The sequence below is a fragment of the Muscardinus avellanarius genome (assembly GCF_963383645.1).
Source record: "Muscardinus avellanarius genome assembly, chromosome: 6".
Lineage (NCBI taxonomy): Eukaryota > Metazoa > Chordata > Mammalia > Rodentia > Gliridae > Muscardinus > Muscardinus avellanarius.
In genome coordinates this window covers 128,473,089-128,761,446 of record NC_137791.1, presented here as the reverse complement: position 1 = coordinate 128,761,446, position 288,358 = coordinate 128,473,089, and the positions used below count along the sequence as shown (strand labels likewise).

The 288,358-nt window shown below is 42.2% G+C and overlaps 3 protein-coding genes across 16 annotated transcripts; 2 read left to right on the top strand and 1 right to left on the bottom strand.

The window, feature by feature from the left end:
- Positions 1-42,219: 42,219 nt before the first annotated feature.
- Positions 42,220-48,780, top strand: C1QTNF7 (C1q and TNF related 7; the record flags this gene model as incomplete). Its single annotated transcript, XM_080698038.1, has 2 exons — positions 42,220-42,457; positions 48,149-48,780. 2 exons carry the CDS (start codon positions 42,220-42,222, stop codon positions 48,778-48,780), a joined length of 870 nt encoding a protein of 289 aa, XP_080554164.1.
- A 37,323-nt stretch (positions 48,781-86,103) lies between these two features.
- On the top strand, positions 86,104-194,752 carry CC2D2A (coiled-coil and C2 domain containing 2A; the record flags this gene model as incomplete). The annotated part of the gene is made up of 36 exons (XM_080697344.1): positions 86,104-86,148; positions 89,808-89,891; positions 91,665-91,788; positions 109,049-109,137; positions 109,452-109,553; positions 111,808-111,909; positions 112,557-112,730; positions 115,041-115,203; positions 120,502-120,638; positions 121,202-121,333; positions 130,225-130,434; positions 131,360-131,463; positions 136,106-136,246; positions 137,898-138,054; positions 139,037-139,278; positions 143,664-143,841; positions 152,079-152,235; positions 159,619-159,766; positions 161,965-162,103; positions 162,571-162,774; positions 165,191-165,283; positions 166,617-166,708; positions 169,134-169,301; positions 170,164-170,269; positions 170,550-170,659; positions 172,066-172,162; positions 172,625-172,723; positions 175,008-175,184; positions 179,083-179,286; positions 181,478-181,567; positions 183,345-183,458; positions 186,405-186,539; positions 188,852-188,974; positions 191,104-191,162; positions 192,951-193,128; positions 194,564-194,752. Exons 1-36 carry the CDS (start codon positions 86,110-86,112, stop codon positions 194,750-194,752), a joined length of 4,860 nt encoding a protein of 1,619 aa, XP_080553470.1. The 5' UTR covers positions 86,104-86,109.
- Positions 194,753-199,616: 4,864 nt separating this feature from the next.
- On the bottom strand, positions 199,617-238,807 carry FBXL5 (F-box and leucine rich repeat protein 5; the record flags this gene model as incomplete). Of its 14 annotated transcripts, none has more annotated exons than XM_080697421.1 (12): positions 199,617-199,693; positions 206,935-207,083; positions 211,444-211,627; positions 211,703-212,169; positions 213,043-213,125; positions 213,673-213,821; positions 216,720-216,845; positions 219,247-219,429; positions 221,349-221,535; positions 223,165-223,260; positions 226,815-227,030; positions 238,648-238,731. In XM_080697421.1, 12 exons carry the CDS (start codon positions 238,729-238,731, stop codon positions 199,617-199,619), a joined length of 2,001 nt encoding a protein of 666 aa, XP_080553547.1. The 14 variants fall into 14 exon arrangements, with proteins under 14 accessions (XP_080553547.1, XP_080553535.1, XP_080553534.1 ...); XM_080697409.1 differs by having other exon boundaries at positions 213,673-213,818; XM_080697408.1 differs by having other exon boundaries at positions 211,444-212,169; positions 238,648-238,807.
- Positions 238,808-288,358: the final 49,551 nt, after the last annotated feature.

Sequence of the window (288,358 nt, the reverse complement as noted above, 5' to 3'; positions counted from 1 at the left end):
AAATTTTCTTAACTCAGCCATCATCCCTAAATGTTTTAGTAAGAAATCTGTGCCAAAGGGGATTCTAATTACTACTAAGTTGAATACCTTACATGTTTCTCTCCCCAAAAAAAAATTTTTGAGAAGGCCTATCACAAAACATCCCCATAGGATTTTAATATGTGGACATAGGCTGATGCTGTGGAAAGATCTGTATGACTTGCAGGGCAAGCCATGCCACACAGGGCTGGTTGGAAAACAACACCATCTTGGCCAGGGGTAGAAAGGCAGAAGAGGAAGCCAGGTGAGGATATATATATATATATATATATATATATATATATATATATATATATATATATATGGAAAACAGAGCCAGGACAGGGTGAATGGTTTAGGATTAACCAGTTGGAATAATTCTGCAGTCTCTGGGACACAAGGACTGCCCCTGTTTGGCTGTGATCTTGCCCTGGGGCAATTTGGAGCAGGGAGAAATAAGTTTTGATGTGTGAGAGTTGAATGAAGGGAGTGGCTGGGAGCATGGGCTCTCACTGGTTCCTTTGCATGGCAAAGGAAGCCTTAGACAAGCTCTTTGCCATCTCTAATAATGGAGCACTCTGCCCAGCCAGGTACCAGAGCATCAAAAAATACAGAATTGTAAGAAAGCATAGTTAGTATAATTGGCCTTGAAAATGTCACATGGATGGGCAAATTCAGATTCCAAGAAAGCATAGTTACAATAGCTGAATTAAAAGAGGCCAGTATCCTTGGTCAGATATTCTCCACCAGGAGACACAATGGCCTGGGGGTTGAGAGTGGAGATAAAATAGAGGTCACAGGACCGAGGACTGAGAGCAGGGCCAAAAGTCCAACAACAGAAAAAACAGCAGAAAACAACATCTACTGTTGCCATGTACAGAACACTCTACCAAGATTTTCGTTATTTGGACTTGAACTTGGGCAGATGATGATCCCTAAAGACACTGGTTCTGATATGTGGGGGCTATGAAGAGAGCTATAAGCATTAGTAACCCCTGGTCCAAGCATAGCCATGTGACAATTCCAAGTGGTACTTTAGTGTGGCTTGGACCTTCACAAGGACCTTAGGACAGATTTGTTCCAACCTGGCAGGGCTACATGAATGGACAAAAGCTTCAGCCTGAGGGCCATCAAATGGGAAGATTCAGCCACTGTACCACATCCTGGGCTCCCAGTGGTCTAGAGTACCACCAATATGGCCCTTATATAGCCTCAGGGTCAGGGTTTGGTACAAGATGAAAATGGAGATGCAGATGGAGATGAAGTTGCAGATGAGATGGAGATGCAGATGGAGATGCAGATAAAATGGAGATGCATCTGAAGATGCAGATATAGATGAAATAGAGATGCAAGTGGAGATGCAGATACAGATGAGAGGAGCTGGCTGGTACTGGGAGGGCAGCAATGTCTCTGAATGGTAGGGGCATTTCACAGTGACTGACACAGAAAACCACAAAAAGTATCTCCCAGAGCAGGAAAAGCCCCATCTGAAGGTCAAGTGAAGTAGTGCAATTGTGCACTACCTTTCCTCAGGGGTCCCAGGGTTAATCATGATGTGGGGACAGTGGAACAGATTGTATACATTAGGCCAGTATTTGTTGAATATCATACTTTATTTCCGCCAAACACAAGCCCTGCGAGAGACTATTGAGCAAATCATTTATGAAGCAGACAGTAGGAGAGTGAGACAGAGGGATGATGAAACCAAGGCATGGTGTGTTCCTCTGGAGATGCTGAGAAGCTGTACAGAGTGCACTTTAGCATTGCTCCAGGGTGGGTGGGAGGCTGTTTCCCTCACTGGTTGGAATTCCCCTGGACTTCCCATCCCCAGCACTTACTGGATGCCCACACACTGGCTGGACTGGCTCCTACAGCCCCCGAGAAAGTCCCCAGGCCGGGAAGAAAGAGATACAGGAAATTCAGTTGGAGGCTGTCTTTCCTTCCTGAGATGGAGCCTGTCAGCAATTATATCTCACTGACCCAGAGCCTTTGCGGACTCTTTGTTCACAGTCAACTATTGACACTTCCTCAACTGCTCTGCAACCATCTGGGCCCAGGTTCAGGGTTCCCTGGTCTGAGTAGGAGCCCCTAACTTGAATCCAAGGCCAAGCATGAGCAAACCTTCTCTGAAACGCCCTTTGTAAATTCAACTATTCTGAGGTACAGTCTGCCTCTAGCACCTAGCAATATCCCTAGTGGTGCCTTAGATAGTGACCGAGCAGGGGTACTCAGAGTCACACTGGGCTCCAAGATAGTGAGGCAGGAGTCTAATCAAGATGCCTAGATGCCAAATACAGGACTCCTCCTCATCTTCAAGTGTTTGAAGAGCACGAGGATCTCTACACTCACGAGGCACGGGACACTCCCAAGAGTGCTTATGGCTTCGTTTCTGAAAAATAAAAACAAGCATTTGCTATGGAACCAGCTTCACTCCAGATCTAAATTAATCACAGGACACCCAACCACATACCTAACAAAGACCCACCCAAAGCCAGGGAATTTTATTAACAAATCCCATAAACATCTCTCCATGAAAACACTGTTTTAATTCCAAGAACCCCCAAATCATCCTAACTACTTTTGAAGTCACAAGAGGGAGTGGGAGAATAGAGTCCCACCACCCTCATATCCCCTCAAGAGCCTGTCCAGGTGAGAACTACCACGATTCTGGTCTTTCTGACTCCTTCCTCACCTTTGGCTACAATCACAAATCTAATTCTCCATTCATTTATTCTTTCTCTTATCCAATAAGTTACTCAGTTCTAGTCATATGCTGTATCTGGTTCCTGCAGTACAATCATGAGTGAGCTAAGGCCTCCAGAAAAGAAGACCTCAGAGCCAGAGAGATTATTGAAGTTGTATTCTTCAACTGGGAATTTTAAAAGCACTCAGGGTTACCAAGGATTCTAGTGATTCCCAGCTAGAATCCATTTATCACATACAAAAGCCAAAGCTATCATACGAGACTTGTGCTTGACATCTATCCTCGGCCCCTCAGTGGTATCCAAGCTCCAGTATTTGACATCTAGGCATCTTGATTAGACATCTGCCCACTTACCCTTCATACTTTAGCATCTAGGCATCTTGATCAGACTTCTGCCAACACTGGCCTTTTTAAATTCTTTTTCTTCTATGAACTGTTTACAGTTACCCAACACATCTCTTCCGTGACCATGCTGGCCCAGGCTCAGGCCTCCTCTTTCTGCATGGGCATCTCCTACTCAAATACCAATGCAGATCTCAGGCATACTTTTCTCTGAGGCACCTTTCGTGGGTCACTATCCCCAGGCAGCCATGTCCTCCAGCAGCTGTGAGCTGTCAATCTGTCTAGATGCACAGACAGTGAGAAGTGCATACACTCAGAGTCCTACTGCCTGGAATGCCTATTTTAATTCCACTGCTCTGTGACCTGGGCCAGTTTCTTTGTGTATCTAAGCCCTGGTTTCCTCTTGTCTAGAATAGGGATAATAATAGTAATAAATATTAAGTTATGCAGGTTAAAGGAGATGACCCAAGTAAGACTTGACCCAGTGCTTGACAAGGTTGTCATCTCAGATGTAAATCTCATTTTGTTAGTTTCATTAAACTATCACCTATGTCTTACATAATTTCCAGTCGAAGTGTCCTGCTGAGTGCCTGGGACATAGATATTAAGCACATGAATGGATGGCCTGAGATGACACTGACAAGGTGGTATAAAGTCATACTGTGTGCTCACGTGGGACCAGGTAGTCCCCAGAGCCTTTGTCCACATACTAGCTCATCTGCTCTTCCCAATATTTCTGTAGGATTCAAAAGGCTACTGCTATTGTCATGTATTCTTGTGTTTGCCAGAGTGATGTTTCCAAGGTCATGCCATTAGTGAGTGTTAGGGCAGGGTATCGAGCCTGGGCTATGTGGTTCTAGAGGTGAGATGGCACTGTGATTCAAATATGCAGACTGGACTTTGAGAAAATCAAACTAGAGCTAAGACATCTTCCATTGCCACTAGGTTCAACAGTAACTTGGAGATACACAGTTTTATTCTTGAAAAAAATGTCTTAGATCGTATGCATTTTTTAATTGTGAGTTCAAACAAATTAACAGAAAAAGAGAAACGGAGAAAACATTGTATACTATAAATTGCAACAATACCCAAAGGCAGCAGCTCTCATGGCCCTTTGGGGGAGATATAGATGATCACTGTACTCTATCATAAATCAGCCAAGTTTGTCCAAGGATATAAATAATGCTGTCGACAGCATTCAATTCAGTGCACACGAAGATATATTTATATGAAAGGAAGCAGAGAGAGAGACAGAAATAGTTAGGTCCCATCAGTTTACTGGTGGATAAGAGAAACTTGAAACCCTTTGCAACAAGAGACCCTAACTTTGGAGAGTCTACATTTCCCCTCCAACTCTCAAGGAAGCCTGGCAGTGCGTCAGAGTCCTGGCTGAGTGATGAATGATGGGCTCTGATCCATACCTCCAGGCACCCACGTGGCGGCCTTGATTCTCAGGAGCCCTGTTTGCTGCAGAATGTATTGGCTTTCCTTGTCCTGTGTAAGTCAAAGAAGCTAGGTTATGCAGCAGTAACCAGCAAGTCCCAATAGCAGTGCCTTCACACAGCAAAGGTTCATGTATTGATGGTGCCACATGCTCGTGGTGAGCCAGCAGGGACCTCTGTTTATCATGAGCACACAGGGACCACTTTAGCATCTTTACCATCTTCTGATGCCACCATCATCCCATGAGGCTGCAAAGCTAACTGTGGAAGGGGAAGAGAGCATGGAGGTGATTGATGTTAGTTCTGCTCAGGTTTCACTGCCCATGCAATCTCTCAGGTCAGGCCAGCCTGACTTTGAAAGGTGAGGAAGGGTAACTCATTGCATGTCTCAGCAAAATACAGAACCAGAAATACAAAGGAGCATGCCTCCAGTGCAGCATACCGCACATAGGAATCAGAATAGTCCAATAAAAATAGTCCTGCAGTCTATTTTCATATTGCAGACTAGCCAGGGGAAAGGGAGTGGCAAATAATTGAAAGGGAGCCAGGGAAATATTCCATTTTCATTGTTTAGGAATTGTCTCTGGTTAAGAGAGCCTGCCAGAGTTGAGAAGGAGAGAAAGGCTTGGGGAGGCACAATCCAGAAGTCACAACAAATCTACATCTCCTGGGGCTTTCTTGTGAGCCACACTGATCTCCTGGATGCCAAGACCTAGGGAAGACATATTACCATGCAAGCTGAGTAGAAGGGACAGGTGGAGACCACAGACCTGACCTGCAGCCTGGCTAACTGTCCCCTGCAAGTTACCTATGCACATGGTGGGTGGAAAGGAGTTGGATGCACCTGTTCACAGTTGAGTTACACCAAGACAAAAACCAGATGAGAGTTCTGACTTGGGATTGCAAAAAGGAAAGGGGACAGGATGAAAAACAAATATACAAGGTAAATGAAAATGTATATACATCATAAATGATCTACTGCCAGAAAGCACTGACATTAGTTCTCCTAAGTATTAAATGAATTAAAACATACTTTCTCAGAAAAAAAAATTTTTAGATACATAAAAAAATAAACAGAAGTGATCAAAAGAGAATTATGATGTAGGTTCATTTAAAGAAAAAGCTTAGGGGGAAAGGGGAGGGAATGGGATGAGAATTGAGAAAGAGCTAAATGAGTGATGTGTGCATGTATGCCTCTACCATCTTGTACTCCATTAAGATTTATGACTATAATGCACCAATAAAATTTTAAAAAAGAAAGAAAAGAGCTCAAGTAATTGATGGAAGATAAAAGTGAAACAATGAAGAGATTAACATCAACTTAGTGACAACATAAAATAGTTAAATACTGCTGGGAGCCCAGAACAAAGGTAAGAAATCACAAGAAATGAAACAGAAGAGAAAATGAGATAAAATGAATACCAATGAGACCATATACACTGAAGTAAAAGGAAAAGGGAGGCAGACTTCTCAAACTGGTTCTCTAGACAGAAGAAAAAGGAAACAGGAAAACAAACTTAAATAAGTTTCTTAAAGTAAGAAGAGCTAAGTATCTCTAAACTTGAAGGGCACACTATATATTGGAGGGGGGGGGGTTGGTGAGATCAAGATGAAATGTGAAGATACTGATATTCAACAGAAAATGTTGTGTGAATTGTTCAGGAAACATGAACTAAAAACGTGCCCGGGCTACTTTCTTCACTCTCTGCTGCAATATTCAACACTCACAAACAACATAGTAACCTTCGCCAAGCTCTAAAATGGAAAAAGATAGCCCAAGATATTTTTTCTTAATCAACTTGTGCTGCAACTATATTAAAAAAAAAGTCGGCATTCTTAAATATGTAAAAACTCAAGGACCATACTCACAAAGCCCTTCTTGAAAATATTTGATGATGGAATTCAGCATAACAAGTCATGAATCAAAATTAAACACTCAGCAACAGAGAAGCCACCATAAAAGGACAAAAGTAAGTACTGGATTCTTCTAAACATAGAATAAAAACTAAACAATAATGGGAATTAGTTGACAGGGGAAAAAGCAGAGATGTTATAATTCCAGGCAATTAAAAAATAATGTTACCAACAAAAAAAAATGGGTGGTCTTTGGAAGGGGGGAAAAAAGGATGTAAAATTCTCCTCTTTCATGGAAAAAAGGAAGTAAATATTGATTAAAGTTGAAACATATGAAGCTTTAAAAGAACAAATTTCTATTTTCAAAACTCTTAGTTTATTTTCATAGCTGCATTTTAGCCTGAGAAGTATCTTTTGGGAATTACTATATCTTGTTATGAACAAGTAGTTATCTCAAGTTCAGCCAGTTCTTCAGTTTGATTATAGTTTATTTTTTCTTCTAGTAAATTCAAGTAGACTTATGCTTGATAACTTTTATAAAAGTAGCATACATGGTAGGAATCTATTTTTGTAAAATGAGATCCACCACAGCTTCTGGCTAAATATGTCTAGAGAAAATCTGGAAATTTTGCCACCAAATGTTCGCAAAATGATTTCTGAGAGGTGGATGCTTTGCTTTGCCTTTGTTTTTTTTTTTTTTTTTTTTTGTTGTTGTTGTTGTTGTTTTTTTTCTTTACTCCTTCCTGAAAACCTCAAGTTTTTATAAGCAGTTGCACTTCCACAAATATAATTTGCACAGCCCCACCTAAGTAATCACTCTTCTACAGATAATACCAGCTACATAGACTTTGTAAACCTGCCTGTCCCTGAGACCAGTGCTTCCCCCAAACCGTATGCAGGAGGAGGCTGCTCTTCCCAAGAAGGCTCTTGTGGCCAGCATGGCTCTTTCTCACCAAAGTGAACAATATATTCAGCACTGTGTTTCTAAGGCTTCTGAAATCTTAGAGTCTTAGTCTCATCCTGTCCCATCCTTTTAAAATAGAAACGTGATATTAGTCTCATAGAGCTGCTATAACAAATTACCACAATGAAAAATTATTCTTTCTCAGCTGGGCGTGGTGGCGCACGCTTGTAATCCCTGCGCTTGGGAGGCGGAGACAGGAGGATCACGCAGGTTCGAAGCCAGCTGTGTGCGCTGGCTTAGGAGACCCTGTTTCCAAATAAAAATATAAAATAGGTCTGGGAGTGTAGCCCGGAGGTAGATGGGCTTCCAGGAACCCCAGTACCACACACACAAAAAAAATTCTTTCTCACAGTTCTAGAGACCAAAAGTTCAAAATCAAGATTTGGGCAGGTTTGGCTTCTTCTGGAGGCTCTGAGGGAGAGTGCATTGTGTGGCCTCTCTTCCTGTTTCTGGTGGCTGCCAGTAACCCCTAGAAGTCCTTACATCATAGACTCAGCACTCCCATCTCAGCCATATCTCCTATTGCCTTCTTTTCTGTATCTTTTTTTTCTTTTCTTCTCTTCTAAGGACATTGTAGATCTAAGGTGCATCCTAGTCGACATTCTTAATTGCATCTGTATAAGTCCTATTTCAAAATAAGTTCACATACCCAGGTTTAGGGTAGACATGTCTTTTGGAAGACTACCACTCAACCTACAAACAATTTCTAGATGGGGTAAAACCCAATCTGTCATCTTCTAATACTATGCAGTCTATGGAAGCAGTGAACAGCTCCACAAAACCCACCAGGTCCAGAAGTCTCCAAAGAGCACAGGTCATTTGGAAACCAGAAATACATGAGTACCAGTTCTTCTGGCTCAGTTATATGACTTTGGGGAAATAGCTAACTTAATAATAAACTTTTATGATCCTTGATTTTTTCACCAGGAAAATAATCTCTAGTTTATAAGTGACCATGAAGACTAAATAAGGGTTAAAGATAATTCTGAAGGCTTCATAAAGTTTCTGGAATATTGTAGATGTTTACTATGCTACCATTTTAAATTATACTTCAAAGAGATTATTTTAGGGAGATACACCGCAACAATTTTCTCATGAAAGAGAAGAAAAGTCAAAATCAAAGGCATATGTATTAATTAATGACCAGGACCACCTAAATTGTATGTTCTTTGATTTTTTTTATGTGTCCCTTGAGATTTTTTTTCTTTTTTTACCCTTTTTTTTGTTAATCTAGGGATTGAACTCAGGGACATTCTACCTTTGAGATAACCCGCAGCCTGATTTTATTTTTTATTTTGAAACAAGGTCTTGATAAGTTGCAAAGAGCCTCATGAGGTCTCTGAGGCTGACTAAAAACCTGCTATCCTCCTGTTTCAGCCTCCCATGTACTATGATTTACAAGCCTATGCCACCTTACCCAACTGCCCTTGGGATTTTAAAATAGCACAGACAAAGCAGTAGTAGGGGTATCATTTCATTCTTAATGGGAGCAAAATCATGAAAACCAAACAGTCTGAGAAAAGAAAAACCCAATCACCGAAGCCTTTGCTTATCTCCCTGGTAAAGGATGCCCGCCTAGAACTATGAGAAACATTCCTTTATTATATGACAACTTCATGTTGCATCCCTACAGAATCTGAGACCATGGGCCCTTATTCCACAACACACAGGCTTTGTAAATTTGGTTCAATAACTGTCTCAATTTTAATACACACTGAGATCTTTAAAACTCCAATGAATTCCACATCCTTCTGTGTAATTCCTAATGGAGTTAGCCACCACTTTTTCTTTCTGACAAGTATATCAGTTAAAAGTGCTTCAGCTGTAAATCCACAGTATGTCTGGGTAGCAATGGCTAAAACTAGAAGGATTTTTATTTTTTATCCCATAACAAGAAGTCAGGCAGTCACCAGCATTGATTCAGCTCCTCATTAAAACCACTAGGGACCCAGACTGCTTCTCTTTCTACTATCCTACCCTTAACGTGTCACCTTTCATGGTCATCCTAGCCATCAAATGACAGCAAGATGGCTCTGCAGCTGAGGTATCACATCTGGGATAGAGGCAGGAAGAAGAAAAGATGAGAATGTGCCAGTTGGGTCTGTGTCCTTTTATCGGGAAACTCCCCCATGAGATGTCTGCCCATACCTTATTGGTCAGACTTGTATCTGATGCCTTCCAAGCCCACCCACAGAAAAGCAGAGAGCTGGGCATATATTTCCACCCAACAAAATCAAGAGTCTGGTATCAAAGGTAGAGGGGAAAATGGGTATCAATTTAATAGCAGCATGTGTCTCAAAATGGGTACACTCAGATAACTCATATTGGAAAAAACCCTGCTGCTTCCTCCTCCCCAGTGCCTGTCTGTCTTGGTCAACATTATCACTGCCATAATCCAAAACAACTGGCCACACAATTTAGAGGAAGGAAGACTTATTTTTGGAGATTAGATATTCAGTCCATGTTGGGTTGGGTTTGCAGAGCTCAGGGCTCAGTGGAGGAAATAGAGAAAGGAAGAGCCCTAGGCTGTACTCTCATATCACGGAGAATAGAAGTAGAGAGAAAGCAAAGAGAGTAGGGAACCTTATATAATGCCCAAGACCACACCCAGTTGCTAAAAACAAGCCTCACTCCCAACATTGCCAGCTTGTATCCATGAAGGTTAGGAAGACCTTCTAAATCCAAACCATTATACTGACCAAAAGCTGTTATTTTCCTCACTGAGGGTTTGTAATATGAGTAAGTTGGTTCAAAATAAATTTTGAGAAGAATGAGTATTTAAAAATAAAAATCAGGCCATGTTTCTCTCCTACTTTCTTCAAGATGTTCCCATTAACCTTCAAATAAAATGTAAACTCATCCCCAGCGCCTTCATCTCCCCCTGTCCTGGTCCATGCCCAGCCTCTCTGATCTCCGGCACCCTCACACTAGCTCTCTCCTCTGCCACCGCACTTCCCTTCCTGCTGTGGCTGTTCTGTTGTGCATCCTTTGCCCATGAGTATCTGCAGAGACCTTCCCTCCTGACACACCCCCTGGCCACACTTTGCATCATTTAGATGTCTAGGCAAAAGCTGCCTCCTCCAAGAAACCTCTGAGCGCCTCCTAAGCCAGCTGTCCATCTCTCCCATGGTTCTCTATTCTGCTAGTGGCTTTCTAGTCTTCACAGCCCTTAAGTATTTGATATTATCACTGCTCTCACTCCCTTGCTTGATGTCTGTCTGCCACTTAAGCATGCCACTCTCTGAGTGTAAGACTTTTCTCTGCCTTTCTGTTGTTTCTCCAGCACACAGATCCATCTTTTGTACATACAAGTGTTCAGTAGCTCTGTGTTGAATGACTGAGGGTAAGATCACAGATGGCAAAGATCCAAGAAGAATCAGCAATGGAGACACAAATTTAGGAAAACTAGAAACACAAGAAGGGCCTTCCATGATGCCAAGTATTAAAGAGGGAGAAATAAAGATGAGCTAGGTGTGCTCTGCCCTCAGAGGGGCGTACGGCACACCTAGGAAGACACTGCACCAACAGCCTGTACAGGGATTCTGCAAAGGGAGTAAGAGGAAAAGAGGGTGGGCTGAGTAAGACGGTTGCCAGCTTCCAGCTCCCTAGCTGGAAAGTGGTACACGAAGATCTCACTAGAGGGATGCTACTGCACTGTTATTGGCAAAAACAAAGATTAAAAACAAGCGTATCAACCAACAATAGGGATTATCAGAAATTAGTCCAGTAGAGCCACATAATATACTTTAAAAGTTATTATTGCAAAATTACACTGTATTGCATGAGAATTGACCAGCTATAGCAAGAGACAATTGTATATACAAAAAGTAATGCATAGGATAGTGCAATGTTTGTAAAAAGGAAGTGGAGAGAAAAAAAAATGATCTCTTTCCAGATGTAGACTCTAAAGTGATAGTAAGGCTTTTTCTGGGTGGTCTGACTAAATCTGATTTCTATTTTCTTCCTTTTGTTATCTGCACAATTTAATTTTTCTGTGATTAACATATATTAATTATATAATTTTTTTTCAATTTGGAAGAACTGCATTAGGGTACATGTTTTAAATCCCATTTAAACAGCATGATCAAAAACACTACACAGCAAAGGTCCTTTCCTTGGAGCTTCAGAGTTTTATTCCTGACAGATATAAATGTTTCAGTCTCAGCTGAGCATGGGACAAGACTGCTGAGAGGTAACAGCAACAATAACAATAAGTCCCATGCAGTCCTAAACTTGAGGGAGAAGAGTACCACGTGTACCTCGATGGTACAGCCAGCACCCGACTTAAAGCCATAACCTGTGTCAAACCCACTTTATCCTCAGAACCTGAAAATTAGGCAGGGTCTGAGGATGATTCTGCCCCAACCAGGACACAACCCTGTGCACATTTGGTTCACCTGCCTGAGCATCTCGTCTATGAAATCTTTCTAATAAAACCGACTTAACAGAATCGTGAGGATAAATTAAGATGACATATGTAATTATTTCACATAGAGTTTGGCACATTGGGAGCCCTTAATAAATTATGGGTAGGGCTAGTTTTTTTTTTTCTTTTTCTCTCTCCATTTTCCAGTGCTGGAATTGGAGGCAATTGCAATAATCAAAATTATTGGGGGAAGCAAAACTCTTTGTCTCATAAAACCAAATCAGTTGACTTAAAGCCAAAAAGCATATGTGCTAAAACAGTTCCTATATGCCCTGCTAAGTGCTAATGGCCCAAATTTCTCACCCTGGCTTTCCTGCCATCAGAGGAAATTAGAGATCCTTCAGCATTATAATTTAGAATTATAAATATGTGCAGTCACAATTTTCTTGGATGTCTTCCACACTATTTTGAAGCTTTCGCTTATTACGTTATGTTTGCATTTTGCTAATTTTTTCCTCTTAGAGATATAAATAACTATATTGCTAAATATTTGGAAAGTAGAAGAAAAAAATAATTCATAATTCTGCAATGCAGTGGATACTGGTATTTGAGTATATTGTCTGTTTAGCTGTTGATGTATGAGCCATAACCATTATAATCACACCGAAGACCGTTCTGTCTCCCACTTTTCATCTTGACAGGACATTGCACATATATTCCTTATTATAGCAAAGTTATTATAACCACAATTTCCACTAGTTGCATAATATTCTACTCTGGCTATGCTGCTGTACATTTAACAGTTCCATTCTTGTCTAGCTTGCCAGCTTATTCCAATTATTTTTGTGTTTAATAATGCAGTAGTGAAGATCTCTGCGTGTTGATATTTTTACCAAATTAAAAATCCATTTCTTAGGCTAGATTCACACAAATAACAAGTCTCCCTTTTGAGAATATAAGATTACAATACATAACAGTGTTACCCTTACTAGGGGTTAATCACAAATATTTTATGTGAATGTGCTTCCTCCTTGATTTTCAGAACCATCGGGGGAATAACTTTGCTCAAAGCAGCAAGAAGACAGCCTATAGTCTAGCAGAGACAAACGAATTGAGAAGGGGTCAAAAGGCACTGCTTTATTTGGCTGCTAAAGCTGCAATATCAATTGCGAGTTATAACCAAGAGACAAAACAGAGTTTTGAAAAGCGTCAGTGCCTGTCATCCAAATTGAATCTCTTGTTCCACATGTGAACAGGAATGGAAACAAACAGCCCTGGGCCCCTGCTGAAGGGAATTCCACATGCCAGTGAATACATAACCGCAACCAAGCGATTCTTTAACATCACCCACTGTCTAGTGGGTTTCCACCTGTGTCTTGGTAGCAATCATTCATTCACTCACATCATTCCAGGGAGATGGTAGATTCACTCCAATAAGAATTCATTTCTATTAGTGATCACTGACATTTATTGGTCACCTACAACAGGTGAATGTCCTTAGAAATCCTAAAGGTGTGCTGACTTTCATCCCATTTCATAGCAAGCACACTGGGGAATAGAGAGCAGTCCATTTTCTCAGGATCACACAGTTAGTAGACGATGGAGATGGTCTTCAGAAATCATCACGCAGTTCCAGAAACCCTACCATTGTTCTATGTAGTTCAGGTGGGTTCTCCTGGTTTCATATGATGTATTGGTTTTATGTTGCTGCTGTAACAAATCATCACAAATATAGTGCCTTAACGCAGCACAGTTATTCATTAACAGTGCTGAAAATCAGACATGTTTAACAGGTTCACAGGCTGTGTTCCTGTTGAAGGCTATAGGAAAAAAAAAGTCAATTTTCTCTTTTCTATCTTCTGGAGGCTGCCTAAGTTTCTGGTGGATGGCCCCTTCTTTCATCATCTAAGCCATTGGTGCAGCGTCGTCTCTCTCATTGCTTCCCTCTGCTTCTATCCCTAACACCCTTTCTCAATCACTCTGACCCTCCTGCCACCCTCTTCAAAGCACTTCTGTAGTCACATCACTGAGGCTCACCTGGATAATCCTGGATCAATCCCCCTTCTCTGGATCTTTAATCACACTTGCAAAACCCCACCTGCCATATTAAAGAAGCATGTCTTATTTGCAGGTGCTGAAGGTTAGAACATGGACATCTTCAGGAGACTATTATCCAGCATATCACATCTGGGGATTGGGTAACATAGAAGACAACCTAAAAATACAAAATCATTCCGCTAAACTCCTTTACTAAAGAATTCGTAAGAACTGTTCCATTTAGAATTCTCTCGAGCTCAACAGAGCCAGCAATAGGAGAGAGAGCGTTAAAACCCGTAGATTGGCCTTTCAGTCTTCAAGCCCCTAATAAGTTCTCCTTATGCCCCTTACCTTATCTCATTTTATCATCACAATGACCCTAGCAGGATGTTGTCCCAAAAAGAGAGCAGGGAAAATGAGGCTCAGGGTAGTGATGCTATTTTCCCCAGGGGACTCTCCCTCCAGAGCCTAGCTGTCATCTGTCCTAACAAGATGGCTGACGCTAAATGTCATCAAAATGAACAGCGCCTTCTATAGACACCAAGAAAAGGAGGTCCACAGTACCCTGAGACAGCCTCTACACACAGCTGCCCCCTGCCACGACCACCTCTGTGTTTACTATCTATTGCTCCAGAAAGACTAGGATCCTACCTACTGCCAAGTGTGATCAAAGCAGCTCCGAGTGCAGGACAGGCACACAGTAGGCACTAAATACATGTCTTTATAACAAATTAATAACACTTCTTGGACCCAGAAAAAAAAAATGTTGTGAGCAAACCCACCCACTTGCATCATGGATAGGATGCTGAAACTAAGTGCTCCAAAAAGATTTCTCAGCGGCCAAAATAAACAGCGCGAAGGCCAAGTGAATGCACAATATCTTTGGGAAAAAACCCTTGAGACCTACTTGAGGGCCTGTGGGCCCTTTTGAAAAGCTCATTTCTAACCCATGTGTGGAGCTCTTTACTGCTTAATTCCTCTTAAAAGGAAGAGGCTTCAGTTCTAGTTAAAATGAAGAAGGGAGATGATCTGTTTAAGCCATGAGCCGAGGAAGCAAGGTAACCACACATTGGTATAAAGGAATTCAAGAGATTCATCAAGCTATAGCCTCCGTAGATGGAGAGAAGGGTTCAGAGAGACGATTCCTGGCATATCTTACACTGCCCTATCAGAGTGCCACACGCCGAGCACTGTGTACTTTGCACTCGGCTCCTACAAAACGGGTCATGTCCGTCTTTAGGGTCTGTCTCCTCAAACATGTGTAACTACAGAGAATGACCTAGAGTCTGAGCTATAACAGCCTTCTTTTTATGCATATGAGATATTGTCATAATAACAATATGCACTTAATTGCATTTACATGTTGACTCCTTCACACAAGTACGCGCACACTCTGACTTCAAGTACACCTCTCAGATGTTCAGTTCTCTGTCTTTCTCTCCTAGACAAAGCGTCTTCAGGGCCAAGAAGTGTTTTTATCATCTTTGAATCTCTAAATTTAGTGATGGGCTGTCGCGTCCCTAAGGCTCCGACCTGCAGAGCCCCGGGAAAGAAGACACAAACGCCGAGTCTGTTGATGATGCTTCTTCTTTAATGCTTCCCCTTCAATGTGCACAGCAGGCAAATATATATCAGTCTCATAACCCCTCCCTCATCACTCCACCAACCCCAAGCTTCCCACAGCTAGGGCATGCACATTTCTAACCCTCTCATAGGCGGGCTGGTGGTAGCACGAGGCGCTGCGTCACTGATCATCTGTAGGGCGCCTGATAGGGCTCACTGCGCAGGCTCAGGGCACCGCCAGCCTCGGGAGCCTCGTGACTTGGCAACATGCCTAGGCGCCATCTTGAGCCACCACCCCATCCCGATCTAGCCGAGCAGGCCCCAACAATGGGCACCTGTGTGTAGAATGAGTAAATGAATTTTTGATTATACAAAATGTACATACTCATTAAGGATTTCAACAAATACAGAAGCGAAAGCCGCAAACGTGGCTCCAGGATTATAACAAAAAGCAAGTCATGTTATCTTTCCCTCTGGTCTTTCTGTTGTTGTTTTTAATATACAAGGTTTTCTTTCTTTCTCTTAATTTTTCTCCTTACCAAACATATGTGCACATTTTTATGTCAGGACTGTTGCACCAAAAATTATACCACAAGCATTTTCCCATGACATCTCACAGTCCTGAAGTTTGAGTAAAGCTCTAAAAAAAAAATGTTCTAATATGGCTTTTGCGGGTACGAACAAATCTTATGCCATTGAGCACATTATAAACTTCATTCTGGTGTGATCAAAAGAATTCTGCCTGTGTCCCAGCTGTTGTAAATCAGGCTAAAATTCCCCAACTTGCCTAGGAAACCTTTTTTTTCTTTTTTCTTTTTCTTTTTTTCTTTTTTCTTCTTTTTTTTTTTTTGCCTTCTTGACATTTTATAACCTGCGACCTAAATTTAGAATCTCTCCACTTCTCCTGTGAGATAAGCCTTCTGGATCCATCCCCGAAAACCTCCACCAAGAGTCCTTTGGCAAAACAACGTGTCAGTCATTCTGATTCTAGTATTGTCCAATTTTTTTCCCACTAAAATAAATGTTTTCATGAACTCACAAAACGTTTTAGTCATAGTCATAGAGTTCCAGTTGATGATTAAAAAACAAAGTAGGGTTGGGACAAAACTCAACATGCCTTCCATACTCCAAATTTGTTCCTAGTCCACAGAGATCTGGAGCCAATGCCTTGAAACCAAACATATTTTTTATGAAACCAAACATCATAAAACATGAGCAAGAGGCCTTGACATCACTCGGGCCGCTGAGATTAATGGGCACGCTGAAAGCATTTGTCTCACACTTGTTCAACTGAACAAATACAGCTCTTCACAAAACAAGTCCAAAGCCTCGGCCACTCCCAGATGTCTGAACTCCAAGACTCCTTGCTTTCAAATTCCTCAATGAAAAAGCGTAGGAGAAGAAGGGGATGGGGGACTTTAACCAAACGTTTAAGTCTGACACTAGCCAGAGAAGGAGCTACAACTGTACATTAAAGAATCAAAAGAAGGCCGGGCGTGGTGGTGCACGCTTGTAATTCCCGCGCTTGGGAGGCGGAGACAGGAGGATCACACAGGTTTGAAGCCAGCCGCGTGCGCTGGCTTAAGAGGCCGTTTCCAAATAAAAAAGTATAAAAATAGGTCTGGGAGTGTAGCCCGGAGGTAGAAGGGTTTCCAGGAACCCCAGTACCACCAAAAAAAAAAAAAAAATGAATCAAAAGAAAAAAAAAATGAGGAGGGAGGAGAGAAAATAGGCTAACAGAAATATCCAAAGCTACTATATATATATATATATATATATATATATATATATATATATATATATATATACTGTTAATTCTATATATATGCTGTTTATTTCTTTGAGAAATATATATATATATATATATATATATATTATATATATATATATATATATATATATATACTGTTTATTTCTTTGAGAAAGGACATTTCATTCACACCAGATAACGTCCACTGAGTGGGATGATTGGGTTTGTTTTGTTTTTATGTAGTATTTTATGCAGACTTGTTTCTAAGACCAAAGGCAAGATGCTCAATGCCTCTTGCAGAAAACCTGGAAAAAAATAGAGATGAAAGTAGAAAATGCAAATCGGCCATCACCTCTTCACACTATAGCCACATTAATATCTTGATACTGGGCCTTCCCAACTTCATATTTGATGCATATACTACTTTTAAACCAGAACCAATGTTCCAAACTAAAAACACTCTTTGGTAGCCTACATTTTACCTTACACAATGTAGTATAAACATTTGCATTTGTCATGAAATGTTCTTAAAGAGCATGAATTTAATGGCTGCAAAATGGTCCTTTTGTTGACATGCCATTGATTTAATCAATCTCTAATTCTAGAAGAAATCATTTGTAACAGTAAAAAGAATAAGAGTGCACTGTTGACCCACACCCTTGTATATCCAGCATTAACTATTATTTACAGTTTTCTTAAAATTAGATCAAAGGGCTTGCACAATTTTCAGACTCTATATACAGTTGTTAATATAACACATGCACTCCTAAATGATTATATAGTACCACTTTATATTTCCACAATCTCTATGATCCATAGCTGGTTTTTATTTTGGAGATCTTTACCAAAGTAACAGGCCATTAAAATTTACTTTGTTTCGCTGTCCTCCATGGCTTCATGAGATAAGCCTTTCTCCAGCACCTTTTGTGTGCCAGGCTTTGGCTGAGAGTGTCCCCAACACAGGCTCTGGCATCAGGCAGGCAGGGCCAGAACCCCAGCTTTGTGTCACTCCCTGTAATCTTGGGCATGTCCTTCCCCTGAGCCTCCGTTTCCTCAGCAGTAGAATGGAAACAAACCCAACCCACCTAGGAGGTGATCCTGCAAGTGAGCTAGGTGCTGAGGTTCTACCAGGCTGGGCCCGGGGAGGGTGCAGGAGCCTCTCAGTAATTGTGGCTTCCTGAGCTGCCTCTTCCCTGGAGACCCTGGCAGCTTCTTGCTGGATGCCAGCTCCCTCCCTGATTGCAGGGTCTCAGCCTTCCTCGCTGAAGGGCTATCTGGGGCAAACCTCTTCACCATCTGAGCAAAGGCGGGTGAATGGTAAGGACCCTGTTTCTGCAGTTTGCTAACCTCATGTGGGCATTGCATTTATTCTAAAATAGGCACCGCGGCTGCAACACACCAAATTGGGTTCTCATAACTGAAGTCTCTCCTGTCTTGTTCGATGTTAGAGATGTCAACGAAAAAGGAATTGGGCTGCAGTTTGGCCAACCCCACCTGTGCACTCATCTCTCTACTCTAGTCTCAGCTTTGTGTCCCCGCGTGAAAGACTACACAGCAGGGGTTTTGTTTTGTTTGTTTCTGTTCTGTTTTATCTTTGGTGGTTTTGTGCTTTAAATAAGAAATTACAGGGTTAGTGAAAGCTCTTTTTTTGGTGTATGTTGCTATATGCATGTATGTATATATCTATATATGTATGTATTTGGTACTAAAGTTGAACTCAAAGGCATTCTAAATCTGAGCTTTACTCCCAGTCCTAATTTATTATTTATTGTGAAACAGGGTCTTGCTAAATTGCTGAGGCTGGCCTCAAACCTGCGATCTTCCTATTTCAGCTTCTCAAGTATTAGGATTACAGATGTGCTCCACCATACTCAACTGAAAAACTCTATTTTTTAAATTGTTTCCCTGACTCTCAAGTTAACCATTAGCGTGAAGCTAGAACATCTCATTTTTATATGTTTTATTTATTTTTTATCGAAGTGAAATGGACATGATAAAAAGTGAAGCATCTTCACGTGTGCAGCTTAGTAGCATTTAGTGTGTTAACAACGCCGCAGGACCACACGGGTGTGGTGACTGACCTACAGAGAGTGATAAATGCAACGACTTCAAAAGCATTGATCAAACGGCTATGGCAACAGCCATTCTAGAGGCAGAGGGACAGAAATGAGCCAAGCAATAGAGAAAATAGTGCACAGTTCAGAGGAGAAGTGGCCCTTGTCATCCCCATGACATAGGAGCGAGGATCCGACAGCCAGGAGAGAGAAGATTCTCCAAGAAGCCAGAAGAGATGGGCACCACGCAGGTGCCCATGGCACACCACATCAGTGTCCAAGACTTAGGCGAAAATGTGTCTTTCTTGGCCCAGTGCCACCACAGCGGCCAACCTCCTCTCCTCCCCAGCCCTCACTGATCCTTTCTCCACAGAGCACCCAGAAAACCACTCTGATCATGACAGAGATCGTGGCCTCCCCTGCTCAAAACCCTCCCGTGGCACCCTGTTGCTCATAAAAGCCAAACTCTTCAAGCCTTGAATGATTTGACCACGCCTGATTCTGCAGCCTCCTCTCTGCGAGGCTACTTTGTCCTATGAGCTCCAATCCCCGGTATCTTCAGTTCCTAGAAGTATCAGCATCCTCTTCTGCTCCCACCCCGGGACCTCTCCTATGCTGTTCTGTTTCCCTGGAAGGCTCCTCCTGCCTTCCCTGGCCAAGTCCTCCTCACATATTCCCCTAAATATCCCTTCCTAAGGGATATTTAGAACTTCCCTGATTCTCTAAACTGAAGTTTTCCCTTGTTTCAATCTCTTTCATATCCCTTCTTTTTTCCCCTGCCTAGTTCTTGTCTCTCTTTAATTTGTGCAGTCACTTACTGAAAAGAGATGGCAAATACAGCAGTTGGGAGTCCTAAGACCTCATGGTCTCAGGCAAGGGATTTGCCTCATATACCTCCATCTGTCCATCCAAAAAGGAGAAATAACTCCATGCTTTCTGTGGCTATAGACGAGTGAGTGAGTGGGTGTGTGTGACACGCTTAGCGCAGAGCCTCGCCCACAGCGAATCAGAAAGGCTTCTCTGCCTCTGTGCAGCCAGCATCGGAGACAAGGCTCCCCTGGGCTCTCGGTGTGATGACCAATGGCTGGGCATGTACTTGAGCCTTAATAAAGGTTTTTTGTAATGATAGAGGGGTTGGACCAGATGAAGAAATGGAAAGAACGATCTTATAGGTTGAAGAAGAGCGACAGGAGCGAAGTCCCACGGCTGAGGAAGGCCAGGTGTGACCAGCACCGGAAACGGACTGGATACTCTTGACCTCAGTAAACGGCCAGTGGCTGATGCTGGGTGAACCTCAGGGGATGAATAAGCTGCCTGGACCCCGAGCAGCAGGGGAAGGCCAGTGAGCAGCCAAGGACCGAAGCAAAGGTCCAGGGGAGGGCTGATGCCTTGAGTGAGGTTGACACCATAGAATGGATTCTACCTCCTCGGTCATGTGACTCCCTCCTGATAACATGACTCCTGGACCACATTACCCAACAGGGGCCCCTGGAAGCTTTTTAAGAGTGGTCCACAACTGGGCCTGGTAACACACCCCTGTAATCACAGGACTTGGGAAGCTGAGACAGGAGGATTGCAGCTTAGAGGCCAGCCTCAGCAACTAAGAGAAACCCTGTATCAAAATTTAAAAAATAAAACAGGGCTGGGGGTGCAACTCAGAAGTAGAATGTCTCTGGGTTCAATTCCCAGTACCAAAAGAAAGAGCAACCTTCACTTCAGAAGCCCATATAAGAGGAACCCTGTGGCTGAAGGCCTCCGGTGCCCTTTGCCCCAGCCATATCACAGGGGGACTTTTCTGTTCCTACTAGAGCTGTCACCCACAGAGACACCGAGGTGCCGACTTCAACCCAGGCAGTGTGCCTCAGCACCTATACCCGATTCTGCCAGTGTAGACCAAGTGCCCATGGGCCAGGCATGGTGCTCATTCTGTGAGATTAAAATGAACAGGGCCAAACTCCTGGCTGAGTTCATATGGGGTTCGGGATTTCTGTGCAAAATGACTTCTGAGATGCCATTCAACCTGGAGATGGTACAATTGTCAATACCACTGTGGAACAAACTTTGATGTCCTTACCAAGGTCAAGATCAGCTTCGTTGGCCTTAAAAGTTACTCCCAAATCTCAGACCCCGTGGCTTTGTCTGTGTTCCAGGGACAAAAGGTGCCTGGATGTGCAGGAACTTACATTCCCAGCATTTTGTTTTTAATACAAGGATGGGGCAGTATCAATTCACACCGCCTTTTGGAGAGCAGTTTGGCAGTAGATACCAAAAGAGACATAAACCATGCAAACCTTTTGACCCAGTAATTCCATTTCTGGGAACCTATCCTAAGGAAATAATCCTAAATAGGAATAAGGGCTTATGAACAAAACACTTTCAATGTAATCTCATTTAGGAGAGAAAAAAAGAACGGAAATAGCTAATTGTCCAATAGTAGGAGAGAAGGAGATTAAATACATTATAGAGCAACTTCTTTGTAGATATTATTTGGCCATTAATGGCTCCAAAGAATAATGTAGAAAATGCTAATCATATAACATTGGGTTAAAGAAAAATCAAGCAGCAACAGGCGTAGGTAAAGTTAAAAGTCTTTAAAGAAAAGATCTGTGCACAGGCATGTGTGCGCACACACACACACACACACACACACACACACACACACACACCGCAAGAGAAAACGAACATAAAGAAATATACTAAAATGGCAACAACAGTTATCTGAAAGTTAGAATTGTAAACAATTTTTATTCTTATTTTTTTACCTTTTATATCTTTTAGATTTTCTTTAATGAACAGACACTTAAAACAAAATGTAATTACCTATGACAACTGGCAAATGTGTCCTCTGGTAAGATGCATTACTTCATCAAACTTGATAACAATCTTCCTTGGTTTGGGCAATTTTTTTTTATTTCAGTTTATGGAAGGGAACACTAAGGGTCCAAGGAGTGTTGCCGAGAGCCATTTGCCAGGGGCAATTTGCCCAGAGCTCATATGGCTAGACAATAATAACTTAGACCATCAAAGCCAGAGACAAATCCTGCCTGTATCACAGTCAGTCCACCAGCCACAAGCCACACAGATGTGGGGCATCCACTAAGTTAGGCTCTAGAATCGCATTCCACAGCTTTCGTCTTTTATAGACAAACCCCGATGCTCAACTTTCCTGGCAGCACTCTGGGAGTCGTTGTCGGGGTCCCCAGCTCCCTCTTCACTATGGCAGAGTCCACTAAGGACATCTTTGGGGCTGGAAGGGGATGTGTGTGCATCAGATACCACCTGCTGCTCGTTCTGTGCCTTCAGTGAATCTGGGTGGCTCCTGACCCTGCACTTGGTTTGTAGCCACAGGCCTCCCTTGATAGACCTCCTCACATGTGTTCAATAAAAAGAAGCCATAAATTTCTGTCTCCTGCTAATTGAGCAGGCATTTAAAAACCCCAAAATATCTGAATAGGTGCCTGTAAAGAAGTGAGTATAGGGCGTTGTCGTAGTGAACAGTAAATGAAAGCTACATATTAGTATTATTATCAGTCTTTTTGCATATGAAATGCCACAAAATTCTCAGGTGGAAATGTTTGATCATTAAATGATCTTGTGACATCTAGGTCTCTGGCCTTCCTGCAATAAAGGATAGGCCCTTAGATGGTTTTCAGGTATAAAAATGAGAGCAGAGACGGGCATGGTGGTGCACTCTTATAATCCCAGCATTTGGGAGGCTGAGACAGGAAGGTTATGGTTTGAGAACAGCCTTAGCTACTTAGTGAGGCCCTTTTCCACTCAGCCTAAGCTGCCGCAGAACAATAACAACACTGCCGACCCCCTGAGACTTGTCAACTACCAGCTATGTGCTAGGCAGCATGCAACCCACCTCCTGTGAATTATGCCAAGTAATCTTTGTAGCAATCCAACAAGGAAGCACTATCGCTTTCCTCATCTTAAACCGAAGTTGTATTTGGGAAGATGTTCTAGTCAACATTCTCACAATCATCTTCTAAAGACCTGACCATGTAACTTAGAGGAAAGAAGATTTATTGTCTTCTGGCTTTAGGTTCAGTCCATGTGAGGCCGGGGACCACAGATCTCAGGGCATGGCAGCAGGAGGCGGAGAGAGGGAGAGCACGTGGGCTGCACTCCTCACATCATGGAGCCTGGAAGCAAGAGAGATCAGGGGGAGGAGGAACCACATGTAATCTCCAAGGCTGAGCCCCCAGGGATTCACCTTCTCCATCACACCCTATTGGCCTAGGTCACACCCCTAGGTCACACTCACTGCTGGGATTAAGCCCTTGTGACTCAACTATATCAAGATGAATAATAATAGCGGAGCTGTTTAGGGGACATTTAATATCCAACCATAACAGAGGGCGAGACAAATTCAGATTTGAATGCCAGATCTGTCACTCCACCATGCTATGATATTGAGCAAATTGTCTCCGTTGGAAGCCTCGGTTACCACATCTGCGGTAAGAAGATAATATGCTTACTTGGCTAAGTGATCAGGATTCACTGTGGTGAGCATAGAGGAAGTACTTCATAAATGGGCAATATTTAGCCAGGCCTGGTGCCTCAGGCCTATTACTCCCAGTACTTGGGAAACTGAGACAGAAGAATAGTAGGTTTGAGTCCAGGTTTGGTAACTTAGAAAGATCCGCAGCAATTTAGTGAAATTTTTTTCTCAAAATAAAAAAGTAAAATAGCTTGGGATGTAGCTGGTGGTAGAAAGACCCCTGTGTTCAAACCCCCAGTACTGCGCACGCGCGCGCGCGCACACACACACACACACACACACACACACACACGATGTTATTATATGCTGCCTTCTGAGTGGGAGTACCCATAAGTGGTGTCAACTATGAATCCCTCAAAGTGCCATTCTACAGCCAGCTGCAGCCCTTCACATAGACCCCTGTCCTGGCACACTGTCAGATATCCTGGGAGGCCAGATACGGGCATCCCAGCGGCCACACCTGCCCACCAGAGAAGGGGAAGCCTGTGGCCAGCTGGCAAGGAGAGCAGGATTCTGGCTGCCCCGGTGTGGTGACAATCCAAGAATAAGCCAGGTCTCACCGTTCCAACCAATGCCACCCATGTGCTGGCAATTAGTCCCTCTTTCCTTTTACACCTTCTGCGATTTTCCCTTACACTGGCCCCCTGGCCAAGTTCTGTGTAACTAGATGCCCCTGAGCCAACTGCTTATTAAGGGCAACAAGCCGGAGGTTTTTAGCTGGCTGTCAGGGGCTGCCCACTTCCTCTCCCAGTGCGGAGATCAGCTCTCAAGTTCCTCTTCCCTTTCAGCCCCTCTCTCTTCTCCTCCAAGAGGGGACATTACCCAACAATGCCATTCTAAAGGCACAGATAGCCTGCTGGACCCAGAGCCCCCCAACCTTCTTTCTCTTTTACTCACCCCACATTTAGCTTGCTGGCCGGGCACTGGCCAGAATGAAAATCCCAGCAGGATTTCTTGGCTGTTCATGCCCCACCCACAGCCTCGCTGGACATTTTAGGAGGAGCAATTATTACAGAAACTTGGGACCTTAGAACATTCCGCTTGAAACCAAATGCTTCACCACTTCATTCCAACAATTACCAGTGTGTGCCTTGGGACAAGTCCCTCGCCCTCCTGAAGTGTAGTTTCTGCAGATGTGCAGTGGGGACTGATGACGTTCATTCAACAGTTGCTTGTGGGGAGCCCCCTGAGATCTATGCCCGATCCAATGCTCAACAAGTCCTGTTCCTTGGCTTTGCGGAGCTTAGGATGGGACATACCCACCTCATACAACTGTTAAGAAAATCAAGTAAGTGTCCGGTGCTGGCATGGTGCCTAGGATGCGGTAAGCATCAAAAACAAGTTAGCGGGCATTCTTATTACCCGCATCAGTGTGATTATCTTCGTGGTTGTGAACGATTTTATTTGTTCAGAATCCACTTGAAAATTAAAACTATCAACATGTTTCATGGTTTCAAATCAGACAGCTAGCATTAGTCAATACTTCAAGATGGGACCTACCTATGCATGAGGTCAAAACTGAATATACACATTAAAGTTATATATATAATGGGTGCATAGTAGTCATACACCTTAATAGGGTTCAAAATGTTAGAGGCGTACATGCACACATCTCTCATTTAGCCCTTCCCCAGTTCCCATCCTATTCCCTCCCCCTCCCTCCTTCTCATGTTTGACTTAGTGATTGACTTTGCTATGTTTGTGAAAGCACTTCATGTACATTAGGGAATTTGATTTGGCAAACATCTAGCAAATAGTAGATTCTTAGCATGTTCATCCACTGTGCATCCTATGTCAACACAGATTCATTTATATTTATGTGGAGCTTTTTAGTGATATTGGCGATGGAACCCAGGGGCATTCTACTGCCGAGCTACACCGCTAGCCCAATTTTTTTATTCATTATTTTTGAAACAGGGTTTCTCTAGGTTGCAGAGGGCCTCACTAAGTAGCTAAGGCTGGCCACAAGCATGCGATCCTCCTGTCTCAGCCTCCCAAGTACCGGAATTACAAGCATGCACCACCACGTGTGGCTCCGTATTTTAGATACACAAAGTGTATTTAATTACTGGAATAGTTTTAAATAGGAAAATAAAGCTAGGCATGCCTGTAATCCCAGGACTTGGGTGGCTGAGACAGGAGGATCTCAGAATTGAAGCCAGACTTGGGAAACTAGTGATATTTTTAGCAACTTAACAAAACACTGTTTCAAAATAAAAAAGGCCAGAGAGGAGGTGTATCTTGGAGGTAGTATTCCTCTGGGTTCAACCCTCAGTTCCGTGAAAGGTAGGGGGACGTTCTATATTTAAACCATTACAGACCTGAAGGCAAAAACTGAATGGACATAGAGTAAAGAGACTGTCACAAGACATCAGGTGAAAGACAACGGAGCTGAAACTGAGGTAGGAGAGAGCTATTTACATGGTGTGGACGCATGCCCATCAGTTACTGTATACAGAACCCAGGCAGCATTAAAGATTAATTTTCCTCCTGTATATTGGCATCTAACTAGAATTAGATGAGCAGTAGATTAGAATTAGAGTCTGCATTCCTGGACTCCAGTCTTTGACGGTACATGGTAATATAAAGATGAGTGAGAGGATGAGAGCTGGAGGAGCTCCCTGCATAGTCCACATTTGTGTCCCTGGGCCATGTTTATTTTGTACTTGAGTTACACCCAAGGCAGACCCAACTAGAACTTTCATACATTGCTTCTGAACATGCAAAATGGCAGACATAGTCCCTTTGAAAAGAGAAGGACAGTTTTCTATAAAGTTTAATCTATGCCTAAGATATTACCAAGAACTCTATCTCCCAGGTGTTTACTCAAGAAAAGTGGAAACATACAGCCACACAAAGACCTATTGTGAACGTTCATTTATGGCAGCTTTAATTCAGAATAGCCAGAAATTGGAAACAAACACAAGGTCTAACCACTGGCACATGGTTAAATCAGCTGTGGTCAACCACACAGTAAAAAGAGACAAAAAAATAGGTGATGTGCATGATTCTCAATAGTAGCATGCCCAGTGAAAAGGGCAGTTTCAAAAGCCCACATATTGGATGATTCTATTTTTATTATGTTCTGGAAAAGGCAAAGTTATAGGCTCATGCACAAGTTCAGCGATTGCAGGCTAGAGATGTAGCTCAGTGGCAGAGAGTTTGCCTAACACGTGTGAGGCCTCTTTTCAATACCCAAATGCCACAAGGTAAAGCAAACAAATAATGTGATAAGATCGGTGGCTTCCCGTGGCTGCGGTGGGGAAGGATGACTACAGAGGTGCCGGGGGAAACATTTTGGAGGGGATGGAGATGGTCTGCGCTTCTATGTCGGTCATGATTCTACAACTGTACACCGTGATCAAAACTCCTCAGACCATATATACGAAAAGAGTGAATTTTACATTTTGGAGATTAGGCTTCAATAAACTTAATTTTAAAAATTTGCATTGCTTAAACATAATGATAAAAGTGTTTTTAAATTCAGATTCTCTCTAAATGGATGAATTTTTATCTCCAGTCAATTGAAATGCATAGGCCAATTAGTTCTTCCCAAGTTCACCAATCAGATAACTCAGCCCACCTTTTCGGAGGTAGAATAAATAAAATGGTGGGAGAGGACACCAATGAACTTGGGCAAATCCCAAGGATTAAGGAAAATGAGTTCTTTTCTAAAACCATTCCCACTTCATTCAACACCACGCTTCCAAACAGTACATCTTAACTGAAGTGTTCTATTGCTGTTGGATGTAATGAAAATGGGTTTCCAAGAGCAAATTTTAAATAATTTTTAGAGTTTACTCCTACACGTAAGGTAACCATTTGCATAAAAAAGAGCTTGGAGTCCAACTCTGCCCTTATCAGTAATGTCAACCTGTCCCTAGGCTCAGTCACCTCACTTATAAGAAAGCCATAGCATCTATTTCATGGGTTCATGGTAAAATATAGATATATAGGTGATAGATAGTAGATAGAGAGATAGGAAAGAGAAAGATTGATGATAGATGATAGATGGGATAGATAATGATAGATAAGAGATAGAAAGATAGGTGATAGAGATAGATGATAGATAAGAGATAGATGATAAATGAGAGAGATGAGAGAAAGATAGATGCTAGGTACATAGATGATAGATAAATAGATGAGAGAAAGATAATACAGATAAGAGAAAGTTAGATGATAGATGAAAGGTAGAAAGAAAAAGAAAGAAAGAAAGAAATATAGATAGATAGACAGACAGACAGACAGACAGACAGACAGATAGATGGATAGGATAATGGACAGATGAATGAGCAGACAGGTTGCTTGCTTATAAGATCTTGGCTCATGTGATGGTGGAACATAAGAAGTCCTGTGATCTGCCATCCTCAAGCTGATGTCTAGCTCAAAGACTGAGAGCTTCAGAGTTGATGGTAAAAATCCTGGTCCAGGTCGGACAGCTAAAGAATAGGGAGAACCAAGAGCAGGACTAGACCGATGTCCCAGCTCCATGAGTTAGAGAAGAGACCCAATCTTCTTTCTCCTCTCTGCTTTATCCAGGCCCTCAGTGGCTTGGATCGTGCCCACCCACATTAAGAGGCATCTGCCCTACTCCATCTACTGACTCAAATGCTAAACCTAAATAGAAACACTACCACAGACACACCCAGAAATAATAATGTCTTAGCAGATACCTGGGCATCCCGTGGTCCAGCCACATTCACACATGAAATGAGCTATCCCAGCAGTATCTCACCTCACTAAACTCTTGATAAATAGTAACATTTTCCCCCAGTATTAGAACATTTGGCATCTCTCAATGCTATTTCTCACCACTCTAAGGTTTCACACCACTCTAAGGTCGACACACTTATTTCTGTGGCCATTGCTCCTTAGCACCCTGTGGACAATTCAGATCACCCTGTGGGGCTTTGCATTTCAAGAGCCCAGGATGACCCACCACTTTAAAATCAGTGCCAGTTCTCTAGTGCTTCCTAATGATCTTAAGACAGTATGGCAGGCTTTACTAGTAAAAGCAAAAATTGGAACACTTGACAGCCGCCATCAGCCATTTTCAGCATCTTCTTTCCCCAACCCCACCATCCGTAGCAAGGTCTGTAATGAACCCAAGTCTTCCCAGAACTGCTGTAACAAGTCATCCGAGGGTTCGCCCAGCACTCTGAAAATTCCTCTGAAAAATCTTGACAGCCACATAAAATCGCATTTCAAAACTTTTAGTGCATGAAATAGTCATTTGTAAGTAAAGTATTTTTAAGCTATTTTCATCTTATCTAAAGTATGCTCATTTTTTTTTTGTTTAAAAACCCTCAAGATACATTGTGTCGATCACTGTTATTATCCAAGATGATAAAAAAATTTTTAGGTTTTATGGAAATAGTTATGGACCAAAAGAAATGAATGCCTAGAATTTTTTTTAAATATACAAAAAGCAGGAGGGGAGAGAAAAGGAAAAGAATGGGGGTGCCAAAAAAACCAACATAAACATCAGTCAACACAGAAGCTAGATGGTGGGTACATGGAAATTTGTAATTCATTTATTTCTACTTTTGTGTATGTTTGATATTTCTGTAACTTTTATGAAGTCAATTACAGTTTTTGTTTGCTGTGTTTTTGGCATTAGAGATTGAACCCATGGGGATTCTACCCCCAAGCCACAAATCCAATCTTATATATATATTTTTTTAAACAGGGTTTCACTAAGTTGCAGAAGCTGGCCTCAAACCTGCAATCTTCCTGTCTCAGTCTCCCAAAAACTAGGATTACATGTTTGGCTACCATGCCCCACTAACTTGACATGTTCTAAAATATGAAAGGAGATATTTTAGACAAGGATCCAGGATTACGATCTGGGATAATACTAAGTTGCTAATTCTCCATGATTCATGATAATGCATATTTATCAAACACTCGGAAGTGTCAGGTAACGTGAAGTCAGAAATGGGGTCTTGGTGGGCAGCTGTGCAGAGAGGAGGACAGACCCTCAGGCATCATGCAGGGACCTGAGTTCCAGGTCGGACCTAGCGCAGACATAGGACAAGTACCGAAGTCGCTTCTCACTCAGCTATAAACTGGTAAAACCAGGCAGATGTCTTCGAAGGCCCTCTCCTTCTCCAATGGCATGAAACCCTCACTAGATTCCAGATGGGGCTCCTGTTTTCCTCTTTCAAGGCTACATGTCCAGGACCTGGGTGGGAGGAACCTAACAGATAGTGGGGGTCAGTGACATGTGTTCATTCAATGAGTGGTGAATTGTGGTGAAAGGTGTATTGCTTTTTTAAAAAATATGCAAGCTGGGCATGGTGGTACACACTTGTAATCCCAGCATTTGAAAGGCTGAGACATGAGGATGGCGATTCTCAGACAACCTCAGTTTCTTAGCCCTTTACAATGCAGTGAGACCCTGTTTCAAAATAAAGAACAAAAAATAGGGCCGGGGGTGTAGCTCGGAAGTAGAATGCCCCTGGGTTCTGTCCCCAGTACCAGAAAAAAATATATATATATGCATAGATAACTTTATATATACATATATAATATGTGCATATATGTATACATACATGTAGATAGATAGATAGATGATAGATAGATGATAGATAGGCAAACTTCTCTCCCTATAAGAACCCACCTTTTTCTCTACAATGCAAACAGGTTCCATTCAAAAGCCAGATCGAGTCAAGCTTGATGAAGTTGTGAAAGTCCAGGAAGGTGGCAGCCTACACTCTTCTACCATTATCATCCTCAGAGTTGAGGGAGAGTCAGCAGCCCGGTCCCTAATATCTCTTCACAGCCCTTCGGGGGCTCCTATTCACCTCAGGATAAAGACCAGAAGCTTCTGGGACCAGCAGAGCCCTGCCTGGCCGGGGCACACCCTCCCTCAGTCTCAAGCTCTTCTCTGTTTCTTATCAGCGGTCCCCATTCAACAGTACCCCCTTCTACCTCAAGGCCTTTGCCCATGGTGTTCACTCGCATAGATGTCTTCTGGAATCATAGAAACTGGAGTCTTATAAAGGCAGATGGCTGACTAGAGAAAAGGGAACCGCACAAGGGCGGTATCCTTCCTTCCCATGATGCCGGGAAAGGAGGTTGCCCTCTCTTCCACCTGGGAAACAAGGATCCCCAAAGAAATCACTGAGAAGATTCAGGCTGCCCTCAGGAAGAAAAAAGTTAATGTGGCCTTTCAGTGAGAGGTAGTCTGAGCTGTGAGTCTTGCAGTTCTCACAGGATCAGAGAAATGTGATAAAGAGGAGAGTGTGTGTGTGTGTGTGTGTGTGTGTGTGTGTGTGTGTGTGTGTGTAAGGGGGTCTTCATACTGACCACACAGTGGAGTGTTTGCCCCCAGGCAATTGCGAAGACAATTTTTCTTTTTGTTTTTTGTTTTGTTTTTTCTCTCTCTTTTGAGAGCTGATTTCCCAGCACGCTCTTAGATGCTCTGGGACCATTGACAGAATTGAAAAAAGTTGAGCTGAGTTCAGTTGAGAAGTAAATAAAAACCACAGAAAAACAAAAAGCACATGTCAAGAGAGGAAAATTGCCTAGAAAAGACAGAATGAGACTCTGTCCTTGGGGTGATGGTGGGTAAAGTGGACTATTTACACCTGGGCTCTGTGCTTGATCTCTACCACCACTCTCCCCTACTGCTTCTGAAATAAGTATGAAAATAAGTCAATGAAATAGACAAGTTTTATCCATATCTTAGATTTCAATGTTCTAAGAGACCATTTCAAACATTCTTTTTCTTTCTGGAAAGAAAAATAAGCCCAGGAGACATAGATTATATTAAGATATCTAAGATGAAAAATACTTTTTAAGAAGATAAAAGAACACCAGATATTGAAGAACAGAAAAAATACAGTGATACTTTAATGATACAAGAAATATTACCACCAAAAATGTGGTAACTGATGTGTGTATGTATGTCTCCATGAGTCTTTTTTTTTTTTTTTTTTTTTTTTTTTTGGTGGTACTAGGGGTGGAACCCAGAAGCTTTCTACCTCCAACACTACCAGACCTATATTATACTTTATTTGGAAACAGGGTCTCACTAAGTTGCTGAGAGCCTCAGTAATTAGCTGAGGCTGGCTTCGAACCTGTGCGATCCTCCTGTCTCCGCCTCCCAAGCGCGGGGATTACAAGCGTGCACCACCACGCTTCCACGAGTCTTTTATTCCATTAAGATGTATGACTACAATGCACCAGAAAAAGAATATAAATAAAAAATAAGAAAAAATGTGGTAGCATGAATGTAGAATAATGATTAATAAAGGATGGGATGGGCAGCAAGAAAGTGGATAAAAGGAGATTTTATTTTATCAGTACACTGTAGGCATGTGCAGAAATATCACACTGAATCCCACTAATTTGTACAGTAAGTACTGGGGGTGTATCTAAGAGGTGGTATGCCCCTAGATTCAATCCCTAGTACAAAAAAAGGAGGAGGAGCAGGAGGAGGAGGAGGAGGAGGAGGAGGAGGAGGAGGAGGAGATCACTTGTGAACAAACACAAATTTATAAAAAGAACTCGGCCACCTGAAATGAAGCTTTTTAGTATCTGACACTTGGCACCAGAACTTTGTTACAGCGTAATAAGAACTTGTAAAGAGTTTTAGAAATAATTAAGAACAGCCATTTCATTCTGAAGATGAAAAACCATAAAATTCTACTCTAATATAGAAAAACATATATACTTAACTCCTGTGTTCAAGATATTGTTTTACCATGCAGTGGTGTCATGTCATTCTGATTTTGAAAGCCAACAAAATCCAAGGACCATTTCCTTAAGACTGGAGGATGCATATCTAAGACAGAATAAAGGTTATCAGAATGGAGAGCCCACTCTATTCTTCATCAAATTTGTGATCGGCATGCACTTCCCTAACTCTGAAAACATTTTTTTTTTCCCAATTAGAGTTCTCAAGTTTTGAGAAAAAAAAATGAGAAGAAAAGTAAAATTTCTCTCAGTCACTTGTATTCCATAAATGATGGCATGAATTATAGATTGGGGTTACCCAGGAGATATAAGAAGTACATACCAGGAGAAAACAAAGAAATTGATTGCAGCAAAAATGACTAGTCTTGGGCTTTGGAGAATCATTTTGCCTTTTGAGTAGTTACGATCGGTTCTCTACAGGAACAAAGACATATGAGTCTTCTAAAATGATCCAATCACTGTATTCATTCTTCAAAGAACAAATATATCATCAGTACAGTACTCTTAAACCTCTTTTATTTTTTTGTAGCACATAGAATGAAGGGTCATTTTCCTGCCATATTTACCAAGAATAGGGACAGTGCTCCGATTAGACATGAAACACCATCCTATGTCAAGAATCCAAAGATTCTACCTCCAAAACTCTCAAATAGGAAATGACTCTTTTCTCCAAGTGAAATCATTTCCAGTCAGTGAGTAATTTTTTTTCTCCCTTAATCATCCACTCGATGGAAAACAAATGAAAAGGGGGAAAAATGTAGCAAACAAAACTGAAAAAGAGGACACAGTACAAGAGATGGAGAAACCTGCAAACCTAGATGTAGAGGAGAGAAGACACTTAGAGCTTATCCCAAACAAATCCATAATTCTAACTGGTCTCAATGGAGCCTGGCTGGGCGAACGACTTCCAGGGCCTCTGGCTCTTTGGGACTAAGAGAGAGGAGTATTTTTAGCACAACTATTTGGAAATCTTTGAAAACTTGGACCTGTTATTCTGTCTGGTACCAAAGCAAGCTTTTCACTGAGCTCTCATGAAAGATCACCAGTCTCAGTGCCCGAGCATCCCGCATCCCGCTGCAGCCCACCAACCTGGAGCACGGTATGGTGTTTACTCTCTTTGTTAGGATTTGGCTAATGTAAGTGGAGTAGTCTGTTTCCATTATGATGGATTTTTACCTTATAAAATGGGTGATTTTGTAGCAAGAATCAAGGAAACTGAAAACCTGGGTCCAATCTCCGGTCTGACTTTAGCTTCATGACCATAGAAATGGTCTCTGGACCTTGATTTCTTCATGAACCCACCACAGAATTATCTTTGGGAGGGTGAAATGATCTTAACATTGCTCTGTAAACTATAAAGTGTTTTGAAAATGTCAGAGTTTTTTTTTTAATTTGGGGGCCATCATAATAGCCACAACTTTATAAGTCATGAAATGTTGATCATAATAAATACTGATGATATATATATATATATATATATATATATATATATATATATGGCATGTGCTGTCCCATCCAGCAATAGGTATGTATATATCTATTATATAGAGATATGTATGAATATAGATATGTATATCTATTGCTGGATGGGACAGCACATGCCTATTATCCCAGTACTTGGGAAACAGGAAGATCACAGATTCAAGGAAGGTCTCAGCAACTTAGTGAGACCTTCAGCAACTGAGCAGGACTCTGTTTCTTTATATGTGTATATATATTACATTTGTATATATATTATATATATTTTATTGGTGCTTTGTAATCTTTCATCATAATGTGGCTCATAGTAATAAAAACATACATGTACCATGTACACAGCCTTAGTGGGCTTTCCCCTGGCTCCCCCCACCCCGTTGCCATTATAGGATCATGAGATTGGCATTGATATTCTTGCATGTGTTCATAATATCAACTGACATAAGTTCTTGAAAACTCTGTTTCAAAATAAAGAAACAAAATAGGGCTGAGGGTGTAGCTCAGAAGTAGAATGTTCCTGGGTTCAGCTTCTAGTACCAAAAAAAACTCACAATGTGCATTTCTTCATTTTACTTTTGTTGAGCCTCTGATGTAGACCTGCTTCTGTTTTTGTTTTTGGTGGTTTTTTTTTTGCATTTTATTTAGTTTTTTAATTTAATGTGGATCAGATTGAAAATGGCATATATTCAGACTGTGCTTGGTGCCCTGTCGCCCTACTTCCCCTCCCAACACTGAGTGTCCAAGTTGACCATGCTACATTCATACTTTTACATATATTCAAATGCCTCTGTTTTAAATGTCTGTGATTTGAGGTTTACCTTCTACTGGTGAAACGGGCAGGTAAGTAGATAGCCATGACACAAGTGATTATGTGGCCTTGCGGGACCCGACTGGTGCCAGGAGGAGAGGGAAAATCATGCAAATAGGAAAAGTGGTTCTGCTAAGTGAGGAGCTGAGGAATTGCAACCAAGAAGGAACTGGGGTGGGAACAGCTGAGTCCCCAGGCAGTCCCAACATCAAGGGCAAAGCCTGCCATTGCACAATCTGTGGTCTCCACGGTGACAGCCAAGGGGACATCCTGTTTCCTCCTCTATGGTCATCTGTCCACCCCCCAGTGATTTCCAGGCAAGAGACATGCTCAACTTGAATTAATAGGCAAGGCCAGCCTTTCATCTTCAAGGAATATGTTATACTTTCCTCCACCTGATACAGAAGAAAACTCAAGTGTTTCAAGTAGTGTGTGGATGAGACAACAGAGAAACTGTAGAATCTTTGTGTCTGTGAACGTGATTGGTCTGAAAACATCATATACAAGGGATTATACAGCATTTGCCCTTTCGTATAGCTTATTTCAAGTAGCATATAGTGTCTTCAAGCTTCACCCATGCTGTAGCATGTTTCAAAATGTCCTTCCTGCCAGCCGTGGTGGCGCACACCTGTAATCTAAGTACTTGGGAGGCTGAGAATCACAGGTTCGAGGCCAGCCTTAGCAACTTAGCAAGACCTTCAGCAACTCTGTGAGTCCCTGTCTCAAAACGCAACATAAAAATGGCTGGTAGTGTAAAAGCTTCAGAGGTAGAATGTCCCAGGGTTCAATTCCCAGGACCACAACAATAAAAATAAAAAAGCCTTCATTTATAAGGCTGAATAATGTATTATACTTGGTTTATCCATTCATCTGCCAATGGACAACCGGTTTGCATCCACCCTTGGGCTGTTGTGAATAATGCTGCTACGAACATGAATGTAAGAATACTTAAATCTCTGCTTTTACTTCCTTTGTATATATACCAGAAATAGAAATATGGTAAATATGGTAGCCCTATATTTAATTTTTTGAGGATTCGTTATACTGTTTTCCACAAAGGTTATACCATTTTATATTCCAACCAACAGAATCTCTTATTTCTACAAGAAAAAAAAATATGCTCTTTATAAAGAACACTGAAATTTGATCTTTACAGCATTATCTGAGTGTTTTTTATGGTTAATTTAGCAAGAAGAAAGAATTCTATGACAAAAAAAAACCCTACAAAACACTATATACTACATCCCTGACTTAAATATTTAAAACACATTAACATAGAAGCCCTAGCATACATATTTTTGATGTGTTTAAAAACTACAAACCTGTTGTTATCCCTACAGAAAAAAACAGAAAGTCATTTAACATCCAGGAGAGATCCATTCAAAATTGACATTATTTCCAGAGCTTTGACTTTCTAACTCCAAAAGAGCAGAAAAGTGGAAATACTCTACTTTGAAAATGTAGAATATGTATTTTGCATAAATTTGCATAATTCAATTCAATGTATTAAAGCATATTGTATGAGAAGTGACTGCTAATGGGTATATCTTTTCTTTTTAGGATTTTGAAAACATTCTAAAGTTGGATTATGGTGTGAATCGATTTTATGCTTTGGCTTATTTTATGCTGTTGTAAATTACATCTTTGTAAAGTTGTTAAAATCTTATTATAATGTTTACAAAGTTGTGAGCCACACGGTTCCTTCCCAGTCAAGATAACAAGTTCATTGCAAAGTGGTGAACAGTGGGCGATGGATGGGTTATTCAAGAGAAAGGATTAGAAATATAAAAGTTGTATCCATAGCTCACAGTTTTTAATCAGAAAAAATTCTGATGCATCAAATTTTTAAATGTGAGAAAATTAAAAATGAAATAATAGAATCAAAAGAAAAGTATAAGAATATATATTTACACATATATTCATATATATATATATATATATATATATATATTGTATACATATATAGATTTGTACTGGGAAATTGAACCCAGGGCCTCGCCTCACATTGGCTAGGCAAGCACGCTACCAAAGAGCTCCATCCCAGCCCTAGAAAAATGGAAGGATTCTCATCAATATCTTAAAGTGGGGGAAACCTTCTAAACATTATAAATTGAACTTCAACATTTTTACAATAAATTTTTAAAATATACATGAAAACTGGAAAAGAAAAAAACTGGGAAAATTTGCTGCTCATGTCATGAACAATGGACAGATAGATAGATAAAAATATTATTTTCACCTTTGTTAATAATAACAAAAAATGAAATAAGCTGGGTGTGGTGGCATATAATTGAAATCCCAGTGCTTGGGAGGCTGAGACAGGAAGACTCAGCAAGTAGTGAGACTCTTAGCAACCTTTCAAGACCCTGTTTCAAAAGCAAAAAATAGAAAGGGACGGGGGCATAGCTTGGAGGTAGAGTGCCCTGAGTTCAATCCCAGTACCACACACAAAAAATACTGAAATATCCTAAATGTCCATCAATATGATATTGCATAAAAATAACAGGTGTATGATGGATACTCCATAAGCAATGAAATAAAAGGCTCTATAAATACCAGTACAAATATATATAGTTGGCTCACCATAGTTACAGGATCCATATTCATGGATTCAATCAATCTCAAATTAAAAATATTTAAAGCAGAGCCAGGCGTGGTGGCGCATGCTTGTAATCCTCGTGCTTGGGAGGCAGAGACAGGAGGATCATGCTGGTTCAGAGCCAGCCGTGCTGGCTTAAGAGACCCTGCTTCCAAATAAAAAAATAGGTCTGGGAGTGTAGCCCGGAGGTAGAAGGGCTTCCAGGAACCCCAGTACCACCAAAAAAAAAAAAAAAGTACTGAACATGTGTGTAGACTTTTTCCCTACTCTAAACAATATAGCATAGCAACTGTTTACACTGTGATAGATGTAATAAGTCATCTAGAGATGGTTTAAAGTATACAAGAGGATGTGTGATATGCAAGTACTTCGGGACTTGAACATCCTTGGAGTTGGGTATGGGGGGCTGAGGACCATGGCAGCCACAGCCATAGATGGCAAGCAACGTCTTCCTATTAGACATGGAAGCTAACCTAAGCATTGTACACAGGGTGCAGCGTGGGGAGGGCGGACATACAAGAAACGGGTATGTCCTCCCTGGACATAATTTCAAGTCCATCTTAGAACCACCTCCTGGCTCTGGCCTATGGGCCTTCTATCCTGAGTGTGGGGGAGCTTCCTGAGCACTTCCTCTGAGCACGAGTACTAATTGCACACGCCTCCTCAAAGCCACCCCACCAAGGGAGAGGAGCCATGAACTTAGTGCATCTAGTTTAACTGTCATCAGGAGTGCACACAGAATGTTCTTCCGATTTTCTTTCCTTTGGAAGGGAGAATATATATATATATATATATATATATATATATATATATATATATATATATGTATATATATTTTCAATACTGGGGATCGAACCCAGGGGTGTTCCACCTTTGAGCTACACCATCAGCCCTATTTTTCATTCTCTGAAGCAGCGTCTCACGATGTTGTGGAGGGCCTCACTAAGGAGCTACATCTGGTCTTGAACCTGTGATCCTCCTGTCTCAAGAGTGTGCCACCACACCTGGATAAGGGGCAGTATATTTACCAGATCCCTGGGGCTTGCCCAGGATTGCCTTTTAACCATTTGAGGACTAGGATCAGCAACCTGGGGTTCATGTCACTGTGGTTTGGATATGGTTTAAGTATAGCCCCCAAAGGTTTGTGTGTTGTCAGGTTGGTTCTCAGAGCGATGGTGGTGAGAGGTAGTGGGCCCTTTAAGGAGTGGGCCCTAGTTGTCAGTCAGAAGACAAGCCACGCCCCCTCACTGTGGCTCTGGGTCTGGCCTTGTGGTCTGTCTCTCACACACACCCCTGCCATGGGCCCTACAATCTGCAGTGCCAGCCAGGGGACCCTGGTAAGAGCGTGCTGTGCAGTGTGATGGTCCCCCTCCAGAACTGAGCTGTTATGGTGAGGAACTGTTACAGGGGCCCTATTGGGCTCCCAAACTGTAACCGTGAGAGATTTAACCGCGGTTCTTGTTCTGAGCTATGGTTAGAAAACAGTAACCCAAACTCTTTTGGTGTAAGCTTAAGCAATTTTATTTGTTATTACAAAGATGGAAAGATAGAAACAGATTAAGCACTGCATAAAAGAACAAATGCAATGGAGTGATTTGAAAATAAGTCACTGGAGTTCTAGACACAGAATAGTCTTTATAGATACATGATCTTTCATCTTGCTCTAGGTCAGTAATATTCTGATTTGGTGTAAGTCCACACACTAACTCTGTGCAGGCTTTTTTTTATGATTTTGGGGTTTATGATTATGGAAATATCTAGCTAGGCAAACACACACACACACAAACTTTCATCCTGCCTTACTGCAAGTGTAAGCCTAGATTTCTTCATTAGGACCAGAATAATGAATAGTCACGTGGTATCTGCTGCCCTTTGACAGAGGCCTGTACCCTCCTCCCATAATCTGCACTCTCTTCCCACACTCTTGGGGAATTCTAAGCTTTTCTGCTAAATATCATTTATTATGTAAAACTGTGTTTAGAATATGAAGGCCCTAGGTCCCAACTCTTCTATCTACTTGCTAATTGCTTTTAATGAGGGGACTCTGCATTCTAACAGCTGCAGGAGTGCGTGGCAGTAACCAGGCCCTACTTTTTACATTCTGACACCAATTTTCAATACATTACTACCAGATTCATTTTCTAATTCATTTTCCAATACATTAATACCAAAGTCATTTTCCAGAACCAGCACATTAATACCAAAGCTATTTACAGTAATACCAAAGCTATTTTTAAATACATTTTGAAGCCATTTCCCAATACTGATACACTAATTAAACCTCTCTTCTAAGTACCCAGCCTCAGGTATTTCATTATACTTACAACAACAAAAATGAAAACAAATTAAAACAGTGTTGTATAATAAGCTTAGCAGACAGACCGTGGCAAAGATGCCCTCTTTAACTTTTGAGAAGAGAGAAGGACTGGTAATAGGTTGGGTCAAGGATAGAAAGCCTCTATTTGGATAAATTGGCTTTTCAGTAATATGATTTTTGGTAATTGGGCTGATTTCAAAATCTCAAGAGCATACTGTATTTTCCCCAATTTGTCATCCCTGCGCTCTGGCAAATTTCTAGTTCTAACTCAAGATATTGTGCTTTCCCCATATGTTTATAAAAATGGTGTGATGTGCCTAGATAATTTTCTGAGATAGAAACTGATTGTTTTTCCTTTGTTTTTTTGGTTTGGTTTAGTTTTGTTTAGTTTGATTTGGTGGTACTGGGGATTAAGCCCAGGGACATCCTATTTCCCAGCTACATCTCCAGCCTGATTTTTAAATTTGGAAACAGGGTCTCCTTAAGCTTCTGAGGCTAGCTCAAAACCCGAGAGCTTTCTGTCTCAGCCCTTCAAGTACTGGGATTACAAGCATGTGCCACCATGCCCAGCTTCCCTTGTTTTATCATTATCTACTTTGGGATAGAGTGGTCTAAATCAGACACTGTATAAATTACCTGTTAAGTCGTGGGTCCAAGCTGGGCATGGTGGCACATGCTTGTAATCCCAGCATTCGAGAGGCTGAGACAGGAGGGTCGCTGTTGGCGGACAGCCTCAGTTACTTTGGTGAGGCCCTCTGAAACTTAGTGATACTCTCCTTGTTTCAAAATAAAGAATAAAAAATAGGGCTGGGGGTGTAGCTCGGAGGTAAAATGCCCCTGGGTTCCTTCCCCAGTACCGAAAAAAAAAAAAAAAAATACATGGATCCAGGGAAACTATTAAAAGAGAAGGAGGAAAAGAAGGGAGGGTCAAGGAAGGTAACGAGGGGTGGGTATGATCAAAGTACGTTATATGCACATACAAATATGTCACAATAAAATCCATTATCTATGTATTTAAAATGCACTAATAAAGCCAGGCAAGGTGGCACACACCTGTAATCCCAATACTTGGAAGTCTGAGAAAGAGGATTCCAAGTTCGAGAACAGCCTCAACAACTTAGTGAGGTCTCTCAGAAACCTAGCAAGATCTTGTTTCAAAATCAAAAATACGGCTTAAGGGTGTAGCTTAGAGGTAGAATGCCTCTGGGTTCAACCTCCAGTACCAAAAAAAAAAAAAAAGAAAAAAGAAAAAGAAAAAAGAAAAAAGAAAAGAAAAAGGAAAAGGAAAAGGAAAAGGAAAAAAAGAAATAAAAACCCACTAATAAAAAAACACAAGTCAAGCTGGGCATGGTGGCGCAAGTTTGTAATCCCTGTGCTTGGGAGGCGGAGACAGGAGGATCACGCTGGTTCGAAGCCAGTCTCTCTCTGGCATAAGAGACCCTGTTTCCAAATTTTAAAAAAAGTATAAAATAGGTCTGGGAGTGTAGCCTGGAGGTAGAAGGGTTTCCAGGAACCCCAGTACCACAAAACACACACACACACACACACACACACACACACACACACACAGGTCAAACCATTTCAAAAACTTTCTTTATATAAACTCAGAACTGAATATTGGCTCTTAAAATAAGGATTATTTAACTTAAAAATCAGTCTATGCTACCTTCCCCCACCCTTGGACCATCATGCCAGAATATCTTGCTTATAATGACCCATCATTCTCAGCCGCCTGGCCTTGTGGAGAAAAAACACGAGTTCAGATACATTAGAACTGATGAGACATGGGCCGACTTCACTGAGAGCGTGTGGTGCCGTGCATGGTTTCACTTCACACAGCTCTTTAATTGACCCCCTGTGCTAAGGGCTTAATGGGACACCACGGCATTATATCCTGCAGATTTAAATTAAAGTTTGAGACTCCCCTCAGGACATGCACAGTACTCCAATTAGCACTAATTGGCACTATACATGATTATCAAGTGAAAAACATGATTTTCCTGAAAATGATTCCTCTTTTCTCCTGCTTTAAAAGTCCCATAAATTCTGTGAAAATGATTATGGACACATGCAAAGATTAGTTAGAATATATCTAGCATGGTTTTTATATTGGCAGAACACCAGAAATAAATGTCTGTCATGGGGGTTTGTATACATGGGTATAGACATAAAGACGGTAGAAACAAACACAATAATTTTTAATGTTAATAATTTTTGACATCAGATGTTCGTAATACATTGTTAAACGAAAGAAAGTTAAAGAATTACAGCAATGGTACAATATCACTTCTTCCCCTGGCATAGACAAAAAAGATCAGAAGTAAGTATATATTAAAGTGTAAAAGGTAATTATCCCTCAGTGGCAGTATTCATGAATATTTATCTTATTCATTTGCATCTTTAATTTTTATTTTTAAAATGCATTACTTTTGCAAGTGAGTCATTTTTCAAAGTCTATTTCTTTTGCAGAATAAATACAAGATGGTGGTTTCTTTTGAAAAATTTTTAACCCTATTTAGGGCACTGAGAATTTTTGCATCAGTGACATGTAAACAGTTTTCGGTGGAATTCCAGGGGAAATAGGGCTTCATAGTTGAACACTGGAATAAGTTGCTGCAAATGCCCATTCTCATGTTCGAAAGGGATCAACCATGCCAACTCCCCACCCTGAGAGCGTGTGTTTATTGCCTCTGTGTTTCTCTTCCAGAGCCAAAGATGTTTGTCTTGCTTTATGTTACAAGTTTTGCCATTTGCGCAAGTGGACAACCTCGGAGTCACCAAGTCAAAGGAGAGAGCTACTCCCCGAGATATATCTGTAGCATCCCTGGCTTGCCTGGCCCTCCGGGGCCCCCTGGAGCAAACGGTTCCCCTGGACCCCATGGTCGCATCGGCCTTCCGGGAAGAGATGGTAGAGATGGCAGGAAGGGAGAGAAAGGGGAAAAGGGAACTGCAGGTAAGGGATGATGATGGTCTAAAAAACACTCCTGTACCCTCACCTACGTCCCTTCCCCTGCTTTTTCTAATGAAATTGCTCCTTAAATTCTGTCTCTACTTCACCTTCAGATTCCAACAACTTACGGAGCCCTTCCTATGCTTCAGACCCTACCCTCAACTTTTGACTTGCATCCTTACATCATTGTAATGACAACTGTCTCCAGTGAGCATTGTCCCATTGTGTAGGTGAGAACATTGAGCCTCCGCGTGATTAAATTCTGGAGTGCTGGAGGTGGACATAAATGGACATCACTGCTCATGAGAGGGACTCACACATCTGATGCCTGGAACCACCAGGCGTTTCCAGCTTCACAGGATGATGGCTGGAATCACAGGTGCAGAGATGGATAGATAGACAGATGGGTAGGAGGAGAGATAAGCAAACCGGGCAGAGGCAGAGATTCGGAGTCATACACACAGGTGCTATCCTGCTTAGTGCTGACAACCTGAACCAAGATGGACTTCTAAATTTTACTTTTCGTGGATGAAATTGCAGTAGCGTTGTATAGCCTGCCTTTCCTAGCTAGTTACCTTCCCACCTGTCCTGTAGCAACTAACACATAGATTTCTTATAGCTCTTTACAGCAACACAATTGTTCCTGAGTCCTTCGGTAATTTTCACCTTTTTCTCTTCAAATAAGCTTGCCTGGGAAGCTTGCCAGACTCTGTTGTCTTTCAAGGTAAACCAAATTGAAATTCTAGAGAGGTTGTGTTAACTCCAAAAGAGAAAGGGCATTTGGAATCAATCTTTGAAAGCAAGTTTCTGAGTATAAAAGTTAGTACTAAAGATCAGAAGGAAAAAGTCAATAGATCTAAGACATATGCCTCTATCTAATCATCACACCTGATTTACTGGAGTTCCATTAAAACAAACATAATGCATAATCAGGTTGTTGGATACTGATTTATTTTTGAATTTTTCCAAGCAAAAATAGTTGGCAAGCCAACAGTTGCCAAATCCATGAACATTGCTCAATATTAGATAAAGAATCTTTAGGTAAAAGTTCAACATCAGATAAAGAACCTTAAATTTAGAGCTTAAGTGTGACTTTTCAAAGGCATCTGTAGGAAAACTACCAATGAGCCAGGATTGTGAATATCCTTGACATGCTGTAATAACACCAGGACTAGAGTTATATATTACTGACCCTTTTAGTTTTCTACATCTGGAAGTAATAATGTAGTGGCTAAACAAACAAGTATTGGAGCCAGAAATACTTAGACTCGAATCTTGGCTCCTTCAATCACTTAGTACCTTGGTCAAATAGAATCTTTGAGCCCCAGTTTACTCATTTGTAAATTAAGAGTAGTAAAGGGGATAGTGAAGTTTAAGGGCATAACTCATGAAAAACACCCCACATAATAACTACCAACTGATAACTACCCAGTAAATGGTATCTGTGATTATTTATTACATTTTGATCTGCAAACATGGGTCCAGATAAGTTTATGACTATCCAAAGCCATATAATGAACTAAAAATACAATTAATCTGCTCGATGAGGTAGTTTTAGCATTATTTCAGATTAAATTAAATACTCACAATGCTGCCATTTTAACTGTATATGAGGCCAGCTGTACAGCCATTTACATCAACCCATTTATTCTCCCGTGCATCCACACATTATTCATTCACAAAGTTTGTTACAGAGCTATTACTGTCTGCCATTTTTCTCAACAATGATTTTCAATGTCTACACTATTAACATTTGGGGCTGAATAATTACTCAGTGTGGGGCATCCTGTCCTGTGCACCTTTTGGGTAGCATCACCCCAGATGAACAAGACATGCCCTCTCCCAACTATGACAACCAGAAATGTCCCCAGACATCGCAAAATTTAACCTGGTTGAGAGCACTGCTCAAAACACCGGTAATGAAAGCCAGGCACTGCCCTGGCCTTGAGAAGCAGTTGTTGTAGGGGAGGCCAGTGCATAAGCACATCGTTGCAGTATATCAAAATAATGACCATTCATTAAGAATTCACCTCATGTTAGAACCTTTAAATTTAGTAAATAAATAAATTAAAAATAATAAAATATACATGATGCCTGGGCTTACATAGACCTTAAAAAATGAAATAGTTTTATGTTCACGTATGAAGGTATCACTACCAATCTCACTACCATGTTGGAGGATAGGAGGGAGATGCAGGGTGGGATACAGAGGGAAAAACAAGTGAGCGTACATGTATGTTTGTATTATTTTGAACCTAATTATAACGTATAATTATATCAATAAAAACATAAAGATAAAAATAAATAAGTTTACTATTTAATGACCATCATTATAGTCAACAATAATTATAATAAGCCAATAAAAATAAGGCTGCAAATGAAAAACCATTAAGGTTTAAAAGTTAAGTGCCTCCCCAACCTGAGGGCATGCCTTGGTCAGCAACTTAGCAAGACTATGTTTCAAAATCAAAAATAAAATAGGGCTGTGGGTATAGCTCAGAGGTAGAATGCTCCTGGGTTCAATGCCCCCCAACACCAGTATCAAAAAATAAATACACAAAAGGAGAAAGAAAAGCAAATCCAAGGATGAGGTTGTGAACATCTTTTCCTGCAGCACATTATGAAATTGTGCCCCAGTGTTTATGATTTAGTCTCAATGAATTTTTAAGAGGAAGAGACAAGCAATCTAGCCCAAAATGTCACTTCAACACTGGGAAATAGAAGCCAGAGAGATCAAGTGCCTTCCTAAAATCCACCTAACTAGTTCGTGGCTAATGCAGGTTTTATCCCAAATTATCTGAGTCATCGTTGACTGCTTCGCTAAGTTTGCAGCAGACTTGGGCCCAATTTCTCCATATTACAAAACGGAGCATGTGAAATCAGATAAGGAGTGATTGTCTGAAATCATAAAAGCAGAGAGATCTGAGTTCATAATCAAATCTTACAGTCAAAATTGTTACTGAGACCAAAATAGTTTCTGTTAATACATAAAAGATGACGGTGAAGACAGAAAAAGCTAAGCTCCTATTGAAGATAAAACTACCAATTAAGGAGCTGTAGCCTTTGATTCTGAAGTTCATTTAATAGCAAAATAATACTCATATTCCAGTTCTACCCAAAGAAGCAAATATGGAAAAATCAGGCATTTCCCAATTTATTTCAAGAAATAAATATCAGTGCGTGTTCTGGCAGGGATTAATAGTTTCAATTTAACAACAAAGAAAATTTGAAGAGAGGGGACAGGACTGGAATCAATAAAAACGCTGATCCTGACGCACAATTAAAGGGTTATGTACGCTGTTAGCGTCTTCTCTTTTTCTTTTGTTTTGTTTTTGTTTTCTGGGTTTTTTTTTTTTATTGGTGCATTGTAGTCATACATCTTTATGGGCTACAAGATTGTGGAGACATACACGCACTCATCATTCAGTTAGCCCTTTTCTGTTTCCCACCCCATCTCCTTCCCCCTCCCTCCGTCTCATGTTTGGCTTTCTGATTGTCGTGTTTGCGAATGTACATCATGCACATTAGGGAATTTCCCTCTTCCCCCTCCATCCCCTCAGTTAGGTCACCTTACTTGCTCATCTATAGCATGTCCTTCTTCGTCTAGAGTTCCTCCTATGACCCTTTTCTCCCTAGCTTCCACATATTAGGGAGAGCATTCAATTTTTTACTTTTTGTAACTGACTACTCTCACTTAGCATAATGCTCTCCAGTTCTATACATTTCTCTGAAAATGACACAATTTTGTTCTTCTTTATGGTGGGGTAAAATTTCATTGTGTACATATCTCGTAGTTTTGTAATCCATTCGTCTGTTGATAGACATCATGGCTGGTTCTGTAATTTGGCAATTGTGAATTGTACAGCTATGAACATAGCTTGATTTCCATTCATTTGAGTATATACTCAGAACTGGTATTGCTGGATCATCCTCTCTGCAGCATAAATTGTTAAAAAGCCACTCTTCAAAATTATTGAAACACAGTACATGATATTTTTAAAGTAAAGCTTGAATTCTCAAATTTACATTGCACAAAATATTTCATTGCTAACTGCCAAATTAACTGAAATAGGATCAATGTATTGCAATACTCAAATAAATGATGTCAAAGAAGTATCAGGTCAAAAATGTTCAGCTTAATAAAAGTTCTTGAGAACACAAACATAGTTCAGAGTGATACTACGCATCAACAACGTTCTTTCTCAAAGTGCAAAAATGCCTCACAGATTACTAATACTTTGGATACTTTGGGGGAACGTATCATTACACAAGCGCTACTTATGACATAGATTTGGCCATAAAATTCAGTAACATCTTTTTATAGTATTAACTCATTGCTGTATAAAAATTAAGTAGATTTGACTTGTTACCTTCAACCAGGATCTTCTTTTCTCTGCATTTAGCCTAAAGTTGATCTGCAGATACAGAGATTTGGATGTAAGAAAAATAACCCTGCCTGGTAACTAAATTTGTTAAAAATCCTTTCCCGGCTATCGTGCCCTTTCTGTATATAAGGAAACCCAGAGAAATTAGCAGAATGTCAACCAAAGATACATAGAGTGGCAGATTGGGGCAGAAGCAGGATTCTTGAGTCCCGCCCCAAGGGTAAGGGGCATTTTGACAGAGGGTTGATATATATCATTAGGTGAGGATTCTAACCAGATGTTTCATCAGGTACTAGTTCTAGTCTTGCTACAGAAGCAACTTTCCTTACCTATCTGGGCCTCAGTTTTCTCCTCCAGAAAGGAACTAAGGCATGATGGAAGCTGTCATCATTTCTTGGTTATTGCGGCATACTGAGCCCTGATCATGTGATGTGTTTGGTGCTCCTTGCAGTTTACACTCATCCCTGGTGGATGCTGAGTCTCCAGAGTCAGGCAGCCATGAATTCAGATCACAGCCCTACCACTCACTAGCTCTGTCCTCTTGTGTAACATAACTTCCCTATGGCTCAGTTTTCTCATCTGCAACAGAAATTAATAATAATAATAATAATAATAATAATAATATTTCATTTATAAAGTCATTGTGAGATCTAAATATAATGATGCCTGCAAATAAAACACTTGATTCTGTTTCTGATACATAAGAAAGAGTCGATACATTTTAAGAGCAAACTTAATGTTTTAAATATTTTCTCATTGGTGCATTGCATCCATACATTATACTTAAGTTCTGAGTGATGGAGAAATGATACATGCACATAGCATTTGGTGAGCTTTCCCCCAGATCCTACTCTGCTCCCTCCTGCAAATTTAACTTTGATTAATTCTTTTATTATTAATACTAACAGAAAAAGAATGAGGCATGAGGCTAAATAGCCTCTAATGATTTCTCTGCCTTCATGAACCCACTCTGGGGAATGTCATCACCATGCTCACTTAACTCTTCCTACAGGGACCAGTAACCAGATGTACATAATTGTGTGGCAGAAGATCTATCCACAAAATGACACTTAATTGTTTAAAATTAGTCAGGTCCTAAATGATGTCTCACATACTCAGGAAAAATAGATTTGAAATTCCAATGAAATTTTTTTATTTTTATTTTTAATGCATTAATGATTTTTCAAAGGATTTGTCATTTAGTAGTACACTGTTAAAAAAAAAAGTTAGGGTGTGCTGGAATTATGTAAGTGTACTGTTTGTGATTTGTTAAAGAAACCATTAATTCAACTATAAACTCTTTTTCAAGGTCTGAGAGGTAAGACTGGTCCCCTAGGTCTTGCTGGTGAGAAAGGGGACCAAGGAGAGACTGGGAAGAAAGGACCCATGGGACCAGAAGGCGAGAAAGGAGAAGTAGGTCCAGCTGGACCTCCTGGACCCAAGGGGGACCGAGGAGACCAGGGGGACCCGGGGCTGCCTGGAGTTTGTCGATGTGGTAGCATCGTGCTCAAATCTGCCTTTTCTGTTGGCATCACGACCAGCTACCCAGAAGAAAGACTCCCTATTATTTTTAACAAGGTGCTCTTCAACGAGGGCGAACACTACAACCCCGCCACGGGGAAGTTCATCTGTGCTTTCCCAGGCATCTATTACTTCTCTTACGACATCACCCTGGCCAACAAGCACCTGGCCATCGGGCTGGTACACAACGGGCAATACCGGATAAGGACCTTCGACGCCAACACTGGGAACCATGACGTGGCTTCTGGGTCCACGGTCATCTACCTGCAGCCAGAAGATGAGGTCTGGCTGGAGATCTTCTTCAGGGACCAGAATGGCCTCTTCTCGGACCCAGGTTGGGCAGACAGCTTATTCTCTGGATTTCTCCTGTACGTCGACACGGACTACCTGGACTCCATATCAGAAGACGACGAACTGTGATCCGGACTTTGGATCCACAATGTTCTAATTTGGGTTGCTGGAGGGTAGTGCAGGAAGGAAAGAGGTCCAAAGAGACTCCTGCTCCCCTTCCAGAGCGTCTGCAGGCAGTTCTGGCGACATTAATCAAAACAAGAGAAACCAGCACCGCACGATGAAAACCACACTGACATGAACTGTAGGTGATGACTCCAGATGAGAATTCTCTTGAAAGCAGTGTTCATAAATATTTAAGCAAATTAAAGACGATGTTAACATATTTTATATTAAATGCCCTTTGTGATCAAACCAGCTGGCAATGATACTGCCTTATTAAATCTTCATAAAATTATAATTTCTTTGTCTGTTATTTAAGAGAAACATAACATCTCAGACAGAGTTGTCCACAATTCTCAAAAGGTCATATAGGTTAAAAAAAAAAAAAAACAAAGGTTAGAGATGGAGAGTATTATTTGCAGGCAACGTGAAGTGATTGGTTCCCTTTGTTATTCACTTCCTTATGCTTGTGTGGATTCACTCCTCCGCCTTTCCATTAGCTTGCGTGGACCAGACTCCGTGGTGCTGAGTCAGAGTGGATAAAGAGTTAAGACAAAGCCAGGAATGTGGCACAAGCTCATAATCCCAGCATTCGGGAGGCTGAGACAGGAGGATCTGGTTCGGGGACAGTCTCAGTTACTTAGTGAGGCCCTTTGCAACTCAGTGAGACCCTGTTTCAAAACAGAGAATAAAAGAATCGGGCTGGGGGTGTAGCTCAGAGGCAGAATGCTCCTGGGTTTCACCCCAGTGCTGCAAAATAAAAAAGACAAAAGCCTCTTCATGCAGCTAGAGAGCGGTGAGCATAGTGCCATCATCCGGTGTGACAGGCACCATGGCCAAGAGAACAACTCAGTGCCGGGGGGCACAGGGCCTGCTCTTCCTGCAGCTGAGGATCAAAGAAGAGTTTACATAGGGGAAAAACACCAGGCATGCCTAGTGCGTGTAAGTGGATGCGAAGGGATCAAGGAATTGGCGTCTGCAGTCTCCCTATCCCCACCACAGATAACTGCTATTTTTAGTAGGAAAGAGGGTTAAAAAAACAGACAGAGTGTTCACAGAAATAAAGATGGAAATGAAGAGAAGCAGCCAGTAGGTCATTCTCCCAAATCTTTTTGCAGGATGGTCTCCTTAGACAAACCTTTGTCCTGATAGCTTTCTCATGAATAAGGGCACTGCTCAAATTGTGTGAGATATTGTTCCTCATGGATTTCCTAAGTATTGAATTCAAATGAAGCAGAGGGTGTGTCCACTGATCTATGCAAGAGCTGATGAGGAGAATGAATAGGAGGATGGAGAGGGACCCACATCTGAGCAAAGAGCCACGCCTCCACGCCTCCCTTAGCCCCACTTTCTCTTGTGTTGGCCCCTGGTTGCCCACCAGACTGCAATTAGTTATTTAATCTCATCTACCACTCCCTTGGCTCAGAGTAATTATATTTCCTTAGTCCTTCTATTTTGGTATCTTCTAATGGTCCTTCCACTTATTCCTCTCTTTGCTCATTAACTTAGCAGATAGTTTGATGCCTGCTGGATGTGAACCATACAACTTCCTCTGTGAAGACAGAGGCACACCAAGATAAATATGGTATAGCCCCTACCATCAAATTACTAAAGGTACAAGAAATCACACACACACACACACACACACACACACACACACACACACACACACCTATGACTGCAGAACATACTAAAAGATGATAAATTGTGTAAAACTGGAGATAGAGACAAAATGCTATGAAAAAGAATGAAATGTTTACTTTCAGATTACGAGGTGATAGAAGAGAGCCAGGGAAATCTCTGCCCCTGGGCTTTATGTGATGATAGAACGAGGAGTGGCCCAAGTTGGGGGAAGGACAGAAATAACAGATGTGGACAAAGCATGAAAGTGAGAACAGGGGCCCAGGAGAGGAATCAATGGCGCGTGTTGGTAAGAGCCTCGCAGGACAAGCTGAGGAGTGGGGACTGTACTGGGGGAATGTGGGGAGCCTCTGTGCACACAGAGCCGGGCGCTCCCTCTTCTGCTTTTTAGATCTACTTTGGTTCCAGCATCATCGTTTCTCTGCCATCTTCTGTCTACTTGCTGCCCTCCCGAGTCCAGCCATGGACCCAGGAGACCAAAACCTATGAGAATTCAACAAAAAAGGTACAGCAAAGGTGATCTGAGGTAGTCCTCTGCCTGCAGATAACAGCCAAAGCTAGAATTCCAGGATATAAAGTATTTTTAAAAAATAGCCAGCAGAAGTAACTAATGTGGAAAATATGAAAATATAGGCCATTCAAAGACAATGGTATTTGCCAGAGAAATTGGAAATAGAGAAGTCACGCAATCCTGACCCACAAGACTATTGTGTAATTTAATTATTTTTCTGATAGCAATCTACCAATGCATTTATTTGAGGACATTGTTTATTTATCTTTTAAATGTTTCTTCTTTCCACAGCCTATTTTGAGTAGCTTTTTCAACCAGTTTCTTTATCAGTCTTAAACCTAGAGATCATTTTATTTAAAAACATCTGGAGAGGTAGTGATGGGGAGTAGACAGCTGACCTGGGAAAGGAAAAGAGGGATAGATATTAAATATATATATATCCAGGCAATGCCAGTGCCTTTTATTCCTTAAATAGCAGACACAATTTACCCACATTGATGAATATTTGTATTTTAAAAAGGTGAGTGATTTTGTTTTTTGAGAAAATAAAAGCCTTGTTTCAATCATTCTTTGTAAGAACTAACTTACAATGACCATTAATTAAACATTATATATACTATCATGTTCTAGAAAGGTTCAAAGACTCTTACATAAGTAAAATACAGAAAGAAAAGAGCAGTAATAATAGTGTGAAAACAAAATGAAAAAGCAAACAAACAAAAAGGCAAAACTGAAGCTAATATAAAAATGTCTGTCCCTGAACATACCTGTGTCTGGACATGTGTGTTTTCTCTTGCTGACTCATGCACCTGGGCCTTTTCAGGTCATTTATAATTGTGAATGCTGTTGCTCATGATGAAAAATGCTTTCATACACTCTCAATTTCCTTTTTTATGCTACTTTGTGAAAAAGATGATGAACACAAATAAAATTTAGGTATTCTCTACTGTTTGTTCTCTTTATCTCCCTCTTTCTCTCTGTCTCTCTGTGTGTGTGTCTCTCTCTCTGCCTCTCTCTCTCTCTCTCTCTCTCTCTCTCTCTCTCTCTCTCTCTCTCTCTCTCTTCTCTCTCTCTCTCTCTGCCTCTCTCTCTCCACATTCAGTAAATGGCTTCATTACCCATACTGTACCAAAAGACCAAAACCTAAGATGTATCCTAGATGTCTTCTTTTCTTTACCCAGTGAATTTTGATCAACATAGATGTGCATGGCTCATCAGCCCTTCCCTGAATTAGTACAACTGTGTAACTGACCCTTGGCCCCCAGCTATAACCCTCCCATCCATCCTCAACGCTATACTTTCTTAAAATGTGAATAGGTCCTGTTCTTCCACAACTGAAAAACCAGCACTGGTTCTCCCAGTCCCTAACTATATAAATTGTCTTGAACTTTTCTGGAATTTTCTATCAGCTATGCATTCTGGATTCTTTTTCTGGCATCCATGCTCAACTCCCTTTTGTTGTGTGTGTGGTACTGGGGATGGAACCCAGGGGCAATGCAATTCTAAGCTACACTCCTAGCCCTATTTTTTATTCTTTATTTTGAAACATGGTCTCACTGAGTTGCAAAGGGCCTCACTAAGTAGGTGAGGCTGGCCATGAACCTGGATCATTCTGTCTCGACCTCCCAAGTGTTGGAATTACAAGCATGCACCACCAAGCCCAGCTCATGCTCAACTCCTTCTGAAAGATCCATTCTTCTACATGCTAAGTCTTGGAGCTTCTCAGTAGAATTATTCGTTCAGGATAAAAATCTCTGTCATAAACAATTAGAGCACAGCATTCCACTCACTAAAATAATTGATTCAGGTGACTCAGTAAAAGCCAATGAGATTTTGCTGGGACTTCGGTAAAAGAAAATTTCATTTTTCCCATTTGACAGGCACTTAAGAGCCTCTAGCTGCCATGTGTCTATCACAAAACATGATACGACTTGAGTCTGGAATCATCCGTAGATGGGATCTAGCCTCTGTTTACTTTTAAAGTCGTATCTCCAAAGTCACCTATGTGTAACATGTAATCTAAGAAAATGCTAAGAGCTGCACTTCTGAAACACCATGCCATTGGGTGCCTCAGAACCTGTGCACATGATGCTGGTTTGCTCATAATGCCATTGCTGTCCTTATCTGCCTTAATAGCTCACGTTTTATAATTATTTGGATTTGCAATGTCCCCCTAGCCCTTATAGAAGCAAGACAACAATGTTAGAAACAGGGATTGGTTGCTAAGGAGGAATCCCTAGTAGTGCGACCTTGGGAATTATATCAGCTTCTCTCCTCCCCTTGCTTTCTCTTGCTTCTGGCCTCTATGATGGATGGAGCAGAGTCCATGTGTTCTCTCCCTTTCTCTCTCTCTCTCTCTCTCTCTCTCTCTCTCTCTCTCTCTCTCTCTCTCCTTCTTGACGCCATTCTCTGAGCTTCATACCCTGACCTCACATGGACTGAACCCAGAATCTTCAAAAGACTGTGTGCAAATAAATCTCCCTTCCTGTAAGTTGTGTGGTGGTCAGGTCTTTTGGATTCTATCAGTGAGAATGCTGAGTCATCTTTCAAGGGTTGGTTTAAAAGTTATTTCTCTTCCTCTAACTTCCTCCTTACCAGTGCAGAAGGGATTCACAGGTGACCTCTTATGTCTTCACTACCACCTGGGACCTAGTACACTGTCATGGCAGCGATGGCAAACACTTACCAAGCACGTGTTACATGCATTGCATTATCTCACCTGGTCCCTGCTAGGGTTTCCGTGTTTCTCTTTTCCCCTAAATGACTGTGTTGATGTCCAATCATCAATGTGATGGTAACAGAAGAGGGACTTTGGGGAAGTAATTAGGTCAAAAGGGCTCTGTGTTCATGAATGGGATTAGTGCCCTTATAGTAGAGGCCCCAGAGAATTTCCTCTTCCCTGCCACCATGGAATGACAGAGAGAAGATCATTATCCATGGACCAGGATGTGAGCCTTCACTCAGACACTGAATCAGCAACTGGATCTCAGGTTTTTCAGTTCCAGAATGGTAATGAAAAAAAAAATTCTGTGCTTCATAATCTACCCAGTTTTTTGTTTTTTGTTTTTACTGGTGCACTGTAGTTATACATTACAATGAGATTCATAATGAAATATTCATATATGCACACAGTATCTCTGGGTTTGTTTCCCTCCTCACACCTCCCCCTTCCCTACCTCCTTTCTTCTTGTACATGATCATAAAATGTGTAGTAATACATTCATATATGCACATAACATTATCTGGCTTGCTTCCTTCCCCAATTCTTCCTTCCTTTTCTTCCCCTCCTCCTTCCCCCAATACCCTTCTACCATTCTACTTATCTCTTTCCTATTTTCTCTCTAGCTTCCACACATGAGAAAAAAACAAGTGACCTTTGATTTTCTGAGTCTAGATGATCTCATTTAGAGATGAGTTCTCCAGTTTCATCCATTTTTCTGCAAATGATATAATTTTATTCTTTTTTATGGCTGAGTAAAATTCCACTGTGTGTATATACCACAATTCCATTATCCATTTGTCTGTAGATGGACATCTAGGTTGGTTTCATAGCTTGGTCATTGTGAACTGTGCTGCTAAAAACACATCTAGCCAGTTTTTTATATTTTGCTATGGCAGCCCAAATGGACTAAGAGAATCCTCACAGCTGTCCTCCTCATTCTGCAAATGGAGAAACTGAAGGACTGAAAAGTGTAGAAATGTGTAGAGAAAATAGAAAGTGTCTCAGCAGGGTGGGCAGTGTGGATATAGAGTCTATGCTTTTAGCCACCGTGCCAGCCTGGTACCATTGCACAATGGTGCCAACATTACCTTGTTTATACATTTTCACATGTGTCTACCTGATGCACATTTTGTGTCCTTCATCTTTATATCCCAAGACTCTCCATGAAACCTCCACAGTATGTGCTCAGTGAAACTGTGATGAACAATTTCCTTCCAATCACAATTTTCAAATGTAGATAGAGAATAAGAGAGACAGAAAGAAATCACAACAGAAAAGCCCGGTAATCATCCTGTGCATAAATCCAGATTCTTTAGATTAGAGCTGTCAAAATTCAACTCACCCTGGCTCAAGAAAAGGGGAGATAAAATAATAGACAGTTCTACAGGCTGCTCTAGGCACTCCATCATTGGGACCAGGATTTTATCTTAACCCTCTGTCACACATCAGCTCTCTCCTCCGTGTTGGCTTTGAGTTTTGTAGGATCTTGCCTTGTGGCAAAGATGGCCATCAGCAGCGCCTGGTTTGTATTCTGCTTTCCTAGCAAGAGGGAAAAAAAAAAAAAAAACCTCTCAATGACTCTGATTGGTTCAGCTTGAGTAGGAGCCTATCTCAACCAGCCACTGGCCAATGGATGTGCTAGCCCTATTGGCCAAGACTGCATCACAGCCACCCCTGGACCTAGAAGCAATATCAGTTCCACCTAAATCACACAGACTGATGGTGAGGAAGAGATTATTTCCCAGAGGAAAATGATGGTGCCAATTCTAGAAAAAGAAGCATGGGTTAAAACAACAGGTTAAAACCTGTTAAAAACAACAGATGACCTCTCCAAGCTATTTCCATATTAAAATCAAAACCACATTTATTTTGTCTGCATGGTGCAAAACAAATGTGTTGTTAGAAACATGTTTCTCTGGGATAACCTAATTGTTTATAATCTTTGGTCACAACTGACTAAATATGTCACACTATATTATTCTGGCATCTATGATGATTTCCTGCAGGGTATCAAAATCTTAATCCCCACCTGACACTTTGTGAGAATATATTGCTTTCAATTAGAGTACTTCTCTTTTCTCTAAAACCCTCTGATGTTTTACATCAGTCCCCTAGAAGGTGTAACATTATATGCAGTTGTTTTTATAATTATAAAAAGAGGGGTAGTATCCTTTAAAATTAATCTCTTTATGGGATCAAAAAGGGTCAGTAAATCCAATTTATTCTTAAGACAATATAACAACAACACTGAAATGCCACCCTAGGCCACCAGCTACATTACTTTGTATTTTGTTGTTGTTGTTGTTGTTGTTGTTGTTGTTGTTGTTGTTGTTTAAGGGATTACAAATCAGTGCCTGAGGGTAGTAACCCCGGCCATTGACTCTGTTTGCCTTCATAAATGATAACACACTGGGTTCTTGTAGCCCATAACTTATTTTATTCTCAGAAAGATCCCACATTAATGGCACGTACTAGACTCTGGAGAGAATTCAGTACCATCCCCAAGTTGGTGCCCTGTAAAAAGGGGTACAGATAAAGGGTCCCCAGTGATGGGGCATTTCTTAAGTATGAGAATGGAGGCCATCAATGGCTCTTGAGACCACATACCTAGGTCACTGAGTTCTCAATGTGGAGGGTCGAATGAAATGGCTGTATCCAGAGGTGCAGGCAAGGCTATAACAACCGAGAAGGTATGTTGAGGAAGCAAAGCGTTGGCAGCAGCAGGAGCCCATTGCATCCAAAGCCCGAAGGAAATAGGAGGCAATGTTGCTTGCTGAGCATGGTAGAATTCTGAAGACTTGGAAGAGGGGACTGTCCTGCTGGAGTTATGTCTGGAAAAGAACTACTGCCAGGACCATACAGAAGAGGAAGCCAGGACAATGAACCCCCTGACAATACATTCCTCCCACCGTCTGTCTCTTATTTGCATCCTCCATTGGTCAAATTCATCAACTCTGAGGATCAAGGGATTCTAGGTGCTGCAGTGCCCAGAGATGGGCTTCCAGAACAAAGTGAAGAACAAGCAAAGAAAGGTAGAAAATGGATGGAGAATCCAGAGAGTGCGTGGAAGTGAGTGAAATGAACAGACACAAGGTTCGCCCCTTAGAACCCTTCCCACTTTAGTCTCTAAAATTCCACACAGCTGGTACAATGATACTGACAGCCTGTCTTAAGAAAGATAGAAGGGACACCTTTCAGTGTTGCTTAAAGCTGCTTGCCGTCTATGCAGAAAGAGCCCTCAGATCTCAGGAGTGATCCAGCTCCACTTCCAAGAAAATTGCACGGGAGGGCCTTTTCAAGTCACAGCCTTGCGTTGATGAACAAAGGGATGTGCCAGAGTCCTCCTCTAAAAGGCTCCCTCCTAAACTTGTATCCGCAATAAGCAGCTGGTCTAGTGGGCAATTAGCTTTCTAGCCCATGATGATTGAAATGACATTCTTCCTTCAAGCTTTGGGATGCAATGGGTCCCTGCTGCTGCCAGTGCTTTGCTTCCTCAACATCCCTTCTCCTTGTTTGTTTTAGTCCAGCCTACACCTCTGGATGTGTCCCCTACTGCTTCTCAGCTGGATCTTGAGTAGCATGTGCTCAAGAGAAGTCTCAGAGACCTTGGTATGTGGCCTTAACAGGCATTGATGCTTCCATTCTCACACTTAAGAAATGCCCCAGCAGTGGGGGCCCTGATCTGCCCATATGAATGCCCATCTCTTCACAGGGCGTGAAATAAGGCTCAGCGTGATTGATAATTTGCCCATTGTCCAGCCTGAATAAACGCAGGCTCTAACTCCTGCTCATCTCCCTCCAATATGCATGCCCTGTCATGAGCCCACATATCTGCACTCTTCCACCTCACAGGGCTTCAGCTGTAAAGCAGGTTTCACAGACAGGTGGGAGAAACACTCCATCCTCAGTCCCCTTCCTTGGACCCTAGCTGGCACTGTTTCTTCTACTTCAGCTGCAAGCCAAGGCTGTCATCATCAAGACCGGCCCATTTATGATCAGTATAGTCAGTGAGGCCAGGCCACACACCTCAGCAAACTTCAAGGTGCCAAAAATCCATACACGTCCCTAGCTCTGCACAAAAAAAAAAAAAAAAAAAAAAAAATCAAAGATTGGGCCCATAAGTCCAGTGCAGATACCTTAGATCAGGCCTAGTTCTGTCAAAGAAGAACCCAGGCAAAAATGCTAGCATCATTATAGCATCGGGCTTAGAAAATACAGGTAATCTCATTTCCTCTGAAATTCTCTCAGTTTTCTTCAGAAGACAGTTCCTTTGGGCAAACACACACACACACACACACACACACACACACACACACACACACACACACACACACTTCTCAGGATTAAGCCTAGCAGAGTCCAAAGCAAGCACAACCACACTTCCCACAGTCTCATGTGTTCCCCCACTGGGGTGTGGAAGTCAAATCCAAGACATGACATATGTGCTGGGCAACTGAATAGTCCTTTAGAAAAAGAAATTTTAAAAAAGAACTTATGAAACTTGCAAGGCTGTACTCTGGTTTCTAACAGGCATGTTGATATTTCCCTTTCTTTTTGCTCTTCATCAGCAATTCTCAGTCTCAGAAACACAGACGTCTGGGGGCAGATCACTCTTTGTTGTCCTGGGCATCCTAAGACCCTAGCATATTCCTGGCCTCTACCCACTAGGTGCCAGCTGCATCTCACTTCAGTCATGACAATCAGCAGTGTCTGTAGACACAGTGGCAATGTCCTCTGGGAGGAAACTGTCTCCAGCTGAAAGCCCCCTCTCTACCATCTTGGCATGTTGACAGAATCCTCTTGGTCCCTAAAATCTGAATATTTTCCAATAATCATTTTCTAGTTTACTTTTGTTGTTGTTATTGTTGCTGATATTGGTACTAGAGATTGAACCCAAGAGCATTCTACCTCTGAGCTACACCCTGGCCATTTTTATTTTTATGGTTTTTGAAACAAGGTCTCACTGAGTTGCTGAAGCTGGCCTTGAACCTGTGATCTTCCTGTCTCAGCCTATCAAGTTCTAAGATTACAGGCATGTGCCACCATGCCTGACTTAGTTTATCATTTTAAAAAAAAAACATATGCACATGGTTGGTTATAACTTTAGGTAAGATATTTATTGGCTCCCTTGTGAGAACCTCAAGTTGAATAATGTCTCATCCTGAAGGTGTCCAAGAAATACCCAAAAGATGCATTATCCCAGTTTCTTCTTACTATAACCAAAATATTTGCACTGTTTCACCTAATATGCAGAAATCATAAAGTGTCCTATTTCTAAGAATTTACTCCAAGGAGATAATTAACAATGTTTGCAAAGGTTTAATTACAGGAAGCGTCTTGAAGCAAAGCTATAATATGAAAAACTGAGAAATAGCCTAACATTTAATAATAAAATGTGTGCTAGATGACTTATGCTATCTTCCTCCAATGGAATAAAGTAATTAAAAATGAGAATGGGAATGTATTAATGCCACAGATGATCATAAAATATTAACAGACCAGAGTAGATTATTAAAGAATATTCTCAGTAACTATCTCATATTATTATTATTATTTTTTGTGTGTGGTACTGGGGTTCCTGGAAGCCCTTCTACCTCCAGGCTACACTCCCAGACCTATTTTATACTTTTCTGTTTTTGGAAACAGGGTCTCTTAAGCAGCGTGTCTGGCTTTGAGCCTGCGCCATCTTCCTGTCTCTGCCTCCCAAGCGCGGGAATTACAAGCATACGCCACCACGCCCGGCAAACCATCTCATTTTTAAAGGGTATTTGTGCCTAAACATAGAAGAAGTTTCAGTAAAATCAAGTAATTAAAACTTAAAAAAAAACCTTTCTACCCTTTCCAACTTCTACAAATATAATAAACATATTTTATTTATTTTACGAAACACTTTTTTAAAAGCTCTTGGACAGTCAGGGTAGTTGTAGCTTATTTTATTTCCAAAGAATTTCAGAGAAAAACTGTCTAAGGAGAAAGACAAAAACAAGCCTCCTAAAACCCCAGGATGAAGTGTGAAATGGCATCTTCTTCAGACTTTCTGGGGGCATACCTGGATATCTACTCCAGAGAATTCTCCAAGCAAGAACAAGATACATTATCACGGTGTATGCAGTTTTTAATTAGCCATCCTAAACTGAACAGGGAAGGAAATGAGTCTTGAATTGACATCATTTTACTGAGCTTTTATTAGTCCGGAACTATAAACCCAGTGGGTCAGCTGCAGCATGAAGCCATTCAGAACATGGCAAAGGCGTTTATGAGCCACGACATGGAGAGGGCTGCGCTTGTGGCTGGACTCCAGTGCCATTGTGGAGGTGGCAGGATTTATGGATGGAAAGACGTGCCCAATCTAGACAGAATTCCAAGAAACGATCCAAGGCAATGGAAGTAAACAATTCATGAACTCCAAGGGGTTGCATTCATGCTCTTACAGTACAAAAGTGCTCTTTTACAAGAGATCTGTGAGATGCTGCCTTGGCCGAAATAAACAATAAGAAAAGTCAGAGACCTATTACTACCATGGCTTCAGAGAGCAAATCTGGCACTGCTGAATACTCCTATTGTTGTTGAAATAACTCAGGAACAATGACAGGGAGTTGCAAGATTTTCTACAGAGAACAATCAGCTCTGCCTCCCTATATCCAGGACTAAAAGTATAGCCACCTAAAGCATTCCAGTTGGCCAGAATATGAGCAAATGATAATTAGATGGTTGGGGAATGAGATGGTCAGGACATAGGAGATGTATGCATCTGTATCTCCAGAAACACACAAGAAGGAGTGACTCATTTGACCTACTCTTTGGAGTTGCCAGCTATAATCCAGAAAACTCAAGCTGAATTTCAGATGACATAACAAATAATTGTTGAATATTAAGTATGTCTCAAATATTTAAGTGGGTGTCTTAAACTTTTATTTGCTAAACCTGACAACTCTAGAACGTACTTGCAAAGACATAATATGAACCTTAAAGATCTTCAAGAGGACTGTGCATGTAATATCTCCTATAATAAGAAATACTTTAGCAGGGAATGGTGGTACATGCTTGTTATACCATACTTGGGAGGCTGAGACAGAAAGACAGAAGGTTCGAGGCCAGCCTCAGCAACTTAGCTAGACCCTGTTTCAAAATAAAAAATTAAAAGGGCTGGGGGTATAATTCATATGTAGAATGACCCTAGGTAGAACTTTTAGACAGCCAAAATTAGCTAGAAGGATGTAAGACAAACTAGATAGAAAGTCAAAAGACATGAGCTCTAGTCCCAGAAATTTCAGTAATCAGCCTTACATGATTTTTAGGAAAAATCACTTAAATTCTCTAAGCCTCCATTCAGATAGGGTGGACAGCACAGAGCTGCTTTTCCTGCACTAAACTCTTGGCAGACATTACTAATCGATCATCATGTTTCTTTCCACTGTGCTCAGGGCAGCCTCAAAATTCTCAACAAAGATTATAGGTGACCACCATCCATCAATCAGGTTCCACCTCTGAGATGAAATCAATTTGCCTTCCCTGAATTAAATGAGCATTAGGTTTCCTTTCCAGCTCTAATGAAAATTTAGAACAAATTCAACTCTGAAAGGCAAGGTTATATCTAGTTTCACATCCTCAATTAAAAGCAAAACTTGGCAACTGTCTTCTGAAATAGATTTTTTTTTTTACAGTACTAGAGATGAACACAGGGGCATTCTACCTTTGAGCTACAGCCCCAGCCCTATTTTTTATTCTTTACTTAGAAACAGGGTCTCACTGAGTTGCAAAGGGCCCCACTAAGTAGCTGAGGCTGGCCACAACTGCAATCTTCCTGTCTCAGCCTCCTGAATGCTGGGATTGCAAGCATATGCCACCGCACCCGGCCTGAAATAAATTGTTTACAAAATCAGAGCAGGAATAATAGATGCTGGTGTCTTGCTTTGACCAGGTCTTGATGAAGTTGAAGGCTCCAGCAGCCCTGACAGATATCAATGGAAGACATGATAGATGCTGTCTCTGGCCTCCAATAATGGATCTGATTCTACTCTGCTCCAAACTCATGCTTCTTTTTGTATCCATGGGCTCCTTGCATCACCGCCTGGCTTCTTTACCTCTATCTATATTTTCTACTCCTGTGGATTCTTCTGTTCTCATAATTTCAACCTCTCCTGGCCTCTATAACCAAGCTCCAGTTCACAGCATCTTCCTTGCTTTAGCTCAAGTTGCTCAAACCCTGCCTGACTCATTCTTCTCTTCCCAGTTCAAGTCCTCAGAGTGAGGACCTCATAGATTTGCTTGGCCCTAGTGGCCAAGGGACCAGCCTGGGGTTTAGCTGCTGCTGAATCAGGTATCTCCTTTAAGATAAATACCTTATATAAAACATGGGTGCCTGTTCAAAGACCATTGATGATAATGGCCAGCCTTTTTTTTTTTTTTTTTTTTGGTATTTTGCTTTGTTTTATCTTGTTCATTTTTCCAAATGGTGTCATTGAGTAGGCCTGTATATTTAGCAGAAAACTTCATGGACTCCTTCCAAGAACCAAATGTGATAATGTATGTGTAAAGTGACTGCTTTGGCTGGTTTCTCCCAAAAGCAGACCCTGAGGTAAGGCTCAGAGTACTTTGTTGAGATAAAGGATGCACTCATAGTGTGTTACTAAGCAAACTTGCCGAGTGGCTCAGTGAAGCTCAGCCCCAAATGGCAGCTAGAGGAGATGGTCTTGCATGCACAGCCCAGAATTAGTTCACCCCAAAAGTGGGAGGTTGAGTCTTTAAAAATCAGCACCCAAGTCAGGCATGGTGGCACATGCTTGTAATCCCAGTACTTGGGAGGCTGAGACAGGAGGATCACAGGTTCACTCAGCTACTTAGTGAGGCCCTCTGCAACTTAGTGAGACCCTGTTTCAAAATAAAGAACAAGAAATAGGGCTGGGGGTGTAGCTTGAAGGTAGAATGCCCCTGGGTTCAACCTCCAATACCACAAAAAATAAAAATAAAAAATAAAAATCAACGTCCAAGAGTCATTGGTTGAAGGCTATTCTAATGGGGTTGTTTATCCAGCAGTGGGTGTGCTCCTGGGTTTTGGCAGAGACCTGTTTCAGGGTTCTGAGAAAAGGCTGGAAATGTACCCTGAGTCGGCCAGGGTCCGAGAGTTATGGCGGAGGAATCTGCCCCTCCTGCCACAGTGCTTTGTTAGCTCTATGAGAGACAAAGGCCTTGTCCACTCTGTCCTCGGAATCTGAAACGTTGCCTGGCACATAATCAACGCTCAATAAATATTAGAGGTAGAAATGAGTGCTTGAATCAGTGATAGGAAGTTCTACATGAATCAGTAAGCACTGTGATGGGGCGATTGCTGTGGATCCTTTGTGGCTTCTTTCTCCTGCACACTCCTCAAGTTGCTGTCTAATGACTCATCTTCTATTTGTCCTTTGCATGTTTGGTTCATTTTTGTCGGGTGAGGGGGATAGTGGGAATTGAAGACAGGGGTGTTCTGCCTTTGAGTTATGCCCCCAGCCCTATTTTATTTTCTACTTTGAAACAAGGTCTTGCTAAATTGGTAAGGCTGGTCTTGAACCTGCAATCCTCCTGTCTCAGCTTCCCAAGGACTCAGAGTACAGCTATACGCCACCGCGCCCAGCTCTTCCTGTCCTTTATATTCATTTTAGTTTGATTTCAGCTGCAAAAATGAGGGCAAATGGAGGAGGGCTATATTTGTCTTCTTTTCCCAACCAGTATCTCCAAGGACAACCCTAAAGCCTACTCTTAGCTTAACCCCCACCGAATCTCAAGACTATAGTAATAAGTGTTGTGTAGGTAAAGTTTTGACCCACCTCCTCTAGTAGAATTTGAGATAGAATTCCATTCCATCCCTTTTCCTTCCCCTGAGAGTGCTATGATGATTGATAGATGTACATAGAAGCCACAGATGGACCAAAATATTGGCTTTCCTCCTAGGAACAGCTCATCAGAAGATGAAGCTTGAGCATAGGGCTTAAAGAAGCTTCATAATGCTTGCCTCTAGGTCTAGACATGGTGTGCCCTACAGAGGGGAAATGTCCCCACTTAGCCTCAGAGGACTGGCTGACCTCCAGCCAAGCTCAAGGAACACATGATAGGTACAAGAGTCCAGCCACCTCACCTCAGAGGAATTCCTCCTCCTCTCTCCTTTGGAAGGGGCCAATGGCGATTTTCAGCCACTTTTAGGGAATTCTGAGAGAGTGGAAGTTCCTATTTTTCAAAGTGGGAGGAGCTTAGGGAGAAGGGAGAGGATGCCTTTCCCACTGCACCATAGAGAAAAAAGCTAGTCTGAAAATTTACTTCCCCTTTAATTCTGGGCAACTGGATAGGAGGGAAGAATATCATTGCATCCATCAGGGGCTGGCTCCAAGGAAGAGCCATTTTTCATTGTCTTTCTCTCCTGTCACACAGATACAAATGCAGTTAGGTCTGTACAAAAACCACAAATCCTTCAATGGTCTCTCTCTCTCTCTCTCTCTCTCTCTCTCTCTCTCTCTCTCTCTCTCTCTCTCTCTCTCCCTCTCTCTCTCTCTCTCTCTCTCTCCTCTTTTCTATCTCCTCTCTCCCCTCCCTCCCCCCACTTCTCTCACTGTCATTGTTAGTAAATTCTGGAGTGAGCACCCTGTCAAAAAAAGTCAAAAGGTCTGAACTCCAAGGCTCCAACATGTCAAAGAGAAAACTATTTCTCTGCCAATGTTTCTTCCTAACCAAAACAAAGCTAGGAAAATTGTCATTTTGCTTTTTGCTTCAGGGCCTGCTGTAAAGGCACCAGAATGCAATGTGGCCGGTTTACTTTTTGATGTACTGACCTCTAGTGGTCAGCAGCGATCACGACTCTACTGGAGAGTAAATTTTCTTGGATTTCACAAAATCCAAGTGTGAGCTGGGAGGAACTGCAGGGATCATCTTTCTCTGCCTACTTATCACAGAAAAGGAAACAGAATTTTACCTGATATGACGGACAGATCAGTGTCCTCTAAAGTGGAACTGGAACGAGTATTTTTTATTTCTCATTTGCTTCATTCCTTCGCATTGCCTGGTACACACTTTTCCATCTATACTGCAATTACCAAAGACAAGTGGCAAGATCCAGTTTCAGAGTGATTTACCACAAAACCTGATTGGATTTTATCTTAATCTTCTTTGAATTTCTAGTACTTTGCAACATACCTGCCACATGGTAATTAACAAATAAATGTCAGATGGGTGAACAGATTGGTTGACAGATCAACTTCAGTTCAAAGTTAGGTATCAGCTAAAAGCAAAAGCTACTTGCTCTGTTGTCCAACCAGCACATGGCAGATCTCAGACTTGAAGACAGCAGTTCAATCTTTGGTAAGAGCTGACACTCCTGAAGGACACACACTTGCCTAGGGTTCCCTCCTACTAATGGGGCCTTCCTAAGCTTAACAGAAGCCCCTCTTCTGGCTTTTTCAATTCCCACACCCGTTTCAAGTGTATGTTGTGTTTTTTTCAGATTCCCAGTCAGAAGCTTTAGTCCTCAAATAAGGATCCAATGAAGACTTTCTGTCACGTGCTTTTTCTTTCAACCACTCAACACTTTATTTGAGCATCTGGTATATGAGAGAAAATTCCCTGAGTAGTGAGTACCCACTGGGAAAAATAGGAAGACTGTGCTAGCAGTAAGCACAGGGAGGATGGCGAGAGAAGGGAGCCTTGTTAATAATGGTGGATCCTTCGCCTGGACTGGAGAAGCCTTGAATTAGCAGAGATCCCTGATGCAACATATATTAGCATCTTGCAGAAAGGATTAGTAAGCCTAAGGATCCTTTGGTAAGATAACCCAGGTTGGCAGAGAATCTCCACAGGGGAAGAGGTAAAGCTGAGGCGCATCTCCACTCAACCACGGTTCCTAGAATTCACTTGCCTTTTGAGGATTTTACCAAACTGTCTTGATACCATCATTCTCACTCCTAAAATTATTCTTCTTTTTACCCTTCTGTCTCAAGCATGGTTATTAATCCTTTCTGTAATTCTCCCACTACCTGGAGGAGAGGATACTGGAATAATGATGATACTTTACTAAAGTCTCAGAGATGAGAAAAGGGAATGATAACACAAAGAGTTAGAAAAGGCTGGTAACTAGCTATGAAGGCACTTGGAATCCACAGATCTGGCCCACGCTCTGGAGGTTGGTCCTCCACCCTCAGGAGCCCTGAAGGGCTGTTTCTTTGTCTAACCCTGGTTGGACAGCACACAGCAGTGTCTACCTTTTCCGACTCCCCGAGGAAATCCCTCAAGTAAAAGAGAGCACATGAGTGGTGTTCTTTGCTGCAACCTCCATTTCTCAAATGGTGACAACACCATTTGGTGGCAGTTACCAACTTACAGGAGGCTTTTACACCAGAAATGTATCTTCTAGCCTGTTCTTTGGAATGTGTTTCCAAAACTATCAACAGTGATTGAGATCAGACGTAAGCCCGTGATGGTTTTATTTATACCCAAGTCCACTTCAGAATATTAGAAACATAGCCTTCCAATTTAACAGACGTGGAAGTGAATATGGATGCCTCTGGGTATGCTTTGTGTCAGTATATCCTCTGTACAATACAAAGATCAAAGCCTCATAGGTTTTCAGCATTCTTCAATAGGGAAGAAACAAATTTACCTCAAACAACAAAGACAAAGACTCTTGAGCTGGAATCGGTGGAGGAGTCATTTCTAACCTGAGCCTAGCAAACAGTCTGTTCCTTAAGTATTTTGGTGTATTGGGAATAAATTCAATCCAACTAATGGCCTCACAGAACATCAGATCAATGGATCAGAGAGCCTAGTGAAGCAGAGAATATATATTGTTTTTGCGGGTCTGGGGGTGAAACCCCGGGGGTTTCTACCTCCAAGCTACACCCCCCCACAGCCCTATTTTTTATTCTTTATTTTTGTTTTTTGTTGTTTTTATGTGTTTTTGTTTGTTTGTTGGTTGGTACTGGGGTTCCTGGAAGCCCTTCTACCTCCGGGCTACACTCCCATGGGCTACACTACCAGACCTATTTTTTAACTTTTTTTTAATGTGGAAACAGAGTCTCTTAAGCCAGCGAGGCTGGCTCCGAACCAGCGCGATCCTCCTGTCTCCGCCTCCCAAGCGCAGGAATTACAAGCGTGCGCCACCACGGCCAGGTATGCTTTATTTTTGAAACAGGTTCTCACTGAATTGCAAAGAGCCTCACTAAGTAGCTGAGGCTGTCCGCGACCTGCGATCCTCTGGTCTCAGCCTCCTGAACGCTGGGATTTCACGCGTGCACCACCACACCGGGCTTATTTTTTAACCAAGAGAATTATCAGCTCTTCCTCTATCTAGTGGGCCCAGCAAGTCTTGGATAAGATCTTGTTTCAATGAAGGGTTCTTGAAGTAACTCATCTTGGTTATGCAAATATAAGTCAAGCGGACACCCACATCCCTAGAAAATGGGGATGTAACAGAATTCTCTATGGCATTCCTGATATTCCCCAAATTTCCAAATGCCCTTTATGGTCTTTGACATGCATTGAATTAGTTTACAAAAAAAGATACCAAGGAATCCCTGGGGGAAGGGAATGGTCTTAGAGACTGACCTCTTGTCTGATGAATTTCACCATTAAAACTGTAGTGATTCATTTGCAGGGCCCAAACTAAGATGAATCAGCCACAGAACATGCTTGTCACCATGAGGGGGAAGCAACATGAGGAGGAGGTGGCGGACTGTGGCATGATGACCTAATTTCAGACCAATCTCAAGTGGTGTAGGGGTGGGAGACTTGTAGCCTGTGATTGAAGTCTAAACCCCCACGTAGGCTGGAAGCAGTAGTGGATCATGTTGGTATAAACCATGCTGGAGAGCAGGGTTTCTGAACTCTCGCTATTGGCATGTGGGGCCAGATGATAGTGTGTGTGTGTGTGTGTGTTGGGGCTAGAGTTAAGGGGATTGGCCTGTGCATTGTCAGTTGTGTAGAAGCATCCACGGCTTCTACCCACTAGATGCCAGTTGTGACAACCAAGAATGTCCCCAAGCTTTGTCAGATGACCTCGGTGAGGAGCGAGGGGGTCAACACTGACTGAGATGTTTTGATATAAATGAGAAGAATATAGACCCTGGAATCTCAAATGGGAGACATGTGGTCTGAGTATCTGGCTTATCCATAAATACAGCTGACGCAAAAATGCTTAGACTTCTTGGGAACCATTTCTAGTGGCGACTGGCTAACTATTTCCATTCTCTCTTCATTAACATTTGAATATAGGGTTTCCCTTTGAATTGAGTAAGCCCTTCGGGATTTCTGAACAATTCAAGAAAGATACACAGGGTATCCTGTTAAGGAGGGTGAGTATATTTTCAAGCAACTACTTGGAAAACTGATAAAGTTGTGATCACTTTTGTACACTAAACTGGTAAAGCAGGTCTCGTCAGTGAGATGAACTTAAGGGAAGTAGCTGGAGAGAAGAGAATGCAAAACATGTAGAAAAGTAACTTTTTCATGAAAAAAAAAACACAAAAATTTACTATTCATACCAGAGCAGCTCTAATATGCAAGAGCATCTCCAGTTATTTCAAATTATGGCATGAGCCTCTATATACGATGAATCCTGTGGCTTTCTGTTCTCAGTGCTGACAGCTCTCTTAGGACACGAGAACGTCGTGAAATGAAGCAGATGACAAGGAGGTGTTGTGATCCAAATCAGGTTGGAAATCATACCACTGGAGGAAGAAAATTAAATGCTTTAATATCTACAAGATTAAAGTGAACTACACTGCCATATCTGAGTCAATGCCTTCTATCTATTTACTATAGATAGGAAGAACTCGAATCTATTGGGATTTGAGTTATATTTCAGGGAAAGAGATATATAATTCACTAAATTGGAAAATATAAATCCCAAGCTGAAGAGTATGTTTTTATAAAATTCATGATACAGGGGCGATTCTTCAGCTTCCAACTAGAGCCTTGCCTTTCTTTCCCTTGTGATCTATTTTTCATTCATGGAAAATGAATTATAAAATCAAAATGAATAAACAACCTTACATATTGTAACTTCAAAGAACAGAGTAAGAATGACACACCCATCTAAAGATGAAGTTGTGTCACACATGGCCAGGTGTGAAAGGCACGCGTTAGCCATTTCTTGACCTAAATAATGCACCCTTGTAACTCTTCCCCAAAAAGACAAGAACACAGGAGTCGTAACTCAGCTTCTTCATATTTTTTTCTATTTATTTTAATGCTCTAATCTCCCCCAAATTTGGTGGCATTAGCCTTGAAGGCATTTATCTACTTTCTTTAGGAATACACAGGGAATAGTCTAAAATGTTTGCATCTCCACCACAACCTCCAAATGCAAGTATTAAAACCCTATTCTCTAATGCAGTGGTATTTAGAGGTGGGTCTTTGGAAAGTAATTGGAGTTAGATGAGGTCATGGGAGTGGTGTGGTTGTGATGGGATTAGTGCCCTTACAAGAAGATGCCAGAACTCATTTGCTCTCTAGAGTGTGATGGCACAGCTAGAAGGGGCCATCTGTATGCCAAGAAGAAAGCCCCCATGAGGACTTGACCGTGCTGCCTCCCTGACCTCCAACTCTCACCCTCCAGAATGATGAGAAATAGTGTCTGTTTGAGAAATAGTAGCTGGGTTTGTCGGCACACCCCTGTGATCCCAGTGTTTGGGATTCTGAGACAGGAGGATTGCAGGTTCAAGGACAGCCTCGGCAATGTGGCAAGACTCCCAGCAACTTAGTGAGACCCTGTTTAAAATTATAAAGTCAAAAGGGCTGGGGCTGTAGCTCAGAGACAGAAGCTCCTGGGTTCCATCCCCAGTACCACACACACAAAAGTCTGTTGTTTAAGCCATCCAGCATATGGTCTCTTGTTATAGCAGCACAAGCTAAGACAACAAGTATAAAGTATATTCCTCACTGTCCCATGTAAAAGAATCACAATCATATTTCATTCGTTCTATCATCTGTTTACTCACTCATTTAATGACATAACTCCTGTAGTTGTTATTGTTGCCAATAACAATAACATGACCCCAAGATGCAATGGCTTAACACATCATTTTAGGACACACGGGGATTCTGTAAATAGGAACTTGCAGAGAGTGCAGCTGCTGGGTAATCATTGCTTCACGATGTCTGAGAGTCAGCCAAGGAAACCTGACTCCCAGGAAGGGACTGACTCTGGGGGCTGGAGGCCTCTGAGTGCTTGTGGACCACAGGACGGGAGCCAGCAGAGATGGCACCATGCACACGTGGTATCTATCCCACGGGCCCGCTCCCTCACAGCATGGTGGGCTCAGGAGAGTCGTACTTCGTACATGGTGGCTCAGGGCTCCACACGTGAAAGTTCTATCAAATAGCATAGAAACTGCATCGTCATCAACGGCTCAGTCTCAGAATTCAGCCAGCAAGCCAGTATCACTTCTGCCGTACTTTTGGTTAACACATCTACAAGTCAACTCAGACACAACAGAGGGAAAACAGACCTGATTTCTTGATAAAACAGGTGCCAAAGGATGGGGAGTTTTTGTATTGTTGTCGTTTTTAAAACAGCCTTAGAGGCATACCAAGATAGAGCACAGGATGTTTATTACTAGGACTAATTAAAAGGAAAATGACCACAGATCTATCAGTTTTAAAATAATAAGGAATATTTCACAAATCCTCATGACAGTCAACCTAAAAACAAAGTAAAAGGATAATTTTCTTAAAATATATAATACAGTAAAACTGATACCAGGCCGGGCATGGTGGCCTACGCTTGTAATCCCCGTGCTTGGGAGGCAGAGTCAGGAGGGTCGCGTAGGTTTGAAGCCAGCCACGCACGCTGACTTAGGAGACCCTGTTTCCAAATAAAAATGTAAAAATAGGTCTGGGAGTGTAGCCCGGAGGTAGAAGGGCTTCCAGGAATCCCGGTACCACCAAAAATAAAAATTAAAAAAAACTGATACCAGGAGAAATGTAAAATTTGAATAGGCTTATAAGTATTAAAGCAATTGAATTAGTGGTCATAAATCTAGTTACAAACACTACCCCACTCCATCCAAACACATGCTCACACACAGCAATTTCCAGAGAAGAGATATAAATAGCCAGTAAGTACACAGAAACATGAGGCTCAACACCCTTAATCATTAAGAGAATGCAGATCAAAACTACAGCGAGGTACCATTCCATATCTACTAGGATGGCCATAATTTTTAATATATATTTTTTGGTACTGGGGTTGGAACCCAGGCACATTCTACCTCCAAGCTACATCACCAGCCCTATTTTTTATTCTTTATTTTGAAACAGGGTCTTACTGATTTGCAAAGGGCTTCACTAAGTAGCCGAAGCTGTCCGAGTACCATGTTCTTTCTGTCTCAGCCTCCCAAATGCTGGGATTACAAGTGTGGGCCACCAAGCCTGGCTGGATGGCTATAATTTAAAAACTGAAGATAACAAGTGTTGGTGAAGTTGTGCTAAGGTTGGAACTCTTTCTTGTACTAGTAGATGGGAATGTAAAATGCTATAGCCACTGTAGAAAAATAGTTCTATGGTTTCTCAAATAGTTAAATAGAATTATCAAATGGTCCAGCAATTCCACTCCTCTATGTATGCCCAAAAGAATTAAAAAACACAGATTCAAAGAAATATTTGTATGCAAATGTTCATTGTGGTATTATTCACAATAGGCAAAAGGTGTAGGCAACCGAAGTCTCCATCAGTATGTGGATGTTTAAACCAACGATAGTATATAAATACAACAAAATATTACTAAGCCTTTTTAAAAGGAATGGCATAATGCTATGTGCTACCGCATGGCTGAATCTTGAAAATATTGTGCTAAGTGAACTAAACCAAGACACAAAAAGACCAAAAAAATTGTATGAATCCATTTACATAAAATATCTACAATGAACAAACGTATATAGACAAAACGTGTATTTAAGTTTACCAGGAAGTAACAAAGAAAGGAGGAGTGGAGAGTTACTTTCTAATGGGCACAAAGTTCCTATTTGGGGTGAAGAAAGAGTGTTGAAAATAGTGATGAGAGTTACACAACTTTTCCAGTATACTGAAAATTGTTGAATTGCACACTTTAAAAATGTCTAATTGCAGCCAGGTGTGGTGGTGCACACTTGTAATCCCAGCATTTGGGAGGCTGAGAGAGGAGGATCGTGGTTCACGGACAGCCTCGGCTACTTAGTGAGGCCATTTGCAACTCAGTGAGAATCTGTTTCAAAAATAAAGAATAAAAAAGTAGGGCAGGGGGTGTAGTTTGGAGGTAGAAACCGCCTGAGTTCCATCCCCAGTACTGAAAAAAAAAATGTCTAATTGCATTTTTGTTATTGTATTTCTACCACAATAAAACAATCTCACCTGACCCAGAAGATCTTGTACACTAGTTCATAGAACAAATAACAATTTTATGCCGGGCGTGGTGGCGCACGCTTGTAATCCCCACGCTTGGGAGGCGAGACAGGAAGATCGCGCAGGTTCAAAGCCAGCCGCGCTGGCATAAGAGACCCTGTTTCAAAAATATAAAATAGGTCTGGAAGTGTAGCCTGGAGGTAGAAGGGCTTCCAGGAACCCAGTACCACCAAAATAAATAAATAACAATTTTTTTCTGAATTGTTACAGAAATGAGAGATTAGCCTTATTTTGTGTGTATGTGGTAGCTAGGATTGAACCCATGGGCATTCTACCCACCAGCTACACCCCAAGCCCTAATTTTTACTCTTTATTCTGAAACAAGGTCTCACTAAATTGTGGAGGGCTTCACAATTTGCTGAGGCTGGCGGATAACCTGTGATCCTCCTATCTCAGCCTCCCAAATACTGGTATTACAAGTGTGCACCACCACTTTTGGCTTAGCCTAACTTTTCTGAAGTTCCTATTGTTCCTAAAATAAGACAATAGTATAAGAAAGGTTGCAGTAGGCTGATCTCAGTTAAAAGCATAAATGCAAAAATATCTAAATGAAAGTAACTGAACCAACAATTAATTTCTTTAAATATCTTGATCAAGTTGTTTGTATCTCGGGAATGCAAGAAGAGTCTAACATTAAAAGGCCAGTTAATGAAATTCACCACATCAACAGATGGAAAAAGAAAAATTATGTCTGATTACTTCAAAAGATAATTTTAAAAGCTTGTGATATGTGATTCGACACATTCTTGATCACAAACCCTTTGTCAGCTAGAAACACCACTTGAAAGAATGATATTTTTACATTATGAGTTTTTAAAAGTCTGAGAAATTCTTTTATTTTGCTTCTGCAGAACTTTTGCAAGAAATAGTGTTTTGGAATGATGCCTTTTAATATTTTCAGAACTGTATAATTCTTATTAATCCATTAAACAGTAAAAATACAATAGATCATAATCTGAAGAGTAATTAGTATAAGAGTAATGAAAGGATTCCTACCTTGACACTCTGAATAACAGATGATCTCTCTTAATAAATATCCACTTTTTTTAAATAAGCCCAATAGCATATACTGTATGCCAAGATTGTCCTCAACACTTTTTATTTATTTATTTTTATTTTTTTTATTTTTTTGCGGGTCTGGGGATGGAACCCAGGGGCATTCGACCTTCAAGCTACACCCCCTGCCCTATTTTTTATTCTTTATTTTGAAAATGGGTCTCACTGAGTTGCAGAGGGCCTCACTAAGTAGCTGAGGCTGTCCGCGAACCGCGATCCTCCGGTCTCGTCCTCCGGAATGCTGGGATTATAAGCGTGTGCCACCATACCCGACTAACACTTTTTAAATACTAACTTAATCTCATAAAAAACCTTCTGGATAGTTAATAATACTAATCTCATCTTTTAGATTAAAAAAAAAACCTGAAACTTAGAATAAAGGAAGCTCACCAAAATCCATCAGCTGTAAGACTCAGCATCCAACTTTCTCTCCTCTCCTGGAGTGCTCCTGGAAATAAGGTATCTGCTCAGTTTCATATAGTTTTTTTTTCCCCACTCCTTTCTATGTTTGTTTGTTTGTTTGTTTGTTTGTTTGTTTGTTTGTTTCAGAACATCCAGGACCTTGTACCTGCTAGGCAAGTACATTCCCACTGAACTGCACCCCGATCCAATTCTTCCCTATTTTCTATTATTCCCTGCCACTCTTTAATATCTTAAACTTTTCATACCACTAATCTTCTTTTCAGATCACTCATTGAAAATTCAACTTATCCTTTGCTTTTTAAAATTATTCAATATTTTACCAATCATTTGTAAAAGTTCCAGCTGGGTTTTTAAAATTTTTTCTAAATTTTTTTTTTTTTATGTGGTACTGGGGGATTGAACTGAGGGGCATTCTACCTCTGAGCTACATTCCTCAGCCCTTTCTTATTTTTTTGTTTTGAAATAGGGTCTCACTAGGTGGCTGTGATTATCACTGCATTGTTGAGGCAGTCCTTGAACCTGAAATCCTCCTGTCTCAATCTTTCAAGTACTGGGATTATAGGCATGCTCCACCATGCCTGGTTTGCCTGATATTTTTGATAGTATCTCATTTTTTGTTCATATTTTCAAATCATCTTACATTCTTAAACATTTCTTCATTATTTTTGGTTTTGCATTCTCAATCTGATCATTGTATTACCAAAAATTCTACAGTGTTAATATTTTCTGGCTTGTCTAATGACTCCGATTTCTGCTTGTGCTGTCTAATTTTGGACTGTGAGACCATCAAAGACAGAACTTATCCGTAAATATCTTGAATCGCTACTTGAAGATGTACCCCTCCCGAGTATTAGCTCTCTATAGAGACACACTATGAGGACACTTAAAAACATTTTAGGGGGTTCCTTAAAGATATAGGGAGCATAAATAAGGCCATTAAACTGCATGGTGCTGGCCAACAGTTATGAATTCTGTAGTGAACATTTTCCCAACCACACACAGAACACAAACTGAGATAGACTAGTTCTTATGTCTCCTTTTGCCAAAACTAGACAGTCTCTTCAATTTGAAGACTTATTTGTTCTACTTCTGACAGTTTTTCTTGTATTATTCCTTTGATAAATTCTGCTTTGCCCTTTGCGTTCCTATAACTACAAGTGTTGAATTTCTCAACCTGAGACTCTTCAATGTTTCCTGTAAGGACAATGCAGAGTTTTTTTACTGTAGGATTCAGAAATGTCTGGATCTGGGGATCATGCCTTATAATCATTCAGTTTCTCCAGAAAATAATTTCCCCTTTTTTTCAATCCATGCTGGTTGATGTAGAATAGGGGCGCCAGAGGTATATTTTTTGATACCTAAGTTCTTGAGAAGGACTTAGAAAGAAAAGCCCCTGTTAATCTCTCCACTTATATATAATTGTCAGCCCTGAGAAACACCCATCTTCTGTTGTACTTGAGAACTTGAGACTACAGAGTATTTGGTCAACTTCTCCAGAGAAGAAATCCTCAATCTTTTCTGGGAAGCAAAAGATGAGGCATAGGAAACAGTGGGCATCATTTCTTAGGATACCAGAAATAAAGGAGAGTCCTGGGGCTGTAGTTTCTCAATAGAGGGACTTTCAAATCTCCCTGCATTTTCTGCACCCAATTCTACCCACTTCCCTTGATATCTGATTACGTTCATTTCCTAGGACTGCTGAAACAGAGTATCACACACTAGGTGTCTTTAAACAATTATCTCACAATTTTGGAAACTAGAAATCCAAAAATCAAGATATTGGCAGGGTAGCTGTGCATGGTGGTGCACACCTGTAATTCCAGTACTTGGGAGGCTGACACTGGAAGATGGCAGGCTCAAAGCCAAGCTCGGTAATACAGCAAAACTCCCAGCAACCTAGTGCTTCAAAACTAGTAGTGGTGGTAGTAGTAGTAGTAGAAATAATAATAATAATAATAACAATAATAATAATAATAATAATAATGGGTTGGGGATGCATCTGGGTTCAATCCTCAGGCTGGCGCTCGCTCTCTCTCTCTCTCTCTCTCTCTCTCTCTCTCTCTCTCTCTCTCTCTCTCACACACACACACACACACACACACACACACACACACACACAGATGTTGGCAGGGCCAGTTCGTTCTCTCAGCTCCTGGTGGTCATGGGTCCCCCTTGCTTCACAGAGGTGGTACTCCACTTCATCACATTATCTTCCTGCTATGTCTGTCTGTCTGTCTCTGTGTCCAACTTTAATGAGGACACAGTCTTCATCGATTAGGTCCCACCCAAATGACCTTGTTTTAACTCTATTGCCTCTAAAAAGATTTTGTCTCCAAATGAGGTCAGATGCTGAAGTTCTGGAAGTGAGGACTTCCACATCTATTTGAGAAGAGGAGGAAGCAATTCAACCAATAGCATTGCCGCCCTAATCCCGAGCCTCAGGCGATCTGCATAGCGGGTCAGCGGATGTCCTCAACCTACTCTCGCCTGCACTTTCACCAGACACACACCACACTCAGACATACACAGAGACACACACCTTGCAAACTCATGCATACACACTGTGCTTAAAAATACACACTGAGCCAGGCGTCGTGATGCACATATCTGTAAGCCCGGTACTTGGGAGGCTGAGTCAGGAGGATCGCAGGTTTGCAGCCAGTCTCAGCACCTTAGCAAGGCCCTCTGCAATTTAGTGAGAGTGAGACCCTCTTTAAAAAAAAAAAAAAAAAAAAAATATATATATATATATATATATATATATATATATATATATATATATATATATATATAATAGGGCTGGGCTTGCTGGGCTTGCAGCTCAGAACTCAGAAGTAGAATGACCTTGAGGTCAATCCCCAGTACCAAAAAAAAAAAAAAAAAAAACCCTCTGGACTTGTATACGGTACATCATGCAGACATGAAAAGGATTGTCTTGAAGAAATACGAAGACTTATTCTCAGGAATCTTCCAAAACACAGTCCTAGTCTCTCCCTCTGTTTTGTTTTGTTTTACAGTACTGGGTATGGACCTCAGGGGCATTCTACCTCCAAGTTACACCACCAACCCTATTTTTTTTTAATTTTTTATTTTGAGACAGGTTCTGACTGAGTTGCAGAGGACCTCAGTAAGTAGCTGAAGCTGGCCATGAGCCTTGATCCTCCTGTCTCCGCCTCCCTAATGCTGGGATTACAAGCGTGTGCCATCACATCCAACTTCTCCCTGTTTTGTGCTGCTATAACAGATTACCACACACCAGGTCATTTATCATGAGCAGAAATTCATTCCTTACTCTTCGGGAAGCAGAGAAGTCTAAGACCCAGGGGCTGGTATCTGGGGAGAGCCTCCTTGCTGTGTTAGCACTTGACAGGACATGAGACAGCGAGAGGGAGAGAGAATAGGAGGCAGAACTCATCTTCTTATAAAGAACTCGCTGCTGCTGCAGCAGCGACCCATGGCACGGGCAGAACTTCTCATCAGGGGCCTCCAACACAGGCAGCTGAGTGGGACAGAGACCTAAAGCACCAGACAGAAGAAATTAAACAGGCCCTTTTATTTATTTATTTATTTATTTATTTATTTATTTATTTATTTATTATTGGTGCATTGTAGTCATATGTTTTAATGGGGTGCAAGGTGGTAGGGGCATACATGTACACATCACTCATTTAGCTCTTCCCCAATTTTCTCCTGATTCTCTCCTTTCCTACTTCTCAGACCCTTTTAAATGAAAATAGCTGGGGTTAGAAAACTACAGGAATAGCCAAAAAATTAAGTACCCCTGCCCACTGCAGAGCTTTACTTAGACCCCTCCTTGTGCGAAGGGGTCCAGACAATGCTGAGTCACTAAGGTGCAGACAGAGTCCTGAGCTGTGGGGGTGAAAAAAAGCCATGTGAGAATAAAGTTAGATTTTTTTTTTTTAATCAAAGGAATAGCTCCATTTTGTAGAACCGCCATTGTAAACCCTGCGTGCAGCTTGTATATTTTGCAAAGATGGCGTGCTCTGGAAATTGTGAATGCCAACCCCTCCCCTGTGGTCCCCTTCAGCCAATGGGGTAAAGACTGTGTAGCCTGCTCCCGCCAATAGGAGCCCAGCACAGGAGCCCCACGCTCAAAATAAAATACCCAGCAGCTTTCCACCTGCCCAGCTTGACTGGCGGCAGGATCCCTCTTTGGAAATTGTAAAACTCGCTCTGCCTAGCCACTTCCCAGTATGTGTCTTTTCTTACTCTGCTATGGAAATTTATTCCTATCAGTAGTGACCTTCCAGCTTCATTATGCATTGTGTTGAGGAGGTTTCCAGGATGAATAAAACTCACCACCCAGAAGACCCCCGTACTATGTGTGGTCTACTCTGGAAAATGGGCCACTCCAGTCTGTCGTCTGTCTGTTTCTCTATCTTCCTCACTCCAGATGCTTTCCTCTGGAACATAAGCCCCCTCTCCATCTCCTTTTATCACAGTCTTCCTTCCATGAAACCATCACTTCTCTAAATAAACCTCTTAAGTCCCCACACTCGAGCGTTCTGTGAGAATGAGAACGCTTTCCGCCAGGGCAGCAAGGCCTGAGGTGTTGCGACGTAATATTTATGCTGTCGAGAAACTTCATCCAGGCACAGTGGCACTGGGGATTACGGATCCAGCACCTGCTTTTCCAGGAACACACTCACACCATTGCTTAGGGCGTTCCACACAGATCCACAGGGAAGGACCCCCGGGGGAGGAGAAAGCAGAAGAGCGAGCAGGGCAGAGGAGGGCCCTGAGCCAGCCTCCACTTGGCTTTCCCCAGGAAGGAGTGGACAAATCAGGGTGGAATGTGGCGTAAGCTTAGGACTGAGCCGGGTGGAGGCACACAGCTGCAACCCCACACAGGAGGATCAGAGCTTTGAGGCTAGCCTTAGCAGCTTAGCCTCTCAGTAATTTAATGAGACCCTGTTTCAAAAAAAAAAAAAAATAGGGCTGGGAGTGTAGCTCAGAGGTAGAATGTGCTCCTGGGTTCAATTCCCAGTGCCCCCCCCCCAACACACACACACACTCAAGTTTAGGACTGGATAGTAAGTAGTTCAGATCATTTTTGTGTGCTGTGGACTAAGGAGGGGCCCCTGTTTGTCTGGTACTTGGCCCCCGGGGTGATTTAGGATGGGGTAATGTGGACTTGGGTGTGAGCTGAATAAAGGAGATGGTTGGAGGCATGGGTGGTTTGTATATGAAAGGAGAGTCTGTGCATTTCAGGGCATTCATTTGCTGTCTCTAGGAATTAGCTACCAAGGATCGAGGTTCCCAGATTGCCATAGCACAAGGACACAGACAATGAAAAAATAGAGTCAACGCTTGCACACACGCTCTCACACACTCATATACGCACACTCTCACTCACACACTTACATATACGCATTCTCACTCACACAGATACATTCTCACATACACACACATATACTCACACACTCCCACACGCTCACGCATACACTCACATATACACTCACATATTCATATACACTCTCACATATATTCACACATATTCACAAACACACACACTCACAAACACACTCACACACACACCATGTCCTTGGAGGGTGGCTTCCCCTGGTCCCTCCATCTTTTTTTTTTTTTTTTTTTTTTTGCCTCTCTCTCCACTTCTTTTGCTTTTTTGGCCATCACATTTATACGCATCTTCAGGAATCACAGTGGGATTCAAGGAATTAAAGCAGAGTTTAAACTTGTGTATAAACAACAGGCGTGCAACATTTGCTGTGTTCTGAGGCCAAAGACCTTGCTGCTGCCAAGTTAGACCCTATGGACAGCCTTGGGATTCTCAGGCGCCCCTCCTCTGGGCACCTCGGGTCCTCCACCAGAAATTGATGATGTCTGGAAGGCACTGGGTGGGTACAGTGCTCAAAGCCCGACATGCTTCTGTCCAACCACTTCCCCACTAATTCCATCCCTCTTGGTCCTTTTCCCGCAGGCTGTGCTCCTCTGCTTACACAGCATGCTCCAATTCTTCCTCTAGAATAAAACTGTCACTTTAAAAGAAAAAAAAAAAGCGGCGCCAGATGACCTTCCTTGGGAACGGGTTGCTAAGCTGGTGTTTTCATCCAGAGACATGGCTGCTTCCCGAGGAGAAGCCCAGGGCCTCGCCCATATTCAGCCCTTCTCTTCTGACCTGTTTAAAAGAGTCATCAGCGCCGCCTGACCGTTTCTCCTCTCCTCTTCCATCCCAGAAAGCGGGATCTGCAAAGTGCCTTTTATAAAGTTCTTTAAGGTAAATCAGTTCTTAACGGGACCGGGGCAGCGGCAAGTTTCTGGGTTCAGTTACTGGCTTGGAGTTCAGTCTCTGCCGGGGCACCCCTGAGAGTGGATTGAGTGAATTGTAAATGTAGGGACTCTCCGTATTATTTGCATTTGTCGTTTCTGGAATTAGGAACAAAGAGAGCATTACACAGTACACAGGAGGCTTTGATTTGAGCTTCTGTCGCATGTCTGGTTTGCAGGAAACGTAAATCCGGTCAGCCGAGCTTGCAATCCCTGAGTGCAAATCCTCTCTGACCAACAATGAGAAACATTTGCTGCAAGTTGCATTTTTGAGCTTTTATGTTCACACTGAGAAGCACTGGTTGCAGCGGCTACACTTTTCTTGGCACCGGACAGATAAAGGGCTCCTAACCACAGGGCTGAGGCTCACTGCGCTTGCCAGAAGACCTCAGGAAAATCTACTGTCTGTGGTTTCAACGGATCGTTCCCCTTCTTTGCAAAGAGGTGCTATGAAAAGCTAATAAAGTCTATTGCATTTTTATGGACACTTTTCTGCAAATAAATTCAGTGCCAGGACGAAGTATCTCTACTTCATATCTCCTAGAGCTCATTTATAGCCTGGATCATGCAAGCATGCAGGGGTCATCAGCAATGCCCCAGGCAATGTGCTTCAGTTTAGAGTGTGCAAGAGTGAATTAGACCAGGTCAGAAGCCGGGGTTTTGCTGGGAAGACAGACCTATAAACAGATAATAAGAGCACAATGAACTAAGAGCCGGAGGAGATTTCTTTAAATAAAGTCTAAAGTGCTTGGGTCACAGCAGGACTCCTTAGAGTGAGGGGTTCCGAACACCCCAGCACATTGGCGGTATACCCACAGCACAATGCAAATATGTATTTATAACCACTCTTTGAGGGCAATATATATTATAGCCATCTGATTACATTCTTCTACAAAGCTGTCCTTAACTTTATGCTAAGGAAACCTGTGGCTGGAATAACTTGTAGAATTAGAAAGTGAATTTTAAAAGGGCGCACGTGGCACTGTCTGAGGTTTTCCAGCTTCCGGTGAGATGGGCTGAGAAACCGTCTCGGGACTGGACAGAGAAAGTGCGCACAAGTAGGAGAGCAGGCGGCTTCGGAGGAACCATTGCAGGAAACTGAACTGGCCTGGGCCTGGCTGAGAGGGAGGAGGGATGGGACATGGGTTAGGGCAGCCAGGGTTGAAAGTGGGAACTAAAAAGGAAAATGGGGGATTGACTGCCCATTTTCTTAGGGCTCCTCTCTGTCCCTCAAGCTTTTCCCCTCCTCATTCCTTTCATCCAGGATCCCTCTCTCCTATCACCTCTTCTTTATAATTCAGCCTACCAAAATAAAGAGCCTGGTCCTTGTGAGACTTTTTAACTACACACAATCTACCACTGAGCCCTTATAAATGAGTCCCAGCTCGAGGTCAAAAGTATCATCACAATTTTATAAAGATGTATCTCAGAGAAGTCACGGCATTGCTCTGAGATCACACAGCTGGAATTTGAACCCAGGCCCATCTCCCCCCACCCCCAAGGCCTCATTCTATCAACCGATGGTTTCACTGTAATAATATATTATTGCATTATTTTTTTTAGCAGCCACAGATCATTGTATAGATGTTGACTCTTTCCTGTCCCTTCATTTCTTTTCCCCTATACCCTGTAGGATTCCCCCTGGATCCTCTGGATGTGGTTCTGACCTACTGATAACCCTTAGGGACCATCCAATTGCTCAGATGATGGCGACATCTGAACAATGTCACCTTAAAAAAATGTGTTTGGTTTTCTATACAGAGTGAAATGAATCTCTATGACCAAAGTTTAGCCTAAGCCCTCTCTCACTGGTACAATGCCTCAGCTTCCACTTGTAAATATTTCCAAACTCATAAACTGGGAGAGATAGTTACCGATAACACTGCAAATCAACGTGAGACAGGGAGGTACCCGGGAACAAGAGAAGACTTTGGACTCACAGAGTCTTGAAGTCAAATTCTACATGTGACATTTAAAAAAACTATAACCTTGGGCAAAACGTATAATCCATCAGAGTCTCAATTTCCTCACGTATAAATTGGGAGAGTGTGCTGCTAAACCAGGAAGATCATCAAAAGGAATAAAGAAAATACATCTACAGATAGTGCAAAATAAGTGTCAGCAAATCATGGATCCTATTTTGACGTTGCCAGTGGAATATATTAACAAGTGCCCAATGCAAATGAGACTGACAAGCGGCATATTAAAGTTGAGCAGTATTCATTTATTTTTCTTCTTCGCAACAGTGTTCATAAGAAAAATAAATGTTGGTGTCATTTGATTTCCTTAGAAACTCATTCAAAGGTAATGATCAGGAAAAAAAATCAAACCCCATTACGGTTTTCATTTTCTACTCCTCTATTTTTTCTCCCATGTATGATATAATTTACTTGTAGAGAATCTTTGTTTTACTTACTATAATATCCCACAGTTCTTTTTTTTTTTTTTTTTTTGCATCCAGATGACCAAAGTTGATTCTTAGAGAGCTTCCCTGTCCTTCATCTTATCTGTTGCTGGTTCCCTCGAGATTGCCTTCTCTCCTCTTTTCTTTCTTTAAGTATACTTTTATTTAGTGCATTGTAATTATATATCATAATGACACCCTGCTCCCCCTTCCTTGATGCATGTTCTTGAGATTGGCCTTGATAATTCCATAGAGGTATATAGCATCATTTAAACTGTTTCCCTTCATCAAGTCTCCCCCACCATCCCCTCCATTGCTCCACTGGAGTTTCTCGGCTTATCTGAAGTCCTTTTTGTTTTCCAGTTTATCTCCAGCTTCCACATATGAGAGAAAACACACAACCCTTCACTTTTTGAGACTGACTAATATTTTTGGCATAATATTCTCCAGCTCCATCCATCTTCGTGCAAATGACACAATTTTGTTCTTTATAGCTGATTAAAATTCCACTGTGTGCTTATACCAGTTATGTATAACCTGTGCCTCTGTTGATGGATGCCTGGGCTTCACCTCTTATTTTCTGATCCACTCTCAACATCTCCTTTTCTTCTCTACTTTCTGAGGAGGTCTTTGGGAAGATAATAGTGTTTCAGATCCTGTCCTTCCCTCTAACACACTAGTTCCCCAGGAGGGTCACTGAAACCTTGAACCATTCAGATGAGCAGCTTAAGAGATGCAGCTAAGACCTGGATTCTAGGACACCAAGAAGGGCTTATGACATGTCAGCTCAGGCCTGGTATGCTCTCTCATTTAATCTTCACAGCTTTAAAAAGGATCCAGAATGTAGCCCTGAAGAGGCAGCCAATAGCTAGTAACTTGGTGGTTCATCTGATGAATATGTATTGAGTATTTATTGTGGGCCATGGTGCAAAGTTTTTGGGGTGAATGGTGAACAGTGTTTCTGCCCTCTGCTAACTATATTCTAATGGCGGTGACAGGCAGACACTAACACATATGTGTTCATTGTTACATACTATGGAAGAAGAGATCATTGTAAGCTACTTGGGGAGTTCCAAGAGGGCAGGGATGAGAAGTTATCATTGTGAATGGTCAGGGAAGACATCTCTGAGAAAATGAAATCTTGGGAGAGAGAGAGAGGAGAGAGAGAGAGAGAGAGAGAGAGAGAGAGAGAGAGAGAGAGAGAGAGAGAGAGAGAGAGAGAGAGAGTGAATGTGTAGAGAGCTGCTGAGGAAAGAGAGTTGTAGGCAGAGGGACCAGTATGTGGAAAGGCCCTCCAGAGGTTCAAGTGCAAAAACATATATGGCCTTATAAGACTTGGAAAGGATTTGGGGTTTTATCAGCTGACAAAGGAGAGTCATTGGAGGATTTTGAGTGATAGAATGACATGATCAACCATTCTGTCTGGCTTCAAAGCATTGCATGGCTTTGCAAGATGAGAAGCGGAGGAGTTAGGTACTTCCTGCAGAAGTCTGCCTGAGAGAAGATGGTGCGTGACTAGGGTGTTAATAGTGTAGGTGCTTAGAGAGGATTGAATCCTGAATATAATTTGAAGCCAAAGCTGGCAGGATTGCTGAGGGATTGGGTGTTTTATTAGTCAGGATTCTCCAGAGAGACAGAACCATCAGGATATATATACAGACATCCTAGAGGGGATTTCTTAGGGGAATTGGCTTGCCTGACTTTGGTGGCTGCAAAGCCCCATGGCAGGCTGTCTGCAAGCTGGAGATCCTGGATGCTGATAGTAGGACTCAGTCCAAGTCCAAAGGCCTCAGAACCAGGAGATTTGATGGTGTAACTCTAGGTTTGAGGCAGGAGGCCTGAGGATCTGTGAGCCACTTCCGTAAGTCCTTGAGTCCAAAGGCCAGAGAAACAATCATCTCCTAGCTCTTGGGGGTGGAAGAAGAGACCAATCTGCCATCTGTGTTTGTTCTTTGTGGGTCCTCAGCCAACTAGATGGTACCCCTCACGTTGAGAGCTAGTGTTCCCCATCTCATTCATTCAGACCCACACACTAACCTCCTTTGGCTACACCCTCACAAATGCAACCAAAAGAATGCTCTTCCAGGTCTCTAGGCATTCCTTAATCCAGGCAGGTTGACACCTAACATTAACCATCACAGATGGGACATGTCATGGAAGAGTGAGAGAGGAGTTAAGAATGACTGCCAGGTTTCTGACCAGAGCAAAATGGATTTCCGTTTGTTGCGACAGGAAGGGGGCAGCAGGATCGTGCTGGGGGGTCAAAGCCAGGAGATCCACGTGGGGTGAGTCGACCAAGTGTCCACTGAGCAGCCACATACTCCGGTCTGGCGTTCTGGGGATTTGTCTGGACTCAGGATGAGAACTTGGAAAGCATCAGTGTGTAGATAGTCTACAGAGCCAAGAGGTGGGATGAGACAGCCCTGGGAATAACAACAGGCAGAAATGGAGCCCCATTACATCCCAGTATTTGGTGTCAGGGAGATGAGGAGCAGCCAGAGAAGGAGTGTGAGAAGGACCAGTCAGTGAGCAGAAAGAAAACCAGGAAGGAATTTGTTCCAGACACCAAGGAAGAGAGTACTTCACAGGAAAGTAACAGTTGCTTTCATCGTTGAACACCCCCAATGAGGTCCAACACATTGCGCGCAGCAGTGGAGGCTCACTGAAGATTCTAGTGAGAGTGATTTCAGAGCCTGCTCTTTTTCTCCAGAAAAACAGCCACAGCTAGAAAGAGAAGTGAAGTCAAGAGAGGTTTTGTTTTGTTTTAGCAAAGTCAAAGTATAGTACTTTTAACAATGATGGGAATGACCCAATGGAGTGGGAAGAAATAACTATCCAGATGAAAGGGGGAGGATGTTCCAGATCAAAGCTCTGGAGAAGCTAGTGAAGGCAGAGGAGCTTGCCAAACGGAAGCAGGGACAACTCACAGTACCGAGTGGAGACAGACAGGTGACATTAAACAGGGTGATGTTGGAGGAGGTTAGGAACCCTCTCTGATCTCATCTCTTTGCTCAGGGAAATGAGACCCAAAGTCAAGGGCAGAATGAGGAGAGGTAAAACGGTGAAGGTTAGAGGGAGAGAAGTGACTAAATTGTCTTCTGGAGCTGGATTCCAACCAAGTTCATCTGACTCCACGGCTGAGCCCAGGAAAGCCGGGTTCGTGGGGACAGAGGAGTTTGTCATCCTTCTCTCTCTTCCTGTGCTCCCACTCTTAGAATATGTAAGGGTTCCTGGTAGCCCAGCACGGTGGCTCTCACCTGTAATCCCAGTGCTTGAGAGGTTGAGACAGGAAGATCGCAGGTTCGAGGCCAGCATCCGCATCTTAACCAGACCCGCAGCAACTTAGTTTCAAAATAAGATGGAACTAAAGGTGTCATTCAAAGGTAGAATGCTCCTATGTTCGATCCCCAGTACCCCCCCCCAACACACACGCACACAACATCTCTTGGGTAACAACCAGGGCCCATTTCATATGTTTACAATATTGAAAATAACAAGATGCAGTTGGGCGGGGTGCTTGTAATCCCAGCAACACTGGGAGGATGAGACAGGAGGATTGTGGTTGGTGGACAGCCTCTGCTACTACTTAGGCCCTTTGCAACTCAGTGAGAGGCTGTTTCAAAGTAAAAAAATAAAAAAAATAGGGCTGGAGGTGTAGCTTGGAGGTAGAATGCCCCTGGATTCCATCCCTAGTACTGCAAATAAAATAAAATAAAATAAAATAAAATAAAATAAAATAAAATAAAATAAAATAAAAATGAGAGGCTGTTGACTTCAAAATACCTGACTTCTTCAATGTTCTTTCTCTGTCAGGGATCCATCACAGGCAAAATGAATCCCAAGGAAGAAAAGATAAAAATAATTACAGAGGTAAGTGGTAACTTAGATGCCCCTTGGGATGTGTTTGTGAATGAGGGAATTAATGCCAACAGTACACATTTACTGCATATGTTAAAAGAAAAACTTTAGACAAGCTAAATTTTACAGAGTTTAATTGAGCAAAGAACAATTCATGACTTGGGCAGCCCTTGAGAGCTCGTCTGCACGCAGCAGGTAGCACTGTAGGATGGAGTGAGGTACTGGTCAGCTTGAGGCTGCCTCTTTTGAATGTGATCTGTCCAGTTGGCTGCCTGTTGACTGAGTTTGGCTGCCATGATTGTCTGAAACAGGCTCAGCTATTTGTTACAAAAGTGCAGCCCAATTAGGGTTACCATTGGTTTATATACTAAGTTGTAATGCAGTTTGTTAAGTAAAGACTCAGAGCAGGGAGACATCCTCAAGCCAGATTTGTTTCAACACATACCTACTGCATGCACACACACAGAGGGCGCTGTAGGGACATATAGAGGGAAAGGAGGGCAGAGCAAGGGCTATGCGGCTCTGCAGACACTCCCGGGTCTTACCTCTATCTGAACACTCTGAAACTCTGTTCTCATTATTGCATGAATTCCAGCACATGGCAGCTCTAACTTACTGCCTACTACTGAGCCCAGCTCTATCTGAGCACAGCGGTTTTCTTTTTCTTATTTCTTTTCTTTTTTGGGGGTACTGGGGATGGAATCCAGGGGCATTCTACCTCCGAGTCACACCCCCCAGCCCTATTTTTTATTCTTTATATGAAACAGGGTCTCACTGAGTTGCAAAGGGCATCAGTAAGTAGTTGAGGCTGGCTGGCAGAAGGTAGGTAACAGATCTTCATACTAATAAAATCCTCTGTTCCTAGAGTCTTGTGATTTCTAACTCCTGGTGTACAAAAATGTATTAAAGCACTGCCCAGACCAGACAGGGGAAGCTGTAGACCACTGAAAAGAAGAGAGAGCATTTCTCTGAATTCTCACCTCTCTCTTAGCATGAGGGCTCAAAGGCTTGAGGCCACAGAGACAGAAATGGAAACACTGTGCCATTCTAATGCTATGCTTACAAAAGCCCAAGGGATCCCATTACAAAACCAAGCAGGTTAACTTTGAGCAAGATAGCAAGTACTACCAAACCACATACATCTCTGTTCATTCATTTGTACAACAAATATATTTTGTGCCTCTCCTCCCTGGAAATACAGCAGTGACCCAAGCCCTGAACCTTTGTGGAACTTACAGTCTTTCATATTGGAAGCCCACCCTAATGGAAAACTAAACAGTTTCCCATTCATTAGGGATTAGAGCACTGGGAAGCAAAAGATGACCTAGATTTTTCACAAACCCACTCTAAGCCAATAATTGAACTTGGAACCATACTTGTACATCTTTATGTAATCACCATCTTGTAATTAAGTTTTAAATTCCTGAGCTAAGAGTACTGCCTACCTGGTAGGCTTTGAAGCAAGTGTGAGGACGAGGCCTCTGCTCCAATCATGAGGCAGAGAGACTGGGTTGCATTGACCAAGGACAAGCCCAAACCAAGCCCAGTCTCTGGTTAGGATCTTAGTTCCCTTCCCTGTAGTTGAAGTTCATGTCTTCGGTCTCCCCAGTGGCCAAGGGGAGTGAGAAGTAATTGGAGCTTGACCCAGAAACCTACAAAAGATTTCTTTGAGACATTTTATGATACCATTAAAATCTGGGCTCTGAGCTGGGTTCAGTGACACACACCTGTAATCCCAGTACTTAGGAGACTGAGACAGGATGATTGCAGATTCCTGGCCAGCCTCAGCAACTTAGTGAGACCCTCAGAAACTTAGCAAGACTCTGTTTCTAAATAAAAAATGTAAAAAAAAAAAATAGAGTCGGGGGAATAGCTCAGAGTTAGAATACCCTTGGGTTCTATCTCCAGGACCAGTAAAATAATTCTGGGCTTTGTAGTACAGCTTCATCTTAGTATAAAAACAAAACATTAGCTGGGTGTGGTGGTGTATACTTATAATTCCAGCATTTTGGAGGCTGAGACAGAAGGATTGCTGTCCATGGACAGCCTTAGCTACTTAGTGAGACCCTTTGCAACTCAGTGAGACCCTATTTCAAAAAATAAAGAATAAAAAATAGGGCTGGGGGTGTACATCGGAAGTAGAATGTTCCTGTGTTCCATCCCCAGTACCATAAAAAATAAAAGAAAATATTTTTAATTTTAGGAAAAAAAGTCTACTAAATGTAGGGAGGAGTTCACTCAGAAATGCTTATGCCCCAAGGTGTGTGTGTGTGTGTGTGTGTATGTGTGTGTGTGTGTTGCTAGACATTGAATGCCCAGGGGGTATTCTATCTCTTAGCTATACCCACAACCCTAGTTTATTTTTATTTTAAGATGGAGTTTTGCTAAGTTACCACATGCTGCTGGCCTTAAGCTTGTATCCTCCTGCCTTAGCTTGCCAAGTACTGGGATTACAGGCGTCCACCATCATCCTTGGCCTCCAGTTTTTAAGACCCTAGAACTAGAAAACTTTAAAGCTTGAACACTTCAGAGCTCCCAACTCCAACATCTTATGTCTATAACGTGGGGAAAGATAATGTGCAAAAAAGAAAATGACATTTTCAATTTTCCCTTTTTAAAAAAATCAGCCAAAATTTTCTCTAAGGGGAAATGTCGGAGATGATTTAACAGGTATCGTTAAATCTGTACCAGTTCAATTTTCTCCTGCTAATAAATCTGGGAAGCAGCAACATCTAATTCCTGAAATCCCAAACCCAACCTGATGTCTGTCCTGGGCTGTGCTTCTACGTCCATCTGACCTGGCAGATTCACTTGTGAGTCGCCTTTCTTAAGAATGTGACTTCAGAGAGTAGAGAACATGTTACCAGAACATAGTAAGCCCACATTGGAAGATCCAACATTGTCTCATTCATGATGTTTCAGTCTGGATAAAACTGTGTATTTTTTTTTTTTTCGTGGTTCTGGGGTTCCTGGAAGCCCTTCTACCTCTGGGCTACACTCCCAGACCTATTTTATATTTTTGAGACAGGGTCTCTTACGCCAGCGCGGCTGGCTTCGAACCTGCGCGATCCTCCTGTCTCCGCCTCCCGAGCGCGGGGATTACAAGCGTGCGCCACCACGCCCGGCAAAACTGTGTATTTTGTGCCAGGCGTGGTGGCACATGCTTGTAATCCCCGCGCTCGTGAGGCAGAGACAGGAGGATCACGCAGGTTCGATGCCAGCCTTGCTGGCTTAAGAGACCCTGTTTCCAAATAAAAATAAAAGAAATTGGTGTCTGGGAGTGTATCCCAGAGGTAGAAGGGTTTCCAGGAACCCCAGTACCACCAAAAATAAATAAATAAATAAATTAATTAATTAATTAAATCTGTGTATTTTGAGACAACTGGAAAGTGATGGCCACTTAGATTCTTTGGTGTTTCTTTGCTCATACCCGGTGCAAGTGGACAGAGGCCCAAGATCAAGGTGGTCATTTTCAGCTATTTGATTTTATTTTAGTTTTAGAAACAGGGTCTCACTAAGTCACCGAGGCTGGGCTTGAACCTTTGATCTTCTTGTCTCAACCTTGCAAGTATTGGGATTCTAGGCATGAGCCACCATGCCTGGCTTATTTTAGTAAGAATCAGCCCCCTCTCTTAACATCCTCCCTCTCTTCTCTTTGCTTGTCAACGAAGGAGGTCACTGAAAATGAGGAGGATGCAGACTTGGGAAGGCGGAAGAAGAGCTCAAAGATCCGAAGACAACAAAGAAAGAAACAGGTAGGACGCGAGACAAAACCACCACGTCTTTGTCAGCAACCAGCCTGGAGCCCCGGGTCCACCCAGACAGGGCCAGAGGCAGCATTCCTCTTTTGGGTGACAACTTTTGGCGGGCTCTGGGGACTCAAGTAAGGCAAGGATACAGACGGATGGCCCAGTGTGTTAGACCCTGTTGTGGGGGCTTATATAGAGATAATTCTCATAGCAAGGAGTATTTTGCCTTTTAACTTTTCTCCTATCTCCTGAGAGCAGAGCCCAGAGAAGCCCGGCAGTCATCACTGATAGCCCTGAGGTAGCACGGGCGGTAGATGGCAGTGTAGGATTACAAATTTTGGGAACTCCCTCATTCTCCAGTTCCAAGCCGGAATTCCTCTTCTGTCTGAGTCAGAGGCCAATTCCCAGCTCCGGGCTTATTGGCTGTCCCTCCCCCCACCTCCCTGCAGACTTCCCCTCTTAGGCTGGGAGCGTCGCCTGCAAGATAAACATTCTCCAGGTAACTCAAGCCCCTTGGAAAGGAGCTGTGGTCCTCTGAGAAGGGAAGGGAGGGAGGGAAGGGGCCACAGCGGATGAGCGACTTGCCTGGGACAATCAAGAGCCCGCTGGGGAGAGGAAAGCAGCGCCATTTTGAGCCAGCCATCACGTGATGAAGCTGCCCGGAGAGAGAGGGTTGGACAGGGCAGGCGGGAAAGGGACCCAGAGAGCCAGGAAGGGGAGGAACAATGTCCCTCCCTCCCAGCTTCTCCTGGCTCTGCACACTGCCCTGGGCGAGCCGGGCAGAGGGGCTGCTGGCTGCCTTTCCTGCAGGCGGGGATGATCGGGGAGGGCTCCGGGTGGAGAGGAGCTGCCCAGCCAGGAGGGCTAGTCTCCAGCCACTCTTAGGGAACCAGAAAGACTGACAGCCAGACTTGCACCACAGAGCTTTAACCCTTTCCGGAGGGGTGAAGCCTGCTGCTCTGCTCTAAAGCCCTGGACAGGAGACACTGTGGTGACAGGAAGAAGGATTTTATCTAGAGTCAGAGGCACAGTGAGCCACAGGTGACCAGGGTGAGGCTGCTCAGAATCCTGGACTGGACAGGAGAAAGGGCCGGGGATGGAGAGCAGGATACAGTACCTCTCCACTGCTGAGCATGTGTGCGCCAGGCTTCCAACTTATGGCGACATACCTGGCATTGAACGTGTCCTAGAGCCCCGATGCCCAAGGATGGTTTGATTCAGATGCCTCAGGCTCCCCCCGGGTCGCCTAGTTAAATCAGAATTGCTGTGCTTCTCACTACACCACCCAAGTGGTCACATTTTACAGCCGACAAAGCCATGCACAAAACTTAACTAACTTGCCCCAAGCCCGCAGGTGATCTGAGTTTGGCGGCAAGTCTCAGCCCGTCCCGCCACGGAGGTATCATCGCCAATTCCACTCTCTTGTGTCCTTGAGAATTTGGGGAGCACAGCAGAAGCTACACTCGGAGGTATCCAAAGTATGGATTCCATATTTGCCCCAGATTAGGCAATGACGTGGAACAACTTTTTCCAGTCTATTTGGAGTTACACGGGAATTATTCAATTATGCTTTTCTGCAGAGCTCTCACCTAGAAAGAGTGAAAATAATCATCTGGTATTGGAACGTGGCCGTCATTTATGAAAAACCTAGGAAAGTTGTTTAGGGCTGGCCCTGCTTTCCGATGGGGGTCCCCCACAATGACTCGGGGACATAGCTGTCCTGGCCAAAATTATACGAAGGCCCTGGGCATCTCTGAAATTCTGCTCTTCTGTTCACAGCCTCCAACCGCTGGCTCCCCAGAGATGGTGTCAGAAAAATCCCACCTTGGCTCCCAGCAGGAGCCCAGCCAGGAAGAGCCCGAGACCCACCTCCTGAGCATGACTGCCCGGCGGGGACCGCGGAGTAAGTGTCCCTCAGCTCCATTCAGCTGGTCTTTACCAACTGCCTACTGTGAGCTCAGCGCAGGGTGACATGGGATACTAGTTTTCACGCGTGGTTACAGCTGTTTCACCCCACTTCACTACCACCCAGCCATCTTAATCATTTTCTAGGTTAGCGTTCACCTAGGAGACAGGACACATAGCATAGGAATCATTAATTAAAACAGAAATAGTTCAGATAATAAAATGTATAGAAATTCATAGGAGGAGAACATATTTAGGGGAATTGAATATGCCCACCAGATGGGACTTGGATGTTGGAGAGAGTGAAGGAAGTTCTGAGGCTGTGGGTGGCTTTGCCCCTTAGGTCACTGATGCCCAATCCCTGCACACTCCTCCTCCCCTTCCAAGGGCCTCGGTGTGGGTCGTACAGCCTTTGTTCTTCCCGGTACAAGGAACATCATTATCTGCCCCTGGCAGGGAAAGCGCTCAACTGTCACTGTTTGCTTTTCATAAAAAGTGGATTAGACAAGAGGAGAAATCTGCGACACTTTTTCGATTGTTCCATAATAGTTATTCTATTTCACTGTGGCAGAGCTGAGGAATAAGAAACGGAGGGAAATTGGCGGGCTTTGGAAGCAGACTCATCTGAGGTCCAACCCGAAGAAAACTGTGGTTTCTGTTGAAAAGCAAAGATATAGTGAGAGCTGTAAGGAGTTGGGGAAAACAGAACAAGAATTTATCCAATAGAGCTGTTTCTTTGTTTTAAAATACTCACAATTAAATTTATAGATTGGGGATAATAGTGACCTTTTAGCAACTACGAATATGGAATGTCTTTCCATTTGTTTCATCTTCCTTAATTACACTCAGCAATGTTTTATAGTTTTCAGTATACCAATCTTTCATCGCCTTGGTGGGTTTACTCCTAAGTATTTTTATATTATTGCAAATGGAATTGTCTCTTTAATTTTACTTTTATTGCTTGTATTGGTATATACAAATGCAACTAATTTTTATGTGTGAGTTTTATATCCTGCAACGGTGCTGAATTTATGTCTTCATTCTAATAGGTTTTTGTGGGATCTTTAGATTAGTGCGTATATAAGATCGTGTCATCTGTGAGCAGGGATTATTTTACTTCATCCTTTCCAGTATGGGTGACTTTTATTTGTTTTTCTTGCCTAATTGCTTTGGATGAGTCTTCCGTATTAAGCTGAATAGAAGTGCCAAGAGCAATCATCTTTGCCTTGTTTCAGATCTTAGAAGAAAAGCTTGGGTTTTTTCATTGACTATGGGGTTAGCTGTAGGGTTTTCATGGTCCCATTATTATACTGAAGAAGTTTTCTTCTATTTCTAGCTTACTGGATTTTTTTTATCAAGAAAAAGTGTTGGATTTTGGTAAATGTGTTTTCTGTACCAGCTTGGATCATTATGTGGCTTTGGTCCTCAATTCTGCTAATGTGATACATTGCCTTGATTGACTTTTGTGTTAAACCATCCCTGTACTCCTCTTTTTTAAAAGTTAAGGGATAGTTGCTGTGTTTGCAAGTGAGCCTGCTACCCTGCACTGGAGATAATAGTATGTAAATGAATCATGATGCTTTCCCTTATGACCAATTTATAAACCTGCTTACCTACATTTTCCCAAGGGAAACTTCAAATTCAATACTCTTCCCAGTCCTAACAAGAAGGCAGATAGTCACAAACTGATGCGAGAAAGCTTTGAAAACTTTTTACTTATCTGAGGCCTTTTTACTCCTGAAATAGGGTAGGGGATAGACAGATCAATGGACACATAAGTAGACAAAAAAAATGAGACAGAAATCTGACAACCTTGAACTCTGAGAACTTAAGACCATGTTCTGAGCTAGGGAACACTTGGGCCAGCACTGTGCTAAGGTCTTTATGTCTATTATATTATTCAATATAATTAAATAGGAGTGTTTGAACACGGCTATTGCCAGCCATTGTTTTATACATTAGGAGATTAAGGTCTGATGAAAATCAACAGCTGGAAGTGGCTGAGCCAGAATTCAAGCACTAATCTGCAACCTCCAGACCCAGGACCTTACTCTCTGTACCTTAGTGCCTTCTACACCCACAGATTTAACCATGGTTAAATTTAACCCTGGTTTACAGGTTTACAGTTGCAGTAGTAGTCCCCAGCAGTGGTCCTTGGAAACCCATAAAAGTTTTCTTCTCTCTCTCTCTCTCTCTCTCTCTCTCTCTCTCTCTCTCTCTCTCTGTCTTGCGCACCTTATCCCTCTCCCTCTCTCTTGCCTTCTCCCTCCCTTTCTCCCTCCCTCTCTCTTTCTCTCTTGGTACAGAGAGTTGAACCCAGGGACATTCTACTCCGAGCTACACCCAGCTCTTTTTATTTTTTGTTTTAAAACAGGACCTCCCTAGGTTGCTGAGGTTATTGCTTTATTACTGAGACTGGCCCCAAACTTGCAATCCTGTCTCAGCATCCCATCACACCCAGCAATGGAAGACTCTTAATAAGAGACATAAAGCCAGTCGAGAGTCTTCACTTGATTGTCATTCTGGCTCTCTCTCATTTTCTTCCCCTAAAGAATGGCATTAATTTAGATCATTCCTCATGCTTCCCTTCCCTGGAAAAACTCCTTTTCCTAATGGTTTTCTGTTCATTTTGTTTTCCTGCGTGTGTGTGTGTGTGTGTGTGTGTGTGTGTGTGTGTGTGTGTGTGTGTTTATTCTAGCTACTCATCATCCAAACATCAGCATATACATGGCACCCCCTTTGGAAAGCATCTCCAAGCCCAATGGGCTGACTAGACCTCTCTGTGCTCCGTGCCCCTACCATCTGTGAGTATCTGAAGTCGTCTTTATCAGTGCTGCCACCACATACCTAAAGTTCCTGCGGGTGAGGACCGGCTCAGCCGGCCTCGCACACTGCTAACACACAGGTGTGTCACGCCTCCGCCCAGCCTCTCTGTTCTTCCTCCAGGCCCTCTCTGGCTCAGGCGTGCTCGCTTACCACCCTGAGCAGCATGCCCGCCACGTTCTTCCCAGCCAGTCTGCCCATCTGGATCCAGATGTTTGATTCCTTGCTTGGCTTTTTACTTTGCAAATGTCTCCTGGGTCTGGGCTGCCACTCAGCGCTAGCAGCCCAGCCCCTCGCCTTGAACCTGTGACCCTCTGTCACATTGCACGGGGCTCCAAGTGTTGTCACGGTCAGGGTGCATTTGAAAACTGAAAATCCGGCGTCCCTGACCTGACCACATGGCCTTCCAGTCTGTACGAGAGGCACCACCCACTGATGAACAACAGCTCAAATCCAGGCAGTGAAGGCTTGGGCTTCTAATTTGCTAATCAAACAGAGATATAGTCGTGACATTCCAAATAAAGACGGCATTCACTGAACGTGTACTAGTTCCAAGTCAAATAAACGTCGAGTTTAAGAGTGTACATACCCCCTCCATGATTCCATCTTGCACCAGCCCTGAAGGGAGTCACTATCAGCCATTAAATACTTTCTTATGAACATAAATCCCTTCGTTACTAACATCTGCTTTTCATTTATTCATACTAGTTTCTCTGATTAAAGTCTCATTTTAGAGCCAATTTCCCAGTACTGGTTGAAAAGAAAGTTCAGAATCCAGTGAAATGTGATGTAAATAAAAAGAGAATTAATTTTTAGGCATTCTTTTCAACAAAAGTTATCAAGAAACGAATGTTATGAAGGACAGAATGAGGTCCCCAGCAGAGCTGCCTGAGGGAGCGGGGTCCTGGGAGAGACCGGCAAGTCCAGCTGCTGGAGAGTGTGAGGAGCCTTCTAGTGAGAAGAGGCACACACCGAGGAATTCAGGAGGCGCCCAGAGTGCAGCAGTGCCACACTTCACTACCACACATGGTACCCGGAGGACTAAGTTAAAGTACTTCCTCACATGGCACTTGGAGGACTGAGTTAGAATATTACCCCCACACAGGACTCGGAGACTAAGTTAAAACACTACCTCACATGGTACTCAGTACTCTTAAAGTACTAAGACACACATAAATAAATGTTACCTGTAATTATTAGTTCAAAGGAAAGGCATGAACCGACTTTCTCCTCTAGCCATAGGTACAGTTCCCTGGCTTTCTTTTAACAACTTTCTTCACAGAAAAACTTCTCCAGACTCACTATTTCCCCATGTTTGTCTCCATTCTCATCTGGGACAGAGTTCCATCGAGCACATCCACCAAAAACGCCCTTGCTGAGGTCACCAGTGAATCGCTCATCACTAAATTCAGTAGTGCTCGGACCTGGTCGTGTGCTGCACACACAGGACCTGAGCGCGCTCACCGCTCCCCCCTGCTTTCTTATTTTAGCTCTGCTTCTGTTGGCGCAGCGGAGCTGCCCATCATACTGAGTTCAGCGCGATAGGAGCGTCCACGTACACAGCGCCCGTGCGTTTCCCTCCAGATCTGCCATCCCTAAGATCAAAACTGGCATCGACAGCTTCACGGATCCAGACTCCCTTTCCCTCCCCCAGGCCCCGTCCTCTGTTCTCTTGCTCTCTCTCCTCAGTGTTTCCTATTTTCTCTCTAATGTCCAGGTATGAGAAGAAACACAGGCCCGTTCACTTTCTGAGTCAGGCTAATCTCATTTAGCGTAATATTCTCTAGTTCCATCTATTTTCTTGCAAGTGAGGTAATTTTGTTCTTTATGATGGCTGAGTAAAATTCCACCATATGAATGCATGTATGTATGTGTGTATGTATATATGTGTGTATGTATGTATGCATGCGTGTATGTATGTATGTATGTACGTGTGTATGTATGCATGCACGTATGTATACATGTATGTGTGTGCGTGTGTGCATGCATGCATGCATGCATGCATATATGTAAGTATATATGTATGTGTATATGTGTATATGTATACATGCATGTGTGCATGTATGTGTGTATGTATGTATGTGTGTGTGCATGCATGCATGCATATGTATGTATGTATGTGTAATCAGTTTCATAATCCGTTCATCTGCTGACAGACACCTCAGCTGGTTCTCTAGTTTGCTGTCGTGGGTTGTGCTGCTAATCCTGGCTGTCTCTCCGTCCTGCTTTTTGACTCAGCTCTCATGATTCCACCCACCTGGTGCTCTTTCTCCTTTACCGCTGCACCTCTCTGTCACCTTTGAGGAGTATCAGTCACATCCCAGCCACTCAGTTGGCAGCCCAGGCTCAGGGCGGGGTCTTCTTCTCTCTATGAACATTCTTTATTGTTGTCTTCTCAAGATTTTAATTTCTATCTCTATGCTGACCAATCCCAAATTCATCTCCTGCCTGGACCTCTCCCACTCTGCATATGTACTACCTACCTGTGCAGCGTTCACTTTTGTACATCTAGTAAAACAATTCATATTTTTAGTAGTGTTAAGAAACAGTGGACAGTGGTGCACTCCTGTGATTATAGTACTTGGGAGACTGAGATGGGAGGATCACAGGTTTGAGACCAGCCTCAGCAATATAGAGAGACCCTGTTTCAAAATAAAAAGTAATTTAAAAAAGGGGTTGGGGAAGCCAGGTGTGGTGGAGCCAGGCCTATAATCCCAGTACTTGGGAGACTTGAGATAGGAGGATCATGAATTTCAGTTCAGCCTCAAAAACTTAGGGAGACCCTGTTTCAAAATAAAGAATAAAAACTAGGGCTGGAAGTATAGTTCAGAGGTAGAATGCCCCTGGGTTCCATCCCCAGTACTGTAAAAAAAAAAAAAAAAAAGACTGAGGAATCTAGGCATGGTGATACATGCTTATTATTTATTTGGGAGGTTGAAACAGGAGGATCACAGTTTGGGGTTGGGAATATAGCTCAGAGTTAGAACACCCCTGAATATAATCCCCAGTACCCCCAAATATATGTATATGTGTGTATATATAGAGGGAGTATATGTATGTATATATAGAGAGATGTGTGTATATATATATATATATACACACACACATATATACATATATATTCTTACTGAAATAATGCTACATGTCACAAATCTTACCCATTATAAATAAAATTTAGTGATTTAAAAAAATATATATAGACTCTTGTAATATCACCACAATCAAATTTTAGAACATTTTTATAACCCCCAAAAGTTCCTTTGTGCCTACCATCTCCAATCCCACCACTAACCCTAGGCAGTGATCTGTTTTCTATCCCTAAAATATTAACTTTTCTTGACAGTCCTTGTAAATAGAAACATATACTATGCAGAAATTTCCATCTGTCTTCTTTCACTTAGCATAATGTTTTTTGAGTTTTATAAATGTGGCGTGTATCCATGCTAAGTTCCGTTTTATTTCTGAATTATATTTCGTCATATGGCCATTCCGTGTTTGGTTTATTTGTTCATCTATTGATGGGAATCAGGATTATGTTGATTTTCTAACTATGTAAATAGTGTTTCTATGAACTCTAGCAACATGTCTTTTTGTGGACTTTTAGGTTTTTATTCTCTTAGGAAGATTCCTCTGGGTCCCATAAATTTATGTTTAATTTTTAAAGACATCTGTTTCACAAAGTGGCTGTATTATTACTTTCCCAACAATGTGTATGAAAGTCAGTTTCTCCTCATGCTTGCCAACACTTGGTCCTATCTGTCTTTAATTACAGTGTTTCCCTCATACACAGGAGTTATGTTCCAATAGCCCTAGAGGATGCCTGAAGTCACAGATAGTATTGAACACATTATGTCTTATCTTAATTATAACTACTACAATAAGTTTAATTTACAAATTAGGCACAATTAAGAGATGAACAAAAATATAATAACTAATCATAAAATGAAATGTTAATAATGTGCCATTATAGGTGTTATGTGAATATGCTCTCTTTCTCCCTCTGAAAATATCTTACTGTTTTGTAAATCTTAGCAACCTCAGCATGTATTTTTTCCTTTCCTGATTAAGTTGAGAACGTTGACCTGCCCTCTTAAGGAAGCACTTCACAGCTTCTCCATGGCACGTTCAAATGGCCGGCCTCACCACTCTTGCACTTTGGGGTCATGATTAAGTAAAATAAGGGTCATTTGCACGCAAGTTCTGTGACACTGCCTGTCAATCTGATAACAATACAGCTAAGTGACTAGTGGGCTGGAAGTCATGTCTTGTGCAGGATGAAGCTGGATGACAGGGGATGTTATCACACTACTCAGAGAAGCATGCAATTTAAAACTACTGAGCTGGGCATTGTGGAGCATGTCTGGAATCCCAGTGCTTAGGAGCATGAGACAGGAGGATCACAGGTTCAAGGACAGCCTCAGCAAGTAGCGAGACTCCTATCAACCCTGTGAGACCTTGTTTCAAAATATAAAAACAAAAATAAGGCTCGGGGTATAGCTTGGAGGTAGAATGCCCTTGGGTTCAATTCTCAGTAACAAAACTGAATGAATGAATGAATGAATGAATGAATGAATAAAAAATAAATAGATAAATAAATAAAACATATGCACTGATTATTTCTTATGTTTTTCATTTAGTATTTTGGACTGTGGTTAGCCACAGGTGACTGAAACTGCAGATAAGGGGGAAACACTATCTAGTCTTTATGGTGGCTATATAGTGGTATCTTATTAAATTTTTTACTTATATTTTCTTAATAATTAATGATTTTTAGTATTTTTCATGTTATGATTAGCCCTTTGTATATCTTCTTAATAAAATTTCTATTTAAGCTTTTTTGTTTTACTATAAAACTATAACAGTTCCTCATATAGTCTAGTTACAAGTGCTTGATCACATACATAATTTGCAAATATTTTCTATAAGTCCATGACTTGTCTTTTCATTTTCTCAATGGTGTGCTTGAAATATTAATGTTTTTAATTTTTTTTTTTTTTTTTGCGGGTCTGGGGATGAAACCCAGGGGCATTCGACCTCCGAGCTACACCCCCTGCCCTATTGTTTATCTTTTATTTTGAAACCAGGTCTCACTGAGTTGCAGAGGGCCTCACTAAGTAACTGAGGCTGTCCGCAAACCACGATCCTCCGGTCTCAGCTTCCCACATGCTGGGATTACAAGTGTGTGCCACCATGCCTGGCTAATGTTTTTAATTTTGACGAACTCAAATTCATCATTTTTAACTATGCTTTTGGGCTGTATTTATAAATTATTTACCCAACTCAAGCTCGTGAAATTTTCTTTCTCTGTTTTCTTCTAGAAAGTTTATTGTTTTTGCTCTTGCATTTAGTTGGGCTTATAGTCAATTTTAAGATAACTGAAACTTGACTCAGCTGAAGCTAAGCCTCTGATCTCATCCAACACAAACCTATTCTTCCTACAGTCTTCCCCATCTTACCAAATGGACATTTCAGTTTTTCTATTACTTGGCTTAAATTTCTAAGTCATCCTTGACTCCTGTCTTTCTGTCTGCCTACATCAAATCATCACCAAGTTCTTCAGAAGAGATCTAAACTGTGACCTCTCCACACCGCCACCACCAGCTACCACCCTGAACCAGGCAGCTTTTTCTCCAAAGATTGCAGATGATGTCCTGGCTGATGTCTTAGTTTTCAGTCTTCTCTCTCTTTTGATCCAGAAGCCAAGGCAATCTTATTAAAATAAGGTCATGTGACTCCTGTTTATAGCCTTCAATGGCTCTCAGCTCATTACTGAGGCCACATGATATAGGGTGACTTACACAGCATGGTTCCCCTTCCTCTATGGCTTGATGTCATAACATTCCATTCCACATATGTACATGCATATATATCTGTCTATATTCATCCCATCCTTGACCACTTCGTGAGTCTCTGGAAGGCCTGCATGAGGCCCCTTGCCCTGTGCTGCCACCGCAATGATGGTGGAACACTGGTTTCTTCCAGCCTGATGATCCCAAGCCTGGGAGATCTTGAAGCTCAAGGAAATGGAAGAGACAGAAGACAGGGCAGAATCTCAAGGTCCAAACACCTCTCCATCCGGAGACCTGTCCCAGAATAAGGACCCCCAGAATTTCAATTAACTAAAATGAAAAGGCAATTGAGACTTTAAGAGCAAGACTCCAGGAGACCTAGATAAGAAGAAAGAAACCAGAGCCAGCCCCCAGAGCCCCTCAGCCAATCCCAGTTATCAGCAGTGCCAGAGCTCGGGCTCCAGGGAGAGTCTGCTTATGCTAGTTCTCTTTGACTTTCTTTTTTCTGTAGTAAAGCTTTCATAAGTGATACTAGTCTATTTCATAAGAATTAGAAAGCCATGGGAAAGAAAGAAAATAATTATCCACATTCTTGTACCCTAGTGACACCCACCCTTAGCCTTTGGGGTCTTTTCCTTGCCCTGAGATTCTTCTGCCTGGAGGTGGGGGAAAGCCCTGTGTCCCCAGGGCATTGACTGTGGCTTGGAGGATATCCTAGGTCTTTACCTCAGATTTTCCACCTAATTACAGTTTTCCTCTTAAGCCCTCAGGATGTGGTCTCTATTCCGCTCCAATTTTTGCTAATCAAGTCAAGTTGGCTTCTGTCCCACACTCTTCTCCAACTCCCTATTTACATTCCATCCCCAGGATCTTTCAAGAAGGGGAGGGGGAATAATTTTGTGGTGGCCTTTGAGCCTCAAGAGTTAGAGGCAGACGTAGAAGATGGCTCAGGCTGGCATTCTCTCAAACCTTTTCTCTGCTTTGCCCTCTAAGAATAATGAAATACTGGTTTCCCATTATATATTTTTTAATTGCTATGCATTTATTATCAGACATTTTAATGTCAAAGATTTAATTTCTAGCCTATTATAAATATTCAGGATTAAAAATAAGATGGGCATGGTGGTGCATGCCTATAATTTCAGTACTTGGGAGGCTGAGGCAGAAGAATCACAGGTTGGAGCCCAGCCTCAACAACTTAGCAAAGTCCTCAGCAATTTAGTGAGAACCTGTTTCAAAATAAAACATAAGAGCTGAGCGTGGTGGCACACACTCATAATCCCAGTACTTGGGAGGCTAAGACAGGAGGATTGCAGTTTAAGGCCTCAGCTACTTAGTGAGACCCTTCACAACTTAGTGAGACCCTGTTTCAAAATAAAGAAAAAAAAATAGGGCTGGGGGTATAGCTTGGAGGTAGAATGCCCCTGGGTTCAATCCCCAGCACCACACACACACAAAAATAAATATATAAATAAATAAAACATAAAAAAAAATCTTGGGAGTATGGCTTGGAAGTAGAACAGAAATGGTTTCAATCTCCACGGCCCCCCAAAAAAATTATCTTAAAAAAAATAAAATACAAAGCCAGGTGTTGGTGGCACATGCTTGTAATCCCAGTACTTGGGAGGCTGAGACAGGAGGATCATAGATCCATAGCCAGCCGCAGCTACTTAGTGAGGCCCTCTGCAACTTAGTGAGTCCTTGTTTCAAAATACAAAATTAAAAAAAAAAAAAGCAGGCTGTGGGGGTGGTGGTGGTGGCTCAGAGGTAGAATGCCTCTGGGTCCTATCCCTAGTACCACAAAAATAAATAAATAAATAAATAAATAAATAAATAAATAAATAAATAATAAAATAAATCTTTACCAATTTTAAGGTTTCCCAAAGGAGTCTAAACATCACAGTGATTTAACAACCATCACCATATATTTTAGAAATAATAAACAAGCTCTTCCATAACAGTTGGAAAATGTATACCATTCCCTTTTTTCTCAAATTCTTTCATTTCACTTCCCCTAAAAAAATTGTATATATTTTTATGTGTAAAAGTCTTGATTCACCCTGATAACAAATTGAAATTTTTATTGAGCTATATGACTTATCAGTAAAATAAAATCAATAAAAAGTAGAAATACTGTAAAATTGACACAAGTTATTAATGATAGGCTAAATAAAATCTTTGAGAAGCCTATTCTTTGTCTCAAGTAAAAAGGTAGAAGAAAGAGATAATTAAACAGGAATCACCATCATGTTTGCCTGTTCCACAATCTGTGTGAATTCACATAGTACCAATTAAAATCCCAAACGACTGTTTCTGATTCCATGGAGAGTCTCTGGGGAGTCCTCGTGTGACACATGCCTGCACCTGCTCTGGTCTAGGCGTATGCGTCTCAGCACAATGTCCAACTAGAATGCTGGGATTTCTGCAAAGATTGGGGAACATGGGGGGATCCTGGAATGCTGGAGTCATGACCTTAGAAAACCCCACTTCCCAAAGCTAAGAAGACAATGGCAAGAGTTGTCAAAATTAACTTAAAAAAAAAAAAAAAGTAAAAAGTTGTTAAAAAAAAAAACACAAGATTACCTAAAAGCTGTACTAATTTATACTTCCACCAACAGTATGTAAAGGTTCCTATTTCCCCACATCTTCACCAGCATTTACTGTTGCTTGTATTTTTGATGATTGCCATTCTAACTGGCGAGATGGGATCTTGTGTAGTTTTGATTTGCGTTGCCCTACTCGCTGACGATGTTGAACATTTCTTCATTTTGTATTGGCCATTTGAATTTCTTCTTTTGAGAAGTGTCTATTCATTTCAATTACCCATTTTTGATTGAGTTATTTTTTTTCTAGTGGTTTTTAAAGCCCGTTATATATATTCTAAATATTAATCCTCTATCAGAGGAGTAAGTAGCAAAGATTTTCTCCCCATTCTGCTGGCTCTCTCTTCGGACTCTTGACTGTTTCCTTTGCTGTGTATAAGCTTTTTAATTTGATAGTATCTCATTTATTGATAAAAAAGGAGAATTAATGAAGGAAACAGTTCAAATAATGTTATGTGCATACATGAAGGTATCATTACCAATCTCACATTTATGGGGGTGGGAGGGAGGCAGAGTGGTTTCAAGAAGGAAACATACCAAGGGCTGTGTGCATGTGTGCTTCTATCGCTTTGCCCCTCACTATAATGTTTAATTCTGATGCACCAATAAAATATTAAAACCTTACAATAAAGAAAAATATATTCATATAAAAAGAAATTAACAAAAGGTTTGCAATAATCCAAGTAGTATTTATTTAAGAAAGGCAGCTGAACCAAATCTCGATAGAAACAGTGAGCATTGCGGCCTAGTACTTTGGCCTAATCACTTTGGTAACTGGAAAACCACGATCTTGCAGTCCTTATACATTCAGAGCTCCCCAAAAGTCTTATCTCCTGCCGAGCATGGTGGCTCATACTTGTAATCCCAGCACTTGGGAGGCTGAGACAGGAGGATCATGGTTTGCAGACAGCCTCAGCTACTACTTAGGCCCTCCACAACTTAGTGAGACTCTGTTTCAAAATAAAGAATGAAAAATAGAGCTGGGAGTATAGCTTAGAAGTAGAATGCCCCTGGGTTCAATCCCCAGTACAGAAAACAAACAAACAAAAAAAAAACTATTCCTATCTCCCAAGAATTGTCACCACTTGACCTGTATATTTTAGTTCACTGTAAAGCTCTTATCTTAGGGATTTCTATTTATTTGAACTGAATCAGAGCTCACTCTCTGACAACTGGACATTTCTGGGAAACAATGATCTGTAGTTATTTGGCACAACAGCTACGAAAGTTGGCATTACATTTGGGGTTTAAAAGAAATTGATGAAAAATCTTTTTTTTTTTTTTTTTTAAATGGAGAATGAAAGGTCCATAGGTGGCTTTGAAAAACCCTAACATTTCAATTTCTGCATGCCCAGGAAAGACTTGAGAAGTCTCAGGGCTTTTTTCCTTGGCTGACTTTAAAGCTCTATACAACCCACATTTGGGAGAAAGTATCTCTATCTCATAAGGGGATCATATCGAGAGCATACAAAGCCAATAATCTCATGTTGAAATCGACTGAAGACTTTCTCCAAGAAAGATGTACAACTGGCTGACAAGCACAAGAAAATCAGATGTTCAGCATTATTAGCCATTGGGAAATGGAAATTAAAACCACAATTGGATATTATTTCACCCTCACTAAGATGGCTGTAGCAGTAGTAGTAGTAATAATAATAATAAATGATAACGAGTGTTGGCAAGGACCTGGAAAAGTAGAATTCTTATGCATAGCTAAGGAGAAAGTCAAAAGGCATTGGCCAGTTTGGAAAACATTTCTTTAATTCCTCAAAAAGTTAAAAATAGAGTTAGCATATAACTCAATAATTCAATAACTAGATCTATACCTCAAAGTTAAAAACAGAGTTAGCGTATAACTCAATAATTCAATAACTAGATCTCTACCTCAAAGAATTGAAAACATATGTCCACACACTTACTTGTTCACAATTTTTGAGAGCAACATTATTCATAACAGCCCAAAAGTGAAAACTAGCGAAATGTCTGTCAACTGATGAATAGATTAAAGGCATTAAATTATACACTTTAAAAGCATCAACTTTGTGGTATATGACTTATCTCTCAATAAAACTCTTATTTTAAAAAAGGGGAGCCATCAGGATTCTGGAACACAACCAGTTGGGGATTTAAGATGAGAAAAATAGAAAATTATTTCAAAATGCAATTTGATTAGGAGCATGTGGTTGCAGTTTTTGATGGGTCGGGTAAGAGGAAATGGAAAGTGTCCACATTTTATTAAGCCTGTAAGGAGAGAGAAATGGGGTACTGTGAGTGGGTGATGGGAAAGCAGAGAGACTGCATAGATCTGGAAGCCCTTGCAAGCATGAGGCCAATGTCAACGTGGGAAGGAGTGTAGGGTGCTGAACCTGAGTCTCTTCCTGCCTCTAATCAAAAACATCATGTCCAAGAAACCCACATACGTGCACACTGTGTATATATTTTAATAGCATGTTCTGAAATTCCCTCATGATCCTTTAAGTTATTGCATGCCCCAAATCCTTAGTAACTTTACAAATTATTTCTCTAAAATTATTATTTATAAATAGCAATTCTCTTCCAGTTAGTATGACAAATAAGTTACAAATTATTTCCCATGCATTTGAGGATACGGGAACTTTATTCATGCCAGATTTTCTTTGCTGTGTTAGTGAGCTATTTTTTGAACATGCTTCTTCATGTAAATGTGAAATCACACCCTTTCCCAAGCCAGGCAGATCCGATCTCCTCCTCGGAGCTGGATGGCGGAGCCAGTGTGAGATCATGTGGTGCTTAGTAATGAGGGGGAATAACTGACAATAAATGAGGGGAAAAATGTCTTTTGAGGCCTGTCTTCCTATTTCCAGCTGTTTAGAGAAACTGTCACATTTTACCAAGATAAAAAATAAAAGTAATTGATCCTAAAGGCTTTTATGCCGAGGACATAAATGATGTGCCATGTTAGTGAGATCATCTTAAAGAAGCCATGTCATCATCCGATTTCACCCAAGGAGGATGAGGATTCTATTTACCTGAACTGAAGCAGAGCTCATGCTGTGACCACAGGACACTTCTGGGAAACAGTAAATAGCAGTTACATTTCCTTTGTTTGAAATCCTTACTTTATAATAATAATAATTATTGTTATTATTATTATTATTTATTATTATTATTTTTGCGGGTCTGGGGATGGAACCCAGGGGCATTCTACCTCCAAGCTATACCTCCAGCCCTATTTTTTATTCTTTATTTGGAAACAGGGTCTCGCTGAGTTGAAAAGAGCCTCACTAAGTAGCCGAGGCTGGCCACGAATCGGATCCTCCTGTCTCAGCCTCCCAAATGCTGGGATTACAAGCGTGCGCCACCACGCCCAGCTGAAATACTTTTTTAAGTGTGATGTCCCCGAAGTCCTCTCAGTTGCTCTTTATGCCCCTCCTTCACTGCAATATACCTGGAACAAAAGTCCTCAGCACAATCCCATCCTTGCCTTGAAGCTGATCATATCCCAGCTAGGAGATAATATGTGACCAAGCGGTTGTGCAGACCAGAGGTAGAAACCCTTAGAGCTTCTAACTGTCTTTTACTAGCATATGTGTGTGCGCATCACACACACAGAGAGACAGAGAAAGAGACAGAGAGACAGAGAGAGACAGAGTGTCTTTTACTAGCATACGTGTGTGCTCATCACACACACAGACAGACAGAGACAGACAGAGAGAGACAGAGAGACAGAGAGACAGAGAGAGAATAGAAAGAAAAAAAAAGAAAAAATCATTTAAAAACTGGGTGCCAAGAGATAACAAGGAGGGACAGAAAGCAGAAGCCTCGTTTTAGGTCGGGGAACCTGCTCTGTCAGATGCGATGACAGCGGTGGGTATGTGATGACTTGATTCTTTTTTCTTGAGTTTAAAAAGAATGCCAAAGGCGATTTTCTGGAGCTGATAGAAAGTTTCTTCAAGGACTTTGAACCTCAGCATACACATCCAAGACTATCATCATTACCACGAATATTCTGAGTATCCATATAAGTATTACATACATGAGTGATTGCGGGCATAGTATTAATGTGATTTTACATTCTTCTGTTGCACAAAAAGAAGAAGGCACAACCCAAGACACAGGGTGGCCATGCTGCTGAAAAAGGCTTTTCAGCCCGTGATGACTGTCTGTGTTTGCAGAAAGCAGGTGCTGGGAGCCTGCGAACCCACTGGCGTCTTTGTCTCTCTTCTCTCTGCTACTCTTCCTCCTAGCTCTTCTCCTATGCCCTACCTTTTAGCCCGCATCCCGTCACAGTGCCGTCAGTGTCAGGACCTAATCTTGCAGCCTTCTCTCCCTCGGGAAACAGTCTTTTCTCCAACCTCCAGCTCTACCTGGTCCACATATGCCCCAGTTTTTTTTACCTGTGGGCTTGGCCCCTGCCCCCGGGCTCAGTGTCCTGGACAAGCAACTGAGGCTCATCCTGGCTTCTGACAAATTCTTCCTGGTACTCCAGGGCTGGCTGTCCCTCCTCATTCACCACCCTGACCACCTCAGGTACTTTTTCCTTCTTTCTGTAGGCAGCCAACCTGAATGTGTTCCAGTCACTTTGATGATACCATGATTCTGATTCAGTAGGCCTGGGTGTGGCCTGAAATTTGTGTATCTAACAAGTTTCTACCCTAGTGGAGTGATGCAGGAGTCTAAGGGCGGGAGATCTGATGAATGAAATACTTCCGTTGACACGATAAACTTATACAAAATGATCAATGCCAATCTCAAGATCTTGTACAGGAAAGGAGAGGGAGTTGAGAGGGACCCGAAGGAAGCTCTCCAAGTGTTGTGCGCATGCGTGTCCCTATCTCTGAACTTCCTAGTGTGTGATTATAATGCACCAATAAAAGTAACAAAGAAGTTTCTAGGTGCTTCTGCTGTTGCTCCTCTAAACCATTCACTGGCCCCTACCTGCCCATCACCACATGGTCCTCTTGTATTTTATTATTTTCTGTGGCCTCTCACACTAACTACCAGCAACCCTCTTTCCGCTCTGTCTCACACTAGGACATCCTAGCTGGTCCCTCAGCCATTCTACCCATGCCATCTTATAACCTGTAGCCAGGTGCAGTCCTGAAAAAGCTGTCAACGGCAACTCTCTCCTTCCCCACTTCCTTAAAGTCTTCTGCACTACTTGGAGGACATGGTCAAGTCTCCTTCATGGGACATCAGAGGCTCCCATCCCATAACCCCAAACTCAGCAATCTCATTTCCTCCCTTATCCCAGTGGAGACTCCCTGCTCCAACCAGGCTAATGTTCATGACTCTATTTTATGTCCATCTCTGTTTTAATGGTGCAGAGCATCAGGGAGCCCAGAACTGGACCCGATCCCAAGCATTCTGCTTCCCAGGTGTGTGATGGTGAAGCCAGTCATGGAGCGTACAGAGTTTCAGAATTTTGTCTTCACAAGACCGAGTGAAGACACCTGGGCCATGGAGATTGATGAGAAAGGGCATGTGAGATTGTCACAGTGTCTCACACTCAGTAGCTGTCATGCATGGTCCAGGGTGTTGACGTCTGTGTTAAAAAAATATACAAATGTTTTTGTATACAAAAATATACAAAATATTTTCTCTATCATAGAGCCCAGGTGTATGACATAGTCCTGTTTTAAAAAAAAAGTTTCTCTGGTAACAGTGAAAGTTAAATCCTGAAACTCATTACCTGAGAACCCTACTTCTCAAATCAGCAAATTTGAGAGTCTCTTCCCAAAGGAATTGAGTTGGTAAGAGTTTCTGTGCCCTGAATAGTTATCTGTTATTCATTTTATTCTTAGTTAAACCAAGGTACCAGGCCCTGGCAGGACCAAGGTTTCAAGGTTTTACCATCCATGTCAACGAACCCGAGATGTGTACTTAGTAGGTCAAAGGAAAGAAAAGGTTATCAGCATTGTCTCCTGTTTGCTTATGTGAAGCTCTGAATTGGCAAAATAAAATTGCATTCTCTCATTTTTTTAAGTTTAATTTTCTCTTCGAAAAAGAAATGTTTAAAACAAAATTCTTCTCTTTCTTTCTTTCTTTTTTTTTTCTTCTTAAGGCTTACCTCCAATCCCTTCAGCTTCCAGAACGGGCTTTGCAGAATTTTCCATGAGGGAACGGATGCGGGAGAAACTTCAAGCCGCACGGGTGAGAGAAATCATAAGAACATTGTATTCCCTGCTGATTGTGGTATTTTAGGGCCGTCTAGCTTGCTTTGCGTGGATTTGAATACCCTTCGATTTATTTTTTCGATTCTCAATGTTAATGCCGTCTCTTGCATTGACACAGATGAAAATTGTGCTTGACAATTAATGCCATTCTTCCAACCTGGGGCCCCACTCCGATCCCTTGAAGAGGTATAATGTCTGTTTTTCCCTGATTGCTCTCTGCAGAGATGGTGACTGAGGTTTTCATAGCGTTCCTGATGTTATGTAGCAGTCATTTTCTGTTTCATTCTTTAGTCCAAGGCAGAAAGTGCATTGCTGCAGGAAATTCCCACCCCACGACCCAGGCGCCTACGAAGTCCCAGTGAGAGAGAAGTGGAGACAGAATTTGGCACCGAGGTGAGTAGTAGACTATTAAGCTACTTTGACATGTAGCTTCTCTGTTCTCTGGACCTTCGTACTCTTTTCTGTAACACAGGGATAGTATCAGAGACTAATTCTTTATATTGTCGGTGGATTAAAAGAGTTAAAACATGTTAGTAGTGTTTTGGACAATTCCTGGCACTTAGTTAACACTCTCTAAGTATGTGGCATTGTTAGAGGCTGTGGTCAGATTGAAAAGGAAAAACCAGTTGGGAATACTTTGAGGGGTAATACAAGTTTACCAACACAAAACAATGCTTAATCTCTCTTGCTTTTAATCTCCCTTTTTATTCAGAAAACTTGGAATAAAAAAACAAATGTAATCTCCCAGAACACAGAAGCATCAAGGTAGTAATCCACAACAACTTGATATGACGCCAAATTTTTTTTTTCCACCTGTGGCCCTGGTTACCATCCAGGTGATGCAGCGTCTGATCCTTTAACACCACCTTCCTGTTGTTCAGCCAGCAAGTATTCAAGGCTCCTGCCTGCCTGCCAGGGATCCAGCAGGCTCTGAATACACAGTGATGACAATCCTAGCCTGCCTTTGAGGAGATCAGTGGGGGTAGGAGACATTTTAATAACCAATGGGGATATAGGGTCACTCAGTTCTGCGGTGGGTGCCATTAAAAGCCCATCCAAGCCGGGTGTGGTGGCGCACGCCTGTAATCCCCGCGCTTGGGAGGCAGAGACAGGAGGATCGCGCAGGTTCGAAGCCAGCTGCGCGCGATGGCTTAGGAGACCCTGTTTCCAGATAAAAATGTAAAAATAGGTCTGGGAGTGCAGCCCAGAGGTAGAAGGGTTTCCAGGAACCCCAGTACCACCAAAATAATAATAATAAATAGTAATAAAAATTTAAAAATGGGTCTGGGAATGTAGACCGGAGGTAGAAGGGCTTCCAGGAACCCCAGTACCACACACACACACAAAAAAGCCCATCCAAATAGTACTTAACCTTAGCCTTGGGATCAGGGTATATAAAATTTGAAGTATCTTGGATTAGGTGATGGTTTTCTTAGATATACCCAAAGCACAAGTAACAAAAAAGTAAATATATACATTGGACTTCATCAAAATAAAAAACTTTTGTGCTTCAAAGAAAACTATCAAGAAAAAGATGACACAGAGGAGGAATATATTTGCAAATCATATATCTTGATTAATACTGAGCTCAATATATTAAGACTGAAAATTTGAGATGTCTGCAAGACAGTTGTCTTTGTGGTATTGAAAATATTAATTAATACTTTAGAAGAGAGCTCAGGATTAAAACTAATATACTTTGTAATCAAGCCATAGAAGAACTGTCACATCAGTGAGTACATATTAGGCATCCTTAGCCTGCAGATCTGAAATTGGGAATCTCTAAAACCCAAAACATTTTGAGTATAAATATAATACTACAGATGGAAAATTTCATACTTGGCCTTATGTGCTGAGTTACAGTCAAAATACAGGTGCATTAAAAACTGTGTATAATTACCTTCAAGCTATGTACTTAAGGTATATGAAACATAAATGAATTTTGTGTTTAGACTTCGGTCCTCTTTCCAAAACAGCTCCCCCTATATTTATCTTCATATATTATTTATTTATATATGTATATGTATATATATATATGTATATATATATGTATATATGTGTATATCTATATGATATATATTATTTGTGTATATCCATATGATATATATTTGTATATATCTATATGATATCTCTAAGATCATATGCATGTTTATGTTATGAAACATACATGGATGAGACTCTTCTGGTCCCAAGCATGTCAGTACCTGCATAGACAGAAGGCTGAGCTCACCAATGTGGACAGCAGGTTCTGAGGCTCCGTGAGGACAGGTCCGTGCCCTGGAGGATGTCTATATATTAGATTTTTTTTTATAATTAGGGATTATTGATGCTTTTCTTTATAGACTGGAAAAGATCTTGTGTGACATGAACTCTATGGATCTACAGGAAATAACACTTTTCATTGTAGGGTTTATTGAGTATAAAATTTTATATTTTTTTAGTCCTGAGAAAGTCAGGGTTGAGTAAGAAAATACTCAGCAACCTTAACCTTCAAGAATATTTGGAGTCTGTAAGCGTTTCGTTCCTCTGGAATGAGGAGGGGCTTCAGTGGTCAGAATAGAAGTCCTCGGAGAGGTAGCCCTCGATCTAACGCATCCTTACATTCTTGACTTAGATGGTTTATCTGTCACTGCTTCCATTCACACAGCCAGGGAAAGAGGTGAAAGAAAGTCAACAAGAACATGATTCTCAGAGTTATCTAAGAGTAAAGTTCCGCGATACAGAACGAAAAATCAAGTCGAAACCCCAGGTGAGAGAACCTGTCATTTAAAGTCATCTTTTTGTCTTTTTTAAAAACATCTAATAAGAGATGGCCATCTACATACCTCACTTCTGTTACCATGTTGCATGCAAAAAAAAAATAAGAAGAAGAAATGGTCCTGCTTTCAAAATTCCTACACTCTAGTGAAGGAATTAGAAACTGCTGCATTTGGGTAAAGGGTGCGTGGAAAGCAGAAAATGTCAGTAATGAGAAAAAATGCTGCACCAGCTTTCATTATAAAGGAGGAAACTAACTCGAGAGTATTTCTCAGAAATAAAATCATCTCAGCATTGGCCTATAGAACGATGGATCTGGGGATTTTTGGCATATTAATAATCTTTCTAAAGCTTTTATTACTCTAAACGATATATTTATATGCTTACTGGAATGGAAATAATTGCTGGGTTTGAAAAGGAACTAATTAGCGTTAATTATTTTAAAAGGCCCCCAATTGGTAGTTGCACTTGTTAAAATTCATTACCAGCCAGTCATCCAGTAAGACACAGTGCAATACAAGGACCATATAGTTAGGGGCCTAACTGTGCCAGGAAGCCTTCGCCTCGAGCCAACGGTGCGTTCATTGTGCAGAGCCCACTCTGCATCTGAAATTGCTGTTGCCCTTGGCTTCTCCGTAGGCTCCACCTGGTTTCCCTTCTGCAGAGGAGGCCTATAACTTCTTCACATTCAGCTTCGATCCCGAACCAGAAGAACCAGAGGAAAAGCCAAGAGTGAAAGCTAGAGGCAGAGCTGAACAAGAAGAGGAGGGAGAAGAGGAGGAAGAACCACCTATGCAAGGAGGAGGCACAATGGTAAACATACCAGAATGTTCCAAAGTTTTGTTTAGTTGACATATTTCTGCGCTCAACCTGTGACTCCTCCCTGGAGAAATACCTCCCAGAAATGCATTTTCTTACCTAGGTCTACGGGATCATGGGAATACTTTCGCATATTCTATGGTGCTTGCTTTGCAAGTATATTCAGCTTGCTCTGGCTCGGGTCTCTTGGGAGACTTCAGACGGGACGGTCAAGGCTGCAGGCACCTTGAAGGCTGGGCTGAGCCTGGGGGCTTGCTGGCCGGGTGGCTCATCCGCCTCCGCCATGGAGACCTTCCCATGATAGAACCAGAGTGTTCTCAAGATAGGACAGCAGGCTTCTCTAAAGTAAAGGATCTGAGAGAGAACAGGAGGAGCAAGTCTCAGTGCCTTTTAGAACCTATGACAAAAGACGCGCGGTGCTGCACCCGCCATATTCTACTTATTAGAAGCAAGTTTCGAAGGACAGTATATTCTCAAAGGGAGGAGACGTAGATTCCGCCTTTGGAAGGCAGACGTGTCAGCTCGTAGGCATCTTCTGTGGTCATATTCCTGCCTCCAAAGGATCCTTCGCCCTTCCTCTTGTCTCTTCACTGTGTCTCTAAACTGTCCTTTTACTTTTATTTAACATTATTTTATTATTAAATAGTAAAGAACTTCTATCAGTAATAACTTTATCACTAAAACTTTACTTCCATAAAACTATGTAGCCAATGAATTAAAGTCACTATGAAGCTGGGCGTGGTGGCACACACTTGTAATCCCAGCATTTGGGAGGCTGAGACAGGAGGATCCCGGTTCACCGCCAGCCTCATCCACTTTGTGAGGCCCTCTGAAACTCCATGAGACCCTGTTTCAAAATAAAAAATAAAAAAATAGGGCTGGGGTGTAACTCGGAGGTAGAATAGCCCCTGAGTTCCATCCCCAGCACCAAATAAAATAAAGTCACTATGATTTTTTATCTTTTCATAATTTTAATACCTCCATTGGTGCATTGAAACTGTACATCATAATGGGGTTCAAAGTGATAGAATCCTACTTGCGCACAGCTTTGTCTTCCTTCCACACCCGACTCCGCCCCTGCCCCTGACTCCTCATGCATGTTAGAGAGATTGGTTATGACACTTTCAAACGCAGATGTAGCGTTATTTGAACTGTCTCCTTCACCTAACTGCCCTTTTAAATTCTGCCCACTTTGGAGCCCCCCATCTGCAGTTCCCACTCTGGTCGGCCCAGACACTTTTTAACTATTTCCATACTCATAGTGGATTTAAGTCTTTCGGGACAGTTGAAGACCATCCGGAGGCCTTGGCCGGCTTCCCTCTTCTGTCGTCTCTTCCTTCGTCTCCGTCGGCCCTTGCTCTCCAAAGCAGAAGGGCAGCAGGTCAAGGCAAATTACACACTGCAACTGGGGATCACTGCTTTTCTGATGTTTTGGTCGCTCTATCTCTCAGCTATGCAGTGAGCACGGTTTCCATGGAGACTGTCTTTCCCTTCTTCACATAAATGGGGAAGAAATATTTGGAGCAGGTAGCGAGTCTGCCGCTCTTGTCTTCAGCTACGCCATAGTCTTCACCACATAGGAAAGACATTGTTTAAATATGGGAGCCAGGTTTAAACCTTTAAAAGAGGAGAAAGATAAAAAGAAGAAGGAGAAGGGAAAAAGGAGGAAGAAAATGTTGGAATAGACCTCAACATATCATAGCCCCTGAGCTTAGAATCTTTGCCTGCATAATTTTAATTTGATCCTTGCAAAGTCCTAAGAGGTAAGCTGTATCAGTATGTCCATGTTACAGTGGAAAAACTTAAGGAGCAGGAGGTTAAAGAAGTCCCCTGCTGTCCCCCCAGCTGCAGAAGTTGCAGCTAGAATTTAAAACCAGGCCATCTGAGGAGAGCGTGGAGCTGCCACCCCTATATAATCACTGCCTGGGTCCTCGGGTCAGTGCCGGATGGAAGGTCAAATGTCACATGACTCACGAGCCCAAGTTCTTTACATACATGTCAACAGTTAAGTGCCTTCCCAGGAAGCTGGATTTGTTAGGATTTTGATTGCTTTGCTTTTCTCTTCGGAGCCAGCTCTTCCCATTCTGACATTTTCCAGGTGTGTAGAATAGTAAAAAAAAAAAAGTACTAATAAAAGCCCACTTGTTAAATATGAAAGGTAATAGTTGTATGCTTTCTTTAAAAGAAAAAGATAATTGTTTGTTTTAAGGCATGTTAAGTTTGATGAGCTCAGTATAGCTAATTATTGTCCTAAGTAAACCAAGGATCTCGGCATGATTTTGTTTTTGTTTTAACCTTGGGCAGGATGAGGAAGAGCTGCTTAATGATGAAGATGCTGGAGAGTTCCTTTTGGGCTTAGCTCACGCAGCTGACGATTTTGTGGCAGTCAGACCCGCGGATTATGAAGGTGATCGTGTTTGGCTGCAGAAGGAAAAAGAACTCTTCTTCATACCGAGTAGGCTGACAGGTACCTGCGCTTCTTAATCTGCACATCTCCCTTCTCCTACAGATGAAATATGGCTGATAAGTAAGGATGGCTTATTCCCAGAACTGATTCCAGTTTCTAATCTGATTTCATAATCAAGGAAATTATCTTCAGACAAAAGAATACAGACCGTGAGGAAAATCCATTCCACAAATGCTCATTTACTGAGTAGCAGAAGAAACACCTGGGTACTGTGTTGGGGCCCCTCATCAAATCTGTTTTCAGTTCTGGAAGCCAAAAATGTGTGAGACCCTGCAATTTAGACTGGGCAAAGTTTCTCAGGCTTGGGGATATGTCCAAGTTTCTGTTGTCTGACCTATCTGATGAACCCGCAATTCCTAGGCCAGGCTTCCTTTATGACCTAGGATGCCATTTGCTCTTTTCTTCTGACAGTGCCAGAGGGACCTCCTGCCCGCTCAGTTAAAATATGAAATGGGGGATTTCCAAAATAGCTTCCCTTGGGTGGGTAAGGGGACTGAGCCTTACTTACTCTCTCCTCTCTCTTTCTCCCTTCCTTCCTTTCTCTCTTTCTTCTTCTTCTTCTTCTTCTTCTTCTTCTTCTTCTTCTTCTTCTTCTTCTTCTCCTCCTCCTCCTCCTCCTCCTCCTCCTCCTCCTCCTCCTCCTCCTCCTCCTTCTTCTTCTTCTTCTTCTTCCTTCTCTCTCTCTCTCTCTCTCTCTCTCTCTCTCTCTCTCTCTCCTACTATCTGGGACATGTACAAGTACAAGATAAGTACATCTTGATGGGATTCTGAGACACAACTTTCCTATTATCTGAGTTCAAATTCAATGTTGAATCAAGGACAAATTGTTTCATTTTGATAGATCATCCTGAATCATTTATGCTGAAATGTCTTGGACATCCCAGTTTCTTTTTAAAATAGGTAGCTAAGCCAGGCATGGGGGCGTATACCTGTAGTCCCAGTAGTTGGGAGACTGAGACAGGAGAATCACAGGTTCAAAACCAGACACAGCAACTTAGTGAGACTCTCAGTAACCTAGTGAGACCTTGTTCAAAACAAAAAAAAATAAAAAGAGCTGGAGTATAGCTCAGAGATAGACTACCTCTGGGCTCAATTCCCAGTATCACACAGCGCGCGCGCGCGCACACACACACACACACACACACACACACACACACTGATCTAGTTGCCCTCCCCCCACCCCACTGACACACTTCTGTGGCACGCCTGGTGTTTCTTGGGAGTACAAAGAAATACATTTGCAGCAGTGTCAGTGAGGAAGCAGGCTGTCCCTGTGCTTTCACCCAGGAGACTGCTGGTAGGCCTTTCCTCAGAGCCCACCTGAGTCGGAACAGACAGAGGTGAGACCATAGGCAACCCCTCTGGGGACTGAGCAGACGGGGCCAGACATGGGGGCTGGCAAGGGCCATGGAAGCAGGGTAGAGAGGCCTCGTTGCATGTTACGGTTTAGATATAGACTGTCCCCTGGAAGAATGCAAGTATTGACAATGCAAAACTGCTCAGAAGTGAAATGATTCAATAATGACAGTCTATTCTCATCAGAGATGAATCCATTGATGGATTAATGGACGTTCTGGGTGGTAAGATGGACAGGTGGGGTGTGGCTGGAGAGGGTGGTAACTGTGGGAGTGTCCCTGGGGCCTCCCTTTGTGCTTCCCGCTGCCATCCCTGAGCTCTCTAGATGTGACCCACCCAGTGTGGACTGAGGCCTCCAGAACTGTGAGCAATTAAATCTCCCCTTCTCTGATTTGTGATTGTCAAGTATTTGGGATCACGGCAGCGAGGATACTGATGGAAACACCATACCCGAGGCCCACTCCAATCAGGGATCCATCTTCTTCCCTGCCCCAGGGAGGGAACGGTAAAGAGACAACAGGGTGGCCAGGCGCACAGGGATGGGGAGCCAAACCTTGAGCAAGGGCCTCAGGTGGAGACAGGAGGAAATAAAACTACCTAAAAGGTAACTTGAGGCATCTAATTTTTTATATTTATTTATTTATTTATTTATTTATTTACTTATTTTTGCGGTACTGAGGATGGAACCCAGGGGCATTGTACTTCCGAGCCGCACCCCCAGCCCTATTTTTTATTCTTTATTTGAAACAGGGTCTTACTGAGTTGCAAAGGGCCTCACTAAGTAGCTGAGGCTGTCCATGAACCTTATCCTCCTATCTTAGCCTCCTTAAATGCTGGAATTACAGGTGTGAGCCACCAAGCCTGGCTTTGAGGCATTTAGTTTAATTGAGGAAATCATATGAGTAAAAGGCCGAGTATTATGACTAACACATAGTAGCTCTTCAAATATCATAACTGCTGTCCCTGTCACCTTTGCTATTGATGAGAGCCGTGGCTTCCAGAGGAGGGCGTGTTCAAGCCAGGGAGGAACATAGTGAGATTTCTACTTATGCATGTTTATAACCCCATCTTCCCCCCTTCTTTTTTTGTTTTTTGTACTGTGGATTGAATTCTGGGGCACTCTATCTCTAAGCAAAACCCCAGTCCATATATATATATATATTTTTTTTTTTTTTTGAAACAGGATCTCACTAAGTTGCTGAGGGCCTCACTAAGTTGATGAAGCTGGCCCTGGGTTCCATCCCCCATACTGCAAAAGACAATAAAAAGAAAAAAGTGCCCAATCTTTAGGTATGAGTGCAGCCATATATTGCTTAAAGATAAGAATTCAAGCTCAAGCTGAGAAACGCGCCATTGGGTGATTTTGTCACTACATGGGCAAACCTAGAGAACACTGCCTACTGCATCCCTGGAGCCTGTGGCTTCTCAGCTGGCCTGCTCTGCATGCTACTCTACTGAGCACTTGAGGCTAGGGTCACAGAATGGTAAACACGGCATCCCTAGGTGATAGGGGCTCCGGTGTAATCTTTTTTTTTTTTTTTTAACCATGAAAGGCTTTAATTAGCCGTGTGGTGACTGCCGCCCTCTGAGCTAGGCAGAAAATTTTATCAGCTCACAGACCCTCTTTGATGGCATCAGCTAGTATGGGGGTGAGACTTTGCAGGGTATTTTTAAACTAACCAATCACAGAAATGTTTTCCCTTTTTTTTTTTTTTTTTTTTGGAAGCAGGGGAAAGGGTGGGCGGGCCTTTCGGTTTCATGGGCTTCCGGAACAAAGGAAAGACTTAGCAGCTACCCAGACTTAACACAGACAGAGTATCACATTTCCCACGGCTGTTGTTAATTTTTCTCATATCCTTGAGAAGCTCGAGTTTTTTTTAATTGGCTGTTCTTTCTGTGGTAAAGGTTGATAAAGGTCCGAACTGTGGAGCACCAGAAGTTTTATAGCTTGTATCTACTTTGGAGTATACAGTTAAGGATACAAGGGCCTATAAGTGCTATTAGACAGACAGCTGTCAGGGGACCTATGAGTGGAACAGAGGTGGCAGCCATTCACTTAGTCCAGTCCATAAAAGTCTAAGTCGACTAATATTATATTTTGTAATCGTTTAACTTTATCATGAACTATGCTGGATTTATGAGCATAGACACAACACTCTTTATTTAAGAATAAAGATCCCCCCCCCCCATTTTGGCTGTGACTAAATGGAGGGCTCTGCTGTTTTGTAGCACACATCTGCTACAAAATCTGTGGTTTGAAGAATCTTGCAGTACAGGGCTGTAGCTCCGGTTTCCTTGGGCCTTCACTCTCCTTTCCCATTAACAGCTCCTTCCTGCTCAGTCTTCGGGTGCCACTGCAAACCCGGCCTGGAGGTCAGAGTCTCATGAGTTTTTAGAAGGAAAAGTTCAAATAATGCTTTGGTAGTATAGAAAGTTATTACTGCCAGTGTTGCTAGCCTGTGGGGAGGGAGGAGGGTGTAGCCAGGGTGATGTGTAGAAGGAAGTTCACCAAGAGCTGCGTGCCTGTACCTTTGTACCACACAGACTCACCGTGATGTAAATTGCAGCGCACTAGTAAAAGTATAAAGAAATCTGCCTGGTGTGGCGGTGCATGACTGTAATCCCAGGACTTGGGAGGCTTGCGGAAACAGGAACATCACAGGTTCTAGGACAGCCTCAGCAACTTTGTGAGTGAGACTCTGTTTCAAAATAAAAAGGGCTGGGGGTGTAGCTCAGAGGTAGAATGTTCCTGGGTTCAATCCCCAGTACCTACCACGCACACACACACAAAAAAAATACATCTATGTAAGTGCATTAAAAACAAGAAAACTAGCCGGGCGTGGTGGCGCACGCTTGTAATCCCCGCGCTTGGGAGGCAGAGACAGGAGGATCGGGCAGGTTCGAAGCCAGCCGCGCGCGCTGGCTTAGGAGACCCTGTTTCCAAATAAAAATGTAAAAATAGGTCTGGGAGTGTAGCCCGGAGGTAGAAGGGCTTCCAGGAACCCCAGTACCACCAAAAAAAAAAAAAAAAAACAAAAAAAAAACAAGAAAACTCAAAAGAAAACAAAGCATGAACAATGTAGGAAATAATGGTCACACATTTACTCAATAAAAGTTTCTTTTTTGTAGTGGTGAGGGTCAAACTCAGGGCATCATGCATATTAGGCAAATGAAAAAAAAATTGCTGAGCTCCCCGCTACCCCCAGCCCTCAAAGAAACTTTTAATTATACAGTACTTCCTCATACTTTACCTCACGTAATTCTCCTAGGAACAGAGTAAAGTAAGAAAATAATATCTCCGAAGGCTAGAGCTCAAAACGGTGTCTGGCCCTGACCAAAGTCACCCAACTAAAGAATAATAGCGCTAAAATATTTATCTAGAACCGTTGGCTCAATTATTATATTCTCATTCTTCTCATCACACCCCCCGCTGGAGTTAGGTGCTAAATTTTTCACGTGTTACCCCTTAAACACATGATTCCACAATATGATAATGCAAATCGTAGTCATTTCAATGCAAAACACGTTCATCTTTTCCTCAGTTCTGCTTCCAGAAATTAATTTGGAAAATTGCAGCTTTCGAGAACATAAATAAGCCGGGCGTGGTGGCGCACGCTTGTAATCCCTGCGCTTGGGAGGCGAGACAGGAGGATCACGCAGGTTCGAAGCCGGCTGCGCTGGCTGTTTCCAAATAAAAAGAGACCCTGTTTCCAAATAAAAAGTATAAAATAGGTCTGAGCGTGTAGCCCGGAGGTAGAAGGGCTTCCAGAAACCCCAGTACCACACACACACACACACACACACACACACACACACACACACACACAACATAAATAAATCTCTGGTGGTTGTTTTCCCTTGCCAAGTGGCCGTGTGCGTTGTTGAAGTTGGCACTCATGGTGTAGTTTGTTTGTATGTTTTTGGTTTCTGTGGGCTGTCTAGTGCCTACCTATAAGAAGCTTCCTGAGAATGTGCAGCCCAGGTTCCTCGAGGACGAAGGCCTTTACATCGGGGTGAGGCCGGAGGTGGGGCGCACCAATCAGAACATCATGGAGAACCGGCTTCTGACGCAGGATCCGGTGAGTGGACCTGCTCCCGTGGAGCTGGGCGCTGGCTCCTACGCAGTCCATCCCGCAACGCCTCTCCTTTAGAGCTTGTTTGTAGAAATTGGTTCCTTTTGCTTGTGTTAACTTTCTCTCTCAGGACATTTTCATGATCCTTCAACAGCACAACCCCTCAGCTCCTCAAAAGCCATCTTCTTCCAGCTAGAGCTGAGCTTCTGCAGGGTTAGAAAGATGTTGGAGACCTCTCCCATGCACGGAGTTGTTTGTCTCTAGAGAGAATGATCTTCGTTTCAATTTTATTTCCCCTTAAATCTTTAATGAATAGAGCCTAATTTTTTTCCTAAGCATTTGTTGAAAGTTTTTCTTAAGCTTTTTTGGGGTAGAAGGCTCTTAGAATTATGGGGGGAGATTTGTAAAAGCTCAGTGTCCATTGAGGGGAAATTCTATTATGAATGAAGAAGGTACATGAAATATGTATAGCAACACATAATTTTCCTGAATATGCTTGTTTTATAAATGATTTTTGTCCAAATAGAATATATATATATATATATTCCTTCCCTCCACTTGACCCACAGGGGAGAGGATGGTTTGGAGATGATGGTAGAATCATAGCCCTGCCCAGCCCCATCAAGCCATTCCCCTCAAGGCCAGCGTGGATAGCACAGGAGCAGAGCATCACAGCAGAATTGGAAACGCTTTACAAAAAGGTACACCCTCCTCCTTCTCCTCTTTCAATCCATTTGAAGATGAAATCAAGCCAGGCGTGGTGGCGCATGCTTGTAATACTACTACTTGGGAGGCTGAGATAGGAGGATTGCAGGTTTGAGCCAAGCTTCAGCTACTTAGTGAGGCCCTCCATTAAAATAAAGAATAAAAAAAGTAGGGCTGAGGGTATAGCTTAGAGATACAATGCCCCTGGGTTCCATCCCCAATAACGCAAAACAAATATTTTTTAAAGATGAAATCAAACGTGTAAAGTGTTTTGCTAGCCAGGCATGGTAACACACACTTATAATCCCAGTATTTGGGAGGCGGAAACAGGAGGATTCAGGTTCGCGGCCAGCCTCAGCTACTTAGTGAGGCCCTCCACAACTTACTAAGACCCTGTTTCAAAATAAAGAATAAAAAATAGGGCTAAGGGCCATAACTCATTGGTCAAATGCCCCTGAGTTTAATCCCCAGTACTGCAAAAAAGAAAAAAAAGATTCAAAACATGAAATCAAAACTGTTTTGCTTGTCAAAAAGTTTGGGGTGCTGAATTTGTAAGATTTGACTTAGATTTTTTTTTTATTCACTATACACATGAATGACAAACTACAGGTGTATATGAATGAGTCTAACGGCTCTCCTCATCCCTTCTTAGAGAAGGAGTGAGTTTCTGGACCAGGAAGAGTTCCAGGAGCATTTTTATTTGCATATGGAGGGTAGCCACCTTGGGTTTAATTTGTCTTCTTTTACCCCTCTCTTTTCTCTTTGGTCCGCTCACATAGACTGCAGAATCATCTCCCCCTCTTGTCTTTAGGATCTAACTGGATATTTACTACCCTGGCAAATCTTTTTTGGCTGTATTGCCCAACACTCTGAATCCAGATGCCTGAATTGAGTCCTACTGCTAGCCATCCTTCAAATGAACTTGTCCTTTATCTCTCTGTGACTTCATTTCTTCATCTTAAACATAGCAATAACATCTACCTCCCGAGAACTACTGTGCAGATTCAGTGAGATGATACGCTTTCACCTGCATCAGCCCAGTGGGCTCCAGGAGGTCAGCATCAATCCCTCGGAGGTTGGTGCCTACGACCTAGCCATCTTCCACTCGGCCCCATCGTAAAGGTTTCACAGCTTAACGCCAACACCCTGGGGACCAATCCTCCAGCACAGAGAACTTTGGGGCACAAACTCAAACTTTTTCCAAACCATAGCTACCTCGAAGTGCTTAAAATGGAGTTTAGTAAGGATGACTATGTAAACAGGTGGGGTTGTCTCCCCTCAGAGTTAAATATTTTACTCTTGCTTGGCTGGAACTGCATCTTTCAGAAATTCAAGTAACTTTAAATTTGTAATGCTTATTTACTTCCCCCCCACCTCTGAGGATTAAACTCAGAAATATTCTGCCTCCTAGCCACAGCCATATATATAGTCATGCTAACTTACTGAGGCTGGCCTGGATCCTATGATCTTCCCATCTCAGATTGCCAAGCACTGGGATTACAGGTGTGTGCCTTCATTCCAGGCTTAAGTTTATAATATTTCAATACTGATAAAATAAAACAGAGCCGTGTATGGTGGTACATGCTTGTAATCCCAGTACTTGGCAGGCTGAGACAGGAGGATCGCAGGTTCAAGGACAGTCTCAGCAAGTAATGAGATGCTCACCAACTTAGCAAGACCCTATTTCCAAGTGAAATTTTTAAAAGAGGATTGGGGGTATAGCTAAGAGATAGAATGCCGCTGGGTTAGATCCCCAGTGCCACACAAAAATAAATAGATAAAACAGAATGAGTATGTTTAGTGATTACTGTATAAATTAGGATGATGGGCAGAAATAACACAGATTCTGGGCAGAAATAACACAGATTCTAGTCAGAAAATCGGAATAGAGTCACGCAATATTATTAACTAGTGTGTGGCTTCAGGAAGATCCCTTTGGCTCTCTGGACCCTGTTTTTTAACTGAAAAATAAGAGCAGTCATAATCTTGTCCACCTCCTGGGATCACTGTGAGTACTGAGGTGATATAGATTATGCCCTTTTTAATGATCCATTTCTATAAAATATTGTTTTTACAGACAAGTATTAATGAATGGCTACTTTGTCCATTGATGTGAGCCCAGGAGTAGACTTACAAAACAAACATAAACCCAAGCCTCAGCTATGAGGGATTCATCATCTATTTGGTTTCCATGACAAAGATACACGATGCAATTAGTGATGAAGACAGTGTGAATTTACACTTATATCAAATAATCCATTAGCCCATCTTTTCATCCATCCATTCATCCATCCATCCATCTCAGCATGAAACAATGACTTAATGAGGCACTAAATTGTGGGTTTAAATTGGAAAATGGGAAAATAATTAATACGGAACATTGAGTATAAGGAGGCCTATTAATCTTATCTATCTCCTTTAAAAATTAATTTGGAAATGTAGCGAAGTCCAAGGGAATCGGATTATCAGTTACATTAAGGGCAGAACTGGGTGGCAGAAGACCAGTTGGAGCCAGTGGTTTCCTGTTCCATCACCCATGAGTCACATTCCCCATCTAGACCCACGCTGAGCCACTGGGTCTGCTTTTGTGACTTTACCACACAGGTGCAAAAGAGAACATACCACTTTGGTCCAGCCAGAGGCCACCGCTTAACCTTGTTCATCACAAACCCTGCGCCCAGAATCCAGGCTCCGGCTGACTCCCTGTCAGACCTTTCTTCCTTCCCTCTTGGGAAGCAGTTAGTGGGGGTGGGAGACAGGGTAGAAAAGGACCACATTTCCTCCCAATACTCTTTTTTTAAGCTGGCAGACAATATGATGCTTCAGAAGGGTTGGATATAGCCAGTTTAAAAAAAATGCATGATGTCACAGTTGCCGTTTTTTGTGGTGCTAGCATATAATATCTAATTTCCTTACATTTCCCAAGAGCCTCATATTGTCATTGTTAACTACAGTCACTAGGCTCTTGAAATTTTTAGACCTCTTGATGTGTATTCCTCCTACCCAACTATAATGATGGATCCTTTGACCAATATCTTCTTGTGCTCCTCCCCCTTCTAACCACTGCAGCACTGTTCAGAGTGGACAAGATATGGAATGAACCTCAATGTCCACGAATGGATGAATAAAAAAAAAACATGGTATATATGTACCATGGATGTGTTAGCTTTCTGCTACTATAACAAATATCTGACATAATTAACATGAAAGGAGAAAAGGTTGCTCGGGCTCACAGTTTAGGAATTTCAGTCCATGGTCACTGGCCTGTTGCTTTGGGCCTGTGGAGAGGCAGGACGTCGTGGAGAGAGCCCGTGGTGGAGGAAGGGGCTCACCTTCTGTCAGCTAGGGAGCAAAAAGGGAGAGAGAGGGATCTGGGGTCCCAATAGCCCCACTAAGGGCACACCTCCAAAGACCTTAGTTCCTTCTTAAGCCCTCACCATGGGCCTGTGGGGTCATTCAAGATACAAAACATACTCAGTAGTAAAAAGAATAAAATCCTGCCTTTGCCAGGGCATGATGAACCTCGATGACATTATGTTAAGTGACAGAAGCCAGTCACTGGAAGACAAACACTGAAGGACCTCCCTCTTATGTGGGATTAGAAAATTTTTCCCTTTCTGTAGTTTGAAGAAAGGAGCTCTTCCTAGCTCATGGGTGGATGGGTGGAAATAGGGAAGCAGAGAAAGAGGTTTGTTCCACTGACAGGCGCTTGTCATACTGCCTCACAGAGCATGGTTATATAAACAGGAAGAGGAGGGAAATGTCCGAGGGCTGAAGGCTGGAATCTTCCTGGGCATTGCTAGCACGCAAGGGTTTGAACATCATTTGAAGATATTAGATAGAGGAGTTATTATACCTACATATTTTTTTTCTTTCTCGTGTGTGTGTGTGTGTGTGTGTGTGTGTGTGTGTGTGTGTGTGTGTGTGAAAGGAGAGTTTCTGGGGATTGAATACAAGGACATTCTACCTCTGAACTATATCCCCAGCCTTTTTTTTTTTTTTAAAAAAAGGGTCTCACTAAATTGTTGCAGGTCTTGCTAAGTTGCTGAGATTGAATGGCCTCAAACCTGCCATCCTCCAGTCTCAGCCTCCCAAGTGCTGGGATTACAGGCGTGCACCACCATACTCAACTCATTTAATTTTCTAATACTTTTTTTTTTCATTGACTTATATACCTCAGTTTTTATGTAACTATGAAACCTTCCAGGCATTTAAAAAACACAACACTTTTCTTTCAGAATTAATAATTTTGTGATTTATTTTTTACTTTCTGTAATCTTGTTCTCCATTTATTCCGGTCTAATGTCAAAACCTGTTCTTCCATTGTCCCATGCAAATTACTTTGCTTTAAATACTTTTTTAAAAATACGCATATCCTGTATTTTCAGTCTCATGCTCAAACAGACCTTCCATCTTTGATTTTTTGACATAATGTAGGAGAAAAGAAATAGATCAGCAGGCCACTCTCATTTTGTCCGTAGACTGTCAATCCATCTCTTTCTCTTGCCCACACACCCTGAGGGTGACTCCAGGTCCAGGACCAAATCCCTTCCCCCTGCTAACCCTCACATTTAGCAGGGCGCCTGGCACATAGAATCAGCTCGATTCCAGTGAAAACTGGCTATTGTTAAAAATAAATTAGCTAAGCGTAATAGGAAGAAAGGCTTTCTTTTCTACCGTCTCTTGACTTAGCTCTGACTGCTGTCATACATATGGTGGCTTTTCTTAGTGCCTGACTTAGTCCTGTTAGCCAAGTAATAGTAAGCCAAGTCAGACTGCTGGATCAGAAATCAGAGATACCTTTGCCTCTTAACAAAAACTCGATGCCTCAGAAGTCTCAGGTCTGGTGCTAACTCAACACAGCAGGACTGACAGAAACCCACCGCCATTAAAGGCAAGCCCACCTGTCCTTTGGTTAAATACACCAAACCATGAATTCAAATGATGGGTTGTATGCCCTCCGAATAATTTAGATGTTTTATTTAGAATCTGCTTGTGGCAAGACACCATAATGTATGCCTGCAATCTCAGCTGCTGGGGAGACTGAGGCGGGAACATCGCAAATTCACATCTAGCCTGGGAAACTTGGGGAGATGGTGTCTCAAAATAAGATGTAAAATGGCTGGGGATGTAGCTCAGTGGTAGAATGCCCCTAAATTTATTCCCCAGTGCTGCATAAAAAGGAAAGAAGGAGTCATTATACAGGCCTATTATGAACATTTCATTTAATTACGGAGAGAAAAAAATGTTATCAAGAATGAAATACTCTACTGTTCCTAAATTGAGAAGAGATCACTAAAGATAGAGAAATTCAAAATGAGATTAGATATAACACAGAGGGGAAAAAAAAGTTAAGATTCAAATGAGAAAGAATGCAATTTAACACCTTTTAAGAAAAAACTAATCTAAAAATAAAATGCCAAATGTGACACTGCATGTAAAATATAAAATGTAGTCCACCTAGTCATAAGAGCAAAGTAGGATTAGTTGTTGAAAAATAGCCCCAAAACCTTTCTCTCCTTCTCTCTCTCTCTCTCTCTTTCTCCCTTCCTCTCTTCTTCTTTGTTTCCTTTCTTTCTGTTTTATTCTTTCCATCTTTAACTGAAATTCTTCTGGGTCCTCAGTTGTGGACCTTAGAGAGATTCTGTGCCATGTATGTATGGGAGGTAGAGGTGTTAAAAGTGCCATGTTAGCCGGGCGTGGTGGCGCACACTTGTAATCCCAGCATTTGACAGGCTGAGACAGGAGGATCGCGGTTTGCAGACAGCCTCAGCTACTTAGTGAGGCCCTTTGCAACTCAGTGAGACCCTGTTTAAAAATAAAGAATAAATAATGGGGCTGGGGGCATAGCTTGGAGGTAGAATGCCCCTGGGTTCCACCCCCAGTACAAAAAAAAATCATTCCCAATATTTGCATTTACAATAAAGCATATTCTGATGAGTTTTATTTTACCAGTTAACTTGTGATTGTCTTAGTCTCATCTGCTTTGTATTGCATTTATAAGAAAGAATATATTAGTTTATTTTATCTTAGCCATTTAAGTGATACTGTGTTTTAGGCTAGAAGATTGTTAATAAGCATTTTGAACTTAGGATTTCTTATGGGATTTTACTATGGTGCTCCCTACATTTATAGTAATAAAACATCAAATTTTCAATTCTGTAAAGAAATATCAGTCTGCTTTGGTTTTCCCAGCTGGGGAATGATCTTGATGACTATTAGTAACTGAAAATCAGATCACACTATAAAATAAGTGAGAATACATTTTTATATGTGTTTCACATGCACACACACGTGCACGCACACACACACACACACACACACACACACACACACACACACACACACACACACTGTGGGCCTCCCCTATTCTGTTCTTAAGTGTGATAGGGAGTCACATTAGTATAACAATAGCACCCTGATGCTGGCTCCCTCTCTGGACTCCCATCCCTCCTCTGCACCTCCAGGCCTTCTCCCTTCAGGTCCCAGGGCTTTCTTCCCCCTCTGAATGGATTGTCCTTAAAGACGGAGCCCATAACATTGCAGGCACCCACTAATCCTTGTTTAGTGAATGAGATGATATCTCTGAATTACTTTATCTGATGCCAGCAAATGTACAAAACACTGAGTCCTTTTCCTCAGCTTCCCCTTTTTATAAATGAAGATAGAGAGGCCTAGAGGCATCTAGTGACTTGCCCAAGTTCCCAGCGCAATTTAAGAGCGATCTAGCACTACAGTCTAAGAAGAGCTAAATTCAGAAGTCAGTGAAGAGATTGTGGAGCATGTTGCCCACAATGTGAAGGATGAGAGCTTCATTCTGACTAGAGTTTTCACAATTTCCATCTAACCTTATAACTTGTAAATAAAACATTTAAGCCACACAATCTTATATTATTATTTTTCAGACTATATATATATATATATATCTTCCAGGACTCATTTCTGCTAAAGAATTGAGTAATTTGTCTCTGACCACCTGTAGTCAATGTCTATAAGCAGGAAAGAAAATAAACACACAGAGTCAAAAATGTCTCCCCTCGTTTTTAAGCTCCCCAACTTCAACCAGCCCCAGCAGGGTGATTTATGTAGAATATCTTGAGGATTTCATGGGAGGACAACAGAGATCCCATAAGTCAAACAGCCCAAGACATTCTCACTGGAAGTTTCCATTCCTGTTTTCTACACATGGGATTCAGCTCCTCTCTGTCCCTCTTTCATTCTTTCTTTCTTTCTTTCTTTCTTTCTTTCTTTCTTTCTTTCTTTTTTTTTTTGTGGTACTGGGGGTGGAACCCTGAGACTTTCTACCTCCGGGCTATACTCCCAGACCCATTTTATATTTTATTTGGAAACAGGGTCTCACTAAGTTGCTGAGAGCCTCACTAAGTAGCTGAGGCTGGCTTCGAACCTGTGTGATCCTCCTGTCTCAGCCTCCCAAGCGCGGAGATTACAAGCATGCACCACCACACCCGGCCAGACCCATTTTTTATTTGGAAACAGGGTCTCTTAGCCGGGCGTGGTGGCGCACGCTTGTAATCCCAGCATTTGGGAGGCTGAGACAGGAGGATCGCGGTTTGCAGACAGCCTCAGCTACTTAGTGAGGCCCTTCGCAACTCAGTGAGACCCTGTTTAAAAATAAAAAAATAAAAAATTGGGCAGAGGGTGTAGCTCAGAGGTCAAATGCCTCTGGGTTCCATCCCCAGACCCGCAGGGTGGGAGAAAAAAAAAAAAGAAACAGGGTCTCTTGAGCCATCAAGGCTGGCTTTGAACCTGTATGATCCTCCTGTCTCTGCCTCTCAAGCTCGAGGATTACAAGCATGCTCCACCATGCCCGGCCTCAATTGTTTTAAGTACTAACCTTATTCCTATCCAGGAAAATTGGATCCAGCATGAAGTATTATTAAGAAAAATTTAATCTCAAACCAGGTGCAGTGGTGCATGCGTATAATATCCATACTTGGGAGGCTGAACAGGAGAATTTCAGGTTTGAGGCCAGCATCAGTAATTTAGTGAGACACTGTTTCAAAACAAAAAAATAGGGAGCCGGACGTGGTGGCGCACGCTTGTAATCCCAGTACTTGAGAGGCTGAGATGGGAGGATTGCACAGGTTCAAAGCCAGCCTCAGCACTTACTTAGTGAGGCCCTCAGCAACTTAGTGAGTCCCTGTTTTCAAAAAAATATATAAAATAGATCTGGGAGTGTAGCTCAGAGGTAGAAAGTCTCTGGGTTCCATCCTCAGTACCACACACACACACACACACACAAAAAAAAAAAAAAAAAATAGAAAGAGGTAGGGGTGTAATTTCGAGGTAAGGCACCCTTGGGTTGCATCCTCAGTACAAGAAAGAAAGAAAAGAAAAGAAAAGAAAAGAAAAGAAAAGAAAAGAAAAGAAAAGAAAAGAAAAGAAGAGAAAAGAAAGAAGGAAGGAAAGAAGGAAGGAAAGAGGAAGGGAAGGAGGTAGGGAGGAAGGAAAGGTTTTCACATTTTAAAATTATAGTTATGTGAGAATGTATCTTCAATCCAAATAACGATTAATTTAGACTAGAATCTGTGCATCTCATCTTAAAAGAATCTCCAGTTAGGAAGCCCAAGACTTTGAGAGCTAGGATAGTCTGCCTGAAAAAGATTTGGACTCTGACATGGAGAGCAGTGAAGTCTAAAAGACACAGGAAAGCAAGACTGAAGCGATTTCTTTTCTCAGTCCTGGTTTTCACAGTCCTCTTCTGGTATTCAGAAAAAGAGCAGGCCCCTCCGCAGTAACCAACACCTCCTGCCTAACCTCCCAGGACAGGAGCCGCTTTGCATCCGAATGCTTCCTTTGGAGGATTAGAGCATCCTTATCTAGCAAGTGCATTAACCCAGTCCACGGCTCTCTGCTCTTCCTGCAGGCAGTGAAGTATGTCCACCCTAGTCAGCACATGATTGGATCTGGAGACCCTCCTGGAAATTTCCAGCTGGACATTGATATTTCGGGGTTAATCTTCACGCATCACCCCTGTTTTAGCCGAGAGCACGTTTTGGCATCCAAGCTGGCCCAGTTATATGACCAGTACCTGGCAAGACATCAGAGAAACAAGGCAAAATACCTTACGGATAAGGTACATTTGATCTTTGTGCTTTTTTTTTGATGGTGGTTGGTTCTTCAGAAGAGCCCAAACAATAAAAATATTCTCTAGCAGTGAAATGTTCCTGCCCCTCTCTCCCATATGTCCCTCTGTCCTTAAGGAAGGGTATAGAAGGTTTACACTAAAAAAGTTCAGATTCAGTTGTGCATTTTGTGAATAGTGCAAGGTGATTCTACTCCCAAGAAATGGGGATCAGACAGGAGACATGACTCTTACTTACTGAAGAGATCTTGGCTCCTGGGACCATCAGTGGCTTTACACTTTCTCTGTCCGTGGAGATATTCTCATTTTTCTATAAATCTTACCATAGTGCGGGGAACTGAACAGTATAGCAGCTGCTTCAACCGATGCTTAAAGGAGTGGCCACCATGTGGATTTACTCCCAGTGTGGCACTATGGTATAAGATTTCCATGGATAATTTTGACTATAGGCAATTGTAGTCTCATACCTTGACTTTAAAATCCCACTGTCCCCAAAGAGTTTACTCCATAATACCTCCTGTTACGAATCTACAATTTTATGATTTCTATCACAAGTATACCATTGTGCATCCACAGTGTCATTCATAAAAGCAAGAAGCTAAAACAACCTCACACCAGTAGGAACCATCTTGGTATACAGTGGGCGTCTGTTGCTTCTCATGAGCAGCTGGACTCTCTGGATCACGGAACAAGGGTGGACAAACACTGGTCCTTATTAGTCGATAGCTTTAAGAACAGATGGAACGTTCCTCTGTCCAAGTTAATTTTGATGAAAGTTAAGAGAACGCTAGGAATTTGAACGACCATTCACAGAATACGCAGACCATTTTGCCTAAGAGAGTGGGGAAAGTCGTCACATTTCTTACAGTAGGGGATAGAATTTCTAACACAAAACTTGTATCTTTATCTTCTTAAGCTCCAAGCTCTAAGAAACACTGTCCAGACTGGACTTAATCCAGAAAAACCTCAATCTGTCGATACAAACCAAAAAACCATCAGTGACTATAAATCTGAAATTCGGTGAGTCAAGTGTATAATTGTAATTACGTCTTTCTTTCTATCTTTCTTTTCTCCCTGTCAGATGTGTACTTGTTTAGAGTGTATTTTTTCCTGGCAGTTTTTTCTAAAGACTTTCTAAATAATAATGAGACATCCATCATATCAACACAAAACATGAAGGATGAGGCAGAGAAATGGTAACTCATACTCCGCAGTTATGAGCAAAAAATGCTACCGCCACCGCTTTAACGAGTGGGGCAGCCCTTGACCAGTAGGATGTGGCCGGTGCCCATCAGCTGGGACCCAGCTGATTCTGCCCCAGGTATGTGGCCTCTGAGAAAACACGTGTGCACATGCATGTGGAGACACGTGTGAAGATGTGCCCAGCGCCGCTCATAAATGTGAGAAACTCGAAATAACCCAATACCAGGAGGAACACATCTTCATATACAATGGACTCATTCAGCTGGCTGACCTGCAGGTACCAACGTGGATGAATCTGCAAAACAATGTTGAATGAAAAACCTTGTCAGAGGACACTCACCAAATGACAGGGCTGAAAATACCTAAATATATCATTTGTCACGGCACTTGTATGATATAAACAGATAGAAAAGACACATTCCAGTTTCTTCCTCCTGGAAGGGAGGGGTTGGGTAGAGAAAAGGAGCTCTTCAAGTGCAGCCACAATACTTCATTTTTTAAAATTGTAAGCAATGAGACAAAATGTCGTTAAGTGTTACTATTTGCACTTTTTGTTTCTCCTAATTATTCATCATTTTAAAATTCAAAAACTAAAACCCTGTGAATGTCCAACAATAAGGAACTAGAGGCTTAAACTATGAACATCATGTAAAGGCCCATCCTTTAGGAAAAAATTTCAGGTTTTTTTTTCAGTTCTATATTGATGTTTTGGGGGGTCCTGTTTTGTTTGTTTTCTTCTGTTTTCTTTTTGGTACTGGGGATTGAACCAAGAGGCATTCTATCTCTGAGTGACACCCTCTCCCCTTTTATTTATTTATTTTTAAAGCAGGGTCTTATTAAGTTGCTGAGTGTCTCACCTAATGGCTAAGGCTGTTCTCGAACCTGCAATCTTTTTGTCTTAGCCTCCCACTATTGGAGTTACAGCATATGCCACGGGGCCCAGTTCTTTATATGTATATATTTTAAACAATTATATACCATTCTGCACCTTGCTTTCTATATATACAACAGATAAAAAAGAAAGAAAATCTCTTCTTATGTCTAAGTCTCTATCATTGTTTAGAGGCTTGCCATATGTAGGTTTATTATAGATTGTACAATCCCAAAATGACAAGCTTTTGCATTATTTCCATTTTCATGATTTAAATTAAACTATAATTAAAGTTCCCATACCTATGTATTTGTGTATGAGTATTTCCACAAAGCATAGAGCAAGTAGTAAATGAAGTAAGAACATAAGAATAAGAAGTAAGAAAGCAAGGAATGTCAGTGTATACTGTGCATTTTGCAATTTAGCTATGAGTTGGAAATTCTTCTGGCAAGGTAGCTATTAGTTAAGTTTATATACTATACCTGAAAAAGCATGAAGAATATGTTTAAAAATGCAAATTTATTGTTTGCTTTGTGTGCTGCTGGGGATGAAACCGAGGCCTGTGCTCACTAGGCAAATGCTCTATGACTCAGCTACATCCCCAGCCTGAAAACTAAAAATTAATTGTTGTGGCAGAAAGAAATCATATCGCAGCCCCTGTGTGAGAAGAATCTTTGATTTGGCACACACCGGGTGAAATAAAAAGTGGCATCAAGCTCTTCTGAAACCGGTCTTTGCTTTATATGGAACTATGTTTATTAATCGCCCTTGGAAACCCAGCACGCCTGTATGCAAAGCTTACAGAGATGCCCAGGGCTCTAGGACCACAGACCTACTGCACTGGTTCTGTTGCCACTAGAGGTACAAAACTCTGAGATTTCGCATGTATGATTCAGTGAGAGAAAGGATTTCAGTTCTTTACTGACTCTTCACTAGGCGGTAAAGCAAATTCTGGGCAGATGATCTGTCCCGGATGTCTCATTAAGCAGCCTGTTTCCTTAACCCCAGCAATTCACTCATCAGCGCCCCTGAGACCTCCACCCCGAGGCCTGCAGAGCCCTTGGTTGGTTGGTTGGTTGGTTGGTTGATTGGTTGGTTCAGTTAAGCTGGGCAGCATTGCTTGGTTTTTTTGTTTTATTTTCCATAGCAACATCATGACTGTGTTGGTTGTCCTTTGAAAAGAAACCAGGATGTGTATGTGTGTGCGTGTATATATATATATATATATATATACACGCACACACATACACACACAGGTGTATATGCAAAATTTTATTCAGTTCTCTCTCTCCTGGGGATTCATCCTTGATGTGCTCACTCCTAACAAGTAAAAATTCTAGGACCCCAGATCTCCCTCCAGCTACCGCTCTGCATCAGCACCTCCTTGCAGGGCCACACTTGCTACCCAGGCTGTCTCTACCGCTGCCCTCTCCAGCCACAGCCTCACGGCCCCTCAGCTCTTGAACGCTAGCATCATCCCCAAAGATTGCCTGGTGAGACACTCTCCTCCCTCTCCTGATGTCCTGGTCCCTCCACAGCCACCAGTCCTTCTCACGGCCCTTTGTCGCATCTTCCTTCTCAGCCCAGATCACAGATGTTCAGAGTTGCTCAAGGGCTGATGTTTCCCTTTGCACCTTCTTCAGATCTGCTTTCTGACATGTGATAAATCATGTGATTTTAAACTTGTGTAGATGTCAGTAGCTCCCACCGCTTCCCCTCCGAGCTGGGCATCCCTTCCAGCTCCGGACCCAGGCTACATCAGGTTGCAGAAAAGTCTTCCCTGACTCCTCGCTCAGAATGGCCTTTCTCTCTTCCTCTACAGTCTGTCCCCAAGCCATTGTTCTAATTCATTGTTCCTTTTGCATATATGTCAAATTTCTCTCACAAAGAGTTTTTTTTTTTTTTTAGTATTTCTTAGAAGCTATTTTTGTTAGAAACTTTAAAAAGGAGATAAAAATATTATAAAATATAGATCAGAAAGCCTGAAGGTCTTATGTAACTCAGTAAAATAATTTTATAATACAATTTTGAAAAACAAGGCAGAAGAGGTGCCAGCTAAGGCAACAGAGGAAGATACCCCTGTTAAGGACAGATGTTTGTGGACCACTTACAGGTGGCAGGCTAGGTTCCACTCACACTGTGTGTATTCATTCATTTACTCCCCCCAAAGTCCTGGAGGTCAGTTCTGTTAGCGTCCCTAGTTTACAGATGTTACATGACAGGGCAAAGCCACCTGTCCAAGGACAGCAAATCAATGAGGAAGCCAAGATTCGAGCCTAGGTGGTCTGGCTCAACAGCTTCACCTACTTGTCTGACAGCTGCCCAAGAACGCCTCTTATTCTATTTGTCCCTTTCTTGTTTTTCTAAGGACTTCAAAGGGTCCCAAGTCTTGGCTACCCAGCTACTCTCTGGCTTGTCATCCCTTGCCATCTTTCCTTTCCACTGCCACCAGTTGAACGATTAGAAACCTAGACCTCTTGCTTCTCTGTGCCATCTCTAAGGGGGCACACATATGGCCTCGGGATCCAGGCACCCTGCAGGTCAGGAGGGACTAACTTATTCAAGGTTCACTCCTTGGATTACCACAGTCTCTTAGATAGCCCTCACCCTGCATGTGTCATCATCAATGTGTCTCCTGAGCTAAGCTCTAAACTCCCTGGGGATGGAGACAGCTCTCTCCCAAGACACAGATCATTGGTCCAGAAATTAGACAAGGGATTCATTAATTAACTAACTAATGAGTGACATAATAGAGCACATTTTGGGGGGGAGTCTAATTTTGGCCATAGTTTGTAAAGAAGGTTTAAAATATTAATCAGGTGTGGTGACACGTGCCTGTACTCCCGGTACTTAGGAGGCTGATACAGGAGGATGCCAGGTTCAAGAACAGCCTCAGGAAGACCGTCAGCAACCCAGTAAGACCCTGTTTCAAAAGAAAAGTCAAAAAGGGTTGGGGTATAACTTGGAGGTAGAATGCTACTGGGTTCCATCCCTAGTACTAGAAAAAGAAGGTATTAAATAATCCTCAAACACTGCAAATGATGGAAATAAAAGTTTTTTCAGTTGATACCTTTTGGGGTCAAGCCAAAAACATGGGTGAGCTCATTGGTACTGACAATTCTCCAAAGCATGTAATAGAATTATTTCTCCTCCTCAGCATGGAACTCATGATCTGTGTTACCAGAGAAAGACCTGAGCGTTTTGCTATCAGACGGCAGCATGCTTTGCCATGTTTACAAAAATAGAGCACACGAGAACAGCCTTTACTTACTGCTAGATGTCTTATTTTCATAACCACAGAGGAGGCTGTTAGGTTAAGGTAACGTGGCCTTATAAAAAAAATATAAAAGGTGATTTAGTTTAATTGAAGTCAGATTCACCTAGAGAGAATGCAATCAAATAAATCTTTCAAAAACAGATTGGCTTCCTAGTGTCTAAATTCACATTGGTTTTTCTAGAACTCCGTTAGAAATTCTGTAGCCACCTGATTGAATATACAGTCACCGTAGCATTATTCATTTCATTTTAGTTTGCAAATAAACACACCTAAGTAACTTTTTAATATCATGCATATATTATATCCTGCAGGCAGACAAGAAAACTGCGTGATGCTGAGCAAGAAAAAGACAGAATGCTGCTTAAGACCATCATAAAAGTTTGGAAAGAAATGAAATCCCTTCGAGAATTCCAGAGGTTTACAAACACGCCCTTGAAACTTGTTTTGAGAAAGTAAGCTTCCCCCACCCAAAAAATTATTGGGCAGTATCATACATCACGAAAAGTGTATAAGATATAAATACAGTTCAAAAAAATAATGGCAGCTGAGCACGGTGGCGCACACCTGCAATCCCAGTACCTGAAAGCCTGAGACAGGATCGCAGGTTCAAGGCCAGCCTCAACAACTTAGCAAGACTCTGTTTCAAAATAAAACAATAAAATAGGGCTGGGAGTGTAGCTTGGGAGAAGAACACCCCTGGCTTCAATCCCCAGTACAACACACACACACACACACACACACACACACACACACACACACACTCAGGCTGGGGATATAGCTCAGTGGTAGAATATTTACCTAGCATGTGCAAAGACCCGGGTTCCATCCCCAGTACCACCAAAATAAATAAATAAATAAATAAATAAATAAATAAATAAATAATAATGAAAAATGTATAACTTACTTATCACTCCCAGGCTAAGAACCATAACACTGTGGGCACCAGGACAACCCCCATGTTCCTGTCCAGCAGCAACCCTGCTCTATCCCAGGAGAAACAAGTATCAGGACTTTGGGAATCACTGTTTTTCTGCTTCTATAGTCTTACCATTTCTGTGTAACCCCTCGGAATATCTAGTTTAATATCGCCTGTGTTTGACCTTAATGGAGTGGACGTGTGTGGCATCTACTTTTTAGTAAATACATACTTATGTCTCTTCTTCGATGCTAAGTGATACTCATCTACCCAGCTGTGCGCAGATAGAGCTTGTGTTCTTACTTAAAAGCCTTCACACTATAAATATAGCAAAACTTGTCCATTTGAACATTGATGCATCAGATTCAAATGCATTTTTTTTGAAGTACTGGGGATGGAACCCAGGGACATTCTACCTCCAAGTTGCACCCCAGTCCTATTTTTTTATTCTTTATTTTGAAACAGGGTCTCACTGAGTTGCAAAGGGCCTCACGAAGTAGCTGAGGTTGTTGGTGAACCACGATCTCCCTGTCTCGGCTTCCAGAATGCTGGGATTACAAGTGTGAGTCACTACGCCCAGTTAGTCAATTATATATTTCAAGTGTTTAGATATCCCTTCTGTAATACTGTCCTTTGGGGTGTACATGACTGAGTTTTCAGAAACGCCTGGAAGTAGAAATATCAAGTCTCGAGGAACACCTTTCTTCCCTTGCCATGCTGACCCCAAACGTTCTTCAGAGATGGTGCCGCTCCCTGCCCTCCCCAGGGTTCCCCTGGTCCGTCACCTGGTCATGTCAGACACTCACATTCGGCCCACCTGCATCCGTGTTTGTTTTTTAATTTATCACATTATACCAGATTTTGTTTTCACTTTTATTGATGCATTATAATTACATATTATAAAATATACTTGATATTTTCTTTTATTTTGTGGTACTGGGCGTAGAACCCAGTGGCATTAGACCTCTGAGCTACACCCCCAGCCCTATTTTATTTTTATTTTGAAACAGGGTCTCACTAAGTTGTGAGCCTCACTGAGTTGCTGAGGCTGGCTGCAAACCTGTGATCCTCCTGTCTCAGCCTCCCAAGTACTGGGGATCAGAGGTGTGCACGATACTCCACGTGATGTGATGCTCTCTCTTTCTTAATTCCAAGAAATAACCAAGGTGCTGTAAATTAATTTAAAGGGAAAAGGTCGACCAGAAAGCAGACGAAGAAGCCTATGAAGCAGAAATTCAAGCCGAAATCAAGGAACTGCTGGAAGAACACACAGAAGAGTACGAGCAGAAGATGGACGCGTACAGGACCTCGTACCAGCAGTGGAAAGCGTGGAGGAAGGCCCAGGTGTGTGGTCATCACTCAGCGGGGAGCAGGGCTGGCCAGGGATGGCTTGGGAAGGTGACCCCGAGACAGGAGGGGAAGCTGGACCTGCAGACAGTGCAGCCTCCTGCCAGCTCCTTACTAGGGGACAAAAGTTGAGCTCAATGATTGGCTTATGCGGAAATCCACCAGCTGACCAACCCTAGAGCCAGCTTTGTCCATCGTTGAGGATTCGAGTGGGCGCACTAGGAAGTAATAGGGTAGCCATCGCTAGTACCAAGTGTCAAGCACACTGAGGACTGTATGTGCAGGATCCCACTGCATGGAGGGTATAGCTGCTTCTGCTTCCCTCTGACCATTATATGGCTCTATGCACATGGTCCTGTCAAACAGAATCCAACCAGAAACCCATCCAAGTGATGGGTCAAGGTGACCTTCAATGTCCATAGTTCTCAAGCGTTACTGTCATTCCAGCCTTGACCTTGAGCACCAACATTAATGATCACATGGCTAGCTAATGTTCCTTCAGCCCTTTCCAGGCACCTGGACCTATAATAAGCGCTAGACAGGTCTGCATCACCTCACATTGTAGCCCTGGCAGGAGCATCCCCTGCTCGTACCCACAGGAGAGGATAAAGCACAAAGAGGGTAGTGGGCAGGTGACCCACCGGAGTGAGCGGGGCTGGGGGAGATGGCTGGTGTGTACCAGCTCTCTGCAGCTGCAGATGCTGCTCTTAAATAGAGCTCCCAGTCGGGCGTGTTGGCGCACGCTTGTCATCCCAGCATTCGGGAGGCTTAGACAGGAGGATTACAGTTTGCAGACAGCCTCTGCTTCTTAGTGAGGCCCTTTGCAATTCAGTGAGACCCTGTTTCAAAATAAAAAATAAAAATAGGGCTGGGGGTGTAGCCCCTGGGTTCCAATCCCAGTACCAAAAAAAAAAAAAAGAAAAAAAAAAAAATGGAGCTCCCAGCTCCTGTTGATGCCAGGTTGCCTCTCACCCAACAGAGGGCCAAGAAGAAGAAGAAGAAACACGCGACAGAGGAGCATCCTGAAGATGAGGAGGCAGAGGATCCCTGTCCCGAAGAAGGCCCCGAGAAGCCCATCCCTCCAGAGCCTGTGGACCCCGCAGGAATTGAGCAGCTGGTGAGGGAACGAGCAGCCCACTGCAGGAGGCGGCCGGGGGAGCCCACGCTGGTCCCGGAGCTGAGCCTGGCTGGGAGCGTGACGCCCAGCGAGCAGTGTCCCAGGTGAGCACAGATGAGGCTGACACCGGGCACACACCGGTGCTCCTTAGCCTTGGGTTAAAGCGCTGGACATTGCTGAGGTCCTGGGCTTTGCTACCTGTGTGCTGGCTACGCAGGCGCGTGCTACCTAGAGCCGCCTGCAGGGGGAGCCTCCAGCTGCGCATCTGTGCCTGCTCACGGCAGTGGCTGGCTTTGGGGTTGGGTCGCTTATCTGTAACCTTGCTGTACCTTTTCTGCCCGCTGGTAGCATATCCCTTCTCCTGGCACAGACACCAGGACCAAAACTTGCCCCTTGGTCTTAACAGCACCAGAGACCAGCTTTTCTCGGAACCTACCAAAGGGCGTTATGGTGTGCACTTTTACTAGTATTAGAATCAGGCCATCTGAAGCAACCCCTCTGGGTTCAATAAAAGTACATTTCTAATACACATTGCTTTATATAAATCTGTACATATAAGTCCATAAACATACATTATTTGGCTAGCCTTTCTCTAAGAGTTAAATTAATATATATATTTTTTTATTTTCTATTTATTGCTGGTATGGTGGCACATATCTGTCAGCTCAGTACAGGGGAGGCTGAGACAGAAGGATCACAGACTCAAAGACAGTACACAGAAACTTAGCAAGACCCTATGTCAAAATAAAATAGGGTTGAGAATGTAGCTCAAAGGTGTAGGGTCCCTACTTTCAATCCCCAGTTACACACATACACTTTTTTATCGATTTATTTTCCACATCTTATTGTCACCGTTCTCTGTGTGAGGCCAAGAAGAACAGGTTTTAACAAGGTCTCCGGGTGATTTTGATGCGTGGATAGCACATCATAGCCACTTGAAGAAAATCTCTTAAAATCGTTAATACTCCCAGATCCCAGACTTAATTCTTCAATAACCCCAAGACCTATAGGGATCATAGAGAATATTTTAGACTGTTATCTTCAACATTCCAACATAAAAAGTGAAGCCAAGCTTGGTGGCACATGCCTGTAATCCCAGTACTTGGAGGCCGAGACAGGAGGACTGCTGGTTTAAAGCCAGCCTCAGCAACTTAGTGAGGCCTTCCACAACTTAGTGAGACCCTGTTTCCAAACAATAACAACAACAGCATAAAACCAGTAAGGTAGGGCTGGGGGTATAGCTCAGGGGTTCAGTGCCCTAGGTTTAAAGTACCACACACAAAAAAGTGAGAATTCGGATCACATCATCAGGATGCAAGGGTTAATAGGATGCCATTATAAGACTTTCAGCTTATGTTAATGTACTACTGGTATTTTATTTTAACTTCTCATACATTTTCATGTATTCTCTCAACTTCGTCTATTCAGATGTTACACATAAACTATTCCCAGGCGGTCAATTATTTTCAAGACGCAATACAATTGCATACGGTCTTGTCATGAGCATTCAGGATGTGATGACCAAGTACTTTTTTAAAAAACTTTTATTGGTGCCTGGTAACTACACATCATAGTGAGATTCAAATGACACGCTGATGCACGCACACATTAGGGGCTCTTTAAAGGAAAATTGGAGCTTGACTTGGTCATCTTCTATGGTGAGGCCCGTTTTGGCAGCCAATGTACACTTCAGTCTTCATGAGTTTCTGAGTTTTCACTGGCCCTTGGGGCGATGACTCGGGCTTCCCTTAAGTCAGTAACTATAATTGCCCCTTCTGATGAAGGGCCATTAAGGCCATCAAGGGAGGGAGCGTTGAGAAAACAGAGTACTTAAGTCTATCTGTTGTATGAGCTCATTGGGAACCACTATTCTGAGCAGAATCTAAGTCTGTGAGTATTTTAGATACTTCTTGCCACTTGGTGTTAAGTGTCCTTTATGGGAGAAAAAAAACGCTAAAGTCATTGGAGCAATTTTTTCTGGTATAGGTCTAATTGTAGACATGTCAGAAGTCAATACACCCTCAGCCCTATTATTTATCCTTTCTTTTGAAACAGGGTCTCACTGAGTTGAAAATGCCTGAGTAGTTAGTAGCTGAGGCTGTCCTTGGACCTCGATCCTCCTGTCTCTGCCTCCCAAATGCTGGGATTACAAGCTTGCGCCACCACGCCCGGGATCACTACCATCCAATTTAATGAGTAATGAATTCTGTTTTGGAAGATAAAAGTGTTCTGAAGGTAGATAAGGGTAATGGTCATGCAATAAAATGAATGGACTTCATGCCATTGAATTGTAAACTTATTTTAACTGATCAGCTTTGTATTTTATGTATTTTCACAATAGAAAATTAATTAATAAATTGTCAATTGAAAAGCTGAAGGTAGTTTAGATTTTACTTCCCTGGTTCTTTTCTTTCCTCAGCAAGCATGAATTTCTATAGATGTGCCAGTAACTGGCATTTGTTGTTGTTGTTGCTGGACATCTCTGCAAACATATATGATAAAATTAAAGACCATTCGTGGGAGTTTTGATTTTTTATGAACATTCTAGCTACAAATCTACCATGCTTAAGCTTTTTTTTTTTTTTTGGTGGTGGTACTGGGGGTAGAACCCAGAGGCTTTCTACCTCTAGGCTATACTCCCAGACCTATTTTATACTTTATTTAGAAACAGTCTCACTAAGTTGCTGAGAGCCTCACTAAGTAGCTGAGGCTGGTTTCGAACCTATGTGATCCTCCTGTCTCAGCCTCACAAGTGCGGGAATTACAAGCGTGCACCACCACGCCCAGCCTTCACCTCTTTTAACATGTCACAATACCTTTGATTGTGATTCAAACGATCTTTAAAAATAAGAAATATTTCCTTCTTTTTATTTTTTTTTAATTTTGAAACAGAGTTTCATGATGTTGTAGAGGGTCTCACTAAGTTGCTAAACCTGGCCATAAACTTATGATCCTCCTGTTGTAGCCGCCCAAGTACTGGAATTACAAGTGTGTTCCACCACACCTGGCCAGAAATATTTCTTGATATTCTGTATCTGCTAAGCTGTCATTTACCCTCTGTAAGTGTTGACAAATAGTGTGGATATTGAAAGAATATATTTTATCTGCCAGGAGTGGTGGTGCATGCTTGTAATCCCAGTACTTGGGATGCTGAAACAGGAGGATCTCGGGTTTGAAGCCAGCCTCAGCAACTTAGGCTCTCAGCAACTTAGTGAGAGAGACCCTGTTTCCAAATAAAAAAATAAAATAGGTCTGGGTTGTAGCCCAGAGGTGAAGTCACCTGGATTCCATCCCCAGAACCACACACACACACAAAGAGAATAGACTTCATCCATCTGCTATAACACACTACTATATTTTTAGGATAAGTATGAATCATTGCTATTCCTTATGGTTTGAACTCATTCCATTTAACAAGGAATACATTTACTTAAATTTTTGTTTGGAGCCGGGCGTGGTGGCGCACGCTTGTAATCCCCGCACTTGGGAGGCTGAGACAGGAGGATCGCACAGGTTCGAAGCCAGCTTCAGCTACTTAGTAAGGCTTTCGGCAACTTAGCGAGACCCTGTTTCCAAATAAAATATATATATTAAAAAAAAGGTCTGGGAGTATAGCCCAGAGGTAGAAAGCCTCTGGGTTCCACCCCCAGTACCACCAAAAATAAATAAATAAATAAATAAATAAATAAATAAAATAAATTTTTGTTTGGGACAAATAAGGGAAGATAATAGAATAGTGTAAGAGAGGTGGAGAGAAGAAAGGGAAGACTAAATGAAGCAAACAGTTCACGTAATGCTATGTTCAAACATGAAGTTATCGATACCAATTTCAGTATTATGTATGTGGAGGGCGAGTAGGATCTGGAGAGACATACACGAAGTATTGTGTGCACATATGTTTCTGACCTCTTTATGATTTAAAATTACAGTGCACCAATTTAAAAAATTTATTTGAACGGGTGTGGTGGCGCACGCTTGTAATCCCAGCATTCGGGATGCCAAGATAGGAGGATCACGGTTCGCAGACAGCTTCGGCTACTTAGTGAGGCCCTCCCCAACTTAGTGAGACCCTGTTTCAAATAAAGAATTTAAAAAATATGGCCGGGGATGTAGCTCAGAGGTCAAATGCCTCTGGGTTCCATCCCCAGACCCACCAAAAAAAAAAAAAAAAAATTATTTGGATGCAGGTGTAAGCTTTGTTTGAAAAAATTGAGGAGTCTATAGTATAGTATAAGAAAGTTTGAAATGTAGTTCTTAATTCCGTTTCTTTTTTCAGTGCCTATTAATAGTTTCACCAAAAGTTTCATATCACAATATTTTATTACGGTAATCTCTGCATGACGAGTGGTTGTTTGGGTTCATTGGGGGCTAATGTGACCGTCAGAGTTGCGCCCCCCCCCCCCCAGCCACGGTGTCACGTGTCTCTTTGTCAAGCATTCCTCTGATCCCTACTGAATTAACCCCAACCTTGACGGGTCTCACTTTGCAGGGTGGAGGTCTTGCGAAGGGAAGACGTGAAGAGACGCTCGGTGTACTTGAAGGTGCTCTTCAACAACAAGGAGGTGTCCAGGACAGTCAGCCGGCAGCTGGGCGCGGACTTCCAGGTTCACTTTGGACAGATTTTCAACCTGCAAATTTTCAACTGGCCGGAGAGTTTAACGCTTCAGGTATGCATTTAATGATAGTCGCTGTCTCAAGGATTTGGGAGCCACTGAAGAGGTAGGATGGCTTTAAATCATCTATCGGCCATGCCGATGTCTTGGTAGAGTCTCAAGAGAAACAGGTCAACCTCTTACTTTACAGATGTCTTTTCTTAAAGTCTGACTGAAAAGAGATCGGTTCCCCTACTCACTCCCTGAAAGGCTGGCCGGATGATTGGTGGATAGTGGAAAGAGGGTGGGGGAGAGGGGACCTCCGGCTCACTCACTGAAGAAAAACTCCAATATCACCGCCTACCAGGACCCTGGCATCACAGTGCAGGGAAAGCAATTACACCACTCTCACAGGTATGCATGTTAGCAAGAGAGGATATGGCTTCTAGGATCCCTCCCCCAGCCAATGCTCACCAGCCTAAATCTTACCTATTATTTATTTTTGTCTGCTTTAGTTTCCCAGGGCTGATGTAACTAAGTACCACAAACTTGAAACTGAAAACAACAGAAATGTATCTCTTCAGAGTTCTGGAGGCTTAGAGTCTGAAGTCGGGTTGTCAGTAGGACCATTCCTTCCATGAGTCCTGGAGCAGAAACCATTTTTGCTTCCTCAGCTTCTGCTGCTCTTAGAGTTCCATGGACTGTGGCAACATCGTCACTGGGCTCCCATGCCAGCCTCCGCTGCACAGACCCCATTTTGCAGTGAGGTCTCCTGCTAAGGGGCTGGGTGGACGTTGATTTTTGGAGGATGGTGTTCAACCCACCACGGCGCCTTAGGCTTACTTTTCTTTCTATGAACCCTCGCTTAGGACACCAATAGATTTCTCTCTGGTGATCCTATTTGGCTTGCCAACTTACTTAGGGAATTGTGTTTTTGTATCTCTAGGAAAAGGTCTATGTTATTTGGAAATTTTCCATATAATTGCTATTTTTGAATAGGGAAGGTTCAAGGATTACTAGCATTTCTGAAAGAGGCATGACCTTGAATGCATCTGTTTAAGCCAGAGCCATCAAATCTTTAATCTTCCTTCCTTCCTTCCTTCCTTCCTTCCTTCCTTTCTTTCTTTCTTTCCTTCTTTCTTTCTTTTTTCCTTTCTTTCTTTCTTTCTTTTCAGTACTGGGGATTGAACCCAGGAGCATTCTACCTCCAAGCTACACCCCAGTCCTATTTCACTTCTTATTTGAAATGGGGTCTTACTAAGTTGCATAGGGCCTCACTAAGTAGTTGAGGCTGGCTGCAAACCTTAGATCCTCCTGTTTCAGCCTCCCAAGTACTGGGATTGCAAGCACGCACCACCACGCCCAGCTCAAATTCTTAATCTTATAGCCTAATATATTTTAGAAAAACTCCAGAGATTCTCTCTCAAAACTATATTACTTGGTTGGTGGGGGCTGGAGCAGACATGGGAAGATGGAATAGATCAGGGCAGTGGAGCAGCCTTGGGTGGTGGAACTGACAGAGCTTGATGACAGTTGGACCTGAGGAAGTAAGGAAGAGGAGAATCAATGCTGGCCTGAGGGAAGGGTGAGATGAGACTGCACAGGACAGGGGAGACAGCCATGCCAGAATCCCTCCATCCTTCCAGAAGGGTCTTGAGACTCTGAGCTTCTGAGATCTTTCCAAAATAAATGCCTGGCTTTGTGTGTGTGTGTGTGGTGGTGGTACTGGGGTTCTTGGAAACCCTTCTACCTCCGGGCTACACTCCCAGACCTATTTTATACTTTTTTTATTTATTTGGAAACAGGGTCTCTTAAAGCCAGTGTGGCTGGCTTCGAACCTGCGCGATCCTGTCTTTGCCTCCCAAGCATGGGGATTATAAGCGTGTGCCACCATGCCCAGCAATGCCTGGCCTTTCCCAAAGGGAATTTGATATTTTGTGATGACGCCTTTCATTGTTTGTACAGATTAAGTTGCTGAGGCTGTCCTTGAACCCATGGTCCTCCTGTCTCAGCCTCCCAAGTACTGGGATTGCAGGTGTGCACCACCACACCTGGCTTCTCACCTAAGCTCATTAAATCTTCACAGCAACCCCATGGTAGCCATATTGCTGTATCCATTGTAGAAGTGGAAAAATTGACCTGGAGAGAAATTAGGAAACTAACCTGAAATACACAGCCAGACAGCGGCAGACCCCAGCCACAGAACGCAGTGTGCACTCGACCCCACCCGTGGAGCATATCAGTGTGCAAGGCATTGTGGGAGACAGGAAGAGTGAGACGTCATCCCTGCTGTGACATTTGGACCACAGTGGGGAAATGACAGGAGGACTTGGTGGCTGGGATTAGTGGAAATGGAGGAAAGAAAACAAGGGTACCAAGAGGAGGCCTCCCTCCCAGGGTCTTGGCAGGATGGGAAGGAGGGAAGAGGAACTTTTGAAAGAGCATCCTGGTTTACTTTAGGGAGTGGTTAATTTGGGTCTCTGTCTGCTTTAAGCAAAACAGATGGATGACTTAAAGAAGAAGGAAGTTGTGCCATAGATGAGCAATTAAGGCGACCTAACTGAGGATGGTGGGAGGGGGGAAGAGGGAAATTCCCTAATGTACATGATGAACATTCACAAACATATCAAAGTCAATCACTAAGCCCAACATGAGACGGAGGGAGGGGAGGGAATGGAGTGGGATGTGTGCTGTGTGCCTCTACCATCTTGCACCCATTAAGATGTATCACTACAATGCACCAATAAAATATTTATTTATTTACTTTTGGTGGTGGTACTGGGGTTCCTGGAAACCCTTCTACCTCCGGCCTACACTCCCAGACCTATTATATATTTTTTATTTGGAAACAGGGTCTCTTAAGCCAGCGCGGCTGGCTTCGAACCTGCGCAATCCTCCTGTCTCCGCCTCCCAAGAGCAGGGATTACAAGTGTGCACCACCACGCCCGGCCCCAATAAAAAAAATTTAAAAAAGAGGAATTGTGAACAGCAGGAAGGACAAGACCCACAGAACGCTAGGAGGGCAGGTCCAGACGTGATGAAGAACTGGCCTTAGGAAGTTCCCTGAGGAAGGAGCGTGGACACAGAGGCAGGAGGGCAAAGAGGGAGGGAAGCTCACACCAGGTGAACTCAGGCTCCCCAGAGGAGGAAGAGGTCTGTGGGCATGATGGTAGGGAACTTTGGTTCAACACTGAGCCAAAGAGGGGACACCAGCTGAGGGATGACCCACTGGGCACCCACAGTGCCTAGGACAGTGAGAGAGAGAGAGAGAGAGAGAGAGAGAGAGAGAGAGAGAGAGAGAGAGAGAGAGAGAGAGAGAGAGATGTCATTTGCACAGGTCCAACACTACCAAGTGCAAGAAATAAAACTGTCATTGAAATCAGGGGAATATGATCTAAACCCTGCAATGCAAACTTTAGTTCTGGATGAGATTTTTGTTATTTTTTGTTGTCTGTGCTGGGAATCAAACCCTGGACCTCAAAATGTTAGGCAAGTGTCCTGTCACTGAGCTGCACCCCCTAGTCCTGAAATGCTTCTTTTTTTCTTTCTTTCTTTTTTGGAATCTTACTTAACTTAATTTCTAAGGTTTGTATGATTCTCAATCCTGTTAGAAGTGAAATGTGTATGGGATTCTCAAAGCAAACAGTACTCCAAAATAGGAAAAGTAATAATCCTTTCATAAATAGCCTTGATTTTGCTTTTACAAAAGCAGAATTTTTGAACAGATAAATGTAAATCGCCTTGCATTTCCTTTCTTGTTGCTGCATTAACATTCCGCCTTAAACACATTCTGCTTAGGGCAGTGTTTCTCAAGCAGGGTTAATTTTGCCCTGTTGGGGAACATTCCACAGTGTCTAGAGACATTTCTTATGATCCTAACTGGTGAGCAATGACTGGTATCTCTAGTGGGTAGTGGCATCAAACAGAACTGTTGCTAACTTCAAAGATGAGAGGGGAAACTTTAGGATGGTTTTCAGCTTTCTCGGGTGGAAAGAATTTGTTCTTATTAAAAAATCTGGAAACATTGCAAATGTCTCCCCGTGCAGACTACATAAGGCATCAATGTCATTTTCAGAAACATTTTACCATTATAAATGGTGTTTTCTGATATTGATGTGCTTTCTTCTCTTAATTTCAAGCAATATCAGGATTTTGTTAAATCTTGATTTTTAACATTTATTTTTAATATATTTTTATTGATGCATAGTAATTATATATCATAACGAAGTTCATTGCGATACAAACATACACGCACACAGCACTGTAGTGAGTCCGTCTGGACCCTACCCCACTCCCGCCTCCCATTCCTCATACATATTGGTGAGGTTGGTAATGAAACCTTCATATGTGGACCTAGCATTATTTAAAATGTTTGCTTCAAAGGGTCTCCTTTTTCCTCTGCCTCTCCCTCTCCCCCCGTCCCCTCCCACTGTTCTACGGTCTCTCGCCTTCTGTATCTGAAGTTCTTTTTGTTTCCTATTTTTTCTAGCTTCCACATATGAGAGAAAATATATGACCCTTAACTTTCTGAGACTGGCTAGTCTCACTTAGCATAGTATTTTCTAGTTCCATTTTTCTGAAAATGACATCATTTCATTCTTCTTTATAGCTGAGTACGTTTCCACTGTGTGTCTAGACCATGTTTTCTTTATCCAGTCATCTGTTGTTGAAGACTTAGGTGGGTTCCATAGTTTGGCTATTGTGAATTGTGCTGCTATATCTATGCTGTATAATGTACATATACATGCTATATGTGTATGCTGATTTTATATATATATATATATATATATATATATGCTATATAGTGTATATATACATGTATTACAATAGTATTCTGAATTTATTTCTTTTGGAAAGATACCAAAGATTAGTATAGCTAGGTCCTATGATAGTTCTATATCTAGATTCTGAGAAACCTCCATACCAATCTCCATAATTGTACTAACTTAGACTCTCACCAACAGTATATAAGCATTCCTGTTTCCCCACATCCTCATCAGTGTTTATACTGTTGTATTTTTGGTGATTACCATTCTAACTAGACTCTTAGTGTAGTTTTGATTTCGTTTCCCCGATTGCTGATGATGTTGAACAATTTTTTGTATACTTTCTGGCCATTCTGTTTCTTCTTTTGAGAAGTGCCTGTTTGGTTCGATTGCCCATGTTTTATTGAATTACTTGGTTTTTTAGTGTTAAGTTGTTTTTCATTTTATAGTCTATTCTAGGATAGGGGACAAATATAGTACTTGAAAATCTATCTAGAGCAATAAGACAAAGTAAATACAAATAGAGAAAGAAGAACTGAAATTATCTTTGTTTATAAATGACATGATCCAATACTTAAAAGGTCAAAAAAGTCAACCAGGAGCCTTCTAGAACTGATAAATTATGCAAAGTCTCCAGATACAAATTTTAAAAACCAATAGCTTTTATATACACCAACCGTGAATCTCCTGGAAAAGGAATCCAGAAAACACTCATATAAAGGATGTTTCAATAAATCAAAAATTTGGCAAAAAGCTAAGTAGACCTCTGTTTTAAAATAAAGAATAAAACACATGGCTGAGGGTATAGCTCAGAGGTATGATGCCCCTGGGTTCAATCTCCAGTACCAAAAAAAAAGAGAGAGAGAGAGATCAAACCAAAGTCCTCTGTGTAGTAAACAGGAATCTACCACAAGTTCACTGTGATGCAAACTACAGATTCAGTAACCCATAGTTCGACAAGCAATAAATAGTTCTCCTTTTCCTATCAAGGGTCTTTTCTTTTCTTTTCTTTTCTTTTTGGTGCTGGGGATTGAAGCCAGAGGCATTCTACCTCTGAGCTACACTCCAGCCAGACCTTATTTCTTATTTTAAAACAGGGTCCCACTAGGTTTCTGAGGACTCACTAAGTTGCTGAGGCTGGCTTTGAACCGGAAATCCTCCTGCCTCAGCCTCCCAAGTACGGGATTAGAAGCATGCACCACCACACCGGCTCCCATCAGGGTTCTGAGACAATGGAAATACCGAGAAAAAAAATGTAAAAAGAAGAGAGGTCACTTTTAAATTAACAGACTGGAGAGCCATATCAATGCACTGCATTTATGTGTAGTACATTTTGGTCCTGACTCAACAAATTATCACAGGCTCTCGTGGAACTCTAAAACTTACCAATAATTGATGTGGCTAAGGAATTACTGTGATGAGTATTGTAATTATGGCTTTTCTATATACTGATCTCTTTTTACCCCCCTTGGAACTAGGAACTAAACCCAGGGCCTCATGCGTACTAAGCAAGTGTTCCACCATTGCACTATACTCAGACCATTTTTATATTTATGACAGGGTCTCCTAAGTTGCCCAGACTAGCCTCAAATTTATAATCCTCCTTCCTCAGCTTCCCCAGTAGCTGGGATAATAGGCATACAACACTATATCCTTATCATTTAAAGGCACATATTGAAATGTTTGCAGATGAGATAAGATTGACCATAAGCTAGTGATAGCAAAACCTAGGTATTAGGGTCCTTGGTATATTACCACTCTTGTATCATATAATGTTTGGAGCTTTCTAGAAAATATTTTTGGGGAACTGCACAAAGTTTCTTTAGGGAAGTGAAGGTACAGTAAGTAAAAAAAAAAAAGCTGTGAGAAAGGGGAACTACATTCCAGAGAAAGGGTCGGGTTAGGTTCAAGAGAGAGTCCATAAAGGGCTGCCTCTCCAGGGTGAACAGTAACATAGGATAGAGAAGTTACGCTCCAGAGAGAGGGTCTGGAATGGGAGACGGCTCAAAAAAGTATTTTAATACAGATAAAAGTATTACCTTTTTATTTTTACTGATAAAGGTGAACCTGGAGAGCAGGGCTTACTGGTGACCTTACAGCTTCCTGCTGATCCCTAGTGAGGCCGACTTCACCATCCTGCCCCAGGTCTCTTGGTGGACCCGGCCTGGCAGGACACCTCCGCCATGTTAGTCAGAGGTCCTGAGTTTGGTTCCATGCAAATTCTGCCTTTTCTTGGCCCCACTGGTCCCTCCAAGCACAGGCAGTCACCTTGCAAATGTGAGCTGGCAGATCCAGGGTGGCCAGGCCAGGGTGGGAGCTGAGCACACATCATCCTCACTCTGGGCAAAGACCCCGGATGGCATGCCCTGTGTGTGTGGGTTAGGGAGAGGCAGAGAAGATCCTTGGTGCCACAGCCAAGCAGTGAGTGATATGGACTAGAAGGGGACTCCGCTGCATGAGAAGGAACATAAGATTAGTTACTAGAAATACAAGTAATCAAAATCGCATTTTCACAGACATATGTACTAGTCAGAGAGACCTCATGGAGAAAAAAAATAAAACACAGGACAGAAGTTGTCAGAACAGGAAATATTGTGTCAGCTTGCCACAGAATTAAGAATGCAGGGGAATTGGACCATATGGAGCAGAGGGGCCAACTGAGGCTGGTTGGTATGTTCTTAATCTATGGTTGCCTAGGCAACGGGTTCTTCACCTTGCGGAGATGGCATGCTCATGAGACACATCACAGCTACTGGTGTCAGAGCTGCGAGTATCTGGTCAGCTTCGTCCTGGGAAGGAGTTGGGAGGAGCTTCTTCATCTGAGGAGGAGCTGGGCGAGGCTTCTGCAGCTAACAAATAAAATAAGAGGTTTGCTCAAAAGCTGATCTAAGGATCTAAGTGTGATACGCTGGGGGGCTTATGGGTTTGAGGTTTCTCCTACTGACTTGGAGGTTGATGCAGCTAATAAGCCATCATCTGTTGGTATGTCCTCATGGTCGCTCCCATGCCACCTGATGGCATTACTGAAAGCCACCGGCACCAGAAAGCCCATTCTCCAAGTAACTCGTGTGTAGTTTGGAATAGAAACAACTGTCGTAGCCTGCTACTCTGATTAACCTCCAACCCCGGGAGATTGGCCAGGCAAGCAAACAGGGTGTGAGCTGGTCTCCATGGACCATCCTCACATAGCTCAACTTTCCACTCTGAGATGGGCCCCTGGGCTGGGGCCGGGGGCAGCGCAAGCACTGACAAGAGAACTAGTTATCAGAGAGGGAGCTCATGCTATTGCCATTTAGAAGATTAATTAATAGAAATAAAAGTAGTAGTCAAAGTAGCATTTTCACAGACATATGTACCAGTCAGAGAGACCTCATGGAAAAAAAATAATAAAACACAGGACAGAAGTCTTCAGAACAAGGAATTTTGTGTCATCTCGCCATGGAATTGAGAATGCAGGGGAATTGGACCAAATGGAGCAGAGGGGCCAACTGAGGCTATTAATCTATGGTTGCCTTGGCAACCGGCTGTTCTTTCTCTGGGTTTCAGGTCTATGAAAGTGCTGGACACGGCAGCACCACCTTGCTCGCAGAAGTGTTTCTACCTATTCCCGAGACAACTGTTGTCACTGGAAGGGCCGCCATTGAAGAAGTGGAGTTCAGCAGTAACCAGCACGTGACCCTGGACCACGAGGGAGTAGGAAGTGGTGAGGATGCTCATCGAAGGTTCAGTCCCCCTGTCAAACAAAGGGATATGCCTTTTTTCTCTTCTCAGACAGCCAAATAACTTAAAAATTGCTATTAGAAATTCAAACTAAAGCCAGGTGTGGTGGTGCACACTTGTAACCTCAGCATTTGGGAGGCTGAGACAGGAGGATTGAGGTTCTCAGACAACCTCAGCTACTTAGTGAGGTCCTTTGCAACTCAGTGAGACCCTGTTTCAAAATGAAGAATAAAAAAAATAGGACTGGGGGTTTATCTCAGAGGTAGAATGCCCCTGGGGTTCCATCCACACTACCACAAAAATAAAAGGTACTCAAACTAAAATAATGATGACACAATTTTTTATAAAGCATTTCTGGCTACATTAATACCCAAAACTTTAGAGTTCTCTAGAACAATAAAGTAGTTTGGGAAATTAAGGACCTTTAAGATTTGCTCTTTGGTGTCTTAATTCCACTTACAGGAATCTTTTGTAAGAAAATAATTTTAAATAAAGACAATGCTATATAAATTAAAAATATACAACAGAGTGATACTTATAAGGCTGAAATTGCAATAACTTTAATAATTAAAGTGGGGAGGTTATTCATTAACATTCTCATACCCTAAAATTTTAATAAGATCCATGATAGACCATTTCACTCTGTCTTCTGTTTAACCTTTTTTTAAATATATATAGTGTTATTTTCTTTCACTGTTACATTCTATATGATTTCTTTCAGCCTGTTTTCCAAATCATGAATTCACTCTTTGGCCATATCTAATCATTGGAATCCATCATTATTTTCTCCTTCCACTTCTTATATTTTTCTACCCTAGAAATTCTATTTTGTTCTTTTTCTATTAGTATGGCAAGTTCTGATTTTTTTTCTTTTCCTTAGACTCTCAAGCATTTCCTTTTTATGTATTCATTCATTTTATGTAAAATCTTTAATTTTTTTTACCATTCTATATCTGATAATTCCAATACCTATCTGTATATTGGCCTGATTCTGCTGCCTTTTCTTCATGAGAGCTTATTTCCTCGTGTTTCTGGTGATTTTTATTTTTAGCCTATATCTGAACCTTTATCTGCAAGAATTCTGACCGGGCTTAGTTCTATCTCTGAAATGGACAAGCCGTGTGACCCTAGTAATCACATATGTCTTTGGTATTATCTTTCTCATATCAAATGGATCTAATAACACCTCCTTTAATGTTTCAGAGGGGCCTTTTGAAGGTGAAGGTGAAGGAAATCATTTCAATATGAAAGACAGATTTAAAAATCATAAAGATGCTATTATACTCAGTGAGACCCTGTTTCAAAATAAAAGTAGAGCTGGGACTGCACCTCGAAGGTAGAATGCCCCGGTTCCATCCTCAGTACTGCTAAAAAAGAAAAAAAACGCCATTATAGCCCAATTATGATATTGTTTTCTCTTAGTAAGAGTTACTAGAAATCCAGACTATGAAGTTACTATATTTAGTGCTTAAAAATGTTTGTCTAGTTGACTAGACACAGCGCCCAGAGTTTTTACCATTAAGTTCCAAGCGGCGGACGTCACGTCTGCAGAGCCTTTCTCTGGCCATGGGGACAGCAGTCGCTCCATGTATGCTCCCTACGTGGTGGGTCGCCTAAGGGCTCTGTGATGCTCGCTTATGAACTCGCCTCCTCGTCCCCTCTCAGGGCGCCTGCTCTTGCTCCTGTCAGCATTGCTCTTACCCCAAACACCTCCTGCCTCACTTCCTACTTTCTTTGGCCATTTATTCAAGTGTGGCTTCTCTGGCCACCCCGTCTGAAAGGTCGTCCTCTCCCATGCGCTAGAGCACAAATATTCTGTGTGCCCTCCCTAACTTGTTTCTCCTTAACACTTAGCACTCCCCAACAAAATATTTTTCTTATTTCCTGCTTCTCTCCCCCACACAAATATAAACTGCATGATAATGGGGACACGATATTTTTATTTATTTATTTATTTATTTATTTATTTATTTGTTTATTTATTTATTTATTTTTTGCAGTACTGGGGATGGAACCCAGGGGTATTGTACCACTGAGCTATACCCCCAGCCCTAATTTTTATTCATTTATTTTTTTATTTTTTTTTATTTTGCTGGAGATGGAACCGAGGGGGCATTCTACCTCTGAGCTACACCCCTGGCTCTATTTTTTATTCTTTATTTGGAGACAGAGTCTCACTGAGTTCCAAAGGGCCTCACTAAGTAGTAGCTGAGGCTATCCTTGAACCGCGACCCTCCTGTCTCAGCCTCCCAAATGCTGAGATTACAAGCATGCACCACCACACCCAGCAATTTTTTTTATTTTTTATTTTTACTTTTTTTGTGGGTCTGAGGATGGGACCCAGGGGCATTCGATCTCTGATCTACACCCCCAGCCCTAGTTTTTATTCTTTGTTTTGCAAAAGGGTCTCACTAAGTTGCAGAGGGCCTCACTAAGTAAATGAGGCTGTCCGCGAACTGTGATCCTCTGGTCTCAGCCTCCCAAATGCTGGGATTACAAGCATGTGCCACCATGCCCAGCTTTTTTTTTTTTTTTTTTATAACAAAGATTTTTAGCAGTTTTGTTTTGTTTTGTTTTTTACTGCTACCTTCAGTGCCTACAATAGTGCCTGCCATGACGTAGGAGCTTCAGTGAGTATCTTGAGTGAATTAATAAATAAATGTTAGCTAGGCATGGTGGCGAACACTTATAATCCCACTGCTTGGGAAGCTGAGACAAGGAGGATCGCAGGTTCATGACCAGCCTCAGCTAATTAGTGAGGCCCTTTGCAACTTAGTGAGACCTTGTTTCAAAATAAAGAATAAAAAATAGGGCTGGGGGTGTAGCTCAGAGGGAGAATGCCCTTAGGTCCCATCCCCAGTACCATAAATAAATAAATAAATAAATAAATAAATAAATAAATAACAATAAAAATAAAACTTTAACATTTTAAGGTTTCTCAACAAAGTATAAACATCACAGTGATTTGACAACCACCATCATCTATTTTAAAAATAATAAAGGGAGAAACCGGGCCCAGTAAGTAGCTGGGTTCTGGGCGGGGGCCAGGCGCGGGGCACGCTAGCCAGGGCCGGGTCGTGGGACTCTGGGCCCCGGGCCAAACTGCGTGTAGCACGCCAGACCCCTGGAGAAACCAGGCCCAGTAAGTAGCTGGGTTCTGGGCAGGGGTCGCGCGCGGGCACACCAGATGGGGCCCGGGTCGCGGGACTCTGGGCCCTGTGCCGAAATGCGCGTAACACGCCAGACCCCTGGAGATACCGGGCTCAGTACCCTGGGTTCAGGGCAGGGGTCGCGAGGAGCACGCCAGCTGGGGCCCGGGTCATGGGACCCTGGGCCCCAGGCGGAGTAGGGCAAATCACTCTGGACCTATGGGGAAACCGACAGGGTTACAGTGCTACTGAGTGCCTGATCCCACTACCTCCTCAAACCACATATACTGTCTTCTCTTATTTAAAAAAAAAAAAAAGGAACAGAAAAAGAAAAAGAAAAATATCGGAGAGGAGGTAAGAAAGCCGTTATGGATGCCAGGACACTGGAGATGCAGACAAAACTTATCTAAATGCACTAGAACTTATGGAAAAATTCACTGTGAAAGAGGACTGCTATTTCTCTATATTGTTAAGAACCTCAGACATCACCTGTAAGGAGAGAGTTTAGCGGAGACCAAGGAGAAATGCGGTGTTGAAAGAGTTCTCCGCGATGCTGGTGGAGACTTGTATTCAGGAGAAGCAGAAACCGGATCTTATCAACTTTATTTTTTTGGAGAAATTACACCAAATGTCGAATGCTACCATCACGCATGCTTAGGAACACTGGACAACATTCAGAGTGGAAAAAGAGCCTGGGAAGGATTTGAAATGGTGGAGGCAGTGGCAATGCCAGTGGCCAATACTCAGGGGAGGCAGAGATCTGATACATTACACCTGGAACCTTTGAAATAATAACCACAGAGACAGTGATCGGAACCTGCTGAGGGGTTAGGCGGGCGCCGGGGCCAGTGGCCGACATCGGAGCTTGCTGTGAGGCAAGGCCACTAATGAGGCCTCCGTGGCCGGGATTGGAACCTGCCGAGGGGTTAGACTGATGCTGGGGCCAGCGAGGCCGGCATTGGAGCCTGCCATGAGGCAAGGCTTGTGCTGGGGCCTTCGAGGTCGGGTCCGGAACCTGCTGAGGGGTTAGGCCGGTGCTGGGGCCAGCGAGGCCAGCATTGGAGCCTGCTGTGAGGCAAGGCCGGTACTGGGGCCTCCGAGGCCAGGATAATAGCCTGCCGAGGGGTTAGGCTGGTGCTGGGGTCAGCGAGGCCGGCATCAGAGCCTGCTGTGAGGCAGGGCCGGTGCTGGGGTCTCCGAGGACGGGACCGGAACCTGCTGAGGGGTTAGGCTGGTGCTGGGGCCAGCGAGGTCGGCATCGGAGCCTGCCGTGAGGCAAGGCCAGTACTGGGGTCTCCGAGGCCAAGATAAGAGCCTGCCGAAGGGTTAGGCCAGTGCTGGGGCCAGCGAGGCCGGCATCGGAGCCTGCCATGAGGCAAGGCCGGTGCTGGGGTCTCTGAAGCTGGGATTGGAGCCTGCCTTGAGGCAAGGCCCGTACTGGGGCCTCCGAGGCCAGGATAAGAGCCTGCCGAGGGGTTAGGCCGGTGCTGGGGCCAGCGAGGCTGGCATCGGAGCCTGCCATGAGGCATGACCAGTGCTGGGGCCTCCAAGGCCGGGATCGGAGCCTGCCAAGGGGTTAGGCCGGTGTTGGGGCCAGTGAGGCCGGCATCGGAGCCTGCCTTGAGGCAAGGCCGGCACTGGGGCTTCCAAGGCCAGGATAAGAGCCTGCTGAGGGGTTAGGGCGGTGCTGGGTCCAGCGAGGCCGGCATCGGAGCCTGCCATAAGGCAAGGCCAGTGCTGGGGCCTCCGAGGCCAGGATCAGAGCCTGCCTTGAGGCAAGGCCGGTACTGGGGCATCCGAGGCCAGGATAAGATCCTGCCGAGGGGTTAGGCCGGTGCTGGGACCAGCGAGGCCGGCAACGGAGCCTGCCGTGAAGCAAGGCTGATACTGGGGCCTCCGAGGCCAGGATAAGAGCCTGCTGAGGGGTTAGGCCGGTGCTGGAGCCAGTGAGGCTGGCCTTGCAGCCTACCGTGAGGCATGGCCGGTGCTGGGACCTCCGAGGCCAGTATCGGAGCCGGCTGATGGGTTAGGCTGGTGCTGAGGCCAGCATCGGAGCCTGCCTTGAGGCAAGGCCGGTACTGGGGCCTCTGAGGCCAGGATAAGAGCCTGCCATGAGGCATGGCCGGTGCTGGAGCCTCTGAGGCCAGGATCGGAGCCTGCTAAGGGGTTAGGCCAGTGCTGTGGCCAGTGAGGCCGGCACCGGAGCCTGCCATGAGGCAAGGCTGGTACTGGGGCCTCTGAGGCCAGGATTGGAGCCTGCCCTGGCGTGAGGCCGGAGCTGGGGCCAGTGAGGCTGGCATTGGAGCCTGCCGTGAGGCAAGGCCAGTGCTGAGGCCTCTGAGGCTGGGATTGGAGCCTACCTTTAGGCAAGGCCGGTACTGGGGCCTCCGAGGCCAGGATAAGAGCCTGCTGAGGGGTTAGGCCGGTGCTGGGGCCAGCGAGGTTGGCATCGGAGCCTGCCGTGAGGCAAGGCCGGTACTGGGGCCTCCGAGGCCAGGATAACAACCTGCCGAAGGGTTAGACAGGTGCTGGGGCCAGCGAGGCCGGCATCGGAGCCTGCCATGATGCGAGGCCAGCATCGGAGCCTGCTGTGAGACATGGCCAGTGCTGGGGCCTCCTAGGCCTGGAACAGAACCTGCCGAGGGGTTAGGCCGGTGCTGGGGCCAACGAGGCTGGTATTGGAGCCTGCCGTGAGGCTAGGCTGGTGCTGGGGCCTCCGAGGCCGGGTTTGGAATCCTGCCATAGGGTTAGGCTGGTGCAGGGGCCAATGGCCAGCATTAGGCCGGTGCTGGGGCAAACGAGGCTGGTATTGGAGCCTGCCGTGAGGCTAGGCTGGTGCTGGGGCCTCCGAGGCCGGGTTTGGAATCCTGCCATAGGGTTAGGCTGGTGCAGGGGCCAATGGCCAGCATCAGAGCCTGGCGTGAGGCAAGTTCACTCCTGCGGCCTCCAAGGCCAGGACCAAAGCCAGCTTAGGGGTTAGACTGGTGCAGGGGCCAGCGAGACCAGAACTGGGGCCTCCCATGAGGCAAGGCTGTTGCTTGAGCCAGCGAGGTCTGGATCAGTCCACTGAGTAGCCAGGCCACTACTGGGACCATCAAGAGTGGGATCAGTACTTGCAACGCAGCATGCACAGAGAAATAGCACAGAAAATATAAATCAGACGCTTCTCTTAATCAGCAATAACTAGGAGGAAAAGGGCAACAGGAAGAGGTTGAGCTATAGAAAGGGCCCTATAGTGAAGCAACTAATGTGACCAATCAGAGGGTATGTAATACTGGAGGACGGAGCCTCTTTAAAATGCAGGAGGTACATAAACAAATGTATCAAAGTAAATCACCAAAGAAGTGTGGGATGGAGGGAGGGGGAGGGGATGGGATGGGGCCTGGAGAAGGGCTAATTAGATGATGTGTGCTTGTATATCCTCTCAAGTCTTGTACTCCAATGTGATTGATATATGACTACAATGCGCCAATTTAAAAAATAAATTAATAAAAAAAATAAAAAATAAAAATAATAAACAAGAGCCGGGCGTGGGGGCGCACACTTGTAATCCCCGCGCTTGGGAGGCAGAGACAGGAGGATCGCGCAGGTTCAAAGCCAGCCGTGCGTGCTGGCTTAGGAGACCCTGTTTCCAAACAAAAATGTAAAAATAGGTCTGGGAGTATAGCCCGGAGGTAGAAGGGTTTCCAGGAACCCCAGTACCACCAAAATAATAATAATAATAAAATAATAATAATAATAATAATAAACAAGCTCTTCCTTAACAGTTGGAAATTTTATGCCATTCCCTTTTCCTCAGATTTCTTCATTTCACTTCCCCTGGCTGGGTGGTAGGTTCAATCTCCATTTCCACAATAAATAAATAAATTAGTTAATTAATTAATTTCTAAAAGGATTTGGAGGACGTGTTATTATTTTTCTTTATTCACGTGTAAAAAACACTAAGGCTCAGAGACATTAGGTAAGTCATTGAAGGTCACAGAGCTGTAATGTAGAGATGTACACACAGGTGGACTCTCTGGAGAGCGTGTCATGGTGTCTGTCATCTACACTCTGCTCTCAGAGCTAGAGCCAAGAGGCTGATTCTGCACCTCGTCACCCGAAGAAGCTCAGAGGCCTTGGTGGGATCGCGTCCCACCCCCCTGCCATCTGCACTCTCGCCAGGACTGGCTCATGTCTCTCCAAACAATATCTCATCCAATCTGATGTTTCCCTAGGAGTGCCCCTCTCCTTTGAAGCCGATGGCAGCAACCAGCTGATCCTAATGACCTCGGGAAAGGTGTCCCACAGCGTGGCATGGGCCGTTGGAGAAAATGGGATACCGCTGATTCCTCCACTGTCCCAGCAGAACACTGGATTTCGGAGGTAACATATGGCTAGAATAAACCACTGGCCAATGTCAATGAGACAATGTATGAGAGAAGCTTGTGACATCATGGTCTTTGCTTTTATTGCCAGGAGCCCATAAATATATCTAATTTTTTTGCAGCACTGGGGATGGAACCCAGGGGCATTCTACCTCTGAGCTACACCCTAGTCCTATTTTTTTGTTATTTATTTTGAAACAGGGTCTCACTGAGTTGCAAATGGCCTAAGTAGCTGAGGCTGTCCTTAAACCTGGATCCTCCTATCTCAGCCTCCCAAATGCTGTTTATAAGGTAAAAATCGAGTAATAGTACTATAATTAGCTGAGTGTGGTTATACACAACTGCAATCCCAGTACTTGAGAAGTTGAGAGACAGGGGGATCGCAGCTTCGAGGCCATCCTCGGCAACTATTTCAAAACAAAAAGTAAAATAGGTCTGGGAGTGTAGCTTAGAGGTGAAATGCTCCTGGGTTCAATCCCCAGGATCACAAAAATTAAACAAACAAACAAACAAACAAGCAAACTCTACTTCCAGATATTATTTCTATACTTTATTACTAAAATAGTAATTGCTTGACAAATATTGGTTGTTTTTCAGTGGGAGACACCATGAAAAGCATTTTCTTTCATCTTCTAATAACTCTGAAGTATATCCATTCCCCCATTTTAAAGATGGGGGTAGGTACACAGCATCCATTTGTACAGATTTGGGCCTCAGTAAAGATTTGCTGCTGATGGCTGGCTCCGCATCTTCTGATTACCTGGAAGTCCCTATTCTCAAGCTCCCTTTCTCTACTGCTCAGTCCTTCTTCTATACTCTCCCTCCACACTCATAACAGAGCCAAAGCTCCTGGCCTCTGAGTCCACCCCTAGGCAGCCCTCTGTGCTTGACCCAGGCGGCCTGGATCCCGGGAGCCTGGGTCTTCCTCTGTGCCGTGCTCCCTATCACCACCCACTGCTGTGCTTCTAGTCAATCATCTGACCACTCTAGGCCTCCAGGGCCCCATCTCTAAACTCAAATGATTTAGCAGGGCATGGGGACACATGCTTGTAATCTCGTACTTGGGAGGCTAAGACTGGAGGAGCTCAGCTTTGAGACCAGCCCCAACCACTCAGGGAGAACTCATTTAAAAATGAGAAGGAAAAAGGGCTAGGGATGTAGCTTGGAGGTACAATGCCCCTGGGTTCAATCCCTAGTAAGTGATTACCCTGATCATCAAAAAACACTTTCCAAGTCAGGCTTTTTGTGTGTGTGTGTGGGGGGGGGTACTGGGTTCCTGGAAGCCCTTCTACCTCCAGGCTACACTCCCAGACCTATTTTTTTATATTTTTATTTGGGAACAGGGTCTCTTAAACCAGCACAGTTGGCTTCGAACCTGCGCGATCCTCCTGTCTCAGCCTCCCAAGTGCAGGGATTACAAGCATGCACCACCACGCTTGTTATTTTCAACATGTAAAAAACCAGAACAGGGCTTGTTCTGCCCCTTGGACCTTCTGCTTCCCATCCCAACTGCAGTCTGTGTGGCGTGACGGTCTCAAAGGCGATGCGGCTCTGGGCCAAGGCAGGAGCTGCTTCTGATGAAGGCTAGCCAGGCCTTGGAGCACAGGCCTTTGGCTCTCACTTACTTTGAGTTTAGTGCTAAATTTCCTGGGGGTTAAAGCGCTTCACTCCTCAAAGAGGAAGTAAAAGGGGCCATGAGAAAAAAGCAGCACAGACCTTTGATCAAGCCCCAGCACAGCCACCGCCCTAATACCCGGGTCTCCCCTAAGCCCGGTGTCCACAGCTGGTGCATAGGTCCATTGCTTAGGTGCCGGCCTTTACCTTTGGTTTGTCCTTGTGTGCCTGGGAAGGGAGGTATTCAGGGGTTCCTGGGCCACGTGCAGAGGCTTCCCTTCCCTGGCTAGGACCCAGGACCAGGGCATTTTTATGCACCGGGTAGAGTTGCAGGATGGAGTCACATTTGCATTCCTTTCATTTCTACTTCTTTATTGACCTATAACATATTTAATAGGAATAATAAAAAAATGGCTGAGAGTCCCCATGCTAAGATTTTCTCTCATGGAGGAGAATAGGCTTTATGGTCCTGATGTAAACTGCTCTGTGGAGAAGTCAGGCTCACAGAATCAATTCATCTTTCTTGCTTTGTTGGTGTCGTGTTTTGGTTTTGTTTGGCATCTTTTACAATGTTTTTCTCAGTGCCTTGAAGAGAGCAGATGCCATCTCATCCATTGGCACGTCAGGACTGACGGACATGAAGAAGTTGGCCAAGTGGGCAGCAGAGTCCAAGCTCGACCCAAATGACCCCAACAACGCCCCGCTGATGCAGCTAATCTCGGTAACGTGGCCAGAGGCACACACGCCATCCCTAAACTCAGAGATAATAGAAGAAATGCTGTGCCCTTGACAGGCACGGGCTTCCACGCCGTGTTCTGTTCCGTACTGTTTAGAGCAGGGCTGAGTGAGAGGTTTAATTCCAGCCTCACTGCGGACCTGGCTGCAGGGCCAACGTGAGCATCGATGCTCCCGAGCCCTACGCTGTCCTCATAGTGTGGTCACCAGGGAACCAGCTGCTGCTCATAAACACTTGGCGGGCACACAGCCCGTGTGCCCTCAACATGAGCTTGTCCTTGCTTTTACCTTCGACCTACGTAAAACCACCCAAAAAGGTTTAATTTCCTTATGTTTTAATGTACTTGGTCTTTCAAATCTGCCCATGTGTAAAATGATGAAATGGTCCCAAAACAATGTTTTGGGGGAGAAAATGCCTATCACCTGGATCTGTGTCTTCTCTGGTTTGTACAGGTTGCCACCAGTGGTGAGTCCTATGTCCCTGATTTCTTTCGGCTGGAGCAGCTGCAACAGGAATTTAATTTTGTCTCAGATGAGGAATTGAACCGATCCAAACGATTCAGACTTCTTTCTCTTAGAAGCCAAGAGGTGCCAGAATTCCGAAATTATAAGCAAATTCCTGTATATGACCGAGAAATTATGGAAAAGGTATTTCAGGTAAGAAATTTCTTGAGAGGGGCTAGTAATATCTGCTGTACCCGCCCATTGGTATGGTGTTCTATACATGAACTTGGTTGCTGTTGTTAAGTTCTCTTTAGCAATATTATTTTCTCTTTTATAGCACTTTTATATATGTAACCTATCCATTGTTTATCTGGAATTGGACATTTGAATAATCTCTTTGCTTTAATAATGGCATATAAACTAATCAGTAGCCAGGATTCCAAATCAGGCAGTTGACTACCTACAATTAGAATTATAAAGCTGAAAAATATCCTCGGGTTAATGTGGCAAATTATTCCTGTATTGATCAGAAATTCAATTCCATGGTAATGCAGTAGGCATTTGCTAAGCACTGTGTCCCAGGCACAGTGGCAAAGCATGCTGGGTAGAATGTGAACCACGCCAGGGCGGGCCAGGCAGGGAGGACGCAAGGGACAGGTTGGGCTCCATCCTAGGCAAGATAGGAGGAAGACCAAAGGCTCAGAGAAGGGCAAATCTTAGAGGCAAGGTGGAGCCAAGGAGCTCTTGAGGAATTAGAGGAAACAGAGTAGGCAGCACAGGCCAGTGGAAGGCAGACAAGTTTGCATTTGGTGGAGCGAATAGAGAGCCACTTAGAAGTTAATACTCTGGTTTCTCATGCAAAAACTATTCTTAGGAATGTATTTGTTTATTCCTTGCAATGGTTTGGACTTGTGATCCTAAAAGATAAAAACCCAATTTTGAACCACCTTAGGCACCAATGGGAGTTTACTGGAAGATGAAATTCTCAAATAGGGTGTTTCCATCATCATTCCCACCACTGCAATCTAAACATCCAGCATGCACACTTAGAAGTAGTGAGGTATATCTGCTTACAGGTCTGGAGATATCAGCCCATGTACATAGTCCTTTTACACAGGCTGCCAAGCAGGAGCCAAGGATACAGGTCTTTAAGGCATGATGGTGAGAGGCAGAGCAACAAAGGGTAGGGGTAAGGGACGTATATAGTCCCCAAGGCCACACCCCAGGGACCCACCTCTGAGCATGGCTGCCCCCAGAACATGAGATCTCATAACATAGGGTTAAGTAGCTGTAGACTTGGGAGCAGAGAGATGCCCTGTGCCTCAGGTGCTCCAGATGGGAGACTTCCCACTGCCAGCACCCTCAGCATCCTGTCGGGCCTTCTGGTATGGCGACTTCCTTCTCCCATTTGCAGATGGGCTTTTTCTACTTAGCCCCATGGTCACCGGCATCATCCAGGTTCACATCTGGTGGCTTCAGTCAGCAGAGAGATGCATCCCTGCTGTCCCAGGCTCTGAGTCAAAAAGCTGGGGTTGGAAGCCACCAGTGGACATTCAGCCACAATCCAGAGTGAGCATAAAGGAGAACATGGTGGTTCCCAGGGACACGCACTCTATGACAGAAAAAGAGTGAGGCCCGAGCCAACGATGCCCAAGGAGTCCATTGCCCACCTGGAGTAGTTGGCCCAAGTCAGTCACTTCCAGACGCTGAAATTTTTATAATTGCTTTACTTAAAATAGATAAGGAAAATCTGAGGCAGGGGCTTTTGCTAGTTGCTTGATGACTTTTGCACCTTGGGTTATAATACTTGCTCTATCTGTTCCATGGCCTCCATTCTTTCTTGCATGAACATTTGAACTTTTAAGCACTGTATAAGAGTTGGTAAGGCGGTGCTATGGTTTAGATATAGAATGTCCCCTGGAAGAGCTCATGTATTGATGATCAGGGATGATGTATTTAAGTCATGAGGTTGGAATTTTACCAGTGGATGAATCTAGTGTAATGAATTTATTAGGTGGCAACATAGGCAGGTGGGGTGTAGCTAGAAGAGGTGGGCCACTGGAATGTGGGCTCGGAGATGGTGTCTGTATCCTTGAGCCCATTCTCTCTTGCTTCCAGCCTCCAAAATGTGAGAGCAGATTCTGCGGGCGTGCTCTCTTTCACTCTCTCCCTCCCTCTCCCTCTCCCTCTCCCTCTCCCCCTCCCCCTCCCCCTCCCCCTCCCCCTCTCCCTCTCTCTCTCTCTCTCTCTCTCTCTCTCTCTCTCTCTCTCTCTCTTTCTTTCTCTCTCTCTCCCCTACATGTCTTTAATTCCACAAACTGCATCTGGCCTAACACAGACTGAACTCCTGGAATCTCCAAAACTGTCAGCAAATAAATCTTCCTCTAAATTGTTGTCATCAAGTTTTTTGGGTCACAGTAATGAGAGTGCTGACAGAAACAGGTACTTTAACCAACTGATTTAGAATCCTGGGTCCTGCAGCAGCAATCACTTCTGAGAGTTAGGAAGAAGAAACGTTTAAACCCTAGTTTATGACTTAATTCACATGTGATAAATAATCTCCTAACCCTAAGGAGAATAACAGAGAGTACTTTAAAATCATAAAATTATCATGTCCTTTTAATTTTAGGACTATGAGAAACGGTTACGAGACAGAAACATCATTGAAACCAAGGACCAGATAGACACCCACAGAGCCATAGTAGCCAAGTACCTCCAGCAGGTAAGAAATCACTGAAAAAGGCTTCCTAGGGGAGAGAGCCAGCATTCTAAGGGTGAAATGTTCCCTATTTTACATATGTCTTGCTGCCTTTAAAAACCATGTTTTAAGCTACTTATGTGACTGACAACTGTCTTCACCTTTTGAATATATGAAGCCACTAGACCATGCCATGGTTTATTAGCAGTTATTATCTTAAATAACATATAATTACAAGGTTCTCAATTTCTAAGTCATGTTTTTATGGTATTTTATGTTTGCATTTAGGGTGTATTGCATTATAATCATAACCGTAGTGATCAGAGGAAAACAAACGTTCTTCAACCATACACTCACTGCCCCATGCACTAGGAAAGAAAAAAAGTTGAAATGTCTATTTGTTATCCTTTTTCCTTTCTTTTTTTTTTTTTGCCTGCCCTTCTTCCTTCCTTCATTCCTTCCCTCCCTCCATCCTTCTTTCCCTCCTTCCTTTCTTTCATCCATAAACGTAATTTGTGGAAGAAACTTAAACAATACATTTTTCCATGTGGTTTATCTACCCTATGACTCATGTAGACAAAAATTGTTTATGGTATTGAAGAGGATATTTATTTTTTGTTTGTTTTTTGTTTATTTACTTTGCAGTGCTGCAGATCAAACCCAGGGCCTCTTGCATGCTATGCAAGTTCTCTACCACTGAGCTACACACCAAACCTCAGAGGCCCTTCATTTAAGTTAGAACATGAGTCATTCAGAATTGGGAAAGGGTTTCAGAATCAGTTCTGAATTGTGTACACTCCAGACTCGCCCGATTTTTTATAATTGGTAATTAATTTACTCAGCAAAAAATTCCTGTCTTATGTGTCAAAAACTTTCCCAGCTTCTGAAAATATAAGTGAACAAAACAAACAAAACAAAGGAAACAAAAGCCCGCTTCTGTTTTTATCTATATAAACTGGAACACCTAGTGGAAAAACTAGGTAATTCACAGCAAGAGGAGACCAGTGCAGTAGAGAAAATTACAGCTGGGGAGGGGGTTGGGGGATCTGAGGTACATTAGGGAAAAGATTGGAAGGAGGATAGGGAGTAAACTATGAAGTTTAAATAATAAGAACATTTTAAGCTGGACATGGTGGCACGTGCCTATAATTCTAGTACTTGGGAGGCCGAGACAGGATGATTCCAGGTTTAAGGCCAGCCTCTCTAACTTAGTGAGACCCTATTTTAAAGTAAAAATTTAAGAAGGGCTAGGGGTGTATCTCAGAGGTAGAAGGCCCCTGGGTTCAATCCTCAGTACCAAAATATTAATAATAAGAAAAAAGGGACATTTTAAATAAAGCTGATTTTCTTTCCCCAGGTTAGAGAATCAGTGGTAAACCGTTTCCTAATTGCAAAACATCATTTTATTCTTACTGATTTGGTAGTCGAAGAAGATGTTCCCAATATCAGGTAAAATATGATAATAATAATAATAATAATAATAATCAAAACACAGACAATATTATTACCTCCTATAAAATTATTCTCGTTCTAATATATACAAGATGTCATGTAAGATTTTTTAAATGGTCATATGGTATACATTCGGGGCTGGCTCCACCTGACTTGTGAGGACAGAGGGGGAGGGGCTTCTATCAGGACAAGTGCCACCCAGCTCACCACCCATCCCAGGGCAGTCAGTGCAGGTGGCCCAGATTCCCCTGAGGTTCTGGGTTCAAGGGGGAGGCCGGGTTCCAGCCCCTCAACTGGGAGGCAGGAGCCCTGGTGTGAGCGGGGTGAGGGCTGCTTGGGAAGTGGATACTGCCCTGGAAGTTGGGCGTTGACCATGTGCTCCACGGACTCCTCTCATTTAGAATGACCCTCGGGTGGTCTCAGCTGGGGGTAGGCGCATAAAAGATGCGAGGCTGTCTCAAGGGGTCCCTCCAACTTTGCAGCCTCTTCTGTGATCGAATCTCACGGTCTTCTAAAAGGGTCATTTCCTCTGCATGTCCTCTCCACCATCCAAGTGGGAAGGAGACAAAAGATGGTGCTGTGCATGGCAGCCCCTCCCCGTCTCCATCCACGCACAGAGGAAGACCAGGCCCGTGGACGCTCCAGGGCCTCTGTTCCAGGCCCGGGGTCCTGCCGTTGAATGTGTCATTCATGAAAATTACACTTAGAACAGATGATGATTTTTCATGCTGTTTTTCTTTTCTTTCTCTTTCCTTTTTTTTTTTCTTTTTTTTTTTCTGCTTTACTTTCTACATTAAGTTCTGAAGGCTCGGGGTATGTTCATTCATTTTTTTCCTTTCTTTCTTTCATTTCGGTTTGTTCTTGGTTTTAAACTAAGATGTTCTGTATTTAATGGTCCCAGACAATATGGTGTGTCCAGGCAGATCTCCCCCATTTGGCAAAGTCTCATGGGGAGGGAAGAGTATGGATGCAGGAAGGGACTTGGCCCATCATGACACCTGGAAAAGCTGTGTCTCCGAGGGCCCCAGTTTGGGTTAGGTGGGTGTCCAAGCAGAATGACTGAGAACGTGAGCTCTGCTGCCAGTGGCGTGAGTTTGAACCCCGGCTCCCCTCCTCTACTCAGGAGCCTACAGCAAATCATAGCACTTCTCAGAGCATCCAGTTTCTTCATCAGAAAAATGGGGTAAAGACTACAGTTGCAAGAATTAGAAATAATATAGGTAAGCTCCTAGCACTCTTCTTGGTACAGAGAAGGTGCTTAAACATGGTACCTGTCCCATGTAAGACCCTGGAGAAGAGATGGGTGGTCCCTGGATCCTCTCCGAGGTCCCCTACTGGAACCATCAGCTGTTCCTGGGCTGCAGCGCCTTCTGCCCAGCTGGCTGCACCTCTTGCAAAGGGGGCTGCAAGCTAGAGACTACTTAGCCAGCGCCCATTCTCAGCAGGGAAGCGACAGGCATGAGCCCCGAGGCCCCAGGCTGGCTCTGCATGGCCGGCTTTGTTCTGTGACTGCTGGGCATAGTCATTAATTTCAGCTTTGGGGCCATATCTGCCTTTCTGTTTAGTCTCTGAGCTAGAATTTATGGTGCTTCTTGGATTCTTCTCCCATCATCCACTGACCTTGTTGCCTTCGTCTTCCAAAATGTATTTGAGTACCATCTCAGTGGAAGGTGGGACTGAGAAGAGGTTTCCCCTCCTCCACACTCTGTCCCCCTCCCTTCACCCCTCTTCCTCCAGCATCATCACTACATCCCACCGTGGCCCTTTTAGGGTAACCTCTGAGAGCCAGGTCAGCCCAGGGTGCCACACACGGCCCTCTCTCTATCCTCGACACCACCCCAAGAGGAAGGTACCACCACCCTCTTAATAGAGGATGAAACAGGGTCAAGAGGTGAAATAAACTGCTCAGGAGAGAGTAGAGCCAGGATTCACACCCAGTTTTGTCCAACCTCAGTGGGAACTTCCCAGAGCCTCCCTGGAAGGCTGCGTTCATATAAATGGAGCCGGTTAATAGTTCTCCTGGGCTCAGAGAAGGAGCGTCCCTTTTGCCTGATGTGGCTGTGCCTCTGGGGAGGGGTGATACTGGTCCTGAGAGACAAATAAAAATACAATTGACCTGCAGGGGTGGGGGCTGGCAGGAGCAGGATGGAGGGCTGAGCAGGAGGCGCCTGGGAGGTAGGGGAGCTAGGCAGAGCACAGCGCTCTGCTGCCTCTGAGAGCAACAGCTGAATGCAATAGATGTTAGCAATCGGTGCTCTGGGATCACCCCCATTTGGCAGAATGTCTGCACTATCTCTGCCCTCCTTAAATGAACAACTTCCAAAGGCCTGTGAGAAACCCTGGGGCAGAGTTCGGGAATCATCTCACAATTTTCCAGACCTTTCTTTTTCTTCAAGTCCTAATCCTGTCCTGTAATCATTAGCATTCTGGGCCTGAGCCTCTTCAAGTTGACGGAACAAAAGCGCCCGCTGAGGCCCAGGAGGAAAGGTCGGAAGAAGGTGACAGCCCAGAACCTGTCTGATGGAGATATCAAGCTGCTGGTGAACATTGTCCGGGCGTACGACATCCCAGTGAGGAGGCCCGCAGCCAGGTGGGCACCCCCAAAAAGCCCGGAATAGAGGGCACAGGCCTGGCCAGGCATCCCTTCTCTAGAGCTCGCTCAGGCCTGTTTTGAACGGGTTTTGCCCAGGGATGCCTGGGAGTTCTGGCTGAAGCTAAGGACCTGATGTTGGCAAGTGATAGTTCAGGCTGAAAGGTGGTGGATGGGTTGAAGAACAGCTCATGGCGGTCAAGGACCAGAGGTATGGCCAACTGCAAGGTGGACCACAAGGACTGATGGTTTTCCTGGGGTCCTTCTGCCTTTCTTGCTTCCCTCTGAGTGTGCTTTGATGTCGCATGACAGAAGTGGTCCTTACGGCCAGGGTACCACCAAAACGCATCATCATGCTCTCAGGAGAGCAGCTGGAGGAGAGTTCCTGGAGATAACCTTCATTTACTTAAGAATGGCAGCCAGAGAAAAGAAAGGGACACGACCCATTGACCCTAACTCCAGCTAGATGCCCCACTCCCTGTGAGGCTTGGCAGGCCCAGAGATAGATGCCTGGCCTGGAGCACGTAGCCTGGGGTCATTGGAGAGCGGGGTTTAGGAAAAATGCAGTGAGAGAGAATTGGAAGTAGATGGAGACAGAGCCACTGGTCAGGATTCTGCAATCTGAGAGGGAAGAAACCATTTACCCTCCCTCGGCCGGGCATGGGGCCTAAAACAGAGTTGGGGAGGCTCTCATAACCAGGAGGTGACCAGGGAGGATCAGAGTCCACTGAAAACCTTCTGAAATGTCAACAAGCTCAGGGACCGTGGTTGCCACTGAGGCTCTACAGCTTTGAAGGGAACCATCTTCTCTATAGATAGACCTTCCATGTCATTTATTTCTTTGATGAATTTTCCCTCCTAGCAAATTCCAGCAGCCATCGAGGTCTTCAAGGCGTTTCAGTGAAAAGCCTGATGCTTCTCCAAGCGTGCAGAGCCCAGCCCACAGCGCAGACTACCCTCTCAGCCAGGTGACAGCTCCAGGCGTGGGTGCGGCTTCGAAACCTGCCCCTGGGGCTTTAAGACCCCCTATAAGCTTCAGCAACGGTCTTGCTGTCTGCTTCATTTTCCTTTTTTTTATAAATTTCTGTTTTGGTGCATGGTAGTCCTACATCGCAAGGGGTACAAGATGGTAGAGGCATATACACGCATACATCGCTCATCTTTCAAAACATATAATCTAGTAAGCACAACTCGGCTAAAAACGATCCAACCATCATCCTGAACTCAGGCATTCTTCTTGATTTTAAGGTTCTCGTCCGTCCTTTTGTAGAAGTTTCTTTTCAACGAACGATTTGCCACACGACGACGGCCGAAGGACCAAATCCCAGCTGGAACGAAGAACTTGAACTTCCATTTAGGTAAAGATAGATCCCTCTTTAGTGAACTACAGAATATCTTGACGGAATGGAAAGGGAAATAGAGGCTCAACAAGAAATGGTAAAGTGCAGTGTTTATAGCAGGTGAGCTGGCACAAAAAACCAGTGTTCAGATACCGAGTCGTGTGTTCCTCCGTTTGACCCATAGCTAAATCCATTCAAGAATAAAAAGATTCCAGGCATAGTGTTGCACACCTGTATTCCCAGTACTTGGGAGGCTGAGACAGGAGGATTGCAGGTTCAATCCTCAGCAATGTAGCAAGATTCTCAGCAACCTAGTGAGATCCTGTCTCAAACTATAATAGGGTGCAGTGTGGCCAAGAGGTAGAACAACCCTTAAGCCCCCATACAAAAAAAAAAAAAAAAGAATAAAAATGGAAAGATGTCCAGCTTTTGAAACCCGGGGTCACTGCTGGGACACTCTACTTTCCTCCACGTTCTGGCTTTGTCTAGCCCAAATGTTCTCTTACCTTCATTTCGTTGGCTTTATGGCGCTTTAACTTGTCTTCTTTTCCTTTTCACATCTTCTCCTGAAACAAGTTTGAAACACTGTAGTTTCCATAAATAACACTTCCTCCTTCATCAGAAAAGCACAAACATTCCAGAATTTTGGCCATTAGATTTTAGATAGATTTCAAAGATGTTTGTTACTTTACTACTCGAAATGACCTTACCTAATACAACCTTCTCCTTTTATGGAGAAGAAACTGAAACTCAAAGTAAAGTGGAGACCGAGCAGGTATTAAAACTAGGAAAGTCAGAACAGGGGGACAGATACACACAGATACCACTATTATGCATAGAGCAAGAGAAAAGAACAAGAGAACCAATGCTCAGCAAAATACAGGTGGTAGCCCAGCCGCCAAACATACAGTGGAGAGGCATACTGGGCAGGTTCCAGTTGGGTCCTGTGTTGCTTTGTTCGCATATGGAAGAGTGAATGGGAGCGGGGACTATTCTTGAGCCATAGAATAAAAGGGCATTTCCCGCTGGCAGGGGTCTCACTGGAGAGGCGCTCTCTGGGGCCTCGCTGCCGAGGAAGACCATGACTAATTCCATGTTCAGCTGAAGACCTTGTAGTCAGCCACTGAGCTGCCTCAGTCCCAGCAAGCTTATACAGCTTAGCACGAGAGTAGGAGGGAATATAAATCTCACTAGGAACAACAAGAGGAGGGCTTGACTCTGCACAGTCTCCAGTCTAGCCCTCTGTCCACCGGAATGTAGGAATTATAGTGTCCGCATATAAGGTAAATCCTGGAGATGAAAACACCACTATTAATCCTCACATCTGTGCTGCTATTGGGGTATTTGCCAAATGCTGACATTGGGGTGCTCATAATTTCTATTCTGCCTGTGTTCTCAGTTCCTGTTCACTTGTTCTTTTGCAGGGCCCCTAACGGGGACTACAGCACAGCAAGTTTACAGTCAGTGAAAGATGATGTGTTTATCAATATTTTTGATGAAGTACTGTATGATGTCTTAGAGGTGAGTTCTTAGTTTTAAGGAAAACGTGTGAACTCTGAAGTCATTTGTGCATCCTCTACCCACTATTTAAGACTCAAACACATTTTCCATCTTTCTTGTATTTGAAATGGTGGGAATTTGACATGCGCAATTGGGAAAAAGAGAACTCGGCTTATTTTCAGCCGAGTATTTATTCTGAGCCAGGACTCCTTGTGGTTACTTTATATACGTTGACTTATTTAACTCTAAAACAACCCTATGGAGTAGATTGTTGTGAAATCTCCAGTGGACTAGGGGAAAACTGAAGTTTGGGGAAGTTGCATGACTTTCCTGGGGACGCGAAGATGTCGGGACTAACACTGGATTGAATCTGTATAACCTGAGTCCACATGCTATCAGCCAAAATCCTGCTGCTTTGCTGCTATTGAATTAACCAAATGAATGTCTGTAGTTCTTAATTATTAATTCCCACACTTCCTTCAGGACGACCGTGAGACAGGAGGTGGAATCCATACCCGTATTGAGAGACACTGGTTGGGATGTGTGAAAATACCATTTAGCACTATATATTTCCAAGCAAGGGTGAGTATCTAAAGTTAGAAGTTAGAATTCCATCAGAATAAGAAACCACTCTATCCATTTTCTGGTTAACCTCAACCCTGAGAAAATAAGTGTGCAAAGCCCTTGGAAAGATAAAAATCACTGTATGAGGTCATTAATCTCCAGCATTCTTGCATGGGTTATTAAGAAGCTACATTCCTTAGAGCTAGTGGTTAGTGTCTGACTGTTCCAATCTGAGAATTTTGTTAGACATTTAAATAGAAGTGATGAAGGTGGGACAAAGTAGAATTTGTCAAACTGACAAAAAGGGGGATGGATGGAGGCCTGAAAGTAACTCGGAGAAACCAACAGGACAGTCTACGGCCCATTTAATCCGGAACATTCTATTAATGTTTCTGCAAGTGCACACTATTTAAAACGTGAAAAATTCTTAGTACAGACATGCTCGACGAAGGCGTCCTTCTTCAGAGGAGGTGATTTTGCTTAAGACCATCCACTAGGTTGAAGACTCTTGATTGACTTAGCTCCCATGTGAGACAGAGATTCTGAAATTTCTTAAACACCCCAGTATTAAATCCATGGCAACAGGGGACCGGGAGCCACTGTGATACCACACCCAGCAAATGCTGCTGAGGCCACAGGGTCTCCAGCCAGACCAAGACCGAAACTTCAGTCTGAGAGATTTGTGGTGGCTAGAATCAAATCGACCAGAATCGCCATCCTCCCTAGGGAAATGGGAAGTCTACAGGTTTTACTCCAGTGAGGAGCTTGCCAGAACCTTCAGTTCTCACTGAATGCAGTGGCACACGCCTAGAATCCCAGGACTTGGGGGATCACAGGTTAGAGATAAACCTCTGCAACTTGTTGGAGCTCTCTGCAACTTAGCAAGACTCTGTTTCAAAATAAAAAATAAAATAAAGCCAGGGGTGTAGCTGGGAGGTAGACTAGCGCCAGGTTCAGTTCCTAGTACCAAAAGAAAAGGAAGAGGAAGAGGAAGAAAAGGAGGTGGTGGTGGTGGTGGGTGAGGAGGAGGAGGAGAATTATTTACATCTATTCGAATAGATGCTAAAGAAAAAAAATAAAATTAGAGTACATCATCTTACAAACCAAACTACCTGTAATACTTGGCACTACTGAATTTAACATTTGGAGGGCACTCAGAAGTAATCTGATAAACTAACCTCCTCTACGACAGCCTGGTAACACGTAGGCTCAATGTGATCCTGGAACTCTCCACTGTGAGGCAGTAGGTTCTTTTTCCTTGAACTGTGCCAGAGTCCACATACCTCCCGTTTTCTACGTCTGGTTCAGTTCTCTGGAGCCACATGTAACAAGTAGAAGAATCTGGATTCAGTATTAGCAATAATAGTAACTCTATCAGGTACATATTATGCACCATACCTAGGTTGTTTATATATCTCCTTGACTAAAGCTCAGAGCAACACAACTGACATCTTTATCTTCTTTTTTTTTCTTTGGGGGGAAAAACCTGCCTATTTATTTATTTTTTAAATTTTATTGGGGCACTATAGTCGCACATCATAATGTGGATCATGTTGACAATGGCATGTATTCACACAGTACTTGGTGCCTTCCCTCCCCCTTCCCCTTTTCCATCCCTCCCCATACTGAGTGTCCAGGTTAGCAATGTTATATTCACATGTATACACAGAGTTGAATGTAGTTTTTCCATTAACTAACCTCAGCCTTCTTCCTCCCCTACCCTTCCTTTGTGGCTTTGCTGAGGTTTCCCCTCCATCATCTGGAGTCCCTCTGGTATCCCTAATACTCCCTAGCTTGAGCATATTAGAGAAAACATATGTCCCTTCTCTTTCTGTGCTTGGCTGATCTCACTTAACATCAGGTTCTCCAGGTCTTTCTATCTTCTTGTGAATGACATGATTTTATCCTCTTTTTAAAGATGAAGGGAAGCCCAGAGAGGCTGGGTAGCTGACCCAAATCCCAGAGCTCATGGCACACCAGGTGTTCAGCTTTCAGGGACCCCAGCTAACTCCGGGCGAGGGGCATTGGTAAAAGTAGATTTGATTTTCTGGTTTCAATGTTTTGCTACACATGTGGAGAAGGGCTTCATTACATTTGTCATGTAAAAAGTTTTGTCTCACTCCAAAGCCCGTGCCCTTAAGTGTACCCACAGGGAACATTTGGCAATGTCTGGAGGCGTTTTTGGTGGTCACAACTAGTGGGGCTGCTTCTGGCAGCCCGTGAGCAGAGACTCAGGAAGCTTGCCTTTGAATTTCTGTTGGAAAATCACCAGAAGGTTGACCAAGTCACATTTTCTCTACAGATTGATGGAACCTTTAAAATAGATATCCCTCCAGTTCTCCTGGGCTACAGTAAGGAACGCAACATGATTATTGAGCGAGGTTTTGATCCTGTCCGAAGCTTAAGTGAAGGTTCCTACATCACCTTGTTCATTACCATCGAGCCTCAGCTGGTTCCTGGAGAGTCGGTGCGCGAAAAGGTAACTGGTGTAGCCTGGAAATCCCTGCCTGATGCTGATGAAACATGAGAATTGCCGGCAAGGCTAAGCTCTTCTAAGATCTGACTGTGCTACACAGAGGCTCTCTTACTTCAATCTTATTGTTTTTTCAGTTTGGACAAATGATGGGGAGAGATCACATGTGTGGGTTTGTGCTTTCACTGAGCCAATAATTAGGTCCATCGACAATCTCAACTTTTAGGCAGAGCAAGACAAATGTGTTCTGTGTTTAGGAGAGCTTTCTCAGTGTGAAGAGAATGAAATATGACAAATTAGAAAATTGGATCACTATCTTATTTGACATTTGCTGGCAAGCAGGCCAGAATAGATTTCCACATGTGACCTCAGGTCTCTGGCAATGCTATGCACTGAATCAATTCATAGGATCATGAGGCCAGATGACCTTCCTGGGTCACCACAATCCATTTCATGAAAGACACAAATATATGTACAAGGGCTCTTTTTAAACAGCTGTAGAAGATAGAATTTCTAGAACTTCTATTTGTTAGCAGCTGTTCCCCAACCTTTATCGTTGAGAAATAATTATGTTAATGTCAAAGATGTGTGCAGAATTTATGCACGCTACTCTCATTGAATTTGGGAGGCGTTGTTGTGACCTTATTCATATATAAACTAACACAGCATAGTAACCACCACCAATGTTTTAATTTCTTACCCTGGTCTCCATACTGTTAGATATCAGATGTATGTTCTCTCCTTTAATACGCACAGATATCTCGGGCAGTGGGTCTCTAGCTTATCAGAAAGGAAAATAAGTCTTGACTTATCCAGGGTCACACAGGCAGTATGTGGCAGAGGTAACACTTAAACATCTGTCCCACTCCACCTTGTAAACATCGACACGCATTACTGCTTCACTGAGCATCCTCCTTGCGATCGACATCTTCTAGGTTCTAGGGTAAGCAGCTATAGAAAAGCAGGTGGAAACTCCGCCAGGTTTACATTCCTGCATAAACACAAGTTGTTAATCACAAGCTTCCCTGCATAACTTCCTGCGCTGACTCGAGTTTCCCACTGTAATTAAGACTCAGATGGAGATGAGAAAAATGAACACACTTCCATTTCTTTTCCAGTACTACACTTCGGCTCACAGAGAAAAATACTGCTTGCATCTCATTTGCAAGACATTTATAGGATATGAGGATTACTGGGAAAACAAATGTACATGAGTTCACATTAATCTTATATGCTACGTTTTGCTACTACAGCTGTGGTTCTCAAGAATAAATATTAAAATATGTATATTTCAAAACATTTTCAGAAATGGAAACAGATATGAGCATCTGTCTTCATGTGTAGGAAGCCACATAAGCATCTCCGTGCAGAAAATTCCTCTAGACAAAAGACGATTTTGTTATTTCTATGAATTGAGTCAGGAATTGGACTTCCAAAACACATGAAGTGTTCTGTGACTGACAGGAGGATGCAAACCCCAGACTCCTCCCGGTTGCCTCCTTCCTCAGCCTGATCTCCAAAGGGAGTGTGGGACTCTGGAGAGGCCAGGGGGCCAGTCCAGGTCCTGAGTCTGCAGCCTCCTCCCCTCGGCTGTTAACCAGGCAGCTCGCTGCTGCCCCTGGTGGCCTTTCACTGCCCCATTGTGGTCACGGAAAGCATTTCTCTTAACCTCTAAGAAGAGGACTTAGACATGTTGATTGACAAGACTTTGATATACTAAATGTGCAGTAGCCGAAAACATCACCCTGTAATTCCCCTGCAGAGTGTTGAGGAAAGAGACTCTCTCATCCTGAAGTATCAGGGGCCGCCAGATGGAGCTGCTTTTCACCAGCAGCAGTTCCCGGAATTGGCAGCTTCACTCCCTTCGTCAAGGTGCTATATATATAGTGGTGGACTCACTGATGAAATCACTCCATGGGACTTTTAAAAGCCGTTTACCATGGGAAGGTTTTAAAGAAGCTCTCAAAAAACAGCTCTTAAAACACTTACTTTAACATCCCCTACTCTATATTATCTTGGTTAAAAACAATTTTTTTAAGTAGATGATTTCTGCTAATAAAGTCTTCCTTTCCTTTCTTCTATTTTTTTCTTTCTTGCCTATGATAGATGAGTGACACGCTTAAGAAGGTACCATGTATTTTGTTTTGCAATTCACCAATCAGTAGTCATTAGGCTTTAGTTAGCTGCTTTTGTTCACTCCCCCGGGGGATAGGTGCTGTGTCCGGAGGCTTGTGTGATCTATGGATGTCTGCAGGTCCATGAAGCAGGTCCAGCTTTGGGCTGGGGTTTGGCTCAGGGATAGAGCATGTGCTTAACATGCATGAGACCCTGGGTTCAAGTTTGATCCCCAGCACCAAAACAATTAAGATAAAATAAGATTATTATTATTATTATTATTATTAATAATAATAATAATGTCTTTTTGTCAGGAAGAGACTTAGTCGTCATTCTGAATGTCACCTGCATGCTGGGAGCTGCCTCCACTGTCTCCAAATTCATCCAGTACTCTGTTTCTTATGGAGACAGTGTAGCTCTCACAATTATTTCTGGTCAGTTGGAGCTATCATGGTTTGACTATTCAACGGCAGGAAAAACACATTCCATAAATGTTTATATTAGCCTAGAGGTCAAAGAACTGAGCCCATTAAGAATCTTCCAAATTTGGTGGTGAATCAAACTGTGAATTTGTCAGTTCTACTCAAATCTGCTTCATAACAAACAACCCTAATTCTTTTAGTATCTAGCAATTCCTTGACACTTCTTACATCCCCAACATATCATACTATTCCTGGAATTCCTGTTTCACTCCATGCAATAGCATCTTGGTGGATTATATAATTACTCATAACTATTAACATTTACTAAGCGCTTACCACCCGCTTGCTAGATGTAAGAAGAAACATATTCAAAGCCAGGTCTTGTCCTGAAGATGCACTGGTAATAGAATCGTGATATACAACAGAATGTCCGAGTCTAAGCAGTAGAAAAGATTTTACATGCTTCTGTCAACTTGGAAGACCAGTGGTTGGTGTTGTTTTGAGAGTCGTGCTGTTCTTCCTGGACGGTGCCCACAGGTGCCTCTCTTAGATGTTTCTATTGTTTTCTGTGCCAACCCCCACGCAACCTCTGGCCATATTCAAGAACCTGGCTGCCTGTGAGTTCCCTTTGCACTAGAAGTTCCTTGATGGGGCTGTTTCATGCTCACTTATCCAGAGAACCTAGAATTACATTTAGACCCTCAGCACACAGTTTTCAAGTAATTGGATGAGTCTCGGTACACATCTCTCAAAGAATTGCATGAATGGGGCTAAATGGTTTCATAATTTCCCATCACTCTAAAATCGCGATTATTTCTGTCTTGACAATTCCACCCTAGGGATCTGTGACAGACGTTTTACAGTTGAGATGTTGGATTTCTGAGCCTTCCCTCCTTCAAGTCAACATCAAAATACATGAAAACTCGATTTCTTGGGCTCATCGATCTGAATTGGATTTTATAAATTATTTTAATAACCCAATGGTTTCCACATGGCTCCTTGACTATTCACTAATTCCTTTTATTCCTATTGAGTATGTTTTAAGTGTTTAATGAGGGTGACTTTCTTTTGGGTCACTCCCCTATACCATCCTGTGATAGCATAGGGCTGGAATTATCTTTTTTATTTCTATCTTTGTAATAATAAACGCATTTAAATCTTCAAGATATAGTGTTTAATGGGTCACATTTTAAAATTGTAAATATAATTAAATAAAGTTTCAGGGACAAGCAAGACATGAGAGTTTTGCATAGAATCATCAATGAAGCACCCTACCCAAACCAAACATTTAGTTCCTGTTGACTGTGGAACCTGAACCTGTACTGCTGTGATCATCTGTAAACTCCATGAAGTCTTTCTTTTTAAAGTTTGAGTCCCAGGAAGATGAAAATTTGCTCCAAGCAACAGAGAAGTTTCAAGCTGAATGTGCCTTAAAGTTTCCCAATCGTCAGTGCCTTACAACCGTAATCGACATAAGTGGAAAAACTGTTTTTATTACACGTTATCTCAAACCATTAAACCCTCCTCAGGAGCTCCTCGACGCCTACCCTGATAATCTACAGGCAACAGCAGTAAGTACTGCACAGCCAATCTGTGCTGTTGTGAACGGTGCTTTAAAATTTCAGTATGCTGCTTTTTTCTGTCTTATTTAAGAATCCATTCCAATCTCAAATTATAAATATCAAAATGGCCAGGAGTCATGGTGCATGCTTGTAACCCCAGTACTTGAGCGGTTGAGACAGGAGGGCATGGTGGCGCACGCTTGTAATCCCCATGCTTGGGAGGCTGAGACAGGAGGATCACACAGGTTCAAAGCCAGCCTCAGCTACTTAGTGAGGCTCTCAGCAACTTAGTGAGACCCTGTTTCCAAATAAAATATAAAATAGGTCTGGGAGTATAGCCCAGAGGTAGAAAGCCCTTGGGTTCCACCCCCAGTACCACCAAAAAAAAAAAAAAAAAATTCAATATGCTGCCACTTTGCTATATTTTGTATTACTTAAGAATTACTTATATCAAGATCATTCATGATGAAAGTAAAGATGAAAACTTGTCTCTTACCTTGATGCTTGCTGTCTTTAGAAAGTCCTGAAAGTACCAGGGATGATATAATAACCCATAGTCCATTTTTTCAATAAATAGTTGTTGAGTGTGTACCATGTCCCTGATATAATATTAGTGTTGGAAAATCAGTATATGGAAGATATTCTGCACTTTCAAAATGTCTTACAGAAACATGTTTTCGTTGTATGGTCTTAACAGTTTGTTAGGATTTGAACCAAAACTTCTAACTTCAGAACACATGCACTTTCCACTATTTTATAAGCATCATTTAATTCAAATTAAGCAAAAGATTATTTCAACAATTTAAGTATGTTTTACATTTAGGTCATAGTAGACCATTAGATATGCTTGTGTCATTCTCTGGCTTTGAAGCACCGTACCCATCATGGATTTTTTTTTTCCGGGTCTGGGGATGGAACCCATGGGCATTCAACCTCCGAGCTACACCCCCTGCTCTATTTTTTATTCTTTATTTTGAAACCGAGTCTCACTGAGTTGCAGAGGGCCTCACTAAGTAGCTGAGGCTGTCCGCGAACCACGATCCTCAGGTCTCAGCCTCCCGAATGCTGGGATTACAAGCGTGGGCCACCACACCCGGCTTCAGCATGGATTTTTCATATGTAAAAAATAAAAATGAGTTGCTACTTCATATCACTAAAGACTTAACTGAATAGCATTTTGATTTTTATTTTTTGCAGTACTGGAGACTGAACCCAAGGGCGTTCTACCTCCAAGCTATACTCTCAGCCCTACTGTTTTATTCTTTGTTTTAAAACAGGGTCTCACTAAGTTGACAAGAGCCTCACTAATTAGCTGATACTGGCCACAAGCCTGCAATCCTCCTGTCTCAACCTCTCAAATACTGGGGTTACAAGCATGCACCATGACTCCTGGCCATTTTGATATTTATAATTTGAGATTGGAATGGTTTCTTAAATAAGACAGAAAAAAGCATGAACTTTAATGAAAAAGTATAGTCTCTGACTACATTAAAACTGAGAACTTGAGGGCCCGAGTAGATGTAGCTCAGTGGTACAGCACTTGTCTAGCATGTACAAGGCCCTGGGTTTAATCCCTAGTACCGCAAAAAGAAAAGAAAAATGAGAACTTGAGTTGAACAAAAGACTCCATGAAGAAAATTAAAATTGTCACAAATCAGAAGAGGATATTTAAAACATATATAATACATACAGGAATACTCACCAGAACAGAGAAAAAATCATTTTTTAATCACTTAGAAAATGTGCAAATTCTTAAGTGGAAATTCACACAAGTAGAAGGCCATTAAACATGAAATGATTGACCGCTTTAGAAAGAAAAGTAATATGAGCTATAATTAAAATGCTGTCCATATCTTGGCTTTTAGATACTATTGCTCTCTAGAATGAACCAAGCTCCTTAGAGAAAGGGCTGCTTTCAGGCCCCTATCTGGACTAAGGGGAAGAACATGATCCTGGAAAGTCATATTATATCAGAAAGTAAAGGGGTTGGGGAACGACAAGAACATTTCAAAGAGACACAGGTCTTTCATTGTGAAAGATGGATAATAGCAACAAACTTCTGGATGTCTATTGGGGGTCAAGATAACACAAAATTCAGTAATGTTTGTGATAGAGGAGACTTATTTTAAGAAATGAGATAGGGTTTGCAGCTCTCTGTGTTGCTGGCCATTGCTTTATGGAGCGGGTTTTGTTTCTCCAGGAACTGGTGGCTTGGTACGTGTCGTTGATTCCTTTCTTGCCTGACTCTGTCTCCTTCGCTGGCATCTGTGACCTGTGGAGCACATCTGATGTGAGTTGTTCTTCCTCACAGGTTTACTAACTGGAGCTGACTTAATTGAATAGTAGCTAAATGGCTTGCATAATTTTATATTACAACATGCATTAGTCATCATTAAAATGTATTTGGCCATCTGGATGAGCTAGCTGGGTAAGCTGATTCTGGAGTATATTTTCTTCCTGGTTCAATTTCTCCAAATTTCAGAAATTAAAAAATAAATAAATAAATGAAGAACATAAAATAATACTTATGCTGTCTTGATGCTGAATTATCCACCTAGTATTATTGCCTTAACAATATCCTACTTTTTGTCATAAAAAATCAAAATTGTTTTTATATTGTAATTGGAAATTATATACCCCTTGATTTGTGGGCTTTGTAGGCATGTCATATTATTATTTATTCAGTGTGTGGGGTACTGGGGATTGAACCCAGGGGCCTCCAAACTATGCCCCAGCTCTATTTTATTTTTATTTTGAAACAAGGTCTTGCGAGGTTGATAATCTCACTACTTGCAGAGGCCGTCCTCAATTCTGTGATCCTCCTGCCTCAGCCCCCCAGGTGCTGGGATTACAGGCATGTTCCTCCATGTCTAGCCCAGTGTGTATTTCTTTTCTTTCTTTCTTTTTTCTTTTTCTTTTTGGTGGCCCTGGGGATTGAACTCAGAGGCATTCCCCCAGCCCGGTTTTATTTCTTATTTGGAAAAAAGGGTCTCACCTGGTTGCTAAATTGCCAGGGCTGGCTTTCAGCTTGCGCTCCTCTTGTCTCAGCCTCCTAAGTACTGGGATTATATGCGTGCACCACCATGCTTGTCTCCTTAGTGTGTGTTTCTTAGTTACCTACCACATACCAGACACTGCATTAAGTCCTAGTTAATACAAAATAAAAATGGTCTCCACTCTTGAAAATTTACAATTTGTGATACATAAATTTTCAAGTGAGCCAGGCATGGTGGCATACCTTTGAATAACCAGTACTTTGGAGGCTGAGGCAGGAGGATCACAATTTCACAGCCAGCCTTAGTGACATATATATATATATTTTTTTTTTTTTCAACACAAAAACTAAAGCTTTGAAATGTTTCTCCCCTACATCATCCCAATTGTGCTGCTTATTGATTCTAGAAATTCACATCATCGGTGGTACAGAAAACCATTTTCACTAAAAATGTTGTTGTGGTTGCTGCTGCTTTAAACAATGACCAATAGCCGGGCACGGTGGCGCACGCTTGTAATCCCAGCATTCGCGAGGCTGAGACCGAAGGACTGTGGTTCACAGACAGCCTCAGCCACTTTGTGAGGCTCTCCGCAACTTAGTGAGACCATTTCAAAATAAGGAGTAAAAATAGGTCTGGGGGGTGTAGCTTGGAGGTTGAATACCCCTAGTCGAATCATCTCCAGACCCAAAAAAAAAAAGAATTGTCAATATAGTCTGAAAAATTGGGAAAAGAATTCAAGCACAGTGGTGTGTGCCTGTAATCTCGGTGATTCTAGAGACTGAGGCAGGAGGATCACATATTCGAGACCAGCTCTGACAACTTAGCAAAACCATTTCAAAAAAATAAATAAAAAGGGTTAAGGATGTGGGTCAGAGGTAGAGCGTCTCTGCGTGCAATCCCCAATACCACACTCACAAAAAAAAATAAAATAAAATAAATGAAGGAAAATTTTGGAGAATAGATTTTATACTTTAAGTCACTAATACCACCCCTGACTTACTGAAATCCTGTGTGGCCAATCCAAAATGAAGCAGTCAGTCAATACGTGTAATTTTTCCTCCTTTTTGTCAGCAATTCCTTGATCTCCTGGCAGGAGATGAAGAGGAGCATGCAGTATTGCTGTGCAATTACTTTCTGGCCCTGGGTAAGAAGGCCTGGCTGGTGATGGGCAATGCCATCCCCGAGGTAAGACCCGGCAGCCGGCTCCAACAGAGGATGTATTTGTCTAACCTGATCCTGAGCAGGACTTGTTTTTCATAACAATCCTCAGAGTTGCCAGGAAAGTGTCCCAGAGATGCCTTAACAGGCAGACAGAACACCCAGGGAGAAGACATGCAGTGGTTTAACAAGATACTCAGGACCCTACAGAGCATTAATGAGGCACTCGGGACCCCACAGAGCGCTTCAGATTAATTTTTGGAAAACCCTCTACCATCCAAAGCCCCCAGTGAGCTGAATTTTTTCAGCATGAGCCTTGCCCTGCCCCTGTTCCCAACATTCTGATTCTACTAGCCATCTCATGTTCATCTTGAAGAGTGAAAAGGACTCCGAGGTGAAGTCAGGCTGGAGGGCTCTCCGCGCATGCCCACCACCTCTATCAGCATCTGTGAACTTGGCCTCTACAGGGAACAAGCCAGAAACCCGTAGGAGGGAGGATATTGGCAGCTATACTTTGATAATACCATTGCTGTTTTGATTAAACACTTAGTAATGATCAGAATTTGATTCCCTAGCCCAAGGCAGGTATCCCCCGATTTAGAGCATGATGGGGAATTCTGGATACAAAATAGAAAGTTCACATAGATTGAAGCAGCTTTTCCAAATAATGTGTCTGGAGGCCCAAGGAGGATCCAGAAATCCTTGAGAATTAGTGAGATAGTTGCTACCTCACACATGGCAAAGGCGGCCAAGCAGGAGTCTCAAGGCCCAGCCGGGTTCAAGGCCCACAGCCCTCGTCATAACTGTGTGGCCTCAAGCAAGTCGCTTGCAGATGGAAGGCTACTGTGAGCATCCGGTGGAACCATGCACAAGCAATAAGTGCGTAAACACTCATCGTAATAAAAAGAACTTACAACATACAGCTATTCTGAGTAAAAACCAAAAAATCCCTTTCCAGGTTCCAACAGCCAGCCTCCTTTTAGGAAAAGTCATTCTTCACAGTTTGGTATGCGTTCTTGTGTGTTAGTTTGAGTTGCTAGGACAAAAGACCTGAGGTAATCAACTTAGAGATGGGAAAGAGTAATTTGGGCTCGGGGTTTTTGTTTTATACTTTATTGGTGCATTATAGTCTCATAATGTAAATCAGTGTTGGTAGTGACGTGCGTGTACACAGCCCTTGGTGGCCCCTGCCCCCGCTGCCTCCCCATCTCCCTCCTTCCCCATACAGAAGACTGAGATTGACGCTGGTATATTCACCTGTGTACACGCAGCCAATGGTAGTAATGCCTTCAGTGAACCTCAGTCTTCCCTGTCCCCTTCCCTTAGGCCACCTCGGTGGCTCCACTAAGATTTCTCCTCCATTACTCCCTAGCTTATGCATATTAGAGAAAACATATGTCCCTTCACTTTCTGTAATCGGCTAATCTCACTTAACATGGTGTTCTCATGTCCTGCCATTTTCTTACAAATGACATAATTTTGTTCTTCTTTACTGACGAGTAGAATTCCATTGAGTGTATTTCTTATAATTTTGTAATCCATTTATATGTTTGATAGATACCTAGGTTGGTTCCATAATTTGTCTATTGTGAATTGTGCTGCTATGAACATGGATATGCATATATTACTGTAGTTCTCTGATTTCAGCCCCTTTGGAAAGATACCCAGGAGTGGTATAGCTGGATCATATGGTGGATCCATTCCCAGTTTTCAGAGGAGTCTCCACATTGATCTCATAGCAAATGAACTAATTTGCAATCCCACCAACAGTGTAGAAGAGTTCCAATTTCCCTACATCCTCACCAACATTTATTGTTTTCTGACTTCTTGATGATTGCCATTCTGATTGGGGTGAGAGGAAATCTCAGTGTAGTTCTGATTTGCATCTCCCTGATTGCTAAAGATGTTAAACATTTTTTGTGTTACTTATCGGCCATTTGTATCTCTTCTTTTATGAAGTATCTATTCAGTTCAATTGTCCATTTCTTGATTGGGTGGTTTTTTTTTTAGTGTAAATCTTTTAAGTTCTTTGTATAGTCTAGATATTAGCCCTCTATCAAAGGGAGAGCTGGCAAAGATCTCCCATTCTGTAGGGTTTCTGTTTAGACTCTTGATAGTTTCCTTTGAAGAGCAGAAACATTTTAGTTTCATGCTACCCTACTTACTAATTCTTATTTTAATTTCCTATGGCTCAGGGATTTTAGAGGTTTTGGTTCATGGTAGCTTGGCCCCATAGCTCGTGGCCAATAGTGAAACAGAACATTACAGCAGGGAGCAAGTCGTAGAACAGAGCTGCTCACAGGGCCTGGAACAGGGATGACCTTTTGTAATAAAGCCCCTCCCCCCACAGCCATTAAATCCACAGATGGATTATTCCAGCCATGAGGTGAGAGACCCGTGATCCAATCATCTCCCGAAGGTCCCAGCTCCACGCACTACTGTGTCGGGAGCAAACCTCCAATGAGTGAGCTTTGGGGAACAGTTAGACCCACACCCTAACTCCTCCGAATCTTCTGTGCATTTCTGGCATTAGAACTGTATAGCAAATAAAAGTTACTTTATTAAAAACAGGAAGAGTATTCAGACATAACCAGTCTTCTAGAAGCTAAATAACAATTTTCCTGACTCTATAAAGAAAATGCTGGTGACTGCTTACTTCCATTAATAATTGTTCTCCAGCCAATCTCACGATACTCTTACTATTCTTAATCGGTTAATATATACGCCTATCAGATGCAAAAATTTTTTTAAAAGTTTGATTTCATTTTTAAGTCAAGTACAATCTAGAACTTCAAATTAATTTTTCATTTTTAAGTCAAGTACAATCTAGAACTTCAAATTAATTTTCACCCTTTCCCATGAGATTTTAGAAATTAGAGTTACAATTAAAATAACGAATTATCTCTGTCAACTACTACTGACCTTACTTTCATAATTTGTTGGAAACTGTTTTTAATGCTTATTTCCCTTCAGGGTCCAACTGCCTATGTGCTAACGTGGGAACGAAATCATTATTTAATATGGAATCCGTGCAGTGGACATTTCTATGGACAGTTTGATACATTCTGTCCGTTGAAAAGTGTGGGCTGTTTAATAGGCCCTGATAATGTGAGTATTACCATTTCCTCTTAAACATGGCTGGCAAACGCCAGGATTACAAGCATGCACCACCATGCCCGGCTAGTCCTCGCTAAGTAGCCGAGGCTGACCAAGAACCATGATCCTCCAGTCTCCGCCTCCCAAATGCTGGGATCACAAGTGTGTACCACCATGCCCAGCCTTATTTTTTATTTTTTTAAGAATAAATGAAACCAGTTAATTTCCTTAGGGGAAAAAAAAAGTGTCTTCCCTCCCTCCATCTCTCTCTGTTACTGGGAATTGAACCTAGGGGCATTCTACCTTTAAGTTATACCCCCAGCCCTTTTTATTGTTTTTGTTTTAAAACAGGGTCTCTTTAGGTTGCTAAGAGTCTCTACTTGCTGAGGCTGTCCTCAAACCTTTGATCTTCCTGTCTCAACCTCTCAAGTACTAGGATTACAGATGTACACCACCACGCCTACACTTCCTTTCTTTTCTAAAATGAGATTCCCACCTGACCTGCAATGTCCTAAGTGGTCCTGGTTGCGCCCAGTCTGGGGGTGTTTGATTTTAGTGTGGGCTGCGATGTAGCTTGAAGGTGGAATGCTTTGGGGTTCAATCCCTAGACTGAAATGTTGATCCCAATCCCCTTCCCAAAAAACAAAAATCAAAGTCTAAATTTTTATTTTTATTATTATTATTTTTTTTGTGTGTGTGGTACTGGGGTTCCTGGAAGCCCTTCTACCTCCGGGATACACTCTCACGGGCTACACTCCCAGACCTATTTTTTACTTTTTTTTATGTGGAAACAGGGTCTCTTAAGCCAGCGAGGCTGGCTCCGAACCAGCGCGATCCTCCTGTCTCAGCCTCCCAAGCGCGGCGGGGATTACAAGCGTGTGCCACCACGCCCGGCTAAGCCTAAATTTTTAAGTGGCTCTCAAGGACTCCATGATCCCACACCCACCTGGCCCATGGCACCTTTCCTCTGTGATGCCATCAATTTCTCTCACGCTTTCCACACCACTCTCCTTTGCTCTTCACCACACGCCTCAAGCACTCTCCATTTGCCATTTTCTTATATAAATGATCGCCCTCAGCCGGGCGTGGTGGCGCACACTTGTAATCCCAGCATTCAGGAGGCTGAGACCTGGAGGATCGCGGTTTGCAGACAGCCTCAGCTACTTAGTGAGGCCCTCTGCAACTCAGTGAGACCTGATTTCAAAATTAAAAAAAAAAATAGGGCAGGGGGTGTAGCTTGGAGGTCAAATGCCCCTGGTTCCATCCCCAGACCTGTAAAATAAATAAATAAATAAATAAATAAATAAATAAATAAATAAATAAGTAAGTAAGTAAGTAATCGCCCTCTTCTTACCAGGTATTGTTATAGATCTCTTCCACTTCTTGGGTTTGTAAACAGGTGTCACGTTTGCAGAGAGAACATCCCTGTCCACCCTGTCATGCTCCTGCATGTTTTCTCCCGAGGTCCCGCAGAGACGGTAGCTGCCACGATGTAGCAAAAACCTACGCCCAAATGGCTTCCACCGTGTGTTCTCGGGGATCTGTGGTCAGCTGCAAAGGCGCTGCTATCAAGGCGGGCGGCTCTGCTGCAAGCCGTGGTGGCCACAGCTCTGCTTCTCTCTGGTGGCCCCGGGATGGATGGGACGGCTGTGTCATGTGCGTTCACTTGGGGATTCAGGGCCAAAATGATGAAAGTGGAATAAAAATGCCAACGCAAATGAACACAGGAGGCCTCCCAGATTAAGTCACACCCTGGCACTTCTGTCCCAGGCACCAGCCAGAAGTCACGGGGTGGGGAAGTGCGCTGTCTCTTACTGGAAAGAACTGAAAAGTACCATGAGAAAGGGTGTGTTTGCCGAAAAAGATGGCGAGCCGGGGCTGCTGCTGTGTTCTCCCACATCGTTCTCTGTCAGCCGATGCCCCGTGCGTTTACTTGCTGATTTGCCGTATGGTTTCATTAGCTACCCCACGAGGGTAGAGGCTCACGCACTGCTTCATCCCCAGTGACTAGGACTGAGCAGATACTTGATTAAATAATACTTAAATATGTTGCATGGACAAATTCACCATCTAGGCATAGACATTTCACCTGACTGCTCTGCTGGACGCTAAAGATACGGTAGTAAGTAGGGGCACAGTGACTGGAGTGGGCAGCTGGTGTGAACACATGCTCGCGTCTCCTACTGCCTGTCTCTACCTACACACACATGTACGCACACACACATGCGTGCACGCACGCATGCACACACATATGCAGGGACGCACACAAACATGCGCACATATGTATCTGCTAATGCACACTAACATAGTTTTGTCTTTTTCAGATTTGGTTTAATATTCAACAGTATGATTCTCCATTAAGGATAAATTTTGATGTCACCAAGCCCAAGCTGTGGAAATCCTTTTTTTCAAGAAGCTTTCCGTATCCTGGCCTTTCCAGTGTTCAGGTATCATTCTTTATTAACAAACACAGACACAAAAACGTAAGGATGTGAAATCATTACACCAGTTAACTACACATTTATCGGGCCTTAAGTGTACTCCTAGGTATTTAGTTTAGAACAGAGCTTGTTTTTCACGTTTATTTGAAGCCGGGCGTGGTGGCGCACGTTTGTAATCCCAGCATTCTGGAGGCTGAGATAGGAGGATCGCGGTTTGTGGACAGCCTCGACTCATTAGTGAGGCCCCTTGCAACTCAGTGAGACCTGAGACCTTGTTTCAAAATAAAGAATAAAAATTAGGGCTGGGGTATAGCTCAAAGGTAGAATGCCCTTGGGTTCCATCCCCAGTACCGCAAAAAAAAAAAAAAATTATTTGAGCCAAACTCACAGTAAGAAAGACATTTGTGTATATGTGTTAGAGAACTAGTAAAATCTTAGCTCTATAAGAAAAGGTTAGATAGAAAAAGTCCTTTACCACAAAATACATTTGACCTACTTTTTAAAATGTTGATCCCAATTCATTAAATTCATTTCATAATTACACTAGCGAAACACAAAATCAAACTGCAAGTTCAAGCCAGCAGGGGCTTGTGAAATTAACTCTGAGAGTACTGACCAGTAATAGATTAAAGTGGTAAGAATGAGAAACTGCTTACTTAAACTTTTGCTTCATCTAGACCTATAGTTTGTGTTACTGGGGTTTTTTGTTTTGCCTTGTTATTTTTTTTTTACTTGTGGCACGAACCTTTTGAAAAAAGTTTGAAAAGCATTGCCCTTGAGACATTCATATGTGATGTAACTTACATATGTAACTCTCACACATGAGAAAACGTGGATATGAACTAGCATAAGAAGCCGGGCGCGGTGGTGCACACTTGTACTCCCCAGCATTTAGAGGCTGAAACAGGAGGATCCCGGTTTGCGGACAGCCTCAGCGACTTAGGCCCTTTGCAACTCAGTGAAACCCTGTTTCAAAATAAAGAACAAAAAATAGGACAGGGTTGTAATTTGGAGATAGTATGCCCCTGGCTTCCATCCCTAGCACCGCAAAAAATAAAATAAAATAAAATAAAAAATAAAAAATAAAATAAAATAGCATAAGAATTGTAGTGGTGGAAGAGATAAATTATAGTATACAATGAACTGTTTTGTTGTAACTAAGCAAAACATTAATGAGTCTTAGTAAGCACTCTAAAAATGTTTGCCAGTACTTGGGAGGCTGAGGCAGGAGGATCACAGGTTCGAAGCCAACCTCAACTATTTATTTTTTTATTTTTGTGGTACTGGGGGTGAAATACAGGGGCTTTTTCTACCTCTGGGCTATACCACCAGACCTATTTTTTACTTTATCTGGAAACGGGCTCACTAAGTTGCTGAGAGCCTAAGTAGCTGAGGCTGGCTTTGAATCTGCATGGTCCTCCTGTCTCAGCTTCCCAAGTACTGGGATTAAAAGTGTGCACCACTACACCTTGCCTGAAGCCCCAAGCAATTTAGAGAGACTGTTTCAAAATTAAAAAAAAAAAAATAGAACTGGGGGTGTAGCTTGGCGGCAGAATGCCCCTAGATTTAATCCCCAGAATCACAGGGACACAAAAACAAATAAACAAAAATATGTGTTTGCCATTACCCCTAATATGTTAAAAGAGAAAAGGCAAGTTGCATATTCATAAAACAAAAACTATTCAAGTTTAGCACATATAAAAAACAATTCAATATGTTGATATGAACTAAAGACACCATATCAACATAAACACCATGAAGATGGAAAATTTTACCCACGGCCACATTCCTATCCCCATTAGCTGTGAAGGTGCCTGGCAGGAGTAGGAACTCAGGATGTACTGAATGAAGGAGTATTAGAAGACAAATTCAGATCACAGTTCCTTCTGTGATGAGAGAGAAATGGAATTGAGAAGGAGCTACCGGGCACTATGATTTATTTATGCTGTTTTACTTGCAGTGGGTCATGGGTACATCAGCATCCCTTATACTGTTTTCTGTATCCTATTTAATGTTTTAAACTTCATTACTAAAAAAAAGAGGGAGATTGAAAATAAATCTGGAAAAGGAAAGTACACCTATCCCAATGAAATGCGAGTGATGTCTAGCATCCTGAACTGTTTCCTCTTTTATAGCCTGAAGAGCTAATTTATCAACGCACAGACAAAGCAGCTGCCACTGCGCTCCAAGACAGGTAACAATATTCATAAATCCTCATGTAATCCGCCACTAGAAGTGTAATACCAAAGTTTAAACAACTCTCGTCCTGAATCAATATAAAATAATTAGGACAATTAAACTTAAATTCATGTTTATAGATGCCAAGTATACATGTGATCGCTAAATCCCTTAGATCAAAATTAGGCATCCATCAGCATGGCGTGGACAGGGGTGAACACGTAGCTCTCCAAAGACTCTGCCTCAGTTAGGGATCACGATCGTCCTGAGTCACGTTGAGACACATCAGAATCCTCAGCTCAAATATGCCTCTCTCACCCGATGAGTGGCTTGTAGAACTCTGGCTCGTTTAAGAGCCTAGCCCATGGCGTAGGCCAGTACGCACCCATGTGAGTCCCTGTCATGCCACTGGCCCTGGCAGATAAGACTTAAGCTCTAGTTTCTCAAATGAGGAAACAGGTTCACAGTAATCCACATGCCCGCTAAGTATAAAAGGAGGCCTCTGTCTTTCTGATTTCGAAGCCTTTGTGCCATTTCCACTGAATCAAGCGGAGTGAAGAGCATGTCAAATCACACCAGATTAGGTATGATGCCTTTTAAGACTAGAAAATGCCATAAAATTTTAGTGGGAATCCCTACCTAAAAGGGCTAATTTCCAATCTGTTTCTTCTAACAGTTTCAGCATAATGTTGATTAGATTCAAGTCACTTATTTCTCCAATATCAGAGTGCTTAGCAACTTATCCATACCTTCTTGCTCAGCCAGCCTGAAACCCAAAACTAAGATATGTGTTCACTTGCCAGAGAGGGATCCCGGAGCTGCCGAGCAAGGGGAAGGGGCTGGCTCCTAATTCTGTGCATTGGGTTAGAAGATAGACGAGGCTTAGAATCAGCGGTGCTTCAATTTGCATCCTAGTGCCCTTGCCTTAGCGATGATTCCTGCCTCAAACTGTCCCAGTATGTTAAGCCTTGACAGTATCCCCTACCTCAGACGGTTATCGTTAGAATTCAATAAAATTTAACAAAAGAACTTAGCACAGTACCTTGCAAATGATGGCTATTTTCCTTTGCTCTATGCTTAAGCCTCACATCCTATAAACTCAAATCTTGTATATATTAAAAACTGGAGCTGAGGGTGCAGCTCAGTGATAGTGCACTTTGCCCAGTGTGCACAAGGACCTGGGTTCAATCCCTAACTCTGCAAATAAAGTCGCAATAAATACAACTGCATGCATATTAAAATTTAAGTTGCAGTGGAGGTTGGTATTTTAGGGACAGTACTGAGGCACTTTAGGAAAAAAATCGGTCATCATGAATAAAAGTGACTGGGGGGGAAAATCAATGAGGTATAAGAAACTGACAGCTTTACAAATACTTAAGGCTTTCAAGTATTTGAAAATAAACCTCACCCCTTATGCCTGAATCTAATTGATCCTTCTGTAGGCACGTTATCAATGTAAAATATTTCGTGATAATAAAAATATCTTCCTAAAATGTATTTTAGCTAGTCCTGTTCCACAATTAGTCCTTAGGATATCATATACTTTCTATCTATATTCTGATCTCCTATACCCAACTCATACACAATCCTTCAGGACAAGTGTCATTGGTGTTAAGATTTAAATCCCCAGGGATTAGCCCATGTTAGTTCTAAACTATACCTGGTGATTGACAAATAAACCAGTAAAAATGCAGTTGTACAATCACCTGAAGCTCCCATTCCCCCACCGCATATAGGTACAATTCTGTCTTTCACAAGGGAGAAATGAAGTCATCAAAAAGTAGAATTTATTTTTTATGAACAGGATAGAAAAAATACTAAAAGAAAAAATCATGGACTGGAGGCCGCGCCACCTGACGCGGTGGAATAGGTACTGCACCTCCACCCTGCGCCACTTCCTGCCTTTGTTGGAAAGAAGTCAAGGAGAAGATGTCGAAGACGACCACAGGGCGGAGCTGCTCAAACAGCTAGGAGACTACAGGGTAAGCACAAGGGCCCGTAAAGCGACCCTGTGGGTGTCCAGACTTCATACTGGAAACTATTCAACAATGGAATCTGGGGATTCAGAACACCTACACTGCTCCTCAAAACATATAAGAAGCAGAATATACTAAAATATATAATATAAATAATTTTGAACCTCAGTAATTAACCTACTAGTAATTTTTTAAATAAAATACCTGTATAAAAAGAAAATGCCACCATTTTCTTTTATAATTAGGGGCCTTTGAAAAACAGTACCTTTTAAGAAATATATCACAAGTATTAAGAGTAAAATGAAAACATCTGGCTAAATTTTATTAAACTCAAATGATGCATAAAGGTGAGAAACACTCTAGGTCTGCTTTTTAAGGGGCATGGTTGGCAATTGTTGCTTTTTATTGCTAAGAAAAATTCTCATTGACAATGTATCATCCTCTACTGCTTACTGGTAGAGAGGATGGTAGGTGTGGGAACATACAGGATGTAGCTTTCATAACCTAGATCTGGAAAATAAAATCTAGAAGACAATTTCATAACTAAGACTGTAAACCTTGTTGTCGAAACAGTGTGGAGGTCAAAGTGGATTAGTCACTGAGTAAAACAACTAAACACAGGTTCTCAGCCAGAATGTTTTCAGATCAAATAGCAGAAAACCTGAACAGGCTTGAGCTGTAGAAAATTTACTGGCTTAAGTGAAACTCAAGAGGTGAGCGCCATCAGGCCTGCAAGTCTGGACTCTCCTCCTCCTCTGTGTGAGGGCGCCGTCCTTGGGCTGGTGGGACCGGGGAAAGCAATGCTTGCTAGAACAGGTCTAGAACACGTATCATCTGCATCCACTGTCCACTGTCTCTAGCAAGTTTCCTGAGAAGCACGTTGATCACAAGCATATCCTCATGGATTAACGTTTGTGCCCAAGGGTGGAGTGCACTGATCAGTTTAACCTGAATTACACAGTTTAGAATTACACTGGTTGTTACCCATAACAGGTACCACCAAGAAGAAGGAAGGAACAGGCAAGAATGACTTAGCAGGTGTTTTACATTCTAAGATGCTAGCAACTAAAACTAAAAAGGCATTAGGCACCTGAACAGAAAATCAGAACAAAATGATTTCAGGACCCACAAGACTTACTCTATTAGGAATTATGCCAAGTGTGGTGGTGTATGCCTGTAACAACCAGTACTTGGGAGACTGAGACAGGAGGACCACGGATTCAAGGTAAGCATGCAACTTAGCGAGACCACTTTAAAAATTAAAAAATAAAAGAGCTGGGGCTATAGCAGAGGTAGAGCGCCCCTGGTTCAATCCCTAGTACCACACACACACACACACACACACACACACACACACACACATTACATACATTTACATAGGAAAAAACATTGCAATCTTTGAATATCACTAATAACTACAAATGTTCTTTTTTCCCCTTAGTTCTCTGGATTTCCCCTCCATATGCCCTATTCTGAAGTGAAGCCTTTAATTGAAGCTGTATATAGCACTGGAGTACACAATATTGACGTTCCTAATGTTGAATTTGCGTTAGCTGTATATATCCACCCCTATCCCAAAAACGTGTTGTCTGTTTGGATCTATGTTGCCTCCCTTATACGCAACAGGTAACTTTTTCATTGTACTTTTTATATCATGTAAAAATTAAAATTAGCATATGGAAATATTTTTAAATTATGTTGATCATACCAGGAGAAATAGTATTTTTAAATAATGAAATAAATTTATTATCTATTTTCTAACTCTGTAAAAATCTATTTGTTTTTATTGGTAATCTGCCCATTTCTGCCACTGTGACCCCGTCAGTTGAGATCACGCACAGTAGGAAACACTGTGTGCCTCCGGCTCTCTGCCTTTTTACTTGTCTGCCTTCTGTTTGGGTACCATTTGCCTGTCCAGCAGAATATCAACTGCACTTTCAAGACTCAGTAAAACAATTCACAATTGTCCTGGGGGGAAGAAGGAACTATGCCATATCAAATTTTTTTAAATGCCAAATAATTCTTACGATGTTGCCTTATAGAAGTGCTAAACAAGTGCACACAGGTACACATATATACCACTGAAACAATACAGTGTTTGGAAGAAAAAAGAAATATACTTAAATATTCATCAGAAGGAAAGCAGATGGAAAAAAATGAGCTGGGGATGTAGTCTAGCACAGGAGGGCTTGCTTAGCATACATGCAGGCCTGGGTTTAATCCCCAGACCTGCAAAGCAAAAAAAAAAAAAAAAAAAAAAACCTTAGACACTGCTATGAGAGATCTGGGCACCCCTCCTACCCCTCCTGGAACTGACCTTAGGAACCCTTATCCACAGTGTAATGGGATTTGGAGATGAAGCTTTTGGGAGGTGATCATAAGGCCGCTGCTCCTATGATGATGAATTTAGTGCTCTTTTAAGGTAAGATGGGAGCTGAGGGTAGTTGTACACAACTGCAATCCAGTACTTAGGAGGCTGAGACAGAAGGATCACAAGTTCTAGGTAAACCTCAGCAACTTAATGAGACCTGGTTTCAAAGTTAAAAATAGAGTAAGACTGGGATTCCCCAGTACAAAAGAGAGATAAAAACAGACACAGAGACAGAGAGAGGGGGGAGAGGGAGACACACACACACAAGATGGGAAAGAGCTTGTTCTCTTTTCTCCGCCTCTCTCTGCCATGTGAGGATATAAATGACTGAAGATGGTTATCTGCAAGCCAAAAGTCTGCTCTCATGGACACTGAGAGCACACCTTGGGCTTTTCTTAGATTTTTCAACCTCCACAGTTGTGGAAATGGATGTTTACTGTTAAAGCCACCCAATCTATAGCACTCCATTAAAATAGCCACACATTCATATAAAATTATACTGTCATTAAAAGGATTAAATGCATGTGCTTATCTGAAAATAACTAAGCAAAATAAGAATCTGTAGAGTAGGATTTCTCAATAGCAGCATGACTGACATTCAGGACCAAGTAATTATTTGTTGAGGAAGACTGTTCTATGAATTATGTTTAACAACAGGTGGATAAGGCGGCACATACCTGTAATCCTAGTACTTAGGAAGCTGAGACAGGAGGATCAGGATCGTAGGTTTGAGGCTGGCTTCAGCAACTCAGCGAGACCCTATTTCAAAATCAGGCACTCATTACTTAAGTGTTGCATTTTATTTTTAGAAAGAACAAAATCCAAGATAAAGTTAAATCAAGTCTATAGTGTTACATCAAACATTAGCTATCTCCTTATGTTACACACACACACTTCTGACTACAAAAGGGATAAAGCTAAATCCTTTGATGACTCAGGACCATTGTTATGGATATGCAGTGTTACCAGACAGTTCATATAAATACAGAGAAAATGAAGCATGAGGCAAGAGGAAACTCACTTGTAGTGTTTTCAAAGTAGCCCCTGTTAGGCCGGTGCCGGGGCCAGCGGCAGGCATTGGAGCCTGCCTTGAGGCAAGGCCACTACTGAGGCCTCCGAGGCCTGGATTGGAGCCTGCCGAGGGGTAAGGCCGGTGCCGGGGCCAGTGAGGCCGGGATCGGAGCCTGCCGAGAGGGTAGGCCGGTGCCAGGGTCAGCGAGGCCGGGATCGGAGCCTACCATGAGGCAAGGCCAGTGCTAGGGCCTCCGAGGCCGGGATCGAAGCCTGCCAAAGGTTAGGCCAGTGCCGGGGTCAGCAAGGTTGGGATTAGAGCCTGCCGTGAGGCAAGGCTGGGCTGGGGCCTCCGAGGCCAGGATTGGAGCCTGCTGAGAGGTAGGCCAATACCGGGGCCAGTGAAGCCGGGATCAGAGTCTGCTGTGAGGCAAGGCTGGTGCTGGGGCCCTCGAGGCCTGGATTGGAGCCCGCGGAGGGGTAAGGCTGGTGCCGGGGCCAGCGAGGCAGGGATCAGAGCCTACCATGAGGCACGGCCACTACTTAGGCCTCCAAGGCCGGGATCAGACCCTGCTGAGAGGGTAGGCTAGGGCAGGGGACAGCGAGGCCGGGATCGGAGCCTCCCAGGAGGCAAGGCCGGTGCTGGGGCCTCTGAGGCTGGGACTGGAGCCTGCCGAGGGGTTAGGCCGGTGCCAGGGCCAGCCAGTCCGGGAGCAGAGCCTGCCGTGAGGCAAGGCCGGTGCTGGGGCCTCTGAGGCCAGGACTGGAGCCTGCCAAGGGGTAGGTCAGTGCCGGGGCCAGTGGCCGGCACCGGAGCCTGTCTAGAGGCAAGGCCAGTGCTGGGGCCTCCGAGGCCGGGATCGGAGCCTGCCGAAGGGTTAGGCCGGTGCTGGGGTCAGCAAGGTCGGAATCAGAGCCTGCTGTGAGGCAAGGCCAGTGCTGGGGCCTCCGAGGCCAGGATTGGAGCCTGCCGAGGGGTAGGCCAATGACGGGGCCAGCGGCAGGCATCAGAGCCTGCCTTGAAGCAAGGCCACTACTGGGGCTTCCGAGGCCGGGATCAGAGCCTGCCGAGGGGTTAGGCCGGTACCGGGGCCAGCGAGACCAGAATGGGGCCTCCCATGAGGCAAGGCCGCTCCACCGGGTAGCCAGGCCACTACTGGGGCCGTCAAGAGTAGGATCGGTACTTGCAACACAGCATGCACAGAGAAATATCACAGAAAATAAAAATCAGATGCTTCCCCTAATCAGCAATAACTAGGAGGAAAGGGGCAACAGGAAGAGGTCGAGCTATAGAAAGGGCCCTATAGTGAAGCAACTAAGGTGACCAATCAGAGGGTATGGAATAGGGGAGGATGGAGCCTCTTTAAAACGCAGGAGGTACATAAACAAATGTATCAAAGTTAATCACCAAACAAGCATGGGATCGAGGGAGGGGGAGGGAATGGGATGGGGGCTGGATGAAGGCTAACTGGATGATGTGTGCTTGTATATCCTCTCAAGTCTTATATTCCAATGTGATATATGATTACAATGCACCAATAAAAATAAATTTTAAAAAAAGCCCCTGATGTCAACTTCTCAAATAAACTTTATTCAACACTTAGAGAAATAAAAATGCATTAACTACAAAACCATCAATCTTACAAAATAATTTTTGCTTTATTCCTTAAGCTAAGATTTATTTTCATGTTGTTAAAAAAATCAGGAAATTGTTGTTCTTTGTGCTTAGGGCCAGACTTACTGAAAGAAGCTAGGTGTAGTGATGCCACAGACGGGATCACTCAAACGTAGGGGATAACAAACTCCAAGGGTAAGATGGTCTATTTATACAGCTGCCCTGCACCAAGACACGTAGAGAATTCTTATTCTACAAGTGCTAAGAGCAAAGGAATCAAAGTGAGGACTCTTTAGAGCAGAGTAAAACGCCAACCACAGTGCCATTAGCTGCCCTTCTTTTAGAGCTGGCCACCCCATGTTTACGTCATCTTAGTCGAATTGAAAAGCATCTGTAAATTTTCCTTATATTTCCAACAAGAGAGTCTTTATCTTTAGATAGCACTGTCTAAAATAAAGAGTTTCTTCTTAGCCCAAAGTGAAGTCTGCTTTTCTATGGCATAGTATACATGGTATAACATAAAACTGATCCAATATGTGCCTATCTGAATAATAGGCCTCACTACCAGAATCTTTTTATAAAGCAATTAAGATAAACACAAATTCAAATTTTGACTACTAATCAACTAGTTTCAAAAAGAAAATTCAGATCAATAGTACACAATATCTGTCTAAAACTGTTTGTCAAGGTCATGATTTCACAGAAGCACATAAGAGAAAATATGCAATTCTATTTTACACTAAAGTAAACCCAGACTGAGGTTTATAATAAAATCAAAACACAAAATACTTGATAAATCTTCAAAGTAGATTTTATTTATACATTTCTTTAATGACTGTGGAATTTCCAACCCCCCCCCCCCCAAATTTGACAATTCAGAGGCAGCAGTGAGTACTAGGGGTCTTGGAAGAACAAATACAAATAGACCAGTGCTCTGCCAGCTCACTGAGCCAATTCCAAAAGTCAATTTATTCAGTAATCTTGAAGAATCCAGTATGTGGGTATGTTTGAATTGGCCCTCCAACAATTGTTCAAATAAAGAAAGTTATGGAAAAAGGATTAGTTTCCAAAATGTGCAGTCTTTGAAAATAAAACTTCAGAAATGTATGTCTGAAAAGATCTGCAAAGCTTAGTACAGTGTTTATATAAAGAAAACCAATAACCCAATGGCTTTAAAACTCAAATCTAAAAGTTCTTTAAAGGGCATAGTATTAGTGACATTCTTTTCACAACCTTTAATTTAAAAAAAAAAAAACCCAGTTAAGACTGTTCTCATTCTTAAAAGGCCTAATCCCTCTCTAAAACAAAAATGTATTTTGTAAGAGAAACAATACTGTACAATTCACTGGTAAATTAAGATTTCTGAGGTTGTAAGAAATGGGACCAAAACAAGACACAATCAAAGGGATGGTTAACACAAGAAATGTGCTATAAGTAAAGTGCATGAAAGGAAGCCTGCTCAGCTAAGTGAAGTAGACAAAGGTCAGAAGTCAAGGGTCATTCGCCAGAGCGGCAGCAGGCTCGAAAACCACACTGCAAATTCTGGCATCCACTGGCGGTATCAGCATGAGGACCTGTATGAAAACAGAAAAATGTGAAAGGAGGAATTTCTTAGAGACCATATAAAAATAGTTTTACTTATGAAGGAACTAAAATTTTGTCTTACTAACAGTACGTCTATCACAGAAGTAAATCTTACAATGATGAAAAGGATAAAATCTACAGAGGTGAGACTGCCAGGCTAATTTAAAAATAGACCCTTATAATCTGAACATCTTTCCTAGAAGCACAATTGGGCAAAAACAATATTATCTGTACATAGTACGTCAGCTAAGGAATCCAGTATTGAGCAATTACAATACATATTATGTTCAAAGTTTAAAACAAAATATACTCTTAGAGACAAAGATTTAATAACTTTGCCATACATTTTCTTAACATTTGTAGCCAGAAAAAATATTACTTGGGGTTAGACAAAATTATTTTCCAAAATTGAATATATAATGAGTGATAAATTGAGACATAATAGAAATGTGATTCACTTACAAAGAAGAGCAACAAAACATTTATGGAATAACTGACATTTTATCCCAGTCACACTTAGCTACCCAGACATTAGACAAAAGATCCTTTAGGGAATACGCTGAGAATTAAAAAACAAGTTTCATTGCACATATTCCGATGTTAAGTACTTTGAATAAATAAGTTTTCATAAAAGCAGGCAAATGTGGAAAAGGTTGTTTCATGCTATATTAATGTCTTTCAATACATGTGTGCCATGTACAAATAAAAAGCAGCTACTTAGTTCTTTTTGTATCACTGAAACAAAATATTTAAAATTTTGATATATAACAATAAGAAAAAGTACATAAAGTACAACTTTTAAACATACTGTAACTAAAAAAAAAATCATAGTACACTGGAATGATACCTAGCTTAACTCAGAAATAATTATAAATTTGCACTTTTTTTCAAGGTAGTGCCTCACTGTAAAAGAAGGTAACCTATGCTAATACCACTCTAAGAGTAACTACTTGCAAATAAACATGTATTTCCAAAAATTTAACTTTTTCTTGCATTCCCAAAATATGGCACCCAAAAGTCAAGGAGAATATCGTAGGGATAGATGGTTACTGATATATAATGTTCATACATTTCAGTATAGAAATGACAGTGTATCTTTAAGTAGGAAAAGAAACAGGTGGACTAATTTACACGTTTATCTGGGAATCCCAGATATCTTCAAATAGTTATATTTAATTTTAAAACTGACATGATGCCTGGGATTATTTTAAAATTGACAGGGGAAGCACAGGCAGGTATGCGCAAGAGTATATGTGGAAAGAGACTGGCCACAGATTTGTAACTGCTGCTGTTGATGGCCCATAAGGAGTCATAATATTCTGTTTATATGTTTAAACTTTCCAATAATATAAATTTTAGTTAAAAATTAATTACTTTTAATATAAAATTAGATCATTACAAGCCCATTTTTATTTAATCAAAATTAAAATCTATTCCATTTTTAAATGAAAAGTTAGATGTGCCAAATATTTAAAATGTACAAAAGAACATTTCTGTCAAGACTATTTCCCTTAAAGACACAATGTTAAGTCATCTTGATCACAAAATCAAGATAAACAAATGTTCGTACCTCTGGGTATTTACTAGAAACGCCTTGACAGGAGCCTGCGGTTTGAATGCTTCCTCCCAGCAGGGTTTGGCCAGCTCCTGTGACTCTATCCCCCTCCTCCCCGTGCTCCTCCCAGGCTACAGTGTTGCTGACCACCACCTAGTGCCTTCTCTAAGGCCCAGTCCCGGCCTCACTTCCCATCCCCTGTCTTGACACTCAGTCTATTATCAAATGTCTGGATTGCTAGGGTCCCCCCCCCCAAAATGTACTTGATTTATCGCTTTATCAGTATGTAATTCTATCTCAATTTCTAAGAAAAATAAAATAAAACGGACATAACACTTTCAATTTACCAAACCAAGATACCTGAAAATGTCTTATTTTTTTAAAGACTGGTGTCGCTCTCCTGATCAGGCTGGACCCGAACTCCTGGGTGTAAGTAATCCTCCTACCTCAGCCTCCCACATGGCTATGACTATAGGACCACACATCACTGTACTATTCTATGTCCCTATTTTTAAAACCGACAGCGGTAAACAAGGTATTGTATACTAAACTCAACAGGTAAGTGGTGGCTGGAAGCAACAGAAGTGAAGTATATAACTGGTTTTCAAGGAGAGATAGCAAAGGGAGCTTCAACAGGGCAAACAGACTCCATCCATCCAGATAGCACACAGCTGTTCACCACCAACGTCCACCCGGCCAGCTGAGCCACTCCGCTCTCAAGTCTAAGGCATGGTGAGAAATAAGGGAACCAAATAGATACAGAATCTCTGCTCTCCAATGAGAAGAAAGCTAACACAATTTTGCGGTCAGCATCCCTTTATTCAACATGAACAAAATTCTTGCTCTTTCAAATATGTACTAGAATATCTGCAGCTGTATTGGGATTCTAAGCAGAGAGAGAAGAAAGTAATATACTGGTGTTTTAAAATATAAAAAGTAGGCTACCTGGATTACGTACATATTCTCTAGGTACTATAGACCTACAGAAGGTGTAGGTACATACTCAATAACCATACTATTAATATCTCAAAACTATAATGCCAGGATAAGGTCAATAAGAGAGCAGTGACTGGTACCTGACCCTAATAATCCACAAAAGTAATAGCATCCATTAAGGAACTTTACTCTGCCTAAGGCCAAAGTAAAAGTGAAGACACTACTGTTTTAAACCTGGTCTTGCACTGTAGAAATGAGAAGAGAAGAGCAATGTCCATATCATGACAGCTGTAAGCAAGGTCACCAGTAAGGTCTGTTAAGTATTATTTAAAAAAAAAAACTGTTCAGAAAAGAAAATCAATGGGACAAAATAAAAGCTGAGGCAGTATTAGAAAGAAATATAGGCTAACATGCTGGGTTGCAAAATCTCTCTCAAGCAGACAGCTAGCTACCTATACTTCTAGAGACACTGGCACAATTCAAAAGATTGTTACTTTTAGATATCTGACATATCAACAGCAAATGTCTCCCTCAATGTAGGAGAAAAGTACCCAATGGCTATAATACATGATAGCTGAATATTAAAGCGTGATACATAGAAAATAAAGTTGCATGGTTATATAAAATCTTTAAGTACATGGTAAAGAATAAGTTTCATAAGAAGGTATTTTATATATTAGGTGAAAAGAACTATGAGGATAGTTTCACTGCCTCACATTCTTACCAAGAACATTTCCCCTAGTTTTCCAGTACTCCGCATCACTCATGCTGTATATCTGCACTTACCTTCACTTACCTTTAATTCCTCTTTAACTTAAGTTAGAAACATAAAAGAGCAAAACATCTGAGACTGTGGCATCTCCAGAACTATGAACTAATCTAGCTTAATTCATAAAAGTTACACATACACTGAAATGCAAATCAGTAAAAAAATTTGGTATTATTGTTCAGTTGTGCTTTAGAGCTCTACACTATGCCATCACAAAGAACACTCTAAAGGGTAAGGCATCACACAAGTGTGGCCAAAGCCACTTATTTACTTATTTTGGTGCTGGGGATGAAACTCAGTGGCATTTTGCCTCAGAGCTACACCTCCAGCCTTTTCACTTCTCTGTGAAACAGGGTCTGGCTATGTCACTGAGAGTCTCACTAAGTGGCTGAGGCTGGCATCAAACGGGCAATCCTCCTGTCTCAGTCTCTCTCCCAAGGAATTACAGAAATGAGCCATCATGCCTAGCAGAAGTATTTTGTTTTCAAATCAAAAGAATCAAAATTTGCATTCTGTATCAGTGCTAGTACAGTATCTTGCTTAAGGTAGTTATTTCTGTCCCCCAACCTTGGGGGGAGTGCACAGGGGACTGAACCTAGGGGCATTCTACCTCCAAGCTATTCCCCCAGCCCTAATTTTTTTTTAAACAGGGTCTCACTTAAGTCGATGAGGGACTCGCTAAATTGCTGAGGCTGGCCTTGAACCTGTGATCCTCTGGTCTCAGCCACCCAAGTACTAGAATTACAGACATGCACCATCATGCCTGGCTAGTTTTTGTTTGAATATCTGATCATTTATTTTCTCTAAACCTTTGCTAATGCTTAGAAAATAGACAGTTCTACTTTATCACTATTTAATGACTAATTTTTTCAATATTTCTTTTCACATTTTAAGTTAAAAGTTACTTTCAAATATTTATTTATTTATTTACTTATTTATTTATTTATTTTGGTGGTACTGGGATTCCTGGAAGCCCTTCTACTGCCGGGCTACACTCCCAGACCTATTTTATATTTTTTATTTGAAAACAGGGTCTTTTATGCCAACGAGGCTGGCTCCATACCAGAGTGATCCTCCTGTCTCCGCCTCCCAAGCGCGGGGATTACAAGCGTGCGCCACCACGCCTGGCTTACTTTCAAATATTTAAAATATCTGTCACTTAAATATGATTTCTCTCATTACTATAAGACCATATCTTAAAATATTTATTTACTACTTTCAGAAATAATGAAAATAATAATAAAAACAGGGTCTCTAGCATTCATTAAATATTTACTGCCTGAGCTGAGTGGTTTTGAAAGATACTGTGTCAATAGTGTCATCTTGCAAACTGGATAAATTTCAAACACTTTCTAGGTTGTCCAAATGTCCTTTTAAGAAAAAATATACCAGAACACTGCTTTAACAACCAGATGATAGTCTGGGACACAAATTATATATCAAGTCACCCCATACACCTCAAAAATTGCCACTTCTCCCAAACCATGTTCCAACAAACTATAAAAGGAGGTTTAATATTGGATTATTCAAGGCCTGCAATTTCATTTTAAATCTTTCAAAGTAAGATCTCCTCATTAAAATTCATTTATTAGAGCCGGGCGTGGTGGCGCACGCATGTAATCCCAGCATTTGGGAGACTGAGACATCAGGATCCCTGTTTGTGGCCAGCCTCAGCTATTTAGTGAGGCCATTTGCAACCCAGTGAGACTCTGTTTCAAAATAAAGAATAAAAAATAGGGCTGAGTGTGTAGCTCAGAGGTAGAATGCCCCTAGAGGTAAAGTGCCCCTGGGTTCCATCCCCTGTACCGCAAAAAAAAAAAAAAATTATTATTAAAAATTATCAACCATTTATCCAAAAACAATCTTCCATTCAACAAAAGGAATGTAACAGTTTTTGGAATGCTATAATAGTTAAATATTCAAAACAAGTTAAGATAAAAAGAATATTGACAAAATTCAAAAGATTATAAGTATTTAACTTATCCTATTATCTAAATTATCTCACAACCCAAAATATCTATATATCCCAAAGTAAATATAAAAACTGAGGTTGTGAGATTTACTCCCAAACAACCTGTACTGAGTTATGTAGACAATTCAAATACAACATACAAATAAAATGTTTTTATTAGAAATAATTACTTGATTATTACTGATAATGTCCAATAAGCCTTAGGAAATACAAAGAAACTACAGTGATATAACCTTATGTTAAAAAAAAAAACCTGAATACTCCCTTCTTAAACGCTTTGCCACCACAAAAGTAAGCGTTTTACTGCATCAACATACTTTGTTTTTACAAGCTTATTAGCAAGTTGCAACCAAAATAACATTCATTTTCTTCATTCCTTGATTCTACACTGAAGAGAGCAAAAGATATATTCCAACTTAGTTATGTATTGAAAACCTGGGAAGTCATCTCCTACAAAACAATGTAAAACCCGGAATAAGGGAGCCAGGATCTCCTGCCCCCTCATATATAATTTAGGGAAAATTAACTTACTAGAAATAGATTTGCTAATCTGGTAAGTCACTACTCTCTCTAATTTTCCTGGCTCCTGCCAATTGTTCTGCCTGAGAAAAACGCAGCTGATTGTCTGTCATATTAAAATGAACCGTATTCTCAAAAACAAACTCCATGGAATAAAAAGATGAGCACGTGGTACGATCTGGGCCGTCTGAGTGTTTTCCAGCTGTCAACAAAGGAGGTTCCCCTTGTTTACCCATAAGTAAGGAGCAGCTTCTTCTGCTGCTGGGAAATTCAGACTCTAGCTGTGATACTCAGTGTCCAAAAGGGCCCAGGATGTACTTTGAAAAAGCGTATTTGGCATTCCCATTACAGGGTAGTACGGGTAGAAAACAAAACAAAAAATATCAAGAAATATCTGTCTGGTGACTTTTAATATTAGGCTAAAAAATCAATGTCCGCAGTACTATAGAAATTTTAGGAATGTCTAAAAAGTATCTTAGCCTTTCCCAGTCTCACTCACTACGTACTTATCAGTCTTCAGTGAAATTTATCTGGACTCAGACCCAGAACTCTTAAGGAGTTTTTATTTCTAGAGTCCTCCTTTATATAATACATTAAATAAAGTTATCCTACTAGAAAAATAAGTATATCATTCCTAAGAAACCAGTGAATATAGAATATTAATACTCTATAGTTTGTGTGTGAGTGAGGGTGTGGGGGTACCAAGGATTCAACACAGGAGCATTCCACCTCTGAGCTTTACCCAGAGCCTTATTTTCTTATTTTAAACCAGGGTTACAGCCAGATGTTGATAGCACACACTTATAATCCAAGTACTTGGGAGGCTGAGACAGGAGGATCACAGGTTCAAGGCCAGCCTCAGGAAATCAGTGAGGCCCTCAACTTAGTGAGACCCTGTTTCAAAATAAAAAGCAAAGGCCAAGTGTGGTGGCACATGCTTGTAATCCCAGCATTTGGGAGGCTGAGGCAGGAGTATCACAGTTCACGGACAGCCTCAGCTACTTAGTGAGGAGGCCCTTTGCAACTCAGTGAGACTCGGTTTCACAAATAAAGAATAAAAAAATAGAGATGGGGGTGTAGCTCAAAGGTAGAATGCCCCTGGGTTCAATCCTCAGTATTGGGAAAAAAAAAAAGTAAAATAGGGCCGGGATGTAGCTCTTAGGTAGAATGCCGCTGGGTGTTCAAATCCCAGTATCAAAACAAAACAAAACAAAAAACTATTACATGCCTCAAAAGTCTTGCAAAGCGAGTATTTGAAATATCGATTCCACAAGAAAAACTTACCTTCCAAGAAATTAATTAGCAAAAACCTGTGATTTTTTTTATTTTACCAAATTTAAAGGATTAGATCTGAAAGTAAAACCATTTCTGTAGTTAGGATTCTACAAAACCAAATAGAAAGTTAGCACTCTTAAAGTTGAAACTGTTAAAACTTTTCAAATCAATTCTTCAAAATCATCTCATTGTTAAAAGGCATTACCGTTGATGTTGTCACAGTAGTAAAAATATTCATCATTTAGGGAAGGACATGCTGAAACCAAATCCTGCAGGCCTGCACCAGTTACAGTGAGACAGCCAGAGAGATTGAGGTGCTCCAGATGAGGCAGCCCTCCTCCCAGAGTCAGAACCCTGGAAGAGATCATTCAACAATTACGTTATGATTAGCCCAGAGACACCTGTGTGCCTATGGTCCACTATTTTATGTCCTGCTAAATTTGGTATGGGTGTAAAACACCCATAACTGACCTTATCTTTAGACCTGAATACATTTAACTCAGAAGGACTTTCTCCATTTTCCTTAAGATATTCAATAAAGATGTCTATGAAACTTTATATGAACATGAAAGTAACTCAGTTCTTATATGAAAAAAGTACTGAACACTGAAATTGTAATGTTCATTCTCTTATTAGTCTAAATAAGTAAAAATAATAAAAAATTATTTAAGTTTAAAAACGAATGACCAGTTTTACAGTTTCTCAAAAAATTATGGAGTTAGCATATAACCTAGGAACTAACTCCTCTTCGGGATATACCCAAGAAAACTTATAAACATATGTCTATACAAAACGATATACATGAATATTCATAGAAGCATTATTCATAATAGTCAAAAACCAAAATTAGTCTACATGACCATTAATGGATGAATGGTATCAACACAATTAAATGTTATACAGCCACAAAGTACTGACACATGCTATAACATGCATGAACCTTGGAAACATTATGCTAAATGAAAAAGGGCAGACACAAAGGCTACATCCAGGCTGTACGACTTCATTAATACTATTAATCCCAGCGCAGGTAAGCCCACAGAAAGACAATGTACATTAGTGGTTGCCAGGAGCTAAAGTCACAAAGAATGGGGAGTGACTGCTAATGAGTGTTTGGTTTCTTTTGGGGTTACTAAAAGTATTTAGCAAAAAAACTAAAAACTGTTGAATTGTACACTTCTTAGAAAAGAGGGTACATTTTATATTATATGAATTACATTTCTATTTTAAAAAGCCTAACACCTCAGGAGAATAAAAACACTGACATAAGATAGTGAAAGAACAACTAAATGACAGTGGTAAGCCCAAAATTACCAGAAACAAAACTGAGAATGTCAATTTTCTGCATAATGATCAAGTAGTAGTATAACTGCAAAAACTGAGCAATCGGAAACACAGAAGATGTGGGGAAAGTAACAGTAGAGCACGGCGGCACACACCTGTCACCCAGCACGAGAAGGCTGAGACAAAAAGGATCACAAGTTCAATGCCAGCCTCAGCAACTTAGCAAAAACCTGCTTCGAATATTTTTAAAAAGGGTGCTGGGATGTAGCTCAGAGGCTGAACACCCCTGGGCTCAAGTCCCAGGACCAACACCCTACACAATAAAGAATAAGTCAAGTATACAGCCAAAAAAGCAACAAAGGAGAACAGAAGCTCACTGTCTGAAGAGTCGTACCCATGAAGCGATACAGTACTATTTTCAGGTAGAAAGTAGTACGTTGATGCATACATAAATGCATAAAATAGTAATTATAAATCTATGTAGAGGGCACATGATGTAAAAAGATAAAAGATGGAATCAGCAGCAATAGCAATATGAAGGGATGCAAAGACTTACTAGACTGGTGAAGCCAGCTCCTTATTTTCCTTCATGCTACTGAAACCAGCTGGTTTTTTTAAATTTAAGACGTTAACTGTATTCTTAAAGTAACTTAGAAACTAATTTTAAAAAATATTTAGAAAGGAGCCGGGCGTGGTGGGCACGCTTGTAATCCCAGCATTCGGGAGGCTGAGACCTGGAGGATCGCGGTTCGCGGACAGCCTCAGCTACTTAGTGAGGGCCTCTGCAACTCAGTGAGGCCCAGTTTCAAAATAAAGAATAAAAAATAGGGCAGGGGGTGTAGCTCAGAGGTCAAATGCCCCTGGGTTTCATCCCCAGACCCGCAAAGAAAAAAAAAAAATTTAGAAAGGGAAATAAGTGATATCCAAACTTTACTAAATAAAACAAGAAATAATGGAAAAAACAAGGAAGAAAAAATGACATATAGAAAAATGTCCTATGGTAGGAATAAACCCTTACTTATCAGTAATTAAAATAAATGTAAGAACTTTCCAACTACAAAGGAAAGACTGGCAGATTAAGTTAAAACACACGCTCTATCTATGAGATGCCTACAGGAGAATCCCTCTAGATATGAGACACAAAGAAGTTAAAATTAAAAGATGATAAAAGATACTCCATGCAGAAAGAAACCAAAAGAGAACCAGAGCAGCTACATTATCATCAGACAAAACAAAGATTGAAAGATTAGATCCAACAAGATAAAACAACAACAAAAAATGACTACCATTAAAGTCAATTTTCATTATATAGGATTTTTAAAAGTTCTAGGTTATTTTAAAATATCGCAAAACACTGGCGAAAGAAAATTTGCCACATGGTCAGAAATCATTGCAACTCTGAATTACAAAGGTTGTACATATTACTTTGTTCTTTAAACATACATATATAAAATTGGTCTTCTTGAAAATATAACTGAACAGAGCCATAGATTTTAATAAGGCATAATGGTAATAAAAATTGGTAATGGCAATGAGAAATAAATTATTAAGTTTTAAAATGAATAAAAAATTGCTTTTACCTTAAAATTAAGTTATATTAAAAACATAATTATTAAAATTATGAATATAGTCAGGCGTGGTGGCACACACTTGTAATCCCAGTACTTGGGAGGCTGAGACAGGAGGATCACAGGTTTGTGGCCAGCCTCAGATATTTAGTGAGACCCTGTTTCATATTAAAAAATAAAACAGGGCTGGGAGTGTAGCTCAGTCGTAGAATGCCCCTGGGTTTAAACCCCAGCACTAAAAAAAAAAAAGAAATATAAATATGTAACTATTATAAACATTTTTGAGAAATAAAACTCAGAATATAGTTGTCTTTGCTTTGTTGTGAACTGTAATCTATGCACTAGAATTGGAATAAACAGAAAATTGATGGAATGATACACAGCAGCAAAACCAGAATAACAGTATTTAACTAATGGGAAAATACCTGGTTACTGTAGATGATTTATAAAAGATTTTTATGATTTCATCTAAAGAGTGTGTGTGTGTGTGTGTGTGTGTGTGTGTGTGTGTGTGTGTGTGTGTGTGTTGGAGAGAGGTGTACTGGAGATTGAACGCAGTGGCATTCTACTTTCAAGCTACATACCAGCTCTATTTTATTTTTAAACAGGGTCTCCTAGGTAGATTAGTCTCTCTACTTGCTGAATCTGTCCTTGAACCTTTGATCCTCCTATCTCAGCCTTCCAAATAGTAGGATTATAGGTGTACGCCATCATGCCCTGTTTAAGTATATTTTTTTAATGGTAAGGAGTACCATTAAACCCATTAGGGTTTTGTGCTGGGTGAATGTTACATATTTGAAATTTATGACACTTCATTATTAAAGAGAACTATGTAATCAATTTCCAAAGCAGATCAATTATTGCACAGCAGAAACTACTTACTAAAAACCTACTCTGCATCACTGTTAGATCCTTTACATGGCTTCATCTTGTGTAAGCCTCACAACTATGAAAAGCATACAGCAGAAACTGTTTTAAGGAGATCTATGACTCTCGAAGCTAATGAATGTTTTTGTAGGGAAAAGAAAAGGGGGAGAGTAGTTTAATCTGCTAAAAGACTGTGCTTAGGGGGGAAAAAAAGAGAAAATAAAACATACAACTTCTCTCACATGTTACTTTTGTGACTGATAAAAGCAATTAAGTAGACCAGAATTAAAAGCCAAAAATTCTAAACTCTAGCGACACAATCTAAACTCTAGCTCTACAGCGCTTTGGGTTTTGAAAACAATTGCATGGCTGTCTAACTTCACTAAATTACTTCCACAGCCATTCTATACTGCCCAAAATCTTCAATATAAAACTAGACACTATACACAGCAGGAGAATATGGTATATATTATTTTCCTCTTTGTTACGCTACCCGTAAAAACTATCTATTCATCCACTAAAATACCTTTAAAAATAAAAATTAGCCGGGCGTGGTGGCACACACTTGTAATACCCCCGCACTTGGGAGGCAGAGACAGGAGGATTGCGCAGGTTCGAAGCCAGCTGCAGTGGCTTAAGAGACCCTGCTTCCAAATAAAAATAAAAAATAAGTCTAGGAGTATAGCCCCGAGGTAGAAGAGTTTCTAGGAACCCCAGTACCACCAAATTAATTAATTAATTAATTAACAATTACCAAGTATTTATTACACATTTAAGTTCACGTTCTTCTATATATTGCAGTAGTTTTGAATGGTATGAAATGAAACTTCACATGATATCAGAAGTTATATTTGTCCCAACACTCTGATGGAGGACAGACCTTGGTGAAGCCTCTTGCTTCAAGTAAATCAAGTCGAAGGAATAACGTAAATCTGAACCTGCACACTTCTGAGATGGAGGACATGTCTACTTTAGTACTGCAGAACTGAACTCACCTGAGACCGTGGTCTGTGATCTGGTAACATCCAGACAGACTGAGAAACAAAAGTACACGGCCAGTCTCTTGCTCAGATTTTTCACTCCCAAAGTAAACTAAGTCTTTCCCGCTAGGCAATGTAGTCCTTAGTGCTTTTCTGCACACTGCAGAAGACTCGGGGAGTGCTGACATGGTCCTCAGAGCTGCTCCCGTGCAGCAGAAGGAATGGCCGCAGTAGGCGAGCGCTGGGGCCGCGCGATGCTGCTGCCAACAGACACTAGTCCTTAGTCCGACGACGTCCTTGCTGAAGCAGCCGGACGGGGGGCAGCCAAAGCTGGGCGCTGTTTCCACTACACACAGGCTCTCGACATTTCTGTGTCTCCACTCTACCGTGTCCTCAATATCGGCCAAATCTTCCGCATCTAACATCCACACATAAGGAGAAGCGAAATTTCCAGAAGAAACGGGCTTAGTCCAGGTGCGTTCATTATCTATTTCTTCTCCAATGCCTTCATTAGTTAAATTGTGCAAAGAGGCATCCTGCTTGGTGGACTGCATGGTAATGTCTTTATTCTTCCATGCAGTTGAAGTAATTTTGCTTGCAGAAGTTTTCAGAAAGCCACTCTGATGAGATGACAGAATCCCAAGAGCTCTGGATATCTTCTCTAGAGCCACATCTGTGATTTTCTCACATCCAGACAAATCGAGATGCCGAAGACTCTGGCAGCAACCAAGCCAAGACCAGCTATAATTAAAAGTTAACAAGACTATTAATAAATGGTGGTAATTCTTCAAAAGCGTTTGGCTACCTGTCAACACAAAAGGATATTAGAAGAAAGATTTTCAAATCTAATATAATCACTCAAACATTTATTGAATATCTATTACCAGACACTATTTTTGGTGCCAGTGATACCAAAAGACAGAATAATAATTTGGAACCAATACTACTGCGAACCTAACAGAAGGTAGAATGGGAGATGGGAAGGGAAGGGAGAGACTCAAATGTATTATCCTAAAAACAACCAGCAGAGGAAGCGGTACACATATGAAGGAAAGAGTGACCATGATTACAGGGGTACATACAGCAGAAACAAGTTCTAAGAATTAACAGGTCATTAGCCTTAGCCACAGAAGAGTATAATTCTTTCTCTGAGATAGAAGATGCTAGGAGGGGAGGGAAGAGGTAAACTAGAATAAGGGGGGAATTTATCTCCAGTGTCCCAGGATGAATACTGGATAGAGCAGAGCTTCAAGAATGTGGTACCGTACCAGAAAAACAGAAGAATCAAGAGGGGGCTGTGCCAAATGGCGCTGCCAGCCCAAATGAAATCTTTCAAATATGCACTATGAAATCTTTCGAAGTTAGGCCGACATGCCTAGATACATAGTACCTGATTATAGACATGACAAGATGATACAGAAGCTTTGAATCAGCTGGGACCAACAGACAAGAGACAGCAATGGGAGGGTGCTACTCAGTTATAGTCATATAAGATGGAGATTTGGTAGTAAAAAATGATACGATTAAATTTTAATCGTATAGACAATAAATTAACAGAACAATTCTACTGATTCACAGTTAGACTTCATTATATTGAAATACTTAAATACTGACCTGTCAAATGCAGAATCTGAAATGTCAGTTTGCGTAAGATCCAGATGCTCCAGGTTAGGACACAGCTCCAAAATCTGCCTCACCTATGGAGGAAGAGTCACTTTAAAGATCTGTAAGCTTCTCGTAGATAAGCAACAGATTATTATGAGTAAATAAGATCCAGTGGGTCTCAAACTTGTGTGCATGTCAAAAAATCATCATTTCTAGAGTGCACTACAAATATATATTCTGGGTTCAAATCTCAGTCTATTTTAGAATCTAGTTGTGAAACTGGACCCAGAAAATTTACATTTTTAAGGAAGATTGAGGGAGATTCTGGTGGATGTAGGAAAGTCACAAAATACACTTTAATCAAACAAGTGATTTCATTTGACTTGCCCAGCTTACCATGCATTACATATCATAAAGAATCATATAAAACTGGACTTTATCACTTAACATCTATGAAACTGAAAAAAAATGTTTAACCTCTCCTGCTCTCAGTTACCTAGTCTCTAATTGGCAACGATACCTATGCTACAATGATTATTTAAGACACTCAATCCCCCCCTATTAAACTCAGGAATAAGCAAACTATGTTACATCACTGTTAGCGTTTTTAATACCAAACAAATGCTCATTGATACATACCATTTTGCTGGAAACTGCGGAGCTGTATGCTAATACTAAAGTCTTTACGGAAGTACCAACGTATGGCAGAATGTTATGAATTAAGCCATGAAGTAAACGTTTCTCCATCTGTGCAATGCTGATAGCAATCGAGTCCTCTGCAGTCTCTTCTGTAAAATGAGTTCAGAAGTCTAAGAACTGGCGATACTAATTACAATTAGGCTATTTTAATGCTTCCCAAATGGTTAACTATGAAATACTTTGGGATGTCCTTAAACACAATAAGAAATACCCTGTGCTTCCATAATCTTCCTTCAATTCCATTTTAGGCAATGAAAAGAACTCTGAATACTGAAGGAATAATAAAAATTCTTCAAGATAAGAGATAATATCAAAAGAAAAAAACTCAGAGTCTGAACTTAATTAGCCTGATCATAATGAACCAAGAAAAGCTAAATAAGAGCATGTTTTTCACATTTTACTTAACGTCTAAAGCTTGGATGTGGGAAGAGGTTGCACTATTGTAATGACAACCACAACAAAACAACCACAGACTAATTTGATAGGAAGAAAATCACACATACTACACTAAAAAGAAGTTAATAATTTAAGAGCCTTACTTAGGATCCTACTGTTGTTATGCTTACCTAAAGACCTAAACACTTGAATGACTTCAAACATGAAAAGTTTAACAGAGTAAGTTAAGGAATGTAAGTAAGTTAAATTATGGAATATAAGTAAAAATATAATTACTGGATTTACTTTTAATGGTTTCGTGTTTTTAGTTATCTTAAATTTCTCCTTTAGCCAGATACATATATAAAATATAAAGAAATGATTAATGTAGTGGATCTGATTTACCGTACTGTAACTTTATTCCTAAGCCATTCTTCTGTTTCTGTGGCTCTCTCTAGCTACATGTGTACTGTTTACTTTAAAATCTTAAAAAAAATTAAATACCCTAGATATATGAACAGTATCTTCTCTCTGCATGATAAAAATAAATAAATAAACTGAGAAAGTACTGCTGAAGTGATCGTAGACCCACAGTTTCTCCTTTTATTTTTCTTTCTTTCTTTGAAATGTACCACTCGGGTGCTGAGGCTGGACTCCAGGGATCCTCCCCTCAGCCTCCTGTAGCTGGGGCCACAGGTGTGCGCCACTGCACCCTGCCCTGTGGCCTCAAATCTACTAATCAAGGAATCCATTAAGAGCTATATTCTATCAGAAAAGTTCAAAAGTTCAATTTTTTTATTTTTTATTTTTCATCTTTGGCGCCTGGGGATTGAACCAGGGTCTCGCATGTGTTAAGCACGTGTTCTTCCCTTTAACCTCCTCCTTTCAACATGAAAGAAAAAGATGTCTTCTTTTTGCCATTTTCAGTGAGGGGACAAAGACACTCGTTTGGTGAAGGCTTCCAATTCTTCTCTTATGTATTATAAGGTAACTTTCTAAAGAAGATAAATTAAATCTCCCTTAAGGTCTCTTTCAGGGCCTTGTTAAAATTTCTCAGGAGACCTAAACCTAACACTATTTAAAACTGCCACTTCCCCCCTTTTCCTAGCATGCCTTCGCTTTATTTCCCTCCACAACACTTGTGGACTTTTCTTTTTTTTAGCGGGTGAGGAAGAGGGTACTGGGGATTGAAACCAGGAGCATTTTACCTCCGAGCTACACCCTCAGACCTTTTTTTTATTTTTCTGTTTGAAACAGGGTCTCACTATGTTGCTGAGGCTGTCCTCAAATCTGCGATCATTCTACCCCAGCCTCCTAACTAAGTCCTGGGATTACAGGCATGCGCCACCATGTCCTGCGCGTCAGTTTCTAATAGAGTATATAGTTTGCCCATATTTCTTGCCTTGATCAAGCTTCCTTCCCTCTTTGGCTCACGACCCCTCAATCCTAGCACAGTGCTCTAGAGGTGAGCACACCACCGATGTAACTGAAACAGACCCTTCCAACTTTCAAACTACACCAGGATGTGGTATCTTCAGAAATAAGCAATTTTAGTTGCTGAAATAATAATCTTTATACTTAATGGTTCTGACTTTCCATGTTTGGTTCTTTCACCAAACCAACCTACATTTTTTAAAAGTAGGAATCTAAGTAGAAATTTCCTGTAGCTTCAGTTTTACTAAGTAGAAGACTACCTTATCTATTATTTTACTATTTTTTCATCTTTTAGTAATTACCCTTCAGTATATACTGTAACTCAGTCACTGCATTTTTCGTTATGTACCCTGAAAAAGAATAATTTATTCTATATTCTCCCTCATTTGTGAGTTCTTTTCAGATAAGGATATATTCTTATTACTCTCGAATTCCCCCACAGTGCTTAATAAATGGCAATACAAGTTTTTAATAACCCTTTACAAATTGCAAATAATTTTCATTTTTAAAACTTCTGCTTTTCTATTTCTTTCTTTTCATTCATAAAACTTCTGCTTTTCTTTATCTTTTTTTTTTTTTTTGGTGATACTCATGATTAAACCCAGTGTTTTGTACCACTAAGCTATACCTTCAGAATTTTCATACACATTACTTTTTTTAATCAAACATTTCTTTATATGAATGTGACATTTTAGGGCAAAATAAAAATTCTGTATTTTGATAGTGAAAACTGAAATACAAAATTTGATATAAAAGTACAATGTAAATTTATTAAAATTGTATGTATTACTTCTTAATTCTATAACAACCTTGGAGGCAAGTGTTAGGAATTTAAAAATGAATAAAGTGACCCAACAGCTTCCTGGTTTCTTCCTCTGGGCCACAGTAACTCAATAAATGCAGATGACTGAACAGATTAACTAAAATAGCTCTAAAAGCATGCTGTAAATTATAAAGCACTTTAATGAACAAATTTTATTTTCACATGGAAAATGAGCATCTGGTGTTCTATTTGATTATAAAAACATGAGAAACAACACTATATATATTTTTAAAAACCCACTCCAATCAGAGAAATTTTTAAATTTGCTTATATCTTCAAAATTTAAAAAGTAGAATTACTACATATGTCAGTAGTAAAACATCAGATAATAATTTTAGTGGCAGACATGACTTACCAGATTCGTCTATGTCAGCATCTTCATCCCACTCCTGAAAGGCTCGACTCTCATCTTTCCTGCTTTTCACCCACTCCTCATCAGGCTCAGTGTCAAGCTCAGTAGCAGGACCACTGTACCAGTCACCTACTCAAGGAACAAGTAAATGAGAGCAACAAAGTAAGTTAGGGTGCCTACTATTAGAAAAAAATCAAACTACTTACAATAAAAATCTCTACACACACACAAAAAAATTAAGATCTAGCCAATAAGCTAGCTATTTTTAAATATACTTAATAGTGGTTAAAAAAAAAGACACTAAGTAAGCACAGGCTTCAATTTGAAACATGCTTAACATAACTCTGGGTTCAATTAAGCTTACTAATTAAATAGATTTTTTCCCAAAGTAAATCTCCCTCTAAAACTAAAAACAGAAGTACAAAAATTTACAATCTCATATATACCTGCCAGGTATCTACTCTTGCTATATAAAGCTTTTCAAATTTTACCCTTCATCGAAGTAAGTTTAATGGTTATAATCCCATTTCTAAGAAAATAATTATCAATATGGCCTTACATGCAGTTTTTAAAATCACTGGAAATAACTTAAGCTTTTCCCTACCATGGCTTCACCCTAACTCCAGCGACAGCCCATTTGATGATAGCTAATAAACGGAACGAGGCAGAACTACTCTACAGTGAATCAGGCAGAAACTCAGAAGTCGACAGGAACAGAACTCAAAGGGAACGCTTAAGGTAAAGTACAACCATAAATTTATAAATCCTGGAGAATATAAAGCAACTGAATTCGCTGACCGTGAACCGAGAAATGATACAGAATTAAGATTAAACTCTTAACCTGACATCTAAACTTGGGTTTCTCCACCCGAACACCGCTGACATTGTAGGCTGTCACTGCTGGGGAGGGGCTGACCTGTGGATACAGGTGTTAGCAGCAAGTGGTCTCTATCAGCTCTGCCAGTGCACTACCCAAAGACAGGACAAGCAAAAGCATGGCCAGAGGTCCCCCAAAAGGTGCAAAACAAATACTCAAAACAAATACCAAAACAAAACCAATTTTACTGAAACTTTTAACAGTATATTAAAATACAAGTAATAGTAAAATATAATAAAAAGCAGCATATTTATAATTTGGGTGACATCATGTATGTGAGCCTAGCATTATCCCCTTGATGACAATCTTATCAAATTATATTTAATGTTCTTAGTAATTCTTAATTAAAAATAGTTGAACAAAAAAAGTATTTGGTATATCCTTGTCTCACTTTTTACTCAATATGTCATTATCCTACAACTACTAGAACAAATTATTCCACATAAAAATAATAATCATAATTACTCGGGTTATGTAAGTCCACCCAATACTCTATTTTCATTAAAAAATACTGAATATATAACAACAAATTATTTTATTTTTATTAATTAATTAATTTATTTATTTTGGTGGTACTGGGATTCCTAGAAGCCCTTCTATCTCTGGGCTACACTCCCAGACCTATTCTTTTTATATACTTTTTTGTTTGGAAACAGGGTCTCTTAAGCCAACATGGCTGGCTTCAAACCTGCACTCCTGTCTTCGCCTCCCAAGCACGGGGATTACAAGCGTGCGCCACCACGCCCGGCGTATAACAACCAATTATTTTAAAAGTACTACAAGGCCGGGCATGGTGACCCTGTAGTTCCAGCTACTCAGGAAACTGAGTCGGGAGAACCATGAGTTCGAGATCAGCCCGAGCAACACAGACTTCTGTTACGTATTATTTTAACAAATAAACTGTCTTAAAATAAGAATCACAATTTAAGTCAGACAAAATTATGTGAGAAATACATATTTTCATGTTAAAGTCATACATAATAGAAAACCAATGTGAATTTTGAGGTTAACACTCATCTAGAAGAAACCATCTTAATTCAGTGACAGAGAAATGCATACCATATTAGTTGCACTTGTACCATGATAGTATTATATGCTCACAAAAAGAAAATTTTCCTTAATTGTTCATGTGTGAAAGGAACTTGCCACAATGAAATTAAATAATGTGAAGCAGTGATTTAGAGAATTTAGACATTACCAATCACTAAAGGTCTGCTAAAGACAAAGAGTCACTCTGAGCTGCCACAAGAGAACCGTAAGGGCGCCTCGTCTGCAAATTGTATAGAATTAATTTATGCTGTATTTCCAAAACACTTAAGTAATCTACTTAATAAAGCAGTTCTGGAACTCTAGGTTCTTATAATGAAAAACATAACTATCTCCACCACCTATCTTGAACAATTATCAACAATTTGCCAATATTTTTTTCATTCCCTCTTCCAACTACTTTTTCCTTGATATTTTAAAGGAAATGGTAGGCATCACATAATTCACCCAAGAATACTTCAGCACTGAAGCCTTTTTAGAAACGTACACCAAGAACACATCATCTAATATAAAATAGACTTTGGCCTTCTTATTAACGGCTGAGTATTCATCTAGGAAAATAGGCAGAAATATTTTTTAAACAAACTAAAAGTGCCATTTACCTACCTCTTGCCCAGTGAACAGGGTAAAGGTGTTTCCAAAGTGATCCAGTTTTTGCCAGCTGAGACCACTTAGTGCTGACCTGACTGCATCGGCATAATTCTTGAGGATTCAGATAGCTGAAAATCGCCAGCATTACCTCAGGAGGAAGGTGGGTTATACCTGTAGTGCGTTCCAACACTTCTGCTTCTGAAATAAAAAAGGAAAACTTTAGCAGTAAAGGACATAAGAGCACACAGAATTAAGAAATTAAAATCACACTTCTATAAGTAAAATCCAGTGCCTAAACTTAATTCCTTCCTGCTTGTAAGAGGCGGATGTGAAGCGGAAACAGCCCGCACTGGAGGTAACATGGAGATGTTGAACCTGTAAACTATCATGGCTGGGGTCATACTCCATCCGTGGGAGCTACAGAAGGAACATGGGATGTACTTCCTTTCACAAAGGCGTCACAGGAAAAAAAACAATACTCACTTTGTATCATAAGCAGCATCCTTTGAAAAAGGAACCGGACAGGTTATACAGCTTTAAATCGGCAGCACAGAGTCAGCCACATTAGGAGCTCTCCAAGGCGTTTCACACGACACACAAACCTCACTACGTTCTCCATTCATGGATCTGACTCTCGTCCACGCCTTCCTGTGCTTCCTCTGAGGTTCACATTTCATTTAAAAGGTCTGTGAAACGCAACGTTTTTAACCTATAGGGGCCTTAACCTACTTAAATTATTTATGAACTCGTTGAAACAACATAATATAGCTATTTCTGATCCTAATATACACTTACCACAAAGCAATCTTTCGCTACCAATTATTGTAGAAAATAAAATTACTGATATACAATTTTCTACAATTTATTTCAGCAGCAATTTCCTAAAGTGAAAACATATAGAAAATAAAAAGTATAAATTATGAAAAATTTATCACTACACTATTGTGAGGAATCTGAATATCTTTATGCCTGATTTATATTCATAAAGCAATTTAAATATAGAACTGTTATGATCAAATTACTTCAAACTGCCACTTTTTAAAATGCCAAATATTTTAAACATAATACAACTAGAATTTGCTTTGAAGGAGTGGGAAAATTAAATGTACTAAATGTGAGGCTTTTAAATCCCATGTTATAATTATAGTTAAACCAGACACAACAAGTCTTAGCTTGGTATCTAAGGTACAAGCTATATTTCAGAATAAAGCTTACAAGCTTTATGGGTTTAATCATGGCTTAAGTTATAAAATCATTTTTGTTTCAACATGCATCTCACCTACTTCATTAAATAAAATATGAGACTGGGATGGGTGAACTGTGATTCTTTGCTGCTGCCAAACATTACAAGAAGGTTTTATACTGCATATAGACAGTCCAGGGAAAGACCAAAAAAATAAAAAAATAAAAAAATTTATAGTGAACCCAGGCGCATTCCATCTCTAAGCCACACCCTCAGCCCCATTTTATTTTATTTTTTTTAATTTGGAAACAGGGTCTCACTAAGTTGGTAAGTTACTAAGTTAAATATTTAGTAACTTGCTAAGTTACTAAGGCTGTCTCAAACCTGTGATTCTCCTATCTCAGTCTCTCAAGTACTGGGATTACAGGTATAAACGACCACTCCAGCACAAAATTCAAAATTTGAAGTATAGTATATGAATAAGGTTTGTGCCATTGTTAAGTTGAGAAATCATATCAAACCATGGTAAGTCACAGATAATGTATATAAATATAACTGACTGAAAAAAAGAAACACACAAGGAAAGGTAAAAGCAGCCGTTATGGTCAATGGTGTTCAGAAAGTTAGATAATACTATAAAAGTGCTCTATCTGGTAGTTCTCAATCATTATGATTAGTCCAAGTCCATATTAATTCATTTAAGAAACCCTCGATTGCATATGGCCCAAGAGCGTGAGACAATAAATTGTCATAAACACTAAATTCTAAAATAGATGCTATCTTCAATTGCATTCCTAAGTGGAAACAAAAGGCTTCAGCTGATCACGTGCAAGCCCGACTTAATTTATTCCACAAATAAAATCTACAATTCATAGCAAGATGTCAATGCCCTTGAACTAATAAACTGATCTGTATCTAAATATATGGATCTCACCTTTATCTGACTTTTCATCCACAGAATACTTGAAAAACTTCTGCCGCTCTTCAGCTTGACTCCATAGGCTAAGGCCCCTAAGGAGCTCTGCGGTGTCCTTCTGAGAGCAGTGCTGTGCGATCACTTTCTTTTTAATATCCTTAAGCTCTTCGTAGGTAAAATATTCCATTAACATGGGCTGAAAAACCTGAATTAAACAAAACATAAGATGCTTAGTACCTTTTAAATGATCACTGGTTCATGTGTAGTATTATGAGCATATATTTCAGAGATAAAAATTTTAATTACAACTAAGTCAATTTGTCAAAAACTGCAAAAGGTATTGCCAAAAAGATCCTTCTCTCTATGGTTTTTCTGGCATAAGTCAGGTCCTAAACATTTTAAACCATCAGGACAAGGTTTCCCTGTGTATAACTTGTCAAACATAGTCTCACCTCAAATGAGAATGATATCCAGTATACCAGAACCAAAAAAATCCTAACTCTAACAAGATCTTGAACTATTCAGTATTGTTTCCGGATTCCTTAGATGTTTCTTCAAATCATTATTTTAGTACAGCGGTCCCTATGAGTATTGTTCGTGGAAATTACTTCTGTGAAATAGATGCTTACTCGTAACTTCCAATTTATAGACTTATAATCTTTAGAGGTGGCACCAAGGCTTTTTCCCTCTGAGTTCCATTGATAATTTGGACAGGCATCTGTTATGGCTCGGTTTTTAAAATGTCCCCCACACCTCCTGTGTTAGATGAAGCGGCTGTGTTCGGAGGAGGCCCTGGATGCTGGGAAGGGTGCCTGGCGAGGCGGGGCACTGTTTTCCCAGTCTCACTGCTGAGGTTTGCTCTTCTCCCCTCCACCATGAGCTGACACAAGCTATCATCCTGGCCCTCTGCCCTGCCATGACGCCGAGGACCAGCGGTCTCAGAAAACAGCCAAAATGCAAGAAATCTTCAAATTCTCCAGAACTATAATCCCCAAAATGACATCCTTCTGCCTCGTAAGCTTTCCTTGTCAGTGCTTGGGTTACAGTGTGAGAATGCTGATTGGTAGAGCATCACAGGCTAAGAAGTACTGCTCCAGTAACTCAGCGACTTCAACACTGACAGTGTATTACAATGAGTCGGGAAGCCTTGAAAAAATATATATATTTACACACATGCTAATGTCTCCTACATGATTTAATTGGTAAGGAAAGGGCTTGAGAAGTAGGTTATATATTTTTTATTACCAATCTGAATACATGATAAAACCAGAGAATCACTAGAGTAACTATTTTACAGCTGAAAAAGTCTTCAGTTTCTCATAAAATACTTTCTCTGGCATACTCTGATATCCAGAGATGGAAGAGAAAGGGAAACTGTTTCGCCCATCCACTCGATGATATCCTAATATATCTGCATTAGGCAGAAGACTGATGAATTTAAAACTATATTTCATCGCTAAGTACATACTACAAAAAAGCTTAAAACTCTTTAAACTTGACATGCAGAAAATATTCAAAACTTAACAGAATCCTCTAAAGGCTCTGAAAAATATTAGTGACATAAAAGGTTCTTGACATTTAACACAGTGCCCTTCACACATATAAAGACATATTTCTTGAGTAAGTTAAATTATTCAGTAAAAGCAATAGCATTTCTGAGGACGTAAAACTATGATTTTTCCCTTTGCATTTTTCCTCAGGTCCCAAAAGGAACTGAGCTTCCCTCCATTAGCTGGACATACCCTTTTCTATGCAATACTTTGAAGAACCGAAGGTAAAATCATATTTAAAAAACTTTATAAATCTGAATCACAATGGGAAAAATTATGCTTACCTCTTCTTCCTCTTTCATGTGAGGAAGGAAATCTCTTGTAAAAGCCTCCAATCTCTCTTTTAGCTGTTTTGCATAATTTAACTGCTCATATTCATTCTGGAAACAAAAAAATACTGTATTTTTGTAAAAGTTTTACTTTATTATTTATACCGTGCCTGATCCCAGAAATTCAGTTTAAAATTCAACATAAAATCTCAGGAAAAAGAGACTGACAAACAGAAAAGTGGCATTTTTAGCATAAGAGGTTCTTAGGCCTAGGGGTGTAACTCAGTGGTATACTGCTTGCCCAAAATTGCAAGGCCTGGGATTCAATCCTCAGCAACACACACACAAAGGATGTACTTAATAAGTTTTGGTTTTTTTAAGTAATGTAATCGCACATTTCTTTTTTAAAATGTCATTAAAACGTCTAGTGCACGTATGTCATTGTCAACATGATTTACATCATGATGTGAGACTATAACACACCAAAAGCACAAAAAGTCTAAAAATATTGTTTGCTCAAAACGTCTATCGATTTTATTTTAGTTCATATATTTATAAAATTTCTATGACCGTTTTCTTAGTGTACCTCTAAGCAGTCCACAAAAAACATACTGGATTGTATCATTACAGAATCCCCTTAAGATCATCTTAATGTATATTCTCTACTAAAAAAGTTCAAAATACCTATTATGTTATCCTGACAACAGGTCATATACATTAGCATCAACACTTCTAAAAGCAAGGGCTCACTACATCTTGAAGTAAATTATCCTAATTTAGGAAAACTCAATACTAGCAAAAAGTTCTTCCTCACATGAGCTATGATCCTATCTCCCATAACTTATCCATCTCTTCTTTTATTTGTGGGGGTAGGCAGGTGTTACTGGGGATCTAGGGGACTGAACCCAGGGGCATTCATTCTACCTTTGAGCTACACTCTCAGCCCCATTTTATTTATTTGGAAACAGGGACTCAATGCTTGCTGGGGCTGTCCTTGAACCTATGATCCTTCTGTCTAAGCCTCCCAAGCACTGGGGTTACAGGCATGTGCCACCTCACCCAGCCTTATCCATCTCTTCTATACCATGCTTTTCAACTTACAAAATACTGAACTCTTATAAAAATAATGGAAAAGTCACAAAATAATGAAAATTGTTAAAAATGGAAATATTTCATTCCTTGTGAGTGCTGTCCCTTTTTTCTTGAGCTACGCCATTCAACTGCTTGCCCGTGTCATTCTGATGCCGTATTCTCTGGGGATTGTGTACACGAGCCTTAAGCATGTCCACATGGCTTCCATTTCCGCTGCCATGGTCTTAATTACCAAATCTGCTTTTCTATACCAGATGACGCTTTTCCCTCAGAATCTACCTATGCTTCCTCCTCCTACAAACAAACACTCACCTGGATCATATGGGCAGTTCAAATCTAACCTGTCCAGGAGAGATCTTTTTATTCCCAACCCTCTTCTGCATACCCTCGGAAGTCCGGCTCCATATCCCTCGTCTCTGCTCCTCCTCATCTGATGTGCATTTGATCAACTGTCTTCCCTACATAATACGTCAAGTCTGTTCCCACTCCTCCATTTTCACTAGTCAATATGTTGGTTCTGATCTTATTGAACAGTTAACACCTGAGTGTCTTACAAAATTCAGAGTGGAAGGATTATTAAATAGAAAAGTAAATCTCATAATTTTATCCCATATCCTACCCCTATCCAATTTCCTATTACCCCAAGTATTCTTTCAAAGACCGTCAAAATAATTTGCTATACTAGTTTTCCTACTTGAGTCTTCTTTCCCTTCAATCCATCACCTCCCTGATGCAAAAGTCCTGTTTAAAATATACTTTTATTGGTGTACTGTATTTCTACTGATGAGGTTAAGTGATAGAAATACACAAGCATAATAACCTTTCCAGAAAAAGATCCCTATGTGAGGGGCACATAGTGGTTTATCAGGGTTATTATTTAAGTCTATGCTTCGCTGAGCCAATAAGAAAAATAAGCTAAGACCCTATTTCAAATATCCTATAACATACGCATATAATTAAGAAAATCCCTCTACATTATTATTCTAAACTACTCTCAAAAATACCTTTAATTTTTATATTATACAACTGAAATTATCCTGTAGAATACCCTGTTTCCTACAATAAGAAAAAACACAATAAACATCATAGCATTTGATTTCTGTATGTGTGTGCATATGATGTCAGGGAATCAAACCCAAATCCTGACACATGCTAGGAAAAGTGCTCTACTATACCATACCCCTAGCCCTCAACTTTAACATATGTAATATTTATACAGTTAAAGAATTTATCCAGCCAGGCGTGGTGGCACACGCTTGTAATCCCCGCGCTTGGGAGGCGGAGACAGGAGGATTGCGCAGGTTCGAAGCCAGCCGCGCTGGCGTAAGAGACCCTGTTTCAAAAATATAAAATAGGTCTGAGAGTGGAGCCCGGAGGTAGAAGGGCTTCCAGGAACCCCAGTACCACCAAAAAAAAAAAAAAAAAAGAATTTATCCATTTCTTTGTTTTTTTTTCTGGTACTGGAGATGGAACCCAGGGGCATTCTACTTCCGAGCTACACCTCCAGCCCTATTTTTTATTCCTTATTTTGAAACAGGGTCTCACTGAGTTGCAAATGGCCTAAGTAGCTGAGGCTGTCCTCAAACCACAATCCTTCTGTCTTAGCCTCCCAAATGCTGGGATTACAAGTGTGAGGCACCAAGCCCAGCACAATTTAACCATTCTAACTAATACATTTAGTCACCAGTATCTGCATCAACAGATTTTCTCTAAGAATTCAGCAAATATTAACAGAATATAACAACTTTATGGTAATTTCACTTATGAAGACAACTTTAAGACTAGGTAAGCAACATTCATTATGAAATTTAGTGGCACAGGCTTGTAATCCCAATAGTTGGGAGGCTCAGAGAGGAGGATCACAGGTTCGAGGATAGCCTCGGTAAGTTATGAGACTCTCATCAACTTAGCAAAACCCTGCTTCAAAATAAAATAAGGCTGAGGGTGTAGCTCAGAGGTAGAATGGCCCTAGGTTAAATCCCCAGCAGCACAAGCACACACACACAAATTATTAAATAAAAATAAAGAGGCAACTGACAAAGCCTAATGAAATCTAAAGCAGGCTCCTCCGAGCCCTCTTCTCAATTATTCTTGACCAGGGGCTCTGTCCTTGGCCCCTGCCGTCCACTTTTACCAAAAATCCTGCCAAATCAGTCTAGCAAAACTCTTCTACCTTTTGTATGTGACCACCTCAGTATCTGGTCAAATTCCTCACACCCCTACCCCTTCACTATCTTATAGTATACTCCAGCCTGCCTTCAGCAAAAAGTATATAGACTCCACCGGGCAAGAATCCCTGACCCTGGCGCTTCTCAGTTCCCGTCCACTGACCCTCCCCTTGCCTCTGGCTGTAAAGCCCTACTTATTCTTCTTGGACTGGAAGCTGAGCCAGATTTCTCTTCCTTACTGCAAGCCCCGGCTGCAGTCACTTGCAGTCATTCTTCTTAAATAAAGTTCTCCTGGCCATCTTTAACAAGAATATTTTTAATTTACTATAAACTGTCAAGTTTTTCTAATGGTATGACAAGAGATGGTACAAACTGTGATCGCTACATACCAATTTAGCAACTCACCTTGACATTCCTCAGCCCCTTTTCAAAGAGGCTAAGCATCTCGGAGAGCTTGTTGTCAGAGTGCACATTATAAATGGTCTGGCTGCGTTGCTGAAGTAAACCAATAATGTATTCGTTTTCAATCTGCTCGTGCATTTTGAACTCCTTAAAAGTAGCATACAAAGACTGCAGAAGAGCACGGAAGTCGCTGTTGTTGGAAAAGTTGGTTTTGGAAAGCTGAATAAGGATTTTAAAAGAAGAGCTAGTAAGTACCTGCAAACATGTAACAGTGTGCCAACAAGAAACATGCAAAGCCATTCCCACTTACTTTTCACACAGCAAGGTATTTCCCACAGTTCAAGTTATTAAAGTTTAAGGAAAGGAAACTCACAAAGTAGCAGGCTCTAAGGACAAAATGGAAAGGTACACTAGGCCAGGAAGGTTCTGGTTTGTATTCTTAAGGACTTGATCGCAAAGAAAAACGATGCACACACAAATCTATTTCTTCAAATAGAAAGGATGTGACAGAGTACCCTCTCAACCTAAAACTCTATTACTCAATATATATAATAAATACAGGCAGGTGAATGAGAGTTTAGTGTTTACATCTGTAAACACTAAAAGAGTTGTAGTAGGATAAGTTGGTTAGTGCTTTTACCTTTGCTTAACATGGAACTTATAACCTGTAATCCCAGCATTCCCAAGACTGAGACGGGAGGATCGCAGTTCGCAGACAGCCTCAGCTACTTAGTGAGGCCCTCCGCAACTTAAGTGAGACCCTGTTTCAAAATAAAGGATAAAAAATAGGACAGGGGTTGTAGCTTGAGGTCGAATGCACTTGGAGGTCGAATGCACCTGGGTTCCATCCCCAGACTCGCAAAAAAAAAAAAAAATGTTCTTTCTGCTATTATAGTTTCATAGTTTAAAAATTCTAAAATATTCTATTATAGTTTGTTAAACTTTGCTGTTAAGATGGTGATTAATCAGAAAATAATTACAGAATATTGAGCTATTAAAATATTACTAGATAATTTAGGGGAGCTTTTTAGAAAATAACTGGTATAAATACTTAATAGCTTTAAGAACTCATCAACTTATCTGGGCTATAAGCACTGAAGTAGTGCAATGTGGAATCCTAGCACACAAGAATATGAGAAAGCAAATCCACTTGAGAAAAAGATAAAACTCAATAAAAATATGAAAAATGTATACATTATCATATTCTTTAATTCTAATATTCAACAAGAGAAAAATACTTACACTGCTATAATTCTTTTTTTTTTTTTTTTTTGGTGGTACTAGAATAGAACCTCTGAGCTACACCTCCAGCCCTATTTTTTGTATTATTATTCTTTATTTTATTTATTTAGTTTTTTTTTAGGGTGGTACTGGGGTTCCTGGAAACCCTTCTACCTCCAGGCTACACTCCCAGACCTATTTTTATACTTTTTTATTTGGAAACAGGGTCTCTTAAGCCAGCAAGGCTGGCTTCAAACCTGCGCGATCCTCCTGTCTCCGCCTCCCAAGCGCGGGGATTACAAGTGTGTACCATCACGCCCAGCCTTATTCTTTATTTTAAAACAGGGTTTCACTGAGTTCCAAAGGGTCTCATTAAATAGCTGAGGCTTTCTGGGAACCAGAATCCTCTTGTCTCAGCCTCCCAAATGGTGGGATTACAAGTGTAATCCACCCTCCCTGGCTAACACTGATATAATTCTAACTTCATAACTTAGTGGCAAACTAAATTCTATATCAAGAAACTGGCTTCAAGTTAAAATTCAAAGTAACATTCAAATCCTCTATTATGCATATTAAGTTTTAAAATTCATTTTAAAGATATAAACCTGATTAGGTTAAATACAACTGTAGATAAATGAAAGGAGAAATGCTACTAACACTGTAATTTCTATCCTTGCTTTCTAAAGTTCCTCTAGTATTACTAAAACGGAACACAGTCTAAACTGTTACCTGTTCTTAGAGGGAATTATGCCCTGATGACAGAACATTAAAAAAGGCCCACAAACTCATAGAGCAAAACTACTGCACTATAGGCAACAGAATTAACTAAACACCATCTACAAAAGGCAGCTGGCTTAGGCAAGAGGAGCCAGGGACAGAGAGCCCAGCCTGGAGTCAGGCTCCTGGGATCAGATCTCATTCTACCATTCATTTAGTTGAGTAACCCTTAGTTGTACACTCTTTTCTCCTTCATGTTAAGTGGAAACAAATTACCTGTTCTTCACATTATTGTGTGATGCTTAAGTGTTAGCTATCATCATTTTAAAAATTAAACGTTTTTATAAATCCAGACAGTTTTTACTCTATTCAGCTGTTTACTGAGCAGCTGTTAGGAACCAGGTACTGTTCCGAGTGCTTGGGATGGAGTTCACAGTCTAGTGAAGGAAAGTAAGACAATGAATAGTTAACCACGATACATGAGTAAATGACTCAGAACAGAGCAGACAGCATTTTCTACAAAGGGCCAGACAGAGTCTAAACTTTCAGGTCCACAGCGACAATTTAGCTCAGCCACTGTAGCACAGCAGTAGGAACAGATAAAGGGAGGGGCCTGCACACCTGTTAACACCAGCACTTGGGAAGCTGAGACAGGAGAATAGCAGGTTTGAGACCAGCCTCAGCAACTCAGCAATTCTACTTCAAAAATAAAATAAAACAAAATAAATAAAATAAAATAGAGACAGGGGTATAGTTTGGAGGTGCCCCTGGATTCAATCCCCAGAACAACAACAAAAAAAAAAACACAAAATAAGCAAGCAAAAAGTAATAGTATATAGGCTAATGGTTGTGGCTATAATTCTATAAATTTTTTTATTTATGAACAATGTAATTTTATACAATTTTCTTTTTAGTTTTTCAACTATGTAATAAAGACAACTCTTAACTCCTGAGCTATGTAAAACTAGGCAGAACAGACTTGGTTAAACTCTTGTCATCAGTTTTGAGAATACTAAGAAATGCCACACAAGATTACAAAAATGAAAAATTAGTGGCTAATTGCTTCAAATACCTAAATTTAAAAAAATAGAGTAAAATATAACATAAATCAAGAAAAGTATTAATAATGATTATATTACCTTAAAGGCCAAGAAAGTAAATAGTGCCCTCAAATGAACTAAAAAAGACAACATCCTAAGCCAGGCATGGTGGCACACGTTTGTAATCCCAGTACTAGGGAGGCTGAGACAAGAGGATCGCAGATTCGTGGTCAGCTTCGGCTACTTGTGAGGCTCTCCACAACTTCAAAATAAAGAATAAAAAATAGTGCTGGGGGTGTAGCTCTGAGGTAGAATGCTCCGGGCTTCAATCCCCAGTACCGGGGAAAAAAACAATATACTCCCCAATTCTTGGGAAACTGGGACAGGAGGATCACAGGTTCGTGGCCAGCCTCAGCTATTTAATGAAGTTCTCTGCAACTAACAAACTAAGAAGCAAATTAGCTATATAAAATGACTCTGTATTAAAACCAACTTAGCACAGTGGTTAAAAGCACTGACCCTAAAGCCAGATAGTGAACTATACCTCAGTTTCTTCATCTGAAAAATAGGGCTAGTATATTAACTACCTCATAAGAATTCCTGTGATGAGTTAATAAGTTAATATAAGTTAGAGTAACAGACTATAACATCTCTTAGGCTTTTCTGTTATTGCTTCTATAATTAGGACAAAATAAAACTACCATTAGAAGTTCTTTAAAAAGCTGATATTGTAGCCAGGTGTGGTGGCACATTCTTGTAATCCCAGAACTTGGGAGGCTGAGACAGGAGGATCATGGTTCACCGACAGCCTCAGCTACTTAGTGAGGCCCTTTGCAACTCAGTGAGACCCTGTTTCAAAATAAAAAATAAAAATAAAAAAAAAATAGGGCTCGGGGTATAGCCTGGAGATAGAACGCCCCTAGGTTTCATCCCTAGTACTAAAGAAAAAAAAAAAAAAAAAAAAAAAAAAAAAGCTGATACTGGCACCCATGATGGCACAAGCCTGTAATTCCAGTACCTGGGAAGCTGCAGCAGGAGGATCATAGGTTCAAGGACAGCCTCAGTAACATAAGTGAGACTCTCGGCAACCTACTGAGACCCTGTGTGTGGGGGTGGAGGGCAGTACTAGGGATTGAACCCAAAGGCATTCTATGCCTTTGAGCTACACTCCTATCCCATGTTTATTTATTTGGAAACAGGGTCTTCTTCACTAGGTTGATGAGAGTCTCACACTTGCTGAGGCTGTCCTCAAACCTGTGACACCTCTGTCTCAGCCTCCCAAGTACTGGGATTACTGGCCTGCACCACCGAGCCTGTCTGAGACACTGTTTCAAAATTAAAAATAAAGTCAGGTGTTGTGGCGCAAGCTCCTAATCCCAGCATTCAGGAGGCTAAACCCGGAGGATCATGGCTCGCGAACAGCCTCAGATACTTAGCGAGGTCCTTCTCAACTCAGTGAGATCCTGTTTCAAAAATAAAAAGACTAAAATAGGACTGGGGGTGTAGTTCAGAGGTAGAATCCCTGGATTCCATCCCCAGTACCACAAAAAAAAAAAAAATTAAAATTAAAAATAAAAAAGGCTGGGGATGTCCGGCATGGTAGCCCACATTTGTAATCCCAGTACTTGAGAGGCTAAGAAAGGAGGATCACGAGCTCATAGACAGCCTCAGCAACTGAGTGAGGCCCTCCACAACTTAGTAAGACCCTGCTTCAAACTAAAAAGTAAGAAATAGGGCTGGGGGCAGCTCAGAGGTAGAATGCCCCTGGGTTCTATCCCTAGTACTACAAAACAAGAACCCGTAAATTGACATTATGAAAAATAATATGGAAGGCCCTTAAAAAATTAAAAGTAGAGCTACTATATAACCAAGAAATCCTACTTCTGAGTATATGCCCAAAGGAAATGAAATCAGTATCTCAAAAAAAAAAAAAGGTATTTATGCACCCATGTTCATTTATTCTATTATTCACAATATAAAAGATCCAGAAACAACCTAAGTGTCTGTCAACTGTGAATGCATTAAAAAATGTGAAGACAGAGACTGACTGACTGACTGACTGACTATTCAACCACTAAAAGGGAATTCTGCCACTTAACAACATGGATGAACCTAGAGGACATTATGTTCAGTGAAGTAAGCCAGACACAGAAAGACAAATGCTGTACGGTTGCATTCATACGTGGAATTTCAAAACCAAATTAAACTCACAGAAGCAGAATGGTGGTTGCCAAGGTGTTGCTGGGTGGAGGAAATGGGGAAGTGTTGGCCAAAGAGCTCAAACTCTCAGTGGTGAGGATTATGTTCTTGGTGGCTATGGCTAATAACACCGCATGGTTTACTTAGTATTTGCTAAGAGGAGATCTTCAGTGTCTTCACTTGCCCCCAAACCAACTCAAAAGGTATATGTAGTAATGGATGTGCTGATTAATTTGATTTGGGTAGTTATGACACAATGTACATAGACATTATATATACACTAAACTAGTTACACACTTTGGATGTTTACAATTTTTATTAACTATGCCTCCAGACTGAAAAAATAAGTAAAAAGTCACATTCTTAGGGAGAATAGAAAAGGTTGTACAATAGGCTGAAGAAAAAAAGCTTCATTTGTGTTAAATCCTCAACATGTTTGTTGCCTAAATAAGTAAAAGCAAGGAAAAGCACACACACACACACACACACGCGCGCGCACACACACACACACACACACACATGCACACACACATCCTTAAAAATACTACCCAAATCAGGTTTTCTCCACATGAAAAGAGCAAATGTTTTTTAACCTGGTTGAAAGTTGTTAGTACATCTAGCGGTCCAAACAATAACCACAACACATAAAACATAACTCTTTAAAAAACTGTTTATACTGTGGGTTTTTTTTTTTATTTTTATTTGCTACTGCGAAGGTATTCAAACATGCAGACTTGATTGAGAAAAAGATAAACCCGGAAACTAACATTTTCTAGGACCTACTGAGGCCTATAACATTCTTGACACCATAGCAGGTGTTTTTAGTATTATTTCTTAATACAAGAAAGTAGGCATTATAATCCCTCATTTTGTAGACTAAAAACTCAGGCTCAGAGAAATAATTTACTCGAAATCACAGAACTATACAGTAGACAAGAAAACAGAGATCAGGCCTCTAGACCCTGAGATCTCTGTCTGTCCAGAAGATGTATGTCCCAATCATAAAGCTGTCGTTATAGAGTCAAGAGAATAAATGGTCGGAACGCTTGCTCCAAAGTAGAGGGCTTAATACGGGGGCGGCTTTGCCCCCAGGAAATAAAGGGCAATATCTGAAGGCACTTTTGATTGTCACCACTAGAAAAAATGCTACCGACATCTAGTGGGTAAAAGCCAGGAATGCGGTTAAAACGCCCTACAATGAATGCTGGGAACAGCGGCCTCAACAATCATCTGGCCCCAAATATCCATAGGGCTTCACCTGAGAAATGCTCTGGTGATTCCAAACACTGTCAACCATGCCCTTCAGCACACAAGGCAGCGCAATCCTGATACACACAGATCAAGAAACTTGAAATAAATTTTGGAATACAATATCTCCGTCTCTAACCTGTGGTATACTATATTTACCTTTCCATTTTTTATGCCGTTTCTAACCCACAAAGTTCTACATATGACCTACTAATGGGTCATAGGACATGTTGAAAATGAACATTTTACAGTAGAATATAAAGGTTCCTAGTGACCTACAATGTACTGCTGCCTTGCAAATTCAGCATGGAACAGGACACAGCAATTAACGGTAACAAACAGTAACATGGACTGCTCCCTACTTTATTTAAATGAGTTTATAACCGACTTTCTGTCTCAGACACTCTACAACTTGAAATACAACAACCCGGCTTCAAATTCTCAGAAGTGTTATGCCACTTAAAGTCAGTAAGTTCAAAAGTAGATGAGAAAAGATATCAGAAAACCAAAGTTACCACCCCAAATGAGTTTTTATTTTCTGTCCGGCCGGCCAGCTAATGCTTGTATTTAATCAAGGAAGATTTACACTCAATGAATAAATTTTAGTACTATCTGGCTAAAGTTAGCTTACAAAAGGAAAAAACGATGACCCACAGGTGAACTGTTCTGCCTAAGATCATAGTCAGTACGAAGCAGCAGGACCAGTGAGGTAATGCAAAACCTGAGGCCTTCAGAAGGAGGGGAAAAAACCCTGAGATTAAAATTCAGGCTCTGCTAATTACTACCTGAGCAAGTCGGGTAAGTTATTTTAACCACTAAGACGGGTTCCTCATTTTTAAATGAGGGATAATACTTGTCTTACAGGGCTTCTGTGAGGATTAGAAGAAATAACATCAGCATGTAGTAAGAGCTCATTAAATTCCCTTTTCCTTCCCGTCCCACCGTACTGCCGTCTCTCGTCACAATATCCTCTCCACCTAAAATCTTCCCAATCGCCAAATCAGTTAAGTTTTTACAGGTGTTCAGAAAAAGAACGAATCAAGAAAAAGTGACCATAAAGTTATATTCATTTTTTAAATAATCTATTTAAATTATTCTAGCTTAACATTCTTCTTGAGTCGTCATAAAATGTCCTTTTTTTTTTTTTTTGCGCTTCTGGGAATGAAACCCAGAAACCCAGAGGCATTTGACCTCCGAGCTACACCCCCTGCGCAATTTTTTTATTCTTTATTTTGAAACAGGGTCTCACTGAGTTGCAGAGGGCCTCACTAAGTAGCTGAGACTGTCCGCGAACCACGATCCTCCGATCTCAGCCTCCCAAATGCTGGGATTACAAGCGTGCGCCACCACACCTTTTTAAAAAATAGGTAAGGTAAGGTAGATGGATGGCACTTTATGCATTTATGGGGGGAAAGGGTTTTTGGTGATGGAAGTCATTGGCACTCTACCCCTTTTTACTTTTTATTTTGAAACAGAGTTTGGGTAAATTATTGTGCTATGACTTTGAAACTCTGGTCTTCCTGTCTCAGCCTCCCGATAACTGGGATTACGGGCATGTGCCACCAGCAGGCTAAGTAGATGGTACTCTGATGTCTTCACCTGAAGCACCTGGGCACTCCCCAGGCCTCCACCGCTTGAGTTTTTGTAATTCGCTGAAGTCTGGGAATCTCAGTTCTGAGCACAACTTTACAAATTCCGCCTACTTTGTTTTCAAATCAACTCAAAGGGACCACTCCTGACACTTGAACACAGAGCTGAGCATACTCTCCCCTTGGCTCTCATTACGGCCTATTTGGGGTTTCATCTCAGCACAGACGGCATTACATACTCGATTCTGGACTCCTTAATGACAGTGACATCTCACAACACCTCACACTGCCATACAAGCTACTAAAGAAAGACAAGGAGAAACACCATTTTCATTGACAGAATCAGTACAGTTACGTTTTGAGGATCAAAGGAAAGACTGAAGTAGAATAAAATGGGAAAGGATACCAATCACTTCAGATTTTTACCAAAACATCCCGATTTGTATCAGTGAATTAAAAAAAAAAAAGATTTCTTAGCAGATGGTTACCAAAAAAACAGTACCTACTATGGTTTCATATAAAGAAAAATTAAACTAGAAGTTCTAGTCCTGATTTGAGCTTCCATCTGGACCTATCACTAACTTGTTACATAATTTTGGCCTATTTAATCTAGGTCTACAAATCACCAGCAATGAAACAAAAACAATGTGTCTTTACCTGCCCCAAAGGACTATTGTCAAGATTACAAAGATGAGGAAAAAAATCTTTTCATCAAGGAGAAAAATCCATGAAAAATGGTAAATTGCATATTGTGCAGCAATATTTAACACGGCCTACGACAAACTGAAAACAATTTTCTAGGTAAATTAGTCTAAGCATAGCAATAATTGATTTGATGCTAGTAAATAAATGGATGCTTCTAAAATGCATTGCACCTAAAAAGCTCAATATTGGAAATAAGACTGATTTCTTTATAGTTACTGAATTCAGGAAAAAAAAAATTTAGAATACAGTGAATTACACTTTGCAGCTTTATAGCTTTCCCACAAAAACTAGTACTCATTTTGAATAGCTTTACAGCAGGGTGTTTGGATTGGGTTTCCTTGATTTATGCAACCAAAAGATGCCACCAGTTTAACTGGCGATGCCAAAAAACAAATGAGGAACTCTTATTTCCTTAAGACCATCCAGACATCACAAAATACTTATTTTTCCACTCTCGCTTACACAGGTCATCCTAAGAGAGATTTCTACTGGCTATTAGTAATGTCAATATAAAATGCCTATGTATGTAGCTTTTTCTTTTTCTTTTTATTTATTTTGTGGTACTGGGGGGTGGAACTCAGGGGCTGTTCTACCTCCGGGCTACACTCCCAGACCTATTTTATACTTTATTTGGAAACAGGGTCTCACTAAGTTGCTGAGCCTCACTAAGGCTGGCTTCGAACCTGTGCGATCCTCCCGTCTCAGCCTCCCAAGCGCGGGGATTACAATCGTGCGCCACCACGCCTGGCTCAAGTTTTTCTTTTATGTCAACCTGGTCAGTTCAGAAAATTGGACTTTTAATCTTCCTGATGAACATATACAATAAGCTCATTAACTATATGTAATTAGCCCAGAGTTAGTGATAATTTTTTGTGGTGCCAGGGATAAATTAGTGATTTTTTTTTTTTTTTTTTTTGCAGATCTGGGGATGGAACCCAGGGGTATTTGACCTCCGAGCTACACCCCCTGCCCTAATTTTTATTCTTTTTGTAATTTTGAAACCGGTCTCACTGAGTTGCAGAGGGCCTCACTAAGTAGCTGAGGCTGTCTGTGAACCGTGATCCTCTGGTCTCAACCTCCCGAATGCTGGGATTACATGCGTGCGCCACCACGCCCGGCTAATTAGTGATAATTTTGACTTATGCTATGTCAAACTGAAAATGCTTTACCAAACCTAGTTATGCAAGATGAAACACTGAACTATTGAAAAGGCTCTTATTTGACTCAGATATTGCTTTTTTGAAAAGGCAACTGCATTTTCAAAATGTGTTCAAATTTTCTCAATCACCAGGAAAAGTCACTCATAAAAAATGACTTGACTGCCAGGGACTAGGGATGTAACTCGGTGGTACCGCACTTTGCCTGGAATTCACAAGGCACTGGATTTGATCCCAGCACCAAAAATAAATAAATAAATAAATAAATAAGGCTAGTCTAGTAAGCAAATATGTAAGGTTAGCCTAGTAAGCAAATATCTTTTAAAAAGGTTAGTCTAATAAGCAAATATATAAAGTTGTGATTCTCTATTTGGAGAGGTAATGATCATTTGGAAATCTGAAGAAACTAAGAAAACACCTGGGGAAATACATCTATGTACAATATTATCCATATAATATCATGTGATCCTTGAACTCTCTCTTCCCTATATGGAGAGAAAATCATGGATTCCATTTAATACTGGCTTCCCTTTTTGATTTGTGAGAAATTGATAAACCTCCCCATTTTTCTTTTTCTTGCAATTAAAAGAACAAAATTCAAAAGATAGGATCAAAACGCTACAATACAGCTAACTGGAACATTCAGGGTAATACACTTCTACTTAAGGGCTTATCCATTCCATAAGCTCCTCCTGGATAAGTGGTTCTGACCCTTAGCTGCACAGTACACTCACCTGGAGAGCTTTAAATTATACTTTATGTCTATTTGGGTTCAACCTGCAGAGATCCCAATTTTAGTGGTTTGGATATTATGATTTTTAACAGCTTTCAGAATAATTTAAAAAGCGACCGAGTTGAGAATCACTATCCTAGACAATCCTTGTGTTTAAAATTACGCACTGGATACTTTTGTAATTTTCAAAATGGAGGGAAGGAGAAGATGGTTGTGGGCCAGAGGTGGTAAGATCTGAAACTCAACCTTATTGCCTTAAATTGCTGGTCTTGCGTGTGGCCTAGCAATGTACCTTCTGGACATCCTCCAACCTTCTTGTCTGGGCTCACACCTCTGTCTGCTGTGGACAAAAGTTCGGCTTAATGCTATGTACTTTTTGAAAATTCATAAAAGTTTATCGCCAGGCTTACACAATAGTCGTTTCAATGCTACTCATTCGGTTCGTTTTTACAGGGAACCGAATTTCCCAAAGTTGTAAGGATATCAGACTTCCCCCAACATAAACTGCCAACTACAAGTGATTTTATTGTTTTACAATCATGATCAAAAGGTCCTGAACTCTGTCCACAATACTGCTGCTTCAACTTACACTGCACCAATTAAGACTTGTCCAAAAAGCTTCGCACTAGTCAAAGCAACTTTTGCAGAGGGCCGTTTTCTTTGAGCCCATGAAAAGAATTCCAACGGAGCAGAGCTGTCTTCTAACATAATCGACACCGGGTCAATATTCGGGGCGATCAAAGTTGCAGGTGGAAGAAAAAACAAACAGACCATACATGCAGAGTGAAGGTAGGTCCTCTGGTTCCTTGCAAAGACCAAAAAACAAAAAACCCTGGATTTTCTTGCAAATCAAACTCAAGAAAAGCTAGGGGGTCAAATAAGCGGCGGGAGCTGGGAGGGGGAGCTGCCCGCGCAGCCAGGAAGCAACCTAGAGGCTCCCGCGAAGGATGCAGGAGTCTTTGCAAAAGGGCTCGGGGACCCCAAAACCCGAGGCGGGGGGTGGGGGGGGCAGGGCCCCGCGGCCTCGGGCGGCGGGGACGAGCCGGGGCCGGCAGCCCTGGCCCCTAGGGCGGCGACCCTCCTCCCGCCGCGGCCCCGGCCCGGCCCCCGCTCGTCCCTGCGCCCGAGGCCGCGGCGCTGACAGCTGCGCCGGCGCCGCACGCCCAGGCCAGGCCTCCGGGGGCCGCGGGCTCCCCCCGGGCCGCGCCGCCAGCCCGCGCGCCTCACCTTGTCGCAGTAGAGCCCCACCAGCTGCTTCATCCGCCAGTGCGGGGCCGTGAAGACGTCCACTTCTTCGGGGAAGGGCGCCATCGCCACTGCCGCCGCGGCCGCCGCCTCTCCATAGACACCCTCGCCGCGGGGCAGAGGCGGCGCGCCCCCTGCGCATGCGCCCGCCCCGTCGGCGCGCGCTCCCGGGCCCCGGGCACGAGCGGGCCGCGGGCACGAGCGGGCCGCCGCCATGCGGTCCCCGGCCACGTGACCGCGCGCGGAGGCTCGCCGCTCCCGCCGCCCGCCGCCGCCCGCGCCCCCGGCCGCCTTTGGGCGTCGCGGACAGAAGCCAGACCTTCGCCCTGTTGTTTCGCTCCATCAAAACACAGCGTCCGAGGGGACCCCGGGGGGCCGCGCTTCCCGCCAGGCCTGCAGGCTCGCGCGGAGGCCCTCGTGATGGTCGCGCGCCGCTCCTGGCAGGCAAGGGCCCGGCCTGGCTCCTGCCCGGAGGCCGGAGCACCACGACCGGGCTCCGGGATCTCGGGCCCGCTCGGGTGTGCGGAGGACCGGACACTGGGGAGCTCGTGGCGGTCCAGGCGGGCAGCGAGCCCGGGCGTGGGGGCCTGGACATGGCGCACCTCCTGCAGCCGGGAGGGCCTAGGAATCCAGGCGCCTCGGCGAGGGCAGCTCGGGACCCCCGCTGCATCCAGGGGCGGCCATGCGTCTGAGCTCAGCCAGATGGGGGCGAGGGAGGGCGAAGGGGTAGTGCGGAAGGAGCCCGAGCACAGATCCCTCCATTTTAAGCCGAGGCTCAAAAGGAAAGAAAGGGACTTAAAACAAGGTCACTGTCGAGAGAAAAGTTCCAGTCCCTTACCCACAGGTCACCTGTCCCGCCTCATCCCCCCTGGACACAGTTCTCACCCAGATAGAGCTGCTGGTGGTTGGCAGGGGGACTGATGGACAGAAAAAGAAACGGAAGACATAGGAGAGGCTGAGAACGAACGTGGGGAGAGGATGTTATTTGCTTAATGGCCTTGAGCCAGGAGGGCAGGAACCACATATATTGTGTTCACCCATGATCTTAATTTTCTACAATTTCACGACAGCATGGGGGTTCGGGATTCACAAATGATGGCGTAGGAGGGAAGAGAGAACCTTGCTCTGGAGTGTGCCCGCCCGTTTCATCCTAATCTTACCCTGTGCTGTTTATTGACAGCCAAAGTGAGCAGTGGCTAGAAACCAACTCTGTAGATGAAAACTACATTCCTGGATTTGCCAAATATTCAGTGTAAGATCCCGGACAAGCTATCACTTCTCGGTGCCTCGGTTTCCTCTTATGTAAAATGGGGAGAGGGGAATAAATACCTAGTTCAAAAAAGCTTTGGAGAGAATGAAGCAAGTTCATGTATTTGAAGTGCTTATAGTTGTTCCTGGCACATAATACTGCCTGTAAATTATTAATATTAGATAAAACAACACTGAGGTTGCACTGTAGGAAACTGTCAACGGTATTCTTTCTGGAATTGCCCAGTGCCCCACAAATTAAGTGAATTATCTGGCCATACCCTCTGCACTGTTGGGCAGGGATGGCTTACTTCCAGTCTGTCCTAAAGAAACAGGAGAAAGGCATTAAGAAACCCAACAGTTTGACAGCTCAATCTATTTCCCGCCCTCTCGGTAACTCCCCTTTTTTCCTTCCCTTTTATTCTCTGCTCTATCACTAGTGTTTTGCCTCTGTATTTTTTAATATCCTTCAAAAGACCTTTTCTTATTTAGCCCCTATTTCTTTACTTCATCCTGATTTTTCACTCCAGCTGTGTTGGAATGTAGAGTCCAGTGTCAGCTGAGCCAGTTATATAAATGAGCTCCATAGGAACACACACTGTATTTTAACCCCAGCCCTCGGAACATCTATCATGCCATTGGCACTCAAATAATTCTTGAATAAAGAAGGAATGAGGAAAATTCATGGCATCCCTGTAATGTCCTCATTTGGACTAATTCTTAATGCACTGTGTTGTATATCTCACTCACCTGCTTGGGTTTGTGCTTTTCACTAGCATATCCCTGAAACCAAGCACATTAAAAAGGTATTTAACAACAACGGTATCCATCCATACAGAGAGTTTCACTGTAACCCAGATTTGAAACCAGTGTAGTTGGCTGAAGAGTAGCTTACAGCTACTTTGGACCCTGGCTGTTTCAAAGAATTCATTTAAGATGCCAATATGCAAGAAAGCGATAAAAAAAAAAAAGGTCTGTTGGTCATCTTCCCCCTCACAAGAAGCTTTTCACATAAGCTACACATGCTGAATAATGTAAAAATTAATCACCTGATATACAGAGTAAATGATTGGTGTATATTGAACTAATGGATGAGAGAAGACATTGATTGATGTAGCATCACCATGTAGGTTCCTAAAGCCACAGCAGATAGAAAATGTTCTTAAGGCCCCCGGCAGTCCTTCTAATCACTGTTTCCTAAGATTTCTCCAAGTATCACAGCAGATGGATTCTAACAATGTAGCTACTGGCCACAGCAAGGAGACCGGATAAGGAATGGAAACAGCAGCAAACCCTCACGGCAGAGTGCCTGGCAGAACTGGTGGGTTTCTCTTCCCCACTCTTATTCAGTCTGAATAACTGCAGGCCACGGGGAAAGAGGATCAAGAAATTCCTTGGTAACCTCAAAATACGACGACACTGGGCCTCTTCTGTAGAATTTCCCAGCCCTAGCTTTGAGGGATCTGGAAAGGATCACTAGTCAAGACAGGTCACTTGTAAGGCCCGGCACTTTCCCTGATGGAGGGTTCTTTGTGAAAATAAGCAATGAAAGAATCCTCCCCCCACCCTTTCCCTCTGGGTTGGAGATGGCCACCTTCTCAAAGTGCCCTCAAGCAGCTTTTCTCTGTGTGGTGCACGTCTAGATCTCCTATACTTATAAGGATACAACCAGTCAGATCGGGGCATGCTAGTGAACACAGAAGTCCACACACTGATCAGAGTAAGGAGAAGCGCTATGCACATACAAAGGATGGTGTTTTACTCTAGTTTCTAGATGGCCAGGGAAGGCTTTCTGGTAGAAGAGGCCTTTCAGCCTGGCCTTGGACGATTCAGAGGAATTACCCATCTGGGATGCCAGAGACTTAATTTATTCATTCAGCATTCACCGGACACCAGGATAGAAAGTTGAATAAATCCAAATTACTATTGTTGAAAATGCCACTGCTTTTAAAGAAATTCAAAGTTTCATGTTACCCACCCCATCCTGAACCTGCAATGGTTTGTCCAGTGTTCTTAATCCCACTCCCTCCTGGGATGACTGAAGCTTCAACCACATCATATTTTTAACAACAAAACTCAGCACAATGACATAAATAAAGAGTTATTTACTAAATAAGTAATTTGTCTTACTTCTTAGAAAGTAAATTAAGTACTTGACATTATATGATAATAAGCTTACTAGACTTTGTCTATGTCCTCAGAACAAGTAGTGCCCATACATAATGGGCAGAAATATATCTTGCTACATGAATAAATGCCCATCGTAAAGGCCTTTAAGAATAAGAATGGTCCCTCTTCAGTACTATACTATATGGTTTCTAAGGAAAATAACCCAACAAACTATATTTAAAGTCCTTCTTACCTTTCAACATTGTTTCTACCCTGGGAAGGTTTCTCATTTTTAACCACTTAAGCAGGAATTCTTTCTTAAGCGGGGTACTGGGTGAAGCTCTGTGAAGGGGTACCTCTTTACCCAGATTGCAATCCCTTTTCCCAAAAGAATATAAACCACACCATGAACTACTTCCTTAGATACCCCAAATCCAATTATCCCCATTCCTTAGGTCACCTTTTGATGAGGAGTAGTTAAAGTAATGATAAAATTAGCTTTCTTCATTACAAATGTGGAGATATAATGTGTATAGTCATCCATGATGGATTTTTTTTTTTTTGCAAACATTCCAGAGAGACAAGAGCCTTCCATTTTCTAAACATAGCTGCACAACCCCTATCTTGTTTCATTTCTTTGCCCAGTGTGTGGGGGGCTAAATCCAGGGCCTCTGCAGGTGTGCTGAGCAAGTGCCCTACCAGTGAGCAAAGCGCCAGCCCCCACCTGTCTTGTTCTTAATAAATACTGCCAAGTCAGCGCCAACTCCTTGACCTGCAGTCAAAGGATCTATTATGGGCTGGCTCGCAGGGTGCAGTGCATATAGCCCGAGGGAAAGGTGGCTACCCTGGGGACAACTCAGCTCAGCTGTGTGCATGTAATAAGGGAAAGTTGTCACAGGTTTCTGGAATGCAAAAGAACGATAAGCTTCCGGTAAATTGTCAGGTTTACATTCATTCATTGTACTGATGAAATCTGGCCGGCAATTGCTTAATCCCTGTCCAAAGACAAGGGGGAAAGTGTTCAGGGAAGTAGCAGTTCTGTTTCCTTCCTCTCTATTCCACATGTTTAAAAAACAACCACCACCTCAAAACAGAGTACAAAAAGAATTCCCAGTCACATAAAACAGCTCTCTGAAAATTTTTAAATGCTGAGGGCCGTGTAGGCAGAAAACGAGGGATTCCTATCACTGGCTAATAACTGTTCCCTGGAAGAGCCTGGTTCAGATAAAACTTTCACCCGAGTTCTGCATCAGAATCCTATTCTGCCACTAACTACCTGCTCATGTGACCACCGCAAATCACTTGCCCATTCTGGGGCTTTCCTCTCTTCAGCTGCTCTTCAAGTTGGGATGTTGTTCGGTGATAAAGGGTGCAGACTCATTAATACAGATTAATCAATGCACAACACATGCAAAAAGGACTCTGCCAGGCAAGTTTTCACCTGTCTGGAAAAGCAGTTATTAACTACCCAGGTAAGTCAGTCAAGAGTTAGATAAGTAGTTGGGTGTGGTGGCACAAGCTTATAATCTTAGCACTTGGGAGGCTGAGATAAGTTTGTAGATAGCCTCAGCGACAGGGGGCCCTCTGCAACTTAGTGAGACCCTGTTTCAAAATAGAGCTGGGTCTTCGCTCAGAGGTAGAATGCCACTGGGTTCAATCCCCAGAACCACACACACACACACACACACACACACACACACACACACACACACAAAAGGTAAACCTGGAACACGGTGGTGTACACACCTAATCTGAGCACTTGGAAGGCCAAGACAGGAAGATTGCAGGCTCTGGGCCAACCTCAGAAATTTAGGAAGATCTTATTTTAAAATAAAAGACAAAATAGGACAGGGTATAGCTCAGAGGAAAATACCTCTGGGTTCAACTTCTAGTACTAAATTAATAATAATAAAAAAGGCAACCTTTCCCTCTTTTTCTTTTCTTTTCTTTCTTTCTTTTTTTTTTTTGTTTATACTGGGAATTAAACCAAGGAGGATTCTATCTCAAAGATACACCCACAGCTCTTTTTATTTTTTATATTAAAACAGGGTCTCGCTGAGAGTTAGGTGCCCTTTAGCCATTCATTCTTTTCTTCTTGTTACCAGTTTAACTATAACTACTTCCATTCACTTTTTCTATGATGTCTATACCAACATAATTCTTTGGAATATTACAGATAGATCTTTTCCCTTTTATGCAAGATTATAATGAAATTTTGACATGCTTGTCAGTGCATTGAATTTTTCCCCCTTTTGCCTTCCCCTGGAGATGAACCCAGGGGCACTACAACCCAGCTACATCCCTCGCCCTTTTTATTTTTTTGAGACAGGCTATCTCTAAATTGCCAAGGCTGGCCTTGAACCTGTGATCCTCCTGCCTGGTGCAGGCGCCTCAAGCATGCTGAGGATGCACACTATCCCTGAGCTACACCCCTAGCCCTGGAATTGTTTTAAAGGTATTATTTAACGAGAGAGAGAGAGAGAGAGAGAGAGAGAGAGAGAGAGAGAGAGAGAGAGAACAAAGCAAAACAGGTAAGATTGTAGACTGTTTCCTCAGGTGCAAAATGGGATAGAGTCCTTACCTCATCAGTTATCCTGAGAATAAAGTGGATGCAAGTAGACAGACAGTCTGGCCTAAGAAACACTAAATGTTAGCTATTACCTTTACCTCTAATGAGATTGGACAAGATGTTCTCTTTGGATTCTGCCCGTTCTCAATTTCTGGGAACCGAGGCACAGCACCTTGAAAGCTATTTATTTAGGTTAACTCTACAAATTAACTGGAGAAGGAACTTAGAGTTAAGTTTCATTGCAAGTGACAGAAAATAAAAGACCAAGCACTTAAACAGAATCAAGTTTTCTTCATCTCATCTATTGACTATCTATTGTTGCATAACAAATTACCCCCAAATGGCATGTCTTCAGACAGCAACATGTATTACTTCTCAGTTTCTAAGGATCAGGAATTCTGGAATGGCTTTGGCTGGATGCTCTGGTTGTGGCTGAGTTGGCAGCCAGGGATACAGGCATCTTGAGATGTAATGGGGACTGAGATGTAATGGGGACTGAAGGATCTGCCTTCAGCTCACTCAAATGACTGTGGGGTCTCCGGCCCTAACAGGCTGTTAGACTAAGGACCTCTGGACCTCACCACGTGGCACTCTCTACAGGGCTACGCAAGTATGGTGAGTACCAAGAAAGAGAGCAAGTGAGCTCGAACCCCCAGAATTGTATATGCCTCTTATAATGAAATCTACAGACACATATCATTGCTTCTACCAAATGATATTGGTCATAGAGACTGACCCCAGTACAGTTTGGGAGAGAATTACAAAAGGGAGTGCACTCTACATACCATGATCATTCGGGGTCCTCTTGGAAGCTAGCAGTCACACCCAGGTGATGGTCAGGGTAAGTGGCCAAGCCTTGTCTGGCAGCTCTACTTGATTTCACCTTTAGAGAGACAGGTACCTTCTAACTCGCTGCTCTACTTCCTCTAGGATATAGCCTTACTTTTTAAGTTGCATTCTAGGCAGGAAAATGGAGGAACTGAAGAAGAAAGCCAGAGGTCAAACACACTAGCTACGTCCTAAGAAAATGTCTGAAAGACTCCTATTTATATCCCATGGGCTTCATGTGTATCACATAACTCACCTAACTGCAAGAAAGGTGGGGAGTGTGACCACATAGCCTGGGTGGCTATTTACCAAACCCCAAAACAGGGGGTCCATTGCTATAGAAGAGGAAGGAACTGGAGGTGAACAGAGTCTCTGCCAAAGGACTCATTTGAACAAATCAGAAACAAACGCCCTGCTTTATGTTTACACATCCTGTCTAAAATTCAGCCTCCTTCTTACATCTTTTTCTTGGTTCTGAGGATTTAGCCAAAGCCTGCATTGCTAAGCAAGCACTCTACCAATGAGCCACAGTTCCAGCCCCTAACTTTCTTCCTCTTAATGTCCTATAAAGCTCTTTTCCTGGAAAGTGAAATGTACCAGTGAGATGTTTAGTGAAATTTCTCAACTGAAAATCAACATAATAAGAGTGTCTGCCTCAAGATTATTAAAAAAATCAAATAAAACCATAAATGTGAAGCTCTATCTATTGAATATTTAGTATGACAGGCAATTTTCTAAGTACTCAAGATTCATTATCTGATGATCATGATAATGTCTTCCTATCTATAGCTTATAAAGGTATTGTCTCTCACTCTACATATGAGGTAAACAAAGGCACCAGCACCAGCCTCACTGCTACTGACCATCACAACACAAGGCTGAGCTGCCTCCCACACCGTATAATCGCTCATCCAGTCTACTGTCATCTTCATTGAAATGTCAAAAACAATTAAAAAAATGAACCGGAATAATTACCTGGAAATGTAAATTTGAAATGGAAGGATCATTAATCCGCTGATGAAATGGATATGCATAGAGCAATGATTCCCATTATTTCAAAGCACCATACCCTGTCAGGTTTTGTTTGATTTAGTGGCATCCCATTTTTAAGAACCCATAACCTGGCAAATATTTATTTCAAAAAGAATTCGCTTTTGAGGTTTAGGTAGGGATGAAGAGCAATGTGCTAGATGTCTAAGTTCAGAACCAGACAGATTTGGGTTCCTGACCCAGTTGCACCCAGCCTTTCCTGTTGTATAACTCAGTAAATTACTCGCTCTCTCTGAGTTTCTGAGTCCTCACTTATAAACTAGGAGAAGTTGAAATACATAATTCATACCCTTATGAGAACTGAGTTAAAAGTGTCACAAGCTTTTACAGTAACTGACACACTAAGTGTGCAATACTGTCTTTTAATTATTATGTACATTAAGATAATATCCCCAAAGCTCATCAGTGATGGTTTATTCCTTCGAAAAATCAGACTTAGAAATCATTGGTAATAAAAAACAGAATGATCTCAATCTGCATAATTTAAGGGAGCCTCCCTTCACAATTTCCAACCTAAAATACTAATCTTTTCTCCAAAAGCATTTTGGAAAGGGTATTATTCTGGAAGGAGTTAAAACTATCCATTGTCTTTATATAATTTGAATATTCCTAGGTACTTATGTGCTTTTTTTTTCCTTTGTAAAGAGTGTTTCTGTTGTTGACAAACAATAGTGAACATGTTTATAACTTAACAATATAATTCCAAAAAAACAGTGTAAGTGTATAAGTGTGGATCTTTTGTCAAAACAATATTTTGATAACTAGATAGCTGATCCATAAAAGAAAATAGGAGGTGATACTGACAGAAGTCTGTAGGACAAGCAATGAAATACTTATCAAATATAAATGTTGAATCTGAATCAACGAGGATGGGCTGAAATAAAAGGAATGCTATTATTCATAAGAACCATGAGTTTACACATGTTTAATCCTGCCAATCTCTTGCTGAACATTCCTCAGGAGTGATATCCCTTTCTTTGCATATAGCATGACACTCCTATGAGGTTCCTCTCCAAAGCTAAGGATGTATTATGTATTCATGATAGCTATCAGTTCTCGAAAGACGAGTTATATACTAGATACCACATCAAGTCACAAAATTGCCACATAGGTTCTGTCAACCCAATTTTACAGATGAGAGAACCAAACTCCAGAAAGACAGGAGTAGGGCTGAAAGCCAGTGATCTCTTCTTGCACAACTATCACACCTTTGCTTTAGGCTAAAAGCAAATCAGGCCAGGCTTGGTGGCAAACACCCGTAACACTAGTACTTAGGATGCTGAGACAAGAGGATCATAGGTTTGAGGCAGCCTCACTAACTTAGCAAGACCCTCAGTAACTTGGTAAGACCCTGTTTGAAAATAAAAATAAATAAATAAAAAGGGCTGGATATGTAGCTTGGAGGTAGAATGCCCCTGGGTTCAATTCCCAGTACTATAAATTAAAAAAATTTTAAGAAATCATACTTAAAAAAATAAGCCTTGCTGGACACTTCTTCAGTGAAAAAGGTGAAGAGTAAGAGATAAAAAAGCAAGATGATAACTTAGATGTCCTCATCTAAGTTACCTAGAGCAGCTATGAAATAATAAGTAAGAAGTAAAGAAAAAAGCTCAATGACACTGATGATGTAACTGCAGTTACATTATCCAGGGTTCCGTGCCACGCCAGGGTTCAAATGCCAAGCTACCCAAACTAGCCCAATCCCTTACAGTGGTCCTCAAAGGGTGGTCCTCAGAGAATCTGCATCAGAATCGCATCAAGTGTTATAAGGATGCGATGTCCAAGACTCGCCCTTAGACATCTGATTCATTACACTTGGGGCAAGGTCTCAGATTCTATATGATTCCTATGCAACTAAAGCTTCAGAAACACTATGCTAGCTACTCTCTACAATTAAATATGATAAAGTAGCTGCAGTCCATAGGGGTCATCTTTTAAGATACTACATGATACTGCTTCTGGAGAGTTGGGTATCCATCAAAGACTTGCCCTCCATCATTCCAATATCCAATGAGATGCAGAGTCCTCTGAAACATCTATCCCTCTTTATTCACACTAATAGAGACCTGGTTTATTCCCAACTACTGCTTTTTCTAGCTGCTAGTTTTTCCTTCCCATCCTTTTGAACCAACGAGTGAGGAATGTTTCTAAACAAAACATTTTGCTCTATGGATCCACTGTGTCCTTCATTCTTCGTCTGGGCATTCTGTTCTCACTAGTCACCGTGGCTGATGTGCCGAGGGAGGAGAAAAAAGCCTTCTCCTCTGTGATGCGCTGGAGTCCCAGTGGAGGGTTGCTCGTAGGGACCTGCTCCTCTCCCAACTACTGCTTTTCCAGCTGTTGATTTCTGCTTCCCATCCTTCCCCTGAACCAACTAGTCAGGCATATTTCTAAATAGAATCATTCTGCTTCTATGGATTTAATAAAACTCTCCCTTAATTAAAAGCCTTGAGTGGTACCTCAACTTTCTACCCAAATTGTTCTTCAGTGTCACTTAATGAGACCCGTGGTATAGTACCTCACTTATAGCGTTAAATATATTGCGTTTTATTTTCATTGATATGGTCACGTCTTTTTCCTCACTAAAGTGAGCCCCTGTGTGTGAGGGTGGGGGAGTACTGGGGATTGAGCTCAGGGATATTCGACCTCTAAGGTACACCCCCAGCCCATTTTATGTTTAGTTTTGAAACAAGTTCTCGCCAGGTTGATCAGAGTCTCCCTACGTTGCTGAGGCTATCCTCAAACATCCAATAGTCCAGTCTCAGCCTCCCAAGTACTGGGATTACAGGTGCACCACCAGACCCAGCAAAAGTAAGCTGTTTTTTTTTTTTTTTATAGACACTTTTCTCATCTCTGTCTACTCAATTTCCCCAGGCCCCAACAGCCCATGAGTACAAGTGAGATCACGACATCATTAACAAGCCATTGTACTCTTCCAAGTGCAGACTGCCCAGCTTCAGCGGAGTCCTCCCTCACTTACTTGAAGGGCCTCTTGGGTCCTCAGCAATGTTTCTGGTGCTCAGCCATAACTTCACTCGCAGTAAAGCTACGCTAATGTTCCAGATGCAAAGTGAGCCACTGTGTCTCTGCATTCTTCTTCTGGGCCCTCTGTTCTCACTAGTCACCATGGCCGACGTGCCAAGGGAGGAGAGAAAAGCCTCCTCCTCCGTGATGCGCCGTTAAAGGAGTCCCAGTGGAGCGTTGCTCGTAGGGACCTGCTCCACTCCCAACTACTGCTTTCCCAGCTGTTAGTTTCACCTTCTCAGCCTTCCCCTGAACCAACTAGTTAGGAATATTTCTAAACAGAATCATTCTGCTTCTATGGATCTAATAAAACTCTCCCTCAATTAAAAACATTGACTGGTACCTCAACTTCTTGTTCTTCGGTGTTGCTTAATGACACTGCCAGCCCATGCATTTCGTGTAGTAGCCTTCAATTGTATTTACTTCAAATCCCATCACTCCACGGGCATCACATATGCTTTTTGGAGTCTGAGCGAGGGCAAATCTCAGATAGAGCCACGGCGTTAAAATCAGAATCCTTTACCAGCTACTTGGAGGGATGAGGTTGGAGGATACCATGTTGAAGGCCAGTTGGGCAACTTAGCAAGACCTTACCTCAAAATAAAATTTAAAGAAAGGAAAGAAAAGGGCTGTGCGTACTTCAATGATAGGGCACCTGACTAGTCTGGTATGTGTGAGCCACTGAGTTCAATCCTTAGTAGAAGATAGATGGGCAGGGGAGGACACGAGAGAGATGGGGAGAGGAAGGTGAGAGAGGGGAGGAGGGAGAAAGAGAGAAAGAAAGAAAAGAAAGAAAAAAGAAAAGCCAGGTGCAGATGCAGGTACAGGGCTGTAATCCCAGTACTTATGAGGCTAATACAGGAAGATTGCAAATTCAATGCTAGCCTCAGCAATTTAGTGAGACTCTGTTAAAAAAACAAACAAACCGGTTTGGGTGTAGCTCAGAAGTAGAAGGCCCCTGGATTCCATCCCCAGTACCACAGGGGGGAGGGGGGGAGATAAAAGAAAAGATATTTCAATTTCCTCTTTATTTAACAGCAGCTTTATTATTAACCTAGCTTGTTTCTTCTGAGGATGATTCATTTCCAAAAGTTACCTCAACTAATTGGGTAAAACTTTTATGGAGCGGGCCACCCCCCTAGATTTTCCAGATGTACCTCAAGTTATACGAATCCCAAAGTACCAAAGTTAATGTTCAAAACAGATAGTCCAAGCTTATATTTGTTTCAGCCCCCCCCCCCAACTCCATTGCCTAGCACAGAGCTTAGGGTACCCGAGAGCCTCAACAAATGCCTTAGAACATGTTAGAAGAAAAAGGCTGAGACAGGAGGATCACAGTTCGCGGACAGCCTCAGCTACTTAGTGAGGCCCTTTGCAACTCAGTGAGACCCCGTTTCAAAAGAAAGAACAAAAACCAGATTGGGTGATGTGTGCAGGTATGTCTTTACCACCTTGCATCCCATTAAGATGTATGACTACAATGCACCAATAAAAAATAAAAAATAAAAAAAAAACAGAGTTGGGATATAGCTCAGAGGTAGAATGCCCCTGGGTTCCATCCCCAGTACCACACACACACACAAAAGTATTCCACTAGAGCAGAGCTAAAGTTTACCTAAGAAAAGGTGCACAAATTTAGTATTGAGATTACTTGGCCCTCACTCAAAAACTGCACAGAAATTCTGAAATGTAAGGAAAGTGAAAAACTTAGAAAACAAAACAAAAAAACACGACTCTTAGCTAAGATCGTTTTGGCTGTTGCTAGGAATCTAATGAATACAGTCTCCCTGCACCTGTGTTCCAGCAGCCTCCGGGAATTCAGGGCACAACTAAGCGAACTGTCCAAAACCATAGGCCACACCCTTGGGCTGAAGCAAGAGGAAGTTGATTCACCTTCCTTGGGTCCAAATACATACAGGATTGCCTCAATTTCCTTTAGATACATTTTTAAAAGCCCATTTCCTCACTCATGCAATATAAATCTTTACAGTTGATTTGACTTTTCAGATTTTAAAAATATATTGGTTTCCTGTTCTATGTTGTGTATGTGGGGGGGTTAACGAAACTGCCTGTCAAGCAATGTAGTGTTAATGGAGAAATTAATCTACTTCCTTACTAGATTAGAGCTTTAAATAGTGCGAATGTTTCATTCACTGGAATTAAATAAGCTTCATTTAAAGAGAAGTTACTATAAGGCAAGCACAAGACAAACAATGCCTGACTTCATTTATATGTGGAATCTAAAAACATGGACCTAGACGTGAAGAGTAGAATAATTATCACAGGCAGAGGGGGTAGAGAGGGACAGAATGGGAAGCTGTTGGTCAAAGGGGAGAGTCTGAGAAGAGGAACAGATTATGAGATCTACTGCATAATGCAATGATTATAGTCAACAATAATGTATGCTCCAAAATAACTAAGATATTTCATAACTAAGTCAGTAATAACGTATATTCCAAAATAACTAAGTAAAGTTCAAATGACTCACCGTAAAAATGATAGGCAAGGTGATGGTTATGTTGATTTAATCATTTCACATAGTGTGTGTGTGTGTGTGTGTGTGTGTGTGTGTGTGTGTGTATATATATGTATATATATATATATACATATGCCAAACTATACTGTAATCCATAAATGTATAATTACAAAAGATCAATAAAATGTTAAAAATAAAAATGATAATGCTATATAGTGGCTACTTCCTAGTTTAATGTGAACATTATAAACTATACTGATACTATTAAAAATTATAGCCATTTAGCTGGGGCCCGGGTCACGGGACTCTGGGCCCCGGCCGAACTGCGTGTAGCACGCCAGACCCCTGGAGAAACCAGGCCCAGTAAGACGCTGGGTTCTGGGCAGGGGTCGCGCGCAGGGCATGCCAGATGGGGCCGGGGTCGCGGGACTCTGGGCCCCGGCCAACTGCGAGTAGCACGCCAGACCCCTGGAGAAACCGGGCCCAGAACAGAAAAAGATAAAGAAAAATATCGGAGAGGAGGTAAGAAAGCCGTTATGGATGCCAGGACACTGGAGATGCAGACAAAACTTATCTAAATCCACTGGAACTTATGGAAAAATTTGCCGTGAAAGAGGTCTGCTATTTCTCTATATTGTTAAGAATCTCAGACATCACCTGTAAGGAGAGAGTTTAGCGGAGACCAAGGAGAAATGCGGTGTTGAAAGAGTTCTCCGCGATGGTGGTGGAGACTTGTATTCAGGAGAAGCAGAAACCAGATCTTACCAACTTAACTTTTTTGGAGAAATTACACCAAATATCGAATGCTACCATCACGCATGCTTAGGAACACTGGACAACATTCAGAGTGGAAAAAGAGCCTGGGAAGGATTTGAAACGGTGGAGGCAGTGGCAATGCCAGTGGCAAATACTCAGGGGAGGCAGAGATCTGATACATTACACCTGGAACCTTTGAAATAATAACCACAGAGACAGTGATCGGAACCTGCTGAGGGGTTAGGCGGGCTCTGGGGCCAGTGGCCGACATTGGAGCTTGCTGTGAGGCAAGGCCACTAATGAGGCCTCTGTGGCCGGGATTGGAACCTGCCGAGGAGTTAGACCGATGATGGGGCCAGCGAGGCCGGCATTGGAGCTTTCCATGAGGCAAGGCTTGTGCTGGGGCCTCCGAGTTCGGGTCTAGAACTTGCTGAGGGGTTAGGCCGGTGCTGGGGCCAGCGAGGCCGGCATCGGAGCCTGCCGTGAGGCAAGGCCAGTGCTGGGGCCTCCGAGGACGGGACCAGAGCCTGCTGAGGGGTTAGGCTGGTGCTGTGGCCAGCGAGGCTGGCATCAGAGCCTGCCATGACGCAAGGCCGGTACTGGGGCCTCCGAGGTCAGGATAAGAGCCTGCCGAGGGGTTAGGCCGGTGCTGGGGCCAGTGAGGCCGGCATCGGAGCCTGCCATGAGACAAGGCCGGTACTGGGGCCTCCGAGGCCGGGATAAGAGCCTGCCGAGGGGTTAGGCCGGTGCTGGGGCCAGCGAGGCTGGCATCGGAGCCTGCCGTGAGGCAAGGCTGGTGCTGGGGCCTCCGAGGCCAGGATAAGAGCCTGCTGAGGGGTTAGGCCGGTTCTGGGGCCAGCGAGGCCGGCATCGGAGCCTGCGGTGAGGCAAGGCCGGTACTGGGGCCTCCGAGGCCGGGATCGGAGCCTGCCTTGAGGCAAGGCCGGTACTGGGGCCTCCGAGGCCAGGATAAGAGGCTGCCGAGGGGTTAGGCCGGTGCTGGGGCCAGCGAGGCCGGCATCGGAGCCTGCCATGAGGCAAGGCTGGTGCTGGGGCCTCCGAGGCCGGGATTGGAGCCTGCCTTGAGGCAAGGCCCGTACTGAGGCCTCCGAGGCCGGGATAAGAGCCTGCCGAGGGGTTAGGCCGGTGCTGGGGCCAGCGAGGCCGGCATCGGAGCCTGCCATGAGGCATAACCAGTGCTGGGGCCTCCGAGGCCGGGATCGGAGCCTGCCGAGGGCTTAGACCAGTTCAGGGGCCAGTGAGGCCGGCATCGGAGCCTGCCGTGAGGCAAGGCCGGTACTGGGGCCTCCGAGGCCAGAATAAGAGCCTGCTGAGGGGTTAGGCCGGTGCTGGAGCCAGTGAGGCCGGCATCACAGCCTGCCGTGAGGCATGGCTGGTGCTGGGACCTCCGAGGCAAGTATTGGAGCCTGCCGAGGGGTTAGGCCAGTGCTGGGGCCAGCGAGGCCGGCATTGGAGCCTGCCGTGAGGCAAGGCCGGTGCTAAGGCCTTTAAGGCCGGGATTGGAGCCTGCTTTGAGGCAAGGCCGGTACTGGGGCCTCCAAGGCCAGGATAAGAGCCTGCCGAGGGGTTAGGCCGGTGCTGGGGCCAGCGAGGCCGGCATTGGAGCCTGCCGTGAGGCAAGGCCGGTACTGGGGCCTCCGAGGCCAGGATAAGAGCCTGCTGAGGGGTTAGGCCGCTGCTGGAGCCAGTGAGGCCGGCATCGCAGCCTGCCGTGAGGCGTGGCCGGTGCTGGGACCTCCGAGGCCAGGATAAGAGCCTGCTGAGGGGTTAGGCCGCTGCTGGAGCCAGTGAGGCCGGCATCGCAGCCTGCCGTGAGGCGTGGCCGGTGCTGGGACCTCCGAGGCCAGGATAAGAGCCTGCTGAGGGGTTAGGCCGCTGCTGGAGCCAGTGAGGCCGGCATCGCAGCCTGCCGTGAGGCGTGGCCGGTGCTGGGACCTCCGAGGCCAGTATCGGAGCCGGCCAAGGGGTTAGGCCATTGCTGGGGCCAGCGAGGCCGGCATTGGAGCCTGCTGTGAGGCAAGGCCGGTACTGGGGCCTCCGAGGCCAGGTTAAGATCCTGCCGAGGGGTTAGGCTGGTGCTGGGGCCAGTGAGGCCAGCATCGGAGCCTGCCATGAGGCAAGGCTGGTACTGGGACCTCCGAGTCCGGGATAAGAGCCTGTCAAGGGGTTAGGCTGGTGCTGGGGCCAGCGAGGCCGGCCATCAGAGCCTGCCATGAGGCAAGGCCGGTACTGGGACCTCCGAGGCCAGGATAACAACCTGCCGAAGGGCTAGACCAGTGCTGGGGCCAGCAAGGCCGGCATCGGAGCCTGCCGTGAGGCGAGGTCAGCATCGGAGTCTGCCATGAGATATGGCCAGTGCTGGGGCCTCCTAACCCGGGAATGGAACCTGCCGAGGGGTTAGGCCGGTGCTGGGGCCAACAAGGCCGGCATTGGAGACTGCCGTGAGGCTAGGCCGGTCCTGGGGCCTCCGAGGCCGGGATTGGAATCCTGCCAAGGGGTTAGGCCGGTGCAGGGGCCAATGGCCAGCATCGGAGCCTGGCGTGAGGCAAGTTCACTCCTGCGGCCTCCAAGGCTGGGACCAAAGCCAGCTTAGGGGTTAGACCGGTGCAGGGGCCAACGAGACCAGAACTGGGGCCTCCCATGAGGCAAGGCTGCTGCTTGAGCCAGCGAGGTCTGGATCAGTCCACTGAGTAGCCAGGCCACTACTGGGACCATCAAGAGTGGGATCAGTACTTGCAACGCAGCATGCACAGAGAAATATTGCAGAAAGTATCAATCAGACGCTTCTCTTAATCAGCAATAACTAGGAGGAAAAGGGCAACAGGAAGAGGTTGAGCTATAGAAAGGGCCCTATAGTGAAGCAACTAATGTGACCAATCAGAGGGTATGTAATACTGGAGGACAGAGCCTCTTTAAAACACAGGAGGTACATAAACAAATGTATCAAAGTAAATCACCAAAGAAGTGTGGGATGGAGGGAGGGGGAGGGAATGGGATGGGGGCTGGAGGAGGGCTAATTGGATGATGTGTGCTTGTATATCCTCTCAAGTCTTGTACTCCAATGTGATTGATATATGACTACAATGCACCAATTTAAAAAATAAATTAATAAAAATAAATTAAAAAAATTATAGCCATTTAAAATATTTTAAAAATCTCATTCCACTCTTAATGATTTGAATTGTGGTATAATGCAAACGGCACTTAAATATGTCATGTTACATAGACTCCATTCTTAGCTCTTTTGCTAAACAACTACACAATCATGGGCAAGCTTTTTAAACTTCATGCAATCCATGACCAAAAAAAATCTAAAAGTGCTATGACAGCAACTGGCATATCACATACGCATTGAATGTTTGTTAAAACTGAAGGCTTTTTTTGTTTTTTGTTTTGTTTTTTGTTTGTTTGCTTTTTGCAGGTCTGGGGATGAAACCCAGGGGCATTCTATCTCTGAGCTACACCCCTGTCATTCATATATATATATATATATATATATATATATATATATATATATATATGTATATATATTTATTCTTTATTTTAAAACAGGGTCTCACTGAGTTGCAAAGGGCCTCACTTAGTAGCTGAGGCTATCCGCCAACCTTGATCCTCCACTCTCAGCCTCCCGAATGCTGGGATTACAAGCATGTACCACCACGACTGGCTAAAACTGAAGTTTTAACCCATTAAACAATTAACCTTCTTTCTGTGTGCTACGTTGTACTACCCTCTTATCTGACATGCAGATCTAAAAAGACTCATTACATTCAATAAGACCAAGCCAAGACGCCATATGCATCTACACATTGAATCAAATCACATAGGGTAGTGCTCTTTTTAAACTATAGGTCACAGGCTGATTGTGGGCGGAAGCCAGCAATTGTTTTTAATAAATAACAACAGAGCAATTTACTCCAAGTCTGAGCAAGGGATGCGCCACAAATACCACAACCAGCTGTAGCCATTGTTATGAGAGACATTTAATGGAGAGGACATGATAAATGAATCATGAATTAGATAGTATATTTTGATTGCTATCTTCTCATTCAATTTCCTGGTGTATGATGTCAATTTATTGCCATAAGGGAAAGGGTAATAATTGTATAATTGAAGTTTTGGTTAATGTAATTTGATTAGTTGTGACAATGTGTGAAGGAATTTTATGTGCTGCTAACAAAAGTATCAAGACAAAAATATTATCAGTTATAAGTGTTCAGTTTATGTGTGAAAACACATGATTTAACATTTCTGAATCTTTAATTTTTAGCAGTCTAGTAAAACTAATACAAATTGTGCCTATTTTTTTTTTTTTTATTGGTGGTACTGGGATTCCTGGAAACCCCTTTTACCTCCAGACTACACTCCCAGACCTATTTATTTTTATATATATTTTTATTTGGAAACAGGGTCTCTTAAGCCAGCAAGGCTGGCTTCGAACCAGCGCCATCCTCCTGTCTCTGCCTCCCAAGCGCGGGGATTACAAGCGTGTGCCACCACGCCTGGCCTCTAAATTATATTTTAAAAATAAAAATAGGATTGAGCATGCTTGTAATGCCAGTACATGAGAGGCTGAGACAGGAGGATCTCAAGTCCAAAGCCAGCCTCAGCTACTTAAAGAGGCCCTCTGCAACTTAGTGAAGACCCTGTTTCAAAATAAAGAATAAGCCGGGCATGGTGGTGCACGCTTGTAATCCCCGCGCTTGGGAGGCGGAGACAGGAGGATCGCACGGGTTCGAAGCCAGCCTCAGCTACTCAGTGAGGCTTTCAGCAACTTAGTGAGACCCTGTTTCCAAATAAAATATAAAAATAGGTCTGGGAGTATAGCCCGGAGGTAGAAAGCCTCTGAGTTCCACCCCCAGTACCACCAAAAAAAAAAAAAAAAAAAAAAAATTAAATGAAAGAAAGAAAGAGAGAAAGAAAGAATAAAAAAATAGGGCGGGGGTGTATCCTGGAGGTAGTATGCCCCTGGATCAACTCCCAGTACTGCAAAATATAAAAAAATAACAATAGCCAGGTGTGGTAGGGCACACTTGTAATCCCAGTACTTAGGAGCCTGAGACAGGATGACTGCAGGTTTTGAGGCAAGTCTCAGCAGGTTAGGGAAGTCCTCTGCAATTCAGTGAGACCCTGTTTCAAAATAAAAAATAAAATAGGGCCGGGGATTTATCTCAAAGATAGGAAGGCCCTGGATTCTATCACCAGTACCACAAAACAAACAATAACAAATAATAAAGAAAAATCAATACTCAAGTCTAAATACTGGAACTGTGATAAAAGTGTTAATAAAAAAGTTGAGTTTAAATAAAATAAAAATAATTAATTGGTTCATTTATTTATTTAGCAGTACTTAGGATTGAACCCAAGGCATTCTATCTCCGAGCTTCATCTCCAACCCTGTCTTTTTAATTCTTTATTTTGAAGCAGCCTCTCACTCCGTTGTGGAGGGCCTCATTAGTAGCTGAGGCTGGCCTTGAATCTGTGATCTTACTGCCTCACTCTCCCAAGTACTGGGATTACAAGTGTGGCCTACCATGCTTGGCTTAAACAACAAATTTAGACTTCCTTTGAAACACATTCTAAAAAGAAAAAAAAATTAAAATTTTTTGTAAAAGGGGGGGGGCGTGCCGGAAGTCACACCTAGCTAGGGCCTCACTTGCTAGGCAAGTGCTCTACCAGCTCCAGCTCATTAACTGCTCATCACTGCAGACCATGTAGAAGCAACACTTCCCGCAAACCTCTCTGAGCAAGACACAATTACCTCTAATGCTTTCGCATCATCCATTCCACGGTCTCGGGGGTATTTTCTCACTTGCATGTACTGTCAGAAATTACCTGAAAACTCAACTCAGAGGAGCTGCTCAGATCTCCAGAGCACTCTCTCTGCAGCTCTCTCCTTTCTAGTACTCTGTGTGGCAAACTCTAGAGCCATCTCAGTTTCCCCAGCTGCCTCATCAGCTCAGGGAGGCCACCAGGCTGCACAGGTCCACCTTCCCTGCTCTGTGGCCTAGAAAGGCTCTCAGTGCGGCAGGGAGGGGCAGTCCTGGCTCACTCTTGTCCTGTTACCAAAGCTCACCTCCACTGACTGGCTCAGTATCTATTTTTTAAAATTGGTGCATCGTGGTCATACGTCTTAATGGGGTACAAGATGGTGAAGGCATACACATCACTCAGCCCTTCCCCAATTCCCTCCTCCTCCCTCCTTCTCAGGTTTGGCTTAGAGACTGATTTTGATGTTTGTGAATGTACATCGTGTGCGTTAGGAAATTTCCCTCTTCCTCCCTCCCATCCCCTTCAGTTAGGTCCCCTTATTTTCTCCTCTATCGTTTCTCCTTCTTCATCTTCAGGAGCACTCCTTTACATATTTTTTTCTGTTTTTTAAATTGTTTCTAGCCTGTCTCAAAACTTAAAGCTTTATGTCCCAGAAGAAAACATTTGAGACATTCAATAAAAATATCAAACTCATTCATTGCTTTCCGAAATTCTGAATCAAGACCTGGGTTGTACTTGGGCATGGAGAATATGAAATATTAGCACTTATTTCATAAATATTAAAAAATGACTATGAAACACTATATCGTTCTTTTGGATAGGATATGTCTGTCTCTTCCTAAGAAAAACGAATGTAATACTGCTATTAGTCTTTTAATATTTAACTCAATTAAAAACAAAGGAAATAAGTAGGATTAATAATATATCAGACATGAGAATTGCCCTCTCATCCCAGACTGGAAGGGACTTATGAATAGACAGCATTCTCATCACAGTAAGTAAAATGGTCACCGATATATATTTGTATTGTATTATTGTGAAACTATTCTAGATCTTGCACTTAAATATTAATGAAGTTATAAGATCATAGCTTTTTCCTTGCAAAGTGAAGGCAACATAGTCATATAGGCTTCCTTTCTCCTTTGAGCCAATTCACTCTCTCAGGTTAGGAAGGGATCAAGATAATGACGTTTGAAGACAATCTTTCATACATCATTGTTTTAGCAAGTTCCTATCAACCTCCCTAGAAATCACTGAAAACTCAAGCAGTGAGCTGCCACTGCAGGCCGCTTTATGCACCAGACAGACGAAGGAACTGGAAGAGAGCTCGGTGAAGCGCGGCCAGGCGTGATTTTTCCACACCACCGACTTCCAGTCCGGTTATGTAAGCCGTAGAAGAATGCACCGCTTCATACTCCCTAGGGCGTCTTCCATTATTTATTTTCTTCAAATTCACACTGACTTACAATTAATATTTATAAGAAGTAGAGAGTAAAATGGAGAACCAAAAGTGAGGTGAATGAGTGTCACAAAGAAAAGTTACTTAGACCCAGATGGCCAACTACTACAGCCTATAATGATTTTCCAGCACTCCTCATTGCCTACCTTTACTAGGCCTCGGGTTTGAGTCCCATCTAAGTCCAGCTACTTTCAGACTTGAATCTTAGCTCCCAAACTGGCAGCAGAAAAATAGAGCCACTCAGGGAGGTGAAATTTTAACTTCTCAGTCACAAAATCTCTCTAGCTGTGCAGGCAGAAATATCATGCTGACCACCTCTGATTTTTTTTTCTGAACCACATATACTATCAGATAAAGATGTAGACTATTTTGAACAGATGTTAAAAGGGATGGGAGGTTGAAAAGAATCCTACTTTTTTTTTTTTTTTTGGTGGTACTGTGGATGGAACCCAGGGGCCTTCTACCTCTAGGCTACATTCCCAGACCTATTCTATATTTTGATTTGGAAACAGGGTCTCACTAAGTTGATGAGAACTTCACTAAGTAGCCAAGGTGGGCTTAGAACCTGCGCGATGCTCCTGTCTCAGCCTCCCAAGTACTGGGATTACAAGCGTGTGCCACCACACCCGGCTAAGAATCCTACTTCTACCGTGAAATTAGGTGTTTGTTCTTGACAAACATTTAGTAGTCTGGGTCTTAGTTTTACCACCTTTAAAAACAGGGAGGTTATAGGAGATAGAGTTCACAGCTTATGAAAGTATATTATTGTACTTTAATCCTTAGTTTATATACATACATATATATATATATATATATATATATATATGATATGTGTGTGTGTGTGTGTGTGTGTGTGTGTTTTGGAAACTGCATCCTAATGTGTATATATATGATTTTTCCACATATATATGTGTATATAATATATATACACATTAGGATGCAGTTTCCAACAGCTGGACATGTGGTACATGCCTTTAATCCTAGTACTTGGGAGGCTGAGACAAGAGGATCATAGGTTCTTAGCCAGCCTCAACAACTAAGTGAGATACTGTTTCAAAATGAAAAATAAAATAGGGCTGGGGTGTAGCTCAGTGGGATAATGCACCTGAATTTAATCCCGAGTACAACATACCAAAAAAAAACTTATTAAAGCCTTTCATCTCTTAATGTGATGTAACAGGATATTTATAAACTATCACATACAGAAGTATTTTTGCCCAGCCTCCCCCAAAATAGCCAAATCTGAATCTAGTCAAAAATCTTGATTTTATTGTCAGTTTATAAGAAACATATAAGAAGGGGTTGCATGATGAAAAGAGAATGAAAATAGCCAAATCCAGAATATGAGAAATTCAACCAGGCAAATGACCCAATTTCTACAGTGCATGTCAAGGAAAAAAAAGGGAGGAGGGGAGCTTGTTATATATTAAGAGACCTAAGTAATAGCAATCAAATGAGTGTAGGTGCATTCCCAACTCAAGAAACAAGTGTGAGAAACACTTCCTTGAGAAAATTAAATCCAAAGACTGGATATTAGAGGCAATGTTCACAAATGAAATATTTGCTTCAAAATAATTCTGGCTGAGGATAGGGTAGGGTGTGGGAAGGTACAGAAATGAGACTGGCCAAATGTCAGTAACAGTCAAGGCTAGATGTACAGTTGTGAGGTTCACTGCACAATTATTTATTTTTGTGTATATATGAATACTTTCAAAATAGATATTTTCCCATACTACTAGAAACTGAACCCAGGGGTTATCTACAACTGAGCTCTGTCCTCGGCCCCCTTTTTTAAAAAATTTTGAAATAGAGTCTTATGAGGTTTCCTGAGCTGACCTCAAACTTGTGATCACGCTGCCTCAGCCTCCTGTGTAGCTGGAATTATAGGCTTGTGCTATGGCATCCTGCTCACAATAAGTACTTTTTAAATACTATCCTCATCTGTCATGGTGACACATGCTTTCAATCCCAGTACTTGGGTGGCTGAGACTGGAGGATCGCAGGTTTAAGGAGAGTGCAAAATAACTTAGCCAAACCCTGTTTCAAAATAAAAAATAAAAAAAAAACTGGGGGTATAAATCAGAGGTAGAATGTCCCTGGGTTCAATTCCCAGTACCACAAGATAAAAAAAAATCAAAACAAAAATGACGCAATTCTCTTAACTTTATGTACCTCTTACCATATAAATCACAAGTCCTTGTTGAAGAAATGAGTTCTCTGAACTAAGGACAATCATCTTAAGAAAAGAAACATAGACAAAAAATGTCACTAATGGTCCAATTTAATTACTTAACAAGTAAGACACTTTTATCGAGAGAAATACCATGGAAACCTATAAATTATCTCAATGGGCTTCATCAATCATCAATGGATAGCCTATCATTTAAAACTCTTACCAGATACCCACAATGTCCTGATCTTATATTAGAAACAGTATTTTAATCCCCTTCAGGCACTCCAATGAATGTATACATAAATACCAATTACAATATCAAAGACCCGTGTGGGGAAGGAAGTGGTAGGAGCCTGGTGAGGAGAGCACCGAGAGCTGTGTGTATGTCATTTGTCTGATATTCTATAATGATGTAAAATTACAAAGCTCCCCCAAAGTACAACAGTTAAAAAAAATGATATTTTAAAAGGTTCAGCAGCTGGGCATGGTGGTACACACTTGTAATCCCAGTACTTGGGAGGCTGAGACAGGAGGATCAGAGATTCATGGCCAGCCTGAGCTACTTAGTGAGGCCCTTCACAACTTAATGAGCCCCTGTTTCAAAATAAAGAATAAAAAACAATGCCAGGCGTGGTGGTGGATGCTTGTAATCCCCATGCTGGGAAGGTAGAGACAGGTGCATTGCATAGGTTCGATGTTTATTGTTTCCAAATAAAAATATAAAAACAATAGGTCTTGGAGTGTAGCCTGGAGGTAGAAGGGCTTCCAGGAACCCCAGTACCACATAAAAAAAAAAAAAAAGAATAAAAAACAGGGCTGGGGTGTAGCTCAGAGTTAGAATGACCCTGGGCTCAATCCCCAGTGCTTACCCACCCCCAAATTAAAAGGTTCAGATATTTTATTTTTTCCCCTTGAGATGGGGATTTCACTATGCTGATCAGATTAGTCTCAATCGAGTGATTCTCCTGCCTCAGCCTCCTGTATAGCTAGGATCACAACCCATTGGCTTGACATTTATGGCATTTCTTTCTTTTTTCTTTTCTTTCTTTTTATTTCTTTTTGTGGGTCTGGGGATGGAACCCAGGGGCATTCAACCTCCGAGCTATACCCCCTACCCTATTTTTTTATTATTCTTTATTTTGAAATAGGGTCTCAATAAGTTGCGTAGGGTCTCACTAAGTAGCTGAGGCTGGCCGTGAACCACAATCCTCCTGTCTCAGCCTCCCAAATGCTGGGATTACAAGCATGTGCCACCATGCCTGGCTATGGCATTTCTTGAGAAAGAATTCTGTTTTAGGCGGGGAGGGGTTGGGGTGGAGGGAAAAGCAAGCCAGGAGGTGCTGCGGCCATTTCTAGCAGTACCCAGTACAAAAAGAAAAAAAAGAGAAAAGGAAAAAATAAACCTAATTTTCATCAAAATTATTTGAATCCATTAGTAAGAAAAAACCAAATGGCAAAAGAGAAGTAGACAAAAGATCTTAACAGGCATTTTATTGATACAAAACAAACAATTTTTGAAGACATTCAACTCTATATTATCAAGAAAATATGATTAAAATAATAAGGTTTCATTCATGTCAGCTTGGCTGGTATGATCAGGTTTTGGCAAGTGCATAGAACACGAATTCTCAGACACAGTATCTTAGTCCATTTTCTGTTGATAATGATACAATACCACAAACTGGGTAAGCTCTAAAGAAAAGAGATTTCCTTTGCTTCCCTTTTCTGGCCCAAGGTCTAGGGCCCACATCTGGCAAGGGCCTTCTTGCTAGCAGAGTCCTGGGGCAGCTCACAGGGGAAGACCTATTCCAAGCTGGCTTCTATCACAGACCCACTGCCTAGATAACCCAGTAATCTATTAATTGTTTGAATAAATCAATTCATTTATGAAAGCAGAGCTCGAGTCACCTCTTAAAAGTCCTATCAGTATCTTGTGGTGGGAATTAAATTTCTTTTATTTTTTTATTTCTTTTATTTCTTTTTTATTTTTTTGTGGTACTGGGGATAGAATCCAGGGGCTATCTACCTCTGAGCTGTACCCCCGGCCATATTTTTTGTTCTTTATTCTTTTCTTTCTTTCTTTCTTTCTTTCTTTCTTTCTTTCTTTCTTTCTTTCTTTCTTCTTTCTTTCTCTCTTTCTTTCTTTCTCTTTCTTTCTTTCTTTCTTCCTTTCTTCTTTCTTTCTTCTTTCTTTCTTCTTTCTTTTGCAGTTCTAGGGGTGGAACCCAGGGGCATTCTACCTCTAAGCTACCACCCCAGCCCTATTTTTTATTCTTTATTTTGAAACAGGGTTTCACTGAGTTGCCAAGGGTCTCACTAAGTAGCTGGCTGTCGGTGAACCGCGATCCTCCTGTCTTAGCCTCCTGCCTAATGCTGGGACTACAAGCATGCGCCACCACGGATTGCTTTTTGTCTTTTTATTTGTGAAACCGAGTCTCTCTGAATTGCGAAGGGCCTCGCTAAGTAGCTGAGCCTATCCTTGAACCGACACCCCCACCCAGCCTTCGGAAAGCTGGGACTAGGAGTGTGCGCCACCGTGTGGAATCAAATTTCAGCACTGTTTGGAAGGGACAAACCATATTCCCATACTCCAACCAGAGCAACTCAGCTAGGACTGTAAACTGGACCACTGCTTGAGGAAAATATCTGCATTCCTTGATAAATTCATGATCCTACCATCTGGCAATTCTTACTGTATTAGTTAGCTAGGGCCGCCCCTAGCAAAATATCATAGACTAGGTAGCTTGAGCAACAGAAACTTCTTTTCTCACTATTCTGAAGGCTGAGTCCAGATCAGGTGTCCATAGGCTTGAGATTTTCTGAGGCCTCTGTCCTTGGATTGCAGATGGCTGCTTAGTACAGATGGATGTCCCCATAGAGATGGCTGCCCACCTACAGATGGCTGCCCATGTACAGATGGCTGCCTACATACAGATGGCTGCCCACGTACAGATGGCTGCCTACTGGCAGTGTTTTCACAAGGCGGTCCTCTGCTTGTAGCTGTTTGGTCTCTGTGTCCTAGTCTCTTAAGGATGCCAGTCTGGTTGGATTAGCATTCATACATACTCACTTATTTTAACCTACTCATCTCTTTAAAGGCCCTCTCTCCAAACATAGTTGCATTCTGAGATACTGCAACTTAGGGCTTCAACACAGGAATTTTGAGGAAACATAATTCAGTTCACAACACTACCCTTAGGCATGGATATGGAATATGTTTGAGAACCATGACAACAGTTTAATTCAGGATAACAAAGAAAATATTTATATTTATATATTTATATTGGGTGGGGGCAGGGTGGGGCAGGGGCACAGAGGAAAGAGAACCAAGCCTGAGCTGAGTGCCAGCTGGAGGCAAGTGTGCTGTTTTTCTAAAATAGAATACTACAGAGCAATGAAAAGGGAAGCACTACAGTACATACATATATCTGGATTACTCTTAGAAACAATGTTAAATGGAAAAAGAGGTTACACAAGTATACATGTACTGCAACTCCACTTAATACTAAGGTCAAAAAGAGGCAAAGATAAAGTGCATGCAATTGAAATACACTCGATAATATTAAACTTCAAAGAAAGCAAGGTAATGAATAACACAAAATTCAAGATAATGGTTTTTCTCTGAGAAGAGGTAGTGCACCCAGAAATGCACAGAAGAGGCTTAAAAAGCTGCGTTAACATTCTTTTTCCTAACTGGGGTGTTGGGTTTATGTGTTCATTTTATTATCCAATTGTAGCATAACAAAAAAAAAAAAATATTTGTTCTTTGTCCTGAGTTCCTAGTACAGGGCTCTTAAAACCCTTACAACTTCCTTGAGCCATAGGAATGTATTTTGTGATTTGTAGTGTGTCTTTTCCAGTCTTACCTGTACTTATACTCATGGTGGGTAAAGGATAGAGAGACCCAAGGTAGCTTCAAGATGGAACCTGTGCATTAGGAAAACCAACTAGGTTTATATATGGAGAGAGAGAGAGTGAGAATTTCCAGCCCGTCCCCTCATCTCCAGGAATAGGAGAGGGCTTGGAGACAGTTCAAAGAAGTGGCCAATGATTAATCCATCATGACTACTCAAAGAAAGGCCATATAAAAATGTGAACAACCAGGCTCAAGGAGATTCCAGTTTGGTATACACACAGATGTGCTAGAGGGAAGCAGACACAGAGGGCATGAAGGCTTTGTACCCTCCCCTGCATATCTTTTCCATGTGGTTATTCCCAAGTTGTGTCCTTTATATTTAAAGTAAATATAGCACTTTCCTTGATTCTGTGAACCATCCTATTAAATTATAAAGTCTGGTGGAGGAATAGTGGGAACCCCTGAATTTGGAGTCAGCCGGGCACAAGTGCCAGTAGTTTGAGTCATGTAAAATAAGTATTACCTAACTGTACCAGTATTGGGAAGAGGCATCAAAATGTATTGATGTACCAGTATTGGGAAATATTATCAATTTTCAAAATATATCTTTAGTAGTAAAAATAAGCCAGGAGTTTCAAGGAAAGGGCTTCAGATTTCCAGGCGCCAAGGGTAATTAGGGAGAGAATAGAAGGAGCCCAAAAGCCTAGGGTCTTTTACATTTCTAAGGGAAGTGAACTTCCTCAGGGATGTGGGGGAATCCCAGACTCCCAATAAGCAACTTAACACATTTTGGAGTGTAACAAAAGGCGTGGGGTCTGTGCCAGAGAAGGTGCAGGTCTACAGGGCGAAATCTCCATATCAAAAGACCTGGCTTGAGAAAGGACGGATCTAGTCGGGTCAGAAGACTGGTTATAAAATACTCTGTATCCAGGAATTGCCAGTGACTTCAAGCCACCCCACTATATCCCGGTTAGGGATAGTATAGGGCTGTAAACTGTCTTCTATATTTCCATCTTTGTAATAATTAACTCATTTAAACTTTCAGCAAGAGTTCAGACTAGTATTTTACCTATACCTAGTTCATAACAAGAACCCACGGCTACTGGAACAGTTTCCAGGAGACTAAAAGGGTCCCTGGAACAGTTACCCCCAACTACTAATCAAAAAAGTACTTTAACAAATTTAACTGGGAGAAGCAAAAAAACTTTTCAGTTTATTTTTATTTTTAATTGACATATATGATAGAAAGATGCGGGGTGTCCCCCAGTCGCATAGAGACACGCGGAGATCCATAATCGGTATTACGGATGTCTTTATTCGTGGGAGATTGACCTCCAGCCCCCGCGTGGTGGGGGTGGGGTGGGGTGGTGTGAGTCCTCTCTCTCTATCGGGCTCCCCTCTGAACTCTGAACTCTCTTCTTCCTGACCGGGGAGGCGTGGTCCCCTCCCAAAATCACAGAGCTCCACCTCCTAGCTTCCGGCCCCGCCCCCTGTGGGGCAGGGGCAACTCGAACCTTTCAATATATAATGGTATATATTTATAGAGTACAGGGTAATATTTTAATACTGAATACAATCTATAGTGATTAGTTAAGGCTAACTGATATATCCTTTACCTTAAACATAATTTCTTCATGTTGGCAACACTCAAAATCCTCTCTACTAGCTATTTTGAAATATACAATTGTCAACCACAGTTTCCTTATTGTGCTACACAGTAGAGGTTATTCTTTGTAATCAACTGTACCCCTGGAAAGAAACAAAATTTAAAAAAAATTGTCTGGGTAATCGGTCTCTCAAATAATGAAATTAGCAGCTTGAGGAAAGAAAATGCTGCTAAAATGGCATGAAGTCTCAAAGACTTGAAATTCAAGCTTCTACACCATTTTTTCTATTTCTTAAATTATAATGAAAAACAACATAAATACATTAACTGTAAAAATGTTTAATTTGTAACAAAGATGTATTTATTTGCACAGACTTTGTCAAGAAATCTTTCATTTAAATTAGATATGTATAGATAGGCATATCTGCATATCTGTATCAAACCCATTTAATGGAAAGTAGATTATTAAAATCAGTAAACTGCTAACCTTAAAATGACACCTGGTACTACCATGATTATTAAAAATGACACAGTACTGAATAAGTAAACAAGGTAAAATGATATAAAAGTTCAAAAATCTCTACAGTTCTTGTACAAAGGCTCAAAATTACTTTGGGACATATGCTTACCCAAAGGCAGGTGTGGGTCACTGCCCCCAGCTTCGCCTGGTTCAGGTGCGTCTGCTGCACCAGCCCAAAGGCCTCCTGGATGGTTACCATCCTCCTCTCCGTTTCCATGGCGCCCAGACTTGTGATGTCTGCACCTAGGCCCGCAACCCAAAGCCACCCAGTGTTGCACTGTTCCTCAGACTCCCCCAGGCCGGCTTCAGAGCCTGTGGGGCATGGTTACTGCCAGAGCGTTCAAACAACGCCCGCGGGAGGAGCAAATACCACGAGAATCCCGCGAAAACAGTGGTGGGGAAGAAATAGCAGATCCACCCCTGGACCCCAGGCTTTGCTCATGCGCAGAGTGCCAAGCCAAGCCTTTTGCTCCTGGATTTTGGGATCTTTATGTTAGGCAGGCAGTGGTGTTGGGGAAGGAGAGAGGGGAGCTGAGTGGTGGCGGCTGGAGATGAGAGGGAGAAAGGCAGCCCTGATGGGGACAGGGTCCCTCCAAAGTGCGACTTTGTAGGGTTCCTTGTGCACAAACACGTTCTGGGTTGCTCTTAGGAAGAACTGAGGTCAACTGGGAGGATGGGGGCAGCTCTCAGGATCTGAGGATGGTGGGCCTGGAATTCTTTGAAGACCCAGTTGGATTCCTGGAAGACTGGAGGGAAATCATCCATCTACCTAAAGTGGTACCTGGAAATTCCTACCTACTCTTAAACCCTCTTCTACTAATATGTGCGTAAGGACAATACAGGAAAGGGTGACTACGAGAGGTAGAAGGCTGTTTTAAGTGAGTGGTGATATGACAGATGTGTAGTGCCTTCAGGAAGGCGCCAAGCCTTATAAGTGCTTTTCATAAATACAGGAAAGGTAAAAACAAAACTACGAGATTGGAGAAATAAATGGTTATTTATACTTCTGTTTCTGCCCCCGCTGAGCCCATTGCTTGTGATAACCACTCTCCCAAACACCTTTCTTGTGCTGGTATTGGGAAATGACGTCAAAATGTATTTGAAAATAGCTCTGGCATTAGAAAGCCGGAGCTTGGGAGACAGGGCAGACATTCAGATAGGAAAAGGACCCTGCAGCTGTCCAAGGGTGATTAGCAAGAGAATAGAGGAAGCCTGGGGTCTTTTACATTTTCTAAGGCAAGCTAAGATTTCCCAAGGATGTGGCAGGATGCCATAAGCCTTCAAGAGATCCTAGACTCTGATAATTAACATATTTTTGGGTGTAAAGAAAGACTTGGTGTCTGTACCAAAGACAGGGCAGGCCTACAGAAAGGAATCCTCACATCAAAAGACCTACCCTGGAGAAGAGGTGGATCTAGTCAAGTCAGAAGACTTGGTATAAAACTGTTCTGGATCCAAAAAACCTTCGGTTGACGTCTTTCCAAGTCACCCCCCTATACTACCTCTGGTATAGGGCTTTATTAACTCTGTTCTTTCTGTCTTTATAATAATAAAATCATTTAAGCTTATAGCAAAAGAGTTTGGGCTATTGTTTTCTACACATAGCTCAGAACAAGAACCCACAGCTACATCTCACTGTTACAGTTTGGAAGCCCAATAGGGTCCCATAACAGTTCCCCACCATAACAATGTTGGGCGCTCACACAGGGCTCTCTTTGGATCCAGCAGTGATTCCAGCCTATGGTGGTTCTAGTACCACTGCACCCAAAAGTTATGTATCTTCCCGGAGCAATAAGGAGGGGATTGAGTCTGTATTAATTGTTAATAACTACAAAAAAAAAAAAAAACTATGTTTACCTTTGCCCTGACAGGTGTCAGGAAGTTAAAAAAGGGGGGAATGTGCTGGTATAAGGAAAATGGCTACAAAATGTATTGGAAAATAGCATTGGTATTAATGTGCTGGTATCGGGAAATGGCTTCAACATGTTTTTGAAAATAGCTCTGGTATTAGTAAGTCAGAGCTTGGGGGCAGGCAGGCACCCAGGCAGAGAAGAAACCATGCAGAGTTCTCCACACCAAGGAGAATAATAGAGATATCCCAGGGCCTTTTGCATTTTCAAGGCAGGTAACTGCTGCCAGACAAGCAAAAATCCCCCAAGGATGTGGGACTATGCCACAAGCCCTGACTCTGATAATCAATGAACACATTTTTGGGTGTAACAAAAGGCTTGGGGTCTGTACCAGAGGCAGGAGAGGCCTACAGGAAGAAATCCCCACATCAAAAGTCTTGCCCCAGAGAAGGGGCAGATCTAGTCCAGTCAGAAGATGATTGGTTAAGCAAAGATATAGGATGAAATTCATAAGAATTGTTCTATATCCAAAAATTTCAGTAACTTATTTTCAAGTTGCTCCACTGCATTTATTCTTTCAATGCAGTGCTTTAACTCTGTCATATCTTTCTGTCTTTGTAATAATAAAATTGCTTAAGGTTACAGCAAAGTAAGTTCAGGCTATTTTTTTCTAAGATAGCTAAGAACGAGAATGCATGGCTACATCTCACACTGTTAGTTTCAGAGCCCAATAGGGGCACTGTAACAGTTTTACCATAACACTTTACATATACAAATTGAGGCCTACAGGAAGGAATCCCCACATCAAAAGTCTTGCCCTGGAGAAGGGGTGGATCTAGTCAGTTCAGATGATGATTGTTTAAGCAAAGATATGGGATAAAATTCTTTATAAAAATTGTTCTGTATCCAAAACTCCAGTAACTTATTTTTAAGTTACTCCACTGCATTTATTCTTTCAAAGCAGTGCTTTAACTCTGTCCTATCTTTCTGTCTTTGTAATAATAAAATTGCTTAAGCTTACAGCAAAAGTAAGTTTGGGTTACCTCTCACACTGTTAGTGTCGGAGCCCAACAGGGGCACCATAACAGTTTTACCATAATACTTTACACAGACAAATTGCCCTAAGCTTTAAAGACATTAAGAATAGTAATAAGAACATAGTTGATATCATTGAAGTCAGATTTTTGAAATTTAATGTAAACTAACTTATAGGCAAAGCACCTGGGAATATTTTGTCAGAAATTCTAGTTCAATATTTCTCACTGATGGCAAATACGCTGCTCTTGTTCATAGAGCCCATTAATCTTACTCTAGTAAGCTCAGCACTATTCAGGGATTTGAAGTCACTTTGGGGATTCACTTTCTCATCTTTAGCTGACTTTGGACCTGAGACACAAGTGGTTATGGGACCTAAAGGGGTTTATTTCAGGCTAAAACTGCATAAAATAGACCCTCAAACACTCATGTTGAAGAAAAATACATCTTTCTCTAATATGGTGAATGTTACATTTGAATGTGAGTCAGAGTTCATACAGTAGTTCATACAATTGATAAAACAATTTTATTGTAACAGGAGATTCCTATTAGGCAAAATTGTCATGCAATTTAATATTATTTTGTTAAACATGGGGTCTTGCCAATTTGCTGAGGCTAGCTTCAAACTTGCCATCCTTCTGCCTCAGTTTCCCAAGTAGCCTGGATTACAGATGTGCCCCAATCACCAGGCACTTGAGTGTACACTTGGAGAATATGATGGAATGAATTGCTCAGGGTGCTACTGGCTGCAGTGAGGACTGGTGCTCAGAATACTCCCCCTCAGCCCTTCCTCCCCTCCCCTCCTCCCTTCCCCTTCATCCCCCTCCTCCCTTTCCCCTCCTCCCCTCTCCTTCATCCTTCTCCTTCTCCTCCACCTGCTTGCCCTCCCCTCCTCCTCCTCTTCCTTCTCCCCAATCCCCTCCTCCTCTCTGACCTCCTCCCCCTCCTTCTTCTTCCCCTCAGCAGCCTCCCCCTCCTCCTCTTCTTCCTCCTCTCCCTCCTTTCCCTCCTCCTGTTCCCCCTCCCACACCTTGCCCCCCACCTCCTGTTCCCTGTTCTCGACCCCGCCCCCTCCAGCCCCTCCTTCTCCCCTCCCGTTCTCCCCCTCTTCCTCCCACATCCCCCTCCTCCCTGTCCCCCTCCTCCTCCTCCCCCATCCCCTTCCCACCATCAAGCCCACTGTGCATATGACCTGGTGCCCACATTCAGGTGACGAGGACGTGGCCATGGACACCACTCCTCAGGGTCACGCGGTGGTTTTTCCACCTCCACCAAGGCCCAGTGTCAGCGCACAGCTCCCCCGCCCAGCGCCTGGCCAAATCCCTGGCAGCTCACCTGCAGTTGTTCCCCACGCCAGCATGTCCAACGCCCCTCCTTTTGTGCTCTTTCCTGCCATGGACTCCAGTCTTGTCTCCACTCTATTGGCCAGCGCCCACCCCGCCCCGTACTGCAAGGCCTGCACAAGGCCTGAACCCATGGACACCACCCCCCCAGGCCATGGTGGTTACTCTCCTGTCCCCAGGTGTGGGCAGTGACAAGCAGAGCTCACAGAAGCAGTGACCCATGAAAGCACCAGCAGGTCGCAGCCACATCTCAGCCCATGCCACCCAGGCCACCAAGGCCCTGGCATCCAGACGCCACCCTCCAAGGGCAGCCGAGCACAAAAAGAGGGGTGTGGGGCAAGGAGGCTCCCTGTTATAGGCAGTTAGGGTGACTGTGAACCAGTAGTCATGTTAAGGGACAAGGTTAGAAGGTTAGAAGGTGGGGTGGGGCCCACTAGTCCATTCAACCCAGCACAATCAGCCCCCAGGTGTGGATGTCTGCCTTCACCACCAATGAAGGAAGGTTCAGAGGCAGAGCCTGATCCCGTGATTCCACCCTGTCCAATGGTCCTCTTTCTGTGCTCTTTCCCACCAGGACTCTAGTCTTTTCTTCACTCTATAAGGCCCCGGCATCTAGACCTGCAAGCTCCAGGGGCACTAGAGCACAAAAAGAGGGGCATTGGGAGGCTCCTTGTTACAGTTCATTTGAAGTGACTGTGGACCAGGAGCCATATTGGGGCCAAGGGGAAGGGTTGGGGATGGGGTGGGGTGGGGAACAACAAGCTGCCAGGGATCTGGCAAGGCGCTGGCTGGGTGGTGGAGCTGTGCGCTGACACTGGGTCCCGGTGAAGGTGGAAAAACCACCACGTGACACTGAGGAGTGGTGTCCATGAAACACGTCCTCATCACGAGAATGTAGGCTCCAGGTTATACACACAGCACGGTTGTTGGTGGGAGGAGGACAGTGGGAGGAGGAGGAGGGATGAGGGAGGTGAGGAGAGGAGGAGGAGGAAGGGGAGGAGGGAGAGAGGGAAGAAGAGGAGGAGAGGGGAGATGGGGTAGAGAAGGGGGAAGGGGAGAGGGGAAGGCAGTGGGGGAGGAGGAAGGGGAGGAGGAGGAGGGAGTGGAGGGGAGGAGGAGGAGGAGTAGGTTGAGGGGGTAGAGAAGGGGAGGAGGGGAGGACAAAGAGGGGGCAGAGGGTGAGGAGCAGGAGGAGGGGGAGAAAGATGGGTGGGGGATGTGGAGAAGGGATTGATGGAGGGGTCAGGGGAGGGTCTTTGAACATTAGAAACTCCCTTCCAGGAAGGTTAGCCTTGCAGGGGGTAGAGCCATCCCTTTCTGCAACCCCTGAAGTCACAACTGCTGTATCCTTTTGAAACTGAACATTTAGCCCCCAGGTGTTGATGTCTGTCTCTCCAATGAGGGCAGCTTCAGAGTCAGAGACTGGTGCCTGGGCCCCACAGCACTGGCAGCATGGGGTGGCCATAGCCATGGGCTGTCTTCGCTTGCAGGGCCTGTCCATGGACGACAGCTTCCTCAGGACGAGGTGAATGTGGCTCACCCTACATCTTCTTCCTTGACCTCGGGGAACCTGGAGAGCTGGACAGGTGTTCTTCCTTCAGCCCTTCCTGGTGGTCCTGTTCTCCCTCAGGCCATTGCAGCTTCAGGTTACCACCAGCTGGGCTGTGAGCTGGTGAAGGCACCATCCTATGAGGAGAAATTGATGGAGGACACCTAATCCATCTCCCTTGGGAAGACTGCTGGGCTCTCGGGCCACTGACTGCCCTTTGGACGCTAAGCCTCTTAATGATGGAGGGATCCCCAGTCTACATTGGCCCCCTGAGGCCTGCATACTACTGAAGCCTCATTGCCAGGGGGCCCCCTTGGTCCATGGTCCAGCCTGCCTGACCCCGGCGACTCTCCTCCCTGTCGTTCCTCCCCTCTTGAGCCCTACCTGCTGTGTCCTTGTGGCAAAGATGATGGAGGTAACCAGATGGCTCAGAATGCAGAGCTGGGCCCTCCTCTGTTGATGAGGGTGACGAGATAGTTCTGTGCTGGAAACACTGGATCCTGACAGTCCTCTATTGTCTCAGAATGCATGATTGGCCAGTGGACAGCATGGGCATCGTGTGTGGTATCACGCAGGACACAAAGGGCAGCAGCCCAGTGGGGTTCTTCGATGTCTTGGGGAGCTGGAGCAGGACTCTGGGGAGGCCATGTGGTAGAAGCTCATGGCAGGGGTCCTGGCAGCAGAGCCGGCACCAAGGGCAGGTGGCCAGGACTGAAATATAGGCAGTGGCAGGGGCAACAGTGTGCTCCCACTCAGCAGCAGGAAGGAGCATGGCAGGCCAGGGCACTGGAAGGGTAGTAGAGGCAGACCCGCGAGGGCACTCACCTAGAAAGTTGCCCATTTAGAGCTCGGTAGAGTCTGATCTCATGAATGGAGAGCTCCAGAGACCAGGAGAGCTCTCCTTCATCTCACTCCTTGTGGACCAAGTGAGCAGAGTGGACCTGGCCCTTGTGATGTCATCCTCAGGACACATGATGTGCACAAGGCGGGACTTCACAATACAAGTTCACCATGTCATAAAGTCCTGTGTGTTTGTGTGTGTGTGTGGGGGGGGTGGGTGTGGGTGTGTGTGTGTGTGTTTGTGTGTAAAGAGAAAGAGCTAGATGACGGGAAGACCTGTACATAAAATAAAACAAAAGTTTTAAAAGTCCTACTTACTAGTGACACTTAATATGTGATGCTTTTTCTATATTTTGCTCATAAAAATGTAAATACGAAGTAAGAATATCACCCAAAATCAGCCAGGATAAAACTAGTTCAGAGACTGACATGTGGCACATACTTTCTTAGGGGAAATTGATTTACACTTTAAAGCTTCAAATGAGTACACCTCATTTGAAACTCTGCAGTTCTGCTTTAGGGTTTAGTCTTATCCACTAGGTTGAAGAGACTATGAACTATCATAAGGGGCATAACATTCAGTTATTAAAGTATGGGGAATTATATTTCCTAATGTAGAAGATATTCATAGTACACAACTAAGGGCTGTGCGAAAGCATGTCACCGTCACTTTGAACTATCCTATGATGTGAGACTATAATGCATAAAAAATGGATGAAAATAAAGGAAAGAAAACTGCAGAAAAAGAAAGTAAGTGTGCTTACTTACGTACAAGTAAAACAAATCTGGGTAGATAACATTAAAGTAGCCTTGGCAACAATCTCTTGATGTGGAAATTGTAGAAGACTAATTTCTCTGGATTTTATTATCTAGATTTTTTTTTTAGTTTCGTAAAGTCAACGTGCACTATTTCGGGCTATAAGATTTAAGAAATACAAAGCAATTTTTTTTGGTACTGTGGTTTGAACCCTGTGTCATTTCACCTGTCACCTAGACCCCACATTCTAATTTTATTTTTTATTTGGAAACAGGGTCTCAGTAATTGCTCAGAGTCTTCTAAGCTCTTAATTTGGCCTCAAATTGTGATCTTCCTTTCTCAGCCTTCAAGTATTACAGGTGAACACCACCATACTGAGGAAAACGATGCTATTTCTAAGGAGTGAAGGCCTCACTTGTCTCTACCTTCTTTCTCTTGTATTTTTTAATTTCTTGGGCAGAGTCTCGCTGTGTTGCCCAGCATGGCTCCAATTACTATGCTCTTGCATCCTCCTACCAAAGGCAGGGACTACAAGCATGTGTGACAGCACACCTACCTCTGATTCTATTTCTTTAACAAAGCAGTATCCTGAGAACTTAGCGGTCTATCACAGGGCAAAAGGGTGATAAAGGAGGTGATGGTAACTCACTGCCCCAGTGTAATTTTAATTATTTTCATTTCTCAGTAATCTTAATAATCTTAATATGCATCATCAATGATATGATGAAGTGTCAGGATAATATGAAATGGAATGTCCTTAAACAGGCCTATCAAAAGTTATTGTAACAAATAAGCTATTTTAGTTAACAGCCCATTTACCAAATTATACTGTATTCAATTTTTTTTTCAGATTTTGAACTCCTTAACACTACCTCAAACAGAAGTTACAACTCACCAGGCATGGTGTCTCATGCTTCTCACCACAGTTATTGGGAAGCTGAGACAGGAGGATCACACAGGTTCAAAGCCAGCCTCTGTTACTTAGTGAGGCTCTCAGAAATGTTGTGATATCATGTTTCTAAAATATAAAAATAGGTCTGGGAGTGTAGTCCAGAGGTAGTGGGGCCCTGCGTTCCATCCCCAGTGCTGCAAAAAAAATAAATAAAATTTAAAACTGAAAATGGTAGGACTTAAAAAAGATCCCACAATAATCATAGTGAACATAAATGGCATCAACTCCCTAATAAAAAGACATAAGTTGGCAAAATGGATTAAAACCCAAAATCCATTTATGTGCTGCCGGCAACAAACCCACCTTAAGAGTAAAAATAGTAACAAAATGATTGTGATGGTCTAGAGCAAGGTGATCCATGCCAACAGAACTCGAAGACAACAAGAGTAGAAACTACGATATCAGACCAGTGAGACTTCAAGTCCAAACCTATGAGAAGAGAGAAAGCAGATCATTTTTTAGTTGTAAAAGGAACAATCCAGCAAAAGAAAATAATAATAGGCAATATTTATGTCCCAAACACAGGCATAAATACAAAGTAAGAATATGGCCTCAGACCAGCCACTATGCAATTACTTCAGTTAATGTAGAAGACATTCATAGTATACAGCTAAAGGTTTTGCAAAAGCATGTCAACATCACTTTGAAGTATCTATGTGAGATAGCAAAAGCAAAGTCCTGTGAGGAGAAATTGATGGACACCTGGCCATTTCCCTTGAGAGGATTGGTGGGCTCTCGGGACACTGACTGCCCTTTGGAGGCCCAGCTTCCCAAGGATGGAGGGATCCTCAGTCTACCTTTTTTTTTTTTTTTTTTTTTTTGGTGTTACTGTGGTTACTGGAAGCCCTTCTACCTTCGGGCTATACTCCTAGACCTTTTTTTTTTTTTTTTTTTTGAAACAGGGTCTCTTAAGGCATGCAGCTGGCTTAGAACCAGCACGATCCTCCTGTCTCCATCTCCCAAGTGTGGGGATTACAAGTGTGTGCCACCATGCCCAGCCTCAGTCTACCTTTTCCCCCAGAGGTCTGAATGCTGCTGGGCCTCTTTGCCAGAAGGCCCCCTTGACCCATGGTCCAGACTGCCTGCCCCTTAGTGACTCTCTTCCCTGTCCTTCCTCCCCTCTTGAGCCCTACCCTCTGTGTCCTTGGGACACGCATGAAGGAGGTGACCAGATGGCACAGGGAGCAGAGCTGGGTCTTCCTGTGCTGATAATGATGGTGACAAGATGGGTCTGCACTGAAAACGCTGGATACTTATGGTTACTAATTGTCTCAATACGCATGGTGGCCAAGGGACAGCAGTGGGCATCTTGTGTTGGGCCACCCAGGACACAGAGGGCAGCAGCCCTCGGGATCCATCGAGGTCTTGGGGAGCTGGAACAGGACTCAGCAGAGGCAGGTGGTGAGGCCTATGGTAGGAGTTCTGGCGGCAGAGCCTGCACCAAGGGAAGATGGCAGCAGGAAGGAGCATGGCAGGCCAGGACACTGAGACAGTGGTAGAGGCAGGGCCCCTGAGGGGGATCACCCAGAAAGTTGCCCATTTAGAGCTCGGTAGAGTCTGATCTCATGAATGGAGAGCTCCAGAGACCAGGAGAGCCCTCCTTCATCTCACTCCTTGTGGACCAAGTGAGCAGAGTGGACCTGGCCCTTGTGATGTCATCCTCGGGACACATGATGTGCACAGGGCGGGACTTCACAATACAAGTTCACCATGTCATAAAGTCCTGTGTGTGTGTGTGTGTGTGTGTGTGTGTGTGTGTGTGTGTGTGTGAAGAGCCAAACAGATGACGGGAAGACCTGTACACAAAATAAAAGAAAGTTTTAAAATCCTACTTATTAGTGAAACTTAAGATGTGATTTTTTTTCTTTTTTGCTCATAAAAATGTAAATACAAAGCAAGAATATCACCCCAAACCCAGGCTGTAACTAGTTCAGAAACTGATATGTGGCACATACTCTCCTAGGGGAAATTTATTTATACATTAAAAGCTTGAAATGAATATATCTTTGACTCTGTGGTTCTGTTTAGGGTTTAGTCTTATCCACTAGATTGAAGAGACTATGAACTATCATAAGGGGTATAATATTCAGTTATTAAAGAATGGGGAATTATATTTCCTAATATAAAAAGATATTCATAGTATACAACTAAGGGCTGTGGAAAAGTATGTCACCATCACTTTGAACTATCCTATGATGTGAGACTATAATCCACAAACAAAAAGATGAAACTAAAGGAAAGAAAACTGCAGAAAAGAAAACTAAGTGTGCTCATGTAAATACAAGCATACATAAAACAAATCTGGTTAAAGAACACTAAAGTAGCCTTGGCAACAATCTCTTGAAGTGGGAATTGTTGAGGACTAATTTCTCTAGGTTTGATTATCTAGATTTTCTAGTTTCATAAAGTCTACATGCACTATTTTGGGTAATAAGGGTTAAGAAAAACAACATTTTTATTTTTAGTACTGTGGTTTGAACCCTGTGTCATTCCACCTGTGTCCTGGACCTCCAGCCCTATTTTATTTTTTTATTTGGAACCTGGGTCTCAGTAATTTATCAGGATCTCCTAAGCTCCTAAGACTCTCAAATCTGTGATCTTCCTTTCTCCACCTCCAAGTATTACAGGTGACACCACCATGCTGAGGAAAACAATGCTATTTCTAAGGAGTGAAAGCCTCACTTGGCTCCACCTTCTTTCTCTTGAATTTATTTTTATCTTCTGGGCAAAGTCTCACTGTGTTGCCCAGCATGGGTCCTATTCCTATGCTTATTCTTCCTCCTGCCAAAGGCAGGGTCTACAAGCATGTGTGGCACCACACCTAGATCTGATTCTATTTCTTTTAACAAATCACTATCCTGAGACTTTAGTGGTCTATCACAGGGCAAAAGGGGGATAAAGGAGATGATGGTAACTCACTTCCCCAGTGTAATTTCAAATATTTTTATTTCCCAGTAATCTTAATAATCTTAATATACATCATTAATGAAATTATGGAGTGTCAGGATAGTATGCAAATGGAATGTCATTAAACAGGTCTATCAACTGTTATTGTAACAAATAAGCTATTTTAGTTAACAGCCCATTCACCAAATTCTACCTTATTCAATTTTTTTTTCAGATTTAGAACTCCTTAACACTACCTTAAACAGAAGTTAAACTCACTAGGCAAGTTGTCGCAAGCTTGTTCCCAGTAAATGAGAGGCTGAGATGAGAAGCTCACATAGGTTCAAAAGCAGCCTCAGGTAATCAGTGAGGTTCTCAGCAACTTAGTGAGACCCTGTTTCTAAATAAAACATAAAAATTGGTCTGGAAGTGTAGCCCAGAGGCCTCCTGGGGTTAGATCCCCAGTGCTAAGAAAAAAAAAAAAAGATAAAACTCAAATGGTAGGACTTAAAAACATCCCTCAATAATCACAGTGAACATAAATGCCATCAACTCCCCAATAAAACAAACATTAGGTGGCAAAATGGATTAAAAACCAGAATCTGTCTCCTGCTGGCAAGAAACCTACCTTAAGAGTAAGATAGCCGCAATCTGAAGGCGATGGTCCAGAGCAGGTGATCCATCCAACTGAACTGGAAGACAAGCAGGAGCAGCAACTATGACAGCAGACAAGTTAGACTTCACCAGCAGCTGTGTAGAAGAGGCAGTGCTTACTTTTTACTGGTAAAAGTAACAATCTAACGAAAGAAAATAATAATAGTCAGCATTTATGTTCCAACCATAGACATAAATACAAAGTAAGAATAGGACCCCAAACCAGCCACAATGCAACTACTTCAGTGATGACATGTGGCACATACTCTCTTGGGGAAAATTTATTAATACTTTAAAAGTCGAAATTGGCCAGGCATGGTGGCGCACGCTTGTAATCCCCGCGCTTGGGAGGCTGAGACAGGAGGATCGCGCAGGTTCGAAGCCAGCCTCAGCTACTTAGTGAGGCTCTCAGCAACTTAGTGTGACCCTGTTTCCAAATAAAATATAAAATAGGTCTGAGAGTATAGCCCGGAGGTAGAAAGCCTCTGGGTTCCACCCACAGTACCACACACACAAAAAAGTCTTAAATGAACTTTGACTCTGCGTTTCTGATTTGGGGCTTAGCCTTATCCACTAGATTGAAGAGACTATGGACATCCATTAGGGAGATAACATTCAGTTATTAAAGTCCTGGGAATTATATTTCCTAATGTAGAAGATACTCATAGGAAATCTATTCATGGGAAAATATGTCACCATCACTTTGAACTATCTATAAGAGCTGGTAACAGCACAGTCCTTTGAGGAGAAACTGATGGATGGCACCTGGCCCATCTTCCTTGGGAGGAATGCTGAGCTCTCGGGACACTGGCTGCCCTTCGGAGGCCCACCCGCCGGATGATGGAGGGAACCCCAGTCTACCTTGGGCCCCTGAGGCCTGGATGCTTCTGAGCCCCATTGCCAGGGTCCCCCTTGGCCCATGGTCCAGACTGCCTGCCCCTTGGTGACTCTTCTCCCTGTCCTTCCTCCCCTCTTGAGCCCTACCCTCTGTGTCCTTGGGGCATGGATGATGGAGGTGACCAGATGCTACAGGCTGGAGAGCTGGGTCTTCCTGTGTTCATGATGATGGTGACGAGATGGGTCTGCGCTGGAAACACTGGATCCTGACAGTTTCGAATTGTCTCAAGATGTGTGAGTGGCCAATACAGCTCTCCTTCATCTCACTACTTGCAGACCAAGTGAGCAGAGTGGACCTGGTCCTTGTGATGTCATCCTCAGAACACAGGATGCGCACAGGGTGGGACTTCACAATACAGGTTCACAGTGTCATAAAATCCTCTGTGTGTGTGTGTGTGTGTGTGTGTGTGTGTGTGTGTGTGTCTGTGAAGAGAATTGAAAATATAGACTTTATAGGGATAACATGAAGGAAAAAAAAACTAGAAAGATAAGGTATAGCTTCATTTTAAATGTTATATTAAGGAGTTTACACTAGTGCATAGCCCTTAGAGTCTTGATTTATGAGGAAACAAATCAGAGCTTTGTCTTAGAAGATGGCATTCATAGCACTCTGGCGATATATCTTAGTATGTAAAAGATTAGTGACAGGGAATTATAACTGTCAAAAATAGTAATGATTACTGTATTAGCTGTGTAAGACAACCCCTAAAATCCTAAAACATCTTCCTATTCCACTCAGGTTAGGATTTTCCTAGACAATGATTTTGCCCTCTCTGCTGTCAGCCTTGCAGCACTTTCTGCGTATGCCTCCCACCTAGCTCATACCGCACATCCCATTTCAATATTAAAAAGACTTTCCCATGCTTTCCTAACACATCTGTGGGGTCTGCACCCTAATGCTCTGCCTCTGCTATTACTCTGGGGGAATTGTTTGATTTGGGAGGAATGGTGAGCTCTTTAAGTACACATTTTAAATCCAAAAGTAGCTGAAGCATAACCAGTTATAAACTCCCAAGAGGAATTGGTAAACCTCTGAAAGGATGCATCTAGTTAAAAGATGCTCCTGTCCAGATGAATAAAATCTCATGCATCTAATAATAAGTAAGATAGTGGCTTGTGTGTGTGTTTATTTTCAGGTAGATTCACGTGTTCAGCTTTGTGAGATAAATCTAAATATGGTTTACTATATGTTTTCATAGAACCGGTGTTTCTGCTACTTAGTATTATAAGCAGTTTTATTTTAAAAGAGGGTTCCTATGATGATCCTCTTTTAAAGAATATGTTTAGTAGCCTTTCTCTTGCAGATTAACAAATTGCCCATATGTAGTTTGTTGGCTTGTTTTTCACTGATGATGATGAAAATAAAATGTATATTGTTCAATTTACTATAGGTCTTCTCATTCATTTTCTCATTTGTTCTTTCAAATATGTTTATTAAATACTTACAATGTGATAAGCACTGAGAAAGAGGTAGATAAAAAGATTCATTCATGGAATATCACTGACCTGAAACAATATCACATCACCCCATTGATGCATCTTCATATATGAGAATGTTTCAGATCTGGTTGTCTTAGCTGGAATCCTCTTTTAGGGGCATGTTCACCCTGAATGTTCACCCTGAATGTGGTCATATCGCCACAACACCCGACCTCAGCGTACACATCTTAAGCATACAGTGTGCAAGTCAGTGAAGTTTTGACAGAAGGGTTCTTTCCCAGAAAGGTCTGGGTTATGGAATCACACTGGTAAACTTGCTTAGATTTTGGTATGTATATGGCCTGGTTGGCATTGAGTTCTAATGAAACGTATCTCTGTTTAAACTTCCAGGGTTAGGTAGCCCTTGGAGACGCAGTCTCCCAGATCAGCCAGGCCCAGCTCCCCCACCCAGATGTCACAGCCTCAAGAATACAGAAAACAAAATATGGGTAATATAAACAGTCCTAAGTGAAAAGTTAAGACACTGCATTCCTAACAAATAACTGTTTCCTCCCAAAGTGAGATAACTCAACAGAAAGGTAGTTAGAAAGGATTGAAACTCCTGTGCTAAGATGATAAGATCCAGAAACACTAAGATCAAAGAGCGGTCAGGTGCGTTAAGCCCCTCCGAGGCAGTCACAGCCCACACAGGCAAGGCTGAGCTAAGGCCGTGTCTGGGTGAATAAGCTCTGTTCCTCTGGCCTGCTGTACTCTGCATTACTGACATACTTTATCAAAGCTCCTCTTGCTGACTTCCAATTTTTGATGACATCAATTTTTTTAACTTAGCAATCTTGATTGAATTAATTTACCTTATAGACCTATGTAGAATAGTCATGAGAAGAGCTATAGGCCTTTTGCTTTATTTTTTTTTTATTATTTGTGCATTGTAATCATACATGACATTGGAATACAAGACTTGAGAGGATATACAAGCACACATCATCCAATTTGCCCTCATCCAATCCCCATCCCATTCTCTCCCCCTCCCTCGATCCCATGTTTCATTGGTGAATATCTTTGATACATTCCTTTATGTACCTCCTGAGTTTTAAAGAGGTTCCATCCTCCCCCATCCGATCCCCTTTGACTGGTCATCTTAATTGCTTCTCTATAGGGCCCTTTCTGCAACTCGACCTCTTCCTGTTACCCCTTTCTTCCTAGATTTTGCTAGTTAGGGGAAGTATCTGGTTTTTACTTTCTGTGATATTTCTCTGTGCATGCCGCATTGCAAGTTCCAATCCCACTCTTGACGTCCCCAGTAGAGGCCTGGCCACCCGGAGGACTCTGATCCCGACCTCGCTGGCTCCAGCACCGGCCTTGCCTCATAGGAGGCCCCGATCCTGGCATCTCTGGCCCCACACCAGCTTAACCCCTTGGCTGGCTCCGATCCCCACCTCGAAGGCTCCAGCACTGGCCTGGCCTCATGGCAGACTCCGATCCCATAGGCCTTTTGCTTTACCACCCATGACTTTGGGTATCATAAAGGTCCCCATAGGTGACAATAATATTACTCTGCATTATAATGCTTTTTTTTTTTTTTTTGGTACTGGGGTTCCTGGAAGCCCTTCTACCTCTGGGCTACACTCCCAGACCTATTTTATTTTTTTTGGAAACAGGGTCTCTTAAGCCAGCGTGGCTGGCTTCGAACCTGAGCGATCCTCCTGTCTCCGCCTCCCAAGCACAGGGATTACATGCGTGCGCCACCACGCCTGGCTTTATGATGCTTTTTATGTCATGTCTCTGGCCTTATTCCTAGGTCAAGAATGCATTCCAGGAAAGTTCCATAAAAACATACCTTCCAGCCAGGTGTTGTGGCACAGACTGGAGAGGATTTGGGAGGCAGAGACCAGAGGATCAAAGGATGGTGGGATCACGGTCCACAGACAGCCTCAGCTATTTAGCAAGGCCCTTCACAACTCAGTGAGACCCTGTTTCAAAAAATAAAAAAAGACTAAAAATAGGGCTGGGGGTGTAGCTCAGAGGTACAATGGCCCTAGGTTCTATTCCACCCCCCAGATTTCATATATATATATATATATATATATATATATATATATATATATATATATATATATCATCCAGCTTTAACCTGAGAGTTGACCTATCCATGGAAAACCTCATTGGATCCTCACTAGATCTGACCACAACTGGCACCCTTAAAAGTTCTTCCCATCAAAAGTGATCAAGAACTTCCGGGAAGATGGCGACCGAGAAAAGCGGGGCTTAAGAGCCCCGCTAACAACAAATCTCCATTACCACAAAATCAGCGCCTTTCAAAGCCAGAAAACAACATCACCAGAGAAACAAAAAAAATCACCAGGCTCCAGAGAGAAAGCGGACTGAGAACAGAGCCACAGAGGAGATCCTCACGCCCGAGGACGCGGCTTCACGCCCAAGGACGCGGCAGCAGTGCCATACTGCCGGCGGCACCAGCGAATTCATGGGACGGTCACAGCAAGCCGAGGGGAGCCGCTGCGGAACAGCCAGGCAGGATTTCTCGGCACACAGGGCATCTAAAGCTCCCAGTGGCTGAGCTCAGCACACGCTGCAGGGATTCAGAGTGGAAATCAAAACCAAGGAAAAAAAACGCCAGCCCCATAGCCGAGGGCGTAGCAGCGGCGCCATATTGCCACCGGCGGCAACAGCACCGAATTCACCGAATTCAGTACAGCTACATCTGTGTACTCAAGAACAGTGAGTCAAATTGTGGGCCACAGTGGAGAAATCCCAGTACTGTACTCACTGGGACTTGACCCAGTGGGAGAGGGGCGGTGGCAGTGATATCACACCATAGGAGAACGTGCAACCTGGCATCCCCCATAGTCTAAAGCAGCCTCTATCGACCCTCTGGGTCGGAGACTCTGTGATACAACCCAGTAAAGGAGTAGTGGGGTCTGAGATACTACTGACTCGAGATCCAGAGCACCTTAAGTGAAGTCATAGTGACCCAAGGGAAGAACCCAGAGAAGGCACAAACTTCCGAAATCATGGGAAAGAGGAATAATACTGGAGCAATGAATGCTCACAACCCCACAACATCAGAACCCGATAAAGCAGAAAATCAGAGATTTCTAGAAGATCAAATCAGGAAAATAACTGTAGAAATAATAGAGGTGCTTCGAAAAGAACTCAGAGAGAGCCAAAAAGAGATAAAGGATGCAATTAATGAAGTAAAGGCCTCAATTCAAAGCACAAACAACCGATTAGAACACATGGAGAACAGAATCTCGCTCTTAGAAGATGATCATTCCAAAAATGAAAGCATAGTTTCTAATCTAGGAAAAAATATCCGACAGCAGGAATCTGATATTGAAGAAATATGGGCCCATTTTAAGAGAGCTAACCTAAGAATAATTGGAATAGAGGAGGGAAAAGAAAGTGAAACCAAAGGGATCAACAATCTCTTCAAAGAAGTAATAGCAGAAAATTTTCCAGACATAGAGCAAGAGGTCGATACGCAGGTCCAGGAAACGTATAGAAGTCCCTTTAGACAGGATCGGAGAAGAGGATCCCCACGCCACATAATTGTCAAAATGGCCAATGTGGAAGCCAAGCAGAGAATCTTAAAGGCAACAAAAGCAAAGGACCAAGTGACATTCAGAGGCAAACCAATTAGAATCACTCCAGACTTCCCAAACCAAGTTATGAGAGCCAGAAGGGCTTGGAGTAACATATTCCCAATTTTGAAAGAAAACAACTTCCAGCCAAAAATTTCCTACCCAGCAAAACTTTCTATCAAATTAGATGGAGAAATAAGAAGCTTCCATGACAAACAGAAACTGAAGGAATTTATGTCTTCAAAACCAGCACTAGAGAAAATACTCAAAGAGATTAACTACAAAGAAGAAATAGGTAACACACTCCAGAACTAGAGAAACAAAAGTTTCCATCCAACAGACAACTAAGATTGGTTATCTGTGGAGATTCATTATTTATGTTAGTCTTTTACCTATCTGTAAAGGGTATTGTTTGCCTTTATTGTTGTTAATTTTTAGGATTTCTAGTTGGAATATTAATATACCTTCAGATATAGCATTTGGAAATATTTTATCCCATTCTATTAGTAACTGTTAACTCTGTTTACATTGTCTTTGGATATACAATATGTTTTTTATTTTTTAGGGAGTTTGTATACTCTTCTGTTGCCTGTGCCTTTGAAATCATAACCAAGAAATCACTGCCAATTTCAATGTTGTGAGGTTTTATGACCCAGATTTTCTCCTAAAAGTTTATAGTCTTAAGATTTATATTTAGGTCTTTTATCTATTTTGAGTTAATATTTGTATATGGGATTAGGTAAGGGTCCAATTTTATTCTTTTCCATGTAATTATTATTTTTCAACAATATTTAGTTAAAAGATTATTATTCCCACCACCAAATGTTCATGGAAACCTTGTCAAAAATAACTTGACAATATAGGGAAGAATTTAGCTCTAGGCTTTTATTTAACTCCAATGGTTTGTATATCTGCCTTTAGAATAGTACTACACTGTTTCAATTATTGTAGCTTTATATGGTTTGAAATCAGAAAATATACATCTTCTAGCTTTGTTCTTTTTCAAGATCGTTGTGGGTACCTAGAGACCATATTCCATATTAGGATAGATTTTTTTTCTGAAAAATAAACATATAAATATATGATAGTTTCACCTAAAAAATAGAAAAAATAGATTCTCTGGTAAGAAAGAAAGCAAAAAGAAATATTGAAATGTTATCTTTAAGTCATCAAAAGCTTGGTATCAGACAAATGAAACTGTTATGTGAGATTATCATTTTTAATTTTTGATAAATTGCTATAATACTAGATGTCAATCACTAAGCCAAGCATGGGAGGGAGGGATAGGGAGAGACTGGGGTGGGGATCGGGTGGGGGCTGACTGGGCAATGTGTGCATGTATGTCTACAAAAGTATGTATCCCACTATGATGTATGAATACAGTGCACCAATTAAAAATAAAAAAATTTAAAAAAAAGTGATCAAGAATGAAAATCTAAGATGTAGTCCTTCCTTTTCAAGAAGTTTCTATATGAGTCAATACTATCTAGCTGATAAGCCAGTTTCTTGAATCATCAAGCACACACTCAAAACACCAACACAGAGGTCTCAGAATGTCTCACCAAGGGTTTCGACAGTGTGCATATGATCTATTAGTAAGTCATGAAATCAATTCTGTAAATTTCAGCAAACATTAAAAAAAATAAAATATAAAACAAAAGAATGCCTTGTATAAACCCTTTGCCTAAGTAGTGCACATTGCATGAAATATTGAGGTTGGTTTCATTATAAAGGAAAGTTACTTGATGGGGGATATTACAATTAGAAATTTTATTGGCTAAGAAATAGTTTTCAGGCATTTGGCTAGTTTTATATTGCCATAACACAAAACTAGTTGTGAAGTCTGAGGTTTATTTCCAAATTATGAATACATATTTTAGAAAGACAGTCTCTAGGCCATATGTTGTTTGTTTTTTGTTTCTATGTATTTTTATCAATTACAATATTTATTCAAACTGGAATAAATCATTATTACTAAAATGGGTCACTTTTATAAAAGAAAGGATGAAGTATATAGAAACATGTTCTGAATCTGTAAGTGAGAATATTTACCATATTGAACAAAATACTAATGTTCCAACTTCAAGTTTATTTGAGCCACATTTCAGAAAGAATAAAGTATAAGTGCAAAATGCTATAATGAAGATTACTTAAAATATGGTTTTATTTATTTTTATTTATTTATTTTGGTGGTACTGGGGGTAGAACCCAGGGGCTTTCTTCCTCTGGGCTATACCCCCATACTTATTTTATATTTTATTTGGAAACAAAGTCTCACTAAAGTAGCTGAGGCTGGCTTCGAACCCGTGCGATCCTCCTAAGTCCAGGAGCATGGGCCACCACACCCGGCATAAAATATGGTTTTATCAAATGTGAAAAACCTTTTGCAAATGACAGACCTCAGTGTGTTATTTGTAGTAATAT